Source organism: Saccopteryx leptura, chromosome 4 (genome assembly GCF_036850995.1).
Source record: "Saccopteryx leptura isolate mSacLep1 chromosome 4, mSacLep1_pri_phased_curated, whole genome shotgun sequence".
Lineage (NCBI taxonomy): Eukaryota > Metazoa > Chordata > Mammalia > Chiroptera > Emballonuridae > Saccopteryx > Saccopteryx leptura.
The window spans coordinates 70,309,869-70,598,226 of record NC_089506.1 but is presented as its reverse complement, the minus strand read 5'-3'; the positions used below and the strand labels follow the sequence as shown (position 1 = coordinate 70,598,226).

The 288,358-nt window shown below is 38.0% G+C and overlaps 1 pseudogene; it reads left to right on the top strand.

The window, feature by feature from the left end:
• Positions 1-92,294: 92,294 nt before the first annotated feature.
• LOC136404174 (small ribosomal subunit protein eS19-like) lies at positions 92,295-257,258 on the top strand (annotated as a pseudogene).
• Positions 257,259-288,358: the final 31,100 nt, after the last annotated feature.

Genomic DNA, 288,358 nt, shown 5'->3' with positions numbered 1-288,358 from the left:
AGGCCTGTCTCATCAACATTAAACAGTTGTTCAGCACAGTAACCCCTCTCTTTAATTAGTTCAGCCTACCTATTAGGAAATTCTCTTGCTACTTTCTTATCCCCACTAGCAGCTTCAGCCTGCACCTGAAGGTTATGCAAATTGGCATGAGCTTTGAAACTCATGAACCAACCCCTATTGGCCACAAACTCTTCACTCCCTTCCCCCTTTTCTCTTTTTATTGCTTCAGACAATCATTTAAACTAGTCCTGAATCAACTGGTATATGCTGCCGATGCTGGTCTTCCAGCCACAAAACTAGCTGTCTTCCCATCTCAATCATTATGCCTCTTCGCTGTTTAGTAATCACAGTCGATTTTATATGGGCTGATCCCTTTACATGCTCTGGGATACAGTCTTTATTCTTGATAATTGTTGATACAGTAGAGCAGCCTAGGCCTAGCACGTGATTGATTTTCATCGCTGATTCTCCTTTTTCTGTTCCCTTTACAATGTCTAATTTCACTCTCATCATGATGGCTTTCCTCTTCTTCGAAGCACTACCATCTGAAGACTCTAACTTTCATTTAGAAGCCATGATAAAGGCCAAAATATCACCAAATAAAGCAACACAAATGGAACACTTGTGCTTTTAACAGTCTAAAGTGGCGTACGTAGGTAAGCGTACCGGGAGACGCCAACTCCTCACTCATAGGCTGCGTCACTGTGTATTCTTCCACCACGCACAATCTCACTAGTTCACCCACGTAGTCAGGAAGTACTACACTAATGGCGTAAACTGAAACACTCACGTCTCAATTTTTTTAAGTCTTTATGTGAGTGAGTGTCTAAACTCAAAACAATGCATATCAAGACTGTCATAACCAGAGGACCCCCTATAGTAACTAAAATGATTTCACCCAGCAAAGGAAAATCAATGAGAGCAAAATCAGGTGGGACTTCCAACTGAAACAAGTGTTCTTCATCATCAGGAAGCTCTGTCTTTTCACCTCCAAACTGAGAGGCTTGATTTCTACCCCACTGTGTTGTGGAGAAATGAGGTTTCAACGATGCTTAGTATATAGCGAGTGACCAATAAAGGGCACCAAGATAGTTCCAAATAGGTATTTTAAAACAGGATTTGATATGTGATGCATCCGTACTGCAGAAGAAGTCCTACTAAGTCTCCTGAAAGTCTGCACCTGCCATGTGCTCCTCTTCTGTGAGTCATTCCTCTACTGCTTCTGTTTAGTTAGTTTTGCCTCATAGCAAGTAAAAAAATCCCCTGAATCATTTTTCTTTTTTGAAATGTTCTTAATTATTTTTGTTCTTTTAGATTAATTCAATACTTTTATTAATTTATCTCCACCCCAAATCTCACTGGGATCTTTTTAAATTTATTAATTGATTTTAGAGAGAGAGAAAACATCAATTTGTTGTTCCACTTATCTATGCATTTATTGGTTGATTCTTGTATGTGCTCTGCCAGGGATCAAACTGGCAACCCTTACCAACTGACGTACCTAGCTAGGGCTCACTGGGATCTTTGTTACAATTTTGTTAAATCTGAAAGTGAATTTGTTGTTAGAAATTGACCTGTAAAGATTTGATGTTTTTATGATACTGATTTGCCTGCAAGGGACAAAATTAGCAGCTAACCTTTATGAGGACTTACCATGTGCTACTGGCCAATCCAAGGCATTTTCACCTATGAACTCATATAATCTCCACAACAGTTTTCAGAAGAAAGTACGCATTTATAAGTGAGGGGGCTCAAGCCCAGATTGTAAAGTGACCCTAAAAAAATTAATTACTGGTGGTTATAGATGTTAATTAACTTTATTGCGGTGATCATTTCACAATATATTTATATATGTATATCAAATCATTATGTTGTGCACCTAAAACTGATACAAAGTTATATGTCAGTTATGTCTCAATAAAACTGTAAAAAATAAGACAAAAAATAATATTTTAAAATTTAAAAAATTACTGGCCTTATAATTATGTTTTTCTTCAGTAGTTATCTTAGTTCATTTCCTGTCTTTTTCTTGCTTTCTTATCCTCATATTTTTCTATTTTTTATTCCATTCTGATATTTTTCTTTCTATATAGCTTTGCCTTCTTTAGTTTACCCTTATGTAATTGGTTGTTTTAGGCTATACTGATGTTTAAAATTACTTGATTTGAATGCCTAAGCTTTATTTTGGAAAAAGCAACATGATACGTTAATTGACCTTTGTTGTGAGCCAAAGTCCCATATCCCACCTCATTCCCCAAAAAGGTGGTTGGTGACTGACTGCTGATGCAGACATAAGACAAACAAAGTCAGAATCTACAAGGTGAGGGAAAGAGAGAGGAAGTAGCAGAAAGGAAGCTTTAGGATGAAATTTCACCTCCATCTTTAACTTGATGAACGCGAGAATTCATTTGTTCACTTTAAAATTATTGAGAACACATTGTTTGTCAGGAAAAGAATCCTGAAACTTTTTTCTTCACCTATCAGGAGTTATACACCTACTGGGGTTTTGCAGTTGGAGAGAAAGAAAACTTGCGGGTGCTAAAGAGCCCCAGGCTATGCCTGGAAAGTGTGGGGAATTGTCTCCCTTCTGCCTCAATAAAAACAAAAACAGGCTCATAGAAACAGGGACCAAAAGGATGGTCACCAGAAGGGTGGAGTGAGTGAATGGGTGAAAAGCTGAAGAGGAATATAGTCAATAACATCAAGATAAGTTTGCACGGTGATAGATGTTTACTAGAATTAGTGATCACATATTAAGGTATAAAAATGTCAAATCACTATATTGTACACCTGAAACAAAGGTAACCAAAATAAGAGTGAATACCAACTATACTTAAATTTAAAAAAAAAGAATTTTAAGTATATAGTCTTCACCTTTCATCCTAGAGCAGAAAAGGGCTGTAATTCATGATTTACATAACAGAATGACAATTCAGCTCAATTAACATAAATTCTTGAAACATCTCCAGGTTGAAATAACTATTCTCAGACTTTCATAGAATGGACTTTCATCCCCCAAAGGCCCCTTAGGATCCAATTCTGGCCCTTGAGGCCAAGACCAGATCTAAACCTGGCGGGAGGTACCTGAAGCCCCAGCATGCCTCAGTGTAGCATGCCGGCTCTTGGCCATATGGCATCCCCTGAGCTGCTGTTCTCTGATCTGTGCCAGAATGGGCATATGCTAGAATATCCCAGGCTCTTGAGAGGAGAGTCAGAATGCCACAGAGCCAGTCTGAGGTTAAGCTTCCATTGCTCTTCTTAATGGCCTGAGTAGAAACAGAACCTGAGAAGTAGAAAATGCCATCACATTGAATCTCATGTGTGGTGGGTTGAGGTTAGAACATATAAGATAAAACATTTGGGCTCTCTGATGTTTTGATCTGTTTATATGTAAAATAGGTTTTAAAAAATAGCTGCTGTAGTTACAGATTTCGCCCACCTGGCTTCACTTAAGCCTATTTTCTTCATACCCTGAGGAGAGAAATATCTAGAATCTGGTTACACATAACATTATATTAGTTTCAGGTGTACAATGTAATGATTCAATATTTGTATATGCTGTAAAAATGATCACCACAATAAGTCTTGTTAGCTAACATCCGTCACCATGCATAGTTAACATCTTTTTTTATCTTGTGATGAGAACTTTTTAAGATCTCTCTTCACAACTTTCAAATATGCAATACAATATTAACTATAGTCCCCATGCTGTACATTACATCCCCATGACTTATTTATTTTATAACCGGAAGTTTGTACCTTTTGACCCTCTTTATCCATAGGGGTGATTTGTGTTTGAGTGTGGAGAGGAGCCTAGTTAGACGGGATGCTCACAGGAATGAGTTGTTGCTTCAGGATTTATGCTGTTATTTCATATAGTACATATATCCCTCTGTGCTGCTATCTGAACTCCACAGACTGAATGGTAATTCAGCTCAATTAATTTTAGATGCTGCTTATTATGTCAGGGCTAAGTAAGCTTTCCAGACAGAGAGAGCCACAGCTTCCAATAAGCATCACGACAGGCAGAATTGGAAGAAGAGGGGAAGAACCGAGTCAGGCAAGGAGGCTGCCAGATGGTAGGGCAGAAGGAGGGGATGCCTGGAAGGCCAAGTCAAAGGAACAGCTTAGAGGAAAATTCGCATCTGTGGGAAGGGCGCGCGAGTGGAAGCACAGAAGGGTAACAAGAGAGCGGTACAGAGAATAAGAGAAATCAGAAGATCGTTTTCAATTGAGGCTTCCCATCTAAATGACCAGGGAAGAAAAAATAAGTAAAAGAATGCATGTTAAGAAAATGTGCATTTGTTTATTCACAAATGAAGGGTGACTGTCCTCAAAGAGTTCACTTAGCCTATGGAGAAGGGTACTTCTATGAGTATTGAAATGGTGACCATTTGCCACCATTCACAGGTTGTTATAAAATATTGCTGACTTATTTAAACATTGCTTGTTTTACTATTAAGGCTGATGACTCATTTAAAAAAAAACACCCCAGTTTCATAAAAAACAAAAGCATGTCTCTTTTCTTTCAATACTAGATACATACTAGTGAATTTCATGGCTAATTCCTTTGTTTAAAATTGAATCTGAGGTATAAATGTAATGTTATCACTTCTAAAATTTAGAGTGCCTTTTAAAATTATACACATGCATGTCACTTCATGTGAGTAATTCATTTTGCTAATTTTTACCAAAGAGCGAATTGCTGTTTGAACAAAATTCTTTTTATGAACGAATATAAAATTAAGATCTTCATATGATGGAAATAGGGCACAAATAAGATGTAAGCAAGACTCAAAGCATGAGGCTCCATTTAGATTTCATTAACCAAGTGCTTTTAACAGGAAGATAAGAACAGGGTAATATTTTATTCTCCTTAAACATAAAGAAAAACAATATTAATTAAAAAATGAGGAGAGGTAAAAAGAGAATGGAAATATGCAGAGTTCTGTTTACAGGTATAGGAAGGGGTTCGTGTGCATGTGGTGTGGACAGACAGAAACACATACGTGCAAGTACACAGTGCAAGAAGCCCTTATTTTTTCAAATACAGTAAATCGGCTTGGCTTCATCAGTGCTGCCGACAGACCCTGGTCAATGTTAAGACCATGCCACCTTCTGGTTGCCATGTGCACGACAGGCACTCGTATTGTTTAAGGGCTGTGGCGTTTCTGTTTTATGCAAAACTTATATTGAAGGCAAACAGCAGATACATTACGTGTGCTGCTTATTCTCTCCCCTGGGAACTGTATTGCAATGAGAACACGATCCATAAATGTACTCCAGTGACTGCTCGGCTTGAAAACTTGAGTTTGCTTCTTAAGCTTGATCAACTGTAATTTTATATGATAGGCCAGACACGAGCACAGACAGGACTGCAACTGTGCAGGCAGGAGGGTGCCTTGCCGCCTTTTCCCTGGTGCACTCTCTGAACTTCTTAAAGTCGCAGACATGGTGCTCCAGCGAAAGGAGGAAGGCCTCTGCCAGTCGGGGGGGAGCAGGTGGGGCATACGTCATGACGCATGTCTGCGGAAGTCTGCAAAGCCGCAAAACAACAAGTAAACATATCAGCTAAGTTTACAACAACCGTTAACACACAACTGTGGCCAAAGAATATTTGGGGAATTGCATTCTGCCAGAATTCTTCCATAGTTTCAGTTGGATCATTGCAGTATCAGGCCTTGGGGGTCGTGGCTGGCAATGACAGACCTTTGCCACCACACCAGGGTTCCTAGTTAGAGGACTTTTGGAGGACTAATAACCACCCATTTTATGCAAGTATCGGCTATAGTTGCCTATTTGTTTGATATAGTATTTAAAAAGTCTAATGTTTGAAAAAATGGTCACAAAGGAAAGGTATTTTTTCCATTACACTGGTTAAGGCATCTTAGTTCTTAATCAAAATTAGCCTTAGAAACCTTGAAATCCTATATTTGTAATTGTGTCTATATAGAGGCAAATTTATTTATATAGGCAAAATAAGACATAAGACTAATTGAATAATTATACTTTACATGTTATCAATAGAGACTTCAGGCAACTCTACGCATACCACATTACCTACCAGTCCCCTTTCATTCACCACTACCCCTCCAGAGCCTTATGTATATAAATACCCTCAGCTGAAAAGTAAAGCAGAAAGTGTACAAAGATTTATAGAATTGGGCACCTGAAACCTGTATAATTATATTAACCAACGTCACCACAATAAATTCAATTTAAAACTGTATATACCAGATACTACAATGACTAATATGATAAGTAAAATATTTGCTGGTGTTGGCCAGGTGGCTCCGTGGACAGAGCATTGTCCCCACACACTGAGGTACAGATTCAATCCCTGGTCAGGGCACATATGAGAAGCAACCAATGAGCACATGCCTAAGTGAAACAACAAGTTGATGCTTCTTTTTCTCTTTCTCTCTCTCTCTTCCTTTCTCTCTCTCAAATCAATGGGAAATTAAAAAAAAAAAAATTAGGCCCTGGCCTAGTATGCAGAAGTCCCGGGTTTGATCCCTGGTCAGGGCAAATATGAGAAGCGACCATCAGCTTCTCTTCCCCTCCCTCTCCCCCTTTGCTCTCTCTTTCCCTCCCACAGCCAGTGGCTCATTTGGTTCAGTGTCAGCCTCAGCGCTGAGGATAGCTTGGCTGATTTGAGGATCAGCCCCAGAAGGGGGTTGCTGGGTGGATTCCAGTTGGAGTGTAGGTGGGAATCTGTCTCTCAATGTCCTCTCCTCTCTCTTAAAAAAAAAAAAAAAAGTTTGCTTTGACCCTTTCATCATTTGTAAAGAGAATTTTAAAAAATTATTTTTAATTATAGTTAAAAATAAAAGATTTTCAGATAAGATATTTTGTAGCATCAAGAAATAACATGAGCCTGACCAGGAAGTGGCACAGTAGATAGAGCATCGGTTTGGGATGCTGAGGCCCGAGATTTGAAACCCCAAGGTTGTTGGCTTGAGTGTGGGATCATAGACATGACCCCATGGTTGCTGGCTTGAACCCAAAGGTCACTGGCTTGAAGCTCAAGGTTTCTGGCTTGAGCAAGGAGTCACTGGAGCCCCCTAATGAAGGCACTTATGAGAAAGCAATCAATGAGCAACTAAGGTGACACAACTATGAGTTGATGCTTCTCATCTCTCTCCCTTTCTATCTGTTCCTGTCTGTCTCTCCCTCTCTCTCACTGTTCAGAAAAAATAAATAAAAAGAAATAACAGGATATGTATGTATAATAATGCAGTACTTTGTCTTAAACTAATTATAAAAAATAGGGCTTCAATTTGGCTAAACTGGATCCAGAGGCTTTCAGTTGTTTGGATATAACTGAATAAATTCTCAGACTCAGTTACAGAAAGGGAAAAAAACCCAGAAAGTTAATAATACTTTTACCACAGAAAGAAATAAAGTTTAATTGTAATGATCCAGATAATGTTTTCAACTTTCTATTTCACTTTGCCTATGTTGACAGAAACTCAAATATTTTACAAATTGAACCATTTCTGAATCTTCAAATAAAACAATTAATAAAGGAGTAGTTAGAACAAAACAACAAAATGCAGGTTTACTTTTTAAAAAATTTAGCTGCTGTTCTTTGGCTCAATCACGGTCATGAATGGGTACTGGAATTTGCTCTATGTAAAATTTGATTACGAAGAATAAAATCATCTACGATAAGGTTTTAAAGAGTACTCCTACAAAGAGAACAACGAGATCAAAGTGTGAGATAAAATGCATGACTCAAAGAGAGCCACTTGAAAATAGATTAAAAACCAGTGAAACTCAGGAGGCAGCTTGGTTGACTCCTATCAGCAAATCTGGGACCAACTGAGAATCAAAATAAATAATGAAAGTAAAAGGTTTTAACTTACTGAATAGGGTAAAACTCCCATGAGTTCATGCTAATATAAATACATAACCAAATGGGTAAGAAAGAAAAGCTTTCTTTACAGTAGAAAGGCAACTAATAAACATGAAAGAAAATCATAAAATAAGAGCATCACCATTTGTCAACGACCAACATAATAACTGATTCAAAGAAGTATCATTAATGGACACTAAACGGAGTGGGTGCAAGTTTCAGGAGAATTATTTCTATAACCTCATAGTATCTCCTTACAAAATAGTTATTCATTAAAAGGGGTAAAATAGGATCTTGAAAGAGAACAAACGTTATAAATCTCCCCTTAACCAAGTGATCAAAGGTAACATCACTGGCAAATGCACAAATCTAGTTTGTGCTTCCTGACATGAAGCACTGAAGAGAATTTAGCATCACTTTTGTGATATGCTTGCCAAAAACACAAAGCCTGAATCTAAATTTAGGATAAAACAGACCAACCCCAACTGAGGGACATTCTATAAGATAATTGGCTTGCTCTAAAAAAAAAAAAAAAGCCAGTGTCAAGAAATACAAAGAAGACTCAAACACGGTTCCAGATTAAAGAAGACTAGAGATAAAGCAACTTGAATGATGCACATTACTTTGAATTTTCTTTCTTATAAAAAAAGTTAGGACATTTGGCAAAATCTGAATAAAAATCTATAGTATTGTCTCAGTTTTTGCCTTCTGATTTGTTGATTGTACTCCAATATAATTAACAGAAATTCTCTTGTTTTTATGAAACACTGACAGAAATACTTAGAGGTAAAGGGGCTTAAACTCTGCAGTTTGCTTTTAAATTATTCAGTAAAAAAGTGGTAAATGCTAACATTTAGAGAATTGGGTATATGAGAACTCTTGGTACTAGTCTTGCAACCTTTCTACAAATCAGATATTTCCAAAGTAAAAATATTAAAAATCAGTAAAGTTGATAAAACTATTATTTCTTTTGGCTCACATAGTGCCAATCAACAGGTAATGCAAATTCTTTTTTTTTTTTTTATCAAAAAGCAAATTGTTTTAGTCTCAGGTATACTGAACTTCATACACTGAAGATAGAATTTGGAAACTGATATTCCAGCTCTCTGCATACCCAGTGGCAAACCAGCTTCCTTTTCTACTTGGGCTTCACACTTTCTCTTCTCTTCCTTCTGCAATTTGCTCCTTCTTTCATTCAAAGATCCTTTCTGGTGTCTCATCTGCAGTAGACTATGTGGATTCCCAGCTATGTAGAGAAGAGTCAGACTCATCTCCCAGTCTAAGACACACACAGAGAATTCTAGTGAAGTATATTTCATAAATACAGCAATCATGGAAAAACAGGGGGAGCAAATGATAACATGGATGATTTCGAGGAGTCTTGCCAAGGAAACAGGAGAGTAGCAGACAGATCGGAGTTAGAGGGAGATTGGAGATATTGAGGGGTGTGCAGTTTGTGGTGGGGGTCTCCCAAGGATCTCCACTGTGGGGCACCAGCTCAATGGTGGGAGGTGTGACCTCACTCCAGACAGGGGCTGGGTCATACCCTGTTTGCCCCACTATAGAAATTTAATTCTATTACTTGATGGGGAGCCCCTAAAGGATCATGCTTCAATTTGTATATTCGAAGGATCCTTTCTGCTCAGACTCCCTCTGTAACTTATTAATTATTGTCTGTCTCCTCACCACGTAACTATTTTAGGTCAGGTGCTGTGCTAGTTTAAGCCACACATGTCAAAAAATATTATTTCTGTCCTTACAGAACATTTCTATTCTGTTCTCTGTACCATCTCTATTCTCTATTCTCTGTACCTTTTTTCTTTTATTTAGTTTTACATTTGAACTTGAGTCACATTTAAAGACCAGTGTAAGTTGTACTTGGTCTTCCCAGTATTTACTTGTGCCTCTTAACTTCTCCCTGGAACTCAAAGCCTGCTTCTGTTACTAAGCTAGCAGGAGAGGTCCTCGAAATGAACCACAGTGCAGTACAAGGCGAACTGTACCTTTCTCTAGCCAAGCCTAACTAACTGACTTAATCTATCCTCAAAGCTTCCTGCCCAGTTCCAGCAGGTAATAGTGAAATGATGAGATTCCCTAAAACCCATCTTGCCATTCCATTTACTTAGCAATATTCTTGTTATCTTAACATTTATAAAATAAAATAATTGTATCATTTGTACAATTCTGAAATGTAGCTAACCATTCTTTTCAATTATTTTTTGTAATATATTGTGATCATTTATATTTCATACTTAGTACACTAATTAAGTTAATTGCCTCTAGTTCTAAGTACTATAGGATTTTATTTCATGGTGTTTGAAAGCTATCTTGTATGAAATCTAATTTCTACTGTATATATTTACATTATCATTTTTTAAAGTATATTTTTACTATAAGGGTCAGCAAGGGGAAAATACTCAGGGTAGTTTAGATTTTCTCAAAGAACATAATATGTTATTCAATCAAAGCCCCTCATGTATATACAATATTGGTTAGGCACTCCCAGAGGTCACTGACTGATGAAGAAAATGGGCAGGAAGGGGTGAGCATAGAGAGACTGCTCTAGAAAAATGTATGTGGTGAGTAGAGAAATCACAGACATCTCAATAGATAATGCCCATATGTTTGAGAGTCAAAATCTGAATTTGAATCCTCAAGGTGCTCCTTCCCAACTACACAAGTTCAGGCAAGGTACTTAGTCACTCGAAGGCTCAGCGGCCTTGTGTGTGCAATGCAGTTAATAACAACACAACGGTTCCTCTTTATCGTTTCCTGTTCACGCTTGGCCCCCAACACACGCCCTGTAAGGAATTGAAATGGTCCTTCTTCGTCCCACAATTCTGTGGGCCTCAGTCATGTCGGGGACTAAAGAGTGGAAAAGCGAATGAGAGGCTGATTTCAAGTGTAGAAGTAATTAGAGATTAGAGTTAGATTAGAGTAACTAAATAACTCAAATAATGATGTGGGATTTTTTAATAATAGATTATTTGAACTATTATCTTTCTTTCTCCTTTTTCTTACCTTCCATATATTCCATCCAATTAATTATTTTTAAAAATTGACTTTCATCATTTCTGTTCACTGACTTTTTTGCATTTCCACTGTGACTACCTTGCACCAGGCTCCACAGCCTGCCTTCCTGCCTGGACTATTAGCAGACATTTCCTTGCTTGTGTCTGACTTCCCCACCTCTCTGGTCCATCCTGTACATGGCGACCCAGACTATTCTCCTTATGACTTGTCTTGTGCTCAAACTGCTCTGTCATTTAAAGCTCTCACTAACCTGAAGTTTACCCTTCATATTCCTTATATTTCAGTGAAAACAAACAGTTTGTTCATGAGTCCTATGTCCATGTATAATTTCATCCATGTTATGTCCTCCACCTACAAAATCTCTCACTCTCATACCCCCTCCAACTCAGCATGGACAAGTCCAACTTTCCTCAAGGCTCAACTCAAATACCATGTCCTCCTTGGAGTCTCTACTAATTTCTCCTAATTGGACATAATCTTTTTTTTTATAAGTAAATTTTTATTTTAATGGGGTGACATCAATAAATCAGGGTACATACATTCAAAGAAAACATTTCCAGGTTATCTTGTCATTTAGTTCTGTTGCATACCCATCACCCGAAGAGAGATTGTCCTCCGCCACCCTCCATCCAGTTCTCTCTGTACCCCTCCCCCTCCCCCTCTCCCTCCTTCCCTCCCCCCACCCCCCCGTAACCACCACACTCCTGTCCATGCCTCTTAGTCTCGCTTTTATGTCCCACCAATGTATGGAATCCTGCAGTTCCTGTTTTTTTCTGATTCACTTATTTCACCCTGCACAATGCTACCAAGACTCAACCATTCCGCTGTAAGTGATCCGATGTCATCCTTTCTCCTAGCTGAATAGTATACCATGGTGTATGTGTGCCCCATCTTCTTCATCCAGTCCTCTATATTTTTTTTTACAGTGATTAAAAGCCTTTAAGCAAACTCTTGGCCAATATAGCAAGAATCCATAAAAGAGTAGTGTCCTTAACATGTTCACCAAGTCCAAGTTGGCCCCATCACCATGCCAAATCCCTGAAAAATGCAACCCAACCATAGTTCAGTCTGTTAGGAGCTGTCACAGGGAGCAGGAGTCCAGGAAAGTTCCCCACAGGAAAAGTCCGCATGGCACTGGAATTGTTGTCACCATTCTACACTTTGCAGCTCATGTAATTGGACATAATCTTAACTCTTTCTAGTTTTCATACACTTTGAAGAATCTGCTCTTTAATGCAATCTTATAAAAATTCCAACGAGTGCCTGGGTCTGGTAGCTCAGTGGATAAAGTGCCATCCTGGTCAGGGCACATGTGAGAAGCATTCAGTGAAGCATTTGTATTCCACACAAATAAGTGGAATAATAATAAGTCTCTCTCTCTCCCTCCCTCCCTCTCTCTCTCCTTTTCTTTCCCTCTCAAGTTAATAAAAACATTTAAAAAAGAAATCCTAATGTACTACACCTCTCTTGAGAAATTGCCCCTTCTTCTCTTTAAAAATAATATATTTGTATAGGTCAAATCATGACTGTACGAGTGCTCACTGCAGGTCCTGATCAGCTTGCATTTCCAAGGTGGTTAGCATACTGTCTTCATACTAATAGTCAATGAATGAATGGCTTTTATTTAGAATATTTATACATTTATTTATTCAACAAATATTTACTGAAAACCTACTAGGTGTAAAATACTGTCCTATGTGCTGGGATGCACCATTAAGACAGACCAAGATTTCTACCCACAAGGAGTGTGTGAGAGGGATGAGGGAGGAAACAGAGACAAAACAATAAACAAAATATGTAAGAAAAATGTGTGGCATTTTAGAAGATGCTAGTGCTATGGAAAAGGAGTTAGAACAGTTTAAGAGGCCTTGGAAGAGCTTGTTGGGTGTTGGTCAGGGTTGCAATTTACATAGGTTTGCCACAGCTCAGAGCAAAAGTTGAGCAAAGATAGGAGAGGAGGGCGCGAGTCATTCAGATATTGTGGGCAGAGCATTCCTGGCAGAAGGAAGAGCCAGCGGAAAACCCCAAGGCAGGAGCATATCTGCTGTGTTTCAGGCACAACAGGTGAAAGCCTTTGGAAGAACATATTAAGACGGGGAGAGAGGTTTAGAGAGGGAATGTGGGCAGGGAGAGAAATCACGTAAGGACTATGGCTTCTCCTCGGAGAGAAATCTGGAGCCAATGAAAAGCTTTGAGCTCAGGTGGATGTAATCTGGTCTTGCCTTTATCCTATTCTACTCTCATTTATTTTTCATCTTTTGTGAATAAAGATGTTGACCTAAGAGAGATGGATCTAACAGAGTCTAACTAATTAAGCATATGTAATCAGTGGACCCAAACGAGTAGTAAGAGCACTTTTCTTCAATTGCCAGCTCAGAGATAACACAGATGAGCATCGTCCCATATACACTAAGGTTAAAGGGTTCAATTCTGCATCAGGGCACATACAAGAGTCAGTCAATAAATGTATAAATAAGTGGAACAACAAATCATTATTTCTCTCTCTCTTTCTCTACCTTCCTCTGTCTCTCTAAAATCAATTTAAAAAAAAAGTTTGCAAAAAAGGGAACACACTGACTCACCTGCAGCTCTGGCTTCTTGTGACTGTCACAGTCACTGAGTTGTCCTTTCGCTTTAGTCCACGTATACTGACTGGAAGCCTCTGATCTTCCTGAAACTTCTCGTAACAATTCAGGTATTTACTTCCAGATAACTTCGGCTAGTACATCAGATTTCTGTCTTATACTGTAGAAGCATGAAATAACAGTAAAGGTTAAGTTACGACTAGTATTCCATGAAATTGTCAAATTAGCCACTGGTTTTAATACTTAGTATTAGAAATGTCATTCCCATTCTGCTTACTGGCAAATAAGAGAATTTTAAGTTTAATCTATTATATATATTTTTTTCTTCTTTTTATTTATATATTTTTAAATTCTGAAGCTGGAAACGGGGAGAGACAGTCAGACAGACTCCCGCGTGGGCCCGACTGGGATCCACCTGGCTCGCCCACCAGGGGGTGACGCTCTGCCCACCAGGGGGCGATGCTCTGCCCCTCCGGGGGGTTGCTCTGTTGCGACCAGAGCCACTCTAGCGCCTGGGGCAGAGGCCAAGGAGCCGTCCTCAGCGCCCGGGGCCATCTTTGCTCCAATGGAACCTCGGCTGCGGGAGGGGAAGAAAGAGACAGAGAGGAAGGAGAGGGGGAGGGGGAGGGGTGGAGAAGCAGATGGGCGCTTCTCCTGTGTGCCCTGGCCAGGAATTGAACCCGGGACTTCTGCACGCCAGGCCGACGCGCTACCACTGAGCCAACCGGCCAGGGCTAATCTATTATATTTTTTCTCTCCTCTTATATCCTCTCCTCGTGTAAGAACTAATGGTTGACTTTAGATTTGTCAGCATCGGGAGAAAGCTGGGAAGGAGTGACAGTGCCTCATACACTGACTGCGGTGGCAGATGGAGGGGGCAGTACACTCTCCCTTGCCTTGGGTCACAAGTCATTCTAGAGGCACTGAGGAAAGAGACCTGTGGGTCCGTCTCATGAAGAACTCAAAATGTCCTGGCGTCTTGCTCATCTCTTTTTGTGCTTATGTGGTCCTGGTATAGTGTGTTATGGGGATCCTACTGTATTATGGGTGAGATGTGCTGATTTGGGACTGATCAGACCTTCTCATTTTAGTGAATGTAGTCATAGTCACTAACCACTTGTGAAATTGAGCCTTTAAATTATAGGAAGAAATGTCCAACCCTAATTTAGAGTTTACTCAATCACAGAAAAGTAACTGGACAATAGTCCAGACCTAGGGTCAGACAGCAGGTACCTGGGGTCACGTCGGTACCTAGCTCGTCCGCTCCTCTCTTCCACCTTGCTGTGTAATCTTAGAAATGCCACCTGGCTTCCTTGAGTTTCAGCCTCCACATTTGTCAACTGGGGATGACAAAACTTACTTTGTAATATTGTTGTCAGAGTTTTAGTAATCATTTTTTATTATGGACTTGGCAAATTATAAATCTTCAATAAATGCAAATTTATAATCTTAAATAGCTCTAGTGTTGTTATATCAAATACGACTCTTCCTAGTCATGCATTTTAGCAGTTTCTTTATAGTCCATGTAAGATATTAATGACTTTCCCCCCGATATTAAATATAAATGGCACTATTGAGTCCACATACATTTTAGAAAATTTGATTTTTTTTTTCTTTTTTTTGTATTTTTTGTATTTTTCTGAAGCTGGAAACGGGGAGAGATAGACAGACTCCCGCATGCGCCCAACCGGGATCTACCCGGCACGCCCACCAGGGGCGATGCTCTGCCCCCCAGGGGCGTCGCTCTGCCATGACCAGAGCCACTCTAGCGCCTGGGGCAGAGGCCAAGGAGCCATCCCCAGCGCCAGGGCCATCTTTGCTCCAATGGAGCCTTGGCTGCGGGAGGGGAAGAGAGAGACAGAGAGGAAGGAGGGGGGGGTGGAGAAGCAAATAGGCGCTTCTCCTATGTGCCCTGGCCGGGAATCAACCCGGGTCCCCCGCACGCCAGGCCGACGCTCTACCACTGAGCCAACCGGCCAGGGCAAAAATTTGATTTTTAAGGTAATTCTTCTACTGGGTTGATCACAACCAAGTAGAAACTGCTGTTTGTTTATCTATATAGAATATTCCCAGAAGAAGTATTGTGAAACATTAAAATGGGCAGAAACAATTATTGGTGAGTAAATTTTAAAGTGCTTTTTTTTCCCAAAGATTTTTTTCAAGAAAGATATATTTTTCACGTTCAGGGTTTTAATCCTTTCCTGTACAGATATTTTGGGAGATGTGTTCTATGTCAGGCTCTGAGAATCACCAGTGACTCCTACCCGGGAAAAGGGTTCATTCAGCCTGGTGGATGGAACACTTTTTATTGTCTAATATAACAATGTGATGCGTTCCAGCAGAGTGTAGCCATACCTGAGGGCAGAGGGATGAGTCTGATGACCTCTTGCTGTCCGGTCCCGCTGAACGATCCTATGATAAGAAATCGGAGGTCAGAATAGCATGATTTTTGGAGGCACTTCCCTGCTAAGACAACCGGGTGTCAAGTGCTAATGGGAAAGGATAATAAGGATAAAACAACTCTTAAGAACTTTCATTTTTGCAAGTGATTAGTGTTACTAGTATTTCCATTTTTCAATGGATTGTTGTTTCTTAATGATAATAAAAAATGCCCCATTCTCTGCAAGCTATTTTTTCCCTATTATTAAAATTATGACCACTAATTCTCACCCGTGTACATAAAAGAAACACAGGCAGGAAACCTAGAGAAGTGACTAAGTCTCTGATATTTGCAGGTCCTCCCTGTTGGAAATAAGGGTTTGGGCTGCCATGTGAACTGAATCTTAGGACGTAAACCAGAGGGGATTCAGGAAGCCACCGCCAAGGCGGGGCTCTAAGACGGGGAGACGCCTTTAACTTCTGCCAAGTCCGGAGCGTTCGCAAGCTGTTTAACTTGTGATTATTTTTTCTTGTTCCCCCTTCTTTGAAAACTAATTATAATGTGAAATGGCCATGTTTAAATAATTCATAAAAAAATAATAAATCAGAGGAAAGTGACAAAGGTGTAGGGAAACCTGGGGAAGTACAAAGCAGGGGTCGTCAAGTCCATCGGAGTTTTTCTGAGTGTTTCTCATGCTCTGGAGTGCTTAATTAGGCCGGTCTGCGTGTTTGGCCCTAGGTTGGGTTTGTTCTTTCAAGAAAGTTGTTGACCTAATCCTACGTTAGAACACAGTGAGCAGTAGCTTCCTCACAGTTCATGAAAACATTTGTAAATGCTGTTATTTTGGCATCAGGGGAAATAAAAACAACAAACCCATACCTTCTGACTGAGGGAAATTCATACATTTATAATCATGTTTTTAATGTTGTGGAATAGACTTTTAGCTCTAGCAATTATGCAAACCAGTTGGACGACGTTGTTTAAATCTAGGCAACTAAATGCCCAGAAGATTTTTAACTATAAAAACAAGAGCTTCTGCAAGTTTTGGAGATTCTTTCAATCAGACAATTAATTGAACGAACTCAACGGTGCCTTTGTAAGGTTTATAGCTCCTGGAACTATTGCAGTGTTTCCAGAGCATTGTAAATGTTACATCCTTAAAACTTCTAGATCAATTACTTTGTGATAGAAGGCAATCCTAGGTCTGTGATTATTTTTTTATGCTGATATATCATTTTCCATAATAAACTAACTTTTTTTTTTTGTAGAGCTAATTAGTAACTCAAGCCCTGGAGAAACGGTGGTATATTCGTTCAACTTTCACCCTTCCACTCCAAGGGAACTTCCACCATGTTGTTTATACACCTCCTCAAATGTGGGTGGATAGTTAGAACAGAATGAAAAAAGTGACTCAACTGTGCTATCAGGAGATGAGTTAGGTATCCATATTCCAATAAATCTGTGAAACACTCCAAGATCTTAGAACTAAAAGCTGCTCAAATATCCACTGCTTCAACTATTCAGTGCACCTATTTAAATCTTTTTAAATACTGGAGTATTTCCTCTCTCATGTAGTACCCAAATATGTTCTGTTTAATGCTCTGATATTGAAAAACTGGTCTTCCAAGTTAATATTCAAAAATATTTATCTGGCTCCTTAAATATGATCATGTCACTTTTGTTTTCCCAAGTCTCCAATGAGGAGATGTTTGTTAGTTAATTGCTGTTTAGGATCACAGATGATGGTTTATAGGTTTAGGCAAATTGTAGGCAACGCCCTGGCCGGTTGGCTCAGCGGTAGAGCGTCAGCCTAGCGTGCGGAGGACCTGGGTTCGATTCCCGGCCAGGGCACACAGGAGAAGCGCCCATTTGCTTCTCCACCCCTCCGCCGCGCTTTCCTCTCTGTCTCTCTCTTCCCCTCCCGCAGCCAAGGCTCCATTGGAGCAAAGATGGCCCGGGCGCTGGGGATGGCTCTGTGGCCTCTGCCCCAGGCGCTAGAGTGGCTCTGGTCACAATATGGCGACGCCCAGGATGGGCAGAGCATCGCCCCCTGGTGGGCAGAGCGTCGCCCCATGGTGGGCGTGCCGGGTGGATCCCGGTCGGGCGCATGCGGGAGTCTGTCTGACTGTCTCTCCCCGTTTCCAGCTTCAGAAAAATGAAAAAAAAAAAAAAAAATTGTAGGCAACACTTTGTGAACCAACGAGAGAGCATGCTGGTACTTGATAATTATCCTATAGAGCTCAGTTTGCCCTTTATGGCACCTGCCCGAACAACATCAGGGAGCCTTGTCTCACCTTAAAAGCTCCTTCTTGTTAATTAATCTGTGTGTACTTGTTATAAATGAAGCTTATTTGTTTACAGTTAATCTATTTGCTGCTACTTTAAATATTTATTTATTATTATGCTTGTTAACTGAAGGGTAGAGAATAATAGTTTGGATGACTACCATCAGTATGAGCTGAGCTTTAAGAGATCAGCCAATAGACTAGAATGTTGATTGTGTTACTGTGTGGTCAGTGGACCCCAAAATATGCTTAAGAAAGGTGAGTTTCTCTCAGCCATGAAAACAATATAGGAGGCAAGTGAGAAGCAAGGCACCAATAACAATAATCAGTGGATTTTTATTTAAGGAGAATTTCTTAAAGGTTAAATTCAATTTCTGTAAAGCTTGATTTCACTTCTCAATCTACCTCATGACTCTTTTGTGTACCAGTGGATAAAAAACTGAACACATGCAAGTACATATGTCTTGATTTTCCCTTTAGTTGGTTTCAGCCAAATGAAATGATGAACTGACATTAAGATGATTTGCTTAATTATTATAAGTGATAGTAATTTGAGAATCATAAGAAAATTAAGGTACACACACCATAATATGTCAGTATTGTAACTGGAAACAATAAACATGCATTTATTTAGCATATTTGATATAAAATTTAGAATAAAGTAATTATTCTTGTAAACACTGCCAAAATTATCAAATTTTAGTCTTAAAATTTTGGTTCTCTGTAATTAGTCTTGGTATTGCTTATTGTTCTTTAAAACTCATGTTGGAGTGAAGCCCTGGCTAGTTACTCAGTTGGTTAGAGTGTCATCCCAAAACAACAAGGCTGTATGTAAGTTGGATCCCTAGTCAGGGCATGCACGGAAAGCAACCAATGAATGCATGAGTGAGTGGAACAACAAAGGAATGCTTCCCTTCCTTCTTCCCTCTTTCTCCCTTTCTCTCTCGATGTCTCTAAAGATCAATCCCTGTGCTGAGTCATTCTCCCATATGGCATAAAAAAGCACTTGATAAAATCCAGCACCCATTTATGATAAAAAAAAAAACAAACAAAAAAACAACAACAACAAAAAAAAAACTCATAGCAAAGTGGGAATAGGAAAATATACCTCAAATTAATAAAGGTCATAGATGAGAAATCCACAGCCAACATCATACTCATTGGACAAAAATGATAAACGTTTCCCTTATGATTGGGAAAAAGACAGGGAGGTCTGCTTCTACCACTCTTATTCAGCATAGTACTGTAACTCCTAGCCACAACAATCAAACAGAAAGAAGAAAATAAAAGGCATCCATATTGGAAAGAAGTTTAACTGTCACTATTTACAGATGACATAATACTATATATAGGGAACCCTAAATGTTCCACCACAAAACTTCTGGAACTAATAAATGAATTCAGCAAAGTAGCAGGATACAAAAAAAAAATCAATTGTATTATTATACACCAATTCTCAACTATCAAAAAGAAAAACTAAGAAAACAATGCAATTTATAATTGCATCAAAAATAAATAAAATAGGAATAAATTTAACCAAAGATGTAAAAGAACTGTAATCACAAAATTATAAGACACCAAAGAAAGAAATTAAAGAAATACAGGAAGCATATACCATGTTCATTGATTGGAAGAATTAGCATCATTTAAATGTTTGTACTACCCAGAGCAATCTATAGAGTCAATGTAATTTCTAACAGGATACCAATGGTATATTTTACAGAGTTAGAACAAATACGCCCAAAAATATATATGAAACCACAAAAGACTGAATTGCCACAAATCTTGAGAAAGAAGAACAATGTTGGAGGAATCACACTACCTGATAACAAACTATACAAGGCCATAGTAATCAAAACAATATGGTACTGGCATAAACACAGATATATAGATCAATGTAACAGAATATAGAACCCAGAAATAAACCGATGCCTTTATGGTCAATTAATATTTGACAAAGGAGGCAAGAACATATGATGGGTAAAAATATTTAATAAATAGTGTCAGGAAAATTGGACAGATATGTGAAAAAACTAAAACTAGACCACCTTCTTACATCATACACAAGAATAAACTCAAAATGGATTAGACTTAAGTGTCAGACTTGAAACCATAAAAATCCTAGAAGCAAACATAGGCAGTTAAATCTTGGACATTTCTTGTAACAATGTTTTTTCTGGTATGTCTCCTTGAGCAAGGGAAAAAAAAGAAAAAATAACAAATGGAACTAAATCAAGCTAAAAAGTTTTTGCACCACAAAGGAAACTGTCAACAAAATGCCAAGGAGGACATGAAGATGGCCAATAGACATATAAAGAAATGCTCAACATCACTAATCATCAGAGAAATGCAAGTTAAAACCACGATGAGGTAAGGTATTATCTTATAACTGTCAGAAAGGCCTATCAGTAATAAATCAATAAACAACAAGTGTTGGTGAGGTTGTGGAGAACAGGGAACCCTCCTGCACTGCTGGTGGGAATGCAGATTGGTGCAGCCACTGAGGAAAACAATATAGAGTTATCTCAAAATTTTTAGAATGAAACTGCCTTTTGATTCAGGGATCCCACTTCTAGGAAGACATACCCAAAGAAACTCAATACACTAAATAAAAAAATATATATGCACCTCTTATGTTCATTGCAGTTTATTTACTATAACCAAGACTTTGAAGCAGCTTAAGTGTTCATCAGTAGATGAGTAGATAAAAAAGCTGTGGTTGGACCTAGAGAACGTTATGCTAAGTGAAAGAATCTAGTTACAGAATGCCAAGTACCATATAATTTTACTTATATGTGGAATCTGATGAACAAAATAAACTAGCAAACAAAATAGAAATAGACTCATAGGTACAGAAAACAGACTTACAGTTGTCGAAGGGGATGGAGGCGGGGTGAAAAAGCTGAAGGAATTAAGAAGAAAAAAAACCTCATGGATACAGACAATAGTGTGGTGATTACCAGAGGAAGGGATGGGGATGAGGGAGGTAGAAGAGGGTAAAGGGAGCATAAATGGTGATGGAGGGAGACTTGACTTGGGGTGTTGAACCCATAATACAATATATAGATGATGTGTTATAGAATTGTACACCTGAAACCTATATAATTTTATTAACCAATGTCACCCCAATAAATTCAATAAAAAATTTTAAAAACTTATGTTGAAAAATTTTCAAAGATACCATTTTCTCAAAGTGAGAATAACCTACTTTAAATTAATTTAGAAAAATAAATAAATGTCTTAGGGTACTTACTGTAAAGGAGGACTTTGATTTTTATTTGAATGGAGTAATATGGCTTTAAAAATTCATTCTTCAGAATATTTTCTGTTTTTACTGCTTCAAAAATCATGCTTATGTGACTTCAATTAGGTTTGCTTAACTGCATACAGAGAGTTCAAAATACACTTAATTATTGATGAAACCAACATTCCCACAGCCACCAATCAATTACTTTGATTCTTCTGTTTTAAAATTGGTCTGATCATGCATTTTCGAATAGGTCAATACTGCCTGCAACATAGAGTAATATGTCTAATTTGTTTCTATTCATCATGATCATGTAGTTAAAAACAATATGCTTAAAATCTCAACTTGTCACTGGGAAGAATGATATGCAAAAGTGACAAAAGAATTTGTAAAATTGTTATATGGGCATAATGCTTTTAAAAGTTGTAACACATCCCTATGTCCTGATTTCCTGAAGGACACAAAATACTTGGATACTTAGTCATTTGCATTACCTTGTTTGACCAGCACACCTGCAGACCTATGTTCTCTACCAAATCAAAAGAGATTGTTTCTCTGTGCCCCAATAGAAAGTTTTCTCACAGCTCCCTGCAGCATCATTCAGAAAAAAGAGAAAAAAGAAGAAAAATTAGAGAAAATGGTTTTCAGTCTCACCTCAGCAAAGCACTTTTCTTTTGAATATAAATTCTTCATTAGCAGCACTAGCAAATATTTATGAGCACCTATATGTAGAAAGTGTAGTAGAGATGATTCCAGAAGCACTGTCGTAACATTCACTATCATCACACTGTTTTAAGTTCTGTTATTGCCAATTAGGGACAATTATCAGAGAGGGGTCCAAGAAGGGGAAACTTGGAGGTCCATCCTCCCACTAATGTTCTTGGTGTAACCCAGCCATCAAAAATGTATATTCAGGGCCTGACCTGTGGTGGCACAGTGGATAAAGCATCGACCTGGAATGCTGAGGTTGCCGGTTCAAAACCTTGGGCTTGCCCAGTCAAGGCACATATGGGAGTCAAAGCTGCTTCCTGCTCCTCCCCCCTTCTCTCTCTCTCTCTCTCTCTCTCTCTCAAATGAATAAATAAATAAAAATAATTTTTAAAAAAAATGTATATTCATTAAGTAATGCACTGAAGAAGAAAGTACTGACCCGGGACTCAGAAATCCTCCCTGTGAGGCCGCTGTGAACGTAACTTTGTGGCTGAGTTTATCCTTCTATTGCTTCTTACTTAGTAGAGCTGGAGAACAAAGGAAAAAAACACAACAGTTTATTTGCCCTTGAGTTTTGGTATATGTTGGAATCACATAAGGATGCTTTTACTCTTTTAGAATACGAGGGATTTATTTAGTGTACTATAATGGATATAAAATTACTCATCCTCATATTAGTAGTGGATATTTGAAGAAAGTTGTTTATTCTTAGGGGTGAATTTGGAACTAGGAAAGAACTTTAAAATTTATAGCAATTTCTTACCTAAACTCCTATTGTCCATATCATTCTGATGTGCTGCCTTGAACTGCTAGGTACAATAGCATTTAGCTATATAATAAATGCTGTAAATATATATTATTTGTACACCTGTCCAGTCACTCTTAAAATAAATAAGCTATGTAAAGCTAGTGTTCACTATTAAACCAAGCAATGACATAGTATGATTAATAAAAAAAAACTATCCACTTAAATCTCTACACATTTTATTAGTACTTTTGTTACTGATCTAAACCTATTTGAACATTTTATAATTAATAGGTTTCTTTTGAGTAGATACACATAGCTTCTAGTAGTTAGAAGTAGGTGAGGGCTAAAATTCTTCTCGCAAAGTAACTTTGATACTTAATGGTATGTTACAGTAAAAACAAGTCTAAGAATTAATTCTGCAGCACACAAAATATCTGTATGTGGGGGCCAAAAAAGACATAAAAAACTATATATAATTTTTATGTAAATTAATGTGTGGTTGCCAATTTAAACAGAAAATATTGTATCTTTTACAGTGGAACAGACAGAATGTGTTACAGGATTCAGGTGGACAAGAGTTCATCATGGATTCTGATGGTAGAGCAAATCATCACAAAAGAAAGTAAAATTGACCAGACTTCCAAGAAAAGGCAGGGCTTAGACAGACAGAGTAGGGCCCAAGACATACTACGCAGAAAAGAACCAACGCAAATTAGAAGATGGAAAAACTGTAGTTAGGCTCACAGGTTTACAAAATTGCACTAATTCTAGCCATCAAAGTTGAAACAACATTTTGAACATGAGGAACATTATCATTAAATTATAGGTGTCTTAGCAGCTGTACCACAAGAAATTAATCTATTCTAATAGGCCACTCAGGCATAACGATTCTGGATTTTCTATTTTTTATAGTCAACTTGACTTTCAGTTAGAATATTTTATAACCTATTCCCTAAAACATGAAGGGCTGTGAAAACGCTCCTGTAACCCCCTTAACAGTGTGGTGTGTTACTACCATGAAAAATGCTGAGTAGCCAATGGTCTTTTCGCATGTTCATTTACTCATTCATTCATTCATTATTTCAATCAGCAATCTGGATTAAGTACCTACAAGGTAGCATGTGTTATGCTCAGTAATAAGCAATTTTAATGAGTTGAGAGTAATGCTGCTTAGTATTCTTTATTACCTAGTAACCATGATGACAGTATGGAAGGACTAAGGCAACTGTCCAAGGCTACCACCAACAAGATGGACAGTGGCGGTGGTAAGGAAGAGGTAGCAGAAGGCATTAATTGACCAAAGCACTAACGCCTACTGAGTTCCTTATCTGCAAAGATTGTTAGCTGTTTTCCCATTAGTAAACCAAGAGCCTAAAACTGCTTTTAAGGTTGGCTTCAGTCTTGGCTCATTTTGGCAATTTCTAAAAGATAGGCTTATCTAAGACTTTCAAACTGATTTTAAAATGAGGTTCCAATGAACAAAGCAGAAGGCCACTGAGGTGACTCCATCTGCATATATATATAATTTGTTCTCATTTTCCAAGGACATGGAGAGAGTTGGCAAGAATTGCTAGCTGTTTTCTTGTCAGAACCAGAAAAGGTTGAGCTTCAGGCTTTGAGATATTTTACTATGGCAACAATATTTCCATAGTAACAGGGAAAGCCCAGATTTCCCTGCTTTTGCCAGTTGTCCAAGTATGTAATTATTAATAGCACCTAATTTCTTTCTTTAAGATGTTCCACTGACAAATTATATGATCACTGTAACACTAGCTGACTTCAGCCTTGAATAGGTCTATAAATCCATCAACAGTTTGGGAAGGTCAGCTTTTTGATAGGTTAATATACTTCTAACCAAGAAGATCTACTAGAGGATTTTCTTGAGCTAGTTCCATGATACTAAAAAACTAGTCAGTTTGGTCAATAGAGCTACACAATTGATAAGTCAGGAAAACAGATAAACATGGCCTGGGAGTTAGGTTCACATCCCAATTCTGCCACTTCTTGCACATGTGACCTTATTATTCTCACTGGTCTTCATTTCCTCATCTGCAGAGTGGGGATGATAAAATTACCTATCTTCTAGATTCACAATGAGGATTATAATAATATATGCAAAGTACCTAGAACAGTGCCTGGCATACTGTCAGTCATATAATAAAGGGTGGCTCGCACTACCCCATCATTCAAAAAGGGAAGCATGGCAGTGAAGCTATCTCTTCAAGATCCTGATTTCATTTCCTGTGGATATCCACCCAGAAGCAGAATTGCTGAATCAAAAGATAGTTCTACTTTTAATTTTTGAGGAACCTTTATACCGTTTTCCATAGTGGCTGCACCAATTCACCTTGCCATAAAAGAGCACGGGGCTCCCTTTTCTCCACATCCTTGCAAACACTTATCATTTATCTTTCTTATGACAGCCATTCTAACAGGTATGAGGTGATATCTGACTGTGGTTTTTGACTTGCATTTCCCTGATGATTAGTGATATCAAGTACCTTTTCATACATGTATAACTATTGACTATTTATGTCTTCATTTGAGAATGTCTATCTAGGTCTTTGCCCATTTTGCACTCAGCTTTTTTTTTTTTTTTTTTGGTGTTTTGTTAGTGAGTTATATGTTCATTGCACCATTATTACAATAACCAAGGTATGGAAACAACTTAAATGTCTATTGATAGATAAGCGGATAAAGAAAATGTGGTATACATATACAATGGCATATTATTCAGCCTTAAAAATGGAGGAAATCCTATCATTTGCAACAACATGATTGAACCGGGAAGATGTTATACTAGTGAAATAAGCCAGACATAGGCAAATACTACCTGCTATTACTTACATGTGGTATGTATAAGAGTCAAATTCCTAGAAGCAGAGAGTACAAAGGTGGTTGCTAGGGGCCGAAGGGAGAAATTGAGAGATGGTGGTAAGAGTACAAAGTATCAGCTATACAAGATGAATGAGGTCTGAGGTTTAATGTACAGCACAGTGACCATGACTAACAAAACTGTATTGTATACTTGAAATTAGCTAAGAAGATAGATCTTAGATGTTCTCACCACAAAAAAAGGAAAGAAAAGAAAGTGGGACTTAATTCACCTCTCTACCTCTATAATTTGCTTTCTACAATTTTAATTACCCATGGTCAACCATAGTCTGAAAATACTAAATAAAAAAATTCAGATAGGCCCTGGCTGGTTGGCTCAGTGGTAGAGTGTCAGCCTGGCGTGCAGGAGTCTTGAGTTCGATTCCTGGCTAGGGCACACAGGAGAGGCGCCCATCTGCTTCTCGACCCCTCCCCCTCTCCTTCCTCTCTGTCTCTCTCTTCCCCTCCCGCAGCCAAGGCTCCATTAGAGCAAAGTTGGCCTGGGTGCTGAGGACGGCTCTATGGCCTCTGACTTAGGCGCTGTAATGATTCTGGTTGCAACAGAGCAATGGCCCAGATGGGCAGAGCATCGCCCCCTGGTGGGCATGCCGGGTGGATCCCAGTCGGGAGTCTATCTGACTGTATCCCCATTTCCAGCTTCAGAAAAAGACAAAAAAAATTTTTTTCAGATAAAAACAATTCATAAGTTTTAAATTACACAGTGTTCTATGTAGTGCAATGAAATCTCAGGCTGTTCTACTCCACCCCACCTGAGACATGAACCATCCTTTTGTATAGCATATCCACAGTATTATACACTCCTGGCCTGTTAGTCACTTAGTAGCTATCTTTGTTATCAGACCAACTGTTACAGTACCTATGTTCAAGTAAGCCTTATTTTACTTAACAATGGCTACAAAGTACAAGAATAATGAGGCTGGCAATTCGGATGTGCCAAAGAGAAGCCATAAAGTGCTTCCTTTAAATGAATAAGTGAGTTCAGTACCATAAGGTATTTTGAGAAAGAGAGAGAAACCACATTCACATAACTTTTATAGTATATTGTTATAATTGTTCTATTTTATTATTAGTTAATGTTCATCTCTTACTGTGCCTAATGTATGTATAGAAAAAGCATACTACACATAGGGTTTGGTTCTATCTGTGGTTCCAGGTGTCCCCTGAGGGTCTTGGAAGTACCCACCTCAGATTAGAGGGAACAACTATATGCGAGTTGATAACTATGTTAATTAGCTTAATTGTGGTGATTATTCACAATATATATGTATTTCAAAATTGCACACCTTAAATATATACAATTTTTATATGTCAATTATACCTCAATAAAGAAAAAAAAAAGGTAGGCATGCATGGATGGGTTAACAAATCTTGCATAGACATGGCCTTAAGTGAGCAATAGTTCATCAGATTACACAGCAAATTTAATTGTCTTTAATACCAATGGCAAGTTGCTATAAGACTTTAATTAAAATATTTGGGATATATATTATAATAAAACCAACACTTTTATTTACAGTAATGCTTTGAGTTTATGTAAAGTGAAACCTGTCTTATTTTACCTCACTGACTATGACGGAATGTTACTGTGCTCCATTTTATTACTCTCAAGATACAAAGGCTTCTTGTATATTAATATGTTACAGCATCTGAAAAGTTCTTATCTTCTAATATTGCAATATTCTAAACCCTCATTAAATATAAACTCCATTTATGTCTCCCCAGGTCTGTGTAAAAGATAGCATATATATTTTTGATTTGGATATGCCACTAAACCAGATAAATTTCATTGTATACATTAGAGGCAATACTTGTTTAACTGGAAAAAGAATCACTGATGATAATAGGATACATTAAATTGATAATTTAATTGATATTTGACTCTAGGCTATTGAACTGGGTATTAAGATATCAGACAGTTTCCACAAGTAAATACCTTGATAGAATGATCACAGTGGAATTTAGAAATTAAATACTGAACCCTATGTTAATATGGTATAAGTGGAAACTTGAGAAAATATCAAGTTGAAGTTTTTGTTGGAAGATGAATTTGAAATGATCTCTTATGCATATGCAACTTTTAATCCATACTCTCTGAGGTGCATTTATACTCACATTTAGAAGTCTAATTAGTAATAAAAAGGGAGGAGTTGGTAATGATAGCACCTTGCTCTTAGGTAGCTATTATAGATTCTGAAAACAAATTAATTAATATCTCAATACACATGCTGTTATTTTCTGTACTTTAATGCCTCAGAGCAAAAGATATAAGCTTTCCTTTTTTATATTTTCTTTATTTTTCTGTTTTATTTTATTTTACATTTTATCTGTAAATTTAAAGCCTGGGGATCTTGTTTCTTTCAAAGTCAGACTTTTGACATTTTTCTCCCGCAAAACAAAAGATTTGAAAAGGAGTAGCTAAAATGCTTTGAAATGTATGCTTTTTCTAGTGTGTGCTATTTCTTGGAAAGACTCACAGGCATTTGGATAGCGAACCATCAAAAACACCCCTTCCAAGGCGTCTCTTTTAGGCTATTACTAGTAGAATGCCTCTTAACCCTTGAGGCGACTCAACAATTGAGTTAAGGAGATTTTCATGTATCAGTTTTGCCTGTCATATGGTTGACTTAACTTCAGGATATACTTTGCAGCTAAAGGTTCATTTCCCTCAATTTGTTAAGTGGCTAATTACAAAGGTGCACAAAAGAATTGACACAGGGAAAGAGAGGGGTCTGGCTCCTAACAGCAGCCCCAAGAGGCCTGGACAAGTGTCATTTGTAAAAACAGAACACAAATTAAACAATGGCCATAATAAGCTGCCAGGAGCCGGCTTATAATGAAAGGGGAATTCTTATGTAAATGTAAAGCGGGCACCAAACAGGTCAGACTTTTTTTTTTTTACATTAACAACTAAGTCCTAATATAAATCATGATATTTAAGCTTCTGTTGCAAAACTAAAATTCTAAATCTCAGTTGACCATCACAAGCTAAAAAAAAGAAAAGGAAATTTATTTTGTACCTACAGCTGGAATAATAGGTTTAGTTTTTCTCTATGATATATTGAAAATACTTTTTAATCCCAATGAAAAGAAATTGATCTTATTTCTTGAATAAGCAGGTGTTTTAAAGGTTATTAGAAATAATGATCAGAAATACGAATGTGAGGTGAAACATCTGAATTAAGAAACAAACATTTTTCTCACATAACAACCAGCTTTCCTATTTACTGCCAGTACCATGAATTCTAAATACCCACCTTTTTAATGTTTGAAAAAGCATAACAAAGAAAACTCCCGTTACTTAGGAGTATGGTAGCTAATGAAACAGAATGGAAATTGCTGCATTGTTTCTACCTTTCATCAAAACATCACTATGCATAGGATTCGTATCATTATGTACGACATTTGCAAATATGTATAATGCTTTTGCCTGTGGGAAAACCCTCTTGCTCTAATGTATTCCTGAAAGATGAATGAACAATTCCTTAGGTGTGATAAAAAGATTCAGAGAGTTGGATAGAGTAGTGATATTAAAGCCACAGGCTCATCATTTAAATTTTTTTTTTTAATGTCAACTGCTAACACTGCAGGTCTGTTTTACTTAATTTTTTTTTTCTCTGCAAACTCACCACTTCTTTTCTGATTCCTTTTCTGATTTAAGATCAGCAATTCCTTACTTGCTGGAGGCTGCCTGCTTTGATACTTCAGCATGAGTCTTGTGAAGTTGGAAGACTTCTTTGACTTCAGATCTCTGATCTGGATTTTTGCCTGATCTCTAGATATTCAGTAACCTCTAAAAGAATTGCTGAAATTTGAGCATCAGCAGATATTCATTTCATTACGAGTTGAATTTAGTAATCAGACCAAGAACAGATTTTTGGAACATACGTGAGTTCCACTAGACTGAAATTTGTAAAAATGTAGTTTTCATCAGACTTTTGAAAGAGGGAAAACCAATGGAAGGCTAGTACAGTAATTTTTCAGAGAGGATGGCGGTTATAACAAACACTGGCAGAGATCGAATAGCAATACAGGTGAGGTGTTTTGTCCTATGAATGCTTGGAAGGTTCTGCACATCAGGTGCCTGTCGGTTGCAAAGTCAAAAAGACATCAGTAGCTCAAAGTCTATGTACAGTCATTGAATGAATGTCTCAATAAGACTAGAGTTTTCTTTTCGGGGAGCAACTGAGCAGAATATCTCCGGAGGGGATTTGTCTCCAGGTTCTAGGATTTTGTAAGTACCCAGCCCAGAAATGACAAAAAGGCACAGAAGTGGTCAGAGCCAAGATGTGGAGTTAAACACAGAGTGATCTGATTGAGAGGAAGCAGGCTCACAAGATGCCTGCCACCTACTCAAAAGCAGGAGCACAAGGGATCTTCTCTGGGGAAACTGAGCTGACTTTTAGAGATCTTATGAAAATGTATTCTCACTTTCTGATGAGCCCACAGTAAAGTCCTTAAGTGGAAAATTCCCACACACATATGGAGCCTATGATCTGCTTTTTAGTGCTTCACTCATAAATGTTAACAGTCAGCAAGGGATCACCAGGCATTTGAGTAAAGCCTCCAATATGAAAAAAAGTATAAAAATAATCACATAATCACACAAACAAAGGAATTCAGAACAAACAGACAATACAGAGTGCAGAAAAAAACTTTTAAAAACAAAAATATCCTTAGAGAGTCAAGAAAAGATATTACGTTCATAAAACAAAAACAGAATGCTGTGGAAAACAACAATTAAAGAACAAGAAAGAATTAAGAACAAGATTGCCAAAATATCAATTTAATAGAATGGTTGATAAAGTCAAGAAAGTTTCCAGAATATATATCAAAGGCAAAAAAAATTAAAAATGAAAGCATCAAAAGAAATTAGTCATTGAGAATATATAATGTTTTCTGTTTTTTGTTTTCTGGATTTTTCTGAAGTGAGAAGCAGGGAGACAGAGAGACAGATTCCCACATGTGCCTGACTGGGATCCACCCGACAAGCCCACCAGGGGATGATGCTCTGCCCATCTGGGGCATTGCTATGTTGCAACCAGAGCCATTCCAGTGCCTGAGGTGGAGGCCGTGAAGCCATCCTCAGCACCCGAGCCAACTATTGCTCAAATGGAGCCTTGGCTGTGGAAAGGGAAGAAAGAGATAGAAAGAAAGGAGAGGGGCAAGGGTGGAGAAGGAGATGGACGCTTCTCCTATGTGCCCTGGCCAGAAATCAAACCTGGGACTTTCACAGGTTGGGCTGATGCTCTATTGCTGAGCCAACCAGCCAGGGCTATAATGTTTTATTAATAAAATATCTAGCCTGTCCAGGTGGTGGTGCAGGGAATAGAGTATCCACGTCATATGCAATGGATCCAGCTTCAGAAACCTGAGGTCGCCAGCTTGAATGTGGACTCATCTGGCTTGAGCTCAAGTTCACTGGTTTGAGTGCAGGGTCACTAGCTTAAGTGTGGGGTCATCCTCACAGGGTCGCTGGCTTGAGCCCAAAGGTTGCTGGCTTGAAACCCAAGGTCACTGGCATGAGCCCAAGGTTGCTGCTGACTTGAGCAAAGGGTCACTGGCTCAGCTGTAGTCTGTGATTAATGCACATATGAGAAATCAATCAATGAACAACTAAGGAGCCGCAATGAAGAATTAATGCTTCTCATCTCTCTTTCTTCCTGTCTGTCTGTCCCTATGTTCTTCTCTCTTCTCTCTCTCTCTCGATTAAAAAAAAATTTCTAGAGAATAAGAAGAATGGAGTAAAGAAAATTATCTAAAAAATAACACAAGAAAAGCTCTCAAAATGGAAAGTATTTTTTCTCCAAGCTATAAGATACTGCAAATACCCAGTCCAAGAAATTTTTTTAAAAGACCAAACCAAGGCACATCATCATGAACTTTTACAACATTGAAGATTAACACAAAATCTTAAGCACTTCAAATAAGAAAGAAAGTAAAGAAAAACAAGAAAAGAGATTAAGAAAAAAAAAGACAAAGCAACAGATCACATGTAAAGAACACAGAATCAGAATGACAGTAGATTTCTCAAAAACAAGATTAAAAAAACAGAAAAAGTGAGAGAATTGCTTTCAAAATTCTAAGAAAAAATTACTTTAGAACCAAAATTTTATATTATCAACATTCTCAGTTGGGTCTAAAAATAGAATAAATATATATTTAGGTATTCTAGGACTTCAATAATTTTATCCACTATCAACCTATTATAGGAAACTCCTGCAGGTTGTAATTCAGAAAAAGTAGAGAATTAAAACAAGAAAAAAAAAATCCAGACTGTAAACATTCTAATACTAGGGTGAAAATGCCTGATTTGTTTACTGTTTTCACAGTTTAGCTTTATTGCTTTGACATAATTATTAGTAGCACCCTGTTTTATTTTCAAAGATGTTCTAGTTTCTTTTTTATTCTTTTAAAAAGGTAGATTATCTAATTTCGTATTTTATGACATTTAACATTCTTAACCAACTTTCTCCACTTTGGTTCAATGGCAAAAAACAAACTAAGTGAAACCAGTGGATTACTTGATATGCAATCTGAAAAATGGATTAAAAACACACGATTGTTTTGACACTATGAGATAATTATGCTATCAGCAAGCCTCTCATTAGCCGATGCAACTTTTCTCCAAGTAGAATTAGTAATTAAAAAAAAAGAATACATAAAAATAAGTTTCTAATACTCATAATTATTTGAATGTTTACTCAGTTTTACTCTTTATATTGTTCAATGGAAAAGAAGGTGAAGGGATTAGACAAAAACATATATACACACACACACACACATACACACACATATATATATATATATCACAAGACAGTGTGGGATAGCATGAGGGAAAGGTGTGAGGGGTTATGTAGAGGTGGGCAAAGGGGGCCATGGGGATGGAAAGAGACTTTGCTTGGGGCAGAGGACACACAATGCTGGGTGCAGATGGTATTTTATTGAGTTGTACACTTGAAACCTGTATGGTTTTGTAAACTGATGTCATTCCAATAAATTCAATTAATTAAAAAAAAAGGAAAAGAAAGAAAATGCATACTCAAAGATTGTTTTCACAACGTAAGGGCGATCATCAAATGCTAATATAAAAATCCTAATGTTACCTTAAATTCTTCAACTTTATTGTCAGTTGCCTCTGTAGCAGTTAAGACATAGAGCTCTTTACAAGTATACCTCATTTTATTGTGCTTTGCTTTATTGCACTTTGCAGATAATGTGTATTTTACAGATTGAAGGTTTATAGCAACCCTGAATCAAGCAAGTCTGTCAGACCCATTTTTCCAAAAAGTTCAGATGATGGTTAGCATTTTTAAGAATAAAGTATTTTTAATTGATGTGTAAATATAGAAAATGCTATCACACACTTAATCTACTATAGTATAATGTAAACATAACTTTTATATGCACTGGGAAACCAAAAAATATTGTGACTGGCTTTATTGCGGTATTCGCTTTATTGCCCTGGTATGGAACTGAACCTCTGGAACTGAGGTGTGCCTAAGAATGTCTAAAGTGTATACCCTTTTGAAAGATGGTCTAAACATAAAAATATACTAGTTCAGAGAGATGATGCACATACCCGCACAGGGCATTGTGATAACTGGTTTCCATGCACATGGAGAGACGGTCAGATCTGTGGGCTCCAGAAAGATCATTGGCTCTTCTCAACCATGTGACCTTGGAGAAAATTTGCAAAACTCCTTTATACTTTAGTTTCTTTATCTTTAAAATGTAAAATACATTTTGTGCTTTGGATCAAAACATTTTTGCTTGTCTTTGTTTTGTTATATGGATGTTTCGCAAATACAGTTGTATTACTAAGACTTTGTGGGAGTTCTTTTAATGTTAGTAAGTTGGTCTTCCCTCAAATTCTGAAGAAAGATATACCATGTAATCTAAAATACAAGTGCATGTTGTACCATTGTCATAGCCAACGGAAATAAATATAGAAGGGAAGATACTGTACCTATATGATTGTCAGCCAAAATTCCCTTACCCATCTGAAAATATGAACTAGCAATAAGCAATTTGTCCACAACTTCAATAGGCTGCTGGAGAAGCTGTGGATTCTAGATCTTTTTCTGTGGATAAAATTAAGTACAGCAACTAAGAAGCCAAGCATCTAGAAAACATAAGACGGAGAAATATCTCACTTGGCACACAAGGATTACAGTTGGTACCTGTTGGTTCTAAACTTTGACAGGAGCAAAAGTTTATGTGGTCAATAGCAACACTGAGTTATGCAACCAAAAAACAGGTTAATGTTGGCAAGTTCCTTTATAAATGCAAAATGACAACTCACCTTCTAAATACTTCTCAATATCTTAAAAATGTATAGCTATGTGATATGGAAGCATAATTTTGTTGACATTTATTTTATGATTTAAGGATAAAATACGTTCTTAAATATATGGGTTGTTTTCTTTTTTCTGTCTTTCTTTTTATATACATGAAGCAAGTGATGACTAAAGAACTGAAGTTTTCTGGTGAATGAAACAGCCAGACCACTTTTCATGACAAAGTTGGTAATTAGAAGGCCAATTTAATGGTGAATCAGGCAGAAATATTCAAACCATGACAAATGACTTTAATAATGTAGCTTGCAATGCTTGAACAGAAATAAATTTCACTTCCTCAAACTCTCGTCTTTTTCTGCCTGCCTGGAAGATAGAACTGTCCAGGAGGTATTTTGTACCCTTTATTCAGTAAAGCTTTTACTAGATTTTAAGCGACCAAATAGCTTGCAAATGCAAAACATCATTCAATTTCTTATGATTTTTTTTTCCTGAAGGTAGACCGTGTTCAGAATTCTGAGTAAGTTGAGATTTATTTTGCTTCTGTTCTGCTTAGCCTTGCAATAGTGTTTTATTGTTGCCACACTGACTTGAGGTATTAAAGGGAGCTACGTTGGCCTCAAAATTGAAAGCTAATTTTGGTGTTTGTCATAAGTTTGTTAAGACCACATGCATTCCACAGTTTGAAAAATTTCATTATTCTGTCCATGCTGGGGCTTCGTAATTGGATAGTAAGGATGTTCAAAGACTAATTTAGTGAATTGCACAATATTTTAAATGGAATTATGCAGGTTTATGGGTCCTCAGGGGATTCAGCGAGGAGCCTCCCGAGAAAATCTGTTTATCAGTAAATGATATTAGCAGCTTTCACCTAGCTTTTGTCTTCATTAAATTGCTGCTCTCCCAATTGAGGGTCACATCTGAGGCCTGCTTTGATAATTTGTCATTATTGTCTTGTTTATTGGAGCATAAAGTTGATACAGGCCGAGCTATGCTGTTTATACACAATGTGCAAAGAAGTTTCTATTAACAATTCCACTGGTGCTAAATCAAAGTGGAATTTTTCAGGGTTCAAGAAAGGAGATCATTTGTAGCATTGTAATTTCCTCTAAAACTCTCTGAGTACATGCCATGCCCCCTTCTCTAATATGTATAAAACATAATGGAATTGCTGGGAACAATTCTCTGCAGACTTTTTTTAAAAATCCATTTTTATTTTTAAAAACATAGTTGAAAGTTGAAATTCTTCCCAATGTATTGTCCAGTCAGCTAAAACCAAACCCATGCCACAAATCTCCCTTGAAGTATGACATTCACACATAATGACAATCAACATTTATCTTCTTATCGTCAGAGATACGGGGTTATAGTTGAGATGATAAAATTGTTAAGAAACACAACTATTATTGTAGCACAATCGAGCTTACTTTCCATTGCACTTAGGTATTCTCCATCCAGTGATAGGGAGGGAATTCCTTGAAAGCTTATTTGTGGCATATCTGAAAGTATCACTGATTGTGTTAAAAATCAGTTGGTTTCTGACTGTGCTGTACGTTCAAAGTGCCATGACATTCTTTCCCAATGACAATATAGCATCAAGCACTGGGAAACAGCAAGTAGACTCTATTTTCAGTCAGGTCTCTAATTCCAGGCAGTATTTCCCTGGGCAGTTTTGCACATATCATGACTGCCCGACTTCTCAGCAGAATCATTTGGTGGACACCAGCATTCCCCTGCATATAATCTGAGGTTTGCTCTACTCACTAGCAGGTTCCAAAATGTCTCCTTCTCCACCTCCCTCTTCCATTCCACTACCCTCCACTCGCAGTCCTTTATGCACCAGAAGCACCACTATTTGTTTCTCTATGAGAGGCTGGGCTACTAGGAAAGAAAACAAAAATTTAGCAGCTGAGGTATACTATACACCAGGGGTCCCCAAACTACGGCCCGCAGGCCGCATGCGGCCCCCTGAAGCCATTTATCCGGCCCCCGCCGCACTTCTGGAAGGGGCACCTCTTTCATTGGTGGTCAGTGAGAGGAGCATAGTTCCCATTGAAATACTGGTCAGTTTGTTGATTTAAATTTACTTGTTCTTTATTTTAAATATTGTATTTGTTCCCGTTTTGTTTTTTTTTACTTTAAAATAAGATATGTGCAGTGTGTATAGGGATTTGTTCATAGTTTTTTTTATAGTCTGGCCCTCCAACGGTCTGAGGGACAGTGAACTGGCCCCCTGTGTAAAAAGTTTGGGGACCCCTGCTATACACTATACTTCTGGGGTGTGTCTGGTGTGCCTCAATAGATAAGACTCCCAGTCCCCCTGAAACAGGAAGGGAGAATTCTCCTTTGGAGTCTACCTAGAATAGTAGCAACTCCACAGGTTTGTCACGCACATCTAGCGTTCCCACATCCTGAACTGCCCTTGGCCCTGCTCTCTCTGGAAGAGAGGTCGAGAAAGGCCGGTATCATTTGGGGACCTAGATATATGATATACAATGTGCACAGGAGTGTTTGGGATATCAAGAAGAAAAAGGCCAACCCTATGAGTGTAAAGACAAATAGAAATAGCAAGTTCCACCCTCTCAAGGGCTCAGAATGATGGCTGAGGCTTTTCTTATGAAAGTTCTCGGGCCAGGAGCCTAGCCAGCCTCATTTTCACACACGATTACCTATCACAGCCACAGCTCTCGACGATTTATGGTTATTATCGCCATCTACTCACCCACATAATCACCAGCCTTTCACTTTAAAATGGTTAAAAATTGTTTCATAGATTGCAGATCATTAATGTAAATTAGACTATTTCTATATTTTATTTCTTAATTTTTAAAAGGAAAAGAACAGCTCTCACACACACGTACTCTTTTTCTTTTTTTTTTACTTGAAAATTTTAAATGGCTCTCCAGACACCTCTTTCAATAACTCTTACCCTCCAAAGCTAGGCTGCCTTTTAATTTCACTTTAAAATAGCTACATTGGGACCATAATATGATTAGAACTAATGAATATTGTGGAGAGAAGCAAAAAAAATTTTTTATTTAAAATCTTTAAGAAGTATAAATACTTCATGCAAGTAAGGACCTGTGGTTTGTCCCAGCCCAGTTGAGGACTTAATTCTGATTCTGATGATAAATCATTTGATGTCATTGGGCCTCACCTTCCACATCTGCTCAGAAGGATCATGACTTCAAAGGCATCTTCACTGAACAGTAGTAAGCAATTGTATTAAAATAAGTTGCCATTTCTTAATAATAATAACAACAAATATTATAATTATCTAAGGACAAAGGCAATAGGAACTACTTATATATTGGATCTAATAGGACCTTGCTTCTTTGCTTTTTAAGAAGCTGTGGACACAAAGAGTATTAGCAAGGAGACATCAAATAGACATTGTGTAAAATTGTTATTAATGAATATTCTTAATTTACCTAGAAAGTTTTATCTTTTAGAAAGAATTATTTGTTCTCGACTACTTCCTTTGTTTGATAACTAATTTCTTAAGCTTGATTCAAGCATCTGGAATTTGTTTGGTCATCTCTAAAATTTAAGATGATTTTATCAGAAAGACTTGAATATCGAAATCTGTACTTACTTCTTAAGGAAGTTGTCTTTGGAATGAACTTTGGTTCCCAAAGAACAGTTCCACCTTTCTAGGATGTTTGCAAGCCTAGCAACTCCTCCATCACTATAACTTTCCCACGTGCTGGTCTGTCTCCTGAACACTGTTCCTACAATATAGCTCCTGGTTATGAGGCAAGAGGAAATTTCCCTACTTTTCTCTCACCACCATATCCTCAGCATTTTTATTTCTCCATAACATATTTTAATAATGTTTAGCGAGTTATTTTGAATAGAGACAGCAAGAATTGTCTTCAAAACATCAACATGCTTAGTCCCACCGGCAGAATTTTAAAAGGCAATAAATAGCATGGAAAAGTCTTGAGCAAGACTGTTAGTTTAGACATCAGGGAACTGAAGGCTGATTTTGACAAGTGTCCTGACAGCATGACTTCATTCCCCTCTGCTGTAGGATGAGGAGGTGGAAAAGAGCTTTGGCTTACTGAGTATTTGTCATGATGGCCTAGGAACCACCTCAGGTGTTTGGAGAGAAGGAGAATTGGTATTTCTCCCATTGTGTAGACTGGGAAGCTGTGCTCAGCAGTACGACAACCCGGTGATCAAAGCTGGAGATTCCAGTGCAATGGCTGGAAGCATGTAGCAATGTAGGAACACGCCAGCTTAGACAGAAGACTACAAATAGGCTTGTCAGCAGAAACAAGCTAAGCTGTGTTCATTTTTCTTCTTCTAGCTTCAGTATTTTTATTTTCTGCTTAGTCTTGAGCTTATTTAATTCTGCTATAGAATTTTAAAAGCTAGGCATTTCTGTGACAGTTCTAATATTTGGGAAAAAATGATGAATACACAAAATGCTTCTGGCTTTAAAAGCATTAGATATTTTGAAGTAACAGTATATATTGATAGATAGAATCTTGGATTCGGTGCAAAGAAAATGTAAAAGTTTTATTCCTTGACCTCTACAACAGGGGAAATAGTACTTATCCTTATCCTCCAAGGTTCATTGCAACATAAGGACTTATCCATTGTTACAGTAAACAACAAACAAAAATATTTTGAAGAAGACCTGTTCATATTCTACTACATAAGCAAAAATCAAAACACATTCATTTGATTATAAAATTCAGAAATATAGACATTTCTGCTTAAATGCCAGTAAACACAACTTTGATGCATTACATGCCCATTGATACAATCATGTTTTAAGATGGAATTTTACTTATTTGGGGAAAAAAAATATATTTGTAGACATTGTTTTATCTGTGTTTCTAGCTGTGAATGTGTATCAGCTTGATTTTCAGAAAACTGACCATTAAAAAGTTTTTTCTCCACATAAATGTACCTGAGTCCTAGATTATAGGGTCTTTATTCTCTGAAGAATCAGAAATAAATGCTTCATTGAAATTTTCTCTTTCTCTCTGAGTCAGTTTGCACTTCAAAATGTTATACATTTTTTTAATTGGGAATTTATTTGTGCTCTAGTATTAACAAGATTAGTGAAGATATTAGAGATTTCTTTTGCAAATCCAGCGATGCTGTGTTTGGGACTGGAAATACAGGCCAGGACATCAAGGGAAGGTAAAAAATAGAAAATATGGAAAGCAAAGGGCCAAAGATTATAAGATAGCTGTTTTAAAAGAGATTCAAAAGATAAATAATAATAAATAGATAGATAACAAAATAGGTTCTATTGTTCTATTGAGCATTTTAATTATATAGCTTTCCAGATTATTTGTGTTAACTAAAAATTATAACAAACTAGAGTTTTGTGCATTTTTCTTATGTCCAGATAAACCATATTAATAACAATGTTACTTGGTCATGGATGTATCTGGTCCCAAAGAAAAATAAAGTCTTGTTAAATGTGACCCAGAGAGAAGGCGTCTTCCTGGGGTTACAAATGCTCCTTTGCAGAGCAAAGCGCCACCTCAACAGGACACCACTGGAGCCACATTTCTGTGCTGTGAGTTTTCCTTCCATACCCACTCAATTCCCAGGAGCTACTTAGTGACAAAAAGAATAAAAATTCCAAGGCTGTCATGCGCCCCCAACTTTCACAGTTGTCGGGACATCTCTTAATCTCATGTCACCCTTAATATCATCTGACCAGGCAAACTGTGGGAGGCGAGGGTAGAAGGAGGCGATAATAATATTCTTTTCTTCCTTGAGTTTCTGTAGGAACATTCCAGCCTAAAGAGAAGACTAAAAATAGGCATGTCAACAGAAACAGGCTAAGCTATGTTTATTTTTCTTTTCTAGCTTCTGTATCCTTATTATCTGTGATTTTTCTAAAAAATACTCTATGATGGTAGTTCACACTGAAATTTTACTTTTGCACTTATTGACATCTCAATTGTATTTATAGTTGTATGGTAGGTTCACTGTGCTAGATATTGCAGATCATTTTTAAGAACTACATGCATTTGAATTTAGGAAAATTGGATGTTTGCCAAAGTATGCTTCATAGAACACCATTCCCATACAATCTTCCTAGAGTAAAATAAATATTTGAACAAATAAATTTTGTAAATGCTACATACTATTTATTCTTCTTGGTTAGATACAACACACATGAATCAACTGAAGCTCTGAGAAGTCCTGTAGAAAAGAATCCATTTCATTGTACTTAACTCAGACTTTCCCAATCGACTTACTATCCCTTCTGGAAGTAGCACCCACTACATACCATGTAACCAGTCTGGGCAGACACAACCTTCAGAAAAGGCTGGCTAAGGCACTCCAGATATGAAAGGAACTAATTTGAGATGAACAGTACAGCAAGAAAGGGTACCCAGAGGACCCAAGAAACATGATCCTTTTTTATAACACTACTTAGCATCTCACTCACCATCTATTCAGAATTAATCAACAGAAAAATAGTTACCCCTGAATATTACTGCCCAGAAATGTTAGAGCCAAAATGCTGAACAAAGGTAAACTTAAATGTGTTTTGGGACTGTCTGCCTATGGAAGCCAAACTACCAATAGGTTTGCCTAGTCTACTTAACCCTTAGATCAGCCAGTAGAATTTATTATATTGTCATTTACAACACCCAGATTGCTGTAACTCAAATTAATATTTATATTTTTTAAAGCAAAGGAAAAACATTTCAGAGGTTATAAGGTTGACTACTCATATAAGTGTACTCCAAATAGATCTTAGTCTTAAGAGTCATACTCCATGCTTCAGTTTCTTCAAAGAGTAAAATGATAAAAATGTAACCCTCAAATCAATGAGACAACATATTAATTTTAAAAATATAAGCCCTTCTGGCTAGGAAGAATCGTCAGGCAGCTGTTTTCTAAATACAATGGAAAAATCTTTGTAACAGTCACACCTTCCGTGCTCCACTCCCCCAGAAAACACAGATATTTTAAGCCCTGCATTGCAGCTGAAGACTTGGTCACACAATGACGTTACACTCTGTGAGCCTGAATTTTCTTTCTTTTCCTAAGCTACCTTGCTTAGGGAAATTGGACAATTTATCACACGATGGCCTGAAGCAAATTTAGTATATGCAAGTGATTAGTTTGTCTCTTCCCCAAGCAGCTTTGATGCAGTTGGGTAAGAGTGGTATCAAAAAAAGAAGGTCACTTACAACACAAATTCTCTGAGGAACCACTAATGGGCTATTGACCCTTCCTTATTTTAAGTCGTTGTGTCATATTTGATCCTGGTTTCTTGAGGTGTAATTTCCAAGTGGTGACAGTTCAAAATATACATAAGGTCAGTTGTTCTATCAGATTTCAAGCATGGTCCTAATACAATGAATGGGAGGTGCCAGCTGATTGGATTGAAGATAATTTTACCATTTCCACCTAGCCCCAAGGCAAAGGAAAAATACACTATTGACAACATTGGTTAATAAGCAAGTGGAAATTATATCTTCACGCTTGTACTTAGTTAACATCCTTCTCTTTCTTCCCTCTTAGACTATTTCCATGAGGTCTAGAAAACCAAGTCAATATTTTTGGTATGGTTTATCACTTGGGTCTATTATTTAAACCAAATTTAATGAGCCCCTTTCTTGCCAACTAATAGTTTTAATTGCACTACCATCAAAAAGTCCATGAAGAAGGTAAAACTATTTCAGAGAAATTACTAGGTTTGGTCAACAATCTCCAATGGAAGAGAATTGGTGCAGATAATCAGAAATGTAAAATGGGTCAGTGAGCCTTATTTTTTTATTTAAACTGTAACATATTTTTACCCTTAGTAAAATTTTATTTAAACATTCCAACAGCAAAAATTAAAAATGATAAGCATTTGAGAAGCAGAGTCAAATCAACATTACCCACACATGGCATTTTCATAAACAGTGGGAAAAAGACCAAAGAACACTTTGGTCTTTTTGACCAAAAGTCAAAAGAGGCCTGTACAGTGATGAAATGCTTTTCTTGGCTCAGTTGTACACTGACAAGGAATTACTGGGAGAAAGTGGAGGCTTTTTGTAGTGGAATAGTAGAGGTGGGGGAAACAAAAGACAGGGAGAAATAGAGGAGGATGGGGACAAACTAGGTGAAAGAAAGGGCCTCGATGATCCAGTGAATATGCAGATCTTCTGGTTCCTCACACCGTCCTGCATGGTGTGGAGGTATCAGCGAAGCAGATTTTCTCGTGCTCATGACGGGTACCCTGATAGCTGTGAACGCATGATGCACAGACAGGGGGGCATGGACATGGAAAAACAACGATGGGAGGCGGAAATAAAAGCTCCTCAAGTTCTCAAAGACAGTGGACCATGGTAGTAAATTTAGAAAGCAGGTTTATAACAAGTAGCAGTAACCTTATTTTGGAATCATCAATTTAGAAAGACAGAAGTTTTAGCTCCAAGACCCACTAAATTACCGAACCAGGCCAATTTATGCTCTTCCATGTGTTGCTGCAAAGAAAATTCTCCCTGCAGGTAAACTGTCTATCTAGAGCCAGAAATATTAGAAGCAATTTTATGAGAAGGATCATTAATTATGACCTATAAAATTTTAATAGGTATCTTCTTCGGATCTTTTGTAGGAGCTGAGATCAAAGTGGCTCCAAACCATTGACACAAACTTGGTCCTCAGGAAGTCGGACAAGCTTTCAAGAATTTTGAATTTCTATGTATTCTTTTATTTCCTTTGCTGATGTTTTGTTAAAGGCAACATTTGTTAAAAAATATATATGCATGTACATATACATATAGACACACACACTCATACACACACACATTACAGCTTCCACAGAATTTTATTGACTTAATCATCATGGTTGTACCAGATCTTATTAATTTCATATATTTGCATTTCTAAGGATTACTACTTTTCTTTCTTAATTATAATTAAGATAAAGTAGGTATAGTTAAAAGATAAATAACTGAAATAACCTGTATTTACTCCAGATCTGTAGCTTAACAGAAGAATGCCTTTGGCAGCTGACTTAACTGAACTGGCTTCAGTTCTTCTTCTTTGTGTAAGACACTAGTGTTTCACTCATTCTTACTCATGTGAGGCACTGGTGAGGCATGGAAGCTCATTGGAAACCAGGCTATGTGTTTATTAACATATTTGTCTTTCAGATTTAAAATTCTGTAAATACATGTTTCTCTAGATTCCAGGAAAGTGGGGATCATAACAGTACCTGCCTCATAAGTGTGTTGTGAAAACAGAATGAGATAATCCTTGTAAAGCACACAGTACATAGAGCACACATTACATGTCCCACTGGTGTTCATTCACTTATTGTTATTGTTTCTGCTATGTGAGAAGAAGCAAAACACATAAAGAAGAGCTCAAAATGCTCTAAAAAGTGGAAAAAGTAAAATTAAAGATCCATCATCTGATACACTGGCTGCACCTAAAGCCATGTAGTGACTCTAACTAGATGCTGCAGGTGTTACAGGTATAAAAGAACTTGTTCCTGATGTTCCAAGATTAATACTTTCTGCTTTGTGCACATGGGGAATGCATGGTGTCCAAGTAAAGAAGAAGAGAGGGGGAGGGAGGAAGAGAGGAAGGGAGGTAGGGAGGAAGGGAGGGAGGGAGGAAGGAAGGAAGGGAGGAAGGAAGGAAGGAAGGAAGGAAGGAAGGAAGGAAGGAAGGAAGGAAGGAAGGAAGGAAGGAAGGAAGGAAGATAGGAAGGAAGAAAGAAAGGAAAGAAAGAAGGAAAAAACAACAAAACCAGTTGTTGATACTGAGTACCCCTCTTAGAGCCCTGTTGAAACTGACTGCAGGATCTAAGGACTTACGAGACAAATCAAAATAATAGGACTGGCCTGGCTAGTTCTTTACCAAGCTAATCAAATGAATAGTCAAGTGGGTTATTTTTTCTATATATGATAGAAGTAATCAGAAATGATTTTGTTATTTATGTGTCTCCCAAGTCTAGCTTGGACAATGGTGCATTTCCTGCTGTTTATCTTGAAAAAGTTTCCTACGCCGAAACCATGTTAAAATTACAAATTGTTATCAAAATCTTTTAGCTGTCTGGTTAAACTTATTTTAGATTTTTGTTTTAATGAATAACTTACAGGTCAAATCATTGTTTCTAATTAGCTCTCATATTTTGGCAGTGTGTCAAGTGGATGACTAGTTTATTCTCTCAGGCTGGGCTTTCCTTGACAGTGTAGCTCAAAGTCTAGCTTGATGGGCACCATCATGTTCAATCCCTGTCTTCTCTAGACTCTTCCACTGGAACTTTCAATGGCTTCGATTTGTAGCCTAGGCTCCCTTGAGTTCTACAGTCATCCAGACCTGATCAGAAGGTCAGCACCAGTGTCAGCTCACAGTGGTAGAGAAGGGCTCCTGCTGCCCTAAATCTCATCTCCTTCCTGTGCCCCTCTTCTTGGGCCCAGACCACAGACTGGGTTCCTGCCTTGATTTCCCTCTAGACCTCCAGTTGTAGCTGGAACATAAACTCTGTTCTACTCTCTGAGCTTTTTTGATGGGTCTCCCCATCCCAGCCAGGGGCTAAGCCCTTGCTCAGGGTAGCCTCATCAGCCACATGGCAGGCTTTGATTTCATTTGCTACCCAGGTAAGAAGTGCCTTGCCCAGGTCTTCATGTCTAGGCTTATCCAGCTACTGTCCAAAGGTGCTTTAGGATGATCTTTGGATTATGGCAGGATAAGACTCTGAAACTAGTTTTTTTTCTCTGACCTGGGCCAGTTCAACCCTCCTTAGGCAACCCGGTGGTCCTCCACTCCCAGGAGGTCGCCATATTGATGCCGAACTTAGTGCGGACACCAGATTGGCATAGTGCACTACAGCCCAGAACTCCTGGGCTCAAGAGATCCTCCAGCTTCAGCCTCCCAAGTAGCTGGGTCTACAGGCATGCGCCACGACACCCAGCTAGTTTTATTTCTTGAACCCCTTTTCTTATCTTGTCCAGGTTCCTCCTCACCAGACTTATAAGTTAGATAACAGAGACTATTGCACCTGTGGACTTGTGCTTCTTTTCATACCATCTCAATAACCACCAGCAACGGTTAGGGTATCACTAACAGGGTTTCCTTCCTTTCTTCAATATTAACATAAATGGTTAAGAACTCTTTTATCTTTTTCATCCTCTACTTCTATGTTTATAGGCATAGGAACACTTGGGCTATGCCAAGGGTCATTTCCACTCTTGATGACATTTTAGTGACCTTCCATATCCCTCACAGTCTCTTGAAAATACACTCCAGAAAGAATAAGTCAAGTAGGTGACAAGTAGTGGCATTCCATTGATTATTGGGTGAATTGAATCAATAAATATTCAGGGATGGTATTTTATAACTGTCTATATTTTTATGTAAAGGAGGGGTCTTTTGCTTGCTTACCTTACAGGCTAGTGAGTATACAAATGAGATTAAGAACATAAAACAAATGGTCAATTCTCAAGAGTTATACAACTGCAGTTACTTAATAGATACACAAATTAAGTTTCTGATGTGATGTTAATTTATTTATTCTGTTTGTGGAATGGGTACAAATTTCACAGAATTTAGATATGCAAAAAAAAATGAATGTAAATTTTTTTTTCTGCAACTCAAAATCTCTGCTGTGAACCCATTGTACCAATTGACAGAAGTCTTAATTATTTTTTAATTTTTTATTTATTGATTTGAGAGAAAGAGAGAGAGAGAGACAGAAATATCCATCTGTTCCTATATGTGCCCTGACTGAGGATTAAACCCACAAACTTTGCGTATGAGGACACTGCTCTAACCAACTGAGCTATCTGGCCAGGGTGGAGGGCTTAATTTTCATCAAACTCAGTCAAATTGGTGTTTTCTAACATTTCAGGAATTCCTCGTCTCCATTCTTCCCAGGGTTCATTTACTTTTGAGAATTTTTTTCAATCAAAGCTAAGCTACTGAGAAACAGGTAGGCGAGAGACTCCAGGTTGTTAGCTGACAACACCTTGTTTGGGCACCACTAGTGCTGATGCCTGAGTTTCCATCACCCTCTCGCCAATGGTCAGTGCACTCTGTGGCCTCTAGTTCTGTCTCTGGGCCCTTTTCTGACACTCCCTTCCTCATTTGAAGTGATGAGTAGCTTTCGAAAGTCCTCATATACTACTCCAGGGGTTGCTAGAGATTTAAGAAACTGGTTCTGTGTGCATACCACTATTTCTAGCACTCTAGTGCTCCACTATACCTGGAGCAAACAAACTAAATCTTTGCTTTGCTTTTTTTCCCCCTTTCTCCTTAAGGGCTAAGACTATATTATTTATCCCACAACCTCAGTGTGGAGCACTAGGCTTGACATTTCATTCAATAAGTGCTTGTTCCATGAATTAATAAAGAACTTAAGGAATATCTTACAATAGTAAGAAATGTCATAAAGCATTATAACTCAATTTAGTTAGGTTTGCTGTTATATAAGTGTATGCTATATATTTAAATTCTTTTTTATATTTTTATTGAATTCATTAGGGTGGCATCTGTTAATAAAATAAATAGGTTTCAGGTATACAATTCCATAATTCATTATCTGTATATTGTATTTTGTATTCATCATCCCAAGTCAAGTCTCCTTTCATTACTATTTATCTTTGCTTTTCTGGCTCACCTCCATCTCCATAGTCCTAGGAAATTTTTAGCAAGACTAAGAGAGGAAACGACTTTTGTAGAAAACTCTTCCCAAGTCTATTGTTTGACTAATCAGAACTTTGGCTCTCATACTGCAATGCCCAACCTTTTGAGTCTAACACCTTTCCTCAACCAATAGCCTTGATTAAGCTTTAAAACTCTATTTCAAGAGTTTTTACTTATTGCTCCACTTTCAAAGTCATTATTATTATGTCTGCTGTACATGCCTCCTGAAATAAGGGAAAGAATCCTAAGGTAAAAGAAAATGTTCTGCAGTATATGGATTGTGTGGGAATAACATAGGGACTTTCAAAACTCATTAAATTCTATACTTAACAAATATCATTTTTCTATATGTAAATTATACATCAATGAAATTGACTGACAATATTTATATAAGTGCGTACACATAAACTCGTACACACAGGGTAGTACTGAAATACTACCCCCATTCCTCTTATCTGATCAGCTTTGTTTTCTTTGCTAATAAGCACATCCTAATTATTGTTGACATTAAAATATGCCTTTTGGGATCTGGAAAACTTTTTTCTTTCCTTATTACCTTTTTTGTTTTACAGAGACAGAGAGAGGGATAGATAGGGACAGACAGACAGTAACGAAGAGAGATGAGAAGCATCAATCATCAGTTTTTCATTGCGACACCTTAGTTGTTCATTGATTGCTTTCTCATATGTGCCTTGCCCGTGGGCCTTCAACAGACTGAGTAACCCCTTGCTCAAGCTAGTGACCTTGCGTCCAAGCTGGTGAGCTGTGCTCAAATCAGATGAACCCGTGCTCAAGCTGGCGACCTTGGGCTCTCAAACCTGGGTCCTCCGCATCCCAGTCTGACGCTCTATCCACTGTGCCACTACCTGGTCAGGCTCCTTATTACATATTTTTAACTCTTGAATTATTTTTTCTTTAGCACTACATCAAATTACTTTCTTTATTCCTCATTTTTCCTTCTATAATTTGATTTTATCAATTTATGCTAGCTTCTTTGTTTCTGCTCCGTATATGAAATACATGTTGCTGTAGTTTATTCCATTGACATTTGTCCTGAGCTAGGTGAATAATGCCATATTCTGAAGACTACTCAGATATTCCAAATGTGATAATTAAGATCCTTGGACCGAGAAGAAGGGGATTAGACAACTCTGTCTCTCTTTACCTAACCCCACACAAGCATCAGATGTTTAATTTTGATGGAAATGGCTGGTCCTCCATGTTGATGCCTTTTTTAAAATCAATAACTTATTAATAACTCACATTTTTGCAAGACATTCATTAAATACATTAAAACAATTTTGTCCTAAAATGAGTGCTAACAACATGAAATATAAAAGGTTTGTTACAAATGAAGTGTTGAATATTTACTTGCATTTACTATTGATTCTTAGGTCCTACTCTATTTTTTAGACTTTATTTACTGATTTTTAGAGGGAGTAGAGAGAGGAGGGCAGAGGTGGGAGGAAAGAGCAGGAAGCAGAGCAGGAAGCAACAACTTTTCCTGTATGTGCCTTGACCACACGAGCCCAGGGTTTAGAACTGGCGATGTCAGCCATTCCAGGTTGACACTTTATCCACTGTACCACCACAAGTCAGGCCCTATTCTATTTCTTAATATCATAATTTTGAGTTGGGAAAAAGCGTACCAAAGTGTCATTACAGAAAAATATTATATATTTTTTGCATATAATTTTGTGAGTTCTCACCATACTGATATTATGTAAATCATAAAATATTTATTCAAATAATTAAGTCATTAAAAGGTCATTTGATATCTTCCTCTTTGTTAATAGTTCTTTTGCAACAGGGGTCACCAGTGAATGCCAAACACTCTCCAGGGAATTTGAGAGGATCCAGGTATCTCAGAAGTAATTGATAAAGATGGGAGTAGGCAAATTGTTGTGTTTTTTTTTGTTTGTTTGTTTTTGTTTTCTGTATTTTTCTGAAGCCGGAAACGGGGAGAGACAGTCAGACAGACTCCCGCATGCGCCCGACCGGGATCCACCCGGCACGCCCACCAGTGGGCGACGCTCTGCCCACCAGGGGGCGATGCTCTGCCCCTCCGGGGCGTCACTCTGTTGCGACCAGAGCCACTCTAGCGTTTGGGGCAGAGGTCAAGGAGCCATCCCCAGCGCCCGGGCCATCTTTGCTCCAGTGGAGCCTCGGCTGCGGGAGGGGAAGAGAGAGACAGAGAGGAAGGAGAGGGGGAGGGGCGGAGAAGCAGATGGGCGCTTCTCCTGTGTGCCCTGGCCGGGAATCGAACCCGGGACTTCTGCACGCCAGGCCGACGCTCTACCGCTGAGCCAACCGGCCAGGGCCGGAGTAGGCAAATTGCATAGCAAAGCTGACCTTAAAAATGGTGACATTCATACTCTGGTTTCTCTTCAGATTGTATATATCTTTCACCTTCTCAAAATGGTGACATTTACAACATGTAATACCCATATCGTTATCACCAAAATTATTTATTAAATAGCCAATTGAGTATGATATTCAACTTTTATTCTCTAAGAGAAACTTTTGCCAATAAACAAGTTCTCACTTGATCATCCTTGGCAATCACAATCCTCCTGTGACTACAGAAGGATAGCTGGAATTTGGCGAAGTATATTTGGACTCTGGACATTATATGTCATTGGCACATGCAATATTAATGGTTTTCTTTTGCTGTGTTCAGGTCTAAATTATTTTTAAGAGTCTAAAGATGAAGCCCTGGCCAGTTGGCTCCGTGGTAGAGCATCAGACTGGTGTATGGAAGTTCCAGTTCCATTCCCAATCAGGGCACATTGAAGAAAAGCCCATCTGCTTCTCCATCTCTCCCCCTTTCTCTTTTCTTTATCTCTCTCTTCCCCTCCAGCAGCCATGGCTCAATTAGAGTGAGTTAGCACTGGGCGCTGAAGATGACTCTGTGACCTCCGCCTCAGGTGCCAAAATGGCTGCGGTTGCAATGAAGCAAGGGCCCCAGACAGGCAGAGCATCCACCCCTAGTGGGCTTCCTGGGTGGGTGTGTGGTGAGTGTGTTGGCCAATACAACCACAGTCAAATTTTATTTTTTCCACATAGAATAAGAATTTACTGCTATGATAACCACATTATAATTTTGTAAAGTCCTGAATTATTTTCTACAAAGCATTAAAATATTCTCACATGAAAATTGAAACAGTAATAGGTTTAATTAGTAGGTTAGCCTTATAACTAATCTAAATATTCTATAGTCTAGAAAAGCAAATATGATTTTCAGTAAATTTTTTAAAATTACAGATAAAGCAAAAAAAAAAAAGTCATCATATCATAGGACATAATTTTCCCTCCTTTATAGTATAGTAGACACTCATCTTTAAAAAAATTTAAATTGAGCCTACCTGTTGGCAGGGTAAATTCTACAGATTTCTTCCAGTTTTAAATTCTGAAGATTATTGATAGAGAATATTTAAAAAAAAACAACTTCAACTCATTTCAAGAGATGTTAAATGATTGACTATAAACAAAGTCAGTGTTTTGCTAGATTCAAATATAAGTAAAATTATTTGATGTGATTTCCATTTTGGAATCTATTATTTGGGTTGAATATTAAAATATGTTTTCCCTACATAGAATTCATACATTTTGATTTTCTTTTTTTCTTTGGATATTGATAGAACTCTTCTAATATTTTTCAGGTGAATATTTAAAAAAAAGACTTCAAATATAACTTTGGCTTGAAATGAAAACCTTTGGGTTTTGGTAGTAAAACTCAGAAAATAAAAGCTCTTAAAGAAAGATTGAAATTTGGCTAATTAGTTTAACCATCACAACATTACAGTACTTTCAAGGCTTGCTGAAACACTAGATCAGGGGTCCCCAAACTTTTTACACAGGGGGCCAGTTCACTGTCCCTCAGACCGTTGGAGGGCCAGACTATAAAAAATAACTATGAACAAATCCCTATGCACACTGCACATATCTTATTTTAAAGTAAAAATACAAAATGGGAACAAATACAATATTTAAAATAACAAGTAAATTTAAATCAACAAACTGACCAGTATTTCAATGGAAACTATGGGCCTACTTTTGGCTAATGAGATGGTCAATGTCCAGTTCCATATTTGTCACTGCTAGCCGTAACAAGTGATATGAGGCACTTCTGGAGCTGTGATGCGTGCGTCCCGCATCACCAGAAATAGTACTGTACGTGAGCGACGCAGTGCTTTGCGGTGCCGTCACATACAGTACTCCAGGAGCACAGGATGCAGATGCATCCTCTCTCACTTAGCACCAATGAAAGAGGTACTCCTTCCGGAAGTGCAGTGGGGCCGGAAAAATGGCCTCAGGGGGCCGCATGAGGCCCGCGGGCCGTAGTTTGGGGACCCCTGCACTAGATGATTCGGTAGTATTCCCCAAAAAAACTAAGAGAAAAGTTGATTTGGTTGTGCATGGCCAACACATTCCCAAGTAGTTCATTGTAAAGTAATGCATACTAAAAAAGACTGAAGTTCCCCCACACTAATGTGTCTGATGGGCTCTAAATTAGCTGGCGCCTTTTATGAAAAAGATTTAGGCGTCATTATCAACAGCTCAATTAAAATGTATGCTCAATGGACTACATTGGGCAAAAAAACCAGATAAACTGCATGGATAAATTAATAAAGGGAGAGATAATGTGGAAATATTATGATGGCCTTGCATAAACCTTGATGAGTGGAGGTAGTTTCAATGCTTCTCGCCTAAATTTAGAAGAGTAAATCAGCTTCTTCCATCATGTATCATTTGACACATTTCCAGAGGAATGCTCTGGGTACAGTTTTCCTGAATCTTGGAGGCAGTAGCTAGGTGCCTTTTAACATCGGAAACATCATTCTTAGCACATCTGTTTGGCTGCTGATGCCTTTGGATGGGATCTGCGCATCTTTTTGCTTCTGACTCAGTGTAGGCACATTTCCTGCCTGTTTACAGAACGCAAGTAAGTTGGGAAGAGGAAATGTGGTGGCATATAGAAGCCTAACACCCCAGAAGCAACAAATTTATAAACATTTCATGAATGTATAATCCCATCTTGGAGATGGGTTCAGAATGTTTTCAGATGCATTAGTTTTACCCAGTTCTAAAAAAGTTTTCCTCTGCAAGCTATAACAACTTATTTCTTCCAAGCCTCACCTCTTTCTTCCAATGGTCTTTGCCTCAGAGTAAGAAAAAACAGGTACGTGTCAAAATGAGCATGATCAGGATTCTTCAAACCACTATCTGTGTAAAAAAAATTTAGCTTCCTTTGAAAAAAACCTACAAAGATTTAAAAGAAGACATAATCTCATGTTCTTTGGGTTTGTTCACATTTCTTGCACCAATTCTCTCCAAATGTTACATCTATGATGGCTGTATTTTGTATGTGTGTGTGTGTGTGTGTGAGAGAGAGAGAGAGAGAGAGAGAGAGAGAGAGAGAGACCATGTATGTACTCTAAGTTTTGTTAATAATAGATAACTCTTATTAATGGTTTCTCCCAGAAGCTCAGTTAAGAAATGAATTTCCACAAGAAATGTTGAAAAGAGATGCACTGAAGTTGCTCCTTGTTATCAAACAAGCTGGTAACAAATTCTGCCATCAGGTTATGTACAGTGCTGGAAACATTTTTAATCAAATCTGTTTAGCATCAAAAATCTTATATGACCTTAAAACAACACTGAAAACTTTAAAACCTTAAAGAAACAAAGTCCTAGAAAATTTAGATAATCTAAATGGCTCATTTGAACTTTTTAGCATCCAAATAGAGATGTTAGACTCTAAACCTTCAAACTAATGACTAGTCAACTAGACCAGTACTTATTGTTCTAATTGTTCATTGTTGTTACAGAAATTCAGAGTAAGTGAACAAAACTTTTATAGAAATTTGGCGTTGTTATGACACCTAATGATACAATGTTGTATTTTATCTAATTATCAGTCTGTGATAGATGTGGGATTAATTACAAACATTTAAATAAAGAAAATGCCCTCTACAATGGGTACCTTGAACACCGCAGTTCTAGACGAGCATTAAATCGTCACTGCAGAAAGAGTGATTAGCATTTCAGTCAGGATCTTCTGCACTTCAGGCTTAGCCTCTGAAACTCCAGGTAAGAGAAAACATAAGCAAATCGACATGAAATCAAAACACACCATCATGGGAAATGCTAACGCTCACCTTTCCACACTTTGACATATTAATATGTTTCAACTTCCTATTTCCCTCTAGTGGCTCTTGGATCAGAAAACTGAGGAAAACCCGAGAGACTGAACACCAGCAAAAGGCAAGATCGACCATGTGCTTTCATCTTGCTCTTAAGTTTGAGGGATAAAAACCTTGAATTCTTTTTAATATTCTTGTTTGATTTGGGGTTAGTTTCTTGGTTTTGTTTACTTTTTCATATAATGACCTGTCTCGTTTATTATTTGAGTATCATCATTTAAGAACTGTGAATTTAAAAAAAAAAAAACCCGGTAACGTGAATATACCTATATCTTCATACTGATTTCTTAAGATTAACAATCCTAATCTATATCTGATACACAGAAGAAAAAAAAAGGTGGTAGACTGTAGTAAAGATCTAAGAAATAAAACCATGAGATTTTTTTATAGATAGTTTATAATTCTCTCATTTTGAAGGAGGGAACGTGCTACTTCTATTGCATATGAAAGAGTTAATATCCAGTTTTGGGGAAAATGTTTCCTAAGCTATGAATGCAGAGTTGGGTCTAAGTGTGGTCCTCCACAGCTTATCAATAAAGGAAATGCAGAATAGCATTGATTTTGCTGCTGCCAAAGTACTCAGGCTTCGATCTCTGACCATATTGACCCCGTTCCCAGAACAAAATATAACAAAATAGAAAGATGTTTGTAATATGTTGTTAATAAAAGAAAGGTTGTAAAATAGTTCCCATAATGTGATCCTATTTTGCTACTATATGCATTGGGATAAAAAATAGAAAAGAGATATATTCTAAAATTTAACAGTATTGTCTTATAAGTGATAGTATTATTATTTATTCTTTTTTTATTTTTTGCTTGTTTATGTTTTCTAATATCCTTATTATAGGATTTCTCATTTTAAAAAGAAGAAGAAAGGAGAAAACTGTCATCCATTTCTGGTAGAATGATCTACATAATCTTTTAACATTTCTGCAAGAAGGAACTTATCCAAAATATTGAAAATGTGCTAAGGTGATATGACAAGGGTCACAGGAAAAACAGGAAACTAACCCAGGTTACAGAATCATATAAAGTATGGTATCAGCTGAAACAAAATAAGTAAAAATGTGTATGTAAAAGTGTATAGACTTGTCCCAAAAGTAAGTACAGTAGTAACTTACTTGAGTGAATAATAAAAAAGAAATTCTGGAGAGCTTGAAGAAATACTTTCGGACGTCTGGGTAACAGAGCTACACGTTTTAAGATCTGACAGCCCTGGGTTTGATCTCTGTCGCCAGCACTAATGAGCAGGCTGCTTAACATCTCTGAGTCTCAGTTTTCTCTTCTGTATAGTGAGGATGATAACCACCACCTCAGAGATTTTAAGTAACTATATAATCTGTGCTGAAAGTTTATCATATTGCCTTACATTCATTAAGCCCTCAGTAAATAAGTCACCATAAAAGCCATGACTATTATTAGAGAAAGTTTTCCTGTTATCCTTTCTAGATTCTCAGCATGGCCACCACTGCACATTCCTCTCCTTGGCCTTCCTCCCGTTTTGGGCTACAGGCTTTATCCCTGTACCACAGCATTTGTGCATAGAGGGCAGGCCATTTCTCTCCCTTGGCCAACATTTCCTTTGGGAAAAATTGAAGGCAATATATTCCACATACATCATAACCAATAACCATATGTCCCTGGGTCTAGTATAGTCAGAGGAAAGACATAAAATGAAATGTCTAAATTTTTTAAAATTTAATATAGTAGCAATGTTAATAGGAATGTAGAGTGACCTACATAATCTGCTCTAAACATTCCTGAACAAGCAGGTTCTTTTCTAAAAATCAGAGGAAGTCATAAAGAGGCCACCATACAGAGCAAGCAAAAGTGTTGTGAATTTCACTTCAGCCAATTAAGTCATGCATCACTCTGGTGCTTTTTCGTGGGTAACAGTAGTCCCTGAGAAATGTGAGGTAGGTGAAAATTCCATTCCTACTTCTGCACATACAGCTTTGTCAGTGAAAACTTCTCCAAGACAAATTCTTCCACCTGTTCAGACACTTATTAAATAAGCGTTCACTAGCAAGTAAACCGCAACATACTTCATACAATCTGTTTTGTGAACTTAATAATCCCTTGGGCAATCATGAAATGTGACTGTATTCTAGAATTAGATTTCTATTACCCTTCTAGTTGGTATCGAGTGGGCAGTCATCCTCCTAAACCAGTGCCTGCATTCATGGCCCTTTGGGGCTCATGCCCTATGCTTGAAGTTCCTGGCTACAGACATTGCTGTATTCTTCATCCTTGTTTGTGCAAGAAGAATGAAAGAGGAAAGGAATACCCTGTAAGTCTTTTAGCCACTTTACATGTTTTACATTCTTTAACTTCACAGCGAGAACCCATTCCTGAAATGAAGCATAGTAAATAACAAGCCACTAATTTCATCAATAACAACCCATTTTTTGACATTCACTGTTAATGAACATCACTGCAAGTGTCTCCTGGAATATGGATAGTTTTGTACACACTTTAGAGTGGTCACCTATGGTTTTATTTCCATGGTCACCTTAATAATCTACCTTGAAAAAATTTTCAATTTCTTTGAGTCCTTAAATAAGTAAAAATTTAACATCTCAAAAAATTGAAGAAGTAATATGCCTGCAGAGGTAGCATATGTGGCCCTGTTTCACAGTGGTCTGTGGAGAGGGTATAGACAGCCCGTGTAGAGAGGCCGAAGCCTGTCCTTTGTTACTTGCTACAACAGAGAAGGTGACACCAATGAGAAAGAAAGGTCATATTTGTAGAGAAATGGGGAAAGTTTTCAAAGTTGGTTTTTTTGTTTTTTGTTTTTGATAACTCCAATAAGTATGTCATGACCTCTTGGATAAAATGCAGAACTCTCATCTTACAACTCAGGGCTAGCCTTAGGCAAAAACATAAACTCAGCAAGATGTAGCCTCAGACTCACAAGATCTTTTTCTACCTGGACTTACATTATCCCATTTTCCCTCTTCTAAAGCTCCAGTAGTCCCTCCCTATTAAAGCTATTATTAAAAAAAAGAAAGATAAAAATAGGCAATTAAAAAATACTAGTGTCCCGTGTTAGTAAAAAATATAGGGACATAGAGAGTATCCTGAAAATTTGGTAAATTTTTATATTGGCATGTTTTTTATTTTGTGGTTAGCAACTTGTAACAGTCATCAACTGCTTTTAAAATGTAAATATATTCATAAATTAAAATATTCCACTTCTAGAAATTTATCCTAACAAGAATTAACTTATGCTAAATTCATAAACTATAAGAGTATATCATAGGATTAAAAAAAAAAACAAGCTAGGTCTTGGCTGGTTAGCTCAGTCAGTGAAGAATGTCGTCCCAAAACACTAAGGTTGCGGGTTCAATCCCCTGTCAGGGCACACAAGGGAAGCAACTAATGAATGCACAACTGAGTGGAACAACAACTGAATGCTTTCCTTCCTCCTCCCTCTCTCTCCCTTCCTCTCTCTGTCTCTCTAAAAATCAATAAAAATTAAGCCCTGGCTGGATAGCTCGGTTGGCTAGAGCATCTCCCTGGAACAAAAAGGTTGCTGGTTCAATTCTCTGGTCAGGGCACAAATAGGAGTAACTTGATATATCTCTCTGTCTCTCCCTTTCCCTTCCTTTCTCAAAAAAATACAAAAACAAATGAACAAAAAATCAAGCTAAAAAACAAGAAAATGATATTGGGTAAAACAAATTATATCACAACCTTACACTAAAACACTAAGTGAACCAACATTTTATTTTCAATAAAATCTGATTAAAATAAATTAAAAGCTATATAGAAAAGTAAAATTTTATCTGCATAAAGATTAAAGAATGTATGATTCCCTAGAATCTGAACATTAACTATGAATGACTTTTGTTCTCCCTTGTTTATCCGTATTTTGTAGTTTTTAAAGTGAATATGCACGACCATTATAATAAAAAAGGAGGGCTCTATTTTGTCTTATTTGAAGAACAAAAAATCTGCTACCCTAAGTGTTAATATAAGTGCCTGTATTACTTTGGTCTCTATTTGTGAAATAAAAGGTTTTTTTTGTTGTTCTCTTTTTTAATCTGGAGAAGGTAACTTTCAGCATTTGGGGCTGTGTGCAAAAGGATTTTTCTTAACAAACATCCTTTCAAGGACATGAAGCAGCAGCTGCTCGGAGGCTCAGTCAGGCCCCGCAGGAGGCCCCGCCTTCCTTTCAAGTGCCTCCTTGCATGTGGAAGTCCCTGCGAAGCCATTTATATCTGCAACTCCAAAACCCAGGGTGCTGCAATCTTCCCAATTTGTACTCAGTGATGAATGGCATAGGTTTTCTTTACCTGTAGATGATATACGGTTAAGATAAGAGGATGAAATGATAGAGGAGCTTTCGGGGGAGAAAAGAGTTGCCTCAAAGCACGTTGAAATGCCTTAGATAGGGGCTCACTGTTGTGTCACAACAGATTCCCCACATGAAATGTGCCCAGTCATGCATTCATGTCTTTGCTCAGCGCGGAAGATCTTTCTCACTTTCTCTGACTAGGGTAGTTCTGCTCTGTCTTTAAAACCTTAACCGAATATCTCCTCTTTCCTAGACATTACTCCACAGCCTTCTGTTGTGTCCCCCACTATTCCTGGAGGGCAGAGTCAGAATTAATCTCTCCCCTCAATGACCATCTACAGCACTTGTTTCATGTTGCACATATACAATGAATGAGAAAGCGTTATGATGGTTGGCTTGCTGGTTTATTTCTCCTGGCCCTACTCTTAACTACACCTACCATTGGGAGCTTTTAGCCAGGTAAGGGCAGAGAACAACGGGCCGTGACACTCACTAATATTTATTCAGTCCTTACTGTTCATCAGGTGCCATATACAGCGTGTCCATAAAGTCATGGTGCACTTTTGACCAGTCACAGGAAATCAATAAAAGACAATAGAAATGTGAAATCTGGAGAGTGACGTCACGGAAATGGCGCCGTGAGCAGCGCGTCCGACAGATCTCCCCAAAATCACAACAAATTTATCAACTAGAAACAGGAAAATTTATCTTCGGAGCATTACGGAGTTCCACACAAACTGAAAGCAAAAGGACTGTTATCACTTGAATCTGAGAGACGAGGGTGTGGAGGAAGCTACCGCAGGGACGTTCATTCAAGCCGCGAGGAAGTGCGCCTGTGGTAAGTCATCCCGCACTCGGGAGCCGCGAGCAGCAGCCGCGAGCAGCCGCCGCCAGCCGCCGCCGCGAGCCGCCGCGAGCAGCGCCCGGGTCGGTTGCAGAGCGAGCACCGCCCACACTCCGGAGCGGCGAGCAGTCGCTGGCGCGCCCGGTCTGGTTGCAGACCGAGCATTGCAGACCGAGCACCGCTAACGTTCCCAGCGGCCCGCGCACGGGGAGCGGGAGAGGCCCCAGGGCGGTATTCCCTACTTGGGAGATTCTCTCCGTGGGCGGGGCACCTCACCCAGCCATTCAAGCTAACAATCAAGCGTTGGGGGAGGGGCGCGCGCAGGCAGCCTGAAATACCTTCGGGAGCACAGCTGCGACCCAATTACTAAAATTAACTTAACCCGTGAAATCTGCGCACCCTCGGTTCTAATTGATAAGATCTCTCTCAGTTCACCGACCCAAGACAAGAAGCGTGATATTTTTTAGTGCCTCTCGCTAAAGGGGCGGGGGCAACTTCTGATTGATAGAGCCTCCATATTCAGGGATAAACGTGAACAAGAAGGACTTGGCAGATAATAAGATCTATACCACACTAGTCGCAAGCAGAGACTAGTGCCACTTCTTACCAGCCAAAACAGGCTACAAAGTGTGGAAAGCCTGGGTTGAGAGGTCCAACTGAATGCTAGGCGCTGAACAGTCACCTTGACAACAATTGACTCCCACCCCCGCCTGATTACACTGGAGGCCCTGACTGTCAGAGCCCTTCCCAAAGCCTTGCACTGAGTGGGGATAGAGTGGGGATTTCCCAGCTCTTTGAGCCTCTTACTCCCCAGGCAGAAGCAGTGGCAGCCTTATAGCTGGATCACCAGGCTGCTAATTCAGGAAGGGGGGACTAGGAGAGAGAATCCACGAAAGCAAACTCTCTCATCGTTGGACCCTGCAAACGCCAACAAGCCTTGACTACCAGCAAGACTAAAGCCAATTATATGACATTGCCATAGAATCCCATCAACTGCAAATCCCTACCTAAATGTGACACAGGGGCAGAGCCTGGGGTACAGAGTCACCGACCAGGAAGAGGGAGAGAAAAGAAAAAGGAAGAAGTTAACATCTCAAAATCAAGAAAAATCCACAGACTTTACAACTTGTTCCACTAATTTTTTTTGTTGTTGTTGTTTGTTTCTTCTATCTTATTGCCTTTATTTCCTCCACCTCGGTCCTTCTATTCTCTGCCCATCTTATGCTTCCCTTTTCTTGAACTACACTACCCATAAGTGTTACATTTTATTTCTCTTCTTCATCCTCACCCTCCTTTGGGGTTATACTCCAGGACACTTAACTCTCACTCTCTCCTCTTTTGTTTTTTTTGTTGTTGTTGTTTTGTTTTGCTTTATTTTGTTTTTTTCTCTTCCTTTTTTATTTCTTCCTTCGTTTTTCTCTTTTTCTTATTTTTTCCTTTCTATTCATTTTTTCTTTTCTCGCTTTACTTTCCTCCCATTTAATCCTCAATCACGAACAAATTAGTTAATTTGGGACTCAAGGGTTTTTTTGGCTTTATTTTTCTTTTTCGCTTTTGTTTTTGTTTTTTTCTTGTTAGTTTATTTTTCTGGCATTTTGGGTCCTCCCAACCCAAGGTCTCCATTGTATTTGGTCTTTGCTCCACTTAATACAACATATTTTTACTTATTATTTTTATTTTTTTCTTCTTTATTATTCCTTTTTTTGTCCTTTTTTCTGGTTCCCTCTTATCCCTCTCATTATATCTCTTAGTTGACCATCACCCGCAGGCAGATCAACTTATGCTTGTCTAAGATTTTCTTCCTTTTTTTTTTTTTTTTTTTTTTTTTGCATTTAGTAGGTCCCTACTCCCCTTTTTTTTTTTTTTTGCCCCTTGAACTCTTCACCGCAAACCAGGCCCTCCATTATAGGCACAATATTTCCCTGAGGAGGGGAGAGGAGGGAAGGAGAAGAAAGAAAAAAAAAGGGGGAAATAATAAATTATTACTGCTTTTTTTTGTGGGGTGTTTTACCCTTTGTTTTTTTTTGTTTTGTTTTGGGTTTTTTTTTGTTTCTTTTTTTTTTGTTTGTTTTTTACTTTTTACTCTTTATTAATTCTAATTAGTGCTATCAACAAGACCACCCTCAGATGCCAATAAGAAAGAGGAAATCGAATATTATGGATACAAAAGAAAGAGAGGTAACTCAAATAGATGTGGAAAAATCTATGGAGAAAAGACTTAACATATTGGAAGCCTTGGAGCTAAATGACAGAGAATTTAAAATAGAAATCTTAAAAATACTCAGAGATATACAAGAAAACACAGAAAGGCAATATAGGGAGATCAGAAAACAACTCAATGAACACAAAGAATATATTACCAAGGAAATTGAAACTATAAAAACAAATCAAACAGAAATGAAAAACTCAATTCACGAGCTGAAAAACGAGGTAACAAGCTTAGCTAGCAGAACAACCCAGATTGAAGATAGGATTAGTGAAATAGAAGACAAACAACTTGAGGCACAACAGAGAGAAGAAGAAAGAGACTCAAAAATAATAAAAAACGAGAAAGCCCTACAGGAATTATCTGACTCCATCAGAAAGAATAACATAAGAATAATAGGTATATCAGAGGGAGAAGAGAAAGAAAATGGAATGGAGAATATACTCAAACAAATAATAGACGAGAACTTCCCAAGCCTGTGGAAAGAACTAAAGCCTCAAATTCAAGAAGCAAACAGAACACCGAGTTTTCTTAACCCCAACAAACCCACTCCAAGGCACATCATAATAAAGATGACACAAAACAATGACAAAGAAAAAATTCTCAAGGCAGCCAGGGAAAAGAAGAGTACAACATATAAAGGAAGGCCTATTAGATTATCATCAGATTTCTCAGCAGAAACTCTACAAGCTAGAAGAGAGTGGACCCCAATATTTAAAGCCCTGAAAGAGAGGAACTTTCAGCCAAGAATACTATACCCATCAAAGCTATCCTTCAAGTATGAAGGAGATATAAAAACATTCACAAATACAGAAAAGATGAGAGAATTTATCACGAGAAAGCCCCCACTCCAGGAAATACTAAAGGGGGTTTTCCAACCAGATTCAAAGAACAAAAGAAAACAACACCACAAGTAACAGCTCCACCAAGAACACAATAAAACCAAACTTAAACTGTGACAACAAAGGAAAAAAAAAGAGGGGAGAGAATGGAGATTAACAGTAGCAAAGGACGATGAAGTGCAGAAATACTTATAAGATAGGGTACTACAATGAATATAGTAGGTACCCTTTTCATTACTTAATGGTAACCACCCTAGAAAAAACCACCACAAAAACACATGACTTAAAAAAGGTAGCAACAGAGGAAAGAAGTATGGAACACAAACAAACAGAAACAAATGATAGAAAAACAAAAGAGAAGAATCAAACTAGATACAAAACTAACAGAAAGCAATTTATAAAATGGCAGTAGGGAACCCACAAGTGTCAATAATTACACTAAATGTAAATGGATTAAACTTACCAATAAAAAGACACAGAGTAGCAGAATGGATTAAAAAAGAAAATCCAACTATATGCTGCCTACAAGAAACACATCTAAGCAACAAGGATAAAAACAAATTCAAAGTGAAAGGCTGGAAAACAATACTCCAAGCAAACAACACCCAAAAAAAAGCAGGTGTAGCAATACTCATATCTGATAATGCTGACTACAAGACAGAAAAAGTACTCAGAGACAAAAATGGTCACTTCATAATGATTAAGGGGACACTGAATCAAGAAGACATAACAATCCTTAATATATATGCACCAAACCAAGGAGCACCAAAATATATAAGACAGCTACTTACTGACCTTAAAACAAAAACTAACAAAAATACAATCATACTTGGAGACCTCAGTACTCCGCTGACGGCTCTAGATCGGTCATCCAAACAGAGAATCAATAAAGATATAGTGGCCTTGAACGAAATACTAGAACACCTGGATATGATAGACATCTACAGGACACTTCATCCCAAAGCGACAGAGTATACATTTTTCTCTAGTGTACATGGAACATTCTCAAGAATTGACCATATGTTGGGCCACAAAGACAATATCAGCAAATTTAGAAAAATTGAAATTGTACCAAGCATATTTTCTGATCATAAAGCCTTGAAACTAGAATTCAACTGCAAAAAAGAGGGGGAAAAACCCACAAAAATGTGGAAACTAAACAACATACTTCTAAAAAATGAATGGGTCAAAGAAGAAATAAGCGCAGAGATCAAAAGATACATACAGACAAATGAAAATGAAAATACGACATATCAGAATCTCTGGGATGCAGCAAAAGCAGTAATAAGAGGAAAGTTCATATCACTTCAGGCCTATATGAACAAACAAGAGAGAGCCGAAGTAAACCACTTAACTTCACACCTTAAGGAACTAGAAAAAGAAGAAGAAAGACAACCCAAAACCAGCCGAAGAAAGGAGATAATAAAAATCAGAGCAGAAATAAATGAAATAGAGAACAGAAAAACTATAGAAAAAATCAATAAAACAAGGAGCTGGTTCTTTGAAAAGATCAACAAAATTGACAAACCCTTGGCAAGACTCACCAAGGAAAAAAGGCACAGGACTCAAATAAATAAAATCCAAAATGAAAGAGGAGAGATCACCACAGACATCATAGATATACAAAGAATTATTGTAGAATACTATGAAAAATTATATGCCACCAAATACAACAATCTAGAAGAAATGGATAAATTCCTAGAACAATACAACCTTCCTAGACTGAGTCATGAAGAAGCAGAAAGCCTAAACAGACCAATCAGCAGGGAGGAAATAGAAAAAACTATTAAAAACCTCCCCAAAAATAAAAGTCCAGGCCCAGACGGTTATACTAGTGAATTCTATCAAACATTCAAAGAAGACTTGGTTCCTATTCTACTCAAAGTCTTCCAAAAAATTGAAGAAGAAGCAATACTTCCAAACACATTTTATGAGGCCAACATAACCCTCATACCAAAACCTGGCAAGGATGGCACAAAGAAAGAAAACTACAGACCAATATCTCTAATGAATACAGATGCTAAAATTCTAAACAAAACACTGGCAAACCGAATACAACAACATATTAAAAAAATAATACATCATGATCAAGTGGGATTCATCCCAGAATCTCAAGGATGGTTCAACATACGCAAAACGGTTAACGTAATACACCATATCAACAAAACAAAGAACAAAAACCACATGATCTTATCAATAGATGCAGAAAAGGCTTTTGATAAAATACAACACAATTTTATGTTTAAGACTCTCAACAAAATGGGTATAGAAGGAAAATATCTCAACATGATAAAGGCCATATATGATAAACCATCAGCCAACATCATTTTAAATGGCATAAAACTGAGGACTTTCTACCTTAAATCAGGAACAAGACAGGGTTGTCCACTCTCTCCACTCTTATTTAACGTGGTGCTAGAAGTTCTGGCCAGAGCAATCAGACAAGACAAAGAAATAAAAGGCATCCATATTGGAAAAGAAGAAGTAAAGGTATCACTTTTTGCTGATGATATGATCCTATACATCGAAAACCCAAAGGACTCCACAAAAAGATTATTAGAAACAATAAACCAATACAGTAAGGTCGCAGGATACAAAATTAACATACAGAAGTCCATAGCCTTTCTCTATGCCAACAATGAAATATTAGAAAACGAACTCAAAAAAATAATCCCCTTCACGATTGCAACAAAAAAAATAAAATACCTAGGAATAAACATAACAAAGAATGTAAAGGACCTATATAATGAAAATTACAAAGCATTGTTAAGGGAAATCGAAAAAGATACAATGAGATGGAAAAATATTCCTTGTTCTTGGATAGGAAGAATAAATATAATCAAAATGGCCATATTACCCAAAGCAATATACAAATTTAATGCAATTCCCATCAAAATCCCTATGAGATTTTTTAAAGAAATGGAACAAAAAATCATCAGATTTATATGGAACTATAAAAAACCCCGAATAGCCAAAACAATCCTAAGGAAAAAGAATGAAGCTGGGGGCATTACAATACCTGACTTTAAACTATATTATAGGGCCACAATAATCAAAACAGCATGGTATTGGCAGAAAAATAGACACTCAGACCAATGGAACAGAATAGAAAGCCCAGAAATAAAACCACATATATATGGTCAAATAATCTTTGATAAAGGGGCCAACAACACACAATGGAGAAAAGAAAGCCTCTTCAACAAATGGTGTTGGGAAAACTGGAAAGCCACATGCAAAAGAATGAAACTCGACTACAGCCTGTCCCCGTGTACTAAAATTAATTCAAAATGGATCAAAGACCTAAATATAAGACCTGAAACAATTAAGTACATAGAAGAAGACATAGGTACTAAACTCATGGACCTGGGTTTTAAAGAACATTTTCTGAACTTGACTCCAATGGCAAGAGAAGTGAAGGCAAAGATAAATGAATGGGACTACATCAGAATAAAAATTTTTTGCTCAGCAAGAGAAACTGATATAAAAATAAACAGACAGCCAACTAAATGGGAAATGATATTTTCAAACAACAGCTCAGATAAGGGCCTAATATCCAAAATTTACAAAGAACTCATAAAACTCAACAACAAACAAACAAACAATCCAATAAAAAAATGGGAAGAGGACATGAATAGACACTTCTCCCAGGAAGAGATACAAATGGCCAACAGATATATGAAAAGATGCTCAGCTTCATTAGTTCTTAGGGAAATGCAAATCAAAACTACAATGAGATACCACCTCACCCCTGTTAGATTAGCTATGATCAACAAGACGGGTAATAGCAAATGTTGGAGAGGCTGTGGAGAAAAAGGAACCCTCATTCACTGTTGGTGGGAATGTAAAGTAGTACAACCATTATGGAAGAAAGTATGGTGGTTCCTCAAAAAACTGCAAATAGAACTACCTTATGACCCAGCAATCCCTCTACTGGGTATATACCCCAAAACCTCAGAAACATTGATACGTGAAGACACATGTAGCCCCATGTTTATTGCAGCACTGTTCACAGTGGCCAAGACATGGAAACAACCAAAAAGCCCTTCAATAGAAGACTGGATAAAGAAGATGTAGCACATATACACTATGGAATACTACTCTGCCATAAGAAATGATGACATCAGATCATTTACAGCAAAATGGTGGGATCTTGATAACATTATAAGGAGTGAAATAAGTAAATCAGAAAAAAACAAGAACTACATGATTCCATACATTGGTGGAACATAAAAATGAGACTAAGAGACATGGACAAGTGTGTGGTGGTTACCAGGGGTGGGGGGAGGGAGGACAGGGGGAGAGTTAGGGGGAGGGGGAGGGGCACAGAGAACTAGATAGAGGGTGGCGAAGGACAATCTGACTTTGGGCGAGGGGTATGCAACATAATTTAATGACAAGGTAACCTAGACATGTTTTCTTTGAATATATGTACCCTGATTTATTAATGTCATCCCATTACCATTAATAAAAATTTATTTAAAAAATAAATAAATAAAAATAATAATAAAAAAAAAAAAAGAAATGTGAAATCTGCACCAAATAAAAGGAAAACCCTCCCAGTTTCTGTAGGATGATGTGGCAGCATGTGCGCATGCGCAGATGATGACGTAACACTGTGTATACAGCAGAGCAGACCACGGCCATGCCAGCCAAGATATGGACGGTACAGAGGAAATTTCAGTATGTTCTGTGGCTCGCTAAATTTGAATCCATGACCAAAGTGCAATGTGAATGAATATCGGCGCATTTATAACGAAGCACCACCACATAGGAATAACATTACTCGGTGGGATAAGCAGTTGAAGGAAACCGGCAGTTTGGTGGAGAAACCCCGTTCTGGTAGGCCATCAGTCAGTGACGAGTCTGTAGAGGCTATACGGGATAGCTACCTAAGGAGCCCTAAAAAATCTGTGCATGAGCCCACATCGAACTGCACTGAATAGGTATGAAACTGGGAGAGTTTTCCTTTTATTTGGTGCAGATTTCACAGTTCTATCGTCTTTTGTTGCTTTCCCGTGACTGGTCAAAAGTGCACCATGACTTTATGGATACACTGTATAATACATGCTTTTATTTATACTATTGATGTTATCAAATAACCTAAACTACATGTAGTTTTATGTTCACTTTATAGCAGAGAAAGTGGACTGTCAGAGAGGTTATGACATTTTATCAAAGTAATACAACTGTTGCTATGGACTGACCTGAGTCTTCCAAAAATTCATGTTGCAGTCCTAACCCGCTATGTAATAGTATTTGGAGGTGGGACCTTTGAGATGTAATTAGGTTTAGATGAGGCCATGAGGGTCAGGCCCTCATGATGAGATTAGTGTCCTTTTTAAAAGCGATACCAGAGGGCTTGCTCTTTTTACCACGTGAGGACACAGTAAGCTGGCTGTGTGCAAGCCAGGAGGAGTACTCATCACCCTGCCCATGGAGTGCCTTAATTTTTAGTCTCAGACTTTCAGCCTCCACATCTTTGAGAAAATAAATTTCTATTGTTTGTTTATGTCACTTAATTTATAGTATTTTGTTATGGTAGCCTGAGCAAACTAGTACTGCTGTTAAATATCAGAGTCAGCATTTAAATGCTGACATTTTTTTTCTATAATACTATGCTTTCTCAATGTGAACTGTTTGTGACATGACTTTATAACTCTAGTGTTTGGCAGAGTGACTGGAATATAGTAGACAGAAATCCAAAAGATGGATGTTGGATGTCGAATGAATGACTGAGTAACTGAATAATTACAGATAGATAGAAACATAAGCATTTACAGCTGAACTTTCACAATCTAGACATATACCAGTTTAGAGATTTTCAGTTTGGGGCAAACTGTTTCTAACTGCCAGACAGCAAATTCTCTTGGTTGCAGAGAATCACCTCTGTGTTCTGTACAGTGTCCAGAAGAGCATTCATTGAGCTATTTTGCTTAAGAATATGAATTTCTTCTTGGGAATCAGTGGGGAATGCTGGGAAGCTGTATTAACTTTTTGAGGTTATAGCTATTATCAAAGAAATCATGCCTTGAGAGCATAAATTCAGGAGGAATGAGTTATGCATAGAGAACTAGGCTCAATTAAGCAATCAATTTTAGAGCAATGACTATTACAAGATGTCCTTAAAAAATCTCATTCAAAGCAAAATTTGCATTTTGTTGAGGAAACTTTTAGAAGAATAAATGCTCATATAAACTAAATTCAAAAATTTTATGAGTAATGACAAACATAAGTTTCTTCTCTGTGTCATCATTTCAGTTTTTAATTGTATGTAAAAATCCAAATTTGCAATATTAAAGTTCCCTAACATTCTTTGCATTAATGATGTATTTATCAACCTAATAGCCTATCAGCTTTTACAGAAACGGTCAGGGCAGCAGAGAGCAGTAGGGCTTCCTATTATTTATAAATTGGGGGGGTGAGCAATAGAAAATAGACCACTGAAGTTCTTCCCGACATCTACATTCAGTGATGCTATTCCTATCACTGTAATAGAGTGAGAACAGAGGGCTCTCTTTTCCAGCCTGCTTCTCAGTCTAATGAAATTCTACTTCATCTTCAAAACTGAATTCAATTACTTCCTTTTTCTTTGACACTAACCTCCATCCTCTCTGCTATGTCCCTCAAATCTATTCCTATAGGGAAGAATCAGAATTAATCCCCCCTTTTGTTAGCATCCACAGCACTTTGCTCATGTCACTGATGTAGAACAGATCGGAGTGTATTAGAAATGGTATGCGAGCTGATTCCCCTGCCACTCCCTTTCGTCAGCTCCCTCTGTGCTGGGAAGTTGCCAGGGGGGCAGCACATCATCTAGTTAATCACCCTGAGGCAGCAAATGAATGGTTCTCAGTCTGCCTCCTTCAACTAAAGAAGCATAGAGAATTTATTTCATGTTTTAAAATAAACATTGCCACAGCTTATTGTTTTTAAAGAATATAAATATAAACTTTAGCCCACTCTTAATTATGAAATAATTTCTCTTTTAGAGTGATTATTCATGTTGTAGTTTATTTTTTGTAATCATATCAAATCTTATTCTAACAGTGATTTTTACTCTGCCACATATCTTATTTCAATTATGTAAACATTAAAGAAACCAAATTTTATCATCTCCTGGATACCATTTACTCATTGGCTAGAATATTAGAAGTACCATCCTCAAAGACCAATCCTGAATAGAAATTTCAGAGGCTCACACGAGCTTTCCTGTCAGCTTCTTAACTTGCAAGCTGAGATTAATCAATCCTCAATCCTCACTTTGAAACCTGTGTTGTCAAAGACCTATCACAAGTCTATGGCTGTGGCAAAAAAAATTTCAAGTCTCACACAGCCCTGTTCTTACCACAAAGCTTTGTGTTCTTTCATTACTAGTCATATGATTCTATCTTGTGAAAGAGCAATATTTAAGCCTCCACTCCTAAAATACATATATATGGATTATGTATCTCAGCCTTGTTCTTAGCTCCACAAATGTATCAACGAATGGGTGTAGTGAAATCCTACTCTATTAGCCAATGATTTTTAAAATAATACAATAGTGGAAAAAATGTAAAAAGTAAAGTAGATATGAATCTTATAAAAGAGCCATTAAGGGACATAGCTAAAAGATGAAAGGTAAATAGACATTATGAGACATGGTAATAAGGTGGTCAGGCAGTCCTGAAATTAAGTTGAAATGTAATGTACAGAGATGAAAGGAAATTAAATATGACACCCTGAGATACTTATTTAGCCGTCAGTGGGAATCTGGATGATGATGTCACAACTAGGGGAGGAAAGACAATACGTGCAAAGTTGGATGAGATCCAGTTTGTGCTGTAGATTTATGAAGTTAATTTTGTCCCCTGACTGCATTCAGATGAGCATTTCTCCTCGACATACACCAGGAAAATTGCTGCATTATAGCTGTGTTAATGGTAATCAGCATGCTAATGAGCACCAGAAGGTCGTTACAGCAAAGAGAGGTTCAAAGATGTATAACCTAGAGAAAACAAGAACGTAATTCTTCAGGGAATGCAAGTGTCTTGTTTGTAGGTCATAGATTATTTGTTTTGGTCACTGCATTGCACAGGGAGTTTAATTTAAGCAGGAAAAAAAAATGAAGCTTTTTGAATTGTGAGTGCAGCCCAGTTTAATTTTAAAATATAACACCGGAGAGCTTTGAATTTGTGGTATTTTTTCTTTTTAGTAGACCAAAGATAATCCTAAATAGTGCTGTCCAATGTGAAATTATTATCTGTGGTAATGCAAAATGTGAGATTTTATTTGTATTTATTTTTAAGTTTGAAGTTGTTTTATAGCTCACTAGCAAGAATATGGTCATATATAAAAGATGAAAGGGTTCAGAAATTGTCACAGTATTGTGCAAACAATTTCAGGGTCTAAGCCATCTTAGAGAATTAAGAGATATTTCACTGTTTATCTCAGATATGCATTTGGCTTCAAAAGGTTAAGTATTTATTGATAATGTCAAAGAAAAATATTCAATCAGGAACACTGCTACTATAGCTTATTATAAAGTTCAGGGACATAAATGGGGTGCAGATTTTAAGTTAAACTGAGTAGTTTCTCTGAGGAACTTCTCTCCCCAAAGGCTTGGGGAGCCACATTAGCTCATTGATTCCTATATTGTATCAATAGAAACAGAATCAAAATACACACTTGCTTAAATCATTATAGAGGTTCTGTGTTTTTCTTTAATGAATACTTTTAAATAGATTGTTTTGTTAACATGTTCTTTGGGTAGGTTTCATAACCAAAGTATGGTAACAGTTTGCATTTTCCGTGTGACTAGCATTTGTCATAGTATTCAAATAAATGTTCTCCATCCTAAAAAGGATACATAAAATGGCTCTTGAAGGATGATATATGATGATAATAGATAGATGATAGATAGATAGATAGATAGATAATAGATATATACCAACATATATGACTGATTATGATATAATATAATATAACTTCATACTGTACTACACTATGTTATGTTATACCATACTAAGGGCATTTTACAATTTCCAACCTAATATCTCTCTGAATTAGTAGTTCATATTATTTACATTTACCAGTTTCTTCAAAGGAACAGCTTCCTTGTGATGTCAAAAAACATCCTTTGTTCCAAATTCTCAAGGGTAAAAACACCTAGTCCTGAAATGAGGGATCATTGCAAGGAAAACACACTGGATTAAGCCAGTGTTTTAATTGTTTGGATCCATGCCATCACCTTTTTAAAAAACAATTGTGATAAATATCTTTTCATAAAATGGACTAACCCATTTATACAGAGTAATTTGGACAAGGAAGAATAAATTTACATGCCAATTTGGAAAAAAGAAAAAGTAAAACAAGAAAAGGATGAAAGACATCTGTGAAGAGAGGAAGAAAAAAAGAAGAAAAGAAGGGAGGGAAGGAGGAAGGAAAGAAGGAAGGAAGGAAGGAAGGAAGGAAGGAAGGAAGGAAGGAAGGAAGGAAGGAAGGAAGGAAGGGAGGAAGAGAAGGAAGAAGGAAGGGAGGGAGGGAGGGAGGAAGGAAGGGAAGGAAGAAGGAAGGAAGGGAGGGAGGGAGGGAGGAAGGAAAAAGAGGGAAGGAGAATGGATAGATTATAGCAGCATAGAAACATAAAATGGATAAGTACGATAATAATTTATCAATACAACAGTATGGTGTTGGAGAAATATAACTAAAAAACAATCTTCTTCCCACACAGAAAACCTCTTCACAAAGGTAGTAGAGAAAGAAAAACTTTCATTATTGAATAAGCATTAAACCAGAATGTGATGAGCATCATGAGTAACTCACTAAGATACTGCAAAGATAGAAAGAAACCAATCCCCTAATATAACCAAACAGACACAACCCGTTACACACATGTTCTCAAGGTAAACAATAACTAGTCCTCAAGTCAGTGGACTTGACAGCACCATTTGCCACAAGGAATTCACCCTAAGTTCACCTACTAGTTAGGGTTACCATCTCTTTTAGGCTAATTGGCTTTATCAAGAGGAAAAACAAATTTCTTTATCTTTATGTCTTTATGATAGAGGGTATTTTTACAACTTGAAACAAAGCACTCACCCAAGTTTAGGATCGTACTGTTGCACAGAAACTGGGGTATATGGGCACTGTCTCTCTTGATGTTTACATTTTATTAAAGGGATGGCTCTAAATCCTTGAGAATGGCATTCCCATGTCAGAAAGCTGACAAAAGAATTCCTATAACAGTTAATTCCTGAACAATGCACGTGTGAGGGACGCAACCCCGTGCAGTTGAAATTCTGCATATAACTTTTGACTCCCTCAAAACTTAGTTAACCCTCATTACTTGAGGAGGATTGATTCTAGGACCCTCTCCCCACCCAAAGACACCAAAATCCATGTATGTTCAAGTCCCTGTAGAAGATGGCATAGAACAATGCATACAGTAAGCCCTCCACATCCACAAATTACCAACTGAGAACTGAAAATACTGTCTCCCATCTGCAGTTTGTTGAATCCATAGATGCAAAACCCAGGGATATGAGGGCTGACTCCATGTTTATTGGAAAAAATCTCCATATAAGTGGATCTGCTCAGTTCAAATTGGTGTTGTTCAAGGGTCAACTGTGTTTCAAAGAGATCAGAAAGTACATACAATGTTTTCTAAGGTAAATGCTCTGAGAAAAAGGAGGGAAAGCCATTATTTTTCTTATTTTCAACAGAAAAAAATTAAGCCTCTTATTTTAAATTTGCATCTGTCCTTATAATGGGCATCACTGATTTCAACTCAAACCCCTGGATTCACTCTGATCAAGGGGCGGGCAGGAGTGCACTAAAGCTGCCTGGATCAGACAGCCGATCTCCCAGGGAGTCTGGTTACGGAATTCCCCAAGGACCAAACTCAGTGCTTCCCCCACTCCAGTGCACAGGCAGAGTTGTCCCTGGCACCTCTGGGTGGGCCAGGGTTCTGCATTCCTAAGTTGCTCCGTGGTGATGCTGTATCTTTTGGCCAAGGCCTGCACTGCGAGACAAGCAGGGGTGTTTAGTTATCTTCATAGACATAAAACTCCACCCATCATTTACTAGGTACGTGCCCTGGCATAAATCATTTAACCTCTTTAATTTCAGAGGAAAAAGACTCACAACTAAATGATTTTTTTTTTTGGCTGAAAATGTTAAGAAACCATTTCTTTTTTATTTTTTAGAGAGAGACAGAGAGAGAGTCAGAGAGAGGGATAGACAGGGACAGACAGACAGGAATGGAGAGAGATGAGAAGCATCAATTATCAGTTTTTCGTTGTGACACCTTAATTGCTCATTGATTGCTTTCTCATATGTGCCTTGACCGTGGGTCTTCAGCAGACCGAGTAACCCCTTGCTCAAGCCAGCGACCTTGGGTCCAAGCTGGTAAGCTTTACTCAAACCAGATGAGCTTGTGCTCAAGCTGGCTACCTCGGGGTCTCGAACCTGGGTACTCTGCATCCCAGTCCAATTCTCTATCCACTGCGCCACCGCCTGGTCAGGCAAGAAACCATTTCTTAAAGGTACCTGAAAGCACACTTAGTTTATCTCTGAAAGAGCTCCATCTTGTCTTTGAATGCTTCCAGCTCCTATTTTTAAGGCAGCACATTCCACTAGTACCTAGCGCACAGTTTTATATATGGCAATGCAATCTGTTTCCTTATTTTCTTGACCTTATACTGCTCATGTCATCTGAAAGTACAGATAATAAAACAAGATAGAAAGAGCCCATATCTTCATAACACTTTAGAGCTTATAAAGCAAATTTATGTTGATTATTTGATTTTATCAACATGACCTTTACTATATTTCTAGCCAGCAATGTTATCACCATGGTCTTATCCTTTGTGGGTGGAACTCTCTAGGGCTGCCAAACCTTTCACCACCTTGATTTTCTTCATTAACATGCATTAGTTTTTAGTGCTTACTTTTAATTAGATACAAATTAATAGCAATTAAAGAATTAGGCCTTATCTCAGTAAATATTTCTTAGTAAAGACGTTCTTGGTCCTGGCCAGTTTTCCCAGTGGATAGAGCATCAGCCTGGGTATGATTCCCCATCAGAGTACACACGAGAAGCCACCATCCTCTTCTCTCGCCTCCACTATGCCTTCTCTCTCTCCCTCCTTCAGCAAGTGGCTTGATTGGTTTGAGCGTTGGCCCTGAGCACTGAGGATAGCTTGGTTGGTCCAAGCACATCAGTCCCAGATGCTAAAAATAGCCTGGTTGATTCAAGCATCAGCCTATGATGGGGTTGCTGGTTAGATCCAGGTCAGAGCACTTGTGGGAGTTTGTCTTCCCTTCTCTTAGTTAAAAAAATAAAATAAAAAAGACTTTCTTAAACACAAACATTTCCTTTTGTTAAATTAATTTGTTTCATTAGTAGTAAGTATCCCCATCTTATAAATGTGAATAAACAAAACATTCTTTTAAAAAAGAGTAGGTATCATGGGTTTTTTAAACATTTTTCTTCTTTTCCTAAGCAGATTTGTTTTAAACATGTTTTTATCTCACATGTCACTCTATAATAATGGTAGCAAGACTTTAGGAAAAAAGCAACTATGGTTAGGAAAACCCTAACTATCCCAAGGGTCTGTTCTATGTCATAGTAGGGTTGCAATTTTAATTCACAGTTTGTCTTGGCTGGTTCAGATTCTCAGATAGTCTTCTTTCTGAAATAGAGCTTCCACATCTAAAGAAGAAGGTGTGGCTTTATGACATTAGACAAGGTTGGGACAACATGCTAGTCCTTGGTATGCCCTGGCTGACACCTGCAAACCTCTGCTATGTCCCGAGTCCACCCGTTGGCTCAGAGTCCCACTGATAGTGAACTTATGGTTTATTCTTTTGTTTCCTGGGAAAACTCTAGGTCTTCACCATGTCCACTATCTGGTTCCTTAGCTCATAAAGAGTCCCCTGCAGTTTTTTCTCTAAGAAAGGTTGACTATATGTCAACTCAGCTTCTACAATGTATGGAAACTGAGAAAGCCTAAAAAGAAGCCAGCTAGATCTCTGTTCTGTTTGACCACACTGCTTCATACTCCTAAGAAGGCTCTCTATGGAGTAGTCTCTTCCCAGAATTCCAAATGAGAAAGTAGAAACTGGGCATCATCCTCCCACTGCTTCCTGACTGCTAATTAATACCAGTGTCCCTGCCACACACGCACCATACCACCCCTGTTGCCACCCCAAACCAACCCCCCAAAAGGGAAATCTGATGACATCTCTAGTCTCACTCTCCTTCTCTCTCCTTCTTCCCACAATCTCTTGGGTCCAAAAGAGACTGTTTTCCCCAATTTCCTTTTCTAGTCTTAACCTCATTTATGTTCAACTGTGATCTAACATGCTAAACCCATCTAAGGTCACACTAAAATAGCAGAGGAAGGAATTCAGGTAACTGGCATACAAGATGATCTGGGACAAGGTTTGAATCTTGCTACACAATCTTATTATTTTAATGCAAATAAAACCCAACCCTGAATATTATATTCTTCCTCTTTGCATTCTGTACTATAAGTTGTCTCTTCAGATGCTTCCTTCCTTCTTCCTTGCCCCAAGAACCTTAATTTTGTATATGTAGCTATGTGTGGCTGGGTAGGCTAAATTTTTCCCTAACCTGATATTGATTCCTGGGACTGTGGCAGCCATGTTGAGACCATGAGGCCACCTAGACGAAGTGGATACAGGGGACACTGAGGAAGGTAGAGCAGCAGATAGACGGGAAAAAATTATTCCTTGATGTTGTCATTCAGCTACTCAATTAACCAAACCCAGAGGCGCCTTGCTCAAAATCTTCTATGTAAAAGAACAGTATTTCCACTTTGGTTTTCGCTACTTGAAGCAGAAAGTATCCAAACTGATGAGCTGTCTTTCTGTGACATTTCTAATCTTCTCCAAGGCAGGTGAATAACCTGAGCAATTTAGGCAAAATACTAAAGAAAACTACTGATGTTCATAAGATTAACCTTAGAAATAATGTGAGTAAAAATCCAGAGTTCTGTTTCTCAGAGTCTCACCATCATTGCCCCAGTTTAGGACGTCTCCATCATTTCTCAGAATAAGATGCAATAACTTGTCTGACTGCCTGTCATCTCAGCCACCACTTCTCATCCCAGCTCTCCACTGACTCTGGAGGCTCTTACTGAGACACAAATCTCATATGATTCTCTTGCTTAAAACCTTTCCATGGCTCCCCACGATCTCCATGATAAAATCCAACCTACTTTGTGTGCTCTACAAAGCCTTTCAAGAGCCAGGCCCTGCTTACTTTTTTAGCTTCAATTTCTGTTTATCACTGCCTGGCATTATGTGCCCCAGTCACTCCAAATCTGAGAGTTTCTGCACACACTGTTTCGTTTCTTGCCTCTGTGCTTCTTTGGTGCTATTCCCAGTACTTGACATCAGTTTGCCTGGGTGCTAAACACTGTTACACTCTCACTCATCCCTCTAGGCTCAAGTGAAGCCTCATTGCACCCCGAAACACCTCCCTGAGAGCCCCGGGAATGGTATGCGGGGCTGTGTGTGTTAACACTACCTTGCTTGTGCCTCTCCCGTGACAACTCTCACATCGAACAGCACTTCAGTAAGTTTGTCTCCCATATAGACTCTAAATTTGTTGGGAAACAAACCTTGTTGATTTTTGTATCTTCATCGCTTAGCATAGCTTCTGAAATCTAAGAGGCAGCACAGCATAGCACAAGTTCTGACTGGGTTCAGATCTTGGGTCCGTCATGTCCTGGTTATATGACTTAGTGAAAGTAAGTTAACTTCTCTGTGCTTCAAAGCAGAAAAAGTAATAAACACTGTAATCAAAAACAGCAATAATAATAATAGCATTGTTGTGAGGGTTAAGTGAATTTACTCAGGTTCAGATATTTGGAACAGAGTTTAACTCATAGTAATATTCTATTTTATAATTATATTATAAATAGTATATTATTTTATAAATATTTTGGTTTATAATTCATATTAACTCTCAATAAACATTTGTGAACTGTATGAAGGACTGCAGCTACTCTCCACACTCTCTCCTCTGGGGAGCTATATGGTTTTGGAAGTCACAGATGATAAGGGCAGTGGTTTTTGTTCCCAAACATATTTATATTACAGCCTATGATATCCCATGCCCCACACAGAGGGTTGATCAGGTGCCCAATGTTTGCAAGGACATTGGAAGCTTTGCACACTAGTGCTTCTCACATATATCTCACAACAAACAATAAATGTCTACATTTAATCTGAGCCCTTGGTTTATATCCTGAGCAATGCTTAAGGCCAACATGTGAGGGCCAGAGAGCCCAGGAGGATAAAAAGGTGAGTTCACAGAAGCACAGCAGTGGAATCACAAACTCTAGCTTCAAAAAAAAAAAAAAAAGAGTGCTAGGAGCGTTGTAATCTTGGAAAGTCAATTAACCCCACTACACTCCAGTTTCCATATGAAAAATGGCTGTGAGAAATCTCACTCCACCTACCTAATAGGGCAGATATAAGAAATGGGTTAATCAAAACATATGAATATACATTTATTAAGCACTTGATAATTTACAAAAGCGATTGGCTAATTACCTCCATCAAAAACCTTCTCTGAGCTCTGCAGAGGCAGTTTGTCTGACCCACGGAACTCCTCTGTAATACCCTCAAGGGACACCCCTAGCTGTGAGAACTTGCACAGGACCTGACATTAATGTGTGCGTGTGTGCGTGTGTATGTATCTATGTGTGTGCCTGACACATCTACCTACTTTTCATTTTCCATCTCACGTTCTAAAAACTCAAATTACTTATTATATTCCTATTATAAATATATAAAATAGAAGAATTTATTCCAACGACTACCAGACAGTAGAATGAAATTAGCTTCAGATGACCATGAAAGAGCATAATGCTCTAGTTTACCAGAAACCAAGGAAACCTAGTATATCCGGTAGCAATTTTTCTTCCTTCTTAATCTTTCTTTGTGGTGAGGCTGCGAATAATGCCCTTAGGTTTTTCTCACTATATATGTAGATGGGGAACAGGAAAGGGCTGCAATGGTACCGACTCAGAGATGGTACAATTAAAAAGGCTAAAATACTCTGTTGATCTTTTAATATAGTGTTTTTTTTTACTATCAAAGTCATTGCAAATAAGCAATTTTAACATGATGTACTTCAACAAAAATGTTATTTTGAGCAAAAGAAAATTTTATACAAAGAAACATATTGAATGAGTATTGCTTGTGGTATAATTTTAATACTGGAAGATCTTGCTAAGAGGGCTTATTTAAATAGGTTCTCCCTGAGATGAATATTTAGGGGGAGAAATTCCTACAGGATGATTTATAGCAAAATTATATGAACAGAATGAAGGACAGAAGAATTTTATTAGAAAAGGGTCTCATTTCCACAAAATATAAATTACACCTTTTAGAAAATATATTGAATTTTATTAATATTCTGTAGACAGCCTGAAGTGTTAATCTCCACGCCTACCTATAAGACTTTCATTATGATGTACAAGGTATATTTACCCTTTAACCAAATAATTTTTGAGCAACTCAGTGGAACCTCCAGTTTACATATCTCACAAACCATTGTATTTACAAAATTTTATACTTTGTACTGTTGGCAATTTTTACTTATATATGATATATATAGAGGAATGTATATTATATATGTGTGTGTATGTACACTTTGGTATTACCAGGCAAGAACACATACATACTAATAATAAAGTTGGTACATTGGATATCAGAATAAAAACGATTTTTCCAATATTTTTAAGTAGAGATACAATCAGTTTTAGTTTATTTCAGTGCTATGTTTAAGTAATTCTGCCTTTCTTCATTTTGAAATGTATAGTTAGAGGAATTACTCAGGGTATACCATTGACTACTGTTTTTCTAACTAGCATTTGAAAATGACCTCATTTAGACCTTGGTAACTAATATTTTTGATAAGGAAATTGATTTATTATGATTCAAATAACTTGGTTATAAATCCTTTTCCAGTCTCTATCAGTCTTGGAAATTGAGCTTTTATAGGGACAGTGACTTTGTTGTGATGAGCACTGATAACAAGACCATTGGTGCAGCATGAGTTTCAGCAAAGACAAGCTAGAACTTAGGTTTAATATTATTTGAAAGTGAAGACTTGAAAACAGGAACAAGAATAAAGTCAAGAAATTAAAGAGAAAAAACAAAACTTATTTTGGCTCTTAAATATTTCAAATACATATGTTTCTCTTAAATAAACATACATCGAACATAGCAATTAATATGTGACATCCCCCTAGGGCATTCAATATAGAACACAGGATTCCTGTCTTATTCAAAATACCTGTAAAATATATTACTGCAAAAATTATTATTTTCTATTTATAAAATAGCAAGAAACTGATTTTAAAAGCTGGGCCTAAGTTAAAACCTGAAGTCAAATCTTTCTTTACACCTTAAAAAATATATTTTGTTGGTTCCTTACTGAGTGCTACTTAGCATTATGTTGTATTCATATCTCTATGAAAAAGAAAACATTAAAGACAAGCCTGTTCAAAGTAGGTGTGTATTCGAAACAATAATACCTTAGCATTTCACACAAGCCGTTACATAAATCTGAAGCCCCCAGGAACTAGAGAGGAGGGGAATCTTTAGTATTTATTATTGGTCAGAATAACAAACATCTCCAGGTAATAAAAATAAAGTACAAGATACATTTTAGCACAGATATTTCTGGCTTATCCTCAGAATAAATGCTCAAATTCAAGAATCCATAACCTTTCCATATGGATAGGAAAAAAAATGAAAACAAAACATTAGAGCTGAATGCCTATCAATGTATGTCCATAAAAGAATAAATGGGGTGGCCAAAAAGAAAAAAAATGATTTTAGAATTGTTCCTAATCGATCTATATGGAAAAACCAGCACCATCTTTAACCACGGAATTTTAGAGCTGAAAGAATTCTGAAAAGTTTCTCTACAATCTACAATGCTCATTTTCACATCTCAGGATAAGAAGGGTTGTGGAGTGTCTAAGGTCACACAGCCAACAAATGGCAAAGCCAGGACTGGAAGCAGTCTCTGCTTATATCCATGCATATCTTAACATTTGGAAATGTTTGCCGTTTTTCAAGAGCAGGGAGCTCAGGCAAAGTTCAACACTGCCAAAGATATCAAATGTAACTTTTGCTTTTAAGGGGAAACAAACCAAATTAAATTGCCAATCAATAACATGTGATTCCTCCTTACATCTTCCTAGGTCACCCACACTGTTTTTCATATCTTATTACTGATGAAAAAAGGGAAGGGTGGAGATAAAACTAGTGCCTCCAGATAAATATTCAATAAATTTCAACTTATATGTGTGTAGTATGACCTCTTATTTTCATTATATGTTTATTTTGGTTTATTTAATTATGTATTTACTTCATTTTAAAAAGAAGTTGATGGCATAGAAGTTTCCTATGCATGGATTTCATACACTTTTTGTCAAGCCAAAAAAAATAGAGTAATAAAGTAACGAAGCAGTTTTTCTTTTCTGTTCCATGTGATGACTCTTTGTGGCGACCTATCACTGCTGTGACTAATCCAACATTTGCCCAAGATAACAGAAAGGTGAAGTTGCAGTTACCACAAAACACAATTATTCAGTAAATCAAACACATACTGCTTGTTTTACTCACATTGTTTATATTGTTACAAAACTGACCCAAATAAGAGAACGTGGACCATTATTTCTCAGGTTTATTCCTAAGTGCTCCATAACAATTTTAGGGCATCATTTAAATGACATGGTTTTCCCAAAAGTCTCTGTAAGCAATTCCCAGCCCTAAAATGACCAGTCCTGGCCAAACTTCTTTGTCCATCTACTTATTCAATTTTATGCTTTGGTCACTAAAGCCATTGTCAATGAAAATTTGGAATGTCAAAGGGAAAAGGAGAAGACGTGAAGTATTCATTTAGGAAGCATTTGGTGTCTTTAAAAGAAAAAGTCAGCATCCCTTTTGCTCTATGAGCTCAAAACATCCCATTCGATGACATCTTTTCAAATGGCCTAAATGTATTCTTCACTTCCCTTGATTTATCCCCCTGTTGGCCCCTGCAGGAAAGCATCATTTTTTTTCCTTCTGCCCTCTGTCTTCTATATTTCATTTCAGGTGTCTATCGAGGCAATGGAAGATAAAGCTCTCTGCTTTCCCTTGTACTAAAGTTCTGTATGGAATCAGTTCACCTGTCTGTCACTCCTCATTAAATTCTTACCCTCTTCATTCACATCCTGATCTTTGCAAATGAACATTTGCTTAATAAATGTTCCCAAGACTAACAGTGCAGAGTGAAAATCCCACACAGCAGTAAATTATTAACTCAGTCACAGAGGGAGTGCCATATATGACTTTTCAGAATGAGTTATTATGTGGATCATCATGTAATTATGAATTTTTCAAGCCATGATAGAGGAAAATTGAATATTTAATATTTTATGGACATATTCTACACTGAGGACATCTTTCAAAATTTTATGATAATTTTTAGAGTGAGTGAAGAGCAGAACAAAAGTTACAAAATAATTGCAAACTTGAATATTTAATCACTAGGGACATTGTTGGTTATTTCTCAAATTACATAATGTAACCAAGGCTGTGAACTTTTAATCATAGTGTATCAAATGGGAAAAAAAAAGTGCATTAAAAACAATCAATAAATATGTTTTGATTTTTTAAGAAATAAGAATACAGAGTTTAATGTTGTGGAATTGAGAACTTTGGGTATAAATATTCATGTGAGAGGCAATCTTGAGTGATTTGTTCTGAATGAACTATTGTTGAACAAAAACTTTTTAAAATGAGCCATTTAAAATGTTCAGAATCAACACCAAAGAGTAAATACGAAAATATTTTAAAATTCTTAACTAAAAATAAAAAATGAAATTAGTGTTTATCAAAAAATTAAAAACTGCAAGAAATATTTTATACTTATGATGAAAAAAATTAAAGGAAAAATTAAAAGACAATTCTATCCCAAATAATACATTTTCATATACCTTCACAAATTCATGCATTTATACTATAGCATAATATTTAGCACTCGGTTATCATTCATGTAGTAACATTAAAATTTTTTTTAAATTAGTGATTCCAAATTATTTAATAAGTTCCCTTTGTCACTGGAGAGGGTCATTCCAAGTATTAATAACCCAAATGAGCTTTGAGACCATTTGAGCTCAGAGATTCTCTGCCCTGAACGACACCAGCATGGCCTAGGCTTAACCTCCTGGAGATTCTGAACTGAAGTAAAGCTGGATACTGATATATTTTTTTTTAACTTTTCAAATTATTTTAATTTTCAGCCATGGTTTAAAATCACTGATATTGATAAAGCTGTCTTTCATCTTGTTTTCAGAGGTCAAAACTTCATATATACCATACTTTCAAAATCCCAAAGAATCAAGCTTTTGGGTACATGGAGTATATAAGCACTACGGATGTACAGGTGACTATTATGAAGACTTGGCTCTCAAATCGCATATACTCTTCATTAGAACCACCAACAACTCCATTTCAAGAGGGCTATGCCAGCTGACACAGCAGTGGAGGAGAAAACCAACACTCAAGGTACCAAAGGGAACTTTTTGAACCTGAAATTTGACTAAGAAAAAGTGACTATACTGCTTCTTTTTTTTTTAATTGAATTATTGGGGTGGCACTGGTTAACATAGTTATAGAGGATTCAGGAGCCCAATTCTACAACGCATCTCTGTACACCATATTGTGTGTTCACACCCCAAGTCCAGTTATCATCTGTCACCATTCAAGTAACTTAAAACTATAACTATTTATTTGTTCACGGTTCTGAGATTGGAAACTGAGGCTCTGTTCAGCAGTTTTATCAACAAAGCTTGTCTGAATCATACCATAACCTCTTAAGATTTTTGAGGAAATTAAGATTTGAAAACAACAATGCCTCTAATTGAGAAATTTAATGTTTAGTGAAGTGAGGTTTTTCTTAAAAATAAAAAACTTGTATCTATACACTATGGAAACGCTTTAGGAGAAAAACATTAGAGTAGGTTACCATAATGGGAACACCAATTTTCTGCTCATTTTTTACCCATTATTGTTCTCCAGCCCTGTAAATAAGAGACAAGGATCAGTTATTCTTTCCCCATGAGACTCCCAACTGTAGGCTTTCTTGCTCTCTAAGACAACAAACCAGAAGCGGGCTGGGGTGGTGGTGGGGCTTCATGAACTGCTATTCATCTACAACATATGTTAAAATGGTAATAAAGCAACAGTATTCCAACAAAGTATGGATTCTCCCAGATTCCCCACTCTCTTCTGGGATCCATAAGGAAACTGAAGGTTGAGGGAAAGGGGAGAGGAAGAAGACCGTGTATATCAGTAGCTGAATCAGTGGGGACAGAGTGCTATATATTTGAGGCCATGGATTGTTTGTTTGTCTTAGTATTTAGTATTACTATCCTTTTTGTTTATTTGCTTGCTTATTTGTATGTTTATTTTAAAAAGAAGGTATTGACATTAGAAAGAAATTCAGCTATGTCATAGACTCACTTGCAGGTTAAGAAGTGACATAGTGTTATTCAGGAAGAGGTAGGTAATAAATACATTCCAGTAACCTTCCTAAACTTGGTTTTCTGGATTTTTATTTTTTTATTGTAGTAAAAACCTCTAATATGAGATCTGTTCTATTAAAAAAAAAGGTTTAAGTGTACAATACAGTATTGTTAACTATAGAAACAATGTTTTAGAACAGATCTCTAGAATTTATTCTTGCATAACTGAAGATTTATGCCCCTTGAATAACTCCTTATTTCCCCCTCCTCTAGCCCCTGACAACCACTATTCTACTGTCTGCTTCAATGAGTTTGACCATTTTAGGTACCAAATGTAAGTGGATTCACACAATATTTGTCTTTTTGTGACTGGCTTATTTCACTTAGCATAGTTTTCAAAGTTCATGCTTGTTGTTGCACAAAACACGGTTTTCTTCTTTTTTCTTAAGGCTGAAATAATAATTTGTTGTGGAAATATATCTCCACATTTACTTATCCATTCATCCATCAGTGGACATTTAGGTTGGTTGCTTCCACATCTTGGTTACTGTATATAATGCTGCAGTGAATGCAGGAGTACAGATGTCTTTTGAATAAATAAGAAGTAAAATTGCTGGATTATACGGTAGTTTTAGTTTTAATATTTTGAAGGACCTGTTTTCTATAGTGGCTGCGCTATTTTACATACCCAACAGTGTACAAGTGTTTCAATTTCTCTACATCATCACTAATACTACATTTTTAATCAGAAATCAAAACTATGAAAAACCATATAACTTGGAATTAAATCAGTGAAGAAAACTTCTGAACGTTTTTGAAGACTTACATGACAGACAGGAGCAATCATGTGTCTAATGAGAACACTAAAAACTGTAAACATGACACTTCTTCCCAAACCTACTATTCATTTAATGCATTTTCAGTCCCAGTGGAAGTTTTCAGAAAACAAATTTGACAAACTATCCTGAAATTCTTCAGGTAGAGTATTTAAAATACTACTAAAAGAAGAAAACTGGAAATATGGGGACTTTTTTCTATATTTCACAAAATCTTTTTTTTTAATTATATTTTAATTTGTAAATATTTTTATATGGTCAAAAATATTATTTAATCCTTACTATATGAACTAAATAGTATATAATATATTTTTTATTAATTAATCTTTTAAAAATGGGTGTCCTCAGTGCTAACCTTAAAACGGAGACTGTGCTAGTGTCTGAGGATTTAAGATGAATCGGATACAGCCCCTGCTCTCAACAGAGTTGACAATCAGTGTACAGACAGGGAAGTACAGACACAGTCGCAACATGGTGTTCTCATTGCGAGCACAGAGGGTTCACTGGGTCCTAGGGAACCGTATAGGAGGCACCCCTAGGAAGAAGGCATTGAACTGAGGCTTAACAGGTAATGAAGTGAGTTAAAGGAGGGAAATATCGATTGATAAGGCTGAAAAAGTAATCAAGTACCACATCATATCAAGGACTCTGAATCTTTTTTCCTCTTAAACACCAGGCATAGAGGAGCTGAAAACCCATTAAACTCCCTAATCTTCAACAGCTCTATTTCTGGAATTCCTGTTTACCTCTTAGAGAGACGCGCAGGGGTATTCACTCCTCAAATGTACTTTCATCGGTGCAGAGAGGGTTGAAAAACTTAGGGCATCAATTATATTTTTTTCAAATATTCACTGGTAAAATCTTATTTTATTTTTGAAGTATGTAATATTTTAATGGAAATGAGTTTGCCTTGGCATTCAATTCTAAAAGAGATTTTTAATGAACTTTTTGGTAAGATTTTCTGAAACTAATCTTCAAAAAATACAGAAGAGGTGAAAAAATTTATTTTATAAAAGTGCTGACACGATATTGTACACCTGAAGCTGTTATAATATTGCGTGTCAACTGAAATTAACATTTTTTTTTAATTTTTAAAGAAATCACCTCTAAAAAAACCAAAATTGTAAATATTAAATAATGTGTTAAGATCATTAATACACTATTGGGCACATAGCAAGTTGCAATGATAACATTCAAAATGCTCTATGATTTGAACCCAGACTTTTCACTTCAGCTTTAATTCTCACTACCTGCTCAGTATAACTTGTTTTAATCTCCTTGCTTTCTGTTTATTGATTTATTTTTACATTCCCTATGCTGTACTTTACATTCAAATGAATGTCACACAATTTTGCAGAACAAATATTATTATCCTCATTCTACAAATGAGGAAATTGAAGCTCACAGAACAAGTAAATTGACTCCAGTTAGCAACTGTCTCAGTAAATTTTCAGAACCAGGATCTCAACCTAATAGTTCTTTTTTTTCTCCTTTTTACAGTGACATTTTACATAGTTGTGATCACATAAATATATAAGCTCTGTCCTACCTTGTTAACATTATAGCACGATCATTTCCCATGTCACTAGAAATGCTTCTTACATAATATCTTTGTTGGTGTTGGCTGCATAAAACTATATCATAGTTTATTGTTTTTATAACATTATGTATTATAAATAATGCTCTAGTGAATATGTTTGTGAATCAACTTACCTTCCTACCAAGGACATGAATATTCTCCTGGCTTTAGTAGTAACAAATTACATATCAGTATTATTTTGTACTGAATAATTATTAAAGTTAAACATGTTTAATAAAAAGTGCTGACTTAATAATCTTCTTTCAACTACCCAGTCAAGTTACAAACACTAACAACCACTAAGCAAACATTATTGAGTGTCATAAGAAGTGGGAACACTGAAAGGACCAGCTTAAGTATCATTTTTGAGCTTATACAAAATTCCCATTCTCACCTTGTCCAGGGTGTTTTAACCATATCTACAAGACTGCAACCAAGTCAGCCTGTACATAACAGAAAACATCAGCCACACACCTGAAGTTTGTGCGCTCTATTTTGGCAGGGATGACCAACTTGCAGTGGATAGAGCAGCAGTTTCTCGATGTAATGGCTGAAGATCACCAGAGGCTAAAAGGAAAAAAATCGAAGACAGGGAGGGGTCTGTATTACAGAAATGAGGGTGCTGGTGATGATAAAAGCAAGGCAAAGCGGACTGAATCTCACTCCCTCACTAGAATCCAGGCCAAGGTCATGGAACACATGGAGCATGATGGTCAAGATTGGTTCAGAGAATGACCAAGGAAAGCATTAAGGCCTGAAAAGTAAATCTGCCTATTCTGGTAAAATGGGTCTCATTATCAGGTATGCACCAAAATGATTATCCTTTCTGGTCCCAAACTATGCCCTCAGAACATATTTTTTGGGTGCTCTCTGAGTCTCTGTGCTTTATAAAGAGTCATTTTGTCTCCCTTTATTCACAGACCATATTGAAAAAAAATTGATTTTTTATTTATTGAAGTAAGAAAAAATTGCTGAAGCTTAGCTAAATCAAGAAGCCCTTGGAAGATTGTTACTCTTGTTATGGCTACTAACATTTGATATTAATTTTGTGTATTATGTGCTAACACTAAAAGTAAACCCATTCTTTTCCTTCAGTTTGTAGACTCAGCCTGAACTTTTGAGTGCTCACATGTAAATTATTTCAGAAAATATTATCTAGTTCTCCTAGGTAAGGCAACTCTCCTGGGGAAACAGAGTGTGTAAAGCAGAATCCTTGCCCTAGGGGAGCATCTAGATGAATAAAAAGGCAGTGGTGACATACGTATTTTAAGAATTACATGTCATGGGGATGTGAGGCCACAAAAAAAAATGGTAACTTAATTCTGTTCTCTGAGATCAAGGTATGCTTCCAAGAGGATGAGCTGCCCTATCCAGGTGAACAGTGGGAGGATCTTTATGTAGAGCAACACAATCATAGGAACAGAGTATATGGTCTGCCCAGAGAATTTGAGGCAGGTTAAAATGGTTGGATCACAAGATATGAGAAGGGTAGCAGTAGCATGAAGATGGAGAGATAGAAACAAGCTCATAAAGCCATTACAAAGGCTGAATGTTATCCATGAGAGGATTCTAAAGAATGAGTAAAGTGATCCTTATAATTTATTTTAAAGAACAGATTGCTGCTTTCCAGAGGCTAGGGGATGGGAGGATGGGCAAAAATGGGTAAAGGTTGTCAAAAGGTACAAAGTTCTAGTTATAAAATAAATAAGTCCCAGGAATATAACACACAGCTGGGTACTATAGCCTAAAGGGGTTGATCTTATAAGTTCTTATCACAAGAAAAAATATGGTGACTACATGCCTATGGTGATGGATGTTAACTAGACTTATGGTCATCATGTTAATATCTCTATATACCAAATCATTATGTTGTATGCCTAAAACTAATACAATGTAATATGTCAATGATATCAGCAAGAAATTGGATCTGATAAAAATAAATTATTAAAATGAATTATCTGACTAATTTCCTGAATTCACTGAGTCCAATTTGGTTAAGAGACTCAAAATTTCTCATCTTCAGTTCCTGCTCAGTTCCTCTGAGTTTCAATCACTTAACTCTTACAAAGTATGCCTTGTGTGTGTGTGTGTGTGTGTGTGTGTGTGTGTGTGTTTACCTAGATTTTAGTGTCTCCCTGAATGCATCTCCTCCTCCCCCATATTCCCCTCCATTTCTCCCTTGGAAAACTATAAAACATTGTTTAAAAAAATCAAAGAATATACAAACAAGTGGAAGCATATACCGTGTTCATGGATAGGAAGAATAAACACCATTAAAATGTCTATATTACTCAAAGCAATTTATAAATTCAATGCAATACCAATTAAAATACCAATAACATACTTCAAAGATATAAAACACATATTCCAAAAATTTATATGGAACCAAAAAAGAACACGAATAGCCTCAGCAATCTTGAAAAAGAAGAATAAAGTGGGAGGTACACACTTCCTGATATCAAGTTATACTACAAGGCCATTGTACTCAAAACAGCATGGTACTGCATAATAACAGGCATATAGATCAGTGGAACAGAACAGAGAATAAACCCAGAAATAAACCCACAACTTTATGGACAACTAATATTTGACAAAGGAGGTAAGAGCATACAATGGAGTAAAGACAATCTCTTTAACAAATGGTATTGGGAAAATTGGGCAACTACATGCAAAAAATTGAAACTAGACCACCAACTTACACCATTCACAAAAATAAACTCAAAATGGATAAAAGACTTAAACGTAAGTCGTGAAACCATAAGCATCTTAGAAGAAAACATAGGCAGTAAACTCACCGACATCACTTGCAGCAATATATTTGCTGATTTATCTCCATGGGCAAGTGAAATAAAAGATAGGATAAACAAATGGGATTATATCAAACCAAAAAGCTTTTGCACAGCTAAAGACAAGATGAACAGAATAAAAAGACAAACCACACAATGGGAGAACATATTCGACAATACATCTGATAAGGGGTTAATAACCAAAATTTTTACAAAGTATGCCTTTAAAAAAGTAACACATTATTCAAACCATCACTGAGGAAGTTGAGAAGCATTAGTTCTGTATTGACTAACCTCACAATGCTGGGTCTTCAACCTGAGGCTCATCACCACCATTTGCAGTGTGGATTAAAACCAAGCAATCCACATCTTATACATAATTGATCATGAAGTTCAGCATCAGAAAGCTTTGGGCATTTTGAGATCTGTATGATTGATTATGATGGTTATTATGTCCACTTTAATGACAACAAGTAAATTTACAGGGCGGGTCTTCACTTCCTCCTTTTAATTCATGGAACTGTAAAAAAAATATATATATATACCACACATTTGTTAAAAATGGCAAGGAAGAATTTATTCAAGACTGTTGCAATAGGGGAGAGAGATTGACCTCTACTCTGTTGAAATAAAAGATAGAAAGATTTTTTTTTAACCCTGAGCTGGGGTAATGAAAAGCAACCGAGGACTTTTAGTCAGGGAGGGTCAATGTGATTAGGCCATCTGGGTTTGCTAATTGGCCTATATTGAAATTAGGCTCCTACCTTCCCACAGAGATGCTGTCTACTGCCTGTGATTGTATTTCAAAGAGCTCAGGTCCTTAAGGAAGACTTTTCTGGTTCATAGAAGATTTAATCTCAGAGGGGCAGAGAAGGAATGGACCACTACACGTTTTTTAGAGGATACGCTCTAAGAAAAGAGAAGTCGGGGCCTCGTCAAGAGGAAGTCTAAAGTTTAGCCAAAATGAGGGCAACATTAAGGAGGTTTTGGTCAAAAAGTACTTCAAATCTTATGGGCAATGTTTTTCTTGAGGCAGCATATTTGGAAGAAAGCACTGTGTTTCTTAGGTAAGTAGATAATTGAGCTGCTCCGACCCTGGCGCTGTAACACTGTGTGAGCTGTGTTATGATGGCTACGTCCTATGTTGTACGAGTGCTTTTGGCTTATGAGGAGCCTTATCCTGGTTTCACCTGAGATACCCAGGGCCACACAAAAAGCAGAGGTGATATTCGCTAATGTGCATATTGACAGCCTACCGCCCGTATAAAGGAGCAGGACCATTTACTTTTACCTTGGCAAAATAGCTTGCCTCTGAAGCTTATTAAAGCACATATGCCAAAATGTCTTCAAATCGCCCCCAAATCAATTCACTTCTCCCAAATCTTATTTGTTTGTCAATTTATTTAGCAAACATTTATGTGCCAGGCCCTATGCTAGGCAATCGGTGAACCACACCGATTGTAAACTGTGCACTTGTAAACTGTGCACTTCCCTACAAAACCCACTACATTTCAGTGACCACAGCTAGCTTGATAACAATATGATAACAAATATTTATTAAATAGTTTTGACAAACCCTATGCCACATAATTTGCATCATGTATAGTATCTGAGTCCATAACAGCCTTATGACTTCAGTCCTATTGTTATCAGATCACTGCTTGACAGATGAGAAACCCAAGTCTCAGAGTGGGTAAATGAATTATCCAAGATTAAGTGACTAGGAACAGGTAGAAAAGGACTTGAACCCTGGACTGCGTGACTATAAGCTTGAGCTCCTACTCACTTACTGTGATTCTGCTAAATACTATACAGAGAATCTCATGCCTCCTTCACCCATTCAATGTAAATTAAGTACTTAAAGAATTTAGAGTTATACTGTTAGTGGAAATGCCCCTATTTCGGGGCAGAGAGAGCAAGAAGTGATTTCTAAGATGATGGTAGCACACTAAGATTGATGCTAAAACTCAAAGTACACCCAAAGCAGCAGCAGGTCATGTGGTAAAGAAAACATATCTCTGCCCTGGAAAGGCGATATTCATTAGTGCCACATGCTTCAGCTTCCAACCATAGTCACAATTTTGCTATATCCACATATCACCTGCACTAATATTTATTTAACATTTATCTCTAAGTAGGCCTACTCTATACCATCACAGTGAATGCAGGGAAGAAAGAAGATTCTATTACTGCCAATAGAATAAATAGAACACTACTAAAATGTAACTGCTCATCTATATACAAAGTTTATCTCAAGTGCCACTATGCGAAGGACTGCTTGCCCTCAATCTTCCTTTGTTTCCTCTTTCCCACCCCAGTCTGGCGGTCCTTCTACAGCTTCCAGGTCCAGCTCTCACTCTGGGAAAATGCCCTGGACTTTCCTCACTCTCCTCTACCCTCCATTCTACCTGCCACCCCATTGCACACATCAGTGAGTGTTCAAAGCCCCATTTCTCAGGCTCTCCATGGGTGACTCACAAAATAGTCCAATAAAGTAACTCTCCTTGGGGGCTGTTCATAGAATAAGAGCCGTCAATACTTAGGAATTTTCAATGAGCCAAGCACTGGACAAATGCGTTATATGGACTGTTAATCTATTTAATCTTCACAACAGTCTGATAAGGAAGAAACTATTATCTGCTTTTTATGTACGAAGAGACTGAAGCTTATATAGTGACTGTGAAGAGAGGTTAGGTAACTTGTCTTAGGATCCACAGCTAGTAAATTGCTGGTCTATACACCTCCAAGTCTAAATCCCCTTGCATACTAAGTTGAACAACTTTTCTCTACTATTGTTAATGGAAGTCCTATGTTTGGGCCTATGTAACATCTCTTAGAGGGACTGCCCTCCCCATCCCATCCACTCATCAAGACTACTCTTCTCTATAGCTCATCTGACACATGGTCACCACACACACACACACACACACACACACAGAGAGAGAGAGAGAGAGAGAGAGAGAGAGAGAGAGAGAGAAAAGAAAAAACTTCTGATGACTCAGTGACTGTCTTCCCATTGCCTAGGATATAGAATGAATTTCAAACCTTTATAGCATTCACAGCTCATCACAATCTGGCCATAACCTAACTTCCCTGAGTCCCCTCCCTCTCAACTCACAGCCACGTTAGATCCCACCCTTTCCCCAGCAAGCCATGCCTCTTGTGGCTGTGCAAAATAATAGCCATGAATTCTGCAAGGTCAAAGCAAGGACATGGGCTTTGGAGTAGAGAGACCTGTTTGAACCCAACAACTGGGCAAGCTGTTTAACCTCCCAGGGCTTCTGCTGTTTTCTCACGTTCACACATATTTAAAAACCACCAATGAGGCCTGACCTGTGGTGGCGCAGTGGATAAAGCATCGACCTGGAACACTGAGGTCGCCGGTTCAAAACCCTGGGCTTGCCTGGTCAAGGCACATATGGCAGTTGATGCTTCCTGCTCCTCCCCCACTTCTCTCTCTCCTCTCTCTCTCTCTCGCTCCCTCTCTCTCTCCTTTCTAAAAAAAATGAATAAATAAGAAAAAATTAAAAAACCACCAATGATAATATGTCCCCTTTATAAGAATTGAGCTAGACCATCTGTCACTTCCTCTATGAAACCTTTTGTGATTGTTTCAGATACTATTAATTCCTCCTTCCTCTGCCTCAACTACAGTACTTTAAGTTGGCTTTTAATTATCTGTTACTTGTCTCTGTCTTCTATTAGACTGTGAATAGCTTAAGGAGCCAGGATATCTACCAAGTGCAATACTCCACACATAGTAAACTGACAGATACAGTTTTCTACCTCCCAGACATCTTTGTAATTGAACAACACTAAAAAAAAATTAAGACTGAAATTTTAGGTATTGAAGCAGAAGCAGTGAGGCGGGTAAGTAGAAGGTAAGCTCTTCCTCCAAAATCTCCACACACTTGCACCCACTTGCCCTGCAGAAAGCCATTTCAGTTCCAGAATCTTTGTCTGCAGATTATACTGGTCTTCCCTGAGAAGCGCAAGGGAATTTTTGTGACAGGGGAAGATAACGCTTACAAAACCTTTTCATTGTAAACGTTGATTATTTATGAACTCTTACAGGAAAGGGACACTTTGGATGCTGGCACATGGGAGAAGCCATCCCCCAATTTATAATAAATGAATGTTAGAATAAATCTCTTCATTAACTAGATAGAGAAAGGACTTTAGGCTCCAAAGTAATCACTTGTCTCTTCAGCCGCAAAGCCCCAAAGACTCGACTTCTTAAATGTTCTCTCTAATGGGACAGACTTTCACTGACATGGCTTAGCACAAGGATGACTTCAGCAGGTAGACTCCAAAAGCTAGCAGCCCAAAGCAAACATCCAGCAACACTGCCTGGAAGCTGGTGGGTGGCCCTGTCTGGTGAAAGCCCATCCTTCAAGCAACTGAGGCAGGAGCCCATTAAAGCTGTTAATTTTACATGATGTGGCATGACAAGCTTATAAATAAATAACAAATGAACATTCCCCATGGTTCCTCCCCTCTGGATGTCTGTGTACCTGCTACAAGCCTGGCACCAGCAGGAGCTGCTGAGATGCCAGATCCCGAATTGCCCTTCAAAAAGTAAGGGGGGAGGCATTTCTGTCACCAGGACTTGATAACTTCCGATGCCTAGATCATTGGCTCCAGCCACCTTTAGAAACAAATAGCCAACTAATCTGTCCTCCATGGTTGGATGTGCTCGATTTAAGATTATCATCATGAGCTACAAGAACAAAACACAGATGTTAGAGTTTCAGAAAAATGTACTGTGGGGGGCCATTAGTAAAAAATACCGTTTAAAATATATAACGTATGTAACTATTAAATGCATAAAAATCTCATGTTCCAAGAGGCAAAACATGATGAAAGTTGTTGAATATTTTAAGTACTTATATTGCTGCATAAAATGGTAGAATTTTCTATTGCAGGAGATTTATGAAATTTTGTCAAAGTGGTAGATCATGCTGAAGTCAGGGGAAATACTGGCACACTTTGGGTTGCTTTCTATTTTTAATTAACTTTGAAATGGCATCTTTGCACTTGTGAGTGTGCATGTCAATATATGTAAGTGCAGATGTGATTAACAATAATGCTGATCTCCACAGACATTCAAACTCATTTACAAAATGACCTCCTCCCTCTGCAGAGAAAATGACTTCATTGGGGCCTGGTCTGTGTAATCATAATGAACTGGATGGAGAATGACAAAAGTCAACCATCATGGTTCACCTCACTCATTTTAACAGCTTAGGAGGCAGACATTAAACACACTTACAGGGTTCTAACCTGGATTTCCAACCTGTAGGTGAGTCATGACGACTAAATGTGAAGGTGCTTGTCATGTTTGCCCATGTCAGTGACGATGGAGGCTGACTGAGCTTGGGAGCTAACTAAAACCTACTTCATATGTATTCCAAGGAACCGAGATTGAAGAGAGTTTCAAACGTAGCCTTGAGTATTAACTGAGGTCCAAGTTACTCAGGGTCCAAATTATGAAGCAAGTATTAACAAAGATTGAGTCAAGAGCAAATAATCAAGTCATACACACAGCGCTGGAAGTCTAATATACAGGAAGGGGAGAGAGAAAGAATGCAGGCATAGGCCCTGGCTGGTTGGCTCAGCGGTAGAGCGTCGGCCTGGCGTGCGGGGGACCCGGGTTCGATTCCCGGCCAGGGCACATAGGAGAAGCGCCTATTTGCTTCTCCACCCCCCCCCCTCCTTCCTCTCTGTCTCTCTCTTCCCCTCCCGCAGCCGAGGCTCCATTGGAGCAAAGATGGCCTGGCCGCTGGGGATAGCTCCTTGGCCTCTGCCCCAGGCACTAGAGTGGCTCTGGTCACGGCAAAGCGACGCCCCGGAGGGGCAGAGCATCGCCCCTGGTGGGCGTGCCGGGTGGATCCCGGTCGGGCGCATGCGGGAGTCTGTCTGACTGTCTCTCCCTGTTTCCAGCTTCAGAAAAATACCAAAAAAAAAAAAAAAAAAAATGCAGGCAGTAGCCTTTCCAGACACAACCCAAGTCCTTTTTCACCATAAGCTTACATCCACTCCTGCCCCACCTCCACTCTTATGGGTCAACCTCTCCTCCATGTTTCCATTTTACCTGGAGCCTACCATGTAGCCTAGCATGTAATTATATATTCTTCTGTCTTGTTTATGTTGTTTTATTTCTACCCCAACTAGATCTAAATTCTATTTGAAGTCAGTAACTACCTCTTAAGTGTCTTTATTTCCCCAAGGCCGAGCACAGCTTTATGCACATTAGACATGTTTGCAATTGTTCATTGATTGAGTCCATATTAAGTCGTTTTGGCCTTTCAGCAAAGATTGATAGCAAGTGCCATCCATTCTAACTCCAACATGTTGCATTTATACCTATTCCAATGTTCCTACAAAACATGGCAACATACACTCTAAAATACATGAGGATGTTTTTCTATTTATTATAAACGTTTTTCTGTAACTTTTGTTTAAAACCATACACACAGATCCGATGCATTTCACAAGAAGCTGGATAAAATTCCATTGTGTGGTTGCACCACGATTTATTCAGGGATTTCTTTTGCTGCTAGTTATTTCAACATGATAACCAGTATTCAAATAAGTAAGTTTGTTTCTATGATTTTATTTCTTTGTAGAGTCCCAGAATAAAATTACAGAGTGAAAGGTTATTTTGAAAAATTTAATTATTAAAGATACCTCCAGTTTACTTTTCCAGAATATCTTTGTAAGTCATTTTCTCATCATTAGTATATTTGAGTGTCTGTTTTCTAACACTCTTGATGGCACTGGAAATTATTGACATTTTTTGATATTTACAAAGACAAAATGATTAAGATCAGAGTTAGAGCAAAAAAAATGCTATCTCGGTTTTGTTTTTCATTACTCTAACTTCTAGTGAAGTTAGGTCTCTTTATTGTCATTTGCATTTCTGCTTGTAAGAAATGCCTTTCATAGTTTCTGCCCATTTTTTATATTTATTAAATAGGAATTCTCTGTATGTTGAGAATTTTCATTCATGAATGATGCACATATTTTTCTTCCAGAGAAATCTCATATGTTTATAGCATATACACTTCTTGAGGACAATGGCTATCTTGCAGTCTATTTCTCAATCACTTATTGCTAGCAGCCCTGGCATAGCATATAATAATGTGTTCATTAAAAAAATTCAATAAATCTATTCAACAAGTTTAATCAGTACTAACCAAAAGTGGCTTGGTCATTGGTTAGATTGACCAGGCAAATATTCATTTGCAGAGTGGAGTATTCAGTGTCCTAAAATGTCTGCTGAATCAAGTATGGCATTATTTATTTATTTATTTATTTATTTATTTATTCTGAAGTTGGAAAACTGGGAAGCAGTCAGACAGACTCCCGCATGTGCCCAACCTGGATCCACCCGGCATGCCCACCAGGGGGTGATGCTCTTCCCATTAGGGGCATTGCTCTGTTGCAACCAGAGCCATTCTAGCACCTGAGGCAGAGGCCATAGAGCCATCCTCAGCGCCGGGCCCAACTTTGCTCCAATGGAGCCTCAGCTGCGGGAGGGGAAGAGAGAGACAGAGAGGAAGGAGAGGGGGAGGGGTGGAGAAGCAGATGGGCGCTTCTCCTGTGTGCCCTGGCCGGGAATCAAACCTGGGACTCCTGCACGCCAGGCCGACGCTCTACCACTGAGCCAACCGGCCAGGGCCTGGCATTTTTTGATTGTCCAAATTTGGCTCCCAAGCTAATGCCTCCTCTCAGCTTTAGCCTCACCCCCTCTTAGTTCCAACACAGACAGGACTTTACAGAATGCTTCAGAGCCCAGCGGATTGTAAAGGATACTTAAAAAAATTAAGAGAAGTGATTAAAAAGAAGCTTTTGGTATGCATGTAGGTGTGCACACATGCACAAATACACCAACGCACAGCAGTGTTTTAATTCTGGTACAAATCTCCCCACTAGATGGTATATAGTCCCTGTCTTTGCTGATACAACAAACACAGAAAATTAAAATGCACATCAAAGAATACATATTAGAGAAACAGATAAATATAGCAAACATTTACATTAGAAATTAAAAAGAAACTGGTTTTATGCAGTGGCAAGGAAAGTTAAAAAATCTTTATTCTAGCAAATTCACAACTATTTCGAGAAATTGGGGGGACCATGTAGACTGCAGTAGGATGTGAGATGTTTGCTTGAATGAGGTAAGAAAGTAGCCAGGAAATTTAGGATGTGGGTATGATGGGTATTCTATACGATCATGGTTCAAAAGGGAAAAGAATTGGTGGATAAATAAGCAAGAGTGCTCTGAAGAAAGATTCTGAAAGTTGAGAAGGGGCAGGTAAGGCTTCTACATCCCGTCAGAGAGAATTAGAATTCGGGTCACCATGGTGAGGGTTAGTTATTTCACCCCCAGCTAATGGCTCCACCGACTCTCTGCCACTGATTTCCCTTCTGAATGGCTCAGCAAGGACCCTGTGAGCCCTGGTACAGAGAACGAGTACTTTAGTGAAGCATTTTGTTAATTAGATACCATTGACTAATCAAGATATTTGAAATGGAAGGCTCCCTTTAATTGATAATTTACATGTATAGAAAAGTTTGAATTATAGAATTCCATAGAACAGAATAAAATATAGCAAATAAAATTTGTATTTTCAAAAATTTTTTTAAATTTTCCCATTGATTTGAGAGAGAGAGAGAGAGCAAGAGAAAGAGAAGCATCAACTCATTGTTCTACTTAGTTGTTGCATTTAGTTATGCATTCATTGTTTGCTTCTCTTATGTGCCCTGACTGGGGATTGAATCCTCTACCTCTGAGCGATGTTCTATCCACTGAGAAACCCAGCCAGGGCCTCAAGAAATATTTAATAATACAGGGGAAATGTCCATGATATGTGTAGGGGAAAAGAAAAAGCAGGAAATAAAACTGTATATAGCCTCTGATTTTATTTCACTAAAGGACACACACATATATTTTGTATATAAAAGTGAAGAAAAAAGATTTTTTAAAATACCACAAAATGTAAACAGTGGTTAGCTCAGTGGAACTTTTGCCAGGGATTTTTATTTCCTTCTCTATACTTTTAAGCATTTTACCAATAATTTTAAGATGAGTGTTTGTTATTTTCCAAGTCAGCAAAAGCTATTTCAAAATAAGGATCTTTTTATGAGAGTATATTTTTTTTAATAAATAAATTTTTATTTTAATGGGGTGACATCAATAAATCAGGGTACATACATTCAAAGAAAACATTTCCAGGTTATCTTGTCATTTAGTTCTGTTGCATACCCATCACCCGAAGAGAGATCGTCCTCCGCCACCCTCCATCCAGTTCTCTCTGTACCCCTCCCCCTCCCCCTCTCCCTCCTTCCCTCCCCCCACCCCCCATAGCCACCACACTCCTGTTCATGCCTCTTAGTCTCGCTTTTATGTCCCACCAATGTATGGAATCCTGCAGTTCCTGTTTTTTTCTGATTCGCTTATTTCACCCCGCACAATGCTACCAAGACTCCACCATTCTGCTATAAGTGATCCGATGTCACCATTTCTCCTAGCTGAATAATATACCATGGTGTATATGTGCCCCATCTTCTTCATCCAGTCCTCTATTTTTTTTACAGTGATTAAAAGCCTTTAAGCAAACTCTTGGCCAATACAGCAAGAATCCATAAAAGAGTAGTGTCCTTAACATGTTCCCCAAGTCCAAGTTGGCCCCATCACCATGCCAAATCCCTGAAAAATGCAACCCAACCACAGTACAGTCTGTTAGGAGCTGTCACAAGGAGCAGGAGTCCAGGAAAGTTCCCCACAGGAAAAATCCTCATGGCACTGGAATTGTTGTCACCATTCTATACTTTGCAGCTCATGTCCAAGTCCCAATGACCGCTGCTTCTAGCTGGTAATGATTCAGGTAGACTGGAAAAAGCCATTTGCAGCATGCGTGGATATGGAGCTTCTGTTCTCCTCTGCCTGGAAAGTTGAGACCAGGTTGCTTTTCCCTGGAGCTCTGTGACTGTGGCCTGGTAAAGAGAACCTTGGGATACACTAAGCTGGGTGGCAAAGGTAAATTCATAATACAAGTTGGCAAAAGGAGGAAAGAGAGCTCTAAATTAAGAGTAGGTCCCAGCCTGAAATATGAGTGGGGCATTGAGGTAGGAGTGATAAAGGAAACACTATATATTAAGCAAAGCAGCAGAAAATAGGACTATCAACACCCACAACAGAGATCTTTGAGGGAAGAATAAAAAACCTGACTATTCAGGCAAAACATAGTTAAGTGGCCCTTGTGCAAATGAGATCAGTTTACCTGCTTCTTGGAAGAAATACCCTAGGCTCGTCCACAGTGTCGTAGATGGGGCCGACAGCCCTGGGCACCTTCAGCCTTCAGTGGCAAACCCCAGCTTTCTGGGCAAGGTTAGGTCATAGGTGGCTGGAGCAGGACTGGAAGAGACTGAACCCTCCCTTAGAGGAGCGAGGGGGAAGCCCACCTTCCAGTGTCCCTGTTTCCTCACAGCAGAGGCGTGTAAGCCTGGCAGGCTTTAGCTCAATGACCTTCCTTTCCACTATTGAAGCAGGACCCAGATGGCATCCTATGAGACCCCTTTGGGGTGTTGGAGCCTTTAAGGGTGTATCCTAAAAGCTGGTAGTTCCCCTGATCTCTATTGGGCTTTTTCTGCCTCTAGGTATCTTAAAAGCCATTCTCAGAAGATCTCACTGAGGGGTTTGAGGATCCCCATCCGCCTATATAAATCTTTTCCATATATCTGGAGCTATTTGGAAAAAAGACAGAACAGTGTTATTAGCTAGGTCTAATAAAGAAGGTAGTACTTTGCAGGCGAAAAAGATTTGGTGTCTCCTGTTCATCAGCATTCAAAAGAAATGTAAATTTTTTTTTTTTATATAATTTTATTTTTTTAATGGGGTGACATCAATAAATCAGGATACATATATTCAAAGATAACAAGTCCAGGTTATCTTGTCGTTCAATTATGTTGCATACCCACCACCCAAAGTCAGATTGTCCTCTGTCACCTTCTATCTTGTTTTCTTTGTGCCCCTCCCCACCCCCTATCCCTCTCCCATTCCCCCCTCCCCCCCGTAACCACCACACTCTTATAAATGTCTCTTAGTTTCACTATTATGTCCCACCTATGTATGGAATAATACAGTTCCTGTTTTTTTCTGATTTACTTATTTCGCTTCGTATCATGTTATCAAGATCCCACCATTTTGCTGTAAATGTTCCGATGTCATCATTTCTTATGGCTGAGTAGTATTCCATAGTGTATATGTGCCACATCTTCTTTATCCAGTCATCTATTGATGGGCTTTTTGGTTGTTTCCATGTCCTGGCCACTGTGAACAATGCTGCAATAAACATGGGGCTGCATGTGTCTTTACGTATCAATGTTTCTGAGTTTTTGGGATATATACCCAGTAGAGGGATTGCTGGGTCATAAGGTAGTTCTATTTTCAGTTTTTTGAGGAACCACCATACTTTCTTCCATAATGGTTGTACTACTTTACATTCCCACCAACAGTGGATGAGGGTTCCTTTTTCTCCACAGCCTCTCCAACATTTGCTGTTACCTGACTTGCTAATAACAGCTAATCGAACAGGTGTGAGGTGATATCTCATTGCCGTTTTGATTTGCATTTCTCTAATAGCTAAAGAAGATGAGCATCTTTTCATATATCTGTTGGCCATTTGTATTTCTTCCTGGGAGAAGTGTCTATTCATATCCTCTTCCCATTTTTTTATTGGATTGTTTGTTTGTTTGTTGTTGAGTTTTATGAGTTCTTTGTATATTTTGGATATTAGGCCCTTATCTGAGCTGTCGTTTGAAAAAATCATTTCCCATTTAGTTGGCTTTCTGTTTATTTTGTTATCAGTTTCTCTTGCTGAGCAAAAACTTCTTAGTCTGATGTAGTCCCATTCATTAATTTTTGCCTTCACTTCTCTTGCCATTGGAGTCAAATTCATAAAATGCTCTTTAAAACCCAGGTCCCTGAGTTGAGTACCTATGTCTTCTTCTATGTACTTAATTGTTTCAGGTCTTATGTTTAGATCTTTGATCCATTTTGAGTTAATTTTTGTACAGGGGGAGAGACTGTAGTCCAGTTTCATTCTTTTGCATGTGGCTTTCCAGTTTTCCCAGCACCATTTATTGAAGAGGCTTTCTTTTCTCCATTGTGTGTTGTTGGCCCCTTTATCAAAAATTATTTGACTATATATATGTGGTTTTATTTCTGGACTTTCTATTCTGTTCCATTGGTCTGAGTGTCTATTTTTCTGCCAATACCATGCTGTTTTGATTGTCGTGGCCCTATAATAGAGTTTGAAGTCAGGTATTGAAATGCCCCCAGCTTCATTCTTTTTCTTTAGGATTGCTTTGGCTATTCGGGGTTTTTTATAGTTCCATATAAATCTGATGATTTTTTGCTCTATTTCTTTAAAAAATGTCATTGGAAGTTTGATGGGAATTGCATTAAATTTGTATATTGCTTTGGGTAATATAGCCATCTTGATTATATTTATTCTTCCTAGCCAAGAACAAGGTATATTCTTCCATCTCATTATATCTTTTTTCGATTTCCCTTAACAATGGTTTATAGTTTTCATTATATAAGTCCTTTACATTCTTTGTTATGTTTATTCCTAAGTATTTTATTTTTTTTGTTGCAATCGTGAAGGGGATTGTTCTTTTGAGTTCCTTCTCAGTTGTTTCATTGTTGGCATATAGAAAGGCTATTGACTTCTGTATGTTAATTTTGTATCCTGCGACCTTACTGTATTGGCTTATTGTTTCTAGTAGTCTTTTTGTGGATTCTTTGGGGTTTTCGATGTATAGTATCATATCATCTGCAAAAAGTGATACCTTTACTTCTTCTTTTCCGATATGGATGCCTTTTATTTCTTTGTCTTGTCTGATTGCTCTGGCTAGAACCTCTAGTACCACATTAAATAAGAGTGGAGAGAGTGGACAACCCTGTCTTGTTCCTGATTTAAGGGGGAAAGCCTTCAGTTTAGTGCCATTTAATATGATGTTAGCTGATGGTTATCATATATGGCCTTTATCATGTTGAGATATTTTCCTTCTATACCCATTTTGTTGAGAGTCTTAAACATAAAATTGTGTTGTATTTTATCGAAAGCCTTTTCTGCGTCTATTGATAAGATCATGTGGTTTTTGTTCTTTGTTTTGTTGATATGGTGTATTACATTAACCGTTTTACGTATGTTGAACCATCCTTGAGATTCTGGGATGAATCCCACTTGATCATGATGTATTATTTTTTTAATATGTTGTTGTATTCGATTTGCTAGTATTTTGTTTAGTATTTTAGCATCTGTATTCATTAGAGATATTGGTCTGTAGTTTTCTTTTTTTGTGCCATCCTTGCCTGGTTTTGGTATGAGGGTTATGTTGGCTTCGTAAAATGTGTTTGGAAGTATTGCTTCTTCTTCAATTTTTTGGAAGACTTTGAGTAGAATAGGAACCAAGTCTTTGAATGTTTGATAAAATTCACTGGTATAGCCGTCAGGGCCTGGACTTTTATTTTTAGGGAGGTTTTTAATGGTTTTTTCTATTTCTTCTCTACTGATAGGTCTGTTTAGGCTTTCTGCTTCTTCTTGACTCAGTCTAGGAAGGTTGTATTGTTCTAGGAATTTATCCATTTCTTCTAGGTTGTTGAATTTAGTGGCATAAAGTTTTTCATAGTATTCTACAATAATTCTTTGTATATCTACGGTGTCCGTGGTGATTTCTCCTCTTTCATTTTGGATTTTGTTTATATGAGTTCTTTCTCTTTTTTCCTTGGTAAGTCTTGCCAAGGGTTTGTCAATTTTGTTGATCTTTTCAAAGAACCAGCTCCTTGTTCTATTAATTTTTTCTATAGTTTTTCTGTTCTCTAATTCATTTATTTCTGCTCTGATTTTTATTATCTCCTTTCTTCGGCTGGTTTTGGGTTGTCTTTGTTCTTCTTTTTCTAGTTCCTTAAGGTGGGAAGTTAAGTGGTTCACTTGGGCTCTCTCTTGTTTGTTCATATATGCCTGAAGTGATATGAACTTCCCTCTTATCACTGCTTTTGCTGCATCCCATAGATTCTGATATGTTGTATTGTCATTTTCATTAGTCTGTATATATCTTTTGATCTCTGCACTTATTTCTTCTTTGACCCATTCATTTTTTAAAAGTATGTTGTTTAGTTTCCACATTTTTGTGGGATTTTTTTCCTCTTTTTTGCAGTTGAATTCTAGTTTCAAGGCTTTATGATCAGAAAATATGCTTGGTACAACTTCAATTTTTCTGAATTTGCTGATGTTGTTTTTGTGGCCCAACATATGGTCAATTCTTGAGAATGATCCATGTACACTGGAGAAAAATGTATACTCAGTCACTTTGGGATGAAATGTCCTGTAGATGTCTATCATATCCAGGTGCTCTAGTGTTTTGTTTAAGGCCACTATGTCTTTGTTGATTCTCTGTTTGCATGACCGATCTAGAGCCGTCAGCGGTGTATTGAGGTCTCCAAGTATGATTGTGTTTTTGTCAGTTTTTGTTTTAAGATCAATAAGTAGCTGTCTTATATATTTTGGTGCTCCTTGGTTTGGTGCATATATATTAAGAATTGTTATGTCTTCTTGATTCAGTGTCCCCTTAGCCATTATGAAATGGCCATTTTTGTCTCTGAGTACTTTTCCTGTCTTGTAGTCAGCATTATCCGATATGAGTATTGCTACACCTGCTTTTTTTTGGATGTTATTTGCTTGGAGTATTGTTTTCCAGCCTTTCACTTTGAATTTGTTTTTATCCTTGGTACTTAGATGAGTTTCCTGTAGGCAGCATACAGTTGGATTTTTTTTTTTAATCCATTCTGCTACTCTGTGCCTTTTTATTGGTGAGTTTAATCCGTTTACATTTAGTGTAATTATTGATACTTGTGGGTTCCCTATTGCCATTTTATATCTTGCTTTCTGTTAGTTTTGTGTCTTGTTTGATCCTTCTCTTTTGTTTTTCTATCTTTTGTTTTTATTTGGTTGTATTCCATACATCTTTCCACTGTTGCTATCTTTTTTATCTCATGTGCTTCTGTGGTGGTTTTTTCAATGGTGGTTACCTTTGAATAATGAAAAGGGTCCCTACCCTGTTCATTGTAGCGAACTATTTTGTGAGTACTTTTGCACTCCATCGTCCTTTGCTACTGTTAATCTCCATCTTCTCCCCTTCTTTCTTTTTGTTGTTGTCACAGTTTAAATTTGGTTTTATTGTGTTCTTCTTGGAGCTTTTACTTGTGGCTCTGTTTTTTTTTTGTTCTTTGTATCTGATTGGAGAACCCCCTTTAGTAATTCCTGGAGTGGGGGTTTTCTGATGATAAATTCCCTCATCTTTTCTGTATCTGTGAATGTTTTTATTTCTCCTTCATATTTGAAGGATAGCTTTGATGGGTATAGTATTCATGGCTGAAAGTTCCTCTCTTTCAGGACTTTAAATATTGGGGTCCATTCTCTTCTAGCTTGTAGAGTTTCTGCTGAGAAATCTGATGATAATCTAATGGGCCTTCCTTTATATGTTGTATTCTTCTTTTCCCTGGCTGCCTTGAGAATTTTTTCTTTGCTGTTGGTTTGTGTCAATTTCATTATGATATGCCTTGGAGTAGGTTTGTTGGGGTTAAGAAAACTTGGAGTTCTGTTTGCTTCTTGAACTTGAGGCTTTAGTTCTTTCCACAGGCTTGGGAAGTTCTCATCTATTATTTGTTTGAGTATGTTCTCCATTCCATTTTCTCTCTCTTCTCCCTCTGATATACCTATTATTCTTATGTTATTCTTTTTGATGGAGTCAGATAATTCTTGTAGGGCTATCTCATTTTTTTTAATTTTTGAGTCTCTTTCTTTTTCTCTCTGTTGTGCTTCAAGTTGCTTGTCTTCTATTTCACTAATCCTCTCTTCTATCTGACCTGTTCTATTAGCTAAGCTTGTTACTTCGTTTTTCAGCTCGTGAATTGAGTTTTTCATCTCTGTTTGTTTTGTTTTTATAGTTTCAATTTCCTTGGACATATATTCTTTGTGTTCATTGAGTTGTTTTCTGAGCTCCCTAAATTGCCTTTCTGTGTTTTCTTGTATATCTCGGAGGATTTTTAGGATTTCTATCTTGAATTCTCTGTCATTTAGCTCCAAGGTTTCCAATATATTAAATTTTTTCTCCATAGATTTTTCCTCATCTAGCTGTGTTACCTCTCTTTCTTTTGTATCCATGATATTCGATTTTCTCTTCCTTAATGTCATCTGAGGGTGGTTTTGTTGATAGTATTAATGAGATTTAATAAAGAATAAAAAGTTTAAAAAAATAATAAAAAAAAATCGAAAAAAGTTGTTTTTTAAAAAAAAAAATTAATAATGAAATAAAGAAAAATAAAATAAAATAAAAATTAAAAAAAAAAAAGGAAATTATTCCCCCCCTCCTTTTTTCCTCTCCTCTCCTCTTCCCTCTTTCTTGATAAAATCTTGTGGTGGACTGTGAATTATAACAAACAATGCCTGTGATGGAGGGCCTGAATTGGGGAAAAGTAATAAAGGGGCAAACAAAAAAAAAAAAAAAAAAGAAAAAGAAAAAAGAAGAAAAAAAAAGAAGAGCGTATGGACCCACAAAAAGCAAATAAGGAAAAAATTTGGGTCAAGAATAAAATGATTTGCTTTTAGGTGTTGGTTGTCTAAGAGTTATGATGAGAGGATTAAGAGGAAAACGGAAAAATGGAGGGACAAATTAAAAAATTACTATTGTATTTAGTGGAACAAGAACTAGATAATATGGAGAGCCAGGGATGGGAGCACTGCTAGTGAGTTAAAAAGGTGAAGTAAAAACCCCCCAGAATGCCACAAACATAAGTTTGAGTCCCAGATAAGATAATTTGTTTGTTATTGAGGTTTGAGTGAGAGGAGATGTAAAGGAGAAAGGAAGAAACTAATATAGAGGGAGAAAAGAAAGAGTGAGAGAGAAAAAAAAAAGAGGGAACCACTAAAAGAAGAAAAAAGAAAGGAGAGAGAGAGAGAGTTAAGGGTTTTGGAGTGCAACCCTCATAGAGAGAAAGGAAGAGAAGAGAAAAGATAATGGGAGATGTAACACTTATGGGTAGTGTAGTTCAAGGAGAGGAGAGAGTAAGACCGGTAGAGAGTTAATCGGCCAAATTGGAGGAGGAAAAAAAAAGTATCAAGAATGAAGATAAGAGAAACAAACGAACAAATATAATAAAATGGGATAGGTTATAAAGTCTGCAGATTATTCTTGATTTTGAGAGGTTATCTTCTTGCTTTTTCTTTTCTCTCCCTCTTCCTGGTCGGTGACTCTGTACCCCGGGTTTTGCCCCTTTGCCACGCTCAGGTGGAGGTTTGCAGTTGATAAGTCTCTATGGCAATGTCATGTATTGTGCTTTAGTCTCGTTGGCAGTCTAGGCTATTAGCATTTATAGGCTCCGACAGTGAGAGAGTCCGTGTTCCTAGAGCCTTTCTCCTAGTCTTTCCTTCCTCAATTAGTAGCCTGATAATCCAGCTATGGGGTTGCTGCTGCCTCTGCCTGGATAGTAAGAGGCTCAAAGAGCTGGCAACTCCCCACTCTATTTCCACTCAGCACAGGGCTCTGGGTAAGGCTCAGTCAGTCAGAGCTGCTAGCATAATCAGGCGGGCTTTCCGGCCATTCAAAGACCTCTGGCTCTGCCACTCTGTCCGGTAACACAAGCAGGTGCCCACTTCCGGGGCGCTTGGAGGAAACTCTCACTCACTGGCTGCGCGCGCAGACCAGGATATCCGGCCAGCAGTCTCACGCTCTGAGTGAAACCCCCAACCGCAGGGAAAAGTTGCAGCGTTGGAATTGAGTCTCGCTCCGTCCCCGTGCGCGGCTTTTGCAAGGCGCTGGGGCGGCCCGAGATTCCGCTTTGGCCCACACAAAGGCCCCTGACTCTGCTCCTCTATGCGATAACACGGGCGCACACTGCCGAGGCACTCGGAGGAATCGCTCACTCCTTATCTGCGCGCGCAAACCAGGATATGAGGCCGGCCGCTTTCCCTCTGAGTGAAACACCCTCCAGTACGGAAAATCTCCACCATTGGAATTAGTTCTCACTCCCTCCCGTGCGTGGCTTTCCCAGGGCGCTGGGGCTGCCCAGAGACTCTGCCCTCGGCCCACAGAAAGGCCTCTGACCCTGCCTCTCCGTGAGGCAACACGGGCACTGACTCCCGGGGCCTAGGAAGAAATCTCTCGCCCACTAACTGCGCACCAGCCAGGAGACCGGGTAAAATGGCCGCGCCGCTTGTCTTTCTTTGTTTGGGTTTGGCGCGAGTGTTAGCTTGTATTGCCCGGGTTGCCACAGGATCAGATTTTCCTCGGCTTGGATCTCCGTGCCACAGCCTGGTTCGGCCGTTTGTATTCACCCCCTTTGCCCGCCTCAGTTTCTATATTCACAGTTACCAGAGAAAGCCGCCCTGTTTAGGTTAGTGAGGAAGGCGGAGCATTTCTTACTCCCTATTTCCTTCGGGGTTTGGTTATATATTTAGCCAATTTTTCACTCAATCATACCTTTGGGTGTATTGCGAAGCATCTGGAAGCTCCAAGTATAGGTTTTTCTGTTTCTGGTTGAAGATCTTGTTGAGTTTTGGGGGAGATTTATCGGTATCGCTTCCTACCCCGCCATTACTCTGACGTCATCCCTAAATTTTTTTTTTTTAAGTAAAAAGCATGATATGGTAGACCCGTCGGAGTCATTGGCCTTGTGTGTAGGATTCCTGGGTTCGATTCCCGGCCAGAGCACACAGGAGAAGCGCCCATCTACCTCTCCACTCCTCCCCCTCTCCTTCCTCTTGGTCTCTCTCCTCCCGCCCGCAGCCAAGGCTCCACCTGAGCAAATCCACCCTGGGCACTAAGGATGGCCCCATGGCCTCCGCCCCAGTCGCTAGAATGGCTCCGGTCGCAACAGAGCAACATCCCAGATGGGCAGAGCATCCCCCCCCAGTAGAAACTGAATCTTGGCTGATATGATTCTCAGTCATATTTTCTCTCAACTAATTAATTTGGAGCCAGATTTCTCCTCAACCCACTTCTCATTCCTACAGTTTTTTACTTTCACGGTCTTAACTACCTCGGAGGGTGAAACAGCGGTGTGGGGGAAAGGGCATTTCTACCATGTGCTCCCAACATTTCTGTAATTCCATCACTAACATAAAGCATGACTAAGATAAAATGAAAGAGGAGTGAAAAATTATAAAAGTTGCTTTCAGATCTAAGTTTAAGCACGATATCTTTGTCTTTACCTATGAAAAAGTTTCATACAAGGGAGGAAATTTGGAAGAGTTCCAAGCAATAATTCAAACTTAGTTCTGATAGTTTGGGGATTTTTTGGTTTTTTTGAGAGAGATAGAGATTGTGTTACAAACAAATATATTTCAAAACACTCTGGTATGCCTTGATATAATATTAAATTAAAAAGTAAACGAAAGCCAAAAAAGTGAACAAAGGCTTAAAAAGAAAAATATGGAGGGATTTTATAACAAAGAAAACTTGAGCTGTGTTAATATTCTTTGTGGGGTTTTATAGCATTTAGTTTATTATTATGGTTATTGTTAATGATTATTATTTAGATTATGATGATATGGCAAAATTTGTCTCCTTAATAAATTGGAGTGCACTTAATTATGTTTCTGCTTGTCACACTTGCAACATGACACAGGGAAAATGGACAGATGATTGACTCTAGCACAGAAATACTGAATTTTTATCCCCATAGCTGTGACTGAAAGTCACTAGTAGGTATGAAAGAAAGGTAGGATAAAATTATGTTTTCTTTCTTCATCTACAACAAAAATGGGTCTTGCTGCCACAAATTTTGCTCATGTGGAACATTTGAAAGAATAAATCCAGGAGGTCCTGGCTCTTTCTCTGAGGCTCATCAAGCTGTGCGTGTCTGACCTACCAGAATAGCTACTGCCAGATGAAGCAGAGCGGGAGCTGGGCACTCCGACTGCAGAGCTCCCACTGAACCTGCACTGTAAGGATGAACTCACCCCCAGTAACCTGGGCCGCCCTTTCCACCGGTATTTGCATCTAACAGAATTTTCTGCTTTAACCACAAGAACTGACTTTTTAATGGTGAAATTTTGAGCACCATTGGAAGTGCTGATCTTAAATTGAAGATAGAAATAAACGCTTGCTTTTATTTGCCTTTAACTCCTACCATTAGTGTGAATTGGGTTGGAATGAGAAGTGGCAGAGAAAAATAAAACAAAACTGGGAGTCAAGATTCCTGGTTCTGGTTTTAGTTCTGCACCCAGATAACTCACTGCTCTTGCACAGTTCAAACTTAGGATTTCTCATCCACAAAGTGACAGTCAAAACAAATGATCTGTTTTTGATAAGTCTACAACTACTCCCCAATCTTCCCTGCCCTCTCCTGTCTCCATGGTAAGTGGTGAGAACAAGCAAGTACTGTGTGAGTATATGCACGAGTGTAAGTGTGTGCACATGTATGCGCACACTGCTCATCATTTATACATGTGGAGTAAGATCTGCTCAGAAGGATGGGAGAAGTTGAAAATAGGTAAAAATAAACTGTATTCAGGCGTCTTGGAAATATAAAAGAGCTTTTTTTCTGCAATGGCTAAAATTACAGATAGAGATTCGCTTAAAATTTTCTCATGTCAATTTTACATTTTCCTTTAATTTCTAATACCTAGGACTTTAATTGTATGAATGAACATTAATTTAAGCGACATAAGAGAGGACAAAGAATTTCTGAATTGTATCATTTCACAGGAAAGTCAATGCTTATACTTCTACAGCTGCAGGCACAATCACTGATGGGTAGTCTGACGCAACCCTGTGAAAACTGGCTTGTGAATAAATTAGCCCAATACACCTCTAATGATAGAAATCTGAGACACATCTTTCTTTTGCCAAGCCTTGGAAAATATGGAATCTACCAATCTACCTTGATTTAGAGAAACAAAGTCACAAAATACACTGTTGCTTCACACATAATTTGCGCTCAATAAATATTTACTAATTATTTGATAGCAGTGGATCTTTTAACCTGACTTATCCTGGTATATCTGTACTCTGTCCATGTAGCTATTACAATGTAAGAGCTACCATGAATTAAATAGCAGCACTTCAAAAAGGCAGGGTCTGAAGCTCCATTGGAGCAAAGATGGCCCGGGTGCTGGGGATGGCTCCTTGGCCTCTGCCCCAGGCGCTAGAGTGGCTCTGGTCGCAACAGAGCGACACCCCGGAGGGGCAGAGCATCGCCCCCTGGTGGGCAGAGCGTCGCCCCCTGGTGGGCGTGCTGGGTGGATCCCGGTCAGACGCATGCGGGAGTCTGTCTGACTGTCTCTCCCGGTTTCCAGCTTCAGAAAAATACAAAAAAAAAAAAACAACAACAACAAAAAAACACAAAAAGGCAGGGTCGGCCTATGGCCATGTGTCAGGTTATATGTAGAAAACAGGATGAAACACTCTCATGAAGACGTTTGCTTGTGAGCTCCACTTCAACCACATTTCCCCTATCATGATAGCTAACACTTTTTATCTGTCTTTTACTATAAATTGCATATATATATATATATATATATATATATATATATATATATATATCTGTTTAAGGCAACTTGATTTCATAGTCTCTTCAAAATGTAGTTCAAAGACACTTATCTAATCCATTTCTCCTAAACAATGAGCCTAGGTTGACTGTAGAAAAAGAAATACTGAAGAATCTTCTGGAGAGGCTTTGAACATTCCCAGGGAAAGTGCACCTTCAGGGAATGGTCAAGTACTTTGAAAGCCCTAAGGAGCCTTGTCGCTAAGGATGACCTTGTCACCTCTCAACAGCTTTTGGCAAAGAAAATCTTTCAAGCTTCATCTAAAACAATGGTGAGCAACAACTTGAAGAATAAGGTTTTCTTTTGTGTCAGATTATAGAGTTCAGCAGTTCTAACTTTATTGTTCCGTTATATTTATGATCTAAATAAGGAATTATTTATTACCAGAAAACGGTGGTATTCAGATCACAAGACTCCTCAGAGCATTGCCCTTGATCCTCAAGCATATGCAGAGGTTTAGGGACGAAAAGGCTACCTCGCTGGAGAGAATCCTAAGAACCTTCCTTAGAAGTTGCCTCTCTAGCAGTAGACACTGGGGACTCTGGTCATTGAAAACGAACCTGTCTTACAACTTCTTAATCTCAATTCGTTATTGTAATGCATGTTTCCCCAGTACCTTGAAGTTTCATTTTCCCCCGTGAGTGGAATTTTTTCTCCATACCAAGAACTAAATGGATTTATTAAAAGTTTAATTCAATGTGAATTTTTGACAAAATTACCAAGAAATTAGTTTTTGTTTCTTCATTAATGTTTCCTGATAATAATCTAGGAAATATTTATGATACAATAGAAGAAAGACACCCGGAAATGTACATGTTACACCAGGGGTCCCCAAACTACAGCCCGCGGGCCGCATGCGGCCCCCTGAGGCCATTTATCCGGCCCCCGCTGCACTTCTGGAAGGGGCACCTCTTTCATTGGTGGTCAGTGAGAGGAGCATAGTTCCCATTGAAATACTGGTCAGTTTGTTTATTTAAATTTACTTGTTCTTTATTTTAAATATTGTATTTGTTCCCATTTTGGTTTTTTACTTTAAAATAAGATATGTGCAGTGTGCATAGGGATTTGTTCATAGTTTTTTTTATAGTATGGCCCTCCAACAGTCTGAGGGACAGTGAACTGGCCCCCTGTGTAAAAAGTTTGGGGACCCCTGTGTTACACAATGTTTCACTCTTCCCCACATGGAATTGGGGTGTCTGCTAAAACTGGGTCCTGAAGAGGTTTAAAATCTTGAATAAGGTAGCTGGGAAAATTGTCATTTAAAAGCAACATTTAATATACTTTGAATATTCTTTGGGGGCAGATTATTTCTTGGGTTCTAGAAGAATCATCTAAATAGTCCTTTCAGTTTTCAAATGTAAAACAGAGATGCTCTTCTGAAATGGAGATATTTGAGACTAATGGCTTCAAATAGCTAAACTGCTCTGGGTGGTAATAGAAAGTTGCCTCTACATATCGGCAACATTGGATCTCTGAAAGTTAGTTCTTCTTCAGAGAAACGCTCACTGTCTTGGTATAGATTGAGTCTGCTCTAGGCCTGTTCTGGGACTCTGGGAGGGACAGAGTATGATGGGAGGGGAAGGGCTGAGGAAAAGGCAGGGAGCGAAGGGAGAGGATCAGTGGCTGTCAGGAAATCTGTATCTGTGGGTCTGAGGCTGAAGGAAGAACTGTTTGCAGAGGGGACTGTGAGATGCAGAGAAATGTGGAAGTGTTCTGAGAATCTGCGTTGGGAAGTAGGGTCCCAAATCATTATGATTTTGCTATTAATGAAAATGTGACCTTGCTTAAATATTTCCACACTTTATTCTCACAGATTGATTAAACTGCTACATACAAGTTACATGCCAAAGGAATAAAAGATTCCCATTGTTAGATCATTTTTCCCCACATTAATATTTGACCTGTTTTAGTAGAGAAGAAAGAATGATAGTTTACATTAACATGCTCTAGCGTAATATTTTAGTTAATTACATTAATCAGATTTTTTAGTTGTAGAATATCTTTTTAAAATACCTGAGTTAAGGATCTCATTACTTCATGATTATTCTATAATTTGTGATTTATTTATAGAATAGGACATACTTTTAAGTTACTCAGCTGTTCAGTAAATATGTATGGATTCCTGTTACATGTCAGGAAGCATGCTAGCTAAGGCTTGCCCTTCAGAAGCTCACACTTTCCTTGACAGGCAGCAACGTGTACAGATCATTTCAAGGGTGTATGAAAAATATTATAATTGAGATAATCATGTATTTTCAAGAAATGGTGCTGGTGTCATTGGGAGCTTGGAGTGAGGGTGCCGAGAGGTCAGGGAAGACCTTTCAGGGTGGAAATGATGGGGTAACATTAATGTGGTTAAGAAGGAGGAGTAAGCTGTTGTAAGATGGAAAACCATTATTGGCATAGGAGGTCATAAATATGAAAGATACGTGTTTGAAGACTCTAAGGGACTTAGTTTTATTAGGGCACAACTCTAGAGGTGATAGCCAACAGATGAGGAGGTAAGAGGGCTGATCTAAGGCCAACATGTCTGAGAACTTCAAGATAAAAGTTCCAGTATAGCCAAGTCAATATCAGAAAACCTAACACTGAATATATGATGGTCAATTTGCTTCTGGTATAAAAAACATCTCACACATTTTGTTATTCATTTGCTAGATCCATAGTGGTTTAAATCAACAAATAAGTTGTTATATGTAAGAACCATGATAACAATGAAAGAGAATTTCTTATCAACATGGGGATACGAAGAATAATAAAAAATAAACTTACAAACTAATCAGTCTCCAGTTTGAGCCATTTAGTCTCATCCATTCATGAATTTAAAAGCTTTATAAAAGCCAGTTAGTAAATATTTTAGGTTTTGCAGGTCGTACAGTATTTATCACACCATTCAACTCTAGAATGCAAGCAGGCACAGACTACACACAGATAAACGAATGTGACTATGTTCCAATGAGGCTTTATTTAAAGAGTAGATAGAGGGCTACATTTGGCCCTCAAAGTTTACCAACCCCTGGGCTAGTGACTCCGAAGGCAGTGCTGTATTAAAACACAATATCATAATTGATGTTTATAATTATGACCTTGGCTCAACAAGAAAAGTTTTAATTATGCTTAGTGTTCTTCATTTAAGCAGTCAGAAAATTTTGTGATGTTAGAAAGAGTCCATTTAGAATTAGAAGGAATTTTTGGTACTTAAGGGATAAACACTAAGCTATATAAGAGATAATGATGAAACAAGAATAACACATTCCTTATATGTTTACATAGCTGAAGTTTTCATCCTATGGATTTTGTGTGAGCATATATATGACATTTATACAGGTGTTCTAGATCTCTCTGCCCAACACAATGAGCACTAGCTATATGTGGTGGTATGACTGAAGAATTCAACTTTTGCTTTACTTATTTTTGTGTAAAATTTAAAAGCAGATCTTGCAATGATTGAAAACCGTTAAAATATTTTTGATACAACTTGGGTGAACTTTTTGGGCACAAGTATTTCTCATGAAAATTTAACATCTAAATTGAGTTGTGTATTGTGTTATATTTCTCTTGGACAAAATATCTAATATATTTCTATTGTGTAGATTATTATAGTGCGGGCAGTCCAGATTTTTGCTCTATTTGAAGAGTTGAGAGAGAGTCTGTGCCATAGCGAGTTCATGGGAGAGAGGTGATTATTTCCTAGCCCTGCTCTTCCAGCTCTTGGCTCATCCTGTTGAACTATGGTGCCTTAATAACTCTTAATGGAATCAAATCTCCCCTGAGATCTCTTTAAATCTGTGGGGGTTTTTTTTCTAATGTGATTTCTGATGTTTGTGAAGAGATCGGTAGTTGAAATGATCAACTGTAATTCCCCAGTGACAGGGCCCCTCATTCTCCACAGACCATGAGAACAAAGGACTGGCCCAGCACCAGCAGTTCAATCAAACATGTACATCTTGATGACCTTTTGCAAAAGATCCCATAAAATCCAGGTTTGTTCTTTGTTTGTCTGAAAATTCTCCCACGTAAGCTACATGTATGGCAGTAGAAATAAAACCCGACCCAGGTATCCTGGCTTCTAGGAAGGTTTGATTTTTCTCTGCCAATTCTCATTGAAATCCAACTCATACCAAAGGTAAAAGTCAAAGGCAAGAAAGAAAGAAAGAAAGAAAGAAAGAAAGAAAGAAAGAAAGAAAGAAAGAAAGAAAGAAAGAAAGAAAGAAAGAAAGAAAGAAAGAAAGAAAGGAAGGAAGGAAGGAAGGAAGGAAGGAAGGAAGGAAGGAAGGAAGGAAGGAAGGAAGGAAGAAAGAATCTATATCTAACTTTCTCCAACCTGAGATCTCAGCAATAACATTTCATTATAATTTCACGTACACGTCTTTCTTGTCAGAAGCCAAAAGACCAATAATCAAAACATTAACAGGTTGCACAGCCTGAGCACCAACCAATTAAAATGAATGCTGGCAGAGCTGGGAGGGAAGTTGGGGCATCCACTTCACCTCCAAGTCTCATTATTCTTTACTTCCTGCCATGTTTGCTCTATACTCCACAGCTAAGATTTGAGATGAGTCCTAGACAGCTGCAGTGACCCTGCAGCCAGTTGAACAGGGGTTCTGGAGTCCTTTCCAGCTCTCCCAGACCCACACCCATGGTTTTGGAGCTGTCGGTTGTTGCGCCAGATCTGCACTTTCTTCTGTGTGCCTTCTACTAAACTGCTTGGCACACAGAACCTCAGCACTGCCTGACCACAGAACCTCCATCATGCTGAAGACTGTCTCCCAGCTGTCCCACTGAACTCCACCTTCTACCTTCACAGTGGCTGCAAGTCCGCCTGTGGATGCAGGACTCAAACTCAGTTGTCCTCATGGAGGTCTGTCTCCACCCCTTTTATTCTCTCCCCTCCCCATTCCCCTCTCAGACCAAACCCTAACCTCTCTCCAGTCTGAGGCTGCCCATGTTCTAAATGAACCTCTCAGTGTATGAAGATGTCACCTATGTTCGTGTACCTTTCTTCTCACTCTTCTGTGGAAGATAAATGGATAGAAATTATGTTTTCTTTGATCATTATTCCCTACATGTTATATTACTTCTATATTTGTAACTTGACAAAAAAGAACTATAGTTAATAATACTGTATTGTATACTGTATTTGAAAGTTGCTGAGAGATCTTAAAAGTTTTCATCATAAGAAAAATTTGTTACTATCTGTGATGATAATTTATTATGATAATTTAGCAACCTATACATACATTGAATCATTATGTTGTATACCTAAAATTATATAATGTTATATGTCAATATCTCAAATTTTAAAATAAAAAAATAATTTTTAAACTTATAAAATTTTTTTCTGACAAGTATTTATCATAAACAGACTGAATAAAAAAAACTGGATCATCACGCATTCATTTCATGGAATACTATTAACATGCACACTAAAAACAAATGAACTACAACTACCTTTATCAACATGGGTCAATTTCAAATATATATATTTTTTTATATTCAAAAATATATATATATATATAATATGGCATTAAGGAAGCCAGACTCAAAACAATACCTTTTGCATGATTCCATTTCTGTAACGTTCAAACACAGCCAAAACTAAACTAGTATGCTAGAAGTCAGGGTAGTCATTACCCGCAAAGAAGAGGAAGAGAAAGGGGACTGTGAGGTGGTCCAGGAGAGATTCTAGAGGCTGGCAGGGTTTCACTTCTTGTACTGGGTGGTGGCTACATGTGGAAGTTCACTTCATGGCAAGACATTGAATCATATATTTACTTATAATTTCTGAATTTTTCTGCAGATGTGTTACACCCCAATAAAAATAAAAGTAAAAAAACCTGTCTTCTAATAAGTAGGAAAATAAAATAAATTGTACTCAATGTTTAGTTACATAAGCTAATGTTTGTCTAGTGTGAAATATGTAATGCTGTCTTGGTTTATTTGAGGAAGCACATCAACACTTCCAACAGTGCCAGAAATTTCACTGTGAGACAGTCAGCCTTTGCAGTGAAAGCATGACCCCACTACGCTGGTAGGAAGTATGTCACAGATTATTAGGAGTGAGTTCACTCTGACTCCAGAGTGCCCAGCTCATGTTCTGGCTATACCACTCGCTAGATGTTCCAGTTCTTTTTGCTGTGTAACAAACCTTCCCAAAAACTCAGGACTGAAAACAACAACCATTTTATTCTGCTCACAGATTCTATGTGTCAGAGGTTTTTGGAAGGACTCATTTCACTGATTCTTTTGTTCCTTGTAGCATTAACTACGATCACTCAGTGATTCTCAACTGACAGATGAGTTGGTCTGGAGGGTCCAAGATGGTTTCATTTATATGTTCCATATTGCAGATGAAGGGACTCAAAGGCTCAGATCACCAGCTAAAGCATCTATGCATCTTCTCTCTGTGTAACTTGTCTTTTCACAATGGCTAACCAGATATTGCACATGATGTGGCAGCTCAGGGCTGTAAGCACAATGTTGCAGTGATCAAAGCAAAAGCTACATTGCCTTATGTTCTAGATGCAGAAGTCAAGTAGTGTCACATCAGCCATACTCTGTTAGGTAAAGTAGTCATAAGTCCATCCAGATTCAAAGGGAAGAGATATAGATGCAAATTTTAATGGGAAAAGTTACAAGATCACATTGTCAAAGAACAGGCAGGATGAGAGATCTTGTTGCAGCCATCTGTGAAAATTATGATACTATCTACCACACTTACTGTCTGACTTCAGGTAAGTCTTTTAAATTCACCAAGACTTGGTTATTTCATTTGTAAAATGATGGTAATAATAATTAGCCACCTCCTGGGGTTACTTTGAGGACTGATGAGATAGATATACCTCAGGTGCTTAGCACAGTGCCAGAGTCATAGGAAAAGATCAGGAAACATGATTTATTCACCTCCCTATGAAGGTAGCAAGAACTGACAAAAGTGAAGGAGGAGAGATGGTACTATAATAAAAGTCAGAGGTTGAGCCCAGGTAGAAGGCCACAGAGTCAAGTTGAACAATAAGGGTTATTTCCCAAGAAGACAAAGTAGCTCGGAAAACAATGTGGGCAAGAAGAGAAAACAAACCTTCTCAGCTTCCCAATTTTTCCTAGAATTGGCCTTGTTATTTTGTCAAGCAAGCAGTGGGAAATGACTTATTTATAAAAGTCACTTTCATTAGAAACATCACATTGTCTTCATTCTTAAGGTTGCCAAGTAAAATGAAAGAGGGACCCTGCTTTTGACACCTCCTGACACTGATAGCAATGAGTAATCTTTCTCAAGTCTCTAAACAAATGGACACCAACCTTTCTGGGCCCTGGTGGTGTCCTGGGATTTGCCACAGAAATGGAAGGATGTAACGAGCTTTAAGTGAAATAAATGAATCTCTCCCAAATAACTCCCATATGAGCCAGGTGAAAGGGACCTGTATTATGGGATGTTTTATTAATACTTAATGGAAAGAATCAAAAACTCTTTGCCACTCGGCATTTGTGATATAAACCTTTTCAGCAAATGATGAAAACAGAGGCTATGTAAATTAACACTTCGCATGGAACTAAAGTAAGATTTTTCACAGAACTGGTTTGGTAAGCATGATGCATCATCAGATGACAGGTTAAATGGTTTTTTTGTTTTGTTTTGTTTTGTTTTTTTGGATTTTTCTGAAGCTGGAAACGGGGAGGCAGTCAGACAGACTCCCGCATGCACCCGACCGGGATCCACCCGGTATGCCCACCAGGGGGCAATGCTCTGCCCATCGGGGGCGTCACTCTGTCGCGACCAGAGCCACTCTAGGTGCCTGGGGCAGAGGCCAAGGAGCCATCCCCAGCGCCCGGGCCATCTTTTGCTCTAATGGAGCCTCGGCTGTGGGAGGGAAAGAGAGAGACAGAGAGGAAGGAGAGGGGGAGGGGTGGAGAAGCAGATGGGCGCTTCTCTTGTGTGCCCTGGCCGGGAATCGAACCCGGGACTTCCACACGCCAGGCTGACGCTCTACCACTGAGCCAACTGGCCAGGCCCAACAGGTTAAATGTTTTATGACAGATTTTAATTACAAAACAGAAATATATGAAGAACAAAGTAGATAATAAAAGTTATTACAAGTTCTACATAAATTTAATGCCACCGTCTTGGCTTGTCAATGAAGAATAGTTATTGAGCACCTACTGCATATTAAATTGGAGTTGTGAGGAAGCCATAGCTTCTATAGTCTTGCTGTGTATTTGGGAATGGCAAAGTCATGTTCATTGTGATTCTACATTGGAGAAGCTGATTGTAATTTTGGGCTTTGAGTGTTCAATCAAATGAACAGGATAAAAAAAGCTACAAATATTTGCTCAGTTTCTACCATGTGCACAGGCCTTCCTATGTATAATGAGATATAAAAAGTTGAGTAAGATCCAATTGCTATTGTCATGAGTATCATAACTATTGGAGGAGACAGAGACATACATCAATAACCATATTATAAAACTCATAAAGATAAAATACCATAATAGAGATAAAAACATCATTCATTGGGGATATTTGGAACAGCGTGATTCATTCCAACAGGGGTGTAGTGAACAGGAAAGGCATATTAGCGAAAGAAGAATATGAAGGGGAGCCTTAAAGAAGAGGCAGTGCTTTGAAGCAATATTCAAGGACTAAGAATATCCAAATAGAATGAGCAAATTAAGCAGGTTCTAAACGCAGAATATCCCAGGGAAGGAGAAAGCTGACTGTACTATGAGGTTCTTAAAGTCAGGAATGGTTTGCTTTTGTTTAACTCAAACACCTTGAAGTCAAATGATAGAAGCTCAAGATATGTTAAGTAATCAATAAGGCCCTTGGTGGTGAATATAGAATTAAATAGGTAGATAGAGGCCAAAAAAAGAAAAAAGAAGAAAGGAAAAAAGAGAGAGAAGAAGGAAGGAAGGAAGGAAGGAAGGAAGGAAGGAAGGAAGGAAGGAAGGAAGGAAGGAAGGAAGGAAGGAAGGAAGGAAATATTTTCATGTCCAATGTAAAAGTTCAGACCTTATCTCACATGACAGGTTAATGCTACAGAGCAACTCAAACATACAGCACATAATAAATAAGAGGAAAGACAGAGGCAGAGATGAACTTAATCTAATCAGAACTTGGTCTAATTCATCTTTTAGAAAAAGCTATGATAAAATAAACCTTGAATACATATAAAATAAAACACACTAGGAAAAGTTAAACTCATTTGACTACATAAGAAATAAAAACTTTGGTACAGTATAAAAAGGCTAAAAAATAGAAACAGTGAACAATACTTGCAGTAAATAAGACAGATAGAAGTATAATACATTTATTATATAAAGAGATCTAAAGAGATCATTAAATTCAGTAAGAAAAATCCTAAGAAATCAATAGATAAATAATCAAAAGACTAAGATAACTAAGAGATGGCTCATAGACACACACACATAAATCAAAATGGGAAGTGTTCAACCTGAATAAGGAAAAAGATGCATGTTTAAACAGTGAGATGCCATTTCTATTAGGTTAACAAAAACTGCACTTTAATAGCCCATTCTGCCAAGGTTGCAATAAAACCTGTCATTATTATGACAGTATTAATTGGTACAACTCCTAGAAATCTATTTGACAAAATGTACCAAGAACCATAAAAATTTGAATTCCACTCATGGGATTTGATATAAAGAAAAATATGAAAGAAGGAAAATTTATAGGTTTGAAAAGATTAATTTTACTATAATTATAACAGTGAAAATTTGAGAAAGGCAAAGTAAATTTAACAAGCAATTACTGAGTGACTCTCTACATTGAGTTCTGTGATGACAGTGAAAGCGGCCCAAAAGAGTATTGCAGTCCTCATGAGCTTACTTAGGGCAGAGCTTGCTGTATATGTTTAAAAATGAGCCTTTCAAAAAACAAAGAAAGGGAGGCGATGCCCCTATCTTGAGCCACACATTGTAAGTTCTAAGGCCAAGGTTCTGATTACAGGAAACCCCTGAGTTTTACTTGCAAAGCTTTTAAAATATATACATGTCTAGCCCGACCGTCAGGAGATTCTGGTTTATTCTACCAATTCCAGTTGGCTTTTTGGATCAGTTAATGACACTGAAAATATATAAAGGAAATACACTTCATACAGATGTGTTTGACATTGCTAATCAGATCATTACGCTTGTCAAAGTGCTCTATTAAGGGATAGTACCGAACAAGCATGAAAAATTAAAATGTTATAAAACTTAGCCTCTATTCATAGTCTGTTAGCGACTCTAAATCAATGATTTGTTTGCGTGAATGTTGAAAGCATTCAAGGTATTGAGAAAGTGTTACCATAAATATAAGACAACAGCATGGAGATGACCAGAGGGGAAGGGGGATGGGGAGGTAGAAGAGGGTGTGGAGGGATCAATGGTGACGGAAGGAGACTTGACCAGGGCTGGGGAACACACAGTACAACATACAGATGACGTATTACAGAATCGTGCAACTGAAACCTGTATAATTTTATTAACCAATATCACTCCAATAAATTCAATTAAAAAAGAAAACCAACCAATAAATAAATAAGGTAAATTTTGTACTGGCCATGGTAGAAATGAATGACTAAAATCTAAATGAATTTTTATGGTTATTCTTTGCTTCTACCACTTTAAAAGACTTAATATCTATTATTAAAGTCATCCAAAAAATATATAATTAATCTGAAACTCCTTAACATCACTTTCTTCTCTCTCTCTCCCTCCCTCTCCCTCATCCTCTCCCTCCATTCCTCTCTCCTCTCTCTCTCTCTCTCTCTCTATTACACATGATCCCCAAAAGGAAATTTTACTTCGTCTATATTGTGTAAGAGTACTTTTTAAACTGTGCTGTTTTTCCATGCTACAATTCTCCAGTCGTTTCAGATGTGCGCAATATTCACAAATCCTAATTGGTTGTATAATGGGAGCTGACAGCCTACAAAGTATTAAGCCACTTCTACACCACCTATTTTCTGTATGCAAATCAGACAGAAACAAATGTTTGGCCCCAGCTGGGCAAAATGTCCCATTTAGAATTCTTTTCCTCTTCTTTGTTCTTTGATGTTCTGCAAATGAGCTTTAGAACTCCACTCTTCACACAATTCAATTTTACAGACCCATTATCTGAGATATAATGTGGAGGTTAAATATATCAGGGCAGCCATTATGTGAAAATAATTAACAGTAATGAATAATGCACTAATTCCACTGATGAGAGATGGTTATATGTGTAATGAAGTGTTGGGGCAGCCCTGACAAATGAAATTAAAATATTTAAACACTGTTTTATGATATTACTTTGCTCATATAATTTCCTTTACCTACAATGAGCCACTTGGATTATCGTCATTATCTTGACAGCTCTGAAGAATGAAATAGTGCGGGTTAATGTGACAGCGATTAGTCAGAGAGAAAATCCATCACCCAGGGCAGAACGGGCTGAGGCAGAAAGGGCCTGCATACTGTCCTGTTTCCAACACGAGAAGAATGATACTATCAACATCACTTCAATATTAAATGGATAGAATTATCTTGTCATTTAGTTACAGCCTCTGAAGAACTACCTATTTGTACCTGCAAAAGAAAGGTCAGCCTTTCTTAATCACCCATAAAAATATGTTGATGGATTCTTTATATCAATAATAGTGACAGGAACAGAGACAGGAAAGAAGCATGACAATTTAAAAGCAAGAAGTTTCTCCCTCAAGTCCTTACAGTTTTTTTCCCCCTAGTAATTTCTACTTAGATTAAAATTGAATTTCAGAATCCAATCTGTTGAGGACACCACTGCTTACTCTCCATATTCCGGGATGATTACATCAGACTTCTATTTTTAAATCAAATTCTATCTCTGCTGAACTTCATTCTATGAATAGTCTTTGGAACAATTATTCTTAAGCTTGTCACCTTTCAAAGAGGCAGCACATTTGAATTTTTAAAACCTGGTGATGTAATAATCTAGCTGCTCTTCATTAAAGTTGAATCTAGAATTCACTCTAAAATACATGATGCAAGAGGAAGTCATCAGTAACATGAGTGGAAACTGTTATATTGCCGATATTCACTTGTATTGTCATAAGTTTAGTTTATAAACTAACAACAGGGGTATCACTTCCAGATATTTTATCTATATAAAATATGTTAAAAACTTAAAATCTTATGTTGTACATTATTTCTCTTTTGCTTCCAAACAATTGTGAGTGGAGAAACAGCTGCAATTAGAACAGGTTTCCAGGCACGTTGGGCCCAGAATTCTCTGCCTTTGGTAACAAGATGGCACTACTTGATTCCGTTCCCGCGAGAGTGAAAAAGGACATGGTCATTAAAAAATAAGGCTTAAGTTCTGCTCTACTTTCCCTTAACTAATACTAACACATTGGAAATCCTCCTATGCAACAATGCATCTTTATTTGGAGCACGGAGAATGGCATGTTTTATTTGCTAATATTTAAAGTTGAGTTTGAGAGCCCTCTTCCTTTATTTCAAGCCAGATCCATTTCCAATAAAACAAGAATGTCAGCTTTGCTGGCAAACCTTTGCTGGCATGGCCCTGCTAACATTGGCATGTGACAGCCCATCAAGTAAAGAATCAGATATTCACCACAAGCATTCTTCCAACTATAAAATAGGTAACTCAGTGTCTCTTAGTCTACATACATATGGTAAGAGTATAGCCATCCTTCAAATCACTGGAATACATAAATACCAACAATGCCTTACTTGTAGATTAAAATGTCCACTTTTATCTGGGCAGACCAAGTTTTTGGAGATCCAAAGGTACAATATGAGAAAAACTTTTGTTAACCCCAATACTGAGAGAATAAGATAATACTGTGTAAAGAGTAAAACTAACTATGTATCATCAGTCTATTCATAATTGGACCTGCAGTTATGTCAAAATAGCAAGGCTCATTATGTAAGGGGATGGTGTTATAGTTACTTAACAGATTTATATAGATATATAATCTAATTTGCAACGTCACTTTAGAATAATAATTCATTACCAGCTCCTATCGCCACCTCAGCTATCTTTAATGAAAAGCCAAAAAGGAGAAAATAAATGTGTACCACTCAAAAAAATCTATGTGAGCAAATTTAAGAAGTGTATGATAGCATGCATAACATATGTCTCTATCCCAGTAGGAAATACCCTTTAAAATAATATCTCTTTCCTGAAAATGATATAATCCTTTCTTGTACTTCTTGTATTTGTTCTGAAAAAAAAAATTACAATTTACTTCAATTATCTGACAATGAAGTGCCTCGGTAATAAATCCAACATTAAAAAATCATTTCCAGCAAATTACTCCAATAAAATCAATGAAGGTCAGGCTCAGCTGTAGCAACAAATAAATGACACACTATTGACAGGCTGGATAGACTTAATTGTCATTTATAAAGGTTAAGGGGATAAAACAATCTAATAGAAAGCAGATGTTTACTAAACAAAAAATGGAAGTGAGTGAGATAAATCGAGAGGGCAAGTTAGGCCTGAGCAGCCTCCACACCCTTCCAGCCTGGTCCCTGAGCAAAATCCGAGTTATTCTAAGTCTCGGCAGCATGTGTGTTTGATTCAGTCAATATTTATCTGCTTTGGGGCTGCTTTGTGATCTTTCTACATTTTATATATTGAAGTCATGAAACGGATTTTCTGCTAATAGAAAATGAAGAATTGATAAAATTGAATAACCGTAGCCAGGTTAAAAGCTGTTTGACCCGTTGCAAAATTCCAGTAGCTGCATCTTTGAGAAAAGCAAACACTGGAAGAAGAGAGCTTACTGTATCTCTGATGTGCAGCTAGCTTTCTAATCGTGACAGTGTTCTTTCCCAGACATAAACCTAGATTCTGAACATTAACATTTTGTTTAAAAGTCATGTTTGTGAACACTATGAACATAACCAAATGAATCTGGAAGGGTCAGCCCAGCTAATAATTTTCTTCCTGTAAGTTATAGCAATGTTTACAACATCACGGGTCAAACAGCTTTGTGTGGATTTCTCAGCATAGACTCTAAAACTTACTTTACCTGGAAATGTCCATAATCTTTTCTCGGAATCATAAATGAGTTCTCAGCTTTTGCTTTAAAGGAAAAGAGAACATTTTGAAGTGATCCAGCTCTCCTGAAACCATAGCTTCATTGCATCTCTGAAAGTGAAAAGGACCGTAGCTTATTGAATCTCACACTTCATCTTTCAGAGGAGGAAACACGGAAGCAGAGAGAGTAAGAGAACCTCCACCTGGGTCAGAACTAGGCACCAGGTCACCTGATACCCAGGGCAATGTTCTTACCCCACTTAGTCTTGACCTAAAAGTTAAAAGGAAAGAGGAAGTATTGTCCGCTTCCTACAAACAACTCTCTTATACAAATATATGATCTGGTATTATCAGGGCTACCCACAATTATGTTCTTCATCAGTTAAAAGAGCAAGGACCGAGTGACGTCACGGAAATGGCGCCGTGAGCAGCGCGTCCAACAGATCTCCCCAAAATCACAACAAATTTATCAACTAGAAACAGGAAAATTTATCTTCGGAGCAAACTGAAAGCAATAGGACTGTTATCACTCGAATCTGAGAGACGAGGGTGTGGAGGAAGCTACCCCAGGGACGTTCACTCAAGCCGCGAGAAAGTGCGCCTGTGGTAAGTCATCCCGCACTCGGAAGCCGCCGCCGGCCGCCGCCGCCAGCCCGGGTCGGTTGCAGAACGAGCAGCGAGCAGCTGCTGGCGCGCTCCCGGTCTGGTTGCAGACCGAGCATTGCAGACCGAGCACCGCTAACGTTCCCAGCGGCCCGCGCACGGGGAGCGGGAGAGGCCCCAGGGCGGTATTCCCTACTTGGGAGATTCTCTCCGCGGGCGGGGCACCTCACCCAGCCATTCAAGCTAACAATCAAGCGTTGGGGGAGGGGCGCGCGCAGGCAGCCTGAAATACCTTCGGGAGCACAGCTGCGACCCAATTACTAAAATTAACTTAACCCGTGAAATCTGCGCACCCTCGGTTCTAATTGATAAGATCTCTCTCAGTTCACCGACCCAAGACAAGAGGCTTGATATTTTTTGGTGCCTCTCGCTAAAGGGGCGGGGGCAACTTCTGATTGATAGAGCCTCCATATTCAGGGATAAACGCTAACAAGAAGGACTTGGCAGATAATAAGATCTATAGCACACTAGTCGCAAGCAGAGACTAGTGCCTCTTCTTACCGGCCAAAACAGGCTACAAAGTGTGGAAAGCCTGGGTTGAGAGGTCCAACGGAATGCTAGGCGCTGAACAATCACCTTGACAACAATTGACTCCCACCCCCACCTGATTACACTGGAGGCCCTGACTGTCAGAGCCCTTCCCAGAGCCTTGCACTGAGTGGGGATAGAGTGGGGATTTCCCAGCTCTTTGAGCCTCTTACTCCCCAGGCAGAAGCAGTGGCAGCCTTGTGGCTGGATCGCCAGGCTGCTGGTTCGGGAAGGGGGGACTGGGAGAGAGAATCCACGAAGGCGAACTCTCTCGTCGGTAGACCCTGCAGACGCCGGCAGGCCTTGACTACCAGCAAGACTAAAGCCAATTGTGTGACATTGCCGTAGAACCCCATCAATTGCAAGTCCCTGCCTGGGTGTGGCGCAGGGGCAGGGCCTGGGGTGCAGAGTCGCCGACCGGGAAGAGGGAGAGAGGAGAAGGAGGAAGAGGTTGACATCTCAAAATCAGGAAAAATCCACAGACTTTGCAGCTTGTTCCACTGTTTGTTTTTTTTTGTTTTTTTTGGTTTTTTTATTTTTTTTATTTTTTTTTGTTGTTGTTGTTTGTTCCTTCTATCTTATTGCCTTTATTTCCTCCACCTCAGTCCTTCTATTCTCTGCCCACCTTATGCTTCCCTTTTCTTGAACTACACTACCCATAAGTGTTACATTTTATTTCTCTTCTTCATCCTCACCCTCCTTTGGGGTTATACTCCAGGACACTTAATTCTCACTCTCTCCTCTTTTGTTTTTTTTTGCCTTATTTTGTTTTTTTCTCTTCCTTTTTTATTTCTTCCTTCGTTTTTCTCTTTTTCTTATTTTTTCCTTTCTATTCGTTTTTTCTTTTCTCGTTTTACTTTCCTCCGATTTAATCCTCAATCACGAACAAATTAGTTAATTTGGGACTCGAGGTTTTTTTTGGCTTTGTTTTTCTTTTTCGGTTTTGTTTTTGTTTTTTTCTGGTTGGTTTGTTTTTGTGGCATTTTGGGTCCTCCCAACCCAAGGTCTCCATTGTATTTGGTCTTTGCTCCACTTAATACAACGTATTTTTACTTATTATTTTTATTTTTTCTTCTTGATTATTCCTTTTTTTGTCCTTTTTTCTGGTTCCCTCTTGTCCCTCTCATTATATCTCTTGGTTGACCGTCACCCGCAGGCAGATCAACTTATGCTTGTCTAAGATTTTCTTCCTTTTTTTTTTTTTTTTTTTTCTTTAATTTATTTTTTTATTTTTTGCCCCCTTGAACTCTACACCGCAAACCAGGCCCTCCATTATAGGCACGATATTTCCCTGAGGAGGGGAGAGGAGGGAAGGAGAACAAAGAAAAAAAAAAGGGGGAAATAATAAATTATTACTGCTTTTTTTTGTGGGGTGTTTTACCCTTTGTTTTTTGTTGGTTTTTTTTGTGTGTTTTTTTTTTGTTGTTTTTTTTGTTTTTTTGTTTTTTTGTTTTTTTGTTTTTTACTTTTTACTCTTTATTAATTCTAATTAGTGCTATCAACAAGACCACCCTCAGATGCCAATAAGAAAGAGGAAATCGAATATTATGGATACAAAAGAAAGAGAGGTAACACAAATAGATGTGGAAAAATCTATGGAGAAAAGACTTAACATATTGGAAGCCTTGGAGCTAAATGACAGAGAATTTAAAATAGAAATCTTAAAAATACTCAGAGATATACAAGAAAACACGGAAAGGCAATATAGGGAGATCAGAAAACAACTCAATGAACACAAAGAATATATTACCAAGGAAATTGAAACTATAAAAACAAATCAAACAGAAATGAAAAACTCAATTCACAAGCTGAAAAACGAGGTAACAAGCTTAGCTAGCAGAACAACCCAGATTGAAGATAGGATTAGTGAAATAGAAGACAAACAACTTGAGGCACAACAGAGAGAAGAAGAAAGAGACTCAAAAATAATAAAAAACGAGAAAGCCCTACAGGAATTATCTGACTCCATCAGAAAGAATAACATAAGAATAATAGGTATATCAGAGGGAGAAGAGAAAGAAAATGGAATGGAGAATATACTCAAACAAATAATAGACGAGAACTTCCCAAGCCTGTGGAAAGAACTAAAGCCTCAAATTCAAGAAGCAAACAGAACACCGAGTTTTCTTAACCCCAACAAACCCACTCCAAGGCACATCATAATAAAGATGACACAAAACAATGACAAAGAAAAAATTCTCAAGGCAGCCAGGGAAAAGAAGAGTACAACATATAAAGGAAGGCCTATTAGATTATCATCAGATTTCTCAGCAGAAACTCTACAAGCTAGAAGAGAGTGGACCCCAATATTTAAAGCCCTGAAAGAGAGGAACTTTCAGCCAAGAATACTATACCCATCAAAGCTATCCTTCAAGTATGAAGGAGATATAAAAACATTCACAAATACAGAAAAGATGAGAGAATTTATCACGAGAAAGCCCCCACTCCAGGAAATACTAAAGGGGGTTTTCCAACCAGATTCAAAGAACAAAAGAAAACAACACCACAAGTAACAGCTCCACCAAGAACACAATAAAACCAAACTTAAACTGTGACAACAAAGGAAAAAAAAAGGGGGGGGAGAGAATGGAGATTAATAGTAGCAAAGGACGATGAAGTGCAGAAATACTTATAAGATAGGGTACTACAATGAATATGGTAGGTACCCTTTTCATTACTTAATGGTAACCACCCTAGAAAAAACCACCACAAAAACACATGACTTAAAACAGGTAGCAACAGAGGAAAGAAGTATGGAACACAAACAAACAGAAACAAATGATAGAAAAACAAAAGAGAAGAATCAAACTAGATACAAAACTAACAGAAAGCAATTTATAAAATGGCAGTAGGGAACCCACAAGTGTCAATAATTACACTAAATGTAAATGGATTAAACTTACCAATAAAAAGACACAGAGTAGCAGAATGGATTAAAAAAGAAAATCCAACTATATGCTGCCTACAAGAAACACATCTAAGCAACAAGGATAAAAACAAATTCAAAGTGAAAGGCTGGAAAACAATACTCCAAGCAAACAACACCCAAAAAAAAGCAGGTGTAGCAATACTCATATCTGATAATGCTGACTACAAGACAGAAAAAGTACTCAAAGACAAAAATGGTCACTTCATAATGATTAAGGGGACACTGAATCAAGAAGACATAACAATCCTTAATATATATGCACCAAACCAAGGAGCACCAAAATATATAAGACAGCTACTTATTGACCTTAAAACAAAAACTAACAAAAATACAATCATACTTGGAGACCTCAATACTCCGCTGATGGCTCTAGATCGGTCATCCAAACAGAGAATCAATAAAGATATAGTGGCCTTGAACGAAATACTAGAACACCTGGATATGATAGACATCTACAGGACACTTCATCCCAAAGCGACAGAGTATACATTTTTCTCTAGTGTACATGGAACATTCTCAAGAATTGACCATATGTTGGGCCACAAAGACAATATCAGCAAATTTAGAAAAATTGAAATTGTACCAAGCATATTTTCTGATCATAAAGCCTTGAAACTAGAATTCAACTGTAAAAAAGAGGGGGAAAAACCCACAAAAATGTGGAAACTAAACAACATACTTCTAAAAAATGAATGGGTCAAAGAAGAAATAAGCGCAGAGATCAAAAGATACATACAGACAAATGAAAATGAAAATATGACATATCAGAATCTCTGGGATGCAGCAAAAGCAGTAATAAGAGGAAAGTTCATATCACTTCAGGCCTATATGAACAAACAAGAGAGAGCCGAAGTAAACCACTTAACTTCACACCTTAAGGAACTAGAAAAAGAAGAAGAAAGACAACCCAAAACCAGCCGAAGAAAGGAGATAATAAAAATCAGAGCAGAAATAAATGAAATAGAGAACAGAAAAACTATAGAAAAAATCAATAAAACAAGGAGCTGGTTCTTTGAAAAGATCAACAAAATTGACAAACCCTTAGCAAGACTCACCAAGGAAAAAAGGCACAGGACTCAAATAAATAAAATCCAAAATGAAAGAGGAGAGATCACCACAGACATCATAGATATACAAAGAATTATTGTAGAATACTATGAAAAATTATATGCCACCAAATACAACAATCTAGAAGAAATGGATAAATTCCTAGAACAATACAACCTTCCTAGACTGAGTCATGAAGAAGCAGAAAGCCTAAACAGACCAATCAGCAGGGAGGAAATAGAAAAAACTATTAAAAACCTCCCCAAAAATAAAAGTCCAGGCCCAGACGGTTATACTAGTGAATTCTATCAAACATTCAAAGAAGACTTGGTTCCTATTCTACTCAAAGTCTTCCAAAAAATTAAAGAAGAAGCAATACTTCCAAACACATTTTATGAGGCCAACATAACCCTCATACCAAAACCTGGCAAGGATGGCACAAAGAAAGAAAACTACAGACCAATATCTCTAATGAATACAGATGCTAAAATTCTAAACAAAATACTGGCAAACCGAATACAACAACATATTAAAAAAATAATACATCATGATCAAGTGGGATTCATCCCAGAATCTCAAGGATGGTTCAACATACGCAAAACGGTTAACGTAATACACCATATCAACAAAACAAAGAACAAAAACCACATGATCTTATCAATAGATGCAGAAAAGGCTTTTGATAAAATACAACACAATTTTATGTTTAAGACTCTCAACAAAATGGGTATAGAAGGAAAATATCTCAACATGATAAAGGCCATATATGATAAACCATCAGCCAACATCATTTTAAACGGCAAAAAACTGAGGACTTTCTACCTTAAATCAGGAACAAGACAGGGTTGTCCACTCTCTCCACTCTTATTTAACGTGGTGCTAGAAGTTCTGGCCAGAGCAATCAGACAAGACAAAGAAATAAAAGGCATCCATATTGGAAAAGAAGAAGTAAAGGTATCACTTTTTGCTGATGATATGATCCTATACATCGAAAACCCGAAGGACTCCACAAAAAGATTATTAGAAACAATAAACCAATACAGTAAGGTCGCAGGATACAAAATTAACATACAGAAGTCCATAGCCTTTCTCTATGCCAACAATGAAATATTAGAAAACGAACTCAAAAAAATAATCCCCTTCACGATTGCAACAAAAAAAATAAAATACCTAGGAATAAACATAACAAAGAATGTAAAGGACCTATATAATGAAAACTACAAAGCATTGTTAAGGGAAATCGAAAAAGATACAATGAGATGGAAAAATATTCCTTGTTCTTGGATAGGAAGAATAAATATAATCAAAATGGCCATATTACCCAAAGCAATATACAAATTTAATGCAATTCCCATCAAAATCCCTATGAGATTTTTTAAGGAAATGGAACAAAAAACCATCAGATTTATATGGAACTATAAAAAACCCCGAATAGCCAAAACAATCCTAAGGAAAAAGAATGAAGCTGGGGGCATTACAATACCTGACTTTAAACTATATTATAGGGCCACAATAATCAAAACAGCATGGTATTGGCAGAAAAATAGACACTCAGACCAATGGAACAGAATAGAAAGCCCAGAAATAAAACCACATATATATGGTCAAATAATCTTTGATAAAGGGGCCAACAACACACAATGGAGAAAAGAAAGCCTCTTCAACAAATGGTGTTGGGAAAACTGGAAAGCCACATGCAAAAGAATGAAACTCAACTACAGCCTGTCCCCGTGTACTAAAATTAATTCAAAATGGATCAAAGACCTAAATATAAGACCTGAAACAATAAAGTACATAGAAGAAGACATAGGTACTAAACTCATGGACCTGGGTTTTAAAGAACATTTTATGAACTTGACTCCAATGGCAAGAGAAGTGAAGGCAAAGATAAATGAATGGGACTACATCAGAATAAAAAGTTTTTGCTCAGCAAGAGAAACTGATATAAAAATAAACAGACAGCCAACTAAATGGGAAATGATATTTTCAAACAACAGCTCAGATAAGGGCCTAATTTCCAAAATTTACAAAGAACTCATAAAACTCAACAACAAACAAACAAACAATCCAATAAAAAAATGGGAAGAAAACATGAATAGACACTTCTCCCAGGAAGAGATACAAATGGCCAACAGATATATGAAAAAATGCTCAGCTTCATTAGTTATTAGGGAAATGCAAATCAAAACTACAATGAGATACCACCTCACCCTTGTTAGATTAGCTGTGATCAACAAGACGGGTAATAGCAAATGTTGGAGAGGCTGTGGAGAAAAAGGAACCCTCATTCACTGTTGGTGGGACTGTAAAGTAGTACAACCATTATGGAGGAAAGTATGGTGGTTCCTCAAAAAACTGCAAATAGAACTACCTTATGACCCAGCAATCCCTCTACTGGGTATATACCCCAAAACCTCAGAAACATTGATACGTGAAGACACATGTAGCCCCATGTTCATTGCAGCACTGTTCACAGTGGCCAAGACATGGAAACAACCAAAAAGCCCTTCAATAGAAGACTGGATAAAGAAGATGTGGCACATATACACTATGGAATACTACTCAGCCATAAGAAACGATGACATCAGATCATTTACAGCAAAATGGTGGGATCTTGATAACATTATAAGGAGTGAAATAAGTAAATCAGAAAAAAACAAGAACTACATGATTCCATACATTGGTGGAACATAAAAATGAGACTAAGAGACATGGACAAGAGTGTGGTGGTTATCAGGGGTGGGGGGAGGGAGGACAGGGGGAGAGTTAGGGGGAGGGGGAGGGGCACAGAGAACTAGATAGAGGGTGGCGAAGGACAATCTGACTTTGGGCGAGGGGTATGCAACATAATTTAATGACAAAATAACCTATACATGTTTTCTTTGAATATATGTACCCTGATTTATTAATGTCATCCCATTACCATTAATAAAAATTTATTTAAAAAAAAAAAATAAAGAGCAAGGACCAAGTTTCTCAGATGAAACACTTCCCCTCTCCTCCCTGCAGAGAGCAATTGCAGAAGCATCTTGTGCTTTCTCACATAGACAGCCTACCACTCCCAAGCAAAGAAAAAAAAGATAGAAAGAAAGAAAGAAAGAAAGAAAGAAAGAAAGAAAGAAAGAAAGAAAGAAAGAAAGAAAGAAAGAAAGAGAGAGAGAGAAAGGGAGAGAGAAAGAGAGAGAGAAAGGAAGAAAGAAAGAAAGAAAGAAAGAAAGAAAGAAAGAAAGAAAGAAAGAAAGAAAGAAAGAAAGAAAGAAAGAAAGAAAGAGAAAGAAAGAGAGAGAGAGAGAGAGAGAGGGAGGGAGGGAGGGAGGGAGGGAGGGAGGGAGGGAGGGAGGGAGGGAGAAGGAGGAGAAGGAGAGGGAGAGAGGGAGGGAGGGAAGGAGGGAGGAAGAAGGTGAGAAGGAGAAGAAAAAGAAGAAGAGGAGGAGGAGGAGGAGAGAAGAGAAAAGGAGAAAGAGGCAGGGAACTTCAATTAAACTTAGCCTCTAAAATTGACCTAGCTATTTCAAACCCTCTGCAAAAAAAAAATGAATAAACAAATAAAAATGTTTCCACAAGAAAAATAAAAATAATTGTGAGTTTTATATGTTTTGTAATACCTGAAAATTATTTATTTTTATCTTTTAGAAAATTTCTTAGAGAAGAAGAAAATATAAAATGAAAAATTTTTTAATTTATTAAAAAAAAAACAAATAAAAACTGGACACAAAGACTCTAGTGATTACAGCATGTGTGAGGGGCAACAGCTTTTCTATAAATACCCTAACACTTATTCTTCCCTACTCATGGAGTTTACCATATTTAAGCCATATTTGGGAGACTGGGTGAAAGAAATGAAGGAATTAAGAAGCATAAATTGGTAGTGACAGAATAGTCACGGGGATGTAAAGTACAGCATAGGAAGTATAGTCCATAGCACTGTAATAACTGTGTATGGTAACAGGAGGGTACTGGAAATATCAGGGGACCACTTTGTAAACTATATGATTTTCTAACCACTATGCTGTATACCTTACCAATACAAAATAATATGGTAATTGGAAAATTTTTTAATTATTAAAAAGAATTATTTATGTGCCCAGTATTTTACATACTTGTCCTTACTCTGTAAAAGTATTACCCCATTTTACAGATGAGAATGTAAAATGATTTAGTTAAGATCACATATTTATTAAGTTATAGAGGTGGAATTTCAACTTGAGCCTATTCAAAAAAAGTGGGTAATAGATCATAAATTACTGGTTATACAAAGATAGATAAAATATAATCTTTACATTAAGGAAATCTTGGTCCAGTGGAGGGGAGAATAATGCTGTGTATTTAGTACCTGCAATTTAATGCACTGGATGATGGCAGCTAGAACAGTTATATTTTCATTGTCTTACTGTAAGCTTTCATCTTGTCATGGTAATCATAAAGCAATCTAACTTTGGGGCATGCTTCAGCTCCAATTCTGCATGCTGCCATAAGAGACAGCTTTCTTTTCTTTTCCCCCCTTAAGTGAAAAGTAGATAGGCAGAGAGACAGATTCCTGCATGTGCCCTGACTGAGATTTACCTGGCAAGCCCCCTACCAGGTGATGCTCTGCCCAGCGGGGGCCATTGCTCCATTGCTTGGCAACCAAGCTATTTTTAGTGACTCGGGGAGGTCAGGGAGCCATCCTCAGTGCCCAGGTCAACTTGCTCCAAACTAGCCATTGTTGTGGGAAGGGAAGAGAGAGACAGAAAGAGAGAAGGGAAAGGAAGAGAAGTAGAGAAGCAGATGGTCACTTCTCTTATGTGCCCTGAGCAGCAATTCAAACTGGGACATCCATATGCTGGGCCAACACTCTACTGCTGAGCCAATGGGCTAAAGCCAGGGACAGCTTTATAAAACACAAATAAAAATATACCTCTTCACTGCTCAAATGCCTCTGGGGAACCTCTATCACCTATAAAATAAATTCCAAATCCCACAACCTCATCTACAAGTGAAACCTCAGGAGCCTGGTCTACCCTAGCCTTCCGGCATTGCATCCTCCACAGTAGCCCACCCCACAGCCAGAAGAACTATTACTACTCCCAATTCTTGTCGCAGTGCCATTCCCTCTTCCCCAGCGCCCTTTCTCCTCCTTGTTCCCCTTAAAAACTTATCATCCCATCATGTAAAGTTTAAATACTGTTACCTCTAAAAAGCTTACCTGACTCTGCTTACACATTAAACAGAATTACGACCCTGTAGCATAGTAATTTGTAAACTTTTATCTCTTAAACTGGACCATGAAGTCCTTTGGACATACAACATAAAACTGAAAGCCGGACCCATAATAATAGGTCCACAGAAAGTGTTAGTTGAATGAGTTAATGATAAAGTAAAAGGCACATCAATCAACAGATATTACAATTGACAAGGGAGAAGTTTAAGTGCATGGATACAGGACAGGGAATATGCTGCTATGTCCTAGACAGCTAGAAATGTCGTCAGGCCAATAAAAGTAATATTTAAGGTAAGTTGCAAAATTTCTGTAAGACTTAGTATCTTATTCCCCACAAATCTACGCTAGGACACTAAGGTAACTCTTTAAACCATACCTGGGTGGTCTTTTTACTTGCTGCTCTGTGAACATGAGAGGCCAGAACATATACTCCATAATAACACATTTCTCTTACTACAGAGGGACCCCACATTCTTTGGTGATAGTTATCCCTTCAGTTATGATGATTATACACATGATATAAAGCACATGTGATGGGATCTGATGCCACTTTCTTGTTCCTTCTCACAAATAATATGATGACCCTTGGCCAGCATTATTTTTACGTGGATGCTCTTCTATGGATACCAAATGCTTCCTGCCTTTCTCTGGTCTACACTGAGATATTTGCTTTTTGCTTCCTCATTGTGAACTACAGAAGTATCTTGGTAGTTGCTAATGTACTTTATCAAAGCACTGTCATTAATTATTTGGTCTATATCGATCAGATCCCAGGAAAGGATTCCATCTCTCCAATAAACTTTGATTTTTTTCTAATATGTTTTACGAAGTGCTAGCATTTGCTTTACCAGGTTTAAAATATAACCTTGTGATGGCATAGCTAGCGGTCTATCTCTCTAACCCCAAGTGTTCACCAAGCGTGCACCCAGCGTGAGCTCTCCCAGTCACTGGCAGCGTTTCTTCATACAACAACAGGAGGGAACTTAACAACGTTGTTGATGAGAATTTTCTGTTTGGGATCTGAGCTGAATTCATCTTGGCCCTGGACCTCCAATGTTCGTTTCTTTGTAAATGCAGCAGTTGCTGGACAGTTTTTGTTTCAAAGTCACTTCCTGGCTAATATTGGTAGGCTATCCAATCACAACTTTAAAAGAAAGACATGAAATCAACTTGATGAACACTTAAATATAAGCATTCTTGCAAAACTGTAAAATTTTGCAAACCTGATTAGTTGGAGCAACTTTAAAATAGATACTGTGTTCAAATTTCAGGCTCCTTCATATATTCAAGACACAGGAAATGTGACAAGATTTTCAAGAAAGATGCTATACCCTGTACCAGATACATTTTGACTGATGCAGAAACAGTTTAAGGTATAATATAATAATTATGATAATTCGCCTGGAGGAAAAAAGACTGAGTCACTAATTGATAACTGTCCTGCAACATGACCCATCATGTTGGGACATGAGGTATGGGATGAAACAAATAAGCAAAGACATACCCTGAATTCCATTCAAGCCATGACTTTAAAATATATATTAATTATGTAGACAAAGGGAAGATGGGAGCTATAGGTATAGTGCAGGTTATACAAAGTCATTCCAGTTCTCGTTGTTTTCAAATCCAATCTCCTTCAGCAAAACCTGACTGCATGATTGACCTTTTGAGCCAATTGAAGGAGATAGTTGTCAGACAAACACAATGGGTCATCTCCATAATCAGGTTTCTTAGAGGGAGGGATCTGTCCCAAATAGGTTTAAATGACCGGGCCTGCTGCCTCAAAGGCAAACGGGCGTCGACTGCAATCTCACCAAACCAGGCTATCGTGGCTCTCAAGCATTCTCTGTATATTTCAACAAATTTTTATACTTCAAAAAAATATATTTTTTTTATTTACGGAGACAGAGTCAGAGAGAGGGATAGATAGGGACAGACAGGCAGGAACGAAGAGAAATGAGAAGCATCAATCATTAGTTTTTCATTGTGACACCTGTTGTTCATTGATTACTTTCTCATATGTGCCTTGACCAGGGGGCTACAGCAAACCGAGTAACCCCTTGCTCGAACCAGGACCTTGGGTCCAAGCTGATAAGCTTTTGCTCAAACCAGATGAGCCCGCACTCAAGCTGGCGACCTTGGAGTCTTGAGCCTGGGTCTGCCACATCCCAGTCTGACATTCTATCCACTGTGCCACCGCCTGGTCAGGCTGTTTTTTTAAATAGTACAAAGATTTGAGGGAAAAAATTAATCAACTCAAATTTGAATTTTTTTTTCAATTTATTCTAAACCAAATAATTTCATCCAAGGTTCTCAGTGCACCCTAGAAACTTTGAATCACGTTTCACTCTACCCAGTACCAGGTGGACAGAGGAGTCAAAACTGCTCACCAGTTTTTCCCAATGCCTAGACCAATTCACAAACAAATAAGTGAATTTCAATGAAAAAAGTAGCAATGAATTCAGAACGCAAAGAAAATTATTCAGGGATGAAATTGGGATTTTCCACAAACAGTGTGTTTAGAAATGGCACTTGGCTACAAATATCAAAATGCTAAACTAACAGAGGCTAAAATAACATTTAATTATTTCACATAACAATGAGTCTGGAAATGAGTGGTTCCAAAATTGACTCCAGAGCTCAACAACGGCAGGTGCTAGGTCAAAGTCCATGTCACTGTAGGCTTTGTGTTTGTAGTAGAAAGAGAACCACTTTATTTCTAAGGACCGCATGCTCAGGGCAGTGAACTGAACAAGACAAAAGCTTGGGATTATCGATATTGCTGCACAAACAAAATTGGACAGGCAGCAAGAAAGAAGAGAGGATGGCTGTAATACAGGAGGACTTTCGGACACTAGGGGTACTTTGTCTTCTAAGAATGTTCTCAAAAACTGCTATTTGAAGTCAATGACTCCCACGTCTCACGCTACAAACCCCTAATCCACGCTCTTTGAAAAACCACAACAGAATCTTCCCATCTCTCTGTCTAGTTCCCTCTTTCTAGAAGAAGAAGAGAGAACCTGTCAATATGAAGTTTTTCTTCATCAAAAATAAAACTAGAAGTAGTGGCAAGTTCAAAATAAGCAACGGGATAGTTTGATCACAGGGGAGAGGCTGTGATTTGATAGTTCATTGCAGGAGGTGCGGGAGCAAAGGGAGGAACTGGCTTTGCTAAGATTATAGATGTAAATAGAGGCAGAACTGGTAGCAGAGCCAAACTAGCTAGAATTCCCACTCTATATTCACACACATCTATCAATCCATTCTCCTCACACTTCATCATCAATTCAAGCATCATTAATTAACTGTTAAGATTTTTACCATTTTAAAAATGGTATTTAGTGATATTTTTTTTCCTGCAGTTACAAAACTGTCAGACAATAGTTGTTTACTAAGAATATTTCCAACAGGAAAATCCATTTAGAACATGGAAAACATCAGTTTTGATTTAATGCTAAAATATCACTTTAAAAATTTTTAAATGTACTTTTTAAATTTTTGCTTTGATTTGAGAGAGAGAAAGAGAGAGAAAGGCAGAGGAAGGGGGAAGGAAGAGAGACAGAGAAGCATTAACTCATTGTTCCATTTAGTGGTGTACTCATTGATTGCTTCTCCTATGCTCCTTGACCAGGTGTTGAACCTGTAAGCTTTGGTACACCGGCCTCACACTTTATCCACTGAGTCACTTGGCCAGGGCTTATAAATGTATTTTTGACATCTAAAAAGACTTGAAAGTGGTGGGGAACAAGGGAGAGGGGGCGGTATTTGGGGGGGAACACTAGAATTTATGTACACTCAATAAATTAAAATAAAATAAAATTTAAAAAATAAATTAATTAATTAAAAAAACACATTTGAAAGGCTGAGGTTCTGGGATATCCTGAATTAAGATAGATTTATATTTGAAAAATGCAAGTCAGATTTCTAGGAAAAAAATGTGATCAGAAGTACAAATAATCAATATGACAACAATGTTTTTTTTAAATACAATTTATTTTTTTATTTAATTTATTGTGTTTACATAGATTCTAGGGCCACCCCGAATGCATTTCCCCTCCCCCATATTCCCCTCAACATCTCCCTTGCCCCCCTCCCCACCGCACCCTCCCCCCTTTCCTACAGGTTTATCCCATCCTATCATCCCCTTTCCCTCGGTCCTCTTTTCCTCTGTATGACAACAATATTGCTAAAAGAAAATAAAAGTGCTTGGGCAACATGTTGACAGTACTTTGACAAAGTGTAGAAAAGATCTGTAGTTGATCCAATTCTAACCAATGAAAAATTGGAGATGTTATATTTTAAGTCCCTCTTTTGATAGTTAGGAAAACATAACCCTCTAAAAACTAAATTTTGTCTTCCTATAAGTTTTATTTTTCCAAAAGTCATTCTTCTAAAGCAGCTTTAGGATTGTATTGGTGAAAATATGGCATGGATACTAAGAGGGGTCAGCTGTGCTTCTAGGTCACATAGAGAATATATGAAGCATGGACTTCACATTCAGGGACAACTGGATTTAAATGTCTAGTCTATCATTTACTAGGTGTTTGACTAAGAATTAGGTACCTGAGTAGTCTGAGCCACTTCTTAAAGATGAATAAAATTGTTAATTTGCTGGAATGTTATAATGATTGAATTTGATAGTATATATAAAAAAACTAGCACAAAGTAGGTACTCAAAAAAGAGTACCACTTTTTTATGGTAATTGAATTTATTGGGATGACATTAGTTTGCAAAACTATACAGGTTTCAAGTGTACAACTCAATAAAATATCATCTGCACCCAACACTATGTGCTCTCTGCCCCAAGCAACGTTTCTTTCCGCCCCAATCCCACCCCTTTACCCACCTCTACTTACCCCCACCCCTCTCTCCCTCTGGTTATTACCAAACTGTTGTCTGTGTCTATGAGTTATATATATATGTCTTTTGGCTAATCCCTCCACCTTGTTTAATCTAGTCCCCCATCTTTTAAAGCTGTCAGTTTTTTCCTTGCATCCATGCTGCTATTTCTATTTTGTTTCTTGGATTATTTTGTTCATTATATTCCTTGTATAAATGAGATCATATGGTATTTGTCTTTCTCTGACTGGATTATTTCAGTTAGCATAGTAGTCTCTAGGCAAGTTCCATTTGTGCTGTCACAAAAGGTAAGATTTCCTTTTTTTTATGGCCAATAGTATTCCGTTATATAATTGTACCACAGCTTTTTTATCTCAAGTAGCCATCTTTAATAAAAAGGAAGAGAGTGCAGATTTTTTAAAAGGAGAGTTTCACACTTTTTACAATTACAAACTACATCTGCAGGAGTAGGGACCCTAAAACAGAAAACAGTACTTTGAAGAACCAGGTTTCAGTATGTTTTGGATTTTTACCACATAAAGTAGATTGAATTATTGTTCAGAAAAATTCTCTCCCTTTCTCTCACTATTGTAGGAGGTATGCACTTCCCATTTCACTGATCTTGGACTTGACATGTTTCTTGTTTTGGCCAATGATATGTCAGTGGATGTGAGGAGACAGAGGTTTGGGATACTCTTGAGTAGTTGACCTGCTCTCCTGGTCTCTGCCTCTGACCTTAAAAGAATATGTCTGAACTAGCCCACTGATCCCAGCAGCTCCAAGAAAGACACCTAGAGCAGAGCCAAGCTCCTTCAGTGAACCCAACTTAGAGTTTCCATTTTCAACACATGGATACATGAATGAGTCCAGCTGACCCTAGTTCAGAAGAGCGGACCACATTAATGAAAGAATAAATTATTATTTAAACCAATGAGTAACGGGGACAATTTTTTTTTTTTTTTTTTTTTGTATTCTTCTGAAGCTAGAAACCGGGAGAGACAGTCAGACAGACTCCCGCATGCGCCCGACCAGGATCCACCCGGCACGCCCACCAGGGGGTGACGCTCTGCCCACCAGGGGGTGATGCTCTGCCCCTCCGGGGCGTCGCTCTGCAGCAACCAGAGCCACTCTAGCGCCTGGGGCAGAGGCCAAGGAGCCATCCCCAGCGCCCGGGCCATCCTTGCTCCAATGGAGCCTCGCTGCGAGAGGGGAAGAGAAAGACAGAGAGGAAGGAGAGGGGGAGGGGTGGAGAAGCAGATGGGCGCTTCTCCTGTGTGCCCTGGCCGGGAATCGAACCCGGGACTTCCACACGCCAGGCCAACGCTCCACCACTGAGCCAACCGGCCAGGGCCAACGGGGACAATTTTTAAAGCAGCATTTCTCTGCAATGACTAACTTATACACCACATTTCTATTACTGTACTTGGAGACTTATTATGTGCACATTTATTTAGTCATGCAATGGTATTTATTTAAGACATATGTCTTGAATATGTACCATGTGCTAGGACTGTGCTACACATGGAATTACAGTAGCAAACAAGTGAACACAATCTTGAATCTAAGCATATATTCAGGATCACTGGCTTAAGTTAGAAAACAGAGTCTGCAAGTGGTTTCTGTAAGTAAATAGTGTAAGCATTTTAAACCCCAGTTAAAAAACAAACAAATAAACACAGCAAATGTATAAACATAACGCATTCCATCCTTCTCCCTGAACAGAATATAACAGCAAATTTCTCTTAGTAAGGCCTTTGTATCTCAAAAACAGTAAATTCTTTTTGTCTCTCAATTTAATTTGAGGTGAGTAATTGTTCTAAGTAAAGAAAAACAAACAATTTAAGCAAATATCCAAATCAAGGCAAGGTAAACTGTCAACTTTTAAAAAGTGGAATCATAAATAAAGCATTGGAAACTTACTCTTTTCCTTAATATGTCTTAAATAAAATATGTTTACAGAGTCTATTTTATTTTCTTTTGAAAAATAGTTTAGGCCTGACCTGTGGTGGCGCAGTGGATAAAGTGTCGACCTGGAAATGCTGAGGTTGCCGGTTCGAAACCCTGGGCTTGCCTGGTCAAGGCACATATGGGAGTTGATGCTTCCAGCTCCTCCCCACCTTTTCTCTCTGTCTCTCTCTCCTCTCTCTCTCCCTCTCTGTCTCTCTCTCTTCCTTTCTCTCTCCTCTCTAAAATGAATAAATAAAATTTAAAAAAAATTTAAAAAAAATAGTTTAATTCTAGTACCAGCATAATGGCAGATTGAGACACTAGGCATTTCCTTCTAGCAACAACTCATAAATGCAACAAAATTTAACATGCTAGATTAAAGATACTAAAAATTATGTTTGAAAACATAGCCAAACTAAAAACAAATAAAGAGTAAGTCCCCTAGACACAGGAATGGAGGGGGAGCTCACAGCCAGAGCAACATTTCCATCAACAGCTCAGCTATCCAGATACGCTGTAAAGCCAGATATATTGTTAGAAGTTGTGCGAACATAGTTGTATGCCAAAGGAAAGACAAGCAAAGTGATCTTGGGAGAGAAGCTGAAATAAAGACTTTTCATAAAGCCAGGATTCTTCAAAGGCTCACTCCGTTAGTGAACGCTCTAGAAAAATTTCCTCTACTTGCTGGTAGATATAGTAAGGAAGAATGTTATATGCCCTTGTTTCAGGGAAGGAAAGAAAAAGAGTCGTTCATAAATATGAAAGTTCTTACCTTTAACCTGCAGAAATATGGAGGACTAAATTTATATTATCCCTATGATGTGGAAATTACAAGCTGAAAAATTAAAACCCCTGTGATTCAGGTAAATATTGTATGGTTACTACATAAAAAATATCATCTACCCAAGGCACCTGAAACTTTCTGAGAAAACAAAAATAATCCTTTGTCAAATATGAGCCCACAATAAAAAAATCAAGAAAACAAACACCCAGGAGGGTGCATTGGCAGATGTAACAAAGGCTAAATGGCACTACAAATAAAATAACTTAAAGAAAAAAATTAAAGTATGTCTTAAATAATAAGCACAAACAGAAATTATAATAAAATAAAACAAAAGAATGAACTAAAAATAAGCAGACTCAAATAACAAAATAGATTTTCTAGAAGCAAATTTTAGCAGCTAAAAGCAAATGGAAAAATGATTACCCATAAAAAAAAGGAAATAAATTGCTGATAATAACCAAAAGACATTTAAATAGTACCTTCAAATGGTGAAAAATCTGTCAAATTAGAATTATATGGACAATATTATAATTTTCAAATGAACAAAAATAAAGACATCTAAGACAAGGAAATACTAAAAATGTTACTATTTACAGATATACATTACAAAACACAAATCAAAAAATTTCAAAGAATAGTTTTATTAAAAAGCAAATAAACTGAGAAAGGAATGGTACACAAAGAAAATGGTGTACAAAGGAAAAAACAATGTAGGTCAACTCCAAAAAAAATAATTCCTTTAATATTCAAGAATATTATTTATAATAATAAACAAGTACCATATTTCCCCATGTATAAGATGCTCCCATGTATAAGACACACCTTAATTTGGGGGCCCAAAATTTGGAAAAAAAATGTATTACATAAAGTTATTGAACTCAAGTTTTATTCATCATAAAATCACTGTCCTCATCACTGTCAAAATTCTCATCCATTAGCTAGTCCTCATCTGTGTCTGATGACAAATCACTGTCTTCATATATTACCTCATCTTCAGCTCCATCTATGGTATTTGAAATGCCACCCTTCTTAATGACTCGACAACGATCTCAATCTTGATATTATCCCAGGATCTTTTCACCCAGTTACAAAATTCTCCTATAGTTAGTTTCTTCACTCTTCCTGCTGGTGTCAATTGTCCCCAGAAGACTTCATCCATTGGTACTATCCATCTTTTATGGCAGCTTTGAAGGGTTTGTTAATGCTGACATCGAGTGGTTGGAGCTATGATGTCAAGCCTCCAAGTATGACAGCAAGTTTTGGTTTTTCACTCTGCATCGGTCTTCTTTGTGTTTTTTTGTTATGTGTGCCCTGAACTGATCAAGCACCAATAGGGCAGGTTTGGGTAAAAGCCCACTTGGTCTCCTTCTCCAAACTTTCTCAAACCAGATCTTCATCCCATCCTGATCCATCCAACCCTTGTCATGAACGTGGACAATCACTCCTCGAGGAATGTCTTCTTTCAGCGTTGTTTTGCATTTGAAAATCAGCATAGGAGGCAGCTTGGTTCTGTCGGCACAGCAAGCTAGAATAACTGTATAATGGCCCTTTTCATGTCCACTTGTCTTCACAGTTACAGTTTTCACCCTTTCTTATCAACAGTTCTGTTGCTTGGGACATCAAGTTGAAGGGGGACTTCATTCATATTTGCAATCTGTTCCAATTCAAACTGATATGTCTTCCAACACTAAATGACAAAATGATGAAATTCAAGGACCTTCTGCCCATAGCTTTCAGGCATCTTTTGGGCAAATCTGGTGCATGTACGCCTGCTTAGTCCATCCCATTTCATGAACCTGAAGCATCATTTGTGTCCTCCTTTGAAATCAGTAATTTCTTTTTCTTTTTTTTTCTTTTTTAATTTTTTTTTCATTTTTTTATTTATTCATTTTTAGAGAGGAGAGAGAGAGACCAAGAGAGAGGAGAGAAAGACAGAGAGAGAGAAGGGGGGGGGGAGGAGCCGGAAGCATCAACTCCCATATGTGCCTTGACCAGGCAAGCCCAGGGTTTCGAACCAGCGACCTCAGCATTTCCAGGTCGATGCTTTATCCACTGCGCCATCACAGGTCAGGCAGTAATTTCTTTTTCATCAGCAATTTTTCTTGACTCATACTGAAACATCTTTGTGGACACAGGGATTCCAGTTGTCCTTTGTTCTTTAATCCATATCTTCAGTTTCTAAATCAGGCCATTTTGCTGACTTACTTCTCATGGCCTTATTCTGCCGTGGCGTTTTCAGTTTTCAATAGGGTTTCTTCTTCCCATAGCCAGTTTTGGATTAATTTCTCAGTTGCAGGAGAACCAAACTTAACATTCAGCAGCACGATTCACTTTTGCAAGCTGGATCATTTTTAACTTGAATTCAACACTGTACAAAAATCTTTTCTGAGCCATTTCTGGGCAGAACATGGTAAAACGTAACCTACCGTAATATACTGGTAACAACTGTGAAACAAAGAGCACAAAGACAACAAGCTCATAAAAGCGGAAAATGAAAGTAAAAAGCTCTACAACACTATGTAAGACGCACCTCGTTTTTAGACCCCAAATTTTTCAAAAAAAGGTGTGTCTTATACATGGGAAATACAGTATGTTAAAGTCATTATAAACAAAGTGAAAGTAAAATATTAAATATCACTAACATGAACTACATCAGCAGTTGATTGGAATTAAAATATTCCAACTACTATGTTACTAAATAAAAAGGTAAAGGTATTGGCTGTTTTTATAGTATTGTATCAACTATGCATAGTAAAAATATAAGGGTAATCACAATAAGAATAGGAATTGAATGTATAATTTCTAAATTAATGGAGATGTAAATAAAATGTAAACAAAAAGTTTTAATAAAATAAAAAGGAGAAAAAGGAAACAATAAAACAGGGGTAGTCAACCTTTTTATACCTACCGCCCACTTTTGTATCTCTGTTAGTAGCAAAATTTTCTAACCACCCACCAGTTCCACAGTAATGGTAATTTATAAAGTAGGGAAGAAACCTTACTTTATAAAAGTTATAAAGCAGAGTTATAGCAAGTTAAAGCATATAATAATAATTACTTTATGTCAGATTTTTGCTGTTTGGCAGAATAAATCTTTTTTTTTTTTTTTTTCTGTATTTTTCTGAAGCCAGAAACGGGGAGAGACAGTCAGACAGACTCCCGCATGCGCCCAACCGGGATCCACCCCGCATGCCCACCAGGGGGTGACGCTCTGCCCACCAGGGGGCGATGCTCTGCCCCTCCGGGGCGTCACTCTGCCGCGACCAGAGCCACTCTAGCGCCTGGGGCAGAGGCGGAGGAGCCATCCCCAGCGCCCGGGCCATCTTTGCTCCAGAGGAGCCTTGGCTGCGGGAGGGGAATAGAGAGACAGAGAGGAAGGAGAGGGGGAGGGGTGGAGAAGCAGATGGGCGCTTCTTCTGTGTGCCCTGGCTGGGAATTGAACCTGGGACTTCTGCACGCCAGGCCGATGCTCTACCACTGAGCCAACCGGCCAGGGCCCAGAATAAATCTTTATAAAACAACTTACTATAGTTAAATCTATCTTTTTTATTTATACTTTGGTAGCTCCGCTACCGCCCACCATGAAAGCTGGAACACCCACTAGTGGGCAGTAGGGACCAGGTTGACTACCACTACAATAAAAGTATGAGAAAGATGAAACAAAAAAATCATACATTATGTTAGTCCCCCCAAAATTAGTAACTACACTAAACATAGATGTATTAAACTCCTTTGCTAAGAGATAAAAATGTTCTTAACAGAAATTAGAATTAAATAAGAAAAAATCAAAGCCTAAGTCTATTTATAAAAGAAATGATCAAATGCAGTAAAACAAATATATTGAATATAAAGCAATAAAATAAAAAAATACATATATATTTTTAATTGTTTAAGTTTCATTTAAAACTTATATAATTTTATTAACCAATGTCACCCTAATAAACTTAATTAAAAATAGTTAAATTTCAGTGCTGGCACCATGGCAGATTGAGATAATAAGCATTCCCCTCTAGCTACAACTCATTAGTGCAATAAAATTTGACATGCTAGATTAAAGATATTAAAGATCTGACCTGTGGTGGCACAGTGGATAAAGCGTCGACCTGGAAATGCTGAGGTCGCCAGTTCGAAACCCTGGGCTTGCCTGGTCAAGGCACATATGGGAGTTGATGCTTCCAGCTCCTCCCCTGTCTCTCTCTTCTCTCTCTCTCTCTCTCTCTCTCTCCCCCCTCTCTAAAATGAATAAATAAAATAAATTAAAAAAAAAAGATATTAAAGATACTGAAAATATGTTTGAAAATATAGTATATATATTACTAAAATAAAGCTGATCATATAATATTAATATAAAATAATAAACATTAAGGCAAAACATTCTTATGACTAAAGGGGCAAATTTCTTAGAGATAAAAACATTTATCTTACAAATAAAACAAACTTGAATATTTTTACATTCAGCAAGATTCACAAAATATGTAAAGCCAAATTTTCCTGATTATAAAAAAAAATTGATAAATCTACCATGAAATAAAAAAAGACTTCTTCCACAAAGGTATTCAAGAAACAAAGAAAGATGGAGAAGATTTGATCAATACATTAAAAATCTCAAGCTAATAAACATATTTAGGTATATACACCTAACAATTGGTGACCTCCACTCTTTTACATATCTGGATCATTTTTAAAGATAGCCAATGTTCTAGGCCATAAACAAAGTATCAATAAATAAAAAGAACTTTTCTCCTGATAATATATGATATGGAGCACCTTTTAACTTTAGAATCAGTTTGTTGATATTGACAAAATACCATGTTAAGATTTTGTTTGCGATTACATTGAAACAATAGATAAATTGTTGTTTTAATTTGAATTGCCCTGATTTTAAAGGTTATATAAAGAATTGAAAGATACAGAATAGCCAAAACAATATTGAAGGAAAAGAAAAAAGTCAGAAGATTAATACTACCTGACTTCAGGACTAACTCTAAACTACAGTAATTAAGACAGTGTGGTGTTTACAAATGAATAGACAAACCAGCCAAAAGAACAGGATAGAGAGGCCAGAAATAGAACCACATGAATATAGTCAACTGATTTTGACAAAAGAACAAAGGAAATACAACAAAGAAAGGTAGCCTTTTCAGTAGGGGAAGGGACAACTGAACATCCATATATAAAAAAAAAGTGATTCTAGTACAGACCTTCCACCCACCACAAAAAATTAACTCAAAATAGACCACAAATCTAAATGTAAAATGCAAAACTAGAAAATAGCATCAGAGAAAATCTAAATGACCTTGGGTTTGGCAATGGTTTTTTAGCTATGACACCAAAGGCATTACTCAATTAATAAGCTGGTGTCATTAAAAATTAAAACTTCTGTTATACAAAACTATAATATCAAAACAATGAGAGGACAAGCCAATAGCTGCAAAAAAATATTGATGCTATTTTTAGTATTTTACCATTTATTCCTTATAACTTCTCTGATGTAAACATCATCCCTATTTTGTAAGTGAAGAAATTGAAATACTAAGAAGTCAGTAACCTGTTCAGCATGGCTAATAAGTGGCAGATACAAACCTGAAACTCAGATCTCTGACTTAAATTTCACCACAGTGACCAATACATTACAATTACCTCGTAATAAACTACTTCAATTAATATGAGGCATCTGAACATTCCCTCTGTTACCAATGGTTTCTCTACTGAGGACCTCTGGTGTGAAGAAACTGTGATACACCTCCCCACAGAAAATTCCAAGAACCGCTTGGCGTGCAGAAGTCCCGGGTTCGATTCCTGACCAGGGCACACAGGAGAAGCGCCCATCTGCTTCTCCACCCCTCCCCCTCTCCTTCCTCTCTGTCTCTCTCTTCCCCTCCCACAGCCGAGGCTCCATTGGAGCAAAGATGGCCCGGGCACAGGGGATGTCTCCTTGGCCACTGCCCCAGGTGCTGGAGTGGCTTTGGTCGCAACAGAGCGACGCCCCAGATGGGCAGAGCATCGCCCCCTGGTGGGCGTGCTGGGTGGATCCCAGTCGGGCGCATGCGGGAGTCTGTCTGACTGTCTCTCCCCGTTTCCAGCTTCAGAAAAATACAAAAAAAGAAAAAAAAGAAAAAAAAGAAAATTCCAAGAACCAGTATCTATATATTCCCAGTATATGTTGTACAGTTTGAGCTATTATAAATAAAAATAAAAAATAGGTGATGTGCTGGCCAGGAACTGAGATAACATTTCTCATCATACACTCCAGCAACTCAAACCCACACTGAAAAATCTGAGAAGGTCTTGGTGGGAGCTATTGACTTATCTGCTGTTTTTAGATCAAGTCACCTGAAACTAGCAGTAACACAATTTCTAGATAATTTCTTCTTGGCATTGGCCTTCTCAGAGTTTGGCTGGGGGAAAGATTATTTTTTTTTAACATAAACCTAATTGTGTTTTTTATAATTAATACAAATGTTGTATATATTTGCCCCTGGGAAACCTGTATAGTCTTCATCTACCTTTCCTTCCCCTCCTTTTCTCTGACTCTTCTCATGTCTTCAACTACAAATACAGTTATTAATGAGAGCAATGTGGGTGAGTAGACATATACTAGCTTCCACATAGCATGCCTCTTTACTTCAAGTCTTTTCCTTCCTCTGCTTGTCTTTGTTCTTACTCCTCTTCTATTATTCCTTCCTGAAAAGAGCAAAAATTTTGGTCACTTGTTATAAAAAAAAAAGTGGCCTAAATTTATTTTTTTAGTTAACAAGTATTTAATACTAAGTGCTTGTGATCAGACAAGTATGGTGCAAGATCTCAGAGAGACAAATTAGTGACAATTTTCCTAGAAAGTGCCAGAAAAAAAGCATTCATTATAATGTTATAAAGGCAAAATGCATAGTGTCTTGGGGAGTTCAGAGGATGAAACATCCTTGGCACCAAGAATCAAAGAGCTTTTGAAGGTCTGCATCTCCCATAAGCACTGATTAGGGATGAAGAGTTGCTTCATTGCCTTGTAACAAGAAAAAAGTGTGTGGTATTGTGTTGCTGTTTTTTTAAATAAATAAAAATCTAAAGGGGTGGGGGATTATTATGAACATGAGCTGATCTCAAAAGGTGAGCTTGTAGGAAAAGATTTTCTGAAAGATTTGTTGAAAAGTGAGGACAAAGACCATGAGAGCCTAGAAATTACCTTCCTGAGCAGGATTTGTATAATTACAGCCCAAAACAGACCAGAATAGTGCATTTCCAGAACTATTCTTTCAGCTATCAATGCCACATTTACTTGACTTTCTCCAGGAGTGAAAATCTTTGTGCTTATTTCATTTGAAGATTTCAGACTCACATCAATCAACATTTAAACAACTGAACCCTGGGATTAGAAATCTCCCCTTAGGCAAGATACCCACCAAGACTCTGAGCCAAGCTGTAGTCAGTAGTTTCTAAAGTTTAATCAAGCCTCCTCAGTGAATGTACTGTGCAACTCCAGTGATTCACTTAACATTTCGTGTCTCAGTTTCTGTATGTGTACAATGGGGACCACCATAATGACCTTCCTCTCAGGCTTACTTAGAAGAAAAGCTCATTAGCAATCATAAAGTACTTTAAAAATGTAAATTCTAAATTATAATTTAATCAACAAGTTAACCTTGGTGCTTTTCACTCAATCACTCCCTACTGAGTAAATGATCAAAACCATTGGCTGACCCAAAATTCTGAGCCCAGTATTCAACCCCTCACAAACATGGATCCTCCAGAGACCCACAGGGGGTCTTTTCATGACCCTGTCACCACACTGCAGCTGATTTGCTATCTCTAATCAAGACACAGAACCCAAAAGTGAAGGATATTCAAGCTCATGCTTAGTTGAACAGATACTTCAACTCCAAAGAAAGTCTGATAAAGAAAATAACAGGACCAACCCTGAAAATGTGTGGACCAAGTTTTCTCTGGATTTTTGAAAGTTTTCTTTTTTTTTTTTTTTTTACAGAGGCAGAGATAGACAGGGACAGACAGACAGGAACGGAGAGAGATGAGAAGCATCAATCATCAGTTTCTCGTTGCGCGTTGCGGCTTCTTCGTTGTTCATTGATTGCTTTCTCAAAAGTGCCTTGACCGTGGGCCTTCAGCAGACCGAGTAACCCCCTGCTGGAGCCAAGGACCTTGGGTCCAAGCTGGTGAGCTCTTTGCTCAAGCCAGATGAGCCCGCGCTCAAGCTGGCGACCTCGGGGTCTCGAACCTGGGTCCTTCCGCATCCCAGTCCGACGCTCTACCCACTGCGCCACCACCTGGTCAGGCGAAAGTTTTCATTTATAAAAGTATATAGTTATTAATTTATGTTTTTAATTTTTAATTTGATTTTCCAAAGAGAGGGAAAAGAAGAGAGACAGAAAGAGAAAGAGGGGAAGAGAAAGACGTGTTTGTTTTTCCACTTATTCATACCATCATTGATTAATTTTTCTGTGTATCCTGACTGGGATTGAACCCACACCCACAGCAGATTAGGATGATGCTCTAACTAACTGAGCTACCTGACCAGGGCTTATTAATTAATTTTATTAAATATTTGCTGAACACCTAAAGTATATCCATTAGAATTAAATTCTTTATGACCTAGGCAGTAAGAATCCTGTAACAATAAGGTCAATGTGCTATAGGCCAGTGAACCTTGTTAGAAGATTAAACCACAGTATCAAAACCAGGTGGTCACCTTACAGATACATCCAATGCCTAACAAGGGCCAGGTGGTGGCCAGGGTAGGGCTGCACAAACACTCAAGTCTCTAGTTAGGTGCCTGATCTTGCCTGGCCCTCAGACCTCTCACAGCAGTTAGTGTCATGCACATCTTTGTAAAAAAATGTCTCCTTATTACATATTAAGATATCAATCAAGCCCTATACTAAAATTTAACTGGATGCCCTTCAATATAAGACAAAAAGTATAATCCAAGTTGGCGATGCAGTAGGTGGAAGCTACAGTCACCATCTCCCAGGACCAAACTGGAATTACAGCTCAATGATACAACAATCATCCTGAATAAGAAGCTGAAGACCAACTGAAGAGGAGTCTTATAACCACAGATTTACAGAAGTGACATCAAGACTGGTAAAAATATCAGAGATGTGAGAAAAGTTGGCCCTATTCCCTAGGGGCTGCAGCTGAGGTTCTAGAGGGATATCTCAACTGTGAGATGGGGGTATTCCCACTGTAAAGCATGGAGTCTAAACCCCAAGTTAGGTTCTTCATCCCAGAGCACCAGAGCCAGGAAGAGGCACCCACCTAATATCTGGCTGTGAAAAGTAGTGGAGAGTGGAGCTTTTGTCTGTAAGGGAGAGACAGGAATCTGCCAGATACACAGGCCCTTCTTAAAGGATTAACATACAAAATTTTGTTCACAGTCACTCACCCTGGGCTCTGGTGGAGGCCGGGCAGAGTGGACAAAGTCCTGTTAGGAGAGTTTGGGGTTGTGGTTCTGGGAAGAGACCCGAAGAGGCAGACCCCAGGATCCCTGTGCCAAATCATTCTCTCATGTAGCAGACGCCATCTTTCTTAGGTGGAGCAGCCCCTTCCACACTGCATCAGCCTGGAGAAAAGCAATAGCATTACCCTCTGGACTCCCTCTCACCCCATCTGTGGAGCTTATGCTCAGATGAGCAGTCAGTTACCATGGACAGTGTTTAGAGATCTGGACGGACTCAGGAGTGTCAGTAACTAAGTTGTGTGGCTGTGGAATAGGGACCATTCCCCAACTTTCCTGCAAACCTGACTGGTGCTTTGCATACATGGGAGATCCACTAGACTCACTCTACAGGCTCTGGAGCACCCTCCTGCTTGACTCCTAGTGTCTCCACACTTCTGAGTTCAAGGCAAAACTCAGGACAGACTGAGTAGTGGAGCTATGAGGCAGAGGAAACACTGCCCACCATTCCCAAACCTGACCGAGACCTATCCCTCATGGGATACCCACTAGCCCCATCCTCCTGACTCCCAGCATCCCCACTCTGCTGAGCTTGGTATCCTCCTAACAGAATCAGAAACAAACTGCACAGTGTGGCTTCAAAACAGAGGCCACTTATACCTCCCATGCCTGACCGGAAGAGAACCTTCCCTTCATGTGGCCAAATATTGGTCTCCTTGGGACTGATAAACTCTGCTGGTCTCACCCTGATGACTCTGAGAGACTTTGCCTTGGGGACATTTGCTGAGTGGCTTCAGACTAACAAGTGGCACTGAGTTTGAACCTCTGTCAATCTGATGAACACTACACACTCTTATCTAGTGACTCCCTGTGAACCTACCTCATGCAACCAGACGAGTACCAGAAGCTCATTCAGTGACTAAGCCTAACAGGCAGCTTGCGGGTAGAAGGAGTTGGAGGTGGATCTTGAGGTAACTTGGGACTTTTGCTGACCTGGCAGGGTGCAAGTAAAAGCCAGCCTTGGTACACAGCTTTATTTTTCCTGCATGCACTCAAGACCAGCAGAGGCCACAAACCTTGGAGCATTTGTAGTTCTAAACAGGTTGCCCAGGGCCAGTCACAGACAGTGACTCAGCAGAGTGGAAATGGAGGGAACATAGCTCAACATAATAAACTCAATGGACAAAAACTACAAGCATTTACTTTATGATCAGGGACATACCAGGATGTCCATTTTCACCACTCTCAATCAACATAGAACTTGAAGTCCTAGCCGCAGCAATCAAACAAAGAGAAGAAATACAAAGCATCCAAATTGGAAAGAAAGAAGAAAGGTTGTTATTATTTGCAGAAGACATGAGGTATGGTATAGAAAGAACCCTAAAGATTTCACCCAAACCTCCTAGAACTGATAAGTGAATTCAGTAAAATAGCAAGAGACAAAAGAAATATCCACAAAGCAGTTGTATTTTTATACACCAGCAATAAACTATCAGAAACAGAAACCAAGAAAACAATTCCATTCACAATTGCTTCGGAAAAATACCTAGGATAAATTTAACTAAGAATGTAAGACTTCTACTCAGAAAACTATAAAACAGAAATGAAGAAGATATAAATAAATAGAAGCATATGTTCATGAATAGGAAGAATTAACATCATTAAAATCTCTATTCTACCCAAAGCAATCTATAGATTTAACACAATTTCTATCAAGATACCAATGACATATTTCACAGAAATAGAACAAATATTGCAAAATTATATGGAACCACAGAAGAACCTGAATAGCCACAACAATCTTGATAAAGGAATTATATTACCTAATATCAAACTATACTACAAGCTGATGTTAATCAAAACATCATGGAACTGGCATAAAAACAGACATATAGATCAATGGAACAGAATAGAGAGCCCAGAAGTAAACCAATGCCTGCATGGTTAATTAATATTTGACAAAGGATGCAAAAACATAAAATGGGATAAAGACAGCCTATTCAATAAATGATGTTGGGAAAACTGAACTTATATTTGGAAAAAAATGAAACTAGACCACCTATTTACACCACACAGAATAAACAAAATGAATTAAAGACTTAAACATTAGACTTAAAGCCCTGGCCGGTTGGCTCAGCGGTAGAACGTCGGCCTGGCGTGTGGGGGAACCGGGTTCGATTCCCAGCCAGGGCACATAGGAGAAGCGCCCATTTGCTTCTCCACCCCCCCTCCTTCCTCTCTGTCTCTCTCTTCCCCTCCCGCAGCCAAGGCTCCATTGGAGCAAAGATGGCCCGGGTGCTGGGGATGGCTCCTTGGCCTCTGCCCCAGGCACTAGAGTGGCTCTGGTCGCAGCAGAGCAACGCCTGGAGGGGCAGAGCATCACCCCCTGGTGGGCAGAGCGTTGCCCCTGGTGGGCGTGCCGGGTGGATCCTGGTCGGGCGCATGCGGGAGTCTGTCTGACTGTCTCTCCCCGTTTCCAGCTTCAGAAAAAGCAAAAAAAAAAATAAGAAAATAAAAAAAATAAAAAAACATTAGACTTAAAACCATAAAAATTCTAGAAGAAAACATAGTAAAATTTCAGACATACATTTTTTTCTGACATATCTCCTTAGGAAAAGAAAGAAATAAGCAAATGGGACTACATCAAACTAAAAAGCTTTTGCACCGAAAAGGAAACCATCAACAAGATAAAAAGGCAACCCACTGAATGGGAGAACAAATTGGCCAATGAAACATTGGCTAAAGGGTTAATATCCAAAATCATTAAAGAACTTATAAAACTCAACACCAAAAAAAAAAAAAAATACAATTATAAAATGGACAAAAGACCTGAATAGACACTTTCCTAAAGAGGACATACAGATGGCCAATAGACGTTAAAAAAAAAAAGTGTCTCAGAATCCCTAATTATCAGAGAACTGTAAATTAAAACCACAATGAGATATTACCTTACACTTTTCAAAATGACTATCAACAAATAAATCAAAGTGTTGGTGAGAATATGGAGAAAAGGAAACCTATGTATACTATTGGTGAAAATGAAGATTGGTGCAGCCAAAGCGGAAAAGAGTATAGAGTTACTCAAAATATTTTAAAAAGAATTCCCTTATAATCCAGTAATTCCACTTCTGGAAACTTACCCAAAGAAACCCAAAATACTGATTCAAAATAATATATGCATCTCAGCCCTGGTCAGTTGGCTCAGTGGTAGAGCGTCAACCCAGTGTATGAATGTCCCAGGTTCAATTCCTGGTTGGGGCACACAGGAGAGGCACCCATCTGCTTCTCCACCCCTCTTCCTTTCCTTTCCCTCTCTCTTCCCCTCTCGCAGCCAAGGCTCCATTGGAGCAAAGTTGGCTGGGACACTGAGGATGGCACCATGGCCTTCCCCACAGGTGCTAGAATGGCTCCAATTGCAACAGAGCAATGCCCCAGATGGGCAGAGCATCACCCCCTGGTAGGCTTGTCAGGTGGATCCTGGTTGGGTGCATGCAGGAGTCTGTTTTTCTGCCTCTCCACTTCTCACTCCAGAAAAATACAAACACACACACACACACACACACACACACACACACACAAATATATATATATTATATATATATTATATATATATATATATACTTTTCTGCCTGTCTATTCCAGGATGGTGTATAATATATATGTATATATATCATGTATATATATATAGGTATATATATAATATACCTCTGTGTTCACTGCAGCTTTATTTACAATAGACAAGATTTGGAAGCAGCTCCATTTTGGACCAGTGAGCTGACAAAATTGCTGCCACCTCCAGAACACCATGCACCCTTGGTGAGCCCAGATAAGAGCCCAAAGTTTACTCATAATAGGAGCTTAGAAGATTGTCATTAGCATTTATTTCCCTGAGTTTTTCTTTCAGTGTTCCCAATCCATGACATAATGCAGGTGTTGAATATAGAGGAGAGGCAATGTAGGAGCTTTTAATTTGAGGCATCATCTGCCGTTAAGCTTTGCCTCCCAATATATTTGCAGAAGGTTAAGGTATTGTGTCTCCAAATGGACCCGCTAAATGCAGACAGAATACCTCAGAAGGACAGCACATTAGTAGCCCTTCCCTTAGTCATGCAATAAATATTTAGCATCTGCCCACTATAGTGAATCAGGTCTCTGATAAGCCCAGAGGAAACAGTGGTAACCAGACTAGATGAGTGGAGTCTCCTGTCTAATTGGCCTTTCTCATCTAGCCAATTATTTTTTCATCTTCAGCTTCCATAACTCTTCCAGGAAGGCTTCCATGAGCCCCAGATATGATTGAAATGACCCTCTTTTATTTTCCCACAATGTTGTGTTCATACCCTATAGCACTTAACACTAAAATAGAACTGGTTCCCAGGATCTCATAAAAAAATAATTGGAAGCAGTCCAAGTGCCCATCAGTAGTTGAATGGATAAAAGTGCTGTGGTACATTTATAAGATAGAATACCACATGTCCATAAGAAAGAAGAAAATTTTACCTTTTGCAACTGCATGGATAGACCTTGAAAGTATTATGCTAAGTGAAATAGAAAAGTCAGAGAAATACATGCACCATATAAATTATTTTATATGTGGAATCTAATGAACAAAATGAACTAACAAACAAAATAGAAACAGATTCATAGATGTAGAGAACAGACTGACAGCTATCAGAGGGGATTATAGATTGAGAGCTTGGGTGAAAAAAATGAAGAGATAGCCCTGGCTGGTTGGCTCAATGGTAGAGCATCAGCCCAGCATGTGGAAGTCCCGGGTTCAATTCCCAACCAGGGCACACAGGAGAAGCAACCATCTGCTTTTCCACCCCTATCCCTCTTCTATCTCTCTCTCTCTCTTCCCCTCCTACAGTCATGGCTCAAATGGTTCAAGCCGGTTGGCCCCAGGCACTGAGGATGGCTCCATGGCCTCCCTTCAGGTGCTGAAATAGCTCAGTTGAGCAGCAGCCCCAGATGGGCAAAGCATCACCCTGTAGTGGGCTTGTCGGGTAGATCCTGGTCGGGCCACGTGCAGGAATCTGTCGCTCTGCCTCCCTACCTCCTCACCTCTCATTTAAAAATAAAAGAAAGAAAAAGGTGAAGGGATTAAGCAAAGAAAAAAAAACATGAGAAAGAGTATGGGATTATAAGAAGGAAAGGGGAGGAGGTGGAAAAGGGCAAAGGGGGATAAATGGGGATGGAAAGAAACTTGACTTGGAGTGGTGAACACACAATGCAATACGCAGAAGCCTATGTAATTTTTTTAACCAATGTCATCCCAATAAATTCAATAAAAAAGAAAATAAGGGGGAAGGGAAGAGTGGAGAGGGAGGGGGATGGGGAAAGGGGAGGGGCTTAAAGAGAAACAAAATATAGGGTGACAGGTGATTTGACTTTGGGTGATGGATATACAACATAATCGCCTGTCCAAAGGATGTGGAGATGTTTTCTCTAAATCTATGTACTCTGACTGACCAGTGTAACCCTGTTAAATTTAATTGTCTAAATATAAAAAAGAAGAAGAAAAAAAAAGAAAACAAGGATAACAGGAGTGCCAATTTCTACAGTACTAAATACATTCATTGAGTACGTTGGTTCCTAAAACCGAATAAAAATATGTGCCAGGAACATATCCTATTAGTTCATATTTTTACTGAGCTTAATTAACAGTTGCAAATAAAGTAAATCATGAACTCAGTTAACATGGTTATATAGTTGTGCCCTCTTGCCTAGTTTCACTTTTTTGCATTTTCAGTTGCCTGTGATCAACTGTGGCCCAAACACATTAAATGGAAAAATTCACAAATAAATTAATGTTTTATATTGCATGCCATTCTGCATAGCATGATAAAATCTTGAGACATCCAACCCCACAGTCCTACCTTTGATGTGACTTGTCTATATGTCCTGCATCATCACACTGTATATGCTCCTCGGCCTATTAACCACTTAGGAACCATTTTGGTCACCAGACCAACTGTCAAGGTATCATAATGCTTGTGCTCAAGTCACCCTTACTTTACTGGAAAATGGCCCCAAAGCACAAGAGTAGTGAGCCTGGCAATTCGATTATGCCAAAGAGAAGCTGTAAAGTGCTTTCTTTAAACAAAAAGATGAAAGTTCCTGATTTAATAAGGAAAGAAAAGAAAACATACACTGAGGTTGCCAAGATCTATAGTAAAAACAATTTTTTATCCATGAAATAGTAAAGAAGGAAAAGAAACTCAAACTGTAGAAGTTATGGCCACAGTGAGTGATAAGTGCTTAGTTAAAATGAAAAGGGCATTAAATTTGTGGGTGGAAGACATGAACAGAAATTGTGTTCCAATTGACAGGGACATATTGCTCCAGACATCACTGAGCCTACATAAAGACTTCAGCCAGGGATCCCCTGAAACAAGAGACACCAAGCCATTTACTGAAAGTAAAGTATAGTTGCACAGATTCAGGAATAGGTTTGGTCTGGAAAATATAAAAATTATTGAAGAAGCCATTTCTGTTGGGAAAGAAACTGCTGCCTCATTTCAGCAGAGTTGAAGAAGTTGATTAGGGAGAAATGATACCCTTCAAAGTAAGTCTTCAACTTCAGCGAAAGTTGGCTCTTCTAGAAGAAGATGCCCAATAGCACTTACATTCAAAAAAGTGGCACCAGACAGGGGTAGTCAAACTTTTTATAAAAACCGCCCACTTTTGCAGTGCTGGTCAACCTAGTCCCCTACTGCCCACTAGTGGGTGTTTCAGCTTTCATGGTGGGCGGTAGCAAAGCAACCAAATGGTGCCGCAATTGGCCCAAAATGAAAGCAAAGTATAGAATTGTGACAACAATTCCACTGCCAGTGCCATGCGGACTTTTCCTGGATGTGGACTTTTCCTGGACTCCTGCTCCTTGTGACAGCTCCTAACAGACTGAACTAGGGTTGGGTTGCATTTTTCAGGGATCTGGCATGGTGTTGGGGCCAACTTGGACTTGGTGAACATGTTAAGGACACTACTCTTTTATGGATTCTTGCTGTATTGGCCAAGAGTTTGCTTAAAAGCTGTAATCACTGTAAAAAAAAAAATAGAAGACTAGATAAAGAATATGTGGCACATATACACCATGGTATACTATTCAGCCATAAGAAATGATGACATCGGATCACTTACAACAAAATGGTGGGATCTTGATAACATTATACGGAGTGAAATAAGTAAATCAGAAAAAAACAAGAACTGCAGGATCCCATACATTGGTGGGACATAAAAACGAGACTAAGAGACATGGACAAGAGTGTGGTGGTTACGGGGGGCAGGGGGAGGGGGTGAGGGGAGGGGGAGGGGCACAAAGAAAACTAGATAGAAGGTGACAGAGGACAATCTGACTTTGGGTGATGGGTATGCAACAGAATTGAATGACAAGATAACCTGGACATGTTTTCTTTGAAAACAAGTATATATGTACCCTGATTTATTGATGTCACCCCATTAAAATAAAAATTTATTTATAAAAAAAAATTGACTACCCCATGGAAAGGCAGATTAACTACAGCAATATGTGGCAATGCTGCAAGGCATACAATAAAGCCAGGTATAGTATATAAAAGGAAGAACCCTTGTGTTCTCAGAAACAAAACCAAAAATTAATCTGCCTGTGTTCTAGCAACATAATCAGAAAGTATGAGTGACGGCACCTTGTTTATGGAATGGTCCCACCAGTGCCTCACAAGAAAAAGGGTGAATGCAATAAGATATTTTGAGGGAGACAACATTAACATGACTTTTTTTTACAGTATCTATTTTTTATAATTGTTCTATTTTAGTATGAATTATTGTTGCTAATCTCTTCCTTGCCTAGTTTATAAATTCAACTTGTCATAGGTATATAGGTATATTTGTAGGGGGGGAAAACCCAGTATGTGCAGAGTTCAGCACTATCTGCGGTTTCAGGCATTCGCTCAGGGAGTTGGACCATATGCCCTGTGGATACGGGGCCACTATTGTATATATTTATTAGTAGCCCCAGGCAGATGTAGCACTCCCCCGAGACCTCTCTTTGAAAGCTTTTGCTATAACCAAGTGGAGGTTTCAGATATAGCTTTTTAGGGTAAGAAAGCACCAGCGTGTGACAGCACAATCTTAAATTTTTGTATTCCAATCTAAAAATTAACATTCCGACCATCAGGCTGGGAAGAAGACCAGGGAGCATGTACCATTCTAATGTCTGGTCGCCGTTTGCCCTCTTGGTATGCAGCACCATACCGGCCCGTGGGAAAGACAGAGATTGATCAGAAAGAACATGGGCCAACCTCATAAGATTGATTGGCACGAGGCAAAAAGAAAGCAACTATGTCACTGGACATTTTTTTATTTTATCACATGCAATTTTAAAAGAAAAAACTGATTAAACTTACTTAAGTAAATTTTCAGTGAGTTATCTCATTCACATCTGCACATACATGAGGTTTATTGATCTTCCCCCTGGCTCCGAAACTAGAATGAGAAATAATAAGGAAATTATCAGACAACACTTTAACAGACCTCAGTCATCTTGCTGCCATGAGGTTCTCCTGGGATGTCCTAATTCTGAAAATCAATGTGACACATTGCAAAAATTATCACCTAACCCAGCAATGCTTACAGAGTCCAAGCCTCGCTCACCGGGGCCATCTGGGACGGTGCATGTCCTAACAACTGCCACTCCTCGGCCTTCCCCATCACCCATTCCTGTGGAGTGGCTGGCTTTCTCTGTTTTATTCCCTCTCAGGCTTTTCTTCTTTGAAGACTGGTGTTTGTGCAAATCCGGTGCAAAGTCAATTGTATTTATTTTAAGTGTTTTCTGTTTTGTATATGCTCGGCCGCTTGAGTGAGAGCATGCTGCTGCTTTGGGGCCTAGTCACCAGATTTTCAAGATAGGTTATTACACCTTAAAACACAGGCAGTCCCCAGGTTACAAACAAGATAGGTTCTGCAGGTTTGTTCTTAAGTTGAATTCATTATGTAAGTTGGAGCAGGTACATTTACCTATTAAATGCAACTTTGACAGATGTTTGTCTTAACACAGTATTTATTTTTACCTTTCTGTGCATATAAATACTTAAACATTTTCAAACCTACAGAGCTCACCTCATTCGTAACCTGGGGGCTGCCTGTATGCATCAGTGTGTGCACGGATGTGTGTGCACGCATGACTGTGTTTGGAATTTGAGTGTTGCAAATAATAAGTCCTTCAGAGTATGTTTTGCCTGTTCTCCAGAACACTCAGGGCTTTCAGAGTTTGTTAAATTCCACAGCAAGAGCTCTAAGGAGTCAAGAGGCAGCACCTCCTCTGGGAAAGCAGTGGAGTTCTCGCCAAGGACCCTCAACACAAGACAAAATTTAAAAATGCGCGCTACACAGAGACTCACCAGCACCCTGCCCTACCAGGCCCAGGAATCTGCCGCTTGTTCTTGGAACTTAGATGGTGCTGGGCTTTGTGGGCTTTCTGTTTCTTTGCCTAGGCTTTCTTAGGCAATTTCTGAAAATTAGATCTGATTTTGTTTGGCTTCCCTTGGTTTTCCAGCATAGTCATTGTTAGTATTTTAAACAAAGGTCAACTCTCCTACCGGTTAGGGAAAAGGAAGAAGCAACATCTATTTTTCTGGTTGCAATATGATGTTCAGTTTAATTTCTATAGTTAGTGGGGAAGAATGGGAAACACTGAAGGCAAAAAGGCATATTTAAGTATCTCTGTAATATGAACTTAGCATTAGTGGTTTCTATACCATAATAAATACATTTTAGTGGGGATTCTTATACCATGGCTTAAGATAGCTATATCATTTATTTCTCCTTAAGGGAGAATTTGCCAGCACAGTGGTGCCTAAGTAGATCTCATGGAGTCAGATGTGTGTGTGTGTGTGTGTGTGTGTGTGTGTGTGTGTGTATTATACACATACATACATATATCCCAAGAAGAGGAAGTATAAAATGTCTTTTCCTAAAATCAAACTAGTTTTAAAGAACAGGGCTTTGTCAATCTAAATTCCATAATTACTCCATAATAAGGCTTTAGATTTATAAATAAATTACTTTTAAAAGTTAAATCTTAGCAGTTAAGCCACTTGGAAAAGAACTATTATAATGTAATTTAATTAAATATGGTAAATAGCATGATGAATGTAAGATGCTATGTTAAAAAGTATGTCAAAATCGGCCCTGGCTGGTTGGCTCAGCGGTAGAGCGTCGGCCTAGCGTGCGGAGGACCCGGGTTCGATTCCCGGCCAGGGCACACAGGAGAAGCGTCCATTTGCTTCTCCACCCCTCCGCCGCACTTTCCTCTCTGTCTCTCTCTTCCCCTCCTGCAGTCAAGGCTCCATTGGAGCAAAGATGGCCCGGGCACTAGGGATGGCTCTGTGGCCTCTACCTCAGGCGCTAGAGTGGCTCTGGTAGCAATATGGCGACGCCCAGGATGGGCAGAGCATCGCCCCCTGGTGGGCAGAGCGTCGCCCCTGGTGGGCGTGCCGGGTGGATCCCGGTCGGGTGCATGCTGGAGTCTGTCTGACTGTCTCTCCCCGTTTCCAGCTTGAGAAAAAATGAAGAAAAAAAAAAAAGTATGTCAAAATAGAAAGTTCGCTATCAGTCCACATGGGTGGAGAGAGAAAGAAGTGCGGGGAAAAGATGAGGAAAGGTCTACAGTTGTACAGCGTCAGGAACAGAAGCTGGGTGGGCTGGAGGATTGTGGGTTGGGGGTGGGGATGTGGGGGGTGGGATGATGGTGAGAGGATGTTCAAATAATTAGTTGGAGACAGACATAGCAAATGCATGCATTTGTAGAGGCTCCGGTATACAAGAGAATAGACAGTAGTCTTCCTTGAGCTTTGGAGTGAAAAACCAAAGGTGTGAACTCAGACTCATGGACCAACTGCGATACAGGGCCAGTCATGGAATTCCTCAGAGCCCACATGTCCTCGTGTGAAACGTGAGGCACGCATTGCCTCCCCGATGCTTTGTCATGATGATTTCAAACGTGTCAGCACAGTGACCGACACATAGCTGGTAGTCACGATGTGTTAATGCTTTTCCTTTCTGCTTTCTCTGCCCCACTTCCCACCATTACCACTTGGACCACATGTGAGAGTTAAAACTTTTATCATCTGAAAAAACAAATTCTATAAACGATAGGGATATTTTTTACAGTAAACTATACAGTGTCTAACAGTGAGCCAACTGTCCTCATCGTCACCTGTTTTAATAAAACTATTTTGTCATCACTGCCTATTTTAATAATACTATTTAGAATCAATCCCTTGATAAGAATTATGTTAGTGATCTATAGTGCCTCTAACCAGTGTGACTGGTTATACAAGGTTTCTGGAAAGTGGAAGCACAGGCTGAAGTTGGTTCAGTTCAGTGGAAGAACAACTGTGACATCTAAAGGCAGACGGCCAGGCTGAAACACAGGTTGGTTCGGAAACATGAAAAGCATTGCTTTTCAAATGCCATTGCTATATACTGAAATAAGAACTAGTCTTTTCTTCTATTTCTTTTAATGCAATTTCCTATTCAGTACAGATTCCTTTTGCAGGAAAACCATAAAGTCCTCCTGAAAAGTAAATATATCTTTTCATTAATCACCACTTTCCACTTGCTTTTCTCAACTTCACTGCTGAGAAGTCTGCAGTACCGCAAACCTGTGACTACTATGCTACCTTGATTAAGGCACAAAACATTAAAAGCAAATGACTATGAAAGTATGAAACAATTTGCACTTAATGTTTCAGTCATATCTGTAAAAAATATGACTTAAATATAGTTTTATTAATAATACATATTTTAATTAAACGGCTGGAGGTGCATCTAGCCGGAAAAATTGAATCTTCCCTGGATCTCACATAGTGGTATGATTCATGGGCAGTCAAGATGCAAAGCTTTATGCCCATAAGGCAATCAAACTCCAAAGCTGATGTGCATGTTTTTATCTAAAAGAATGAAATTTAGTAAGTGCTAGAAATAATAATAACAATAACAGACTGCCAGAGCAGCCTAACGAATGGGTTCCAACCAACAGTATCCTTTCTCATATAATAAACTCATCCTTTCAGGCACAGTTACATCTGCCCCAACATTTATTATGACTTCCATTATTCTCATTACATGAGGCATCCTGTATGTGTACTTATGCATACTGAAAAACTTCACAAATATTAACAATAGAGTCCCAGGATGTGAGTAACAGCCTTCAGAGAAGGAATGCTTCCTACTACAGACTATTTGGGTGTTACTCAGCTCCAGAAGAACTCCACTTTACTCCTGCTGCTCCCTGACATTTGCCTAGGGTATTAGTTTGCTAGCGCTGCCGTAACAAAGTACCATAGACTGGGTGGCTTAACAACAGAAATGTACTTGCTCATAATTCCGGAACTTATAAATTCGAGATCAAGGTCTCAGCAGGACTGGTTTCTTCTGGGGCTTCCTTCCTCGGCTTTTAGATGGCCATCTTCTCCTTGTGCCTCCCTGTGGTCATCCCGCTGTGCGTGTCTATGTATTCATTTCCTCTTCTTAAAAAGATAGTAATTGTGTTGGATTTAGAAGTCATAATGATCTCATGTTACCTTAATTATCTCTTTAAAGACCCTAACTCCAAATACCCACATTCTGAGATATTGTTGATTGGGACATCAACATCTTTAATACCTGGAAATTAGTTTCTTGTTGCAAAATGTTATATTTTATATACCTGCTTTTATACCATAAGGTACTGCATTTCACCAAGAAAGAAGAGCCTGGTAAACTTATAAGATAATGCAGAGGAAATTCAAATAAGAGGTAAGGTTTTCATGTATAGGATATATTTTCTATAAATTAAATAATACTTAATTAATCTCCTGGAAGAGATTAATATCTAGAAACTAACAATGTCATAAATAAAATATCTTGCAAAAGCTAGTTAGCCAAGGGTGAGAGTATATCAGCCCTCCTAACTTTATACTAGACCAGGGGTCCCCAAACTTTTTACACAGGGGGCCAGTTCACTGTCCCTCAGACCACTAGAGGGCCGGACTATAAAAAAACTATGAACAAATCCCTATGCACATTGCACATATTTTAAAGTAAAAAAACAAAATGGGAACAAATACAATATTTAAAATAAAGAACAAGTAAATTTAAATCAACAAACTGACCAGTATTTCAATGGGAACTACGGGCCTGCTTTTGGCTAATGAGATGGTCAATGTGCTCCTCTCACTGACCACCAATGAAAGAGGTGCCCCTTCCGGAAGTGCGGTGGGGGCCGGATAAATGGCCTCAGGGGGCCGCATGTGGTCCGCGGGCCGTAGTTTGGGGACCCCTGTACTAGACCCAACCATGACTCAGGGATATATGTATTGTTCATCACTGAATCCATGCTATTAGAGATAAAGCTTTTCCCAAGAACTCAGTGATCGAAGTGTGCATTTGGAGATATATTTTTATATGTATATACATTTATGATTTTTATGCTTCTTGATGAATTGTAACTTTAATTATTATAAAATATCTTTTTATCTTTGATAACATCGAGTCTAAAAGTTTATTTAACCTGAAATTCTAATAAGCTACTCCAGGCTTGATGTTCAGTATTTTCATGGTACATATTATTTCATTATTTACTTACAACTTATGTCTTGCTAATTATTGTGCATTTCTTGTAGGAAGTATATAAGAGGGCTTTGCTTTTTATCCACTCAAACACTGCCTATTAATTTTAGTGTCTCAGCCATTAATACTTAATATAATTGGTGATATGATTGAATTTAGGTCTACCTTTGTTATCTGTTTTTCTCCCTTGCATCTTGTTTCTGTGTTCCTCTTCTAATGCCTTCTTTTGGTTATTTGAATATTTCTTATTATTCCATTTTAATTTCTTTATTAGCTTTTCTACTATATCTTCTTATATTATATTTAGGGATTTCTCTAGGAATTATAAGATATATACCTAATATTTCACAGACTTAGTATTATATCACTTCCTATAAATGGAACAACTTGAAATCATGTATTCCCTTTCCCAACCCCCTCAACTGAAGTTGTCATATGTATTATATCTATCTATCTTTCTATATTATATCTTTCTCTATCATATGTATTATATCTACTTATATATCTATATAGATCTATATATGTATTATATTGATCTTTTTGTATTATATATATTATATCAATATCCATATATAGATATAACTGACATATCAGGTAAGTTTTCAATGTATGTAAATACGTATATTCTACATACATTGAAAATTTTACATATCTACATACATTGAAAACTTTACCTGACACATTTGTTTTTCTTTTTAATCAGTCATATGTATTTGAAGAACTTCTGAGGATAAAGAATAGCCTTTTGTAATTATCCAGCTATGTACCATTGCTGTTGGTCTTCCATCATTCCCAAAGATCCATTTGCCCTCTAGTATTATTTCCCTTCAGCCTGAACAACATCCTTTAGTATTTCTTATAGAAAAGGTATACTGGAGGCAAATTTTCAAGTTTCTTTTATTCAAAAAAAATCTTTATTTCACTTTAGTTTTAAAGGATATTTTACAAGACTTAGAATTTTGGATTAACGATTATTTTCTTTTAGCTCTTTAAGCATGTTTTATGGTCTTTTAAGCATGTTTTATGGTCTCCATAGAGTCTGATGAGAAATCTACGGTAATTCAAATCATTGCACACCAGTGTGCAATGTGTTACTTTTAGGACTTTGTCTTTGATTTTCAGCAGTTCAATTAGAATATGCCTCAATGTAATTTTCTTTGAGTTCATTTATTCACTTTTCATTAAGCTTGATTTTGTAAATTTTTACCTGTCAGCAAATTTGGGGTTAGCTATTATTTCTTCAAATATTTATTTGTCTCAATCTTTTTCCTCTATTGGGATTCCATTTTCATGTGTCAGTTCTCTCTATATTGTTTCACAGGTGTTTGAATTACTGGTTTCTTTGTTTGTTTAATCTGCTTTGCTCTCTGTTTATCAAATTCAATAATTTCTAATGATCAATCTTTCTTTTGTCATCTCCATTCCTTTATGGAGCTCACTCAATGTGGTATTTATTTTAGATATTAAATTTTTAGTTCTGAATTCCCATTTGGTTCTCTTTTATACTTTATATTTCATTGAAATGTGTTTTCTATTACCTCATTGGTCATAGATAGAATTATTGCTCTAATGTCTTTGTTTAATAGTTCAACATCTGAATCATCTTGGGGTTGGCATCTATTGATTGTCCTTTCTCTTGAGAATTGGTTACATTTTCTTGTTTTTGTTCTTTTCTTTTTTCTTTTTTTTTTTTTAGTAATTTTGTATTCTATACTTGACATTGTCAATGTTATGTTCTGTATACTCTGGGTTCTATTAAAGTCTTCTAAAGAGTGTTGACATTTTTGTTTTAGCAGGCAAACAACCTGCTAACTTAATTTTAGGTACATTATAAATTGTCTTATCTTTTGTGAGCAGTAGTTCAAATTTCAGTTTAAACCTCTAAGCTTGTGCTTAATGGTATGGGTCTGAACAACACATGAATAGTTTAGGAGTTAATCTGACACTTACGTGAATTCACACAGAAAAAAAGGAGGAGGATTTCTTTTGAAGCTCTTTCCTATTCAAGATTCCCCCATACTCTCTGGCCCCAAGGTGCTCCTTTTTCTGATTCTTAGGGTGTACCTGAATTTTAGCCATTTCTGCAATGTAGCTTTGCAATTAAGGTCTGCCCCTCAGGCAAATTTATAAGAGAAAATAAAACAAATAAACAAAACAAGGAATAGATGTCTATTCTTACCCCCATGGATTACTCCTTCATAGTCTTCCTGCTTTGGTTAACTTTGATACTTGAGTTTTGACAATTGTTCTTTGTATTTTGCTCAGAGTTTTTAGTTATACTCAGTGGATAGTATGGGCTGTAGTGGATTTACATCATCATAATGAAACAAAATTCTCTGACTTGTCTGGAACATAGCAAGGGAAACAGGTTGTGAGGTCTCTTTCTATGTAACTACATTATTCCACCTGGGTAATTTAAGAACCCCAGAACTTACTATAATTAGGTATGGATATGGAGCAGAGTTGCCTAACAGTCTGGCATTCACCTGCAGAGTGAGCCTACCTACCCAGCTCTCAGGGCAGATTTAGGAGCAGTTAATTCCCAGTAGTTTATCTTAATGGCTCAGATGTATTCAAGTAATTGTTTTGATACTATGAACTTAAATTTTCTACTCTGATACCCACATTCATTTAAACAAAGTTACCAAATAAAAATAAGAGCAAGTAAAGAACACAAAAACCAAGCACTCTGAGGAATAACACTTATTTCTAAAAAGCAAGCCACATAAGGCCCAAAATCATGTTCAAAAAGGAGGGGTTTAGCCTGACCAGTTGTAGCACAGTGAATAGAGCATTGACCTGGGACACTGAGGTCCCAAGTTCGAAACCCCGAGGTCACCAACTTGAGCACTGACTCATCAGGCTTGACAAACACATGTTTGAGTGTGAGAGCATCAAAATGATTCCATGTTTGCTGTTGCCCAAAGGTCACTGGTTTGAAGTCCAAGGTCGCTGGCTTGAGCCTAAGGTCTCTGGCTTGAGCAAGGGGTTACTATATCGGTTGGAGTCCCCAGTCAAGGCACATATGAGAAGCAATCAATGAACAACTCAAGTGATGCAACTACCAATTGATGCTTCTCATCTCTCTCCCTTCCTGTCTCTCTCTCTCTCTCTCTAAAAAAGAAAAAAGAAAGAAAGAGAGAGAAAGAAAGAAGGAAAGGAAGGAAGGAAGGAAGGAAGGAAGGAAGGAAGGAAGGAAGGAAGGAAGGAAGGAAGGAAGGAAGGGGAAAAGAAAAAGAAAATGAGGGATTTACTTCTAAAGGTCCATAATTACACCAAGGAAATAATTATAATTATTAATTTGTACAAAGTCACAGAATAAGTGCTGTCAGGGTTTGAAAATCCATTCATTATTCATCAAGTATTTACTGGGCTCCTAAATATACCAGACACTGTTCTAGGCATCAGAATTATCTTAAGAGATAAAAGCAAATTTATAGACTTTAAATTTTGTTGCAAACTTTAGAATAAGCAACAGTTATGTCCTTTTTCATGCTTATATCATTTTAGCAATCCATCTTTTGGTTCATTGCAATGTATTTTTCTGATTTATTATACCTTTTTTTTTTTTTTTTTTTTTTTTTTTTTATTGAGAGGAGGGGTGGCAGAGAAACAGAATCCTGTATGCACCCTGACCCAGTATTCACCTACCAATCTCTGCCTATGGGGCAATGCTCTGCCCATCTGAGGCTGCTGCTCCATTGCTTGGGCAACCGAGCTATTTTAACACCTGAGGTGAGGCCATGGAGCTATCCTCAGCACACAAGGCCCACTTGCTGGAACCATTCAAGCCAAGGCTGTGGAAGGGGAAGAGAGACAGAGAGAGAGAGAGAGAGAGAGAGAGAAAGAGAGAGAGAGAGAGAGAGAGAGGTGGAGAAGCAGATGATAACTTCTACTGTGTGCTCTTACTGGGAATCAAACCCAAGACTTCCACATACTGGCCAATATTCTACCACTGAACCAACTGGCCAGGGCCAATTATTCCATTTTAAATAAGGCTATAGTGCAGTTATAAAAAGAGTACAAAAAGTCATTGATGTGATGTCATAATGATGGCTTGGTACACGCATAACTCTTCATTGAATGCAGCCATTGTGCAACAGCTAGTAGTAATTAAAAATACAGTGACTATGTACAGAAATCATAAAGGAAGCAATGGAGCCAAGTAATTAGTTCTTCTACCAAAACCAATAGAGAAACAAACAGAATGCACTCAAATCCTCAACCTCAGAAGCCCTAACCCCTCTTTTCCCAATACCTGAAGTACAGAAAATTTGAAAATGTCTATCTCTTTGATGGCGGCCCATAGGATCCACTTTACAAGATCAGTTACCTGACAGTGGCCATATTGACTTAGCCTGCTCTCCTCACTCAAGTAATTGAGCTGGGTTTTCCAGGTTTCCAAAAACTGTCACACTTGTACACTACTGAAAAACAAGGGTAGCACTCACAGAATCACCTGAGCATTAAACTAAAAACCAATGTCTGACAACATGTATCTGGTTAGAGGAACAGGACCAACTTGGATTGGTCCAGTTTTTTACAACCACTGGTATCAGCCCTCCTATTAAGCAACTTTGTTCTTTCTCCATTCTTTCCAAGGTTCTTACTTTCTATTGATAATCTTACTTAATATGAGTTCTTGGTTTCAACCAGTTTTAAATAGCCATTATTCACTCAATAAACATGTTATTCAGACCATTTTTGTGCCACTAGGCATGGGAATAATAACAGAGGACAACGTGAAGTTACCATCATTCAAGAAGATTTACTGCTGTGTCACCGACAGCCCTGTAATCACCCTGGGTCTTTAGTGCTCTGTCTTCTTCACAAAGACCTGCCTCCTGCTGAGGCTACTGTGGGGGACTGTTCGCTGCCGGACTCATCCTGTCTCCCCTGCTACCTCACTTCTGCCTCAGGAAGGGGAGCCTGCTGCTGAGTCCCGCCAAAGATTCCTTTTGTCATGATGTTCATTAAAAAGAAATTAAGTCCAAGATTTAATTCCTGCTCCCTCAAAGCCTAGAGCACAACAAAGAGCTTAGTCTACAAAAATTAATAGCTCAGAAGTTACAAAAGTACTAAGTTCAGATTTTTCATGTTTCTTAGATCAATGGAAGTAAGATGCTCTCCCCATGAAAATTAATTCAGTTTTAATTCTATTTGTGTTAATAGTCTATTTCTTCTTAGGGAAGAAAAGGAACACTCCTGGAGGGGAAGTCTCTAAAAATCATCTCCCTTTCCTCCTCCTTGACCCCAAAAGAAGGCACTGATTAACCTCTGTTAATAAGATGTTAAATTCCTTTAGCTGCCTTGACTCTGCTAACTAGGGCACAAGCCCCTGCACTGACTTCTTATAACACCATGTACCTCTCCTTCCAGCACTTATCACAGCTGATACTCAGCTCTTATTTGTGTCTTTCATTAATGCCTGTTCCCCTCCAAGACTTGTAAGTCCCATGAGGCCAAAGGCTATACTGTTTTTTTTTCTACTTCTTCCTTTTTTATTTTTTTCCTTTTCTTTTTTCCCCTATCCATCACATCTCCACTGCCAAGCACATGGTAGTTCATTGAAGGTGCTCATCAATTTATCCCTCAATTATTTATATCTAAACTAACCAATTAATGTCACATCTCCGCCTCAAGAATCTAATGGATAAATTAGGTGGTGATATACTTTGCCTACTCTCCAGAATTACAGATGGCCAATAATGCTCACAAATAAATTTTAGAGCTTAGAAGGATACTAGATAGAAAAGGTGATCAATTAATGCTTGATGAGCAATTGAATGATTGATTGAATGATTTATCAATGAATTTTGGGCTGTCAGGAGAACATCACAACCTCCAAGGATCTCCTCTGATATTTAATTCCAAGAAAAAAAAGGCCTGGACTTATTGACCCCAGTTCCTTTCTCAAAACATGAAGCCACTCTTGATCTCCAAGATCCCGAGAGCTGAGAGAGCCTGGGACATGGTGGGTGGGACCAGGCTCCAGGGCTAGGGCGGAGCCAACAAGGTGGCCCTGTGCTTTTTCCCAGGAGAGTCTTTAACTCTTTCAGCCCATTTCTCAGAGTTTCTATAAATCTCCAAAACTGACCTGGATTTAGGAGATAATATGCAAAAATCCTGAACCAGTAAAGTAGCTTAAGACCCAAGTTTTAGCTTTGCTTCAGTCATTTAGGAACATCGTAATCATGACAAATCACTTACTTCCTTTGTGCTTTCATTTCTTTACTGGTAAAAATGCAGTAAATAATATATCCCTTGATCCCCGTACGGTTGATATGAGGTCAAAACAAGAGAGCACCCATGTGAAACAGACCGAACAAGCAGAATGCTTGCAATGTAAACCAAAAGCATCTTCTTTGTTTTTTTTATTTAATTTTTTATTGATTTTAGAGATAAAGAGAGAAAGAGAAAAAAAGACTTGTTGTTCCATTTATTTATGCACTCATTGGTTGATTCTTTTATGTGCCTTTACCAGGAATCAAGCCCCCAACCTTGGTGTATCAGGAAAATGCTCTAATCAACTGAGCTACCTTGCCAGGGCCTTGTTCTTTTTTTTTTTATTTCTTTAATCTACCTCTTCAAAACTTCTCAATGGACTCAATACAGCCAGCTCTTCCCCTGTCGCTGAATGAAAACTTAGGCAAGACCCATGACTTTATTTGTAGGTCACTCCTAGTACCCTAAAGATACTTTAATTCACAAACCAAGTGTCAACTTAATAATTAAAATTATCCAATCCTATGCATTAATCAAAACTATAATCTTGATTTAGAATCAAAAGCCTTCTCCCCTTCCCAGCAAAGTTTTCCTATTCTTTCTCCACCAGACATCTCCAAATTTTGCTAACTAGAGCAGATTGCACACAAGTGCCCTGGCCCCTTTGAAATGGGGTGTAGAGCTTCTCTCTCTCCCTTCCTCACCTCCTCCTCTTTGTCTCCCTCTCCCTTACTTTCTTTACCTTTTTCCTTGTTTCCTTTCTCTCTCTATCTCTCTGTCTGTGTCTTATCTTCTCTTCCACTTGGCAGGCCTGTTTTTGGAAGAAAAAAAAGCGAGACGGATGGGGACAGGATTGCTACTACTTGACTGGTACTATCAGTGACAGCCTCTCACTGTCTGGGCCTGAGAAATGTTCGAAGGCCCTTTTCCCTATGGTAGTACCTTCACACACTCTACAGAGATTCCCAAGCACTGGGTATCTCTTCTGTAGTTCTCTTGACAAGAACAATGTGTTTGACTCTTCCAACCACTGTGTTCCACAGCCACCCATTTGCAAGAAGCTATATTCCAGACTTTCTCTGTTGAAATTGTTTTTGCCTTTCCATAGAGGTTCTCTTGAGCAGACTTTTCTGATGTTCTTATCCTGGACTTTTGCAAGTGTTCTCAGGGTAGAGAGAATGATGCAATGAACTCCCATGTACCAACCATCCAGCTCCAACTATTATCAGCATTTTTTCATCAACTTTTTTTTCCTGGGGATATTTCCTAGCAATTTCTAGATTGCCTGTATTTCACTGAGTATAATTTCAAATGGCTCCCAGCCAGCCCAAGGGAAACCTTCCTATATGCTCTGATCTGACCAACTCTGGCGTTCAGGTGAATTCTTGCCCAGCAACTGTGCTCCGTCACTCTGCTGCCACAACTCACTGGCCCGCTCTCTTGCCATTTGTATTCCCAAGGCAGTATGTCAGAGTACATACCCAACTACAAGAGCAATGCAATAGGCATTCTGGGAAGACCTGGTGCAGCCCTTTCCTCATGCTGGGATGTAGAAAATAGCACTTGCTCACATTCTCCCCATAGAGGATAGGATGCACAGAGAAGCACTCTCTCAGAAAGTAATTCTCACAGATATCTCTCTCTACCTTGTACTCTCCCTGTAATTTTATATCTTCAGTGGATAAAGTAGTTGAAGAGACTTTTAAGCAAATTTTTGATGCCTCCTTGGTAAATCCTGCATATAGATGGTCCAACATATCCATCACAATGTAGCAATTTTTGTAACTTGGTTTCTTACCCAAAACTTCAATTTACTATGCTGATCTAACTCACTTTCAAAAAGTTTCACACAATACATGCCTAGTTGTATTTGTTTCAAAGATGTCAATGCTGTTGAAAATTTTATTTTATCTTCTAGTACTTTTATTATCCTAAATTATAGGTATTTGTGAGTGTTTTCTCCCTTATAGTTACTACCAAGTCATTTTATCTGGACACTAATCTTTTAGTGGTAAACTATTATTAGTTTTTCATTTAATTCTATTAGAATTCTTACTTTTAAAATTAAAACAGAAAGAACTGTGTTCATTGACATTAAATACGATTAGTTTTTGAGAAAGTAATTAGTTACAATTACATATGTTCTATTGCCACAGTTCCACTGCAATTATCAACTTATTAACTCACGATACAGCTAAAACTGAATCATTATGTGATAATGAATAAATTTTCACCCCCATTGGTTAATTTCTTTCATGTATAGAAGATCACCTTAGCTTTCTTTCTAAGTATGACCCTCATACAAATTTAGACTAAGGAGGCTAGTCATTGAAGCCATATTTCCCACAAGCCACGTTGTCAAAGTTCTGCCAGGGACTTAAGGAAAGAGTTAGGCAATCACTTTCATCTTTCCAAAAACTTTCTGCTCCACATTAGAGGACAGGCACTCTCAGAGCAGAAGCGGTGTTTACTTTGCTTACTCCCTTCTATACCTTCAACCTGACCTAGTGCTCAGATCTTGATAGGTCCTTAGCAAGTATGCATTGAATGAATGTGTGTATTTAATTATAATGCAACTTAAATTTGTCTCTTACTAGCCCTTTAAAATACATGCTGCAGGAAAAGCTTTTCCCCTCTTCTGGATAAAAACGTAGTTATGGGCAGCATCATGACTATGCTGGTCATAATTCAAAGTCCTGCACTGATCCTAAGTCAGCAAAGCTGCTCTCAGCTTTGCACTGTGAATGCATGGTTTCATGTCATTGCCAAGGCTCCCATCTTTATTTAAAGTTATATCTTTTCTATTTGGGATCTCCTGCAGGGAGAAAGCTCTGGAAGGTAAGGGTAAGATCAGCTTTTTCTGTCTCTCTTTGCTTCTCCCTCCTCAAGGTTTCTGACTCCTTGGAAGGAAGTAGCAGGGAGAGAAGAGAGAGTCTTGGAGCAAGGAAGCTATTGTTTGACAAGTCAAAAACTGCAAAACAACACAGACAACTGACAAAGCATTAGTATCAAGATTTATTTATTTTTAATTCCTGAGAAAGGAATAATAAAGACTAAAAACTATTAGAAAAAAAAAATAGGCATTTTTTACAACAAGAGAAAACATAGGTGGCCAATAATTATATAAAAAGAGAATAAGCCTGACCTGTGGTGGCACAGTAGATAAAGTGTTGACTTGGAACGCTGAGGTCACCAGTTCAAAGCCTCAGCTTGCCCGGTCAAGGCACATATGACAAGCATCAATGAACAACTAAAGTGATGCAACTATGAGTTGATATTTCTCACTGCCCCACTTTTATAAAACTCAATAAATTTTAAAAATATTTTTTAAAAAGGGAATGAAAATTAGCATAACCACTTTAGAAAATAATTCAACATTGCCTATTTTATTTCTAGACACTCTGGACAAAACTTCAGCATGTGCATTGGAAACACATACAAAAATGTCATAGTAACCACAAATGGAGCAGCAAAAATGTGTGAGAAGTCCAAAATTGATAAAAGAATTGATTGATTGTGATAAATCAACACCACACATTGTATTAAATACTATACAGTGAAAATGAAAAAAATTACAACTGCTAGTATTAAAATGGATGAGCCTTTTAGATACAGAGACCCAACTGATTGTTGGCAGAAGAGATAGGAGTTGAAGGACCAGGTAAAACAGGTGAATGGGTTGAGAAGTACAGGTTGATAGTTAACAAAAGAGTCATGGGGATGTACAGTACAGCAGAGGGAGTATAGTCAGTAATATCATAATAACCATGTATGGTGCCCATTGGGTACTGGAAATAACAGGGAGAATACCTCGTAAATTATATGATTGTCTAACTACTATGCTGTACACCTGAAACTAATATAAAATAATGCTAAATATAAACTCTGATTGAAAAAATAATTTTTTTAATTTAAAAATTTGGATGAGCCTGACCAGTGGTGATGCAGTGGAGAAAGCATCAACCTGGGAAACTAAGGTCCCATTTTTGAAACCCAGAAGTCACCAGCTTAAGCACAGGCTCATCAGGCGTGAGTGCAGTCTCACCAGCTTGAGTGTGGGGTCTCTGGCTTGCTTGGGCCCGAAGGTCAGTGGCTTGAAGTCAAGGTCACTGGCTTGAGCAAGGCATCACTGGTTCAGCTGGAGCCCCTCAGTCAAGGCATGTATGAGAAGAAACTGATGAACAACTAAAGTGCCACAACTATTAATTGATGCTTCTCATCTCTCTTCCTTTCTGTCTCTCTCTCTCTCTCTTTCTCTCTAAAAATAAAATAAAAATAAAATAATTGGATGTTTTAAAAGTCTTATATTGAACTCTAAATTAAAACCACATAATGGACCCTGACCAGTTGGCTTAGTGGTAGAGTATCGGCCCAGCATGTGTAAGTCCCAGGTTCAATTTCTGGTATGGTCAGGGCACACAGAAGAAGTGCCCATCTGCTTCTCCACCCTTCCCTTTCTCCTTTCTCTCTGTTCCTCTCCTGCAGCCAAGGCTCAGCTGGAGCAAGTTGGCCCTGGGCACTGAGGATAGCTCCATGGCCTCTGCCTAAGGCGCTAAGAAGAGCTCAATTGCTGAGCAATGCAGCAACGCCCCAGATGGGCAGAGTATCACCCACTCGTAGGCTTGCTGGGTGGACCCCGATAGAGGCACATGCGGGAGTCTGTCTCTCTGCCTCCTCTGCTCTCACTGAATATAAGTAAGTAAATAAATAAATAATGTATATGGATACCCACACATATGATCAAATCATGAAGAAAAGCAAGAGGGTGTTAAGAATACAATTCAGGGCCCTGGCCGGTTGGATCAGTGGTAGAGCGTTGGCCTGGCGTGCAGAAGTTCCTGGTTCGATTCCCGGCCACGGCACACAGGAGAAATGCCCATCTGCTTCTCCACCCCTCCCCCTCTCCTTCCTCTCTGTCTCTCTTTTCCCCTCCCACAGCCGAGGCTCCATTGGAGCAAAGATGGCCCGGGAGCTGGGGATGGCTCCTTGGCCTCTGCCCCAGGCGCTAGAGTGGCTCTGGTCGCAACAGAGCGGGATGCCCCGGAGGGGCAGAGCATCGCCCCCTGGTGGGCAGAGCATTGCCCCCTGGTGGGCGTGCCAGGTGGATCCCGGTCGGGCGCATGCGGGAGTCTGTCTGACTGTTTCTCCCCGTTTCCAGCTTCAGAAAAATACAAAAAAAAAAAAAAGAATACAATTCAGGACAATGGTTCAGCGTGGGAGGGAGGGAGAGGGATGTGTTCCAGGAAGAGCAAACATGGGCTTCAAGACACTGGTATTGTCCTATTTGGTAAGCAAGTTGTTCCTCTAATGAATTCTTTTAAGAAACATGTGCATGTTACCTTTTTGCAAATATATTTCATTTATCAGATTTTTAAAGGTAAAAAACTTAAACAGGGAAAGGAAATAATTTAAATAATGCAGGTGATCAAGCTTACTGAATTAATAATGATTTAATTCTTTACTTTTACCAGGATAGGAACAAATCCTCTAGTAAGCTCAAGAGATATGATAAAAAAAAAGAATAAAGGTTGTAATATTTTGTCTTAGACTTATTTATGAAGTAGATAATGACCATTTGGGTAATGTAACACAGAAACACATATAACACATCATATAACAAGAAAAGAAATTATGTAGAGCTGTCATTAGGATTCTTTGTGCCATTCCCGGTGTGTGTGGAGGGCGGGGTAGAGCTAGCATCTTACTATGAGTTAAATGGAGTCACTCTACCTCTGTTCACACTCAGTGCTTGCTCCCTTATGACTAATGTCCTGTGGGCAACAGAAGAGCACAGCCTTTGGCAAAAAGCAGAAACAACTTTTATTCACAATTCTACATCTTATGTGATCTTGGGTAAGTTCCTCTGTCTTGTGCTTATTTTCCTTCATTTGTAAAATGAGAATAATGCATAAATTGCAGGACTTGGAAGTTAAGTGGCACAACATATAGTGTGTCCGTAAAGTCATGGTGCACTTTTGACCAGTCACAGGAAAGCAACAAAAGACGATAGAAATGTGAAATCTGCACCAAATAAAAGGAAAACTCTCCCAGTTTCATACCTCTTCAGTGCAGTTCGATGTGGGCTCACGCACAGATTTTTTTAGGGCTCCTTAGGTAGCTATCCTGTATAGCCTCTACAGACTCGTCACTGACTGATGGCCTACTAGAACGGGGTTTCTCCACCAAACTGCCGGTTTCCTTCAACTGCTTATCCCACTGAGTAATGCTATTCCTATGTGGAGGCGCTTCGTTATAAACGCGCCGATATTCACGTTGCACTTTGGTTACGGATTTGAATTTAGTGAGCCACAGAACACACTGAACTTTCCTCTGTACCGTCCACATCTCAACTGGCATGGCCGTGGGCTGCTCCGCTGTATACACGGTGTTACGTCATCATCTGCACATGCGCACATGCTGCCACATCATCCTACAGAAACTGGGAGGGTTTTCCTTTTATTTGGTGCAGATTTCACATTTCTATTGTCTTTTGTTGCTTTCCTGTGACCGGTCAAAAGTGCACCATGACTTTACGGACACACTGTACATATAGCAAAAAGTGGCAAAGTACGTGTTATGTACAGAGAACTGATAGCAGTTACCATCATCATGGTTAGTGCTATGTCATTAGTAGAGAGGAAGAAGCAAATGTATCTGTTAAATAACTTTCAAAAACACGGTTTAAAATGAACTTAAAGGGCTGCTCAGAGCACCTTTGTAGTTCTATTAACTTTAAAATTTTTATTATAATAAATACACATATACATATATGTGTGCATGTATAATATTCATATATGATTACTAATCCAATGCAGACTCTCTAAAAATTGTTATATGTATATGTTCATAACCCAAGTAGCTGAACTAATAAAATGGTATTGATGTTATTTACTATTTATATAAATTCACAATTCTAAATTAGACCTTTAATTTCAGTAATAAAAAGAAAAGTGGCTTGCACAATTTCCCATTTCTATTTTCCTACATGGAATACAGTAGCTGTAATATAATCTATGACTTTGTGGATATTTCTAAGGCTGTTAATATTTTCTCTAATATTGCATCTAATGTTTTTTAATCCCTGACCCCCATTAATACTCCCAGAACCCTCGTGAGCAATGTTCACGATGATAAGCCGTGGTAGAAGAAGCAGGCTGAAAACAGTTAAATCATCCGTGCTAGAATCTTTCAAAGGGGCCTAGCAGGGTCAGTAGTGATTTTTTCCATGTATATTTCTCCACTTAAAAAATGTTTCTTAAATATTTGATTCATCAGGACTGAAATATATGTTTTACTTTGAAATAGATCACTAGTAAACACTAGAGTATAAGATCCTAAATTATTCTTTTTGTTTGTTTGTTTCCACATTGTTCATTATATCAATATATATTCTTACATCCTCTGGGAACAATAAAATGGAACAACAAGAGCACAGAAGAAAATTATGAGACAATACAGCTTTAAAAGATGACAAAAGTAATTTATTGACAAAAGAAGAAATAGAAAAACATTATTTTTTAAATTAAATTGAATCGTTGCCTTAATATTTACAAAAGGTGATGAGCATTTGAAACCAAAAATGGATATACTTTCCTCAAGGGAGGAAAAAGAAATATTAGAGAGAATCAGGATCAGGTGAAGAACAGATTATGAAGAATTATAACACATTAGGAGCAAACACAGGAGGGTTAGGATGGAAACAGTAAATGGACGGGAAAGGATTTAAACAGTCAATGGAAGCAAATAAGGAAAAGGCATTAGTGAAAAGAAATATCACAACCTAAGAACAAAGAATGCCATAGAATCACTTGGGTAAGCTTTAAGTTAAAGAAAGAGCAACTACATTCACTCCTCAGTGTTAACTTTAAAATGTACCAACTTTCCTGTGTCTACTGCCCAAATCCAATCATTGAGTAACACTAATCATGTATCATCTTCCACTGCCAAATGAAAACTGGCTTCAGCTTCCAACTCACAGAAACAGCTTCCTACACTCCACAGTCTCCATTCCTTCTCTTTTCCCCACTACCTCCGCCTGATTCACTTTCTTCTTCAATATCAGCAAATTGCTCCCAAATGCAAATTCCATCCTGAGTTTCCTGCTTAAAATTCTTTGCTGGCTCTTCACGAATAGCCCTGTTAAATCCAGGTCCCTTAGTTCAAGATTTTCCTTGATTCTGTCTCAGTTTTTCTCTCCATTCTCCTTTGCTTATACTTCTGCAGTGGCCCCTGGCCCTCCAGCTAGACCAAATACTCACAGTCTCTAAGGCACAGACCTGCCTCCTTCTCTGCCTCTGCACCTGCTTTTTCCTCTACCTAGAATGTGCTCCCTCCTCTTGTCCATCTGGAAACATTCTCACCCTTCATTACCCAGAATTCTTGGAAAGAAAGCCAGGTTGCTTCCCTTTTTCACCCCTCAAACACAGCATGGTGCCTAACATGGAAAAGGGGTTCAGTATACGCATGTCCGATGTATGACATCAAGTAATGTTCACAGATTTTATTAACAGGTTTCTGATTTCAGCTGCTGCTTCAGTCCATAGTAATTCTGTTTCTTTTCTTGGTGAACTGGGATGTCACAGCTTTAGGCAGTCTATCACAAACATCTCAAAACTGAGATGGTAACAATGAATAATGGGTTGATGTAAATAAGGGGTGGGGCAGGAAAAATAACAATGGGCCAGAAATAGCTGTGTCTGATGAGTCATAGGATTTGACGCAAATAACTTAACATTTCTCAGCCTCGATGTCCGTATCACTCAGCAAAGTGATGATATGCACAGAGGGAATAATTATGATTACAGAATGTGATTGGGAAACTGCTTGTTTGCTTCTTTGCTTGTTTGTTTCTAAAGACACCACCTTTCCTCTACTACTGATTAATTCTGGCCAATGAGTTCCCTCATTTGTAGCCTATTTTTATCCCTTCAAATAGGTCAGGGTTATTTTATTATTCTCCCCAGGATTTGGGTACTGCAGTAGCCCTTGAAATCAGAGTCATAGGTAACTGGTAGCATTAAAAGGTTAAGAATTTGTTCTTAATCAAACACTAAGACAGTAATGGCACTACAAATAGAACCACATTTTTTTTATATTCTCATTTCCTTCTGTGGAAATGAGCATACTTTTCATTTGCTAATGAACTACACGAAGGTCATATCCATCGTCATATTGAAATAAGCACTCATCAGGTAATGTACTACAGAAGTGTTTATAGGTGAAATAATTATTCAATCAATCAACTCACTATTAAGTGAGTGCCTACTCTGCACAAGGCATTTTGCTAAATCATATGGCAGACACAGAGAAGAACAGGACCCAGTCCCCACAGTCTCAGAGCCCAAAATAGATAATCATATACTTTGAAAAAAACAAACAATTTTCTCTTATTATACAGTACTTAAAAGATAGCTAAAAACAATTGCCCATGTAAATACACATATTGTATATGTTTTTACCAGATTTGTTAAATTGATAGATGAAGCCTTAAAGAGTGTTGTGGGTTTAAAACTATATTAGGTAGGTCTAAGATCAAACCTTTAGCTTGAACTTATTTGCTCATTGACACCTCCATTCACATATTCATTCATTCATCTGTAATAGGATGATAAGGGCAGAGAAAGTCATGTGTATGGGTTTGCAGCAGAACTTGAGGGGAAAATCAGAAAGAAAAAGAATGGGAGTCTGTAAGAAGTATAATTCCTACCTACAAATTCTCAAGACTTCAGTAAAGTTAGCCTGTGAAATCACAGGTGAGGTTGGAGTTTTTGAGAGAATATAGCAAACTATGGGACTTAGGGTTAACCAAAATGACAGAAGCAGAGAAAGAAGGGACAATGAGTAAATAATAGCTAGAGTTACAAGGAATTTCAGAAGGATTGCTATGTCTCCAGAGGCCATGGATGGGCATAGAACAGTGAAACATCTATGGCATCTGGGCTATATATCAAATATTTATTAATTAAGCAACTACTATGTACAGGCACTGTGCTTGGTGCTGGAAATAGACAAACAGCCCCAGTTTTTACAGCAGTTACAAACTAGTTGGAGACACAGAGAATGAAGCAAATGATTACACTATAAATTGGTAAGTGTGTTAAATAGCACTGTAATTTGAACATTTGTGTCCTGCCAAAATTCATGTGTTGAAATCCTAACCCCAATGTGATGGTATTAAAGGGTGGAGCTTTTGGAAGGTGATTAGGTCATGTGTGTAGCAGCCTCATAATGGGATTAGTGCCCTTATAAAAGAGACCAAACAGAGATCAGTAGCCCCCTCTGTCTTGTAACACAGTGAGAAAGCCATTTGTGAACCAAGAAGTGGGTCCTCCCTCGACACAGAATCTGCCAGTGACACAATCTTGGACTTACCAGCCTCCAGAACTATGAGAAATAAATATTTGTTGTCTATAAGCCATCCAATCTATAGTATTTTATTATAACAGCCCACATGGACTAAAACTAATAGAGACTATGTGATGTGGAGATGAACAGGAAGCAGAAAGGACACTTGTTATTATGGCTGAAGAACAAATTGGGAAGGTTGAGACTAAAAATGATTTTGAAGTATTAAACTTGAGCTATCAGATTTGCATTTTCAAAACTGTAGTTCATTACTAGAAGGGATGTGACATTAAAATTTTCCAAAACTAGAAAGATATCAGTAGATATGGATAATAATAGACTGTTCTGAGGAATATTTTTGAACTGGGAGTTAGAGGTGGGGGTAAACAGAAAGTGGAAAAGTCAAGGATAACTCCAGATTTCTGGTTTGAACAAATATAGTAGCATAATTTCTTGAGACAAGCAACACTGGAAGAAGAGAGTCTTAGGTGAACATCTTAGGAGAGATGATGGGTTCACTCTGGTTTACGGCAGTGGGGGTGCCTAGGGTAGGGATCTCCAGGTGGGAACATTAGTAGGTAGATATATCTGAAGCTCGAGAGAGAGCTCTTCAAGAGTCACCAGCAAAGAGATGATAATTCAAGCCAAGAAAGTGTTTAAAACCATCCAGAGAACATGTACTGAGTAGAAAAGGGTCTACAATAGACAATTAAATATAACATTATTTAAGAATTTAGATTTTTTTTTAAAGACTAAGAATTATGTGAAGAAAGATATTTTCAGGAACACCATAAATATCAGGAAAGTAATTTGCTGCAAACCAGTGCAGCTAGTAATTGTCTAGGTCCTGAGTGAGAATGGTATGGAATGAAGAAATGAACTCAGAGAGAAAAATGATGGGATCAGGAAGTCTCTTTGCATAGCTGATGGCTTGCAAGAGTCTGTCTCCACCCCTAAACTGCTTTATTTATAGGGCAGAGCAAAGTCATTAGCAATACCAAAGAGATCTCTGATACAAAGTCACATTTTCAAGGCAACCTAAGAATTCTCCCCAGTGCAGAAAACCCCAAAAATACATAACATCTTAACTTCACAAAACAAAGGGTAAAAAGAAAACTGCCTCCAGTGTCTTCATGGGACAAGAGGGATGGGACAAGTGGAAACATAGCTAACACAAAGGTGTGGAGAAAGGCATAGCCTTTAGCAACTTAATCAAGCAAGTGAGGTGGAGGGATGAGATGAGTAGAAATACTCAGCTTCATAGCCAATACGGAACTGTGGAGAAGAGTTTAACCTTTTGGCTTAAGTCTTGAACTGCAAGGGCTTTGCCAGCTTGCAGTCTCCCAGGATAGTTTTCTTTCTTACACAAACCACATCTTAAAATTAAATGAAAAGTATTCATTTTCCCTTTCTTTAATTTAGTGAGAGAAAGGGAGGCAGAGGCAGACTCCCACATGCTCCCCAACTGGGATTCATTTGGCAAGCCCACTAGGGAGTGATGCTTTGCCCATCTGGGGCCTTTGCCCCATTGCAACTGGTGCCATATTTTAGCACCTGAGGTGGAGGCCATGGAGCCATCCTCAGCGCCCAGGGCCAACTCACTCCAATTGAGCCATGGCTGCAGGAGGAGAGGAGAAGAGAGAGAGAGAAAGAGAGAGAGAGGTGAGAGGAGGAGGAATGGAGAAACAGATGGGTGCTTCTCCTGTGTGCCCTGACCAGAAATCAAATACAGGACATCCACACACCAGGCTGACATTCTACTACTGAGCCAACCAGCTAGGGCCAAAGAATATTCTTTCCGAAAAATTTGCAGGAAGTCTCCACCCTCATAAAATTTCTTGCTAGTATTTACAGAGTGTTTATCAAGTGCCAAACACTATGTTAAAAACTTTACATAGTGTTTTTCATTTGATCTACATCTTTGGGAAAATGAAAAAACTTAATATAAGTGAGATTAGGTATATTGCCACACTAGTGAGTCTTAGAGCTCTAATCCAAACCCAGGAATCAAATTCTGGAGGCTACCTTCTAACCCTACATAATCCAATAATTATAATTGTCAGGGTTGGATGGAAATTTAAAAGTCATCCAGTTTAAACATTCCTGTCAAAACAATAATCAATCCCTCGATGATACTTCTCATATAATTCAGTTCATGACAAAAAAAAAAAAAACAAAACACTTATCTGAAAAGATTGCTCACTTATTGTTAAAGAAATTTAATTACTTATATAGAAACAAAATTGTCCTCCATTTAGCTTCTACTCTTTGGAAGTAGAGACAAAAAAAAAAAGTATGAGGAGATTCAAGATGGCAGTGGAGTGGATAAAAGTTACACTCACTTCCTCTCAGAAAAAAACAAACTGGAAATAACTAAAATATAGAGCAATCAACTTAAATCACCAACCAAAGACTAGCTGAACATAACTCTTATAACCAAGAATTCACAGAATAAGCCACATTGAGACTGGTAAGTTCAGAGATATGAAAAAAAGATGGCCCTGTTCCCCTGGGCAACAGCTATGATACCAGAGAGATATTTCCAGTGGTAAGATTCAGCCAGTTTGCACCAGCTCAGCAGAACTGATACCTAATTTTTTGTTGAGTTCGGCAAACTGGTTGTTAAGATGGCATTTATAATCAGGGTTCTCTCTGACATGGGTGCCTGGGCAGCTGCCTAATGTGAAAATCACAAATTTACATTCTTTACTCCTTTTTAGCGTTCACTTGCATAACAGAGTATTCTAAGCACCCATAGACTAATGGATTGTGAACATTTAAAAGTAAGTTGTTGCCAATTTCAAGATAGAAATAAATTATAATTTCTCAATTTTTGGAGCCAGATTGCTAGAATATTGAAGAAGTACTAGTTCCATGGAAAGTAGCTGAATAACAATTGCTCATATTTAATGACATTTTTAATTATCAAATTGATATTAATGGTTATTGAAATTTTGTGGAAAATGATTTTAAAAATTCCCAGAACTATGCAATTCCTGAAAGTGTTCAAAGGGCTAAAAATATTGTCAGAACAATTGCTGTAAGTTCAGCAGAAGTGGAAAGGGATTTTTCAAAGGTGAACATAATATGTTCAGAGAAGAGAAGTTGCCTAACTGTTTCTAATATATCAAACACAACAACTATTAGTCTAATCAGCCTACCTCTTAAGGAATCGGATCCTACTCCTACAGTGAAAAGATGGTTAAAAATAAATTGCACAGCCAATGATGCTCAGATAAAAGTGAAAAAAAATTGCAAGTGAGGATGCCAATCAAGAAGCAATATGAAAATACCTTAAATAACAGTTTTATTGTTTTTTGTCAGATATTATTTAATATTTTTATTAATATAAAACTTTCTTATAACATAATCTAGTTTTGTGTACCTCTTTTATTGTTCTGATTTAAGTATTAAATGCATGAAATAATAAACTACTTTTTGATATATATATATATTTTTATACTTAAGTCAGTCATTAGGGCAGAGAACCAATTGTTAAATTATTTGAATCTCACCACTGTATATTTCAGCTGCAAAGGCTCCCTGTGAGAAGAGTAAGGTCTCAACTCCAAACCGAGCTCCCCAGATCAGAGCACCAGAGCCAGAAAAAAGTACACACATAATATCTGACTGTGAAAATCAGTGAGCATTCTGTCTGCCAGGGAGACAGGAATACTCTAAAGATATAGGTGCTCTCCTAAAGGACTAATGCACAAAATCTTGTACCTAGCCACTCAGTATGGGCTCCAGTGGAGGGAAGGCAAAGCAGACTAGAGTCAGGTGAGGAAAGACTGTGGTTTGAGGTTCTGAGGAAAGAGCTAAAGGTACAGCCACTGGGTCCCCTGTGCTGAGTCATTCTCCTGTACTGTAGACATCATCTTTCTTGGGTGGAGCACTCTCCTCCTATGGTATCAGCTTCGGGGAATGCAATAGCTCCACCCTCTGAATTCCTTGTTACCCCGCCCTGTGGAGCTCATTCACTGCTGAGGAGTCAGGTGTCTGGGCATGGGTATAAAGAGCTACAGACTCAGGGGATGTCAGTGACAGAGTTGTGTGGCTCTGGGGTGGGGGACAACTGGTCCCTTTTCCCCCAAGCCTGACTGGTGCTCCTCCTCACGAGATATCCACTAGCTCTGCTCTCCTGACTCTTGGTGCCCCACTCTACTGAGCTCGTACTCCTGACAGAATCTTGAACAGACTGAGTTGTGTAGTTCTAGAATGAGGGCCATTTTTCCTTAACATGTTTATCCAGTGCTGAACCCTCCTTTCACATGGCCAAATCTCGGTCTGTTTGAATAGTCTAATGAATTTTGCTTGCCTCACTATGATAATTTACAGAAACCCCACCCCACCACAAAGGTCTGGGGGCAACCAGTTGATGGCAGCTGAATTTGTATACCCTGGGACATTTGGTGAGTGACCTCGGACCTAGCACTGACACCGACATTGCACCTGTATCATTCTAGTAAACACTACTCACCGAAGAACAATGAGGTGTCTTTACTTGGCCCATGAAACTAACATCAAACTATAATAAGAGAATTTGGAAAGATGTCTTGATGCAAGATACAGACACAAAAATCAATTGCTTTTGTCTATACAGTCCTTATTATTTGAAATGGTAGAGTATTTTATTCACAAAAAACCATAAAACTGTATCTTACTTAGGAATTAATTTAACAAGAAAGCCACAAAATCTTATTTAAAGTTGTAAGAAAAGAACTAAATAGAGAGAGAATGTTCTTAGATAGGAAGACTTGTTCTCATAATGTGGTCAATCCTTATCAAATGCAATGCAACTTCAATCAGATTCTAAATTTTTCTCCTTATAATTGGGTAAAATTATTATTACTATAAATTTTGTATAAAAATAAATTTTTGAGATACCAATAAAATCTCTACCATTAAAATAAAGCATACTATAACCATTAAAACATCAACAAATATTAAATTCATATAATCTAAATAATAGATTTGCACAAGAATATAATTGAAAAGTTAAAGTAGAAAGTTAACAAATATATTCATTTATATAAGAACTTAATGTACTATAAAATTGACATTTCTATTCAATGGGAGAAAGGTTTTTTGATGCTAAAGTTAATCTAAAATAAAGCAAACAATCCCATTTATATCATATGGAGAAAATAAATCTTATATGAATTATATAGGTTTAAATGTAAGAAGTAAAATAATATTAAAAGAAAAAAATTAATATTTGTATAGCCTTGGGATGATAAAGAACTTAAGCAAGATATAAAACCTAGACAAAATAAAGAAAACAATATAATTTGCTTATATCATTTTTTGTAATTATATGACAGGTGATAAAAACAAAGCCAAAATATAGTCTAAAAAAAATATTTGCAACTCATAAGACAGAGAACAAGTGCAGTGAACATTTTTCACCTGTGGTACCCAAATTCTTTTGAATATTTGTCCTATATTTTGGTCACTTACCACATTCTTAACCCACCTTCACAGAGTGTGACTCAGAAACCACTTTCCCAGTACTGCTTGCAGATGGGGCACAGGCAGGTGACATGTGTTCAGGCAATTACATGCAGCGGCATGCATCTTAAGATCCAGAACTAAACTACCTGAAGACATAGGCTCTTTCAAGGTTAATTGATTTTGCAGGAGATGGGAGGGGTGAGGTGGCACCAGAGGGCATGGCTGTAGTGGTACAATTTCTCCTCAGACCAGTCCTTCAGCGCTATTCTGTGAACTATTCCTGAAATAAGACTCAAACCTGTTTTTCAACATCTTCCACTGATCTGTGAGCTGCTCAATATCCTCCAACAAATTCTTGACTGCCTAAACCAGCCAGTTTCCATGATTATCAACTGAAAACCCTGGCCAATGCAATGGGTTAATATATAAGAAGCTTTTATTGATTTATAAGAGAGAGAAAAAGACAACTCAAAGAAAAATGGGCAAAGGGCATAAGAAACTTGAAGACATAGATAGATGATAGATGATGATGATAGATAGATAGATAGATAGATAGATAGATAGATAGATAGATAGATAGATAGATAGATAAAGAAAATAAGATGCTTGTTCTCACTAATAGCTGAGGAAATTCAAATTTAAACAATGAGATGGACACCTCCTTTTTACCCATTATATAGGCAAATATTACAAAGATCCTGTCCTGATAAATATATCAGAAAAGAAGAGCCTCATACATTGCTAAGAAATATTTCCATAACCTTAAAACAATCTGGCCATGCTATAAAGCTACAAGTACACACAAATACTTGAGCCCAGAAATCTTTATTTGGGGGAATTTATTCTTTAGAAATAACTATAGTACTGTATATAGGACATATGTAAAAGTATATTCATTGCAAGATTCTTTATAGTATCAAATAGCAACCAGATCACTCCCCCATAAGAAAGAGTTAAATGTATTTTATTTTATTCATTATGGAGTATTAGGTTGCATATATAATCAAATTTTTATAAAATTTACAATAACAAAATCTAGTAATATGTTTGAATACATATGTTAGGAAGCATGTAAGTCCTGTAAGTTGATTAGTATTGGCAGAGATATGTGATTTAGGGTGACCAAAATGTAGGGCGGGTGTGCAAGGAGAGAAGGCAGGGAGAGAAGGCAGGGAGACCTTTCACAAACTGGGCCCCATACACAAAGGACAAGGAGAAACTGAAGAGAGAAGGAGACTATTCCAGCTTGATAGGTGACTGTTTTAACAAGCAAGGGAATCATTTGGCAAGGTTTATCCTGGGCTGCTACAAGACTAGTACCTCTCTGCATTTGCCCATTAGAGTCTTCAAAGTTTACAAAGAGACCTTAATGGGGTTCAGTCACAAATTCAGTCCAGATGAGTTAGTCTCAACCACACACTGCTCTCCAAGGCTTCATCCTGGAAAACAGCTCCCACTGGGGGAACGCTGGGCAGAACGTACACTCCAAGGACAGGGTGAGGAGGCCCTGATTACACAGGTGACATCCCCTCAATGACCTCCTCCCACAGAGAGTGAGAAAAAGGGCATTATACACACCGGAATTCCATGGTATAGTTACTAACTGATAATATAAGAGAATGGAAAGAAAAAATAAAACAAAAAATGACAAGGACAAATAAAAACATTAGCATTCTAAGCAATTTTTAATTTTAGATTTTTAATATTTTAATATGGTCTCAAAGATAGTTTTGAGATATAAAAGCAGGCTACAGAATAATCTGTATGATGCAATGTCATTTTTTTGGAAAAAATACATAATATCTCTTCTATATAGTTACCTAAAAATATTGTCATTATTTGGAGTATGTAATAAGGAGTTTATTAACCTTTGCTTTCTGTATTTTTGCCTTATTATATGTTACAAAAATCAAGTAATTCCTTATTAATTTTTAAAAATATAGTAAAGTGAAAAAGAAAAGAAGGAAAGAGGAAGGAGGAAGGAATGCAATGTGTACGTGAAATGGGAATAAAAGAATTTGGCTTGTTGGAGGTGCAGAGTGAGTGGTCAATCTGCCTCTAACGCACATTGCATCTGTAGCTTTAGCTTCAGCAACGCACACGGCGGACACACTTCGGGGGTTTCTTAACTCGGGTTGCCAGTGTTAATGTGGCATAAATAGCACTCCAACACTAAAGGGATGTCAGGGAAGTTAAAGACTTTTAAAAACTAAAAGAACTCCTATGACTTTGGTATGTAATTAAAACAATAAAATTTTCCAAATATGGATTTGAAAGTGCTGTGGAAAATTCTAGAGTAAATTGCAGAGAGGAGGCAACCTAACAGGTCCCTTATCAAAGGAATTTTATTCTTTGCACTGAAATGAGCTGCTAGTGAACAAAAGAAATTAAAACAAATCTGCTTTGGAAAGAACATTAGCTTAACAGTTATTAATAAAGTAAAATACTAAGAATAATAATATGAACTATAATGTAAAGACTCTAAGACTTGAAGAAGATAAGTGCTTTGCAAGCCTTCAGACCAGTTTTATTCCAGTATGAGCTGCCTTTGAAACTCTGTTCTTATGAGTGAAGGACCAACACAGGGATTTGGTTTAATGGGAAGCAGTAGGTGGATGAGTGGATGAATGTGACTGAATACTTCCTAACTTCTGTGTCATCTGTGAAGAAACAGTAGAGAAAAGTCTAGTTCTGGTTGGGAGGAGAAGGGTAGGGGTTGATAAGTCAGCCAATTATTTCAAGTCAGACAACATGGTCTTTATCTCACCTACTTCTACTTGAGCAGATTGTTAAGATCATTCATAGTAAGTCATGCCACATTTCCTTGTTGACAGTACATCATAATCAGACATTTCTTTGGCAAAACTTCAATATGGCTTTACTTTTACTTAATTTAATGTACACTGAGTTTTGTCACATCGTGTTCACTGTCCTAATCACACACAATATCTAAGTAATGAATAGTAAGATGATTAAGATGAAGGCATTGAATGAATGAGGTTGATTTTCTTCATCCCAAAATAGAACCCATGAACTTAATTCTTTTCCCCATCAAACTGTTCCATGCTGACAGTCAAAATGATGTGCTATCAGTGCCCACATTGCTTTCCAATGCTTGGATAAGACTTTATCAATGTCACTTATTTTTCTTGAAACGAAGCTATTATTTTCGTAACGCAGAAAGCGCCGTTTCATTTCCGTATCACACACACCAATAGCAGTAGAGCTTGATTTCTCTTTCTCTCAGATTTGATGAACACAGCACCGTCAGTCAGGGAAGGAGGCAGCCGCCCTCCTCCTCTCAGGAGCTGCAACTCTTCTGTGCAAAGGCAGGTCATGTGACGTTTCCCACTTATTTATGTTTTTCCTTAATGAAAGGATGCCTCTTTGTGCTGCAATAGATAGTTTAGATTTTTTAATATTGTTAGTGTTGAGAGATAAACACTTTGGTACATATTGGAGAGTAATAAATTGTGTTGAACATTGATAAACTAACGCAATTACCAGCAAGGTCAGAGAGCCAGCTAATTTAGAAATATCAGTCCTAGGATTTTGAGTTGTCCCCTGGAGAGCTGCAGCCACTTTATTACAGCAGGAGGGTGAGGAGAAAATGGTACATTAGGATTGATCTTTTGATCTAATTGTGGAACTCTGCCATTCCTTGTTTGACCAAAAATGCTTACCAAGCAAGAGAAAACATAACACAACTAATTGAAGACTATCCCTTATAAACCAAAGTAAAGGAATTCTGGGAAATAAGGGACAAATTGTGCTTGATATTATTGGTGTGAGCTTGTTGTCATTGAGATGCAAATTTGTATCTCTTTCCCAAAATGTTTTTTAAACTATAATTCTAAATGAAATTTCTTATTTTCAAATAGTTTGAGAAAAAAATTCATTTTCACATTCATCACCTGTGCTGGTACGTTGTAACAAAATTTGAATAAATGTTCAGTGCTTCTCTTTTGATAGGGGACATAAATTAGCCTTAGGGACTTAAATTAGCCTTAAATTGAAAAACCTAGTTTTCAAAAAATTTTCAGTCTGAGGAAAAGTTTGATTAGCCTTACATATCCTTTAATATTTATTGCTTTGCCTATCAATAATACCTAGAAATGTACTTCCTAATTTATATCTAAAGATACATTTATTCCGGAATAGTTAAATTAATTCTAGAACTGTAAGTGTAATTTTGTGTTATCGTTAATACTGGTACTCTTAAATATAATTTAGTTTAGCTCTCACTGTGTATCTATCAGGTCCTGGGCCTTTAGGAACAGGGTAATTTGACTGATTGAGTTAAAGTCAAATTGTGTAACATCCTGATTCCAGGGCCTAAATAGAGTTCAATTGAAACAAGATTCCTATTTAGCTGCCAGGCAGATTATAGGCACCATCAGATTGTGTTATTTGGGAAAGCTATTTCAAATGTAGTCCCTTTGAATATGTAATCCCATTTGGCAAAGGAGTTTCTCAAGAAGCACTAAACTTGATAAATGATTACATGGTGTGTGTGTGTATATGTGTGTGTGTGTGTGTGCATGCACAGTTTAGGCATTAAATTAACAGTATTCTGGAAGTCCAGATTCTCACACTGAGCAATAACAATATCTTCAAATTCTGCCCTAATTAATATTTGCATGCAGGTGTATAAATTACTTACAACTAGTAAATTCTGATAATGTAATAAGGTAGGATTGCATCTGTAAAGCTTCTCCGTGGGTATTGTGTTTCCAAAACAAAAACTCTTTAACGTATGAGTGTTTGTTCAAATGGCTATGGACAACCAGGAAATACAAGTGAAAATTGTGAAATTGTTTACTGTGATACCAGTTTCCGACAGAATCAAGTTTTTCAAATGGTAAGGTAATTAATTAACAGAAAGGAGAAAGTTCTTAAGAAGCTGAGAGAGGAAAAAGACATCACCGCTGAGTGACTGAAGGACACTCTCAGTTCTCTGCCAAGGTTTAACTCGGTGCCTGCAGTTTTCAGACTCACACACATCTTGTAGAATCCAGAGCTTTCCGAGCTTCCTTATGTTTTCCTTCTACATCCTCAGTTGCTATGAATATAACTATATTATTGAGTACTTAAAGCCCACTGGAGGGTGTTAATATTTTAAAAACAGGGTCTTGAGAAAACAGACAGAATGATTACAATTCTGTCCTGTGGCAGCAGATTGTCGTAATGTACGCAGCAAATAACCGATGTCAGATTGACACAGGCGGCCCAGCTGTCTGCTCTTTGTCTGTAGCTTTAATTCCCAGAATGGGACTGGGGTAATCCCTTTGTGATACAATCAGCTCTAGGGGTTTAGCCACTGATATTACATTATTGAAAGGATGATGAGCTGATGATGAGCTGATAACAGGAAGATTGCATTAGGCAGAATATTAGTCCAAACACCTCTGAGCTGTGTAGCCATCTCTGGGGCTGAACGTTATACACAGTTTTTCTTTTTGTTTTTCAAAAACAAGTTGAATGGATTCTTGCTGTATTGGCCAAGAGTTTGCTTAAAGGCTTTAATCACTGTAAAAAAAAATAGAAGACTAGATAAAGAAGATGTGGCACATATACACCATGGTATACTATTCAGCCATAAGAAATGATGACATCGGATCACTTACAACAAAATGGTGGGATCTTGATAACATTATATGGAGTGAAATAAGTAAATCAGAAAAAAACAAGAACTTCAGGATTCTACACATTGGTGGGACATAAAAACGAGACTAAGAGACATGGACAAGAGTGTGGTGGTTATGGGGGGCATAGGGAGGGAAGGAAGGAGAGGGGGAGGGGCACAAAGAAAACTAGATAGAAGGTGACGGAGGACAATCTGACTTTGGGTGGTGGGTATGCAACATAATTGAATGACAAGATAACCTGGACATGTTTTCTTTGAATATATGTACCCTGATTTATTGATGTCACCCTATTAAAATTAATAAAAATTTATCTATTAAAAAAAAGTTGAAACTGTTTTTGGATAAATCTTAAGTAGCTTGGCTAGGAGAGTCTATATTTAGACTCCATAAAGAAGAATTATCTTCCACAAAGAAGATAATTTGCACAGTAAGTAGATAACAGAGGAAAAAATTAGAACAAAGAACACATTTATATATTATATGTTATATAAAAAACATATGTAATATATATGCATATATTATATATGCATAACAAATTAATATTGTTTTGTAAAGTAGTCACACAATCCAATAAATTTGTCATAAATTGTATGATGATTTAAAATACTCATACATTGTGAAAGGATTCCTACCATCAAGTTATAATTTTATTTGTCATTTATACCTCAGTAAAGCTGGAGAAAACTAAAATAAATTACTGACTCCCATTAATTTCAATACAAGGTGGGGCAAAAGTAGGTTTACAGCTGTTCATATGGAAAATAACACAACAGTTAATAAATAATAAAACAAGAATAAACTCTGAGTTTTGCCTACTCGCACTGTACACCTACTTTTGCCTCATCCTGTAACATGAAACATATTTCATCTGAACGTTCTTGGAGGCTGGCATCATGAGATAGTGTCACTCTCTTCTATTGAACGTCTCTCCAGCAAAGGCATTTATGCTTTGATTTTCCGATGGAAACTCTGGCATATTTATTGGGTTATATTGGCAGCCCTATGCCCTATGATCTCCTAACGCTGTAAGAGTGAGCACTGCAGAATTTCTGAAAGTAATCATTTTCCAAACAAGCCAATACTACTTCTTCAAAACAGAATTACCCCAAATAGTTTAACTGGTTTTAAAAATCGTTTATGATATATTTTTTCATTAGAAAATTACTTTAAATTACTTGTTTTTAATTAATGAGTTTATAATTTGATGATTGTCTATTTTTTTTTTATTCATTCAGGGAAATTCAGGTGAATTTCTCAGAATGAATACACTGTATAGCCTAGAGAGAGCACCAGTCACTTCAAGGAGCATGTTAACTTGTTCTAGGGAAAGTGAAGGCAGGAAAGAAGTGAACTGGACCTTCTGGCTGCAGATTCTTTGCCTAATGGCCTGTCTAGTGCTACTACTGGCTAAAACTTTAATTGGGGAACTATCTCTCACCAAGAGTATGTGATTGACATGATGAGGAATGCTCCAAAACTAGGAAGCGGAATGAAAGTGGTCTAAAGGTACAAACTTCCAGGTACTAGATAAAAAAGCTCTAGGAATGTGATGTAGAGCATGGTGACCACAGTTAACAATACTATAGTGTATATTTTGAAATTGCTAAGAAAGTAGATCTTAAAATTTCTCATCAGAAAAAAGAAATTGTAACTCTGTGAGGAGATAGATGCTAACTAAACTTAGCGTGGTGATCATCTTGCAGCAGTTGCCGTGGTCAGTGGAAACAGCCCCATGCTGGGCATGTTGTCCCTCCTAAAGGATAGATTTGTGCCTTCCACATCCTGCTTCTTGACCTCTTTGAAACTAACTTGGTTTCTGCTCAATTTTGAGTATAGCCCTCTAAGTTCCCATTGACTCTATGATCCTTGGCCTGACCTGTGGTGGCGCAGTGGATAAAGCATCGAACTGGAAATGCTGAGGTCGCCGGTTCGAAACCCTGGGCTTGCCTGGTCAAGGCACATATGGGAGTTGATGCTTCCAGCTCCTCCCCCTTCTCTCTCTCTCTGTCTTTCCTTTCTGTCTCTCCCTCTCCTCTCTAAAATGAATTTTAAAAAATTTAAAAAAAAAGACTCTGTGATTCTCAATATCCTTCCAATCAGTTCTCCCTTTCCTCCACCCCCTAATATAGCCAGAGTTGGTGTCTTGATTTCAGCCAAGAAACTTAATTAGCATACTAATGTTCTGTGTCATTTGTCATTCATGCCCCAAATTTTGAGCACAACATTTACCTCTCAAAATTCTCTCAGCTGATGAAATGTAATCAAATAATTAGCCAAGTGTGATGTTAAACTGTTTTTCTTTATCTTAAGTATAGAGTGAGAATAAAAAGGTTATTTTTTTCAAGTTCAAGAAAACACATGGGCTCTGTCCAGTTGGCTCCGTGATAAAGCATCAACCCAGCATGTGGAAGTCCTGGATTCGATACTCTGTCCGGACACACAGGGTAAGTGACCACCTGCTTCTCCTCCTCCTGCCCCTTCCTTCTCTGTCTCTCTCTTCCCCTCCTCCCCCCCCTGCAGGCATGGCTCAATTGATTTGAGCACGTTGGTCCCAGGCACTGAGGATGGCTTCATGGAGCCTCTGCCTCAGGTGCTAAAAATAGCTCCATTGCAAGTATTGACCTTAGATAGCGGTTGCTGGGTGGATCTCAGTTGGGACGCATACGGGAGTCTGTCTATCTCCCCTCCTCTCACTTAGATTTAAAAAAAAAGAAAAGAAAAGAAAACACATGACTAAACTAATCTCTGGCCTTTTCCCAACTCAAACTAGTAACCACAGAACACTGTTAAAGTCACTCAAATCTATCAGTCATAGGTTCTCTTTAGTGCCCCCAAATGTCATAAATCTCTAAAATCCCCACTTCTGAAAACCCATTGTAAGATCACTCTTTGCATTGTTAAGAGAGATTGTATCTTACAAATAAGTTTTCTCTTGCATAGCAACTAATAATAAGTTATAATAAACTCAGCTTGCTCTCAGATGTAAGTGAGTGGTGTTCTCCTCCTTTTAAAAAGCTAATTGGGAAATAAAATACTTCCGGTGGAGCTCAAACTGTTCATAAGCTGTCAACTTTTGTTAATCTTCTATACTAAATATATTTAATAGGTAAATATTAAGGTAATATAGGTAATTAGAAAATAGTCATCATGTTTTCTTAAGCACACTACTTGTAGAATATTTCGGATTATTCTTAGAAAAAATGACTAGCTAGTAGCTATTAGGTTTGGTGACATATACTTAATAACAATGTTGAAAAAACATCTGTAAAGAACTATAATATATGCTGAATGATACACCAACTGAACATTCTTCTCCATAAGAAATAACCAAAGTTATGATAAAATATTTATAGTGTCTTCTAAGAGATCTTGAAGAGAAATATCTTGTCATAAACTTTACAAACCAAATCAAATACACTTTCAGTTTCAGCCTAGGAAGTACATAGTGGGAAAGAATTTCCTCCTATCCTAACAAAACGAAGCCAAATAATCTACAAAATCATAATTTTTCTTGACTACATAAGGTAGCAAACGTTGCAGAGAAAACTTCTAAGTCTGACATCTAAGGAAAGATAGGTGTTCAGGAGACATTGGGCACCAGTTCCGGTTCATTTGTAGCAGACTATGGAAGGAAGATGGAGCTTCTATACAAGTGAAAGGAGAAGGAGAGAATGGGGCAGAGAAAAACTATTTAAAAAATAATACCTGATAATTTTCTAGAAATATAAAATATCTAATCACAGATTACAGAATCTTCCAGAAATGAGAAGATAAAGAGAAAATCTTGAAATCAGAGAACAAGAACACATACACAAAAGAACAAACAAAAGAATAACAGCACATTACTCGCTAGAAATCATGCAGCCAGGTAGTTCAGTGGGTTAGAGCATCAACCAAATATGCCAAACCTAACTGTGGGTTTGATCCCCAATCAAAGCACATACAAAAATCAACCAATGAGTGCATAAGTAAGTGGAACAACAAATAGATGTTTCTCTTCTCTCTTCCTCTCTTTAAAGTCAATAAATACTTCTTTCACTTAAAAAAGTTATGCAAACCAAAAGACAATGGAATAACATCGTTTTTATGTTTATTTTTATTGATTTTAGAGAGAAAGGAAGGGAGAGAGAAAGAGAGACAGGAACACTGATCTGTACTTTGGGACAATGCTCTAACCAATCCACCTATCTGGCCAGGGTTGGAGTGACATTTGTTAAGTGCTAAAAGAGGCCCTGGCTAGTTGGCTCAGCAGTAGAGCATCAACCTGGTGTGTGGAAGTCCTGGGTTTGATTCCCGGTCAGGGAACAAAAAAAAAAGTGACCATTTGCTTCTCCTCCTCACTCTTCTGTCTTTTCTCTCTCTCTCTCTCTTTTTTTTTTTTTTCTCTCTCTCTCTCCCCCCACCTCAAGAGCCATGGCTCTATTGATTCTAATGTGTTAGCCCTGGATGATGAGAATGACTCTGTGGAGTCTCCACCTAAAATGCTAAAAACAGCTTGGTTGCAAGCAGTAGCCCCAGATGGGAAGGTCGCTGAGTGGATCCTGGTCAGGGTGCATGCAGGAGCCTGTCTCTCCATTTCCCCTCCTCTCGCTAAATAAATAAATAAATAAATAAATAAATAAATAAATAAATAAATAAATAAATGCAATAAAGTGCTAAAAGGAAACAATGCAAAGAATACCTTATTTCAGTATGAAAACTTTGCCAGAGCTTTTCAATGTTTATAACATATGGCTTTTCAGACAACATCATTTCTGGAATGGTCTATATTGTATCTGTTTTACTAAAGAAGTTGTTGATTGGTATCTTCTAAGCTTAAAACATATATATATATAAACATATATATAAAAACATATATATATAAAAATATATATATATATATATATATATATATATATGGAGAGTATGTTATGACCCTTAGAGAAATTTAAAACAATGCAGACTTCTTAGATCTGTGTTTTTTTGTGTGTGGTTTTTTTTTAAGTTAGCTTGTATAATAAGTACATTTATTTATTTTTTATTTTTTTTACAGAGACAGAGAGAGAGTCAGAGGGTGAGATAGATAGGGACAGACAGGAACAGAAAGAGATGAGAAACATCAATCATCAGTTTTTTGTTTTGACACCTTAGTTGTTCATTGATTGCTTTCTCACATGTGCCTTGACTGTGGGCCGTCAGCAGACCAAGTAATCTCCTCCTCAAGCCAGCGACCTTGAGTTTAAACTGGCAAGCTTTGCTCAAACTAGATGAGTCCGCGCTCAAGCTGGCGACTTCGGGGTCTCGAACCTGGGCCCTCCTCATCCCAGTCCGACGCTCTATCCACTGCGCCACCACCCGGTCAGGTTTAGATCTGTGTTTGATGCCTCAGATCCACCAGCAGAACTGTCTGGATTTCTCGTCACTCTACTCACAACCATGTAAGTCAGTCCTAGTGGAATCATAAAGTTAAAAATGCATTGGGTTAAGAGTTTGTGTGTGTTTAGTTACATATCTTAGGGCTTCCGGTCAAGATAGCAATGTAGATAAACACCTCCTCCCACAACCACATCAAAAGTGCAACTAAACTACAGAATAACCATCATTCAAAACCATCCTAAATCTTGCTAAGTGGAAGTCATATGGAACTAAAGAAGAAATCATAGTTAGAGCGTCTTTCTGAAACACCAAGGTTGCAGGTTTGATCCCCAGTCAGGGCACATATGGGAAGCAACCAATGAATACACAACTAACTGGAACAACAAAAGAATGTTTCTCTTTCTCTCTCTCTCTCTCTCTCTCTCTCTCTCTCTCTCTCTCTCTCCCTTTCTCTCATTGTCTCCCTAAAAAAGAAACCACACTGAGACTGGTAGGACAGGCAGAGATGCAGAACAAGCTGTTCCCACACCCAGGTGTGGCAGATAAAACTTGGGAAGGATATCTCAGTTGCAGTGGTCCCCCTTAAGGAAAGAGGGGTTCCAGCCCCACACCACGCCCCCCAGCCCAGGGTTCCAGTGTCAGGAAGAGACGTTTTTATGACATTGGGCTATAAAAACCTGACAGGATTGAAGCTGAGGGAAACAGAGGGTAGCTGGAGTCCCAGCAGTTCCTCTTAAAGGGCCCATGCGTGGGTTCTCTGAGACTCACACCCTTGGAGCTCCAGCATTGGGGCAGCAGCTTGAAAGACACCAGAGACATACAGGGAGGAACTGAACTGTCTGGCACCAAGAAGAGATCTGGGAGCAGCTTTCTTCCAGACAGAACTACTGGCAGAGGCCACTGATCCTTTGATGAGCCCTCCTTGCAGAGAGCTGGCAGGTGGGTTTCAAAGAAGGGGCTCCATCAACCTGACTTACAGTGTTTACCCCACTCTAGTGATTCCCTGAGGCCCCTGCCACACTCAGTTTTCAGGCCCACCCAAGTTGTTTCCAGTGGCTTTTCCATACGAATGCCTATTTTGACTCACATTTCAGATTTTTCTAAAATCTCTCAAACATGCAGCATCTGGCCTCAGTGTGCCTCATACTTCTTGGTAAGTGGCCCCAGGCTCGGCTCTAGTAGCAGCTGACCACAGGTCACAGCGTGGCCTTGCGTAGGTACTTCCAAGCCTAGCACAGGTAGCAGCCATCTGCAGATTACTTTTTAGCTTGTGCCAGGTGGCCCCAGGCATAATATAAGTAGCATCTAACCTTGGCCTGCACCCCAGGGAGGCCCCAGAACCAGCAGCAATCAAAGCTCAACTACAAGAGGAGGTAAACACACCCACACAAGGGTCACACCTCCAATGCCCAGCATGATGATGGGGAAGGTCATGCCACTGGACCCTATAGAACACCTACTGCATTAGGCCACTCTACCACTCCCAGATGATGTAACAGCTCTACCCTGAGGTGGATTTAATGGTGGGCGCACCAGACGCATGCCCTGGGCCCTGATTTCTGAAGGGCCCCACAAAACCCCAACTTTACATTTTTTCTAATGACACCAAGTTTGGTTTCATATGTGCAATTTTAATTACATACACATTTACAATCAGTGGTAAAACCTGATAGTACGTTTATATTCAATTATTTTCATTATTTCATTACTACGCTGCATACTATACACATACTACACACACTGCATAGGTCCCATGCAGCTGCGCTACCACTCAAGGGAGCAATAGAATCATATTTGCTACTTTGCACTTACAAAGGTTCTCCTGCAGTACAGACTTACAATATACGCAAATACGCAGGGATGTAAATTAGTTTGATTGTGATGAGATAGTTAAAAAGTTTGCAAAATGAAAAACAAGAAAAAAATTTATTTAAATATTTTCACATTTGAAATTTTAATTTCAAGTAAAATTCTATGATTTTTTGTTCAAATTTCTGATTGTTACTCCTATTATACATATACTATCATTAATTATAAATATACTTTTACATACGTTCAACTATTAGTTCAAAACTTTGTAATTATTAGTATGCATTTATTAATTATATTATACATATATTATATTCAAATTTTATTGGAAATAAGACATTAATAGTACATAATATTTTATTTATTTAAAAATATGGTTAATATGTATTTTTATTTTCCCTCTCTCTCTTTTTTTAAGGAGCCCAATATTTTCTTCTACACCCAGAGCCTCAACCAACCTTAATCTGCCTCTGGCTCTACCTAATGGCAACCAAATGGCACCGCGATTGGCCCACCATGAAAGCTGGAACGCCCACTAGTGGGCGAGAGGGACCAGGTTGACCAGCACTGCAAAAGTGGGCGGTTTTTATCAAAAGGTTTGCCATCATGGTACTAGATGTAGAGCTTAAAACACTGGTTATAAGTATGCTCAATAAACATATTGAGAACTTCAACAGCATAAAAAAAGACTAGTCAGAAATAAAAAGTGCACTAACTGAAATGAAGAATAATTTACAGGGAATCAACAGTAGAGTAGACGAAGCTGAGAATCAAATCAGCAATTTGAAATAAAGAAAGCAGAAAACACCCAATCAGAACAGAAAAAAAAACCAAAAATGAGAATAGTATAAGGAACCTCTGGGACAACTGCAAGTATACCAACATTATTATCATGGGCGTGCCAGAAGGAGAAGACAGAAGGCAAGAAATTGAAAACCTATGTGAAAAAATGACAGAAAACATCTCTAGTAATCGATGAAGGAAGTAGACATACAAGTCCAGAAGCACAGTGTCCCAAACAAGACCAACCCAAAGAGACCCAAACCAAGATACATCATAATTAAAATGCAAAAGGTTAAAGACAAAGAGAAAAATTTATAGGCAGCAAGAGAAAAGCAGCTGGTTACTTATAAGGAAGTTCTCCACAAGACTGTCAGCTGATTTCTCCATAGAAACTCTGCAGGACAATAGGGACTGGCAAGAATTATTCAAAGTGATGAAAAGCAAGGATTTCCAATGAATATTACTCTGCCCAACAGAGCTATCGTTTAGAATTGCAGGGCAGATAAAGAGCTTCCCGGACTAGAAAAAGCTAAAGGAATTCATCGCCACCAACCAATATTACATAAAATATTAATGGGTTTTCTTTAAAAAGGAAGAAAGAAAAAAAAACATCAAAAATATGAACAGTAAAATAGCAATAAGTACATATCTATCAACAATTAAATCTAAAAAACAAAATAAACAGACAAGCAAAGGAGAAACAGAGTCATAGATACAGAGAACATTTTGACGGTTGCCAGATGGGATGTGGATGGGGATGGGTGAACAAGGTGAAAGGATTGAGAAGTACAAATTGGTTATTACAGAACAGTCATAGGGATGTAAAGTACAACATAGGGAATAAAGTCAATAATATCCTAATAACTATGTATGGTGTCAGATGGGTGTAAAATTTATCAGGATGATCACTTAGTAAGTTATGTAATGTCTAATCACTGGGGTGCACACATGAAACTAATAATGTGTATCAATGCTATTGAAAAATAAAATGATTTTATGAAATAAGTTAATTTTTTTCTGAGGTGAGAAGCGGGAGCAGAGAGACAGACTCCCACATGCGCCTGACCGGGGTCCACCTGGCATGCCCACCAGGGGGCGATGTTCTGCCCATCTGGGGCATTACTCCACTGCAACCAGAGTCATTCTAGCACCTGAGGCAGAGCAGATGGAGCCATCCTCATAGCCCGGGCCAACTTTGCTCCAGTGGAGCCTTGACTGTGGGAGGGAAAGTGAGAGACAGAGAGAAAGTAGAGGGGGATACGTGGAGAAGCAAATGGGCGCTTCTCCTGTGTGCCCTGGCCGGGAATCGAACCCGAGACTTCCACACACCAAGCCAATGCTCTACCTCTGAGCTAGCTGGCCAGGGCCAAATAAAAAAATTTTCAAATGCATTCATCAGCCCTGGCCAGTTGGCTCAGTTGTAGAGCATCAACCCAGCATGTAAAAGTCCCGGGTTTGATTCCTGCTCAGGGCACACAGGTGAACATCTGCTTCTCCACCCTTACCCCCACTCTTCCTCTCCCACAGCCATGGCTCAAATGAGCAAGTTGGCCCGGGCTCTGAGGAAGGTTCCATGGCTTCGCCTCAGGCACTAAAATAGCTCAGTTGCTGAGCAACGCAGCAGCAAGCACAGATGGGCAGAGCATCAATCCCAGACAGGGGTTGTTGGGTGGGCCCTGGTTGGGGCACTTGCAAGAATCTGTCTCTCTGCCTCCCTGTCTCTCACTAGATTAAAAAAAATACATTGATCTTAGTGGTAAACAATCCAGTCTTTGGAGTCAGGAAGATGTATGTTCAAACTCTGGGTCCACCACTCAATCAGCAGAACATTCAACTCTGACCTATAAAGGAGGATTGATAAAACTGACCTTAAATTGTTGTAGAGATTAAATGAGATATATGCAAAGTGCTTTATTATGCTTTAATATAGCAATCCCAAATGTAATAATAAATTTTATCTAAAGAGTCAACATTTATAGTGTGTATTTGTAATTTTATCATTAAGATGTTGTTTTGTTCCATGCATAGGCAATGTTGATATAAATAACCTCTAACCTCATACTACAATACGTAGTTGTTGTTTTTTTATTTAATGTCATAGGGATCGACAGTATGTGTAGGAAAAACAAATCAACTAAAGTCTCTAGTATTTTTTCTATGTTGCAAAATATCATTATGATGTTATGTTTAAGTTTGTATTTTATCCCTGATTGTACTCTTATATGTATAATGTTCAAGAATCAATCTTTTTCAATACCCTATAAATGCCATATAAATAACAAGCATATTATTTGGGAGTTTTTTTCTTTTCTGCTTTATAGTCAATCAACAAACATTCAGTAATACTGAGCATCTACTTTGTGCAAGATTTTGTGCTTGGTGTCAGATAAAACTAGCAGCACATTATTAAAGCAGTGTACATATAGGCTACTTTTTAAATTGCATTTAGAGAATCAAGACCAAACAATAACACATTAAATAAAAACTTCATTTAGTAGAGTTTTTAAAAAGCTCATTTCAAAGCCATTTTTCTTCTTATTTATGTCTGTGACAAAGCAGATAGTCTCCTTTATGAGCAAAATGGTGATTTACAGCAGATGATAACTCAAATGGCTGAATAATAAAGGAGATGGCGTATGTCGTGCATGATCTTACACTCAGGCTTTGATATAAGACAATTTGCCAGAGGTCATGTTTTACAGGTTCTAAGGGCTTGAGAATAGTATACTCAGCAATTCTATTGTGACACTACTTTTCTCACTATTGAAATGAATGGTGCCTATGCTACAGCAAAATATGAAATCTCTTTTACTGAAATTACAAAGTCACTTTTTTAAGGAGAAAAAATGCATGCCATTGTCCATCTGCTTTTCTCATGAACATTAGTTACAAATCACTGAATTTAGTTATAATCTAGTCCAAACCTTTTATTTTATAAAGCTGTTAAACTGTAAAGAGGCTGTGACTCAACCATGGTCTCACAGACATTTACTGAAAGGAACACAATCAAAACCTTCAGGGCTAAGGCCTCAACATGTGCACTTTTTACAGCATTACTGTTGATCCTGATGATCAGAGATGAAAACTCTGAGTCTGACAAGAAATATCATATCTATATGGGTTTGCATTCAGACACATCTGAGTTCCATATTCTTCTGTTGCTCGCTACTGTGTGACCTTGGCAAATTCTTTGCCTCTCAGAATCTTGGTATTTCTTCATATATAAAATGACAATAATGCCTGCCCTATGGGGTTTATATAAAGATTAAGAGACAGATCCTGACCAGTTAGCTCAGTGGTAGAGCATCGGAACGGCATGTGGAAGTCCTGGGTTTGATTCCCAGCCAGGGTACACAAGAGAAGCACCCATCTGCTTCTCCACCCTTCCCCCTCTGCTTCCTCTCTGTCTCTCTCTTCGCCTCCTGCAGCCAAGGCTCCATTGGAATAAAGTTGGCCCAGGTGCTGAGGATGGCTGCATGGCCTCCACCTCAGGCACTAGAGTGGCTCTGGTTGCAATGGAGCAATGCCCTGAGGTGAGCACAGCATTGCCCTCTAGTGGGCTTACCTGGTGGTTCTCCATCAGATGCTTGCGGGAGTTTGCTTTCTGCTTCCATGCTTCCCACTTCAGAAAAATACAAAAAAAGAGATTGAGATATATGTTAAATGTATTTCACAGTGCTTGGTATGTAACAAGTGCTTATAAATGATAGCTTTTAATTGCTTAAATTCTTTGCAACTCCTCTGATGCTGTTCATTTCTTCCACCGCACCCCCGACTCTTCCAATCATGGGTGTGTCCTCTCATGGTCTCTAGCAGGGTATGCCTCCCTTCCTGCTTAGCCTGCTAACTCCCTGACTTCTCCTCCTCCATTGGCTCCTCTTCCTCTACCATCCATTAAATGTGGGCCTTCCTCACGGCTCAGTTTTCCATCCTCTTCTCTGGATTTTTCTAGATCTCTTTTTCCCTCATGAGATGTCAAATAATGTCTATTTGAAAAGGACCATACATTTCTATCTTTGGCTTTACCGTATCTTGAATTCCTGAACAATATTCCAAACTGTAATTAAGAGTTTACAGCTTGGGATGTCCAGTGTAGACACATAGAACTCATCCTACCTTGAACTGAACTCGCTAATAAATACACAGACACAGACACAGACACACACACACACACATATCCTTCTTCAATTCTGTGCCTCATACTGTTTATCATTTGTCATTATTTTGTCTTGATTTTAAATTTTGATATTTGTTCATTATGGGCTGTTGCACTGATTTAGATTTTTTAAAGTATTGTATTGAAATATTATTTGTCTTGATTAGAGTTTAGGGATTCCCTTAAATTTTGAGCCCAAGAGAAGTGCTATGAACGATTCATCTTAGTCCTGACTACAGGCATCACCATCTAAATGTCACTTGATAAAAACTATTAGGTGCCCCTGATTTTTTTAAGGGCCCGATTTTGGCTCTGGCTCTGGCTAAATAATACATTTTTTCCTGAGCATTCTTTGAGCTTGGTTCTCCATCCTTCCTAGCAAATCCATGAGATTTCAGTAACCTATCAATAAATGTATATTCTTTTAAAATCATAGTTCCTTTCTGTATTTGGAATCTAAAAGGAATGAATAAGTGGGAAAAGGGAGGCAAAATACTCAAAATTATACTACTAAGAAGTCATTTATTGGCTTGAAATTTTTTTTTTCTAACATCCAGGGACAAGGTTTCTTTGTGTTTATCAGGAAGTTCCTAAGAGTTGAGCTTCACAATATTCCCATATAAAAGTACTCAAATTTCAGACAAAGCAACAGTCTAAGTAGTTACTGGCCAGGAAGTCCACGATACAAACTTCAATGCAGGCCTATGGGAACTGTTTAGTGCACCTGTGGTATCACAGTTTAAGATTTCTTATAAGCATCTACTTCTGTCAAGAGAAAACTGGGTTAATTCCAATTCCTACAATTTTCCAGCTCTATCCCCTTGATCAAGTTAGTTACATGTCTGTACCTCAATTTCCTCACAATAATGTTACTGTGAAGCTTTAGTAAGAAAAATATAAATTGCTTAACAGAAATCCAGGCATGTGCTACACGCTCAATTAGTGTTTGTGGAAGTAGATATGGTCACGGTAAACTTTATCTCCTTGATATACAGAGCCGCTGATCTCAAGAAATTGCTGCTCTACCTAACAAGTTTATCTCTGTTTAATTTAAAATATCTTTACAGTCTTTTATGGGAAGCAAACAGCTTGTTGGGTCCAGGACTCCATCAGGGTACCATCTTCTCCAAATTCAGGGAGTCTTTTACATTGTAGTTCATAGAAGTGGGGCTCCCTGCAGTTGTACAGCACATAGCCCATAGGCTGTACAAAGCAGCTCTATTTCAGCTTCTCACTTTAGCAGATGAGCTACAACGCCTTTACTTTTTAATCACCCCCTTATCTTACAATAAGCAATAATTAACAAAATGTCAGAATGGCAAATATAGATCCAACAGTTTGTTTCTTGGGTTTTCTTTTAAAAGATAAGTGTCAGATAAATTTTCAGAATATTCATGAAATACTTGTTAATAAAGTATTGGGTTTCTTCCCTTCAGATTTGAGTAGGGCTTTTCCATCTTAAGTAGTATCCCTTGTTGTTGAGAGTAGATATTAAACTCATGGGGAAGTGGTTGAGCACCTAAAATTTATCGATCTCACCAATTATATATCAGGCTTGCCACTAACAGTGAAAAACCTCAGCCACCGTGCTATGTTGAAAATACAGAATGAAAATATATATGAATGGAAAAACAACAATACAAAATAATACTGAGGTTTAGCCTGAGAAATTTTTGTTAAAAAGGAAATTGTGTTTAATTCTGGGAACATAAGCCATAAATCAGTTTCTACCATTCTCAGAGGATTTCTAGCTAAATTATATATCTTTAAAGGAATATGAAACTCTGGGGTAATGGGTGATGTAATAATCAAGATACATAATTAATTAGCAGGTTCCTTTTTATATTTATAAGCAAAAGATTAAATCTATAATATAAATCCTCATTTAACCATTTTTAACATAGCTTTCTCTGTGTAGTCTTTATTATGTATCCTTATAACCATTATTATAGACCTCTATCAAAACTGACATTTGGTAAGGCAATGATGATAGTTCAGAAAATAAGTGTCCCAATCTGCGCTTGTGCCAGGGGGCAGGAGACAGAAGGCAAGGAGGAGTGAGGAAAATGCCCAGCTATAAGCTTCTTTAAAAGCAGTATTCTTGTTCCAATGAGCAAAAATATGAATAGGAATAGAAAACTTGAGTCAATTTATCCCTCAGACTCAAAACCAGAGCATTCTGAAAGAACTTAGTACTGTGCCCTGCTTGCATTTGTCTTTTTGCCTTGTCTGTTTTACTTTGCAACACTTTTATCACTACCTAGGGGCAAGTCAAACAAGCAAGAAGCTCCTTTTTCATCACTAAGTCATTCCTAAATTATGTGCTATCTGAATCAAAAAGACATTTATGATCTCAAACGATTGCTTGGCTTTTTTCTCCCAATAAAAGTCAATCTTTTATTATGTATTTCTTCTTTATCTCAAATATGATTTTAAAATATAAACTGATTTTTGTAATACATGAATATCATCTTTTAGTTTTATATTTGTGTCTCTTCTTATATGTCAACTTGTCAAAAACTTTTGCATTTACTCTGAGCAAATTTCTACTTAAAAGAGTAAGTCTAACTTTTATAAATGTTCATCACTTAGTCCTTTATATTAATTACTAAGCAAGATATTTGTAAAGTGTGTAGTAAAGTAACTTTAGATTATATATAATAAAATATAAAATCATACTAAAAAACTCTTGCTAAAATTATTTTAAAGTAATCTAATTTCAAATGATACCAAAAACAAAATTACTGTTTTCAGAATATTGAAATTTCTCAGTTTAAAATGTTTTTAACTGATAATACTTAAAATCAACAAACTTATAATATGAGAGCAATATAAACTGGAAATATAACTAGAAGAAATTTATAAGTTATGACAGTGTTAGTGTAATTCCAAACATTTGTCAACCAAACTTTTATAAAATACAAATACTATCCACAAAACAAACCTATAACATACTGTATAGTTAGAAAAACTATGGCATTTTTGGTAGCCAAGTAGAAAATTCCAATTTTGAAAAGTGCTAAGGCAGTTTTGTCATACACATTGGCAAGGACTGCTCCTCAAATGTCGATTTACAAATAAGCACAGCTTAAAAACTCTAAACTAAGCAACCTTTACCCTAGGTCTTTTACTGGATAAAGTGAAAATAGCTTTTCACAGTTAGAACAATTACATTTTCAAGATTTTCGATGGCATTGTGCCCAATATTTATTAATATTTTATCAACAGATTTCAAAAAAAAGAAGTTAAACAAAGCACTGTGAACAAACCTGTCATATTGCATCCAAGCCACTTCTTTTCAATCTTTCAATCTTAATAAATACATTTGAAAATGTACAGAAGAGTCTACACTATTCTATTTTGGTTGAACTCTGCAAAATTTCTTATTTTTCAACAGTGTTTTAATTAAACTTTTAATAGAACTTTTTAAATCATTCATCAATGGAGTTCCTTACAAGCATGATATTTGTCTCTCAATGAGTACAAAAACAAACCTGAGCATTCAAAAGAAGAAGAAACAAGTTTAAGGTCATAATCCAAAATAAAAAATAGTCAGACATAAAATTTAGCATTGTAACCATGTGCCATGTTGCCTTGCTGATACATGTATATTTTCAACATGGACATATACAATAAAAAATTGCCAGATGTTAGTTCTCTACAAGGTACTGTCTTCCGTAGATCTCCAGTCCATAGATTTCTCTGGCTCAGCTCTTAAAGCCAACATTGTAGATTTTGAGGATATCTTTGAATAGTACTTCTTCAAGCCCCATTGAAGGTGCTGAAAGGCCAGACCTACTACTGCCTTGGGAGTTGACCTCTAAGAGTGAGACATTCTTTGATGGAAAAAAAAAGTGTCAGCAACTGAAGATGAGAGGCTTGCTAGAAAATAAGCAAATACTCAAAAAAGGGAGAAAATTTGTTTTGTTTTGTTTTTTTTTAGAGGATACAAGTAATACAAGAATAAAACTGAACATTCTACAAGGAGATTATTGTTACATTTAATTATTATAGCCAAGCTCTGAGCTAAATACTCTTCCTTGGTGCAATCTATTTGTCACCAGCCCACAGCAAGTTAAGTACAGAACTTAGATTAAGCATTTTTAAAATGTTATAGCAATTTGACAAAGTAATTTTATGTTTATTGGATATAATAAAAATCCAGGCTTATGGCATTTTTCTTAATTTAATTTTTTCATTAATTTATTTTTATTGTATTTTACAAAAGTATATGTCTGTGACAGTTCTGAATTGTTTAAAATAGTTCTTAATCATAATAGTAAAAAGAGAGAAGACTAAAATAAAGTTGTAGATGAAAGGGGAGATATTAAAAATGACACCACAGAAATACAAAGGATCATAAAACAATTATACATCAACAAATTGGACAACTTAGAAGAAATGAATAAATTATTAGAAACAGGGCACCAATATGGTGATGGAGTAGGCACACATACCAACTTTCACCTCCCAAAACCAAAGTGGATTACAACTTAATTTTAAGAACTATCATCTGGAAAAACCAACTTTGGACTAAACTAAGAGGACTCTTTAAACAAGGAACACTGAAGAAGCCACACTGAGACTGGTAGGAAAAGCAGAAATGCAGAGAGGGCTGCCCGGCACCCAGGAGCAAATGGCAGCCCAGAGAGATTCACATGGAGGGAAGTGAGTTTAGCGGAGAGGGGTGGGTCCTAGGTCCCAGGAACAAAGCCCCAGCCTGCAGCTCCAGAGCCTAGAAGAAGCATATGGACAGTGTTTAGCTGCAAAACAAGTCAGAATACTGTTTGTGAGAAAGAGACAGATTTCTCAGACCCAGGATTCTTCTTAAAAGGACCGTGCAGAAAACCTCTTTCACAACCACTCACCCGGGAGATGGGAAGAGATGAGAGGACCGGAGTAGCAGGAAGAGAGAGTAATCTAGGAGGCACAGGGAGAAACACTTTGAGGGACAGCCACCCTAACCCCTGGGCTGAGTCACTCCCCCAATCTAAAGAGAATATTTACCCTGGAACCAGCAATACCAGCAAAGGGAAGCAGGACACCAGCCAAACAAACTCTCTCGCGGCACTCAGAGCAAAGTTGCTTAGAAGGAAGGAGCCTTAAGGAATACAGTATTGAGTGCTAGGGTCTGAGCTGCATTGCCCCCACCAACACAGCTGAGTACTCGCGGAAGGGTGGGTAGTGGCGGGACCTGGAAGCATGGTCCCATCAGCAGGGGCAGAAGCTGGGCGGGCCATGACTGAGGCCCAGCATAAGCTCAGTCTCAACCAGCAGGGGCGGAGAGGACACACAAAAGAGGTCCAGCCCGGCTGCAGGGCCCAGTGAGCAAGAGTGGTCCTGCCTCAATCCTGCTTGCAGGAGAAAGGCAAAAGCCTGGGAACTGCAGAGACCACAGCTGAACATGGGCATACAGCCCCACCTGGTCTGTGGAGCCAGGGCTTGCAGCCCAACATGCAAGCACAGCTCTGCCTGTGGGGATGGGACAAAAGCCCGGGAACAGGCAGAGACCCACCGCTGAGTGTGGTAGCGCAGCCCCGCCCAGCCTGGGGAGCCTGGGTTTGGGGCCAGCACATGAGCACAGCTCTACCTGTGGGGTGGGGCAAAAGCCCAGGAACAGGTGGAGACCCGTGGCTGAACATGGTTGCACGCCCTACCCAGCCAGCAGAGACAGGGCTTGTGGCCCCACCCATGAGCACAGCTCTGCCCACGGGGGCGGGGTGATAGCTCAGGAACAAGCAGAGACCCATGGCTGAGCATAGGTCCACAGCCTGGTCCACAGTGCCAAGGCTTGCAGCCCAGTTGCAGCGCACAGCCCCATCTGTGGGGGAGGAGCAGAGGCTGAGGCTGGCTGAGGCTTGTAGACCAGGGCACGAGAACACAGCCATTCCGTAGAGGAGAGGCGGAAACTGCAGTGACTACCACAGCAACTGCCGCAGCGAGACAGCGCCGGCAATGCTCATACCTGAAAGCACCAGGCAGTGGCAGAGGGGGTGGCAGGCCTGCAGACAGACCATACCTAGGGAACACAGAGGCCACACCCATTGGACTCTAGTGATCACACCCTTTTTATACACAGACAAAATGTGAAGGCAGATAAATGAAACCCAAATGAATCAAGAGAAATCCTCAGAAGAGGACTTGAATGAGTCAGATATAACCAAATTACTGAATGCAGAATTTAAAATAATGATTGTTAGGATGCTCAAAGATCTTAGAACAACAATAGATGGACATATCAAACACCTAAATAAAGAGATAGCAAGTACAAAAAAAGATATTGAAATAATAAAAAAGAATCAGTCAGAAATGACAAATACAATATCAGAAATGAATACTACAATAAAAGGAATTAAAAGCAAAATGGATGAAGCTGAGGATCGAATCAGAAAGTCACAGAACAAGATAAACAGAGGCATGGAAGCAGAGCTGCAAAAGGAAAAGAGACTCAAAAAGTCCAAGAAAACTCTAAGAGAGCTCTGTGACAACATGAAGAGAAGTAACATCTGCATCATAGGGGTTCCTGAAGAAGAAGAGAAACAACAAGAGATAGAGACTTTGTTCCATCAAATCATAGCTGAAAACTTCCCTAAGTTGATGAAGGAAAAAGTCACACAAGTTCAAAAAGCACAGAGAATTCCATTACAGAGAAACCCAAAGAAATCTACACCAAGATACATCATAATTAAAATACCAAAGCTAAGAGATAAAGAAAAAATATTGAAAGCTGCTAGAGAAAAAAAGGCTGTCACCTACAAATGAGCCCCTATAAGAATGACATTTGACTTTTCAACAGAAACGCTTGAGGCCAGAAAGGAATGGCAAAAAATATTCAAAGTAATGCAGAACAAGAGCCTACAACCAAAACTACTTTACCCAGCAAGGCTATCATTTAAAATTAAAGAAGAAATAAAAAGCTTCCCAGACAAAAATAAAAAACCTCAAGGAATTCATTACAACCAAATCAATGCTGCAAGAAATGTTAAGTAGCCTGTTGTAAACAGATCAAAGGGGGAAAAGAATATAGTGAAAGAGGAATACAGCTTTAAAGAATAAAATAGCAAGAAACAACTACATATCAATAATAACCTTAAATGTAAATGGATTAAGTTATCCAATCGAAAGACATAGGGTAGCTGTGTGGATAAGAAAACAGGACCCATACAAATGCTGTCTAAAAAAGACACACCTTAAAACAAAAGATGCACATAGACTAAAGGTAAAAGGATGGAAAAAATATTTCATGCAAATGAAAATGAAAAAAAAGCTGGGGTAGCAATACTTATATCAGACAAAATGGACTTTAAAACAAAGGCTATAGTAAGAGATAAAGAAGGTCACTACATAATGATAAAGGGAGCAATCCAACAGGAAGATATAACCGTTATAAATATCTACACACCTAATATAGGAGCACCTAAATATATAAAGTATACTTTGATGGATATAAAGGGCGAATCAACAGAAATACTATAATAGTAGGGGATTTTAAAACCCCACTAACATCACTAGATAGATCCTCAAGAAAGAAAATTAACAAAGAAACAGCAGACTTAAAGGACACACTAGATCAACTGGATTTAATGATATCTTCAGAACCTTTCACCCTAAAGCAGCAGAATATACATTCTTTTCAAGTACTCATGGTACATTCTCTAGGATAGACCACATGTTAGGGCACAAAAGCGGTCTCAACAAATTTAAGAAGATTGAAATCATATCAAGCAATTTCTCTGATCACAATGGCATGAAACTAGAAATCAACCACAACAGAAAAACTGAAAAATTCTCAAACACATGAAAACTAAATAGCATGTTATTAAATAAAGAATTGGTTAACAATGAGATCAAAGAAAAAAATTAAAAGATTCCTAGAAATGAATAATAATGAGCATACAACAACTCAAAATTTATGGGACACAGCAAAAGCAGTACTGAAAGGGAAGTTCATAGCAATTCAGGCATACTTTAAGAAGCTAGAAAAAACTCAAATAAACAACTTAATCCTGCATCTAAAAGAACTAGAAAAAGAACAGCAAGTAAGGCCCAGAGGCAGTAGTAGAAGGAAGGAAAAAATAAAGATCAGAGCAGAAATAAATGACATAGAGGCTAAAGAAACAATACAGAGGATCAATGAAACCAGGAGCTGGTTCTTTGAAAAGGTAAACGAGATCGATGAACCTTTAACCAGACTCACCAAGAAAAAAAGAGAGAGGACTCAAATAAATAAAATTAGAAATGAGAGTAGAGAAATAACAACTGACACAACAGAAATACAAAGGACTGTAAGAAAATACTATGAAGAACTGTGTTTCAAAAAATTAGACAACTGGCCTGACCTGTGGTGGTGCAGTGGATAAAGCGTCAACCTGGAAACGCTGAGGTTGCCGGTTCAAAACCCTGGGCTTGCCTGGTCAAGGCACATATGGGAGTTGATGCTTTCTGCTCCTCCCCCCTTCTCTCTCTCTCTCTCTCTCTCTCTCTCTCCCCTCTATATAATGAATAAAAATAAATAAAAATCTAAAAAAAAAAAAAATTAGACAACCTAGATGAAATGAACAAATTCCTTAAAACATATAATCTTTTAAAAATCAATCTGAAGAATCAGAAAACCTAAACAGACCAATTACAACAAATGAGATCAAAACAGTTATCAAAAAACTCCCAACAAACAAGAGCCCTTGGCCTGATAGCTTCACAAGTGAATTCTACCAAATATTCAAAGAAGAACTGGCCCTGGCCGGTTGGCTCAGCGGTAGAGCGTCGGCCTGGCATGCAGGGGACCCGGGTTCGATTCCCGGCCAGGGCACATAGAAGAAGCACCCACTTGCTTCTCCACCCCCACCCCCTCCTTCCTCTCTGTCTCTCTCTTCCCCTCCCGCAGCCAAGGCTCCATTGGAGCAAAGATGGCCTAGACGCTGGGGATAGCTCCTTGGCCTCTGCCCCAGGTGCTAGAGTGGCTCTGGTCACGGCAGAGCGACGCCCCAGAGGGGCAGAGCATCACCCCCTGGTGGTCAGAGCGTCGCCCCTGGTGGGCATGCCGGGTGGATCCCGGTCGGGCGCATGCGGGAGTCTGTCTGACTGTCTCTCCTGGTTTCCAGCTTCAGAAAAATACAAAAAAAAAAAAAAAAAAAAAAAAAAAGAACTAACTTCAATCTTTCTCAAGCTATTTCAAAAAATTTAAGAGAAAGGAAGACTTCCAAGCTCCTTTTATGAGGTGAGCATAATTCTGATTCCAAAACCAGGCAAAGACAACACAAAAAAAGAAAATTATAGGCCAATATTCCTGATAAATTTAGATGCTAAAATCCTCAACAAAATATTAGCAAAGCAATCCAGCAATATATAAAAAAAATCATACACCATGATCAAGTGCAATTTATTCTGGGGAGGCAAGGCTGGTACAATATTTGCAAATCAATCAATGAGATTCATCACATAAACACATGACAATTTTAATAGATGCAGAAAAAGCATTTGATAAAATCCAGCACCCATTCATGATCAAAACTCTCAGCAAAGTGGGAATACAGGGAACATACTTCAACGTGATAAAGGCCACCTATGACAAACCCACAGCCAATATCATACTAAATGGGCAAAAATTAAAAGCAATCCCCTTAAGATCAGGGACAAGGCAGGAATGCCCCCTTTCACCACTCTTATTCAACATACTTCTGGAAGTCCTAGCCACAGCAATAAGACAAGAAGAAGAAATAAAAGGCATTCAAGTTGGAAAAGAAGAAGTAAAACTATCATTATTTGCAGATGATATCATATTGTATATATAAAACCCTAAAGTCTCAGTCAAATAACTACTGGACCTGATAAATGAATTCAGCAAGGTGGCAGGATATAAACTTAATATTCAGAAATTAGAGGCATTGTTATTCACCAACAATAAACTGTCAGAAAGAGAAATTAAGGAAACAATCCCCTTCTCTATAGCTACCAAAAAAATAAAGTACCTGGGAGTAAATTTAACCAAGGAGATTAAAGACTTGTACTCAGAAAATTATAAAACATTGATAAAAGAAATCAAGGAAGATACAAACAAGTGGAAGCATATACCATGCTGATGGTTAGGAAGAATAAATATCATTAAAATGTTTATATTACCCAAAACAATTTATAAATTCAATTCAATACCAATTAAAATACCAATGACATACTTCAAAGATATAAAACACATATTCCAAAAATTTATATAAAACCAAAAAAAGAACACGAATAGCCTCAGCAATCTAAAAAAGGAAGAATAAAGTAGGAGGTATCCCACTTCCTGATATCAAGTTATATTACAAGGCCATCGTACTCAAAACAGCTTGGTACTGGCATAAGAACAGGAATATAGATCAATGGAACAGATCAGCGAACCCAGAAATAAACCCACACCTTTATGGACAACTGATATTTGACAAAGGAGGTAAGAGCATACATTGGAGTAAAGACAGCCTCTTCAACAAATGGTGTTGGGAAAATTAGACAGCTACCTGCAGAAAAATGAAACTAGACTACCAACTTACACCATTCACAAAAATAATCTCAAAATGAATAAAAGACTTAAATGTAAGCCGTGAAACCATAACCATCTTAGAAGAAAAGATAGGCAGTAAGCTCTTTGACATCTGTTGCAGCAATATATTTGCTGATTTATCTCCACGGGCAAGTGAAATAAAAGACAAGATAAACAAATGGTATTATATCAAACTAAAAAGCTTTTGCACAGCTAAAGACAATAAGAACAGAATAAAAAGACAAAATATGGACAAGAGTTTGGGGGTTATGGGGGGGAGGAGAGGGAGGGGGTTGGGGGAGAGGAGGGGCACAAAGAAAAGCAGTTAGAAGGTGATGGAAGACAATTTGACTTTGGGTGATGCGAATGCAGCATAATCAAATGTCAAAATAACCTAGAAATGTTTTCTCTGAACATATGTACCCTGATTTATCAATGTCACCCCATTAAAATTAATCAAAAAAAAAAAAAAGAATTTGTCTCGCGGCTAATTCAGGCAGTTAGAAGAATAGTATAAAGATGCTAATTCTGCTTCTCAGGCCACATCCTGCAAAAGGGGCCCCAAGAAAAATTGGTGATTTGGCTCCTCTGATTTTTCCAATTGGATTTTAAAAAATAGGTCAGGAATGCCCTGAAATGGAACTAACAATACATGAGCATAAACTTAAAGGTCTTTTAGATACTGGAGCTGATATGTCTGTTATTGCTAAGCTACATTGGCCTCCTTGCTGGCCCACTCATGCAGCAGCCACAGAATTACAAGGTATAGGGCAGAGTTAATCCCCTCAACAAAATTTTAGTTTTCTACATTGGGAAGGTTAAGAAGGTCATTCTGGATTTTTTTTTAAACCTTATGTGCTCCCTGGATGGCCAGCTAATTTGTGGGGTAGAGATGTTTAGAAAAATATGGGAGCATTGCTTGTCAGTCCTAATGGTTTAGTCAGTATTCAGATGCTTGATAGGGATTTTTGCCCTCTAAGAAACTAGGGAAAGAACAGCGAGGAATTCTTACCCCCATAGAAGTGGCACTCAATACCAGAATGTGTGGGTTAGGATATCAAAATTTAGCATAGGGGCCTTGGTAGCTCCTGCTACCCCAATAATACATTGTGCAGACCCAATTACTTGGAAATCAAATAATCCTGTATGGGTAGACCAATGGCCCCTTTCTCAGGAGAAACTTAGGGCAGCTACTCAATTGGGACAAGAGCAGCTACAGCTTGGGCACATAGAACCATCTAATAGCCCATGGAATACACTTCCATAGTTTGATCTTGTCTCCTCCTTGATTATCATGGGGCATAGGTGACCCTTACAGCTTATAGGTTTTGAGCCTCAAAATTATTGTTGTTCCTTTTTTCAAAAGATCAACAACAATGACTCTGGGAAACTTTCACTAAATGGCAAATCGCTTTTGTAAATCAATGGACAACTTTATACTAAAACAGTCAACTTTAAATCAGCTCAAAGACTAGAATTATATGCCATTATCATGGCTTTTCAGCATTTGCCATATTCCTCCTTTAATCTATATACAGACAGCAAATATTTACTTATGGTTGTTTCCACTATAAAGACTGCTGTCTTAGGAACAACTACTGATGAACTATTTCAGCAGTTCCTTCTTCTTCAAAGACTTGTATGTCAACATAGAGCTCCATGTTTTATAGGACATACTCGAGCTCACTCCATGCTCCCTGGAGCTTTAGCACAAGGGAATGCCCTTGTTGATCAAGCTACCAAAAAGAAAATTATTTGGAGCAACCATGACAGATCGAGCAATTCAGTCTCATACTATTCATCACCAGAACACTGCAGCCCTGTGTAAACAGTTTCAACTTACGTGGGAAGCAGCACGGCAGATTGGTAAATCCTGTCCAAGGTGCCCTATTCTACAATCTGTCCCTTCATTTGGAGTTAACCCTCAAGGACTCCTACCAGGACAACTTTGGCAAATGGATGTTACTCATAAACCTTCATTTGGAAAACAGTCCTATGTCCACGTTACAGTGGATACTTATTCTGGATTTATAGTAACCTCTGCCAGAACAGGAGAGGCTGCTAAGCATGTTATAGCTCATTGTCTGTATGCATTTTTCTATTATTGGATTTCCTAAACTGGTGAAACTGACAATGCTCCTGCATATGTAGCAAAAGCATTTACTGTATTTTGTCAAACCTTTCGAATTATGGGTATTTCTTTCAATCTTTTTTTATATTTTTATTTGTTTATTCATTTTATAGAAGAGAAAGAGAGAGAGAGAAGGAGGAAGGAGCAGGAAGTATCAACTCCCATATGTGCCTTGACCAGGCAAACTCAGGGTTTTGAACCGGCGACCTCAGTGTTCCAGGTCGACGCTTAATCCACTGCTCCACCACAGGTCAGGTCCCTTACAATCTTTAAAGTCAAATATTATTAAAGTGTACACAGCAAATATTTTAAGGTCAATTTAAAAAATAATTAAAAGGGGGGAGTCATATCCTGGAACTCCTACGGGTCTACCATATCATGCTTTTTACTTAAAATTTTTTAAATTTCTTTTGAATGCTGATGAACAGGAGAAGCCAAATCTTTTTCTCCTGCAAACTTCTACCTTCTTTTATTTGATCCAGCTAATAACACTGTTTTGTCTTTTTCCAAATAGCTCCAGATATACAGAAAAGGTTTATATAGACAGATGGGGATCCTCAAACCCCTCAGCGAGATCTTCTGAGCATGGCTTTTAAGGTACCAACAGGCAGAAAATGCCCAATAGAGATCAGGTGAACTACCAGCTTTTAGGATACGCCCTTAAAGGCTCCAACGCCCCAAAGGGGTCTCATAGGATTCCATCTGGGTCCTGCTTCAATAGTGAAAAGGAAGGTCATTGAGCTAAAGCCTGCCAGGGTTACATGCCTTTGCTATGAGGAAAAAGGGACACTGGGTGGTAGGCTTCCCCCTCACTCCTCTAAGGGAGGGTTCAGTCTCTTCCATCCCTGCTCCAGCCACCTATGGCCTCACCTTGCCCAAAATGCTGGGGTTTGCCACTGAAGGCTGAAGGTGCCCAGGGCCATCGGCCCCATCTACGACACTATGGACAAGCCTAGGGTATTTCTTCTAAGTAGCAGGTAAACTGATCTCATTTGCACAGGGCCACTTAACTATGTCTTGCCTGAATAGTCAGGTTTTTTATTCTTTCCTCGAAGATTTCTGTTGTGGGTGTTGATAGTCCTATTTTCTGCTGCTTTGTTTAATATAGAGTATTTTCTTTATTCCTCCTACCTCAATGCCCCACTCATATTTCAGGTTGGGACCTATTCGTAATCTAGGAGTCTTTTCCCCTTTTTCCAACTTCTATTATGAATTTACCTATGCCACCCAGCTTAGTGTATCCAAGGTTCCCTTTACCATGCCACAGTAGCAGAGCTCTAGGGAAAAGCACCCTGGTCTCATCTCTTCAGGCAGAGGAGAACAGAAGCTTCCTCTCCACACATGCTGCAGATGGCTTTTCCAGTCTACCTGAATCATTACCAGCTAGAAGCAGCGGTCATTGGGACTGGACGTGAGCTGCAAAGTATAGAATTGTGACAATTCCAGTGTCATGCGAACTTTTCCTGGATGTGAACTTTTCCTGGACTCCTGCTCCTTGTGACAGCTCCTAACATACTGAACTGGGGTTGGGTTGCATTTGCAGGGATTTGGAATGGTGTTAGTGCCAACTTGGACTTGGTGAACATGTTAAGGACACTACTCTTTTATGGATTCTTGTTGTATTGGCCAAGAGTTTGCTTAAAGGCTTTAATCACTGTAAAAAAAAAATAGAAGACTGGATAAAGAAGATATGGCACATATACACTATGGTATACTACTCAGCCATAAGAAATGATGACATTGGATCATTTACAACAAAATGGTGGGATCTTGATAACATTATATGGAGTGAAATAAATAAATCAGAAAAAAACAAGAACTGCATGATTCCATACATTGGTGGGACATAAAAACGAGACTAAGAGACATGGACAAGAGTGTGGTGGTTATGGGGGGGGAGGGAGAGGGGAAGGGGGGGAAGGGCACAAAGAAAACTAGATAAAAGGTGACAGAGGACAATCTGACTTTGGGTGATTGGTATGCAACATAATTGAATGACAAGATAACCTGGACATGTTTTCTTTGAATATATGTACCCTGATTTATTGATGTCACCCCATTAAAAATTAATAAAAATTTATTTATAAAAAAAGACAAATTATACAATGGGAGAACATATTTGGCAATACATCTGATAAGGGGTTAATAACCAAAATTTATAATGACTTGTAAAACTCAACACCAGGAAGATAAACAATCCAATCAAAAACTGGGAAAATGAAATGAATAGACAGTTTTCCAAAGAGGGCATACAGATGGCCAATAGGCATATGAAAAAATGCTCAACATCACAAATCATTAGAGAAATGCAGATTAAAACCACAATGAGATACCACCTCACACCAGTGAGAATGGCGCTTATCAACAAAACAACACAGAATAAGTGCTGGCAAGGATGTGGAGAAAAGGGGACCCTCCTGCACTGCTGGTGGGAATGCAGAATGGTGCAGCCACTGTGGAAAACGATATGGAGATTCCTCAAAAAATTAAAAATCGAACTGCCTTTTGACCCAGCTATCCCACTTTTAGGAATATACCCCAAGAACACTATAGCTCTGTTTCAAAAGGAGAAATGCACCCCCATGTTTATAGCAGCATTATTCACAATAGCAAAGATCTGGAAACAGCCCAAGTGTCCATCAGTGGGCGAGAGGATTAAAAAGCTATGGTATGTATATACAATGGAATACTATGAGGCCATTAAAAAAAAGGAAATCTTACCTTTTGCAACAACATGGATGGACTTGGAAACTATTATGTTAAGTGAAATAAGCCAGGCCAAAAATATATATATATCATATGACCCCACTCATTTGAGGACTCCAAGGAACAATGTGAACTGAGGAACAGAATTGAGACAGAGGAAAGATCAAAGGGACCAGAGGAAAAAAGGACAGAGGGAAGGAGAATGATAGGATGGGATAAACCTGAAGGGAAGGGGGGAGGGTGCTATAGTCAAGGGGGTAAGAGAGCTGTTGAAGGGAATACAGGGGAGGGGGGATGCATTTGAGGCATCACTAGAATCTACGTAAACACAATAAATTAAAATAAATAAATAAAAAATTATTAGAGCCTGACCAGGTGGTGGCACAGTGGATAGAGAGTCGGACTGGGATGAGGAAGGACCCAGGTTTGAGACCCCGAGGTCGCCAGCTTGAGCGCGGGCTCATCTGGTTTGAGCAAAGCTCACCAGCTTGAGCCCAAGGTCGCTGGCTCCAGCAAGGGGTTACTTGGTCTGCTGAAAGCCAACGGTCAAGGCACATATGAAAAAGCAATCAATGAACAACTAAGGTGTCGCAACGCACAACGAAAAACTGATGATTGATGCTTCTCATCTCTCTTCGTTCCTGTCTGTCTGTCCCTGTCTGTTCCTCTCTCTGACTCTGTCTCTGTAAAAAAATAAAATAAAATTATCAGAAACATTCAACCTATCAAGACAGATTCATGAAGAAGAAGAAAATCTGAACAGCAATAATAACAACTAAGGAGATTGGAACAGTAATCAAAAACCTCCCAGCAAAGAAAAGTCTAAAACCAGGTGGTTTTATGGTGAGTTCTACCAAATATTTAAAGAATAATTGCCAACCTATCTCAAACTCTTCCCAGAAATTGAAGAGTAGGGGATACTTTGAAACTCATTTTAAGAGGCCAGCATTACCCTGATATCAAAGACAAAAAAGGAAAGTACAAGAAAAGAAAACTAGCGGCTAATATTCCTGATAAATCAAAAATTTCAACAAAATACTAGAAAACTGAATTCAACAGTACATTAAAATGATTATACATAATGATAAAATAGAATTTATCCCTGGAAAGCAAGAATGGTTTGACATAAACAAATCAATAAATGTGATACACCACATTAATAAAATAAAATAAAATTATTTGATCCTCTCTCTCATCAGATGAAGAAAAGCCTTTGAAAAAATTCATCACTCTGTCTGATACACAAATTGGGTGTAAAAGGAACACACCTCAACATAATAAAGGTTATATTTGACAAATCCATAGATAACCTCATACTCAACAATAAAAAAGCTGAAAGCTTTTGCTCTAAAATCAGAAACAAGACAAGTGTGACCATTCTGACAACGCCTATTTATCATAGTACTAGAATTTGTAGCCAGAGCAAAGAGGCAGGAAAAAAGGGCATTCAAAGATGAAAGAAAGAAATAAAGTTCTTATTTGAAGATGACATTGTCTTATATATAAAAACCCTAAACACTCAACCAAAAAAAAACTGTTAGAATAAATGAATTCAGTAAAGTTTTACGACATAAAATCAACATACAAAAATCAGTTGCATTTTATACACTAATAATTAACTATCTGAAAAAAAAATTCCATTTATAATAACAAAAAATAAAATACTTAAAAATAGATTTAAGCAAGAAGATAAAACATCTGTACACTAAAAACTCTGACATTAATAAAAGAAATTAAAGCAGACACAAAAAATGAAGAAATGTCCTCTAATTATGGATTAGAAAAATTAATAATTTTTAAATGCCCATACTACCCATTCAATGCAATCCCTATCAAAATTTCAATGGTATTTTTTACAAAAATTGAAAAAAATTCTAAAATCTGTATAAAACAACAAATAACCCAAAATGGCCAAAGCAATCTTAAGAAAGAAGAGTGAAGCTAGAGGCATTAACTTCCTGATTTCAAAGTATATTACAAAACTATAGTAATCAAAAGAGTACAGTGTCAATCTAAAGACAGACACATTGACCAATAGAACAGAATAACAAGCCCAGAAATATACCCATGTATAGGTCAGTTGTATTGCATAATTATCCTTTCATCACTAATTTCTAATGCTACCTTAGACATAAATCCAGTTATGTATTCATGTTGTGTAGGTCCCATCAAGGAAAATAATTTGGTCAGGGGTTTAAATAGTTGTTAACGAGGGGGTAACTTACATAAGGACAACATTAAACAGAGTTGTGGAAACATCCAGTGACAGCAAGAAGTGTTTTCTACCCAGATCATAGAAGGAAAAGTGAAAGGTTTAGCATTATTGGATCCCACTCAGAGCTAGAGTCACGGAGGAAGACTGCCCAGTAGAAGCTATACCTGTAAAGAAACAGAGTTGCTGCCTATGAACAGTTCCCAATCTCCTCCCACATTCTGATTCCCTGCAGGTGATGTCCATTAGTCAATACTAAATAGCAGACAGAGTTTAGGAAGGATGTTAAGGTACAGTATATTTAAGCTTTCCAAAAAGCACAGGGCAAAATAGAGCTAAATGGAGAATGGAGAGTGGACGTGGAGGGTCACAAGTGCAGCCCACCAATTTGTCACTCAGCATCCATTCTTGACCTTTGCTAGATAAGAAGTCTTCATATAACAGGAAATCCTTATAATCCTGTCAGTTGCGATATCATCAAGGGGTGATGTTTATTTAATCATACATCTACCTGGAACGTAACTTAAAACATTAACTTCCACCTGTTTTCTTCATAAAAGCAGGATGAGGGGGGGAAAATGAAATGATCACTAAGTATAAAAAATGCACAACAGATTTGGTTCCTGCTCTGTATCTAGTCACCAGGCTAACGTTGACAATCATAACTTCTTCTTTCCGGCACCTGTTCTCTCTCTTATCTTTTTGTGACCTAAATCTTCATTTTCCCAGAATCAGAGCCCTTACTAGCCCCGTCTTTAATGGGTTGCCACAGTTTTCCATTGAGAGCCATCACCAGAGATTGTAATGATTAGAGGTGCTCCAGTGAATGCTCAGAGTTTTTTAATTGGTTACTGCTGTTAGGATAAAATCTTTTAATATTTGTTTTTTGGGTTTTTATATCTAGCCAAAATACTAAACTCTCATTATCAATTAAGTCTCCTAGTCATTCATATATACAGCCTTTTCTTGTACTAATGGAGATTTTTTAATCTGTGCCTTTAATATATCTCTATATTTTATTTATATAAATCTTGTTTCTTTTTTTGCATTTATCAGATATCAAGTGCTATTTAAAATATTAAGACTGAGAGCAATATTCTTTTCTAGTTCCTGAATTTAAAGGGAAGATTGCTACTGTTTCCCAGGTAAGAATGATGTTTCTCTAGGCATTCCTGTCTCGGCACTGAGACTTTTATTCCTCGCTAAAAGCTTTTATCAAAAATGAATATTGAACTGTATCACATTTGAGCTATATTTTGGGCATCTATCAAGATGATTATATAGATTATTTAATATTTCAGTTCATACTAGTTCCATTAGATTTTGTCTGTCTTGCTCATACCCTCAAGACTTAGAATGGTATTTTTTTATTGTAAGCACTTTAGAAATATTTTTCAAGGAAATATGTAACTATTACTAAATAAATAAGTGTTGATTATTGTGATTAATTACATTGATGGAGCTCTAATGATGACTCATACTATCATTCTTAGGATAAATATTAATTGGTTATAATATTATTTTTTAATATATTGCTATTGGACACTTTTTAAATTTAAAGTTCTTGGTATCTAAGCCTATCAGTTAAATTGTATAATTTTCTTTTAGGAGCTATTCTTATCTAATTTTGATACCAAGGCTATGCTATCCTTATAAAATAAGATGGAAAGTATTTCATCTTTAACTTTCTTTGAAGATTTTTTTAACAGAGTATTTATCTTTTTTAAAGGACTGGTAGATCTCACCAATTAAACTGTCCTTATTTTCTTCCATCTTTGTTGATCTATTTACATTTTCTTAGCTGTCTCTGAACCATTCTTAATATATAGCCCATGAAAACAATTAATTTTAGAAGATTTTCATATTTATTGATATAATGTACATTGAATTTTCTCAAAACTTCAAAAACTCCATATCTGTAGTTTATGTCCTATGTTTTCTTTTCTATTGTTTTCTCTTTTTATTTCTTGATAAAACTCACCAAATGTTTTCAAATAATCACTGATTTTTTAAAATTTAGATATTATTTATTATTTACCATTTTATTTATTACATTTGACTTAATTTTATATGAAAAATATATGATTTTTCTCTCTTCACTATAATTTGTTTTCCATTTTCCAACAGGTTGAGTTGAATGTCTTGCTTATTTATTTTCAAACTTTTATCTCCTAATTGATGCATTCATGTTTGTAACATTTCCTAAGTACAGTTTTGGTTATACCCTATAGATTTGATATATAGTTTATTTACTGTTGTTTATCCTAAATCATTTATAACTACAGTTTTCCCTTCTTCTTTAGAAATTCTTAGGATTATTAAAAACTATATTTTTCTTATTTATTTCTATTATTATTTGCATTATGGGTATTATGCCTTGTATCATTTCAGCTTTGGGTGTGTTTTTTTGTGTTTTTCTTTGCTACTTAACACATCGCCAACTTTTGTAATGCTTTATGTTTCTTGAAAAGAATGTGTATGCTCTCATATTTTGGATTTATAACAGATTAAGAATACTGATTGTTATTCAAATATTCTGTTGTTTTATTTATTCTTTGACCTATTGACTTTTTTAGAAACCTATGCATTTTTGCCTGTTTTAACTTTTTGCTTTCTCCCATAACATATAGGGTGAGGAACAAAATAGCTCATTTACCATTAACTCCCAGAACCTAGAACAGTGCCTTCAGTATGTAAAATATGTGGTATAACATTCAGTACTTTGCTAGCTCAGTTGAAAACCTTCTTTCAACACTTTCCAATTCTTTAACTCTTCCCTATTGTGCTTTGTATGAGTTATACCTGCACAGGAAAATGGGCTGAGCAAGATTCGGACAACATCACTGTCTGTTAAACTCATTAAACAGGAGTTCCTTTGAGTGGTTCTAATGTGTTAACAATTTACATAAGCAAAACAAACTCTAAGCTTATAACTGACTTAAGGTTAAGAAACCACAACCAATCACAAACAGTCAACAAAGCTTTTCCAAATAAGACAACTGCTTAAAGTATAGCCAATCAAATAATTTTCTTTCTTTGTTTCCTCAGAAAATCTTGCCTTTAACTCCTGTTGGTGGAGCACTCCTAACAACTTCCCATTTGGAGCTGCTTGATTTGTATTAATTTTTGCCCAAATAAACTTTAAAAATTTTTTAATATATTTCAGTTTATTTTTAACATGTCTTAAGAGGCTTCTCTTTTAATGTTGTATTTTTTCTTGAGGTATAATTGATATACAACATTATATCAGTTTCAGGTATAAAACAGAATAATTCACTATTTGCGGTGGTGGGATTCAGCCAGTTCACACCTGTTTGGCAGAATTGATACCTAATCTTCTGTTGAGTTCAGCTAACTGGTTGTTAAAACTGCACTTGTAATCAAGATTCTCTCTAAGGGAGGTGCCTGGGCAGCTGCCCAATGTGGAAAGCACAAATTTACATCCCTTACTCAGTTTTAATGTTCATCTGCCCAACAGCGTATTCTAAGCACCCATAGTAATGTTCATTCTGTCCATAGGTGAAAAAAAAATTGCAAGACATCAATCAAGAAGCAATATGGAAATATCTCAAATAACAGTTTTACTGTTTTTTGTCAGGTATTAGTTAATATTTTTTCATTAATATTTTAAAAGTTTTATTATTATAACATAATCTAGTTTTCTGTACCACTTTTATTGTTCTTATTTAAGTATAAATGCATGAAATAATAAACTACCTTTCTGTATATCATTTTTTTATACTTAAAACAGTCATTAGGGCAGAGAACCAATTGTTAAATTATTTGAATCCCACCACCAGCTATTGGCGTATATTGTGAAATGATTGCCACAAGTAAGTCTAGTTAATACCCATCACCATGTATAGTTACAGAATTGTTTTCCAAATATACAATACAGTATTATTAACTATAGACACTATGCTTTACATTGCACTCCTGTGACTTATTTATTTTATAACTGGAAATTTATACATAAGAGGCTTCTAAAAGTCAGGAATATTGTCTTGTTCATCAATGTATCCTCTAGACTTAGAGTATTTCCTGGCACATAATAGGTACTGAATGAATGTTTATGAAATAAATAAATATTTAACCCACCAGTGGATACATGGCCATTTTCAAACGTGACAGTGTAAAACTTGACTCGTACATTCTATTATACAACACCAAAAAAAGGTATTTGTTAATGTCCTCACCAGTCTTATCAGAAATATTAAAAAGCTGTTAAATTTTTGGTGGCAGAACCACTTTTACCAAAATTCTGAGTTTTGCCTGAAAGCTTGGATTTGATCATTGGAACCAAAACTTATCAGTTGTTTTTCTTAAAAAAAAAAAAAAAAACAGATTCATTCTATTAGAAAAAAAAAGTCTATCAAATACCCAAGCCTAGTTTATCTTTCATGCATTCAAGTAAAAAGTGTCTTTCATGAAAAAAGAAGTAGTTGAACTTTCAAGGCAAAACCATCACACCACTTCTTAAGTCACACAATGTACTTGGTATGCAGTGGTAGAGTGTTTATGAATACCTCCCACTTTATCAATAGGATATACTTAGGGTTGAGATTTAATAATATTAGTAATTTGCACTGCTTTCAAAGCCATTCTGCGAGTGAGTGGCAGTGAAGAACACAATGACTGTGCCACTATTGCAGCCACTGTCTCTAGCTATGCTGAGGCGCTATCACTTTTATCTGCATTGTTCACCATCAGTGCAAATGTCAACACAGTGAAAAAGGCAAATAACATCTTAGTAGTGTTACATCAATACCTTTGACCACGGGAACACCCAAGACAATCTAGGCAAATCCCAACAGTTCACAGATCGTGCTTGGACAAGAGCTGAGGGAGTATATCCAAAACCTAATACCAAAAGCCTCAAAAAAAGTCACTACGATTAATGAGACACCTGTGAACTTCTGTGGCCTTGATTCTGGATTTTTTTTTCTAGAATGTGCTAAAATTATGTAAGTGTCCAACTTAAAACTTTTTTTCTCTTTCTCAAAGGGAAGATGCCATTGGGAGTTTTTCCCTCAAAAATTCTAAGGCTATTTGAGACCTTATTCTAGAAAGTACAAGATGGTGACAGTAAAGTGTGATCTTAGCAGGAAAGCATGGAAATGCTGTCATTTGGGCTAAGTTATCAAACCTACAGAAATTCTTAATCTGAGACCCAATGTAACTGAAATTTGGGGAAGTGAGAGGATGAGGGGTTTTACCAAGTCTTGTTCTTTAGCTAAGCAGTACTAGACCTTTGCTCTCTAAATCTAAATGTAGTACTTTGGGGACTAACTTACTTCAGAAAAAAAAATCTTTCTGTTAATACGTATAAAAAGAAATTTATAGCTGTTATAATGAACTAGAAAGCCACTAGAAATAAATTTGTTTAATAAAGGAAATTGAATATGTTGTATATATTTCTGGATATCCCAGTTCAAGTAAACTCACCAGTAAGTTCAAACTATCTCACCAACTTAATCAGGTTGCCTAGTAGTAAAGCGATTGCACAATGAAGATTTAAGATTGATGAGAGTTTAGTGTTCAGTTATGATTTTGGATGCTGATAACAAAATAGTGCTTGTGAGAAAGCCAGCCCCTTGGCAATCTTTGCATTGTTGTGTCCAATTAAGTGACAATTTATTCTGTTTTTGTTTTAATGGGACTCATCATTTACTATCATAACTGGTCCACCAGAGAGAACACTTCAGTGTTCTTTTTATCTTTCTTTTCGGAACAGATCTTCACTAAATAAACCCTCAGTTTGTTTGTTTATTTTTTAGCTATGGAAAAGCTTGTGACTTATGGAAAGCCAGCTCCATCTAGCTGTCCACCCTGTATCATTCCTCCATCCATGTTCCCTAAAAGTTAAATAATGTGTATAAGCTATCATCAAAATACAATTTTTTTAAAAAATAGATCCTTGCCACATGGACATATCAGTGACCTCATGTGTAAACACTTTTAAAGATATTGATGACTATCCATTTAATTTTATCATATTTTTTTCCTTTTTGTCTTACTTTAAAAAATAGATGGAGTTGGTTATTCTAAGGGAAGACTCTAAGATCTGCATTTAATTATTAGAACACACACACATATGTTTGCACTTTAATTCTTTTATTAAATTTGAAATCTAGGTCTAACATTTCATGAAGGTTAAAAGGTAACTAGATTAAATGTTCAAATGATATTATATTTGAAGTTGTTTATTGTATGCATAGGAGTCTTTATCAAAAATATGTTAAAACCATTCTCCTGAGACTTCTGAAGGAATGTTCTCCAATCTTTCTTGTTGAAATCAATCTAAAAATATTTAGCATTGTGTAAATCTTGTCATGACCATATGCATCTTTATTAGGTCACGCCAATATTAAAGAGATTTACCCCCAAAAAATCAGTCCTTATAGCATATATTTCCTATACTATTACTATTAAATTATTCTTAAATTAAAAAATTAATAAACCTTATAGTTAATCTATGCTTTTGAATGAGGTTAGGAATTTCTATTGTCACTGCAATTTTATGTGCTAACATCTTTATAAATTCACTTAAAACCATTATTTCACTTCAAAGAGTTCTATATACATTTCAAAATATGTTGCTTTAACACGTTTTCAGTGCATTTTCATCAATATTTTATTTCACTATCACCCGGCCTTACTTCTATTTGCAAACAATAAAGCAGGGCGATCAGGCAGTTTAACATGGCTTGCATTCAGCAACTATCTTACTTACACTACAATCTTTACTCAAATATGAAAATGCACTCTATGGGACAAAATAATTTATTCACAATTGGAAAACATGACTTTATAAATTGCTCAAAGTATGACAATCTCTAAACACACTCATCATATTAGATTTCTTAGTTACCACTATGTTCTGTTCAGCTTAAAACCTATATTTGTACAGCTGGTGTTGCTATTGATGAAGAATAAAAAGAAGGATGTCACAAGTGAAAAGCCACTTAAACTGCCTCCTGTTGAGGCTAAATGCTGCCTATGATCTCATTCATTCATTCACACAATATAGTTTTGCAAGTCTGCTATCTACATGGAGCTCTTCCAGGTGCTATATCCTCAGATTCTTAAAAGAAAATTCAACTTAAAATATTCCCCCTGCAGGCAATGTGTAGAGTGTACTGGCAACGTGAAGAGTGATAACGAGTTTTACATTTTCAGTCACTGGTCCACTTTAGGATTAAGACATATGCTTTTTTTAAGGAAAAAAATTGTTGGTCACTAATATATACTATAATAAATACAGCAGCATAGTTTTGATCCTCAGAACCAACAAGAAGAGATACACTACGGGTAGGAGTCAGGACTCATAACTGTGTTGGAAGTATGCGGTAGCACCAGGCAAAAGCTGGGCTGCTGGTGAACGGCATGGTGAGGGCATGGCACAGTAGCGAAAGCATGCATCCCGAGTCTAGACTCCCAGCATCGCCACCACTGACTGCAGGGCAATGAATGATGTTACTTCATTTGCTTAGTCTTGGTTTCTGCACAGATGTAATGTAAATAATAAAATATTCCTCAAAGGGCTGATGTGAGGGTTCATGACATAATGTATGTGGAAATAAGACAAGACACAGAAAAGACAAAATTTTGTAGCTGTTTTTCACTCCTTTTTCTTTCTTCTGTTTTGTTTCTTTGTTTTGTTTTGATTTGGTTTTTTTGTTTGGTTTTGTTGTTTTTTTTTGGATTCACACAAGTGTAGAGCAGAGGGGTAGGTGTCATGGAGGTAAGGAGGAATAAATTCGGGTGATGTAAATTCTATCAGCTTAAGCGCATGAAAACCAATTTCAAACTTGCCTAGGATGAGGACACACTCAATTTTAGATATATAAGCCAAAACGTCTCTTGCCAAAGCACATGAAAAGAGGACTTCACGAGTTATTCTGAGTAAGGACTCAAAACACTGTAACATATACCTGCAGCAGTCTCAAAGCCAATGTGAGTCTCTAGAATGTGCTTTTCCCATGCCAGGTCTGTCTTTGTCAGCAGCACACTCTCCAGCTCAGCTTCTGTGTGTCTCCCTTGTCCACCTTTTCTCTCAACACATCTCATTAGTTCTATAACCTTCTAAACACATCTTTATATGGTTCCTAGTATCATGGAACCAACACTTTTTGGTTATTGAAGGCAACAATCTCCCCTTTCCTTAAGCTTGTTCAAGAAGAGATTCAAAAAAACCTGTTACATATGCTAACTGAAATGGTCATGAAAGGAAATTTGAATCATTGTACAATTCAGCTAGACTCAAATTCTTTGGGAAACACAGTAGATGATGAACCCTCTCCATATTTGTCTGTGTTGATGAGATCACTAATATGTAGCCTAATATAGAGTAGAAACTACCTATGTGTATATTGTATAGCCTGATATCAGAATTTTAACATCTTTAGTTCATCTATTTTATACAGTTTAAGCTCATAAAATGGCGAGACCAATTTCTGTAAAGACATATGTCATTTACGTATATAGTTACCAGTACATAGTTGTTGTTTTTTTCTATTCCTGAATTTGGCAAATATCTTGAGCACTGCTAACTTTTCTTAAAGATGGCCCTTCAAATTAGCTAATTCTTCAAATTAGCAATGTCATTCTTTGTCCATAATAAAATCATTTTGTCTTCAGTTAATTTACCATAAGCTTTTATCAATCAATATATAGACTCTCACTAGTCTTCTCTATAATTTCCTTAGTTTACAGTGATTTCTAAGTTTGGATAACTCTAAGAAGGCCGTTTGTATGTAAGGTTTAATTAATGTTGTAGGAGAACCTTTAACCTGGTGTACTGGAAGTGACCCTGCTAATCTGAAAGGATGTAAAACACAGGAACAATTATCTGAACAACAAACAATCAACAATACCAAAAGATTTTATATTTATTTGTGAATTTTAAAAAATGTGGTTTAATTTACTCTAATATTTTAACAAAATCATCATGCAGTACTCACCAGGTGCCAGGCATTTCTTTGTGCTTTACAAATATATATCATCTATGCCAAAATTACTTCTTTATTTAATTTAAGTGAGAGGTAGGGAAGCAGACAGATTCCTGCATGCGCCCCTACCAGGATCCAGCCGGTAAGCCCCGTATGGGGCAATGCTCTGCCCATCTGGGGCTGCTGCTTCATTGCTCAGCAAATGAGCTACTTTAGCACCAGAGCAGAGGTCAAGGAGCCCTCCTCAGTGCCCAAGACAGAGATTAGGGGCGGGGAAAGGGTGGAGAAGCAGATGGTCGCTTCTCCTGTGTGCCCTGACTGGGAATCAAATCTGGGACCTCTACATGCTGGGCTGATACTCTACCACTGAGCCAATAGGCCAGGGCTCAAAATTACTTTTTAAAAACAAGATGTAGAAACTACCCCATTTCACTTGAGAGATGAGTGACGACAACAACAACATAAGTTTTCAACTGCTTTGTTGTGTCATGAACAAAACAGAAAGCAAATTAGTATTGATGGCACTGGCTGTCATTTATATTAGAATCCCCTCTCCTGGTACTCTTACATATTCTAAGGCATTGTAACAATGGATGATTTTTAAATTTCTCTAGAAATCAATCCAGATTATAAACTTGACTATCAGAATATCCAGTTGTCATCAATCTGACTTTACCCACAGGAACAAAGTGTTGCTTTCATTACACTGCTATCTTACATTGATCTTGTTTCATGATGAGAATCTAACTGAGCATTCACACATTCCAAACTCTTAGGAAGGTTTCTCTGGGGAGCCACTGGCTTCATTTTTAAGTCCCTGCAGCATCTATAAGCTTCCCAGAGACGATGTTACACTGAAGGAGCTAAAAGGTGAGGGAAGTACCTTCCCAAAATAAATATTAAGCCTGATATATATGCTCATGATAATTCAGCACAATAAAGAGAGGAGTCCGTTGCTCTCACACACACTATGCTGAGATGCGAGCATATCAACATCGCACCTGGCGATGAGAATGAGAGTAGGAAGGTGCCAGAGCAGAAGATGGAAATAGCATCAAGGACTCAAATGCACCAAGTTTCTACACTCTTTGGCATTCTGCTTTAAGAAATGAGATTCATGTTAAGAAAAAGTAACTGGGAGAACTAAGATGTGATTTCCATAATCAAAGAGGAATGGGAATGTCACATCTAAACTCTCTGCTGAAAAAGCTTAGGATGTTTCAATGCCAGAAACAAAGAACACAACAAAGGCTAAAAATTAAAAGAACAGAAAGGCAACAGCATCCAAACCAATATTGAATTCCAATTTTAAAAAAATTAAGTAAAAATAACTTGTTGGAGAAAGTTGCTCTTGTCTTCTTTGTTTCTTTTTTTTTTTCACTATTTTTTAATTTTTATTTATTTTATTTTTTTATTTTATTTTTTTAATGGGGTGATATAAATAAATCAGGATACATATATTCAAAGATAACATGTCCAGGTTATCTTGTCATTCAGTTATGTTGCATACCCATCACCCAAAGTCAGATTGTCCTCTGTCACCTTCTATCTAGTTTTCTTTATGCCCCTCCCCCTCCCTCTTTCCCTCTCCCTCTCCCCCTCCCCCCGTAACCACCACAATCTTATCAATGTCTCTTAGTCTCACTTTTATGTCCCACCTACGTATGGAATAATGCAGTTCCTGGTTTTTTTTGATTTACTTATTTCACTTCGTATAATGTTATCAAGATCCCACCGGTTTGCTGTAAATGATCTGATGTCATCATTTCTTATGGCTGAGTAGTATTCCATAGTGTATATGTGCCACATCTTCTTTATCCAGTCATCTATTGATGGCTTTTTGGTTGTTTCCATGTCCTGGCCACTGTGAACAATGCTGCAATGAACATGGGGCTGCATGTGTCTTTACATATCAATGTTTCTGAGTTTTGGGGGTATATACCCAGTAGAGGGATTGCTGGGTCATAAGGTAGTTCTATTTTCAGTTTTTTGAGGAACCACCATACTTTCTTCCATAATGGTTGTACTACTTTACATTCCCACCAACAGTGTATGAGGGTTCCTTTTTCTCCACAGCCTCTCCAACATTTGCTATTACCTGTCTTGTTAATAATAGCTAATCTAACAGGTGTGAGGTGCTATCTCATTGCAGTTTTGATTTGCATTTCTCTAATAACTAAAGAAGATGAGCATCTTTTCATATATCTGTTGGCCATTTGTATTTCTTCCTGAGAGAAGAGTTTGTTCATATCCTCTTCCCATTTTTTTATTGGATTGTTTGTTTGTTGTTGAGTTTTATGAGTTCTTTGTATATTTTGGATATTGGGTTCTTATCTGAGCTGTTGCTTGAAAATATCATTGCCCATTTAGTTGGCTGTCTGTTTATTTTGTTATCAGTTTCTTTTGCTGAGAAAAATCTTCTTAGTCTGATGTAGTCCCATTCATTAATTTTTGCCTTCACTTCTCTTGCTTTGGAGTCAAATTCATAAAATGCTCTTTAAAACCCAGGTCCAAGCGGTAGAGCGTTGGCCTAGCGTGCGGAGGACCCGGGTTCGATTCCCGGCCAGGGCACATAGGAGAAGCGCCCATTTGCTTCTCCACCCCTCCGCCGCGCCTTCCTCTCTGTCTCTCTCTTCCCCTCCCGCAGCCAAGGCTCCATTGGAGCAAAGATGGCCCGGGCGCTGGGGATGGCTCTGTGGCCTCTGCCCCAGGCGCTAGAGTGGCTCTGGTCGCAACATGGCGACGCCCAGGAGGGTCGCAACATGGCGACGCCCAGGATGGGCAGAGCATCGCCCCCTGGTGGACAGAGCGTCGCCCCTGGTGGGCGTGCCGGGTGAATCCCGGTCGGGCGCATGCGGGAGTCTGTCTGACTGTCTCTCCCTGTTTCCAGCTTCAGAAAAATGCAAAAAACAAACAAACAAACAAACAAAAAAACCCAGATCCATGAGTTGAGTACCTATGTCTTCTTATATGTACTTAATTGTTTCAGATCTTATGTTTAGATCTTTGATCCATTTTGAGTTAATTTTAGTACAGGGGAACAAACTGTAGTCCAGTTTCATTCTTTTGCATGTGGCTTTCCAGTTTTCCCAGCACCATTTATTGAAGAGGCTTTCTTTTCTCCATTGTGTGTTGTTGGCCCCTTTATCAAAAATTATTTGACTATATATATGTGGTTTTATTTCTGGGTTTTCTATTCTGTACCATTGGTCTGAGTGTCTATTTTTCTGCCAATACCATGCTGTTTTGATTGTCGTGGCCTTGTAATATAGCTTGAAGTCAGATATTGTAATGCCCCCAGCTTCATTCTTTTTCTTTAGGATTGCTTTGGCTATTCGGGGTTTTTTATAGTTCCATGTAAATCTGATGATTTTTTGCACCATTTCTTTAAAAAATGTCATTAGAATTTTGATGGGAATTGCATTAAATTTGTATATTGCTTTGGGTAATATGGCCATCTTGATTATATTTATTCTTCCTAACCAAGAACAAGGAATATTCTTCCATCTCATTATATCTTTTTCAATTTCCCTTTACAATGGTTTATAGTTTTCATTATATAAGTCCTTTACATTCTTTGTTATGTTTATTCCTAAGTATTTTATTTTTTTTGTTGCAATCATGAAGGGGATTATTCTTTTGAGTTCGTTCTCAAATGTTTCATTGTTGGCATATAGAAAGGCTATTGACTTCTGTATGTTAATTTTGTATCCTGCGACCTTACTGTATTGGCTTATTGTTTCTAGTAGTTTTTTTGTGGATTCTTTGGGGTTTTCGATGTATAGGATCATATCATCTGCAAAAAGTGATACCTTTACTTCTTCTTTTCCAATATGGATGCCTTTAATTTCCTTGTCTTGTCGAATTGCTCTGGCTAGAACCTCTAGTACCACATTAAATAAGAGTGGAGAGAGTGGACAACCCTGTCTTGTTCCTGATTTAAGGGGGAAAGCCTTCAGTTTTGTGCCATTTAATATGATGTTAGCTGATGGTTTATCATATATGGCCTTTATCATGTTGAGATATTTTCCTTCTATACCCATTTTGTTGAGAGTCTTAAACATAAAATTGTGTTGTATTTTATCGAAAGCCTTTTCTGCATCTATTGATAAGATCATGTGGTTTTTGTTCTTTGTTTTGTTGATATGGTGTATTACGTTAACCGTTTTATGTATGTTGAACCATCCTTGAGATTCTGGGATGAATCCCACTTAATCATGATGTATTATTTTTTAATATGTTGTTGTATTTGATTTGCTAGTATTTTGTTTAGTATTTTAGCATCTGTATTCATTAGAGATATTGGTCTGTAGTTTTCTTTTTTTGTGCCATCCTTGCCTGGTTTTGGTATGAGGGTTATGTTGGCCTCATAAAATGTGTTTGGAAGTATTGCTTCTTCTTCAATTTTTTGGAAGACTTTCAGTAGAATAGGAACCAAGTCTTCTTTGAATGTTTGATAAAATTTGCTGGTATAGCCGTCAGGGCCTGTCCTTTTATTTTTGGGGAGATTTTTAATGGTTTTTTCTATTTCTTCTCTACTGATAGGTCTGTTTCGGCTTTCTGCTTCTTCATGACTCAGTCTAGGAAGGTTGTATTGTTCTAGGAATTTATCCATTTCTTCTAGGTTGTTGAATTTAGTGGCATAAAGTTTTTCATAGTATTCTACAATAATTCTTTGTATATCTACGGTGTCCGTGGTGATTTCTCCTCTTTCATTTTGGATTTTGTTTATATGAGTTCTTTCTCTTTTTTCCTTGGTAAGTCTTGCCAAGGGTTTGTCAATTTTGTTGATCTTTTCAAAGAACCAGCTCCTTGTTCTATTAATTTTTTCTATAGTTTTTCTGTTCTCTATTTCATTTATTTCTGCTCTGATTTTTATTATCTCCTTTCTTCGGCTGGTTTTGGGTTGTCTTTGTTCTTCTTTTTCTAGTTCCTTAAGGTATGAAGATAAGTGGTTCACTTGGGCTCTCTCTTGTTTGTTCATATATGCCTGAAGTGATATGAACTTTCCTCTTATCACTGCTTTTGCTGCATCCCATAGATTCTGATATGTCGTATTGTCATTTTCATTTGTCTGTATATATCTTTTGATCTCTGCACTTATTTCTTCTTTGACCCATTCATTTTTTAAAAGTATGTTGTTTAGTTTCCACATTTTTTGGGGATTTTTTTCCTCTTTTTTGCAGTTGAATTTTAGTTTCAAGGCTTTATGATCAGAAAATATGCTTGGTACAACTTCGATTTATCTGAATTTTTTGATGTTGTTTTTGTGGCCCAACATATGGTCAATTCTTGAGAATGATCCATGTACACTGCAGAAAAATGTATACTCAGTCCTTTGGGATGAAATGTCCTGTAGATGTCTATCATATACAAGTGCTCTAGTGTTTTGTTTAAGGCCACTATATCTTTGTTGATTCTCAGTTTGGATGACCGATCTAGAGCCATCAGCGGTGTATTTAGGTCTCCAAGTATGATTGTATTTTTGTCAGTTTTTGTTTTAAGGTCAATAAGGTGCTGCCTTATATATTTTGGTGCTCCTTGGTTTGGTGCATATATATTAAGAATTGTTATGTCTTCTTGATTCGGTGTCCCCTTAGCCATTATGAAATGACCATTTTTGTCTCTGAGTACTTTTGCTGTCTTGTAGTCAGCATTATCAGATATGAGTATTGCTACACCTGTTTTTTTTTTAAATGTTATTTGCTTGGAGTATTGTTTTCCAGCCTTCCACTTTGAATTTGTTTTTATCCTTGTTACTTAGATGAATTTCTTGTAGGCAGCATACAGTTGGATTTTCTTTTTTAATCGATTCTGCTACTCTGTGCCTTTTTATTGGTGAGTTTAATCCATTTACATTTATTATAATTATCGACACTTGTGGGTTCCCTATTGCCATTTTATAGATTGCTTTCTGTTAGTTTTGTGTCTTGTTTGATCCTTCTCTTTCATTTTTCTATCTTTTGTTTTTATTTGGTTGTATTCCATACATCTTTCCTCTGTTGCTATATTTTTTGAATCTGTGGTGGTTTTTTTCAATGATGGTTACCTTTAAGTAATGAAAAGGGTTCCTACCCTGTTCATTGTAGTGCACTATTTTGTGAGTACTTTTGCACTCCATCGTCCTTTGCTACTGTTAATCTCCATCCTCTCCCCCCCCCCTTTCTTTTTGTTGTTGTCACAGTTTAAATTTGGTTTTATTGTGTTCTTCTTGGAGCTTTTACTTGTGGCTTTGTTTTGTTTTGTTTTTTTTTGTTCTTTGTATCTGATTGGAGAACCCCCTTTAGTAATTCCTGGAGTCGGGGTTTTCTGATGATAAATTCCCTCATCTTTTCTGTATCTGTGAATGTTTTTATTTCTCCTTCATATTTGAAGGATAGCTTTGATGGGTATAGTATTCATGGTTGAAAGTTTCTCTCTTTCAGGACTTTAAATATTGGGGTCCACTCTCTTCTAGCTTGTAGAGTTTCTGTTGAGAAATCTGATAATAATCTAATGGGCCTTCCTTTATATGTTGTATTCTTCTTTTCCCTGGCTGCCTTGAGAATTTTTTCTTTGCTGTTGATTTGTGCCAATTTCATTATGATGTGCCTTGGAGTAGGTTTGTTGGGGTTAAGAAAACTCGGAGTTCTGTTTGCTTCTTGAATTTGAGGCTTTAGTTCTTTCCACGGGCTTGGGAAGTTCTCATCTATTATTTGTTTGAGTATGTTCTCCATTCCATTTTCTCTCTCTTCTCCCTCTGATATACCTATTATTCTTATGTTATTCTTTTTGATGGAGTCAGATAATTCCTGTAGGGCTATCTCATTTTTTTAAATTTTTGAGTCTCTTTCTTCTTCTCTCTGTTGTGCCTCAAGTTGCTTGTCTTCTATTTCACTAATCCTACCTTCTATCTGGCCTGTTCTATTAGCTAAGCTTGTTACCTCATTTTTCAGCTCGTGAATTGAGTTTTCCATCTCTGTTTGATTTGTTTTTATAGTTTTAATTTCCTTGGAAATATATTCTTTGTGTTCATTGAGTTGTTTTCTGAGCTCCCTAAATTGCCTTTCTGTGTTTTCTTGTATATCTCTGAGTATTTTTAGGATTTCTATTTTAAATTCTCTGTCGTTTAACTCCAAGGTTCCAATATATTAAATTTTTTCTCCATAGATTTTTCCTCATCTATCTGTGTTACCTCTCTTTCTTTTGTATCCATGATATTCGATTTTCTCTTCTTTAATGGCATCTGAGGGTGGTTTTGTTGATAGTATTGAGATTTAATAAAGAATAAAAAGTTAAAAAAAATAAAAATAAAAAATTGAAAAGAGGTGTTGTTTTTTTTAAAAAAAATTAATAATTAAATAAAGAAAAATAAAATAATAATTTTAAAAAAGGAAATTATTCCCCCCCTCCTTTTTCCCTCTCCTCTCCTCTCCCTTCTTTCTTGAGAAAATCTTGAGGTGAACTGTGAATTATATTGTACTAAATAGAACAAACAATGCCTGTAATGGAGGGCCTGAATTGGGGAGAAGTTATACAGGGACAAAAAACAAAAAACAAACAAAAAAAATAAAATAAAAAAAGGTGGATATGGACTCACAAAAAGAAAATAAGGAAAAAATTTGGGTCAAGAATAAAATGATTTGCTTTTAGGTGTTGGTTGACTAAGAGCTATGATGAGAGGAATAAGAGGGAAACAGGAAAATGGTGGGACACATTAAAAAGTTACTATTGTATTTAGTGGAACAAGAACTAGATAAAATGGGGAGCCAGGGATGGGAGCACTGCTAGTGAGTTAAAAAGGTGAAGTAAAAACCCTCCAAAATGCCACAAACATAAGTTTAAGTCCCAGATAAGATAATTTGTTTGTTATTGAAGTTTTAATGAGAGGAGACGTAAAGGAGAAAGGAAGAAACTAATATAAAGGGAGAAAAGAAAGAGAGAGAGAGAAAAAAAAAGAGGGAACCACTAAAAGAAGAAAAAAGAAAAAAGAGGAGAGAGAGAGAGTTAAGGGTTTTGGAGTGCAACCCTCATAGAGAGAAAGGAAGAGGAAAGAAAAGATAATGGGAGATGTAATACTTATGGGTAGTGTAGTTCAAGGAGAGGAGAGAGTAAGACCGGCAGAGAGTTAAACGACCAAATTGGAGGAGGAAAATAAGAAAATCAAGAATGAAGATAAGAGAAACAAACGAACAAATATAATAAAATGGGATAGGTTATAAAGTCTGCGGATTATTCTTGATTTTGAGAGGTTATCTTCTTGCTTTTTCTTTTCTCTCCCTCTTTCTGGTCGGTGACTCTGTACCCCGGGTTCTGCCCCTTTGGCACACTCAGATAGAGGTTTGCAGTTGATAAGTCTCTATGGTGATGTGACGTATTGTGCTTCAGTGTCGTTGGCAGTCGAGGCTCATTAGCATTTGTAGGCTCTGACAGTGAGAGAGTCCATATTCCTGGAGCCTCTCTCCTAGTCTTTCTTCCTCAATTAGTAGCCTGATAATCCAGCTATGGGGTTGCTGCTTCCTCTGCCTGGATAGTAAGAGGCTCAAAGAGCTGGCCACTCCCCCCTCTATTCCCACTCAGCACAGGGCTCTGGGTAAGGCTCAGTCAGTCAGAGCTGCTAGCATAATCAGGCGGGGCTTCCGCCTACTCAAAGACCTCTGGCTCTGCCACTCTGTCCAGTAACACGGGTGGGCACCCACTCCCCGGGTGCTTGGAGGAAACTCTCACTCACTATCTGCGTGCGCAGACCAGGATATCAGGCCAGCCACCTCACCCTCTGAGTGAAACCCCCGCCCGCACGGAAAAGTTCCAGCGTTGGAATTGGCTCTCACTTCCTCCCCATGCGCAGATTTTTCAGGACACTGGGGTGGCCCAAGATTCCGCTTTGGCCCACACAGAGGCCCCTGACTCTTCCCCTCTGTGGGATAACACGGGCTCCCACTCCTGAGGTGCTGGGAGGAATCTCTTGCCCACTCTCCGTGCGCACAGACCAGGATATCAGGCCGGCTACCTCATCCTCTGAGTGAAACCCCCGCCCGCATGGAAAAGTTCCAGCTTTGGAATTGGCTCTCACTTCCTCCCAGTGCACGTCTTTTTCAGGGCACTGGGGCAGCCTGGAGATTCCGCACACAAAGGCCCCTGACTCTGCCTCTCTGTGGGGTAACACGAGCACCCACTGCTGAGGCACTCGGAGGAATATCTTGCCCACTATCTGCGCACACCGACCCGGAGATCAGGGAAAATGGCTGCCCTGCTTGTCTTTCTTTGTCTGGGCTTGGCGCGAGTGTTAGCTTGTATTGACTGGGTTGCCACAGGCACAGTTTTTCCTCAGCTTGGATCTCCGTGCCACAGCCTGGTTTGGCCGTTTGTGCCATGGCCTGGATCTATTCACCCCCTTTGCCTTCCTTAGTTTCTATATTCTCAGTTCCCAGTGAAAGCAGCCCTATTTAGGTTAGTTAGGAAGGCGGAGCATTTCTTACTCCCTATTTCCTTCAGGGTTTGATTATATATTTAGCCAATTTTTCGCTTGACCATACCTTCGGATGTATTGTGAAACATCTGAAGGCTCGAAGGATAGGTTTTTCTGTTTCTGGTTGAAGAGCTTGTTGAGTTTGGGGGGAGATTTATTGGTATCGCTTCCTACCGTGCCATTACTCTGACGTCATCCTTGTCTTCCTTGTTTCTTAAGCTTTCTTCTTTCTTCCTATGAAGTAAGGATATTAACACCTCTCCCAGCTTCTTCACTCCAGTCTGGGATAAGAGGACTGACATATGTGTTTGGTAAATGTGGAGGAGAGTTTGGGACTTACGCTCATGGAGTGGCCTGCTTCAGTCTAGTGGTGCTAAGATGCCGTGTGAGGACCAAGTTTGCTCAGTTCTGGGTTCAAAATCAGCAAGCTCACTAAGGTAACAGATCTAAAGCTCCTTTGTTTAACTCGAACTCTACCTGTGGCAAAGGGGACATTTTTACCCTATATTTACTCTTTGTTCTATGTCTCAGTTCTTAGAACCCAGGTGGAACAGAAGGTTGCTACTTATTGGAGACCATCCTGGAGATACCTTAGACATTCATTGTTCAAATAAAATATGATTCAGAGGGCATTCTTCCGCACAAAGGTCTACCTCTAGAGAAAAGCAGGACTTTAGCTTGCTCAAGAGCCCTATCTTTCAACTTTTCTCCTCCTTTTTTACCAGTGAATCTATGAATCTATAGCCATCTTTTTCCCAAGCTCCACTCTCTTGCTTCTCATCTTCCTGCCCCTATCAAAACCTGCTTCCATTTGCTTCAGTCACACCTACATGTAAATGACAACAGTTTATAATGTGTGAGCTTATCAGAATCCATCCCTTCACAAGAAGCAATCAATGAGTATAACTAAGTGGAACAGGTTTATACTTCTCTTTCTCCCTACCTCTCTCTCTCTCTTTCAATCTCTCTCAACAAAAAGAATCCATCTTTTCATATTCCTCTGGGATTCTTTAACAGACCAAAAGGACCTCAGAAATAAATTTTATGTCCTTATCAGAACTACATTAGTACCCACACAATCAGCAATAAAAATTATACCTTGAAAGAAGTTACTGATTTTGACCAACGTGTCTGTGTGGTGGGAAGAAATTTGTGGACTGTGCATTTCAAGGTATATTTTCACTAAATATGCAAATAATTGAGAAGGAGAAAGACTAGGTCAAAAATATAATTTTTTTGCCTGACTAGGTGGTGGTACAGTGGATAGTGTCAGACTGGGATGCAGAGGATCAAGGTTTGAAACCCCAAGGTCGCTGGCTTGAGCACAGGGTTGCTGGCTTAAGCATGGGATCATAGACATGACCCCATGGTTGCTAGCTTGAGCCCAAAAGTCACTGCCTTGAAGCCCAAGGTCTCTGGCTTGAGCCCAAGGTCGCTGGCTTTAGTAAGGGGTCACTCGCTCTTTTGTAGCCCCCCAGTCAAGACACATATGAGGAGACAATCACTGAACAACTAAGGTGCTGCAACAAAGTTCTCATCTCTCACTTTTCCTGTTTGTCTGTTCCTATCTGTCTCTCTCTCTCTGACTATCTCTCTCTGTTTCTGTCAAAAAATTAAAAGAATATTTTTATTTCTAGCCAACTTGTAGTCATTTTTTAACACTGATTTTAAATGATGCCCTGTTGTTAAGATCTGATCCCATTTTCTCACATATGGCAAGGTTCTTCCTCATCCATGCCTCTCACAGAAGCTACAGGGTCTTCTACCCTAGTTTTCTACATTGGCTTTGTTTGCATAACTATCTGATCCATTAGCTTATGATCTCCTCAAGAATACAAGCAGTGTCTTGTTGTCTTTGCATTTTCAGTCTGACACCCAGAAATTTTCCATAAATGTTTTCGGAGTTGAATGCAATTTTATCAGATGATTAGAGCTCAGTGAGAAAGAGAAGAAATGTCAGATTCCTTGAAAAAAGTGATTTTTTCTTGGGAAAACAAGAAGTATCAGAGAAACTCTAAGAGGCGGAAAAAAAACAAAACGGTGAAATGAGAAGAAAAGTTCAAGTATACAATAGAAATAACTGCAGAAGCAGATGAGAGCATGACAGTCACATTTAGAAGAATGAAAGGGGTTGGGATACTCAGAACTGTGACAATTCCCTACAGAAACAGAGTAGAGAACTTTGGTGCAAAAGCAGAGGTGACAGACACAGGACAAGAAGACAGATAATTAGGACCAATCTGCTTGGGCCACAGCCAGGGATCTTAAGAAGCCCGTCCTCCACAACCTAGTAAACTTGGTGTTAAAAACTGTCCCCCATTCACTTAAGCAGAATAGTCAAGGTCAAAAAGACCTGGAGCTTCAAGCTAAAGAGTTAAACCCCCCAAAGAAGAATTGTAATAAGTACGAAAGAATTTGAAGACATAACAGGGTCTTTGATTTAAGGAACTGGATCTTATGATTAATAGAAAAAAAGAACAAAATTAAATAAACATTCAAAAATTCAGATGTTAATAACTTTCATATTATTCAGCCTTAAAAAGAAAGGAAATGCTGACATGCTACAATGTGCATGAACTTTGAGGTCATTATATTAAGTGAAATAAACCAGTTACAAAAAGACAAATACTGTAAGATTCCATTTATATCACATTTTTATGAGTAGAGTCAAATTCATAGTAACAGAAAGCAGAATGGTGATTGGCAGAGGCTGGGGCGAGGAGAAATTAGGGAGTTGTTCAATATATTGAGAGTTTCAGTTTTATAAGATGAAAAAGTTCTGGAGATTGGTTCTGTAACAATGTAAATATAATATATTATACTTAACATGACTGAACTGTATACTTAGAAAGGTTAAGATGGTAAATTTTATGGTATGTACTTTTTACCAGAACAAAAAATAATAATTTTTTAATTTTAGTTATTTTCTTATAAACCAATAATATCACAATTGGCTTTTCAATCAGTTAGCTTTAAGACACAGAAAAGAAACATTTCAATTATAGCCCATGTCAGAAAAATACAGTGAAATCAATTGAACACCTTAAATTTTCTTATTTATTTATTTAAATTTATTGATTTTAGAGAGATAGGGAGGGAGAGAAAGAGACAGAAACATCACTCTGCTTCTGTCTGTGCCCTGACCAGGAATCAAACCAGCAACCTCTGAGCTTTGGGACAATGCTTTAACCAACTAAGCCATCTAGCCAGGGAGCCTTAAGTTTTCACAGAAGTATTTCTCCTTTAAAAAAAATATTTACTTTCAGTTTATTTCACAATTAAATCTTGAGTTTCATTACAAAACACAAGGTAAAAAAACTCCCTTGTACTGAGAATATTCAATATTTGGCCATCCTTCCCCAAAGTAAGTAGGTTTTGCATTCTTGTACATTTCTCTCAGATATTGTGCTTATATTACTTTTTGTCTTTCAGCCTCTCAAAGTGCCTGAAACCTATTTTCTTATACCTATGCTATGAGGAAAACACACACATTTATTTGATTGGAAATATTCAAGGATAAGAAGAAAAAAAATTTGCATTCCTGCTGACAATTTCTATACTAAGTTTGGCCCAGTGGGATTAGAAATCTCTGAGGTATTAAACCTTGGAAAGAAGAATTTGTAATGAAAAGACTGAAATAACTTAATTATAGCCAGTAGCACCACTTAAAAACTTTAAGCATACTCAAATGTGCTGTGTTATCATAAGATTTAAAAAATAAAACAAAAAACAGAATTGATAGAAGTTATGGATCAGGCATTATGGACCACACCAAAGAAGCAGTTTTGAGTCATTTGGGTTGGTCAACCTAACCACAGAATAACATCTGCAGTGTTATTCATGGAGGTAAGAGAGATATCACACTTATTTAGACTCCTGGGATCATTAAATCTGAAAATGACATTGGTTAACTCCTCATGGGTATGTCAGGACACCTGTCTTATGTTGTATTTGGTGTCTAGATTGGGAAGAATCGATTGAGTGTATCTTTTAAAGTAGAAGACATAGATTGAAAGGTCTTTGTGTTTATTTACAAGAAAAACAATCCTATAATATATCCCAGAGTTGCTCCAGAATAAATCATTCCTTAACGTCATTTTCCTCATTTCCTGCTTTTCCTCCCTTTCAGAAGCAAAGACTGTCCCAGTCCCCCACTCTCAGGACCCCTCTGAGCTGAAAAATGTGACAATCTGCTCACAGGAGAACACACACAGGTGCATTCCCGGATGTCTCACTTTCCTGTGCATTCCCCAACTGAGGAAGGATGCATGCGCACTTGAGTGTACTGCCACACTGAAGAACCAGTCCCTAGACCTGGCGAGATGAAAACAGTCTTTAAGTCCAATAATCCCTGTATAAGAACAATCAGACAAGTCCTAGTATCGAAGAGGTGCTGTATTTCTCCTGGGCTATCTAATTCCTGGAATCTGTCCCTTTATCTAACTTAGTTGCCTTTCCTTCAAGGTCTTTCTTACCTTGATTGACCTCATGACTGTTGTAGCTCTAGTTCCCTTTTGTATCCAAGACCACAACTTTCTCAAGTCAGCTTGATTGCCTGGCCTTCAAACACATGGTGTAATTCTACTCCATGACTGCCATCAAACTTATCATCTCTGACCTGCCTTACTGTTTCCCAACCTTAGTCCAGACTCGCAGTGGCTTTTAGAACTTAATTTTCTGGGACCTAAACACAATTTTCTGCCCTCCACACAAAACCAAACCTCTCTCATTCCTGATTCCCTGTATGACCCAGCCTTTTCTTTCTCTTATCCATTCCATGAACCCACACATCCTCTCTTGGATTTACCAAAATTTGGGAGGCTCAAGTTGCAGATAAATTTTGGAGTTCTGAATTGAACTCCAAGTTACAAGATAAAGTCCAGATGAAAGCATTTTCTTCATCATTCAGATGAATTTTCACAGTCAGCTGGTGTAAAATGATTAAAGTTGTAACCAGCAGCAGACTCCAGGCCATTTCTTGCTTGCCTGGGAAACCTTTTTAATGTAACAACTTCAGATCACTCTATCCCTTAAGGCATCTCTTCTGCACCTATTAGCTCATAAGAACACCACCAACAGAAATATCAACCTAGGAGACAACTGGAAAATATGGAAACTTTTATAAAAGACAGCTTCTGTCATGGGTGTCAAATAATCGAGAGTCTACTTAAAGAAAAAGTCAAGGCACTTTTCTAATATATATTATTTATTCATATATGGTTATTTTTTTAGAAAGAAATAGCAAGAACCTACCATGTGTCTACTATATTCTAGGCACTGGGGATACACCTTGTACAAGTAGACAGGAACCCCGCCCTCAAGGAGTTGATCCCCCTGGCTGTCAACTAGTTCTTTATTCTTTGTCTTTCTTTACTGGCCATAAATGGGGCAGCTGTGAAATCAATTTGTGCTTGTAGCTACTCAAGCACTGATCTCTTCACTGATTTACATACATTCCCTTCTCATATCAACACTCCCAAATTGTGGGTTTTTTGTTTACTCTTAACAGGCTTTTCCAAAATAAATAGTTTGTTTTGAGACAGTTTTAGTGACCTGAAAGGCACTTTAGTGGTCCTCCTTAAAGCTGTCAGTATGAACGCAGCCAGCCAAAGAGATCCTGTTAATATTGAACTAGATCCACAATTCTGAATATAAAATGATGTGATAGGATTTCAAATAGATTTGTAAGGTCATCTTACAAACGCGTTAGTTTGCCTTTAACCAAATCAAACAAACCACAACAAAAACACTTTGTGAATCGAAAATACAGTAACTCTCACTTTGCATTCTGTAAATTATCTGAATCAAATCTCATACCAGCAACCTCTCCTTAGCCTCTGAGCCTTCCTATCTTTATCCACTCTTACCATTCCCCAATCTCAGTCAGCACAAGTTACAGAAATGTATTCATTTTAGTACTGGTCTGAAGACTCTGACAAGGGTAAGTGTGCTTTAAAAATGGATATAATGTGTTTTTAAATCAAAACAGAAAAGATTTCTTAATTGCCTACTCTAAGGGTTTTCTGTGTTGTGGTTCTATCTCTAATTCATATTTAATAAAAAAAAAAGAAATTCTAAAGAATAACTCTTTAAAAGAGAGAGGAAAAGTATTTCCTTCTCACGCTTTTGGGTCCCAAGCAGTAGCACATTCAGGTTAGTGAGGATGGGACTCGTGATTATTAAGAGCCTAACACAATGCCCCACACTCTCCCAAAGTGTTTTACTCTTACCATTATTGTTTTATCTTCACACAACCCAAGTAGGAGGTATTATTATACTCCTTTAATAGATGAAGATACTGAGGGCAAAGAAATCAGAGTGGAATAAAATGTCTTAAATTAGACCCTAATTAGTAACCGTTTCCTCTCTTCTTCCCTTTCCCTTCTCTGTTTGCCATCACTCCCTCCTTTACACACACACACACACACACACACACACCACATACAGCACACACACACACACCCCACATACAGCACACACACACACCCCACATACAGCACACACACACACACCCCACATACAGCACACAGGGTACTCAGAGAGCTTATGTGATCCCCATGCCAACTAAAAAGTCAAATTACCACGTAAAGAAGTCACTGTGCTTTGCCCAAACTGGCTGAACCAAAGACAAACTTAGGAAAGGTTTAGAAACCAGTTTATTTTGAACTGAAGTGAAAATCCTCTCACTCTAGCTACGAATCAGATTTCCAGCTGATTTTCAGCGATGGGCTTCACAGATGCACTTCTGGGGCGGAATGCAGGGCATGCATCGCAAACACATAGTTTTCCTCTGTTCTGTGTAGATCAAAGCAAAGTTTCCCCTGCCTCATAACTCCCGTGAGGTTGGAATTCACCTCTCTTGGACTTAGTATCTTTCTTTTTCCCCACAGTGAGGCTACACTGCTAGTGAGATGACCCAGGCAGAGGCCTCGGGCCTTTCACTAAGAAAACTGAGCGTGAGAACTTTATCTCCAACACTTCCTACCTACTGTGACATCTCTCCTGGGTCTCTTCATCCCTAAATTCTTCATTTCTTTTCAGAATTTAGCTGAAAAGCACTTTTCCTGGCCTGTTTATCTCAATGTCTGTCTCTCACTGCCAGTATTTATTGCTTATCACTGTAAGTCTTTATTGAATGTAATCTGTTTGGGGATATAGTTGGCATGAAAGATGCTTCACCAAATGAAGTTGTAAAGTATTATACATAAATACTTAATTCCTGGATTTATTTATTACCATCATTACTTATTTACCACTATGGGCACACAGGACACCTTTGAAAGAAATAAATCTGGTCGGTTGCTCTCCCAGATTGTATTAGAATATCTCCCAAGTTGTATCAAGATACCTTATAAGATATAAATTAATACCAATGTATAATATTTATTAATATTCTTCACATGACTAGCATACATTATAGTTTACAAAACTTGTACACCTATAACATCTCATTTAATCTTTTTAATCTTCCTAGCTAGTCAATACTAAAACTTTTAGTCTCCATGGGACAGGTTAGGAAAGTGAGATGCTGAGACGTTGAAAGTTTGAGCCATACACCAGAGGACACATGAATAATGAGTTTCAGAGCTGGACTCCAACCCAGCCTCTCGCTTCGGTACTGAGCATTTCTCCCTCCACGGCTGCCTACGGGAACAGCAGAACGAGAGGAGATCAAGCAAGGGTCAGGCGAGAAACAAAACAAGCTCCACTGTCTCTTTTTTCAAACTTCCATAACGGCATGTACTTTGGTGTGTACTTATGTTTCTTACTCAGCTAAATTAACTCAAGTGTGTATTAATTCAGGGTCACTAGAGCTTAAGTTTAAATTTAGCATCCCCATACCACGTTTTTACACATAGGTTATTTTATTTATTTATTTATTTATTTATTTATTTTTTACAGAGACAGAGAGTGAGTCAGAGAGATTGATAGATAGGGACAGACAGACAGGAACGGAGAGAGATGAGAAGCATCAATCATTAGTTTTTCGTTGTGACACCTTAGTTGTTTATTGATTGCTTTCTCATATATGCCTTGACCACGGGCCTTCAGCAGACTGAGTAACCCCTTGGTCGAGCCAGGGACCTTGGGTCCAAGCTAGTGAGCTTTTTTACTCAAACCAGATGAGCCTGCACTCAAGCTGGCGACTTTGGGGTCTTGAACCTGGGTCCTCGGCATCCCAGTCTGACGCTCTATCCACTGCACCACCACCTGGTCAGGCCCCATACCACGTTTTTATCTGCAATAGTAGACACGCTGGAAAAAGTCATTCCAATTAGCCCTAATTAGTACAGCTAATTAACATAATTAGTGAGTACATTATTTTCTACGTGCCGCAGCAATGTTAGAGATACCTGTGCTACAATTGTGCTGCTGAGTGGAAAGTGCCCAGGATATTGGGGAGGGAGACCCTGTCAGAGAAGGGTGTGCCAGCAGAGAGGGCAGAGGCCCACGTGGAGTACAGAAAGGAGAGTAGTTCACTTGAGTGGATAGACACACTTGCAAGTCTGATGGGACTCAGAACTACCATCAAATACATTCATTCTAGTCCATAGATCCTCCTTCCATCCAGAGAGGAACAGAGATGAAAAGAAACAGAGGCTGAAACTCTGCGGTTAAGATTTTCCATGACTAAGCCGTCATCAATTCTAACCCTTTGAGTAATACGAACATTCATATACATCCTTGTGCCTCCTGACCATCCAGAGTACATCGTACAAAAATTTTTATTTTAAAAATGTATAAGGTAGGCCCTGGCCGGTTGGCTCAGCGGTAGAGCGTCGGCCTGGCGTGCGGGGGACCCGGGTTCCATTCCCGGCCAGGGCACATAGGAGAAGCGCCCATTTGCTTCTCCACCCCCCCCCCCTCCTTCCTCTCTGTCTCTCTCTTCCCCTCCCGCAGCCAAAGCTCCATTGGAGCAAAGATGGCCCGGGCGCTGGGGATGGCTCCTTGGCCTCTGCCTCAGGCGCTAGAGTGGCTCTGGTCGCGGCAGAGCGACGCCCAGAGGGGCAGAGCATCGCCCCCTGGTGGGCAGAGCGTCGCCCCTGGTGGGCGTGCCGGGTGGATCCCGGTCGGGCACATGCAGGAGTCGGTCTGTCTCTCCCCGTTTCCAGCTTCAGAAAAATACAAAAAAAAAAAAAATGTATAAGGCAACATTTAAAAAAGGCAAATGAATGTTCTTGTTTCTATAAATTGGTTGTTTAACAAACATGATTTTAAGTTAATAAAACTAACTGGAACTAATTTCATTTGTTGGAGAAAAAAAAACTCACTCCCAGGGGTCAGCAAGCATGAAAACAATCCACTACTCAAAGGGTAAGGATCCTTAGACACATTCTGTTAGAATGGCAAACTCATAGCCTCTTGCAACTCATTTGTCTCTTAGTGTGTTTGTTCAGGCGAGTCTAACATGGCAAACCACTTCTTCATCAGTATTTTTGGAAATATTTTCAATTTTACCATCCTCAGGAAAATTCCCACCTCTTTTCAAGGATTCCTACACTAAACCCAGTCTCACACCCTCACTCCTTCCCTGAAGGGAACAAGAATGTAAGCTCCAAATTCCCAGGGAAATTCTTCAGAATATAATCAGAAGAGAGAATTCCAAAATAATGCTTGCCGTTACTGCTGTGAAGTATGCAAACAACTTTTGCTTATACAATACTTTTTAATCCAATTGACGTTACAGTGAAACTCCAGCTCCAGAATCTCTTTCTACAGGAGCATTTCACTGCAAACCCCAAATGCTGTGGACACGCTACTCCACAAAAGGAATAAATTAACTATTGAATCTTATACTGGCAGTCCATGAAGCACATTCGGTTTCTAAAAAAACACACTACCTGAAAGTTTGTGTCAGTTTATAATAAAATACATTAAACTGTCACCTTGAACTAAAAAAATAATTATTTGTAAGCTAACAGACCAAGTGTATCTATTTTGAACAAGAAAAACAAGAAAAAGGAGATGAGTTCAATTGTGATTTCTCAGTTTACATAGAAACCATCAGAAAGAAAAGAAATAAGGAAGTGAAAAATATGAAATATAATAAATCGTGTATATGGACAAACTGTAGATATTTCTGTGTTTTCTATTCATGTCATTGATTTTAGTCTTATAATCAAAGAAAAGTTAGGAAACACGTGGGTTTAAAATTGAGGTCTAAAATAACTAACTCTTGCTGTCAAATGGGTAAAAATTAGGTGATTTTGGTGAAACTGTACAAATCATTAATACAGAATACAGTTGGTAATTTAATTTACTAATTTCACTTGTATTTCAAAAAGAATGGATAATAATAATAATGATTTGTGGAAGTTTATAACAAAAATTATTTAGACAAGCTTAATAAAATAGAAAAATAAGAACTTAAAATTATAGTTAGCAGACAAGTCATGTTAACTATGAGGACTATCTAGCATTATTACAAATAATCAACAAATTTGGCTGTGTCTGTTGAACCAAGATAGAAAAGATACATGATATATCTCATGTTCATTATCTCAAAGAGAAATACCAATTTCTTCAAGGTTACAATGTATTTGTGGACACTAAATCTTTAAAAAATATTATCAAGTAGAATCTTCCACAAAAGTCCATTACTTTTTGTTGTTGTTGTCATCTGCTTATAACTGCAGAAATATTCTTTTTCATATAGCTTTTATTAGTAACATATCTCAAAACTTATGGCTATTATATAAATATAAAATTTATCGAAGGTAATTTATTAGGAACTATGACAACATAGTCAATGCATTAGCTTTCTGGTGGCCTGACTTGGTTAAAGACTAGAAAAAGCATGTTACTGAGACTGCACTTTTTAAATATCATGTCTCTTCAGGCAAGTTTAGCATAAAATTTAAAAAGATGATTATTGACATTTATAACAACCAAAACAGTCTGGGTGCTAAGATACCATGTTGTTTACTACAAGCACAAACAACAAGTAACTGTCAGAATTTCTTTCTATTCCACCTACTTTAAAACAAGTATCACTTGTGGCTCCATGTCTCTCAAAGAGTGAAATCAAGTTGGCTCCTCTAATTTCTCTTTTGTGTGAGTCCAGAACCCTCTACACATTTCCTGCAATTTCTGGTATTTCTGTCTTTTCCATTCCCATCTGGGTCTGCTGCCTTGGTTTGACCCTGCATTATCTTACAGGGAAAAGTCCTTCAGCCTCATGATTTGTGAGTTAGTAAGTTGGCTCCACTGAGAGTAACAGACAGGGAGAGCCTCACTCCCCACAGAGATTTGTCAGCCAACTGTCCTGGCTCCTGCTCACAGCCACTCAGGGAACACACCCTGACAAATGCCTCATTTCACACAAATGTCTCTAGGCATTGGTAGCTGAATGCTCCAGCCAGTAGTTCTAGCAATGCCTAACATCTGCCTTAGATTGTTTCTGCCCTTCAGGAAAAGTTCAGTTCTTTCAGGAACTGCATACCTTACTCCCGGGCTCCCCATCCTGCCATTTCCTACACTGAGGAATCACTTTACTTGTTATCACATGATGGTATAGAATCCGAATCTTACTTTCAGACATAGTCAATATTAAATAGTGCACCCACAAAAGGCTGTAAATACCTCTGAAACTGCAGTTTAAACATTTGGGTTTAACACTGAGGTAGAACACAAGACAAATGCCTGCCTGCACAGGATCAGCCCTGCCCCATCATGTGTCTGAAAGTCTAGTGTTCATGGGGGAGATATGCTTTTGATTTCACTTTACAGTGAACATTCAGTCTAGACAGGAAGATTCAAATAGCCTAGACAGGATCTTAAAATGTGAGCCAAGTGTCACTAGGCCTTCCTGCCCTGTGGGTATTAGATCAGCAGCTATTAAACAAATCTTGAACAAACAAAACCAAATTACAACTCACTGAAGTCAGTGTAAACAAAGATGAAAACAACTATATAAAACATTTCATGTGTCGGCCCTGACCGGTTGGCTCAGTGGTAGAGCGTCGGCCTGGCGTGCGGAAGTCCCAGGTTCGATTCCCAGCCAGGGCACACAGGAGAGGCGCCCATCTGCTTCCTTACCCCTCCCCCTCTCCTTCCTCTCTGTCTCTCTCTTCCCCTCCCGCAGCCGAGGCTCCATTGGAGCAAAGATGGCCCAGGCGCTGGGGATGGCTCCTTGGCCTCTGCCCCAGGCGCTAGAGTGGCCCCAAATGGGCAGAGCATGGCCCCCTGGTGGGCGTGCCAGGTGGATCCCAGTCAGGCGCATGCAGGAGTCTGTCTGACTGCCTCCCCGTTTCCAGCTTCAGAAAAATAAAAAATAAAAATAAATAAAAAATAAAACATTTCATGTGTCTACGGAAGTTTTTTTTTTAACTTAGACAATTAATTTTAATGGAATGACATTGATCAACTAGGGTACATAGATTCAGAGAAAACATCTCCAGGTCGTTTTGACATTTGATTATGTTGCATACTCATCACCCAAAGTCAAATTATCTTCCATCACCTTCTATTTGGTTTTCTTTGTGCCCCTTCTCTACGCCACCCTCTCCCTTCCCCTCCCTTCCCCCTGGTAGCCACCACACTCTTGTCCATGTCCATGACTCTCAATTTTGTGTCCCACCTAAATATGGAATCACACAATTCATAGTTTTTTCTGATTCACTTATTTCGTTCAGTATAATGTTATCAAGGTCCATCCATGTTGTTGTAAATGATCCGATGTCGTCATTTCTTATGGCTGAGTAGTATTCTATAGTGTATATGTACTACTTCTTCTTTATCCAATCATCCATTGACGGGCTTTTTGGTTCTTTCCATGTCTTGGCCACTGTGAACAATGCTGCAACGAATATGGGGCTGCATGTGTCTTTATGTATCAATGTTTTTGAATGTTTTGAGCAATCCCAGTAGAGGGATTGCTGGGTCATTTGGTAATTCTATTCTTAATTTTTTGAGGAACCACCATACTTTCTTCCATAATGGTTGTACTACTTTACATTCCCACCAACAGAGAATGAGGGTTCCTTTTTCTTCACAGCCTCTCCAACACTTGTTATTACCTGTCTTGTTAATAATAGCTAATCTAACAGGTGTGAGGTGGTATCTTATTGCAATTTTGATTTGCATTTCTCTGATAGCTAATGAAGATGAGCATCTTTTCATATATCTGTTGGCCATTTGTATTTCTTCCTGGGAGAAGTGTCTGTTCATGCCCTCTTCCCATTTTTATATTGGATTGTTTGCTTGTTTGTTGTTGAGTTTTGTAAATTTTTGTATATTTTGGATATTAGACCCTTATCTGTGCTGTTGTTTGAAAATATCAACTCCCATTTAGTTGGCTGTTTGTTTTGTTGTCAGTTTCTCTTGCTGTGCAAAAGCTTCTTAGTCTGATGTAGTCCCATTCATTTATCTTTGCCTTCACTTCCCTTGCCTTTTTAATCGAATAAATAAAGTATATGTAAATTGTAAAAATTATTATTATACATGTTTTTAGAAGAGTTTCTGGCACATAATTAGCTCTCACTATTATTAGTATTAGCATTAGTATTAGTATTATTAGTATTAAGCAAATAAGTATCTACTGTGTACACGCACAGTAATATATGCTAATGAATCAATAGAAAAATAAGTTCCTTGACTTCATGGGGTTTGCAAACTAGAAGGGAAAACAAATGTTACAAAAAAAGATGTGTTGGATATTATTAAAAGAATAAATATATTTTTCATCATCAGAATTGAATTTTTTTATTTTGGAAAAAATACTGGTGGACTTTGAATTTTCAGATGCCTCTGGGCCCCATCTTAGAAATGGCAAAGGTAACTTCTGAGATTTAAGGTAGTCTAGAATGTTTAATGTTCAGAAAAAGTAGCTGTTTGGCATCTTGTCTAAAATTATAGGTTAGGTAGTCTGGGCCTCAGAAGCGATTATGTCAGCAAAAGAGATAAATCAGATTAAATTTGTGGTGGTTAACAAAAAAGTAAATTAATTCTTAAATAAATTTAATTTTATTTTATATATCTTAGAGGAGGCCAAATATATGACAAAGAATTCATAGTTTAAAAAAAACTTGAAGCATACATCAAAAATATGGATCACTGGGCAGATGTATTCAATAATTAATTGGATAAATAAAACAGTGAACTACAGAAGAGATATTTTGGGAGGGGGAAATACTAGTCTCTTTTTTTTTTTTTAAAAAGGTTTTTTTTTTTGTTTGTTTGTTTGTTTTTAATTTTTATTTATTCAATTTTTTAGAGAGGAGAGGGAGAGAGAGAGAGGAGAGATGGAGAGACAGAGAGAGAGAAGGGGGAGGAGCTGGAAGCATCAACTCCCATATGTGCCTTGACCAGGCAAGCCCAGGGTTTCAAACCGGCGACCTCAGCATTTCCAGGTCGACGCTTTATCCACTGGGCCACCACAGGTCAGGCACTAGTCTCTTAATATACAAAACTTTTATGAAGGCTTTCATTTCCAGATAGTTCTAGATTAGCCTGCCCATTGCCAACAATTATAAAACTGCAAAAACCATATGAAGCAACTGTTTACAGCTGCTTGAAACAGTATGCAAATAAGACTCTTTGAAGTCTAGAGAAAAAGAAAAAGTTACTGGAGAAATGTGAATTAACTGGATATTCTAGAGGCTCCTCAATGCTAAGAGATATAGAATTTGAATCAGCAGGAGTGTAGGGACTTTGATTAACACTCTAGGTATTCTGGGTCCCCAGAAACTCCTTGTGTAAAGAATAAGGAGCTATTGTGCTCCTAGGGAAAGGACTACTTTAGCTATGTCATAACAAGAAAAAAAAATAGCATCAAAAAGATCAAACTGATTTTAACTACCTAGAAAAATAAAAATTCAACAGTCTTTAAAATAATAAAGTGAAACTCAAGCCTCAATAGTAGAATGCAATGTACAACACCCAATCAAAGCTAGCTAGACATAGGGTTTACTGAACTAAAACAGGAAAAAATACCAGTAAATAGAAACAGACCCAGAGATAGAAGAAATATTAGAATTAACAAAAAATTATTTTATAATTAATTTAATAAATCTATACACATATATAAAAGAAAGATGGACGTGAGTGTCCATAGGGACAATATAAAGAGAAATTAAAAGTATAAAAATTAGAAATCTTCGCCCTGGCTGGTTGGCTCAGGAGTAGAGCATCGGCCCAGCGTGTGGAAGTCCCTGGTTTGATTTCCAGTCAGGGCACATGACCATCTGCTTCTCCACCCCTCCCCCTCCCCTTCTCTCTCTTTTTTTTTCTCTTTCCCTTTCTCCCAGTCCCACAGCCATGGCTGAGATAAGCAAGTTGGCCCCAGGCACTAAGGATGGCTCCCTGACCTCGCCTCAGGTGCTAAGCAACAGAGCAACATCCCCAGATGGACAGAACATCAGCCCCAGACAGGGGTTGCCGGGTGGATCCCAGTCTCTTCACACCTCCCTGCCTTTCACTTGAGAAAATAAAAATTAGAAATTCTTGAATAAGAATTATAATAACTGAAATAAAAAATTCACTACATAAAATTTTAAAGACAGCAGTAGAAAAAAATAGGGAACTTGAAGACAAAACAGTAAAAATTATCCAAACTGAAGTACAAAGAAGAAAAAATCCTGAACAAAAAAAATGAACAGAGACGTTCGACACAATATCGAACGTCTAATACATACATAAAATCACAGAAAAAGAGAAAGAGATATTGAAATAAAATTTTTTTTAATAATAATGGCTGCAAGATGCTGTATTATGGAGTGGTACATCTGAAACCTATGTAGTTTTATTAACCAATGTCACTCCAAAAACTTCCACTTAAATAAATAAATAAATAAAGTTTGCAAATGTTCCAAATTTGATGAAAACTATCAACCAACAGATTTAAAAAGCTTAACAAAACCCCAACAGAATAAATACAAAGGGAAAAAAATACCTAGGAACATAACAGTCAAATTGCTAAAAAACAAAAATAAAGAAAACAAAATGAATAATTGGAGCTTGAGGAAAAAAATGCTAAATGCCACATGTTGACTCTTCTTAAAACAAGAACAAAAAGAGTCTCTATGCTTTTTAAGGATGTGTTGACATCCGGAGAATGAAATTACCCAATCTCTATCTTGCATATATAAATACATTCTCTGTAAAGGGGAATTATATGCAAACTAAAAGTAAAGCATAAACTTTGTTAAGATTCCCAGATGAGTCAAGACCAAGTTGTCCATCCTGTCTTAATATTATGGCATAACTTTTGGAAGGCATTATTGTTTTTTAAAGTATCTACAGGTAAATTTCCTTTCACCCTTTGCTTTAACCCAGGGAAACTATTGTCTAACCATAAGAGAATGATAATGTAGTGCATGGTTGAACCACATCCTGTGATGGACAGCTGGATTGTTATACACCATTGCAAAGAATGTTTCAACGGCATCTGTAATAACATATGAAGGCTTTTATTATCATCTTAAGTTGAAAAAAAACAGGATATATGGTTATATGTATATAACATAGTTACAAATATTTTAGGGGGTAATTAATATATATAAGAACACTAAAAAGAAAAACAATGCTAGTAGCAACAGTTTGTGTTTGTGTGTGCCTGTGTATGTGTATGACTTTTTCACTTTCTATTTTAGAGCTTAAGGTCTTCTATTATATATAATACTATCCCTTTTTCCCCTGGCTGGCTGGCAACAAGGAGACCTTAGAATGCCTGTACCCACTGTAAGATGTCAACCAACAGGTGTTCATCAGAGCGCTCACAGACTTCCTGGAAAAGTCCAGGAAGCTAAAAGTCCCTGAATGAGTGGACACTGTCTACCTGGCCAAGCATAAAGAGCCTGCTCTCTACAATGAGAACGGTATCTACATACAAACTGCATCCACAGCGCTCACTTGTACCTCCGGGGCAGCCCTAATGTCCACTCTATGACTTCCTCTATGTCCTCCTGGGGGAAGAGCAGAGAAACAGTGTCATGCCTAAGCACTTTAGCAGAGGCTCCCAGAGAGTGGCCTGCTGGTCCTCCAAGCCCTGAAGGGGCTGAAAATGGTGGAAAAGGACCAGGATGGGGCCCCAAACTGACTCCTCAGTGACAGAGATCTGAACAGAATAGCCAGACAAGTGGCAGTTACCAACAAGAAACTTTAGAGCAAATGAGGTTAGTTTAATCAATTGCTTCATTCGTTAAACAACAACAACAAAACCCATAATACTTAAAAGAAATTAAGCAGACTGTCTTGGGAAGTACTATGTCCTATCACAGAATTAGTTGAAGGTATTTGTCCATCACCCTGTAATAAAGAGAATGCTTTTACTGAAAAGGGGGATGTATGTGAGAACCGAAGGCCTCCCAATTCTGCTATTCCATAACTCTATGATTTTGTATTTCAAAATTTATAAGTAATTTGTTAGTTGAAAAAATATTAACTATTTTGTTCTATTTTAAGATTATAGACCAGTTACTTTTTAAAGAGAAAATATTTTATAAAACACAATTTTCAAAATCCCAAAGACAGGCCCTGGCTGGTTGGCTCAGCAGTAGAGCGTCGGCCTGGCGTGCAGGGGACCCGGGTTCGATTCCCGGCCAGGGCACACAGGAGAAGTGCCCATTTGCTCACTCCCCCCCCCCTCCTTCCTCTCTGTCTCTCTCTTCCCCTCCCGCAGCCTAGGCTCCATTGGAGCAAAGATGGCCCGGGCTCTGGGGATGGCTCCTTGGCCTCTGCCCCAGGTGCTAGAGTGGCTCTGGTCGCGGCAGAGCGACACCCCGGAGGGGCAGAGCATCGCCCCCTGGTGGGCAGAGCGTCGCCCCTGGTGGGCGTGCCGGGTGGATCCTGGTCGGGCGCATGCGGGAGTCTGTCTGACTGTCTCTCCCCGTTTCCAGCTTCAGAAAAATACAAAAAAAAAAAATCCCAAAGGCATTCCTGGGATTTAGCCATGCCATCTTTATGTAGTTGTTTCAGAAACATTTTCATTGTTAATAGCAGCTTTTTTTTTTTTTTTTTTTTTTTTTGCCCATTAGTTAGGTTGTCAAAATCTTTTCATAATAAAGAGATTCTTTCTTTATTTTGAAATTTAATTTAATAAGGTGACATTGATCAATAAGGTCCATAGGTTTCAGGTAAACATTTCTATAGCATTTGAACTGTTTATTGCATTGTGTGCCCATCACCCAAAGTCAGATTATCTTCCATCATCATATATTTGTTCCTCTTTACTCCCATCCCTCCCATCCCCCACTTCTTGGTAACCATTTAACTTTGCTGTATGTCCATGAGTCTCAGTTTTATATCCCACCTATGTGTGAAATTATATAGTTCTTAGGTTTTACTTATTTGCTAACTTCACTTAGTATAATGTTCTCCAGGTCTATCCATGTTATAAATGCCAATATACTATAATTTCTTATGACTGAGTAGTATTCCATTGTATATATGTACAGCATATATGCAGTGCTACATTTTTTAAAGTTAATTCTTCATAGTCAAATCGTTGGACAATTTTTTCCCTCATTAATTAACACCCAGTTCTAGTCCAGCTGATAGTCCAGCAAGTAGAAAGTGTCTGTGTATTAAATTAGCTGGCCTAATAATAGATTTGGTTTGGGTTTACTCAAACAACTGAAAATATCTGTATTAATTCAACCAATTTGAACATATGTTAGGTTTAATCAAATAGTATATATTCAACCAATAAATTAATCTATATATTGATATATAGTCAAACTTGGTCCTTTGTCTTAAATATGGACTGTACCCTGAAAGAAAAGCCACTGAGTCACTATGGTAGAATCAATATTGATGCCACTTGTAAATCCCCTTGACTGGGGACAATATACCTATCTCTCTAAGAGACCAATCAACTAGCTACTTAATGGTAAATTGCATGCATCAGACTTCTCCCATTCTGGAAAGGGGAGAGATGCATTCTGACCTGAATTAACACACACAGTATGTGTCTGCCCTTCTTGCCCACAGGGTCTCAGCCACTACCACTCTCCAGGAACTCACAGAATGTCTTCTCTACACACATGGAATTCTACATAATCTCACTCCAGATCAACAGACCCACTTTATGGTCAAAAAGGTATGGCAGTGGATATGTATACATGGCATATTCAGTCCAACCACTTTTTGTATCATCAAGGAGCTACTATCCAAATACAGTAATGAAACAGCCTCTTACAGATACAAATGATTTGCCAGCTTGATGATAATGGGAGGATAAGTGCTAGCTGTCCTGCAAGATATGGTAAAATCCTTAAAACAAGGTCCATCCCATGGTGTTTGTCTCCAATAGAACACAAGTACTGGAAAGCTGGGAGTAGCCCTGCTCACCATCACTTTTAGTGACTCACTTGAATAATTTGTGCTTCTCATTCCATATACATTTACAGTTTCTGGGTCCTAATTACAAAATAGGGAACATTTCTACCCAAAATACACAATAAAACTCCAACTAAACTCAAAGTAATGGCTGCCCTTAGTCACAATGGGATTTTTTTATGCCAATAGTCCAGCAACTATGAAAAAGAACTAATCTAACAGCAAGGAAAATCAACCCTAACCATCATGAGGAAGTAGAACTACTACCTAATACAGGTATTCAGGACATAAATGAATAAGTCTGCCACGTCTGTTGGAGCATCTCTTGATGCATCCATGCCTATTTGTGACTATAATAGGCAAGTATAGGAACCACAGTTTCAAAAAGGCCTGGCTTCTCAAAGACAAAATTTTTATCAACCCCAAAATCGAGTCACCTAGACCAATCAGAAGTGCTAGTAAGGGTGGCAGGAATCAGAAAAGAGTGGTCGAGGAGGCAGATGACAAGTATCAATTAGGACATTTGTACCAATTACAGGAGTGGGAGCTGTAATAGATCCCTCCAACCTTCCTCTTATGTTTCCCCAGGAACTGTGATCAGGGCTCTGTATGATTAGAGTGAATTTATGTGAGAAGCAAGTGGGCCTGAGCAGTGCAAGGGGTAGACTGTGGTGAATGCTGGTTTGATGCCCCACCCAGATCCTCTTAATCACACCTGGGCACTCATTTTTTCCAGCTGCTGTGAGTGTTCACAACTAAACTCCTGGCACGAAGCAATCCTTCTGCTAATCAGAGCTACCTGTACCAATGTCCCCTACCCTCAACTCATATACAGCCCTCAGCCTATGACTGGCTGAAAGCAGGTTACTAAGTATTGGTATGCTTGCCTCAAAGCCTAACCACTTCTTAGTCCACCTCCTGTGGATTTTTACCTGAGCCCCCAACATTGCTAGCTCTTTCCTCTTCATCCATCTTGCTTCACCCTCAACCTCACCAATTTCTCAGAGGAAATTCATCCTCAATAAATCATGTACCATGATTACAATCAACTACCCTATTGAAGCAGTGGCAACATTCAAATAATTTAACAACTGATTCTCTGCCCTAATAACCATTTTAAGTATAAAAAAACAATATACAGAAAAGTAGTTTATTATTTCATGCATTTAATATTTAAATAAGAACAATAAAAGAGGTACACAGAACTAGATTATGTTATAAGAGTTTTAAAATAGTAATGGAAAAATATTAAATAATACCTGACAAAAAACAATAAAATGTTATTTAAGATATTTCCAGCCTGACCAGGCGGTGGCGCAGTGGATAGAGCGTCGGACTGGGATGCAGAGGACCCAGGTTTGAGACCCCGAGGTCACCAGCTTGAACGCGGGCTCATCTGGTTTGAGCAAAAAGCCCACCAGTTTGAACCCAAGGTGCTAGCTCCAGCAAGGGGTTACTCAGTCTGCTGAAGGCCCGCAGTCAAGGCACATATGAGAAAGCAATCAATGAACAACTAAGGTGTTGCAACGCGCAATGAAAAACTAATGATTGATGCTTCTCATCTCTCTCCATTCCTGTCTGTCTATCCCTGTCTATCCCTCTCTCTGACTCACTCTCTGTCTCTGTAAAAAAAAAAAAAAAAAGATATTTCCATATTGCTTCTTGATTGGTCCTCAATTGCAATTATTTTCACCTATGCATGGAATGCACATTACTATGGTGCTTAGAGTACACTGTTGCTCAGATGAATGTTAAAAAACAGGAAGGAATGTAAATTTGTGATTCCACATTGGATGGCTGTCCAGGCACTCACCTTAGAGAGAACTCTGATTACAAGTGCCATTTTAACAACCAGTTTGCTGAACCCAACAAAAAATTAGGTATCGTTTCTGCTGAACTGGTATGAACTGGCTGAATCCCACCACTGTACTGAAGGCTCTGCTCTGAAAAAACTAGAACTAAAAAAATCCCAAATTTGATTGTTTATAAGAATCAATTAAATCTTATTGTTTATAAGAATCATTTAAATATTCTTTGGCCCTACTTCCATAAAAGTAAAGTATAGTTAACCCAGGATTTGGAATTTTAATAGTCCAGGGGTCTACTGACCACTCTTTGAGGTGTACCCTGTGGACTGTCAGTATGCACTGTTTACAAAGAAAATCTAGAAGCATCACTGACACAGCAATATTTCCAATCACTGCACCTGGGAACAAGTTTCTCTACAGTTACTTTCAGAGCTTTTATATTCTAACACATAACAAACCCCTAACCTCAACTTTTTACTACGGCTTTCACTGTATTCATGTTTACAACTTAGCAATGTTAATAAAACATGATAAGTGCAAAAGTCAAAATAAAGTAGAAGAGGTGGCAGGTAAGTAATGGGCTGCACATTCTTAATTTAAATCATATATATTTATTCACTCACTTGGTAACTGAATACTAAACAAATGAATTTGTAATATATTCCAGTCTAGTTTTATTAGGATTTGTGCTGTATGTATAATGTGAAAACAAAGAAAATATATTGCTACATCAGCTAATATTATTCATGCATAGAAAGTTCTATGTATCTGCCCACGTGGTTGAAAAGATGCATTAGGAAGTCAATTATAATAACAAGAAAAGGTTATTTGAGTCAAATCAAAACAATAAATGGGCTAGAGAAAAATTGTAAAATATTTGTTTTACACTTTCCTCCAGTGACACATAAAATATCATCTTCTTCTCTAGCGATTATGAACATTTCTACTCTCCTCTCAGCAATTATGAATATTTCTATTCTGTCAGGTGGCATAAAGTGGAGATTTGTTTAAAATCATTTATATCTGGAAAGTTACACAAGCCTCCTTCTACTTCAGAAAAAGTGTATTTTTGATCACTTCAATTGTTAAAAGCTCACAGTTTTTCTAGTGATACTCAGACAGACAGAAATATGGAAGCTGTTTTAACCAATCTCTATTAAGTAATTTAATAAATTTGCCACATTTTCTAACAGTATGTAGAACACTCTCAAATGTTAAGTTCTCTGCTCTATGTCCATCTGTTCTCTCTCCTCCCAGTAGGCAGTACAACCCATCAAGAGTCAGTTGTGTTTATTCACAAACTTGTCTATGACCCCAGTTATCATTATTTTATTTTATTTTGCTAAATATTATATAAACCTATGAAATACAAGTTCTAAAACAAATGAATTTCTTTGAAGCTAAGATGAATACTTGGAAGAGAACTGATCATGTAGACTTACTTTAAAAATTGCGTTCAATTTATAGAGATATATAAACAAATAAAAATATAAGAAAACCAAGAGAATTATGTACTCTATCAAATTGCTTCACAGGAGTTTTTATCTTTTTGCTCCACTTTAAAAAGTCCCAAACTGGAAGCCATCAAGGATCCCAAATGGGTGTTGAGTATGCAAGAAATGTCAGTCGGTCCAATCAGACTCGTACACAAAACATAGACTTTGGACTCTGCATACTGCTTAATAAATTCATGGGTTTGAAAATCTATGTATCGATTTATCTTTAATGATTTTTTTAATTTTTAATAATTTTTTACATTAAGTGATTTTTTTTCAATTGTCTGAGAAATTACCTGTTCCAATCGCATCCCCATTAAAAACCACATCAGGTGATCCTGGTGATAGGAGCAGAGAAGATAAAAAGTCACAGGACTTTTTAAATCTTTCAGTTAAAAGAAGGAAATAAGTCAAAATAAATATTCATGGCAGTTCTATTAAGGTAAGCCACTGAACTATGTAGATGGTAAAGCAAAAACTGTGTCCCGGTGGAAATGGATCTGGTCAAAAAGTTAAATTCCATGTTAAGATGCATTAAGGTATATGAATAGGGAATTGCTTTCTTTGAAATAGCTAACACTCTTCTTAAGAGCCAAAGCTTGTGAGAAAAAATAAACACACCTCCTCCCTAAAAAGTCAGATCTTTGTTATTCGGTAAATAAAGTTTATAAAGCCCCCTTCTCTCTAAGGTAACCACTTTCCTGAAGTTGAAATGTATCCCTCTCTTTTATTATTTTGTATATATAATGTTTCATTATGTTATATATACAAGGGTGGGCAAAAATAGGTCTACAGTTCTGAGTATGCAAAACAGAGTTTATCCTTGTGTGATTATTTGTTAGTTATTCTATTATTTATTTGTATTACAACTAAAAACTTACTTTTTCCCACAGCTGGCTGATAGAATAGTACTATAGGTAGTTATTTTGTGTGCTTTACACTTTAATTTTTATTGACTGATTAGAGAGAGAGAGAGAGAGAGAGAGACATCAAATTGTCATCCCACTTGTTTATGCATTCATTTGTTGTTTCTTGTATGTGTCCTGACCAGAGATCAAAAACTGCAACACAGCCTTGGTGTATCAGGACAACGCTCTAACCAACTGAGTTACCTGGCCAGGATCTGTGCTATAAATTTTGTATACATAGTATTATACTGTACTTACCATTTTGTGATGTTTTTATTCAATAGTTTCTTTTCAAGATTTATCTATGTTAATATACACAAATATATTAATGTATATAGTTTATTTCATAGCATTTCATTGAATCCCAATTTATGTTAATAGATATTTAAGTGATTTTTAAATTACAGCTGTTAAAAACATTGATGCAACAAACAGGCTTACACACAAGTTCAAACATTACCTTCATACAGAATTTCAAACTTTCTCTTAGTCTTTCTGGATCATGATCCCAGTGAGAAGACAGGGAAGAAACACGGTTATTAAGTCTCCCACGGACCTACTCTGAGTGATTCTTATCCTCAGGGACATTTGGAGGAAAAACACACTCTAGACTAGAAGTACATTATATACCTAGATGTGAAACTGCTGAGTCATAGTGCATGTTCGACTTCCACTTTATAAGATGTTGCCAAATTATTCTCCAAATAGAAGTTACAATTCACCTACCCACAAATATGATACAATTCTAATTTCACCAGAGCCTTATCAACATTTGGCATGGTCAGAGTTAAGTCTTGGATGTGAAATAGTATTTTATTGTTGTTTTAATTTGCAATTTACTTTCTGGTTACCTGTAAAATTGAGCAGTCTTTTACCCATAAATAAATAATTGGTCACTTGATTTTCTCCCTGGTGAATTCTTTGCCTGTTTTCATGAGTTGCTTTCTGTGTTGATTTATAGGAATACATATATATATATAGTACTAAAAAGTTGAATATTACAAAGCTTAATGAAACAAAAATTAGAACTTCTTTCCTCATCCATCCAACTCCTGGATTTTTCTCCTCAGAACCAACAATTTTATATACTTTTATCAAGTTTTCTAATATTTATCTCTCTGTTTCCAAGTAATACAATTACATATTTTTGATTTATCAGTTGTAGATATTATTTTTATTAACTTCCTATATGAAATGCAGGGGTTTAACATTCTACACTATTACCTTAGCCTTCCAATAAAATTATTACTGAGATTCTTATTAAAATATTGTAACTTAGAATGTTATAATTAGATAAATATTGATCACTATTGAGATTAATAATATTTTTATTCTGTCTTTTTTTATAAATAAATTTTTATTAATTTTAATGGGGTGACATCTATAAATCAGGGTACATATATTCAAAAAAAACATGTCCAGGTTATCTTGTCCTTCAATTATGTTGCAAACCCATCACTGAAAGTCAGATTGTCCTCCGTCAACTTCTATCTAGTTTTCTTTGTGCCCCTCCCCCTCCCCTTCCCCTCTCCCTCCCCCCCCATAACCACCACACTCTTGTCTATGTCTCTTAGTTTCGTTTTTATGTCCCACCACTGTATGGAATCATGCAGTTCTTGGTTTTTTCTTATTTACTTAGTTTACTCCGTATAATGTTATCAAGATCTCACAATTTTGTTGTAAATGATCCGATGTCATTATTTCTTATGGCTGAGTAACATACCCTAGTGTATATGTGCCACATCTTCTTTATCCAGTGATTTTTTTTTACAGTGATTAAAGCCTTTAAGCAAACTCTTGGCCAATACAGCAAGAATCCATAAAAGAGTAGTGTCCTTAACATGTTCACCTAGTCCAAGTTGGCTCCATCACCATGCCAAATCCCTGTAAATGCAACCCAACCCCAGTTCAGTCCATTAGGAGCTGTCATGAGGACCAGGAGTCCAGGAAAAGTCCACATCCAGGAAAAGTCAGCATGGCACTGGAATTGTTGTCACAATTCTATACTTTGCAGCTCACATCCAAGTCCCAATGACTGCTGCTTCTAACTGGTAATGATTCAGGTAGACTGGAAAAGCCATCTGCAGCATGTGTGAAGATGGAGCTTCTGTTCTCCTCTGCCTGGAGAGATGAGACCAGGGTGCTTTTCCCTGGAGCTCTGCAACAGAGGCATGGTTGGAGAGAACCTTGGGATACACTAAGCTGGGTGGCAAAGGTAGATTCATAATAGAAGTTGGCAAAAGGGAAAAAGAGAGCTCTAAATTAGGAGTAGGCCCCAGCCTGAAATATGAGTGGGGCATTGAGGTAGGAGGAATAAAGAAAACACTATATATTAAACAAACCAGCAGAAAACAGGACTGTCAACACCCACAACAGAAATCTTTGAGGGAAGAATAAAAAACCTGACTATTCAGGCAAAACCTAGTTAAGTGGCCCTTGTGCAAATGAGATCAGTTTACCTGTTTCTTGGAATAAATACCCTTGGCTCGTCCACAGTGTCGTAGATGGGGCTGACGGCCCTGGGCACCTTCAGCCTTCAGTGGCAAACCCTAGAATTCTGGGCAAGGTTAGGTCATAAGTGGCTGGAGCAGGGCTGGAAGAGACTGAACCCTCCCTTAGAGGAGTGAGGTGGAAGCCTACCTTCCAGTGTTTCTTCTTCCTCACAGCAAAGGCATGTAAGCCTGGCAGGCTTTAGCTCAATGACCTTCCTTTACACTATTGAAGCAGGACCCAGATGGAATCCTATGAGACCCCTTTGGGGCGTTGGAGCCTTTAAGGGCGTATCCTCAAAGCTGGTAGTTCACCTGATCTCTATTGGGCATTTTCTGCCTCTTGGTACCTTAAAAGCCATGCTCAGAAGATCTCGCTGAGGGGTTTGAGGATCCCCATCTGCCTATATAAACCTTTTCTGTATATCTGGAGCTATTTGGAAAAAGACAAAACAGTGTTATTAGCTAGATCAAATAAAAGAAGATAGAAGTTTGCAGGAGAAAAAGATTTGGCTTCTCCTGTTCATCCGCATTCAAAAGAAATTTAAAATTTTTTAAGTAAAAAGTATGACATGGTAGACCCGTAGGAGTTCCAGGATATGACTCCCCCCTTTTAATTCTTTTTAAATTGACCTTAAAATATTTGCTGTGTACACTTTAATAATACCTTGACTTTAAAGATTGTAAGGGGCCTGACCTGTGGTTGCGCAGTGGATCAAGCGTCGACCTGGAACACTGAGGTCGCCGGTTCAAAACCCTGAGTTTGCCTGGTCAAGGCACATATGGGAGTTGATGCTTACTGCTCCTCCCTCCTTCTCTCTCTCTCTCTTCTATAAAATGAATAAACAAATAAAAATTTAAAAAATTTAAAAAAAAGATTGTAAGAAAAACCCATAATTCAAAAGGTTTGACAAAATACAGTAAATGCTTTTGCTACATATGCAGGAGCATTGTCAGTTTTAACCAGTTTAGGAAATCCAATAATAGAAAAATGCATACAGACAATGAGCTATAACATGCTTAGCAGCCTCTCCTGTTCTGGCAGAGGTTACTATAAATCCAGAATAAGTATCCACTGTAACGTGGACATAGGACTGTTTGCCAAATGAAGGTTTATGAGTAACATCCATTTGCCAAAGTTGTCCTGGTAGGAGTCCTTGAGGGTTAACTCCAAATGAAGGGACAGATTGTAGAATAGGGCACCTTGGACAGGATTTACCAATCTGCCGTGCTGCTTCCCACGTAAGTTGAAACTGTTTACACAGGGCTGCAGTGTTCTGGTGATGAATAGTTTGAGACTGAATTGCTCGATCTGTCATGGTTGCTCCAAATAATTTTCTTTTTGGTAGCTTGATCAACAAGGGCATTCCCTTGTGCTAAAGCTCCAGGGAGCATGGAGTGAGCTCGAGTATGTCCTATAAAACATGGAGCTCTATGTTGACATACAAGTCTTTAAAGAAGGACGAACTGCTGAAATAGTTCATCAGCAGTTGTCCCTAAGACAGTAGTCTTTATAGTGGAAATAACCATAAGTAAATATTTGCTGTCTGTATATAGATTAAAGGAGGAATATGGCAAATGCTGAAAAGCCATGATAATGGCATATAATTCTAGTCTTTGAGCTGATTTAAAGTTGACTGTTTTAGTATAAAGTTGTCCATTGATTTGCAAAAGCGATTTGCCATTTAGTGGAAGTTTCCCAGAGCCATTGTTGTTGATCCTTTGAAAAAAGGAACAACAATGATTTTGAGGCTCAAAACCTATAAGCTGTAAGGGTCGCCTATGCCCCTTGATAATCAAGGAGGTGACAAGATCAAAATATGCAATTGTATTTCATAGGCTATTAGATGGTTCAATGTGCCCAAGCTGTAGCTGCTCTTGAACCAATTGAGCAGCTGCCCTAAGTTTCTCCTGAGAAAGGGGCCATTGGTCTACCCACACAGGATTATCTGATTTCCAAGTAATTGGGTTTGCACAATGCATTATTGGGGTAGCAGGAGCTACCAAGGCCCCTATGCTAAATTTTGATATCCTAATTCACACCTTCTGGTGTTGGGAGCCACCTCTATGGGGGTGAGAATTCCTCACTGTTCTTTCCCTAGTACCTTGCTGGGCAAAAATCCACAATCAAACAACTGAGTACTGACTAAACCCTTAGGACTGACAAGCAATGCTCCTGTATTTTTCAAAACATCTCTATCCCACAAATTAACTGGCTATCCAGGGAGCACATAAGGCTTAAAAAATCCAGAACAACCTTCTTAATCTTCCCAATATAAAAAACTAGAACTTTGTTGAGGAGATTTACTCTGCCCTACATCTTGTAATTCTGTGGCTGCTGCATGAGTGGGCCAGGAAGGAGGCCAATGTAGCTTAGCAATAAACGAAACATCAGCTTCAGTATCTAAACGTCCTTTAAATTTATGCCCTTGTATTGTTAGTTCCATTTCAGGGCATTCTTGACCTATTTTTTAAAATCCAATTGGCAAAATCAGAGGAGCCAAATCACCAATTTTCTTGAGGATCCTTTTGCAGGATGTGGCCTGAGAAGCAGAATTAGTATCCTTATACTATTCTTCTAACTGCCTGAATTAGCCGTGAGACAAATTCTTTTTCTTTTTTGATTAATTTTTATGGGGTGATATTGATAAATCAGGGTACATATGTTCAGAGAAAACATTTCTAGGTTATTTTGACATTTGTTTATGCTGCATTCCCATCACCCAAAGTCCAATTGTCTTCCGTCACCTTCTAACTAGTTTTCTTTGTGCTCCTCTCCTCCCCCAACCCCCTCTCTCTCCTCCCCCCCACCCTGTAACTCCCACACTCTTGTCCATGTCTCTGAATCTCATTTTTATGTCCCACCTATGTATGGAATCATATAGTTCTTAGTTTTTTTCTGATTTACTTATTTCGTTCAGTATAATGTTATCAAGGTCCATCCATGTTGTTGTAAATGATCCGATGTCATCATTTCTTATGGCTGAGTAGTATTCCATAGTATATATGTACCAAAGCTTTTTAATCCACTCGTCCACTGATGGACACTTGGGCTGTTTCCAGATCTTCATTATTGTGAACAATGCTGCCATAAACATGGGGGGTGTATTTCTTCTCTCAAACAGTGCTATGGTGTTCTTGGGGTATATTCCTAAAAGTGGTATAGCTGGGTCAAAAGGCAGTTTGATTTTTAATTTCTTGAGGAATCTCCATACTGTTTTCCATAGTGGCTGCACCAGTCTGCATTCCCACCAGCAGTGCAGGAGGGTTCCCTTTTCTCCACATCCTTGCCAGCACTTATTCTGTGTTGTTTTGTTGATGAGCGCCATTCTGACTGGTGTGAGGTGATATCTCATTATGGTTTTAATTTGCATTTCTCTAATGATTTGTGATGTTGAGCATTTTTTCATATGTCTATTGGCCATCTGTATGTCTTCCTTAAAGAAGTGTCTATTCATTTCTTTTGCCCATTTTTGGATTGGATTGTTTGTCTTCCTGGTATTAAGTTTTACAAGTTCTTTATAAATTTTGGTTATTAACCCCTTATCAGATGCATTGTCAAATATGTTCTCCCATTGTGTAGTTTGTCTTTTTATTCTGTTCTTATTGTCTTTAGCTGTGGAAAAGCTTTTTAGTTTGATATAGTCCCATTTGTTTATCCTGTCTTTTATTTCACTTGCCTGTGGAGACAAATCGGCAAATATATTGCTGCAAGAGATGTCAGAGAGCTTACTGCCTATGTTTTCTTCTAAGATGCTTATGGTTTTACAGGTTACATTTAAGTCTTTTATCCATTTTGAGTTTATTTTTGTGAGTGGTGTAAGTTGGTGGTCTAGTTTCATTTTTTTGCAAGTAGCTGTCCAATTTTCCCAACACCATTTGTTGAAGAGGCTGACTTTACTCCAATGTATGCTCTTACCTCCTTTGTCAAATATCAGTTGTTCACAAAAGTGTGGGTTTATTTCTGGGTTCTCAGTTCTGTTCCATTGATCAATATACCTGTTCTTATGCCAGTACCAGGCTGTTTTGAGTGCAATGGCCTTATAATATAACTTGATATCCGGAAATATGATACCTCCCACTTTATTCTTCCTTTTCAAGATTGCAGAGGCTATTCGTGTTCTCTTCTAATTCCATATAAATTTTGGAATATAAATTTTTGGAATATGTGTTCTATATCTATGAAGTAAGTCATTGGTATTTTAATCAGCATTGCATTAAATTTATAAATTGCTTTGGGTAATATAGACACTTTAATGATGTTTATTCTTTCTAACCATGAGCATGGTATATATTTCCACTTGTATGTATCTTCCTTGATTTCTTTTATCAATGTTTTATAATTTTTCGAGTATAAGTCTTTAATCTCCCTGGTTAAATTTATTTCTAGGTACTTAATTTTTTGGGTTGCAATGCTAAAGGGGATTGATTCCTTAATTTCTCTTTCTGACAGTTCATTGTTAGTGTATAAAAATGCCTCTGATTTCTGAGTATTAATTTTATATCCTGCCACCTTGCTGAATTCATTTATCAGGTCTAGTAGTTTTTTGACTGTGACTTCAGGGTTTTCTATATATGATACAATATCATATCATCTGCAAGTAATGAGAGTTTTACTTCTTTTCAAATTTGGATGCCTTTTATTTCTTTTTCTTGTCTGATTGCTGTGGCTAGGACTTCCAGAACTATGTTGAATAAGAGTGGTGAAATGGGGCATTCCTGCCTTGTTCCTGATCTTAAGGGGATTGCTTTTAATTTTTGCCCATTGAGTATGATGTTGGCTGTGGGTTTCTCATAGATAGCCTTTATCATGTTGAGGTATGTTCCCTGTATTCCCACTTTGCTGAGAGTTTTGATCATGAATGGATGCTGGATTTTATCAAATGCTTTTTCTGCATCTATTGAAATTATCATGTGGTTTTTGTCCTTCCTTTTGTTTATGTGATGAATCATATTGATTGATTTGCAAATATTGTACCAGCCTTGCCTCCCAAGTATAAATCCCACTAGATCATGGTGTATGATTTTTTTTCATGTATTGCTGGATCCAGTTTGCTAATATTTTGTTGAGGATTTTAGCATCTAAATTCATCAGGGATATTGGCTATAATTTTCTTTCTTTGTGTTGTCTTTGCCTGGTTTTGGAATCAGAATTATGCTCGCCTCATAAAAGGAGCTTGGAAGTCTTCCTTCTTCTTGAATTTTTTGAAATAGCTTGGGAATGATAGGAGTTAGTTCTTCTTTGAATATTTGGTAGAATTCACTTCTGAAGCCATCAGGTCCAGGACTTTTCTTTTTTGGGAGATTTTTGATAACTGTTTTGATCTCATTTGTTGTAACTGGTCTGTTTAAGTTTTCTGATTCTTCCAGATTAATTTTTGGAAGATTATATGTTTCAAGGAATTTGTCCATTTCATTTAGGTTGTCTAGTTTTTTGGCGTACAGTTCTTCATAGTATTTTCTTACAATATTTTGTATTTATGTTGTGTCAGTTGTTATTTCTCCACTCTCATTTCTAATTTTATTTATTTGAGTCCTCACTCTTTTTTTCTTGGTGAGTCTGGTTAAAGGCTCATGATCTTGTTTACCTTTTCAAAGAACCAGCTCCTGGTTTCATTGATCCTCTGTATTGTTTCTTTAGCCTCTATGTCATTTATTTCTGCTCTGATCTTTATTATTTCCTTCCTTCTACTAGCTCTGGGCTTTACTTGCTGTTCTTTTTCTAGTTCTTTTAGATGTAGGGTCAAGTTGTTTATTTGAGTTTTTTCTAGCTTCTTAAGGTATGCCTGTAATGCTATGAACTTCCCTCTCAGGACTGTTTTTGTTGTGTCCCATAAATTTTGAGTTGATGTATGCTCATTATCATTCATTTCTAGAAATTTTTTAATTTTTTCTTTGATCTCTGTGTTTATCCATTCATTATTTAATAACATGCTATTTAGTTTCCAAATGTTTGAGTATTTTTCAGTTTTTTTGTTGTGGTTGATTTCTAGTTTCATGCCATTGTGATCAGAGAAAGTGTTCGATATGATTTCAATCTTCTTAAATTTGTTTAGACCGTTTTTGTGCCCTAACATGTGGTCTATTCTAGAGAATGTACCATGAGCACTTGAAAAGAATGTATATTCTGCTGCTTTAGGGTGAAAGGTTCTGAAGATATCTATTAAATCCAGTTGATCTAGTGTGTCCTTTAAGTCTGCTGTTTCTTTGTCAATTTTCTTTCTTGAGAATCTATCTAGTGATGTTAGTGGGGTATTGAAATCCCCTACTATTATAGTATTGCTGTTGATCTCGCCCTTTAAATCCATCAAAGTCTGCTTTATATATTTAGGTGCTCCTATATTAGGTGCATAGATATTTATAACAGTTATATCTTCCTGTTGGATTGCTCCCTTTATCATTATGTAGTGACCTTCTTTATCACTTACTATAGTCTTTGTTTTAAAGTCCATTTCGTCTGATATAAGTATTGCTACCCCAGGTTTATATTTTTTTCTATCTTTTTATCTTCAGTCTATGTGCATCTTTTGTTTTAAAGTGTGTCTCTTGTAGACAGCATATGTATGGGTCCTGTTTTCTTATCCACGCAGTTACCCCATGTCTTTTGATCAGATCATTTAATCCATTTACATTTAAGGTTATTATTGATATGTAATTGTTTATTGCCATCTTATTCTTTAAAACTGTATTCCTCTTTTGCTATATTCTTTTTTCTCCTTTGGTCTGTTTACAACAGGCCCCTTAGCATTTCTTGCAGCCTTGGTTTGGTTGTAGTGAATTCCTTGAGTGTTTTTTTTTTTGTCTGGAAAGCTTTTTATTTCTCCTTCAATTTTAAATGATACCCTTGCTGGATAAAGTAGTCTTGGTTATAGGCTCTTGTTCTGCATTACTTTGAATATTTCTTGCCATTCCTTTCTGGCCTCAAGTGTTTCTGTTGAGAAGTTGGAAGTCATCCTTATGGGGGCTCCTTTGTAGGTGATAGTCTTTTTTTCTCTAGAAGTTTTTAATATTTTCTCTTTATCACTGAGCTTTGGTATTTTAATTATGATGTGTCTTGGTGTTGATTTCTTGGGTTTCTCCTTAATGGAGTTCTCTGTGCTTCTTGAACATGTGAGATGTTTTCCTGCCTTAATTGAGGGAAGTTTTCAGCTATGATATAATTGAACAAAGTCTCTATCTCTTGGTCTTTCTCTTCTTCTTCAGGAACCCCTATGATGCGGATGTTATTTCTCTTCATGTTGTCACAGAGCTCTCTTACAGTTTCTTCAGACTTTTTGAGTCTCTTTTCTTTTTTCTGCTCTGCTTCTGTGCCTTTATTTATCTTATCCTCTAACTCACTGATTTGATTCTCAGCTTTATCCATCCTGCTTTTAATTCCTTCCATTGTGTTCTTCATTTCTAATATTGTATTTGTCATTTCTAACTGATTTTTTTTATTATTTCAATGTCCTTTTTTATATTTGCTATCTCTTTATTTAGGTGTTCATAATGACCATCTATTGTTGTTCTAATATCTTTGAGCATCCTAACAATCATTATTTTAAACTCTGCATCTGGTAATTTGGTTATATCTGATTCATTCAGGTCCTTTTCTGGGGATTTCTCTTGATTCATTTGTGTTGCATTTCTCTTTGTAAAAGAGGATTTTGGCCACTGGAGTCCACTAGGTATGGCCTCTGTTCCCTAGGTATGGTCTGTCTGCAGGCCTGCCACCCGCTCTGCTGTTGCTGCCTAGGGCATTTGGGTATAGGCGTTGCCGGTGCCTGCCCACTGGGGCTGTTGCTGTGGTTTCTGCCTCTCCTTCATGGGAGTGGCTGTGATCATGTGCTCAGGTGTACAAGCCTTGGTGGCCTTAGCCTTTTCCCGGCCCCCATGGGTGGCATTATGCTCAGCCCTGAAGGCAGGGGCAAGCACCTTTGCTCAGGTGTGGGTCTCCACCTGTTTCCAGGCTTTCACCCCGCCCTTGCAGGAGGAGCCCGCTCATGGGATGTCTGCAAGCCTTGGCTCCACAGGCCAGGTGGGACTGCGTGCCCACGCTCAGTAGTGGGACTCTGCCTGTTCTGGGTTTTTGGCTCCACCCCCGCAGGAGGAGCCAGCTCCAAGTCAGGCCACAATCTTCAGTTCTGCGAGCGGGGCAGGGATGTGCTCCTGCGCCCTTGCTCAAGCGCGGGTCTCCACCCCTTCTGCGGTTCCCGCCCTTCCCCCACAGGCTGGATTACAGACAGCCCGCATCTGGGTTTGACCACTTTTGCACGCCCCCTCCTCCCCAGCCGGGCAAGACTGAGCTCACACCTGGGCCCAGTGGTGGCCAGCTGGCTTCCGCCCTTGCTGACAGAACTGCACTTCTGCGTCCCACTGCTGCCCACCATCGGGCGAGCCCTCAGCCTTGTGGATGAGGGCACTGCAGCTCAGACCCTAAGACTCACTACTGTAGCCCCAGAAGCTCCCTCCTTCTAAGCGACTCTGCTCTGAGTGCCCCGGGAGAGCTTGTTTGGCTGGTGTCCTGCTTCCCTTTGCTGGTATTGCTGTTTCCAGGGGAAATATTCACTTCAGATTTGGGGAGTGACTCATCCCAGGGGTTAGGGTGGCTGTCTCCCAAAATGTTTCTCCCTGTGCCTCCTAGATTACACTATCTTCCTGCTACTCTGGTCCTCTCCTCTCTCCCCATCCCCCAGAGCCCCAGGTGAGTGGTTGTGAGAGAGGTATTCTGCATGGTCCCTTTAAGAAGAATCCTGGGTCTGAGAAATCAGTCTCTTTCTCACAAAAATTATCCTGACTTGTTTCCAGCTAAATACTGTCCATATGCCTCTTCTAGGCTCTGGGGCTGCAGGCTGGGGCTTTGTTCCTGGGATTCAGGACCCTCCCCTCTCTGCTAAACTCACTTCCTGCCACGCGAGTCTCTTCCGGCTGCCATTCGCTCCAGGGAGCTGGTCAGCCCTCTCCATTTTTCTGCTTATCCTACCAGTCTCGGTGTGGCTTCTTCAGTGCTCCTTGATTGAAGAGTCCTCTTAGTTTAGTCCAAAGTTGGTTTTTCCAGATGACAGTTCTTAAAATTAGTTTGTAATCCACTTTGGTTCTGGGAGGTGGAGGTTGTTATGTCCGCCTACTCCATCGCCATCTTGTCTTCTCTATTCTGTCATATTTTTTGCATAACTGTTGTTTTTGAGTTAGCAATTGCTTTATTTATTCATATGTTTTTCTTTCACTAATTCTCCCTACACTTTTCAATCTCTCTCACTGTTTTTTTCCACATAAATATGTGAAGTTATCTTCTTTTCCTTCTGAATCCCTGTGTCCACCTACTCCAGTTTGTACTATTTATGCTTAGAACTAGATGCATAGCTATGGGTCTGCAAACTTTTATTATTGTCCTGGGAATGGCTGTATGTGAGATCCCCTGTTTCCTGCATCTTACCTTTTACCTTGGTTTATTTCATTACTTCAACAGAGAACACCCTCCAGTAGCTTCCTGAGACATTTTTTGACACCTTATAAGTCTAAAAAATATTTTTATTTTATTACCAAAATTAATATGTACTATATACTAAGCCATAGCCTGGTATACAATTGCAAGATGAAAATTCATTTTCTTCATAATTTTGACAGGTTTTTTTCATTGTCATCTGACTTCTAATGTCGCTGTTGAAAGTTTAACGTAATTTTCATTCATAATCCTCCATATTTAACCTGTGTTGTTGTTTTTTTCTTCTAGGAGATTTAGATCATTTTCTTTATCCCCAGTGTTCTGAAATTTCATAGTAATGTTCATGCCTTTCTTTTTTATCTTTTGTTTGTTCATGATGCTGATCATTCAGGAGAGTGAGCCTCTTTAAACCTAAAAATTTGAATTCTTTAATTCTGGAAAATTATTTTGTGTTATAGGCTTACTATTTTCCTTCTCTCCATTTCTTAGAACTAACTCACTCATTCACTCTAAAATGTCTGCTCACTTCATATTGAAACTCTTGAATAATTTCTTAATTTTCTTACTCTTTTTATTTCTATTTTTGTCTATATATTTTTATTTTCTAGGACATTTTCTAAATATTATATTCCAAGGGTTAAATACATTTTTTATTGAACATATACATATATGTTATTTCTCAAAAGCTATTTCTTGCTCTTTGTTTCTTTTCTAACCTGTGTTCTGTTCTTGTTTCATGAAAGATGTTTCATCTTCTCATCTTTTTGATGACAGAATGCTTTCTCATTTATCCTGCATTGCATCTCTTCTTTTCAAATTGTTGTGTCATCATTTTACTTTTGTCTCTCTAATGTTAGAGATTTTCATAAATGTGTGATGAAGCTTGATTGTATATTCATATTTGAGTAAATTACTGAAGACTCATTGAAAGCTCTCCAACTGGACAAAAGTTCATTGACAAAAGCTTACATAATAGAGTAATTTTGCTTAGAAAAACCACAAACATCAATGTTTATAAATATTTTTATTATTATTATTTAGTTTGTCCATATATAAAAGCTTGTTTTTCTAACAGTCTGAATACCAACCAGGGGTTGGGATGGGGTGTCTCTCAACTTAGCCAGCAGAATTTAATTTCAACCCCCTGCTTTTAATGACGAGCCTCAACATGTCTTTGTGTTGTGCCAGAGACCGAATCCAGTCTGTAACAACTCCTCTAGAGAATAAAACTCATCTCCTTTCCAGGGTCTGGGAACGGTCATCAGGAAATGTAAGATGAGACTGGAACCAGGGCTGTCAGTGCTCTTCATACAGACTCTGAACCAAGTCACAGGTTTTTAGTTCTATTCCCTCAAACCTCCTAGTCCCCAGTGGCTCTCCTTCCTAAGCCCTTTTGGGAGATCTATGAATGAAATGAGCCTGGTTTTGAGGGGATTGGTTTGTTTGTTTGTTTGTTTGTTGTTTTGAGGGGGGTCTTTTTGGCAGCCACATCTCTAGGCAGAGAAGTTTGTTTTCTTTACTCTCCTAAGTCAGGTACCTCTCATCCTCCAGTTTTCTATTTTCAGAAAATGTGAAATTGTCTCATCCTCAGCCATTTTCTAGCTTTGTCCTTGTGGATCTTGTAGGGGGAGAATACAGGTAAATGTTTAGGTTGTATCAGTCACCTTTAAGTGGAAATCCATTGCAAATGTCCCCATCACATTTTTAACTTTGGATCTGATCTTCTCCTATAAAGTGAAGATAATACTAACAACAATAATAATAATACTCATTCCTCTTCTTTAGAATGTTCTTGTGAGCTTCAAAGGTGATAGTGCATGAAACTTCACTTTATAAATTATAATGTATCATATGTATTCTAGTTATTATTACAAATAATGTTTTATCACTTGCAGCAGAAAATAGACTATATGAAGATTTGCAGAAATGTTTTTTAGGCTTATTTATAACAATTTGGAATACCTTTATAAGTTAAAAAATTTCCAAAGAGCTGTTTTCAACAAACTTTTATAATAATTATTGACCTCAATAATCTGAAAGTAATATCAATGCTACATTAGAGGCAGATTACTGAAAATCAAACATTCACAGAAATATTTTCAAAGATTTAGTGCTAGTTTTATAGCTCTGAATTTTAGAAAGAAACAATCTCTCTATATTTTAGGTTACATCAACTTAAATTTATCCTTGAATCTTAATATACAAATTTAACACCAATTCTTATTAATTATAAAAAAAACAGAAAATAAGAAAATCTTTTTAATAGTCTAATAGTGCTTATTGTACCTAGAATCTTTTTCTCTCTCTCTTATTACATATCAAATATTTACACTGGCTTGTTTATGGAAAAAAATAGGTAATAAAATATTTGATACTAAATAATATATGATTGGTTATAGATTGATGTGTTTCAACCAATGAGGTATTAGTACAATGTGTCTGTAAAGTCATGGTGCACTTTTGACCGGTCACAGAAAAGCAACAAAAGACAATAGAAATGTGAAATCTGCACCAAATAAAAGGAAAACTCTCCCAGTTTCATACCTATTCAGTGCAGTTTGATGTGGGCTCACGCACAGATTTCTTAGGGCTCCTTAGGTAGCTATCCCGTATAGTCTCTACAGACTTGTCACTGACTGATGGCCTACCAGAACAGGGTTTCTCCACCAAACTGCCGGTTTCCTTCAACTGCTTATCCCACCAAGTAATGTTATTCCTATGTGGTGGTGCTTCATTATAAATGCGCCGATATTCACGTTGCACTTTGGTCATGGATTCGAATTTAGCAAGCCACAGAACACACTGAACTTTCCTCTGTACCGTCCACATCTCGACTGGCATGGCCATGGGTTACTCAGTTGTATACATGGTGTTACGTCATCATCTGTACATGCACACATGCTACCACATCATCCTACAGAAATTGGGAGAGTTTTCCTTTTATTTGGTGCAGATTTCACATTTCTATCGTCTTTTGTTGCTTTTCTGTGACCAGTCAAATTTGTACCATGACTTTACGGACACATTGTATATAAAGCCAAAAGAATCAAGCTCTAGTGGTTCTGTATAAGGTATCATTAGCAGGTAAATAGGCAATCATTTTTAGAGCTTTCTTCCTCTGTTTGCCCTAATAGAAAGTTTGCTTTTCTAAATATTTTTTTTTCCAAATTAGAAGAGGGAAGATAGTGAGACAGACTCCCATGTGTGTCCTGACCAGGATCCATTTAGCAAGCCCCATCTGGCGCTGATGCTCAAATCAACCAAGCTAGCCTCAGTGCCTAAGGCTGATGCTTGGACCAACTGAGCTCTCTTCAGGGCCTGGGGCTAACCCTAGAACCAATCAAGCCACTGGCTACAAGAAAGGAAGAGGGAGAAAAGGGTGGGAGGGAGGGAAAGAAGAGCAGATGATCGTTTTTCATGTGTGCCCTGACCAGGAATTGAACCAGGAACATCCATACATCTGGCCGATGCTCTACCACTGAGCCAACCAGCCAGGGACAGTCCTCAGGAATTTTATAATTAAAGTTCGCTTCATAATGATGGAGCTTTCTTTTTCTGCAGGATGTTGCATGTCTGATGTGCTCAAAACATGGCAGTAATAAAGCACCCTGAAAATAGAAGAGCAGAAAAATGAAGAACTTGAATCTTGGGTGATATCATAAAGCTAATGAAGCAGTCAACACTGAAACCACCCTAGCTCTTAGCTTCTTACAACATGAATACTAAAAACCCTTGGTGGTTAAGCCATTCTGGGTTAGGCGGTCTGTTATTTACTGTCACCAGCACTCTCACTAAGGTAAGTATAATATAACAGGCACAGTTCAAGCCTTACAGACATGAAGACAAATAGGTTAAGGTTTTAACTTTAAGTTCCTCTTAATCTAGTGGGGAAAATCAAACCTATAAGAAGGTAATTGTCTAATAAAATAGTAAGAACAATGATGGAGGTGTGTGTGGGCATTGTGGGAGCAAAGACGTGTGGGTCAACACTTGGCTATATAACAAGTGAATAAACATGTGAACCCCACTGAGGTGTCCGTGAACAGCTTCTTGGAAGTAACAGTATTGAATTCATATTTATGCCATGGGAGGTATTGTTCATCTCATCCATTCTTTTCCAAAAGAGTGAAGAAATTCAAAGTACAATAATTTCAAGTGGAAAGAACCAAAGAAGATAACTAGACTATTTTCTTCTATAAGTGAAATTATCTGGCCAGACTGGCCACAAAAATGTATTGGCTCAAATGATTTAGGTTGAAGAATACATTTTTGTAGCATAATGAATAAAGTAATTAACAAAAAGAAAAGGCTGCCCAGATAAACATTAAGTTGATAGTATGGAATTTGATCTTCCCTAGGAGATGTTGAAATAATAGGCTTCTGCTATTTTCCAATCACTTTCACATAAAGAATCTTACTTAATCCTCACCATAATTCTTTAAAGCAGTGGTCCCCAACCTTTTTTGGGCCATGGACCAGTTTAATGTCAGAAAATATTTTCACGGACCGGCCTTTAGGGTGGGACGGATAAATGTATCACGTGACCGAGACAAGCATCAAAAGTGAGTCTTAGACGGATGTAACAGAGGGAATCTGGTCATTTTTTAAAAATAAAACATTGTTCAGACTTAAATATAAATAAAACAGAAATAATGTAAGTTATTTATTCTTTCTCTGCAGACCAGTACCAAATGGCCCATGGACCGGTACTGGTCCATGGCCCGGGGGTTGGGGACCACTGCTTTAAAGTATCTAGTTCGAATTCTATTTTGCAGATTAAAGACTGAGAAATCAAAAAGCTGTTATTGGTCAAACTTACAGTCAGAATTTGAACCCAGGTCTCCAAATTCCAAGGAAAAGTCTGACTGACTTCCCCACTCTGACTGGGATAAAGCAACCACCACTTTCTCTCAACCTGCTGAAAATGCATGAAGGCGCACAGAGGGTGACGGAAAAAATCTGGGACCACTTACAGCCCAGGGGATTGTCGGCAGATGTCCTGTGGCATATGCCAGCACATTCTGTCAGCCCCTTGGGGCACCGGAGCATCAGACAACCAAAATGACAGGTTGTACACAGATCCAGACTCATTACAAATGGCCTTCCTTTTCCTTTTCCTTTTGTTTAGTTTCTTCTGAGCAGCTGGCATCTTTCAGCGAACTGTCGGTATTATATTTAAGACATAGTGCATCATTAAAATAAAGCTTGGGGCTAATAATTATGTCTTGTTCAGGTGCTTTATGACGAAAGATTCTGACTTTCCCCCAAGGTTTCCAACTCACTCTTTCCCAAATTGCTTCTCTAAGGGCATTTGTTACATTGTGGATGTGTCCCCAATAATTAAACAGCAGTTTAATCCTCTCTCTCTAGATTTTTTTTTTTTTGAGGGAGTGTCCCAGAGCCTGAGCCACCTCCACTTTCAAGATGGTTAATGGAGTCCTCAACCCACTGCGCCAGTGCGACTGCACACGGGGGTAGTCCCAGTGGGGAGCCCAGCGCCCAGCCTTCATGTTGCTCCCACTCCACAACCTCATCTGCTCATCAGCAATCCTCTCACCCTTCCCTGCTCCCCCTCTATCTCAACCTTCGTTCAACAGTTATTAAGATACTCAAAGCACCAAATTTCACTATCAGGAAAAGAGCGCAGGGCCTTTGTTGTTGTTACTTTGGCTCTGACTCCTGGCGACCCTATGAATGAACGATGTCCACATGTCCTGTCCTCAACAGCCCTGCTCAGCTCCTGTCGGCTCATGCCTATGGCTTCTTTAGTGCAGTCAGTCCCTCTCATATGCGGTCTCCTCTTTTCCTGCTGCCTTCTGTTTTCCCAGTATTGTCGTCTTTTCTGAATGAACTCTGCCTTCACATAATGTGCCAGAGGTAGAACTTCAATTCTGTTATTTTCGCCTGCACCTTTATTTTTTTCTATAAAATGAGATTGATAGTAGTGCCCTCCCCCATTCAGAAATATTCTGAAGATCTAATGAGATCAAGTATGTAAAATCACTTTGTAACTCAAAGAAGCTAATACTTTAGAATTGGCAAAAGCATTTTCATAAAGATTGCCCCTTCAGGAGCTGGTAAATCCTGGTATTTTGTGGTGGAAGGGAACAGCTCTTTGCTCGTTTACATTTATTGTGGAAAACCCTCCTGGACCATCTTTTCCCAGGGGCTGGTGTGCAAGTTGGCAGAGCAAATAGACCCAGTTGGGGCAGCGCCTCTACGCAGGGAGCACGAGGTTTATTTTAAGCGCCTCCGGCTGCTATTCTCACATCTAAAAAGAAACTCCGAACAAGCCTTTTTTTCTACACACGTTGATTGAAATCAGTGTCTATGCAAGTATTCTTTCACAACTTATCATTTTACTTGTTACATTCCTTAGCTTTTCTACTATATGGGATTCACAAGCAGCATTTTGACCCAAACGATCTAATTACTGCTAGTTAATGGAGATTCTCTTAGGTTATTTTTACTCAACTCAATCTACATAGTTAGATAGTTAGTAACAAATAGTTGAACTACTATGATTTTACAGTTTTTAATCAGAAATAAACACCTAGATATAGATATTCAAATCTCAGAACCACATACCCTTTTTCTAAAATAAGTGATATTATTTCATATATTTTTGTATAACTGAGAACTATCCAGGAACTTTAACCCTAGGTCAATCTTTAATTTTTTGGCAAATATTTTCAGACTCCTTTTAAGGCAGCACTTTCCTATGGGCTAAGGATTCAGGGATGACTAAAATCTGAGCTGGCTCAGACCTCCTAGAACTTGAAGTCTATCAGAATTCTCAGTCTCTTTTGTTCAAGATACATTCCTCTCCACTAACCTGACTTGTTTGATCTTTGCTTCATCAAGGTCTGCCAGACTTAGGTAAGTTCAACTAGCTATAGACTAATTGTTATAAAATATTCTAATGTAAACAAAGTAGACTGAAAACCCCCTTTTTTATGTAAATTCTTTTTGGCAGTTTAATATCATTTAAGTTGAGGAAATAAACAAACTTCCAAACTTTCACAGGCATTTTGCTCTCTGTCGTCTTCAGACTTGGTTAGCTTTGCAAATACAGTGACAACTGTTATATTTGTATAAATCGTATCAGTTAATATTTATGAGGCACTAACAATATGGCATGCCCTTAGCGTGGATTATTTTCTTAAGCTTTATAACACTACTAACATGATGAGGGATTAGGATTATCTCTATTTTACAGGTGGCAAATACAGGGGGAGCTAAACTTACATTTGTTGAGAACTTCTCCTCAGTGGACACCAGCACTGTGGGGACACAGGAGGCATCTTATTCCCAGGCTTCCATTGGTGGACACCACTCTCAGAAAGAGCGTCACTGGGAGCTATCAGGGCAGGGTGGCCATATACAGTGCCCTCAGAATTAGGAACACTATTGAAGCAAGTCAGATCAGGATAGGAACATGCTAGATACATTCGTAAGTAAAAACTACAGAACACAAGAAACTCCCTGAGGACAACTAGGATTGCTTAAAAGAAATTTGCCGTGAGTTGTAGGTCTCTAAGAAGTCAGGTCCCTCAAAATTTTGAAAAAAATACAGCTTTGTAGCTGTTATCCTGACTCTCAGAATTCTGATGTGGGAAATGTGGCAGGGGGTGGTGGCATGAACAGTACAAATAAAGTACAGGGGTCCTCGGGTTACGACACAGTTACGTTCCTATGACAGTGACAGAACCTGAATTTTGGTGTAAGTCTGAACACACCCTAGCCTCAGTCACTTACCTTTCCTAACACAGTTGTAAAATCATAATCTAGGACATAAAAACATAACTAAGCCACAGAAAAAAAGAAAAGGACATAAATATATTGTACTGTACACTATACTGTAGTAACAGAAAAAAATGAGTGTAAAAAAAATTCTCTATCTTTATTCCTGTGGTTGGCTTGTACATTGAAAAGAGTATTGCAAGGTGAGAGAGAGTGATCTATTGGGAGGAAGAAGCTGGAGAGACAGGAGAACCTACAGAAGGTGCTGGAGATACTGGGTCAGGTGAATCAGGATTGCCTAAGGAACATGCAGGAGATGCTGGAGATGATTCTACCTGCACTACAGGTGTTTCATCTCAAGAAGCAGCTCATGTGGAGGGTACAGGATCTGTTGCAGGCCTCTCTACTTTCTTAAAGAATTGTTCCAGGCTATTCTGGAAGGTTGATGACTTCTTCTCTTCCAAAATCTGCCTATAGCATTGCAAGGCATCCATAACAGCTCTGTAGACCTTACTGAATCTGTCATCGCTGGGGTCTTCAGCCTGAAATTTTACCAACCCATCCTCTACCATAGAAAAACCTTCTGCCAAACCCTTGGTAGTAAATCTCTCTTGGGTTCTGGGGTTTCTATCTCTTCCTTCTCAATCAGCTGCTTCTCCAGCTGAGTGAGGTCCTCAGCAGACAGCTCCTCTCCATGTGGTGCCAGTAGCTCTGTGACATTCATTGTGATGGCTTTCCTCTTCTTCGAAGCACTACCATCTGAACACTCTGACTTTTGTTTAAGAGCCATGATAAGGGCAAAAAGTCACCAAACAAAGCAACACAAATGGGACATTTGCAATTTTAACAGTCCAAAATGGTGTAGGTAAGCGTACTGGGAACACCAACTCCCTCCTCATCCGCCACGTTACTGCGTAGTGTGGATACCACACTCAACCAAAGTTCCCCCATGTAGTCCATAAGCACGACGCTAATAGTGTAAGCCAAAACACTCACATCTCAATTTTTTTTTTAAGTTTTTATGGGAGCGAACATCATAAACTCAAAACGTTGTATGTCAAGACTGTTGTAACTGAGAATCCCTGTATTCCTGACAGGGCAGATAAACCCTGGAATCTGAGTCACCAAGACCCAGACATCATCAGCAGGCTGCAAGGAAAAAACCTCCTAGCTGCTCGCTGCAGCTGACTGACACCAGATAGCACGGAGCCAAAAACAAGGACTGCAATCAAACAGTCTGGGGGATACAGACATTATCCTGAAGCAAGTCACAAGATACTCTACAACAGCACAGCTGCTCAAATAAACCATCTTCATTGCAAAATCTCCACTGGCAGAGTTCTACTATGTGAACTACATAAGTTTTAAAATAAATCCATGCAAAAATATATATGTATACACACGCGCACGCACACACACACACAAACACACACTCCAGTCTTGTTTTTTTAAAAAACAACAAAGAGTAGAAATGTAAATTATACTAAATACTAGTTGATTACTAAGAGTAACACCTGTTAAATAAGATTTTGGTTGACTAGAAAAAAAAGTATGCAATTTAGGAAAAAATGGGAGAGACCAGCACCTGTCAGGATACAGAATCGTAAAACCAGTCTCATTCTTATTCCACCTACAATGACTTTGCCAAGAGATAAAACATAATTTGCTGAAACATGTCTGTAAATATTTACATTTTTGTAATATGATTGTTTCAAAATTATATCCACTACCTATTATTGCTTCTGGCAGATTTTTACTTTTCAGTGTATAAAGCAATAACTTGCTTCCTTTTTTTAAATAATTTAGCTCAGGGTATTTATCTTGATGTTTGCTTGAGAGATTCAGAAAAGCAATTTTGCATCCAAATAAAAAATATTTTTTTAACCTGACTCTTGTTTTGAAAAAAAACTTAGAATGAACCAGAAGTTCAGAATAATAAGGTGTATGTCTGAACAGGGTAAAAAAAAAATTTATATATATATATATCCTTTTTATATTTATATATATAAATATATATATCCGTTTAGCTAGATAAATTCTGCAACGAGCAAAGTCACTGGCATCTCCTTCAGTCTTCGATTCTTCGATGTCCTCAAAACTGTGAGACTCACCTTGGTATGACTTGACCTCAAGAAGCCTCTTCTGCTATGGACTACCCTTTGCTTTCAAATAAATGCTGTTTTCTGGAGACTTTTACTGTTGTTTTGGCCATCATCCCAGAAATATTGATCAGCTTGGTGCCATTGCCTTATTCCGCCTCCGAATGGCGCCAGAGTGATCTTGTAAAACCCAAATTTCATCAGCCTATCTGCTTAACCCCTGTGGTCATTATCTGTCTTCCCCCAGGAAAATGCTCAATGTCCTTCAAACGTCTGAAAGGAGTTTCATAATCTGGGCATGGCCAGTAAATAAGGAGCCAGTCTGGTCAAGTTTTCTGAGAGTCACCATGAACTAATGATGGGACCATTTTCAAAAAGACCCCTATCACACGGAACTAGACTGGGTCTTGTCATCTGAGTTTCCTCTCCCAGAACCTCTGCATTATTTTCAACAAAAACTGAAAGTTATCATTTTCAGTTTAATTTAGAAAAATAAGAATCACATGCTATTTCTAACATAGTAATTATTTGAAAACTTTAGTCGGAGTTGAAGCCAGGTCTCTAAGGATAGTGCTGAGAAAGCCATTGCAGCTCATTTAATATTCATTTAAGTTGCTTTTACTTCCTTCATCTAATAGATGCTAATATTGCATTTGTTTGCTTAATCCCCACACAGCTAGTCTCCTTTCATTGTTTTCTATGAGGGAGCGTTTCTTAGACCGTGATTATCATGCTGACTTTGAAACATAAAAGCCCTGAAAGGGACTGCATGCCCTGAGGGCGCTAAGGAGTGCTTTGCACCTTCAGAGGTCGTCAGAACTTCAGCAGAAAAAGAAATGTGGGAGCTCTTCTCCTTACTGCCTCCTTCTCCCATTGTTCTAGGGCTTTCCCGTCCAAACTCTGGCTTCTGGCTCTGATGATCCCATACAAAGATATCAAAAGCCCCAGAGCCCCAGCCTCTCCAGACTTTGCTCAGTAAAGCAGACAAGCTTCAAGGCGGGCCACACAATAATACTGGATTCACCTGCCCCTTTACACCTACAGTCATGTCCCTTGTCCTTCAGGGAGCTGCTGCTCGATTGGCAATTGAAGCTGCTGTATAATCTTGTGTACCTTGATGTGACCAGGACCTCGAAACGACTCAGGTCCAGCACAGAGAGGTTCTTTAGCTCTGCAGACCTCACCCCAGCGTGCCCTGATCCTGCGCTGACACCTTGGGTATGTCAATGTTCTTACAGGCTCAGCTCACCAACAGGGGGCTATTTGCTCCCATTTTTACTTGTTCACGGATATATATCATTTTGATTTTTTTTTTTTTTTGTATTTTTCTGAAGTTAGAAACTGGGAGGCAGTCAGACAGACTCCCACATGTGCCCGACTGGGATCCACTCGGCATGCCCACCAGGGGGCAATGCTCTGCCCATCTGGGGCATTGCTCTGTTGCAACCAGAGCCATTCTAGCACCTGAGGCAGAGGCCATAGAGCCATCCTCAGCGCCCGGGCCAACTTCGCTCCAATGGAGCCTTGGCTGTGGGAGGGGAAGAGAGAGACAGAGAGGAAGGAGAGGGGGAGGGGTGGAGAAGCAGATGGGCACTTCTCCTGTATGCCCTGGCCAGGAATAGAACCCTGGACTCCTGCACACCAGGCCAACACTCTACCACTGAGCCAACCAGCCAGGGCCCTCATTTTGATTTTTAGTCAAAGGAATTTCATTTTGAAATAATTTTAATGTAACTATTTGATAATGTCATTGAAATAATAAAACCAATGTATCATTTGGTAAAAGTTATTTTAAAATAATGAAAATTTTAAATTAATTTAGCACCCCTTCTCAGTCTCAAAAGTATCCCAATTTGGACATTAAATTACATGGTTGCCCTACTTGCATGTATGATGAGAAGAACAGAGGCCCAAGTTCATGTTTAGAGTGGTGCCCATCTTTCTTCCAGTATCACAGAGTCACTGCGTGGTGAACCAGTAGTCCTTAATGGCACCCCACTCCCACCTGACACTGAGCCACAGCAAATAAATCGCATGGTGCATAGGTGGAAGGTAGTGCTTTCTCAGTGGCTCTGCGGTCAGCAGGAGTGTGGACAGGACCCAGGATGCCCCAAACAAGATGCCCAGGTGGCTGAGGTGAGACCAGGACATACATAGAAGGCTTTCAGTTCCTGGTCAAGAAAGAGAGAACAGGTCACACAATAGGCGGCCTTTATTGACAGCAGGGCAGCAGCCCCCTGCAAGAGAAGAGACACTGCCACAGGGCAGAGCAACTAAAGGATAAACCAGGGGTCCCCAAACTTTTTACACAGGGGGCCAGTTCATTGTCCTTCAGACCATTGGAGGGCTGGACTATAAAAAAAACTATGAACAAATCCCTATGCACATTGCACATATCTTATTTTAAAGTAAAAAAACAAAATGGGAACAAATACAGTATTTAAAATAAAGAACAAGTAAATTTAAATCAACAAACTGACCAATATTTCAGTGGGAACTATGCTCCTCTCACTGACCACCAATGAAAGAGGTGCCCCTTCCGGAAGTGCCGCGGGGGCTGGATAAATGGCCTCAGGGGGCCACATGCGGCCCCTGGGCCGTAGTTTGGGGTCCCCTGGGATAAACCAAGGAGCCGGCAGGAAGCTCTCAGAGTCCTCACCCCAAGGAGATAGTCTAAGCTCCCAGGACAGACAGCCACCATCATAGGGTCGAGAAAGAGGATGGAGAGCAAGAGGAGGTGGATTAAGGTCGGTTAGGACCTCAGGGGCAGAAGAAAATATCCGGCCACTTAAAAAAAGAGAGAGAGACAGGGAAAATAAAAATACATGTTAACCATATTTTTAAATAAATAAAAAATATTATGTACTATTAATGTAAAAATTGTACGTATAAAACCAAACTTGGTGTCATTAGAAAAAAGTGTAAAGTTGGGGTTTTGTGGGGCCCAGAGCAAGTGCTCGTTGGCCTGCAGTTATATCC